Raw genomic sequence first — 245,906 nt, forward strand, 5'->3', positions numbered from 1 at the left:
GTTTTTTGAGCGAGGCTTTCAATATATAATTCAGGCTGGTCTCCAACTCTCAGTCTTCCTGCCCCTGCCTCTTCAGTACTGGGATTATAGGTATGTACCATAATACCCTTGCCTTAACTGCTGTTTTTTTTTAATTATATGAAGTAATGCATAAAACTGACAGAAAATATACCCAACACTGAAATCATTTGACTCTATCAATAGAGGAGAGGCTTTGTTATAGGTCTTCTAGTATGATTAGGTCCCTGATGCATAATTGCTTTGTTTTGATGCTTGAGATTAAACTCACACCCCTGCATGTGCTAAACACCTACTTACTTATAGGACAATACCTCTAACCCTAGTATACTCTGTCACATTATCTTGGAAGATAAAGGAGGAGGTATACTAGTTAAGGTTTGTCTTTAAAAATGCAGAATATGATACAGTACTTCAAAGCAATGAATGCTACTCATCATATCTAAAAGGTATTAGTTACAAGACACAGTGTGTTTTTGTACATACCTAAGATGTTCAGTACGAACAAAATCAGCCAATTGTTTGTAAGTTACCATTAACTGAGAAGCAAAGAATTTCAAAAGTGTTTAAAAAATATGCTTTGACTTTAAAATTTGTGATGATATTTCCATGGTAAGGATTCTAATTCATGCCAGACATGGGTTCATTCACACCTGTAATCCACGCTACTCAGGAGGCTGAGATATGAGTTTTGTAGTTCCAAGACAGCCCAGGCAGGAACGTATTTCTAATTAACCACAAAAAGAACTGTAAGTGGAGCTGTAGCAAAAGTGATAGAGTGCTAACCTTGAACAAAATAAGCTAAGGGACAGCACCCTGGCCTCCAGCTGAGGCCGGGGTAGGGGTGGGGGGAGGAAAAAGTTTCTGTCTTGCTGTAACTTTAACTTTATCACCCTGTAGTTCCCCAATGGGAATTTAATTTTTGATTGCCAGTCTTTCCAAATAGTGCCACATGACTAGAACAAAGGACATCTCAAATCTAGGCTGATTCTCAGTTCAGACTTAAAACTGTTTTCCAGCTGGTAGCTTATCATTTAAATCCTACTTCTGGGTAGCTCTATCTCTATCAACTACAATAAATAGCAATAATAAAATAAACAATTTCTTTTCAAAACAATTCAATTCTGAAATCTCTCTAGGGAGGTCATAGATATTTAAAAGGAAGTCACTTGAAATAATAAGCGCTGTTTAAACATAAAACAATTGAACAACAGAATAAACTCATCCAGGCTAAAGAAACAAACAGAACCGTTTACCACCAGCATATCCTGCCCTGTTTTAAAATTTGGATAAATACTAAATTACTTTTAGCCCCCCTTCGTGCTTTTCTTTCTGATACAGAGTTTCAATGTTACCCAGGGTGCACTGCTGTGCTTACATACAAATCACCCTCCTGCCTCATAGAGGCTGGGTTGGAGAGGTGGACACAGGCACCCAGCCCTCAGTCCTCAAAGTAACTCAGTGTAAGTATTATCATTTGTGATTAAAATTCTCTAGTAGCTAGTGACACGTGTGTGTGTGTGTGTGTGTGTGTGTGTGTGTGTGTGGTGGGACTTGATCTCTGAGCCTGGGCGCTATCCCTCAGCTCTAGGCAAGCGCTCTACCACCTGAACCACAGCGCCAGTTCCGGTTTTCTGGTGGTTAATTGGGGATAAGAGTCTCATGGACTTTTCTGCCCAGGCTGGCTTTGAACGGTGATGCTGAGATCTCAGCCTCCTGAGTAGCTAGGATTACAGGCGTGATCCACCGGTGCCCGGCCTTTTAACAGTTTTATTTTTATTTTTTTTGTGTGTGAACATACTGTACAGAGGGGTTACAATTACATGGGCAGGATAATGAGTACATTTCTTATCAAGCATTGCAGCCTCCTCCTTTGTTTACCCTTCACATCCCTTCCCAGCCTCCCCCCCCACCCCCCCACCCAATCCTCCCCCCACCCCCACCCCCGCACCAACGTTGTAAAGCTCATTTTCGACATGACAACTTGTACTTCTCATTGTTGCAACAGGTCCACCTGTATCCTTAAACGACTTGTTTTTCCCCATCTCCTCCACAAGTTATACTGACATCAAATATAGTGAAAGCGGGGGTTATACTGTGGGGGAGGGACATACAAAGCAACAAAGAAATAATCTTATAAATGCGTTAGAAACAAATGCATGAAAGGAAAAAAAACATTAAAATACGTATCTAAGGGTTCATTTTCCTAACATCACATTATCTGACCTTTTCCACTTGACTCATACATATACTAGATATTGCAAATAAGGGAAACCATGGGACCTATGTTTCTTTGGGCCTGGCTTACTTCACTTAGGTGAATGGGAGTGGGGTGAGGAGGGGAGGTGGGCAGGTGGCTCATGCCCCATAATCCTAGCTACTCAAGAGGCTGAGATCTCAGGATCCCTGTTCAAAGTCAGTCCAGGCAGGAAAGTCAGTAAGGCTCTAATCTTCAATCAACCACCAGAAAACCAGAATTGGGACTATGGCTCAAAGTGGAAGAGTGCTAGCCTTCCACTAGTTCAGGGACAGCACCCCTGCCCACAACCGACAAAAACAAAAACAAAACCTAACTGAATTTGACCTTATACATCCAAAATTTGTTATTTCAGCATGGGATCGTAAAACATACGAATGATCTGTGAACACCAACAACACATGCTTAAAGAGCTGCATCTCTCCAGGGCTTCCTTAGCCACGTAAGGCTAATCCAAAGTGCACAGCGCAATCGCAAGACATTTCAGCAGTTTGGGACTTTCTTTTATAATCTACTGTCTTTAAAAAAAAAAAAATAGGGGTTACAGTTACATAGGTCAGGGAAAAGGTATTTTTTTTTCTCTTTGGACAATGTCTTTAAGATACCTAGAGACCAAGATTTCGCAGCTCTGAGCAGGCAGGGTGCGTGCGCGTGCGTGTGTGGTGTGCGTGGGGGGGGGGTGCGCGCACGTGTTGGGGGAAGTGATGGGGACCCTGATGCCCGAGAACGTGGCCCTGAGGAAGGCCTAGGTGCTCGGAGCTATGCCCTGGCAGGGAGGCTGCAGCCACCTCGTTGGAAGGCAGAGCCGCTTGGGTCTTTCTGTGGGGAGCCCCAGAACAGAGTCAGACAGACGAAGTGCAGACTCCGAGCAGGACAAGCCGGGAGTCCAGGCCTGGCTGCAAGGCTTGCGGGTCCCCGGCGCCTGGGCGGCGAGGTGGGAGGCCGCGGGTGAGAGGCGCGGGAGGCCAGCGGGGCTCGGCTCCGGCCGCAGCCGCCCAGGGACGCGCTCTCGCCGGCGAAGCCGCGCGCGCGCGGGCAGGCGGGGAGCAGCGGCAGCTCCGCCTCCTTGGAAGAGGGTGGTCGCCGCGGAACCGGAGGGCGGGGACAAGGCGGGGACAGGGCGGGGACCGGGCAGGCAGCGCCTAAGAGTCCCGGCATTAGCCGCCGGTTTCGATTAGAGCGCGGAGCCGTGGCGGCGGGGCGCTGCGGTGTGGTTGCACCGCCCGAAGCCGGGTGACGGAGAGGCAGGGCCGGGGGTGGGGGTAGAGCGCAAGGTCGGGCCGGTGGCTCCGCCGAGGTCTGAAGACGCGAGCCGGGGCGCGGGACAGCGGCCACCGCAGACTCCGCAGCCGCGAGCGCGCCGTGGGCCGCGCGCCGGCGGGGACGCGCCGGCGGGGGCGCGCAGGCCCTGCCCGCCCCTTCCGTCCCCACCCCCCTCGGTCCCTTCCTCTCCCCCACCTTCCTCTCGCTTCCCGCGCCCCCGCACCGGGCGCCCACCCTGCCCTCCTCCGGTGCGATCGCTGTCCGCGGCGGCGGCCGGAGCGGGCCGGGCCGGGCCGGCGGGCCGGGGGATGGCGCTGCTGGACCTGGCCCTGGAGGGAATGGCCGTGTTCGGGTTCATCCTCTTCTTGGTGTTGTGGCTGATGCATTTCATGGCCATCATCTACACGTGAGTGAGGGGTGTCCGGGGGAAGCTGGTGGCGAGGGTCGGAGCCTCGGGGAGAGGCGAGGCTGGGAGACATTTGCGCTTTGGAGGGGACTGGGCTCGGGTGGGGGTGGAGAAAGCAGATTCTCAGACGGTTCCCCTTGAACCTGTGGGGCCAGAGGGTCCTGGGATGGACGAGCGCTGGGGCAGTGAGGGAAGAGGGGGCTAGGGGTTCGCTGGTGGCTGGAAGCGCCGGGAACGAGACCGCTCCTACGTGTCAGGCGGAAGGGTGCTTGCTTGGTTTGATTGTGTTGGTAGGGAATCGTGTGATTCCCCCCCACCCCCCATCTGGGCCAAGATGTATGGTGTTTTCTCTCTCTCCTGTCTCTCTCTCTCCCTGCGTCCCTCGCCCCATAGGCCACATTCTGTTACAAGTGACAAGGTGATGATCGTTTCCACTCCAGCGACCTCCCTGTGGATTTTCTTCTTTCTGGACAGGCGCTCTATGTGCTTGGCTAGGTGTGAAGCACCTGTCCCTTTTGAAAAATGTCCACCCAACCCCCGAGCTGGCATTAGGGCTTTGGAAAACGTTCGTAGGGGCATTTCGGGATGGTTGTTTTATTTTCTTCATTCATTGCCTTGTTGAGCTTGGCAGCCTTCTCCTGCCTTCCATGTCATGTCACAATTTGAGGCCTACTGTCCAGTTCGCTGTGCTTGGGCTTGAGACTCGGGAGGAGCAGGACCTCACAGAGCTTCCATTCTAGAAGATGAACATTCCAGATAAAGCCTGTAAATAAATGAGAGCAGGGTGAAAGGATGAGGTATGACGTGGGGCTAGTTTTGATACTTCAATGCAATATCTTTAAAATGAAGCCTGCCTGTGTAAATGAAAGCATTATGTAGAGACCTACAGTATGAGTTTACAGGGCTTTTTGACCTGCAAAAGCAGAGGGGACTTCCCCACACGCAAATAATGGACTAATATTAGCACTAGAATGAGGCGTACAGAAGGAGAGGGAAGGGCTTTAAGACATGCTGGGATTTCCCCAACACCAATACCACTTTTTAATACAAAAAGTGTGCTTTTCTTTTGGGGAAAAATTACCTTTTTTCAATATAATGGGGAATGTCTTGATACCAGAGAAAGATGCTACTTGCACAAGGTACAATGATACACTAATATTTCTTTGAAAGTGAAAGAAAATGGGGCCATTTTGCTAGTGTTTATTGGAGAATTTGGAGTTTCTGAGTTGTGGTCAGTGGACACATTCTGAAGTGCATTTTACGTATATGCGTTCTTTAGAGAAAAAAATTAAAAAGCTTTGCTGGGTGCCAGTGGCTCAGCTCACACCTGTAGTCCTGACTACTCAGGAGAATCATGGTTCAAAGCCAGCCAAGGCAGGAAAGTCTGTGAGACTCTTATCTCCAATTAACTACCAAAGAGCTCAGGGATAGACAGACCCCAGGTCCTGAGTTCAAGCCCCAGGACTGACACAAAAAGAAAAAAAAAGGCTCCCCATAAAAGAAATGTAGACAGTAGTACAGAGAAAAATGAAAACAAACTTATAGCACATACACCAAAACATTATTTTATGACCCCTTTGTGACTATCTTTCCAATTATATTACTTTGGGGGGGGGACCATATTGTGATCATTGTTCTGTAACCTGTGCAAATTCATCTATTTGGTAAATTGTTACTGAGAAGCAGTTTTGTTCAAGGGATTGTTCTAGGTGCTAGATATAAGAATGAAGAATAAAAAAAAGCCAAGGCTATTGCTCACACGAGGCTATAAAATGTCATGACTATTGTTTTTCATGACAGTAAATGCATGAATACCATCATTTTAAGTGGGTGCATGGGGTTTTAATTTATGAGCTAATAATTATTTGTTGCTATTGATGTACATTTAGGTTGTTTCCAGTTTATCAAACAGCTCTGATTACGTATGTATGTATGTATGTATGTATTTTTGGTGCTGTGAATCTAACCCTCCTACATGCTAGGCAAGCACTTTATCACCCAGCTGTATTGTCAGCCCCTGTGATGAATTCCTATGTATATATCGCCTTACTTTTCTGAGAGAAGAATTATCCTGAAGTGGTGCTGTTTTAAATATGGATACAATAATATTGCCTTATACAAATGTATCTGTTCCTAGTCCTGGTAGGTAATATTGTTTGACAAACCCAATTTCCTTATTAGGCTTTTCACAGTCTTTTTGTTTTTAACTTTCATCCATTTAATTAGTAGTTCCATTAAACTCTTTTTCATATACTTGTGTGTTAGCTACATTCATTTGTAAGTTACAAACTCATACTCTTGTGCTGCAGTCTGCTGCCAAGTTCATCTTTTAATATGAAGCTAATTCCTCTGTTATCTGTTTCTATCTTTCAACTCCACACATATTTAACATTGAAAAAAGTGTATGTGTGTTTTAGATAGACAAGTCCTTTTTTCCCCTTGTATGTTTTCTGACTTTGATGTAATAATTTTTATCTTTTCTCATTCCCAGTTACTATTTCCTTTTAGTATTGTGAATTTTCATCCTTTTCCTATTTTTTTTACAAGTTGCTCTTAATTCTCCCAGTCCTTTGCTCTAATTTTAGTTTTGTTTAAATATTTAGCCACTTGTCCCCAAGTCATTTGTCAAATGACCATTTGATTATCCTGCTGTTTTGAAAATGCTGTCTTTTATCACAGGCTAAATTCTTCTTTGTACTTCAGTGTGCTTCAAGGCTTTCAGTGCTGCTTCATAGATCTATTAGTTTGTGTACCAGATCTGTTTGTTTGGGTTTGGGAGGGGGTCCTACCCTTACCCCAACCAGGGTTTGAAGTAAGGGCCTTACCTACCTTTGTGGGATGGGCACTTTAACACTTGTGCCATGCCCAGCCTTAATTCTAGTTTTAATGAATGAAGTTTTTTATTTGTTTTTTGTTGGTCATGGGGCTTGAACTCTGGGCCTGGGCACTGTCCCTGAGCTCTTCAGCTTAAGGCTAGCACTCTACCACTTGAGCTGCAGCGCCACTTCCAGTTTTCTGGTTTATTGGTGATAAGTGTCTCATGGATTTTGCTGCCTGGGCTGGCTTTGAACCACAATCCTCAGATCTCAGCCTCCTGAGAAGCTAGGATTATAGGCATATGAGCTACCAGCGCCTAGTTAATTAATGAAGTCTTATTAATTAGTAGGGCAAACCTCTCTTTGACTCTATTTTGACTTTTTAACTTTAAATTTTTGTATTATAATGCTAAGTAACTTTTTTGGGGTTGAAATATAAGTTTATAGCTCCAACTGGAGAAAACCTGACTTCCTTGTACCTGGCACTATGCTGTTTGCCCTCCTTCAGTACATATGCATCATGGCAAATGTCATCTCCTTTATTTAAAATTACCACTGCTGATGTTAATATTTCAAATAACCATCTGGACATGTTTGCCCTCTTCAACTTTGATACAGTTAGTGTGTGTGTGTGTGTGTGTGTGTGCGCGCGCGCGCCCGTGCGCGCACGCGCTTCAGAATAAATAGCAAACATTTTTTTACCCTAGTTGAAGGATCTGAGAATCATGTAAACAGCTTAGCTGAGATACTGTAGAGAGACATTGTATTTGTTTTTTAGTGCCCCTTAACATTTCCTTTTACTGACAGTATTATGTTTCTGAAAAGTTAAGTGAAAACCAAAAAAAAACCCCAACAATTTATCCAGGTGGCTCATGACTGTAATCTTAGCTACTCACGAGTCTGAGATCTGAGGATCACTATTTGAGGCCAGTCACCAAAAGCTGGAAGTATAGCTGTGGCTCAAGTTGTAAAGCATTAACCTTGAACAAAACAGCTCAGAGATAGCACCCAGGCCCTAAGTTCAAGCCGGAGGACCAATATGCATGCACCTGTGTACACCCCTCCCTCCAAAACACCGCTCATTTATAACAGGTTAGAGTGAAGTACTAGTTAAAAAAATCTTGTAAATACATTTCTTGAAATGGGTAACTTGAGTATAAAGCAAATAATCTATGCATTAATTTGTATCCAAATTAAATCCTACCTTTTAAAAGAAAGTTCGTTTCTTCTAGTCTGGTCCCACTTTCAAGGATTTTTTTTTTTTTTAATATGTGTCATTTACTATCTTTCCCATTGTAGTAAAGACAATTCCCAGTTTGATGTAAGTGTTGTTTTCAAACAAGAGAATGTTTTTTTGTCCTTTCTTTCCCTACTGTGTTTAGCAAGATTGTAGTTGAATCTCAACACTAAACATGCAAAGTTAAAGAACTGTGGAAACATTATTTTGGTTGAAACACTGAGCTGAATACTCTTTGAGTTTGTTTTCTGAATATTCTGTGTACCCTCAGTCCTTTTTTGTTTATTTGTTTTGCAGTAGTAGGATTTGAACTCAGAGCCTTGCACTTACCAGGCAGATATTCTACCCTGATCTATGCTCCAACTCCTTTGCTTTAGTTGTTTCTCAAATAGGGTCTTTCTTCCTGTCCAGATTGGACCACAGTTCTATTTCTGATTCTTGCATAGCATGTGCCACCACACTCAGCTTTTTATTGATTGAGATCCGATCTTGTGAACTTTTTACTTGATTGACTTGAACCACAATCCTTCTATCTTAGTTTCCTGAGTACCTAGGACTACACTGTGAGCCAACTGTGCCTGGCCCCTTACTCAGGTTTTTTTTTTTTTTTTTTTAAATAGGGCAAAGTATAAATAAAGTAAGTAGACATTGATTCTTGATGCTCTTCTTCTGAAAATTTGTGTTTGCAGCTGGTAGAAATAGAGCTTATTTTTAAAATTTTATGTATGGCTCTATATTTCGATGTTACATTAAGAATGTAATTTGTGAGCTATAAGTAGTTAAAATGAAGATTGTAATTGCTTAAGAAAAGTATAAAAAGCAGTTTCAAAACTGGTTATTTTTTAAAATAATGACACCTTCCTTAATTTAGGTTTAATGTTTTATTGTGTCTACTTAACAGTTCTATAAAGCACTGAGCCAGTACCCTATAGTAAAAATTGCAGGCCAGGTCTGATGAGACACTCCTGCTAGGATTCTAGCACTAGGGAAGCTGAGGCAGGAGGAAATTTCAACTTGCAGACTGGCATGGGTCACATAGACAGACCCTGTTGAAGTAGTCAATAAAACATAATAAAATAAAAAATAGAGTTGAAATTGGTTAATTGGGTGAATAACTCTTGCTCAGTGGAATGATTGTAGTTTCATACAAATAAATGTCTTACAATTCCTGAAAGCAGGAGCAGGGTGGGAAAAGGAAATAGTAGCCTGTGAAGTAGAAATCCAGTATTTCCAATATTTAGAAACCATCTATACTCACTGATATTTCTGCCAACTACTTTGCACCTCAATTTTAATATCAAACAAAAGCTTAGCCATTTCATATTTCAGATAGTATATACTTATAGGGAGTTTATTCTGATGTTTTTACTTCCTAAAAGTAAGGGATGATTCAGTCATCAACAGGCAGCATTGGTTAAGAGGTCTTCATTGGTGATTTTGCTTTGTTGCTACTTTTTGTGAGGCTAATAAGTCATGGTTTGGTGGGGACTGAGGTGAAATCATACAAAAGCCTGAAACTAGTTTTTTTCCCTTTTGCTCTGAGAGAGCACCTAGTTGGATGATAAGGGTATCAGAATATAACACCTTGCATTGTTCTCTGAGTGTCACTTTTCCCCTCTGGCCTTGATATCCTAGTGTTTGGTATTCGGCCTTGTCTTCTCTATGATCTATGACTGGAGGTGACAGGACAATGCAGAAATACTTCTTGTATCTACACATATCCTTTGGTACAGCAAAGTGCTTTTCCTCAGCGTTTCTTTTCAAGTAAATTCTGCTTCCTACAAATACATGTCTGATCTTTCTAAGCGTACCTCTTGTCCTTGTTGCATAGCTTTTGAATGAAATTTACATAATTGTTGGATCAAGATCATTGTGTCAGAAACTAGTGTTTTTAATCTAAATTTTAGCATTTGGATTACAGGGGTGGTTTGATTGTTGCTGTATACTCAGGACTATATTAGTGTTCTAAGAGTTGATGGAATGTAAATTGAAAGTTTCTTTTCTGGGTTAGTCTCAAGAGTGCGCTTGGGCTGCACATTGGTCAAATGTCAAACCGTTGTGATCATTGCTGTAGGACTGTGGCACTCAGACAGTTGAGCCCCTTTAAATTGATTCTGGGAAGACATAGAATTTGATTATAATGTGATAGCTTTAAAGAACAAGTTTAATACTGTAAACATATTTGGTAGTGGTTCTCTGGATTCATTCTTTTTCTCATTACATCTGCATAGCTAGACTGTGGGAACTGTCTCTGTTTCCAGGTATCTACCTACAGCCTCATTTCTTTTTCTTATTGTAGCTTCATCCTTCAGGAACATTAATCTTACACCAGGTGTTCCAAAACTAACCCCATCTCCCCATTGCTGTCTGTGTAACTCCTTTGAACAATGAATGTACAGTTTATTAAATTGAATACCAGGAAGCAGCAACATGTTTTGTCAGGGGAGGGGATAGAGGGGGATTGGGAGAAGGGGGAGATGAAAGGAGAAAGTGTGGTAACTTGAGAGGATGGGTAGAATTGGGAGAAATGGGGAGAATAATGGAAGAGGTGACATGGATCAAGATGCATTGCACTCATAAATGTACATGTTGAATTGAAACTCCTTTGTACCACTACTTAAAGTGTGTGTGTGTGTGTGTGTGTGTGTGTGTGTGTGTGTGTTGGTCCTGGGGCTTGAACTCAGGGCCTGCATGCTGTCACTGAGCTTTTGTGCTCAAGGCTAGTACTCTTCCATTTGGACTACAGCTGTCTTCTGGCCTTTTTTTTGGTAGTTAATTGGAGGTAAAAGCCTCATGAACTTTCCTTTCCAGGCTGACTTCTAGCCATGATTCTCAGATCTTAACCCCTCTAAGTAGATAGGATTACATGTATCCTGTGCTTATGTCTCCAGTGGCATTGATGGCTAGTTTCTCTGAACACACAGTGTAATTTCTTTAGAATTCTCTCTCCTTTTTTTCCTTATTTTTTTTTTTAATTTTTCCTTTCCTTTCTACTCAATGACCTCTTAAAGTTATTCAATTCAATTTATATCTTTGTTCTCTACTATGTCTTTCCGTAGCCATAGTACATTGGGTTTACCCTTCTACATTGTCAGTGACTATCTCTCTTCCCAATTGGGTTGTAACTTTTTGAGGGTAGGAGATGCCTTATTTTATACTAGATCTTTATAGTCCACTCAGCTTTCAGTTGTTACTTGTTGAATAAATGGTCTTCTAAGTTTTCTCTAGTGGCAATCCTGGCTTTTTACTCATTAGTTAAATTAGTCTATACCAGTAATTGGGGATTGAGGTAGATAGTCAAAATATTTGGGATGCTTTTTAGTAGACATGGATTTTTCTTTTATTAGAATAAAGTTAATCATACAAAGGGGTTTTATTTTTGTACATGTATATAATAGACTTTGATCACATTCTCTCCATCTGTTACTTTCTTATCCTTCTTGCCTCCTGTTTGAAACAGCTTCTCATTATGCTCTTTTCATATATAATTAGGCATAGATTTTAATGAAATTAAATTTAATGAAATTAAGCCAAATGGAATCTCTATCTCATTGTTTCTAAGAAGTTGCAAGTTAAGACAAAAACATGGCTATGTCAATATATTTTTTCACTCCAAAGTTTCCCACCATGATCAACTGTCATTCCAGAAATCACCTTCACTTCTAGATCTGTCATTTAGGGGGCTGGAATGCCCATGCCTGTTCTGAGCTGGTTCACAAAGGCAGATCAAACAGTCTCTCCCCTCTGCGTTCATCCATAGGATTTTATTTCAGGCATGGATTCATTAAAAAAAATTTTAATGTTTTTCATTGTAAAAATACTATACAGAGGGGTTACAGTTACATAAGTAAGGTCATGAGTACATTTTCTATTGAGCATTGTTACCTCCTCCTTTGTTTTTCCCCTACCATCTCTTCCCTGCCCTCCTCCCCAACTCCCCCCCTCCCCAAGTTGTAAAGTTCGTTTTCAACATAGTATCTTGTACATCTCATTGTTACAATGGGTCAACCTGTATCCTTACTTCAGCATTTTGTTATTTCCCTTCCCCTCCCCAAGTTAGAAAAATGTATATACAAGATGCAGGGCACCGACATCAAATACAGTGAAAACAGGTTATACTGTGGGGGAAGAACATACAAGAGAAACAAACAAACAAAAAAAAAATCACATAGTGCATTTTAAATACGTTAAAAACAATAGCAAGAAAGAAAAGACCACTTGTGTCCCTATCTTGGGGTTGATTTCACTTAACCTCATCTTATATGGTCATGTGTACATAGCTTTTGACCTTTTCTGCTTGTCCTAGTATGTATACTAGTTATTGCAAAATAAAGAAAACCATGGGACCTATGTTTCTTTGGGCCTGGCTTTCTTCACTTAATATTTTTCCCCAAGTCTTTCCATTTCCTAACAAATGTGGCAATGTCATTCTTTCTGATGGAGGCATAGAATTCCATTGTATAAATATACCACACTATTTTTATTTTATATTTTGTTTTTGGTCGGTCGTGGGGCTTGAACTCTGGGCCTGGGCGCTGTCCCTGCATCTTCAGCTCAAGGTGAGCGCTCTACCGCTTGCCATAGCATCACTTCCTAAAAAATTTTTTTTGTCTTTTCTTTTTTGGTACTGGGGATCAAACCCAGGATGTCACACTAGCTAGGCAAGTACTTTGCCACTGAGCTACAGCCCAGCCTGGTTAATTTAAACATTAAGGCTAGCTTTTCAACAGTAGCCTTAGGGAATTGTGTAGGAGAGGGTAAGACAGTTCCCTTAATTCATTTTAGTGTGGAGGGTTGATTTGGAGTTCATGATGTGTTCTAGGGTGCTCTGGTTCTGAGCACTATCTGGCAAGCCCTTATCTTCTGCTAGGACCTTGCTTTTTTAGTTGCTATCAGCGGCATACCAAATTCTACTCATTTTCTATGTACTGGAGCTAGTTCCATTGTCACTAGATTAAAGGAGTTGGGTTTCTATTTTGTCTTGTTGTTTGAGAACTCCTAAAAGATGTCTTTATTTTCTAAGGTGGGAGATGACTTTATGATCTGTAATGTGACTCACTGTCCGGTGGAAATAGTATGTTTTCCTGCACAGCTAACTCACTATTGGGTCTTTTCATTCGCTGGGGAATCTTGTGTTGGCAAAGATAAGGAATCACTGGAAGATAACACTTTGGGCTGCTGATGTAGCCATTTTGAGGCAACATCACTTGGAAGTGATAAGTGAATGCTTTATGGCCATAGCATTAGTCGTGCACATTCTGATCATAAACACTGAACAAACAGGCTTCTAGAGCATAGTCATAAGGCCACTAAGGCCTTGAATCATTGGGAATTGCTGGCATGATCTGTGTGGAGTGGGCGCCTGCTGATATAGCAATCAGCCTAATTTTATGTGAAAGATTAACAAGCTTAGTGGTGTGGAGCAGAGGAGGTAAATTCCTGGAGTCAGATAAATTGGTTCTTCTGAATCACACAGCAGAACTATAAAAACAGCACTATCTGGAGCTGACTGCAAGGTGACCTTTGTTCCTTGTAGAAGCCATATTCTTCCATGGAAGTCTTGAGTGAAATACCAGGCTTCCCTTTTGTGGAGCTATATAGAAAAGGGTTTTGTGGAGCCTGTAGCCTGTAGCCAGCTGCCTGGGCAGGGTGGGGGAAGTGGGGCATCACACACTGCTGCCCTTGACCAACGCCTCATCTCTCTCCAAGGGGTTTTCTTTCTACCTGATATTCCCTCCAGCAAGAGAAATCACTTGCCTATGGAATCATAGTGCTGTGTGACCAGATGGAAAGGCTGAGGTGGTCTGCTTCCGTAATGAAAGGGGCAGAAAGGGCTTTAGAGACTGGGATTCTAGAATAACAGTCAAGCTAGTCTAAGGTCATCCATTCTATCACTCCTAGAGGCTGTTAGAATTCTTCAAGCCAAAGCAACTGACAAGTTCACTTCTTAACTGCCATTTAAAGTTCTTTGAAGTGTTCCCTGAATAGATGTCCTTCTAGCCCACAATGGAAAAGGAAGGACCCCCCAAAGGTCTCTGTGGCTCATGATTCATTTATTCCTTTAAATAAATCTCTGGTCTCACTGAGAAAGCACTGTAGAAGGTGCCCACACATCTGTGTCTCTGGCTGTTGGCAGGTCTAACTTGTGGCAAGGTGCTGTGAGCACAACCCTCTGCCTGGCCTTCAGGGTGTCTCTGATTTTTGAAGGTGGGGGTAGAGAGTGACTGCTCTCAAGTTAAAATGTTAATTTAGAAATATGTCTCAGGAACACTGACGTGCTTATCGAAGATGTCATTTTCTTACCCCCATCGGTCCTCATTCCTCACGTAGGCTCAGGACCACTTTACTCATCAGAGGTGAAGTTGGAGTCAGTTAGTCGTGTGTGAAGGCCCATTGCATTTTCGAAAATATACTGAAGTCAAATTTCTGAAAATTGAGTGGACATGGTCCAGCAACTTCATGTTACTTTTTGCTAGTTATGTCACTTTATTGTTAATGATGGCTAATTATATTAACATTATTTTGATATTTGCATTGAAGTAACATTTGTTATTTCAGGAGAACTAAGAATATTGTTAAAATCCCTGAGTACCGCTCCTGCTGTTCCTGATGCCAGTGAGTGAGGGTTTTCCAGGGGTTGAGGAGGGGCTTTCTCCCCCACCTCGGTGGGATAGGCTGGCTGGTAGCCTGTGCTCTGGAGACTGCGTGAGACCACAGAGATATAACTGTCCGTAAAACAGTGTAATCTGCAGTCCCTTCTGGCATCTGCAGCATCTTCCTCACTAGTAGGTGGTATGACTTGGAATTCCCTAGGAACCAGCAGTTACTTTGTATATTGTGTCTGCTGCCAGAGGAGCAGTGAGCCGCCTGCTTTGTGGCTCAGCTCCTAGGATGGCTCACTCTCTCTGCCAGAAACCGAAGGGGGTTCTGTGGCATGTGACCCAACCAACATCTTGAATCATGCTCTGAGGATAAAAGAGGTAAACGAAGCCAGTTTAATGCTGTCTTTCCATTTGAGAACCCATCTAAGTTTAAGGAGAGATTTGCCTGAAAGAAAAGAAAAAACAAAACAATACCTGACCTTCACAACTGTAACAGTTAGTTTTTAGTAATAATTCATGATATTTACTCATGCTCACACTAGTTTTGTACTTTTGGACATCTGTAAAACTTTTCTAAATATTTGGCCTTTTTTTTTTTTTGCTGGTTCCCGGGCTCAAACTCAAGGCCTAGGCACTGTCCCTAAACCTCTTTGTGCACAAGGCTAGCTAGCACTCTACCATTTCAGCTACAGTGCCACTTTGGGCTTTTTCTGAGTATTTTGTTGGATATAAGAGTCTCACAGACTTTCTTGCCCAGTCTGGCCTTGAACTGCCTCCTGAGTAGCTAGGATTATATGCTTGAGCCACCAGTGCCCAAGCTATAATTTTAACTTTACACATAATGTTGGTCTAAACATTGGACATAATTTTTTTTTTTTGTTGGTTATGGGGCTTGAACTCTGGGCCTGGGCACTGTTCCCTGAGCTTTTCAGCTCAAGGCTAGTCCTCTACCACTTGAGCCACAGTGCCACATCCGGTTTTCTGAGCAGTTAATTGGAGATAAGAGTCTCATGGACTTTCCTGCCCAGGCTGGCTTTGAACCATGATCCTCAGATCTAAGCCTCCTGAGTAGCTAGGATTACAGGCATGAGCCACCGCATCTGACTCATTAATTCCTTACTCATAATTATATTTTATGACATGATCTAACTCTGTTTTTGTAAGGTAGGTAGTGATGAAGAGAGCACCAATGTGGAATTCAGGCAGGAAAAGAAGGTAGAAAAGAAGTTTATTTGCCAAACTGTTGCCTCCTGCTGTGCGTGGTAGAGAGGCTTGGCCCAAAGGGGCAACCCCTTCCCCCCAAGACATATCTGGGCCAAGGATCGGAAGAGGTGTGGCCAAGTGAGGGAAAGGTGTGGCCACACTGGATCCGGATGTGACCTCAGGGCCTGGAACCCTCCTGTGGTCAGATGGGCAGTATGACCAGGGACAGCCCAGGATGTGACCTAGCAGGAGGAAGAGGTGACTGCTTCCCAGTTACCTAGGTAACACACAGTGGGCAGAAACTTAGCCAAGAGGTTGGGAGATGTCTGCCCAGGGCCTCCGTGGCCTGGGGTAGACCTTACAGTTATAACTATAATTGGCGTTTTAATCATTTCCTTTCCCCCTTTTAGTCTTTCTTAATGCCAAGAGCTTAGATTTATGTTAAAAAAAATTCAACATAAATGTCTAATATAAATTTATGTGAATTAAAAAAATACACAAAATTTCTAGACCTTCCATTTTGGGGTATGGCCCATCCGTGTTTTGATATCTCTGAAACTCTTGTAAGAACTGTGGCAATTCAAAGAAGTTACAGTTGGTAGAAGATTGCCCTTGAACTTTTTTCTTTATTTTTAGCTTGTGGATAATAACTTCTTTTGTAGTTTAATCACATGTGTTTCTCACTGCTATACAAACTTAGGATACATCACATAAAACAACAACAACAAGAAAAAAACAACAACTTAAAGTAACCTGCCCTAAGGCACAATATCTGTGTAAGCTGGGATTTAAAACGTCCAGCAGCCAGTCACAAGCCAAGGCTCTTAAATCACCTTTATATATAGTGCCAGAGGTGGCCAGAAAAATTACCCAGGAAGTAATCCCCATGCATGAGATACCTATACGGGAATTTCTCCACCTACGGTGAGTTTTCGTTTCTGACAATTGGCAACCTTTGCATGAAGATGGAGAATGCCACTGCTCACTCTCTTCCCCCCATTCTCCTACCACTCATACCATTTTTTTCAGTCTTCATGTGTTCAGTCCATCCCATAACTGCTGATCTCTCTGTAAAGCTTCCCCCAACACTCTTCTGTTCTTACTGTAATGTAACTGAGCCTTACTAGGTCTGAGACTCTCCTCCTTTGCACCTTGGAGCCATATAAAAGGGGAGATAATGTGCAGGAGTCTCTTCCCTAGAGGTTCTGATTTAATCAGTCTTAGCCCTGCAGTTTAAAAAAACTCCCCAGCCTAGATTGAGAAAGACAGCCCTAGGCTATTTATCTGCCCTTGAGTCTTGCACCTGTCCACTTCTGGGCTTCATTTAACTCTTTCTTAACCTCAGTACCTACACTTCCTCTTCACCTCTGGCCTAGCGTGGTCTTGCCTTGTCTAATCTCAGTCTCTGTTCTAGATCCATCCAACAATTTATAGCTTCTCAACTTTGAAAGTTGTTCAGGGCTATCACACGTGATTTGAACTAGTGCTACTGCACATTCATTGTCTTCAGTCTCAGCACTGGCCCACGCTGTTCCTGACAGTGCTTGCTTTCTGTATTTATCTCTGTCATCCATTACCTGTTCTAAATCCCCACTTTATGACCACATTCTTGGTTAATTCATTTTACTCCTCGCACAGTGGGTTCTGTCATGCCACTAATTGTTTTCCTTTTCCCTTTGACTAGCTCTTTCCCCTTAGGTCAGACACTCAAATATTCTTACAAAACTCCCCCATTCATTTACTTTTAAAGCTGCTTTTATCTGTCCACCCTTATGCTCCATCAACCACCCAGTTTCTGCCACAAGTGCTCCAAGGTCGCGAAATACACACTTCATCTGGTGGACATTTCAGTTCTTGTCTTGATCTCTTGGCATTGCCAAGAAGCACGACCTCTTTCCTGATCTCTTTTGAAAAGGAAAGCAGCCATCCACATAAATCCTCATGTGACTTTCCTTCCATCCTGGCTGTCTTTCTATTTCTTAGATCACTACTCACTCTTAGTTTCCTTCTCTACTGTAATTAGTTTTACTTATTCTTGCCCACTTGAAAATAGCACTTGATGGTTCCTATATTTTTTGTTATATATATATATTTTTTGGGGTCCGGTCAGGGGGCCTGAACTCTCGGCCTGGGCGCTGTCCCTCAGCTCTTCAGCTCAAGGCTAGCTCTCTACCATTTGAGCCACAGCGCCATTTCCGGCTTTTTTCTTTTTGCTTATATGGTGCTAAGGAATCGAACCCAGGGCCTCAGGCATGCAAGGCAAGCACTCTACCACTGAGCCAACTTCCCAGCCCCTTTTGTTATATTTTTTAATCCTACATTTTAATGATACTTTACACATATCATTTTTACGCTGCACTGACCTAAGCTCTGTATCAGTTTATTTACTGTTGGTTCAACAGTTTTTCAAATTGAGAACATACATCACTGTTTTGCTGGGCTCAGGAGAATTTCTACTCTTCTCTAATATTTCTCCAAGTGTGGTTCACTGCTGGAATCATCAGAATCATTTGAGGTACTTAAGAAAAATGCAAGCCAGGCCTGGTGATACAACCCTGAAGTTCTAGCACTTGGGATGCAAAGGTAGGAGGAAGGTTGTGAGTTCCAAGTCAGTCTGGGCTACAGTAGTGGGTTTGAGGCCAGTCTGGGTTATAGAGCAAGACCCTGTCTCAAGAAAAAAATATGAGAGTGGGGAGAGAAGTGGAGAGGGGATAGTGGGGGGGCTGGGAAGAGAGGGAGATAGGGGAGGAGGAAGGAAAGGAAGGAAAAGAAGGGATTTTCCCTAGGAGCCAGCTGGCCCATTAAGTTACAGTCTGCAACTTTTAAACCACTAACCCCTGAGTCAGAGATACTTCTTTCTTTCTTTCTTTCCTTCCTTCCTTCCTTCCTTCCTTTCTTCCTTCCTTTCTTTGCCTGAACTCTGGGCCTGGGCACTGTCCCTCAGCTCTTCAGCTCAAGGTTAGCGCTCTACCACTTGAGCCACAGAGCCACTTCCGGCCTTCTCTGCTATGTGGTGCTGGAATCGAACCCAGGACCTCATGCATGCAAGGCAAGCATTCTACCACTGAGCCACCTTCCCAGCCCCCTACTTAATTTCCTTAAAGTAACTTTCATTACTCTTTCTTCTCTCACAGTGCTCAGATTTTGTGAGTGGTACTACTGGTTACTTGGTCCAAAGCTGGTACTTCTTGTCTCCTCCATCCATCAGTCATTGCCCAAGCCCCACTTACCCGAATTCCACTCTCTTTCTTTCTGTTCTTCATTTCCTGTGCTTCTTTCTGCTTTTTAGATCTGTGTATCCGCTTCTCTTCATCTGTAGACCTTTAGAATGTTTCCCCCCTGCTTTCTAGCTCTTTAATCATCTTTTAACTTTTCAATTTAGACATCTTTTAACTTTTCAATTTAGATCCTTTGAGTATTTTTGTGGTTATTTCTTGCCCAGAGGGTAAAAATTACCTTGTTAGCCTTATCTGTGAAGTTGGGGAGAGTTTATGGCAAAGAAGGAGGCTTACAGCTGGCTTCCCAGCTTCCCAAGCTTTGGTGTATTTGTGAATCATCTAGAGAACTCATTAAAGTGTGTCTTCTATTTCAGTAGTGGGGCGGGGCACAGTGGGCTGTGACAATTTCTCACAAGCCAAAGGTGCTGGCCAGTAGATCACACTTGTAGAAGTCTTCAAGGAATGCGGCCTACCCAAAGTCAGACTGTTCCAAACATGCTTTGATAGTTGTCTATCACACTGAATGACTTGTCCTGTCCTGACCATTTGGAACTGACCATACTATATTGTTCTCTCTCTCTTTCTCTCTCTCTCTCTCTCTGAAAGAAAGGAAACTGTCCATTTTGTTCCTGCAATGAAGAGGCAGTACAAGTCAATGAGTCAGACTTGTCTACCAATGTCAGGAACCCCAGTGACATTTCAAGGTTGATTTCCATTTATTGATTTCCTCCCCCCCCCCCATTATTGCTTATATTTCTTTTATTTATTTATTTCTTGTTGTTGTTATTATTTATCATACTGGGGCTTGAGCTCAGAGCCTGTGTGCTGTCCTTTTGCTTTAACCTTTTTTTTTTTTTTTTTGCTCAAGATCAGCACTCTTAACATTTGAGTCACAGCTCCATTCCCAGCTATTTGCTGGTTAGCTGGAGATAAGAAATCTCCTGGACATTCCTGCCTTAGTGATCTCCAAACTGAGATCCTCAGATCTCAACCTCCTGAGTAGCTAAGATGATCTGCATGAGCCACAGGCATCCGGTGCATTTTTTTTTTCAATCAAATGACAGATATTTTGAATTTCACTTTGGATACTGGGTATTTTTTTGGATTCAAGGCTAGCCCCTCCATTTTAGAGGGGTCTGCCACACTCTGGATTCCTGTTCCCTGCACTGTTGACCTGGAGACAGCCTCAAGGTCGTAAGCTGGGACCATTGTACTACTGACTCATTTGTTTTCTGTGTCTCAGGAATTATCCTCCTCCTTGACCCAGTGTTCAGTGTCTTAATACTGTCCTTTCCTATGTTTTTCTTGACTTATTGTTGTTTCTGGTGGGAGAGAAAATCCAGTCTGTTTCTTCATTTTGTCCAAAAGTTTTAAGTCATGAAGAGCGGGAGAAGATTAGAGTTTTTAATACTTGTGTAAGAACCAGAAACAAGACTATAACACAATAATGGCCCCAACTGTAAATAGCAACTACCTATTAGCAGTAAATAAAAATGCGGTATATTAATATAAAGAATACTATAGTAACAATGAATAAGCTATAACTAAATGTAACATGACTAAATCTCACTGCCATACTGTCAAACAAAAGAAGCTAAACACAATAGGGTCTTGTCTAATGGGATTTTATCTGTATAAAATTTGAAGTTGAAGCCAGTACTGGTGGCTCTCACCTGTAGTCCTGAAAACAGGAGGATTGTAGTTCAAGGACATCCAGGTAGAAAATTTCGCAGGACTTCATCTTAGCCTATAGCTGCATCCTAGATGTGAGAGGAGGCTAAAATAGGGTTGAGGTATGTGTGACTGGATAGGAAGCAAGACCCCGTCTCAAATATAACCAGTGTAAAAAGGACTGGAAGCTCTCTTGGTAGAGTGTTTGTCTAGCAAGCTAGTATAATGCTCTATGTTCAAATGCTAGAATTACTCTCCACCCCCACCCTCCAAAAAAGACAATTGTAACTGATATAATTAGTCTTTTGGTATTAGCCAGCAGAATAGTAACTATCCTTGAAAAGAATAGTAAACAGAAGGAGACATGGCAAAAGTTTCTGGGGTTCTGGTAATGCTTTTGTTTTCATGATCTGAGTATAGATTATGGGGAGTTTCACCTTAGGACATTGTTTAAGTTGTATACTTATGTGTGACTTTACAATATGTATATTATGTATCAATGAACGGTACCCCTTGCAACAAAAATGTCCAGGCTTCAAGCCACATACATAATAATAAAGTAGTACAACTGAATTCCCGATATAAAATCTGGACCCGAGATAGTGGGGTACTTGGGATCCTGGCAGAAAGCAAGCCACACCTACTATCTAGGTTTGGGGCAGAACAGTGTTTACCCAGGAAAAAAATCCTGTTCAATGTGTAAGTATATAGATAGGCTCAAGTTAACACTGTCTACCCACCACGAGGCCTTTTGAGACATGAGACCTCCATCAAATGGAGTGTTGGTCACATGTTGGAAGATATGACTGTGGATTGTTTTACAACACACTGGTCATGGCCAAGGGCATTATTTCTGTGTGTAGCAGGCAGTTGCTATACTCTTGCCCCATAACTGTGTTAACATCCATGAGCTTTGTAGGAAGTACTTATTCATCACTACCCATTCCTCATAAATCCACCCCTATACCTCATTAAGCCATTGTTGGTTGTCAGTGGCTAATTTGTCTCCTTATCATCCAGTCCATAGGATCGTATTTCATGAATATGGGGGCCCAGAGTATGTTCAGTAAGTCCATGTTAAATAGTTATGCTGGGTGGTATGTGGGTGGTAAACAGTACAAAGTCCGTATGTATTATGATTTAATGGACCTTCTTTTATCATTTTGACGAAAATATAGGTAATTTGTACAAAGGGGCTCTGTTAGCATTATTTAAAGCAAAACTGTATTCTGCAAATCAGGATCTTATACCTTGGGGGAATATCATAAACTGAATAGGGGAATGTTATAAACTTTGGGGTATGGAAAAAGATACTAAAGAGAGGCTGAGTGGAGATAAACGGTAGGTAGGGTATGAGAGTCTCCCATTGCTGTCTGTCCTATAAAGATTCTGAGTAGAAGTTTCACATATTCTACTTTCTTTTCTCTTAAACCCAAAGTCTCCAACTTCATTGAGCCAGAATATGAATATCTATGATAAAATACTGCATTCTTGATATGACAAGCTCTTCAAAGGATAGAAGGTTTAGTTAAACATCTTAAAGGAAAAGGGAAAGAAGGGAAGAATACAATTCACTCTGAATTTTTACAAAAACATAAAAGCTACAAAGCAGTTTAGAAGTGTTTTGATGGGTTTCACTGCTGCCGCTGCTTTTAACCTAAATTGATCAACACAGCATGTGACAGTTTTGAAACACTTTTTTGGCACTTACTGACCACATGATAAGAATTATAAGGATTAGACTTTCTTATCCTACTCTTCCGGTCTCAAACTCGTGATTTCCGTCTTGGTCTCTCATTCCCTCTCACGCATTCTGGTGATTTCTTCAAATGTAGCCTCCAGGTTACTTTCACACTGTGTGTCTGCAGTCTTCTGAGTTCTGTGTGTTGAGTTTCTCGTAACAGCAAGCATACCTTTCATTTCTAGACATTGTTTACTTATTTTTGTTTATTTTATCATAGCTGACTATTTTTTTCTCTCTCTCTTTTTTTCTCTTCAGCTTTGTTTAGGGCAAGTACTTTAGATTCTAGGCCCCAAGTCCACATGGTAGGGTGTTTTCCAGGAGTATTTTTTTTTCCTTGTATTCCACATCCATTAGGGTTGAATGTAAGTTAAAGTACACCTCTAATGAGTGTTGGAGCTTTCTGCTCTGACTTTCTGTGAATTTATTTTTATATAAAGCTCTCACAACAGATTTCTTCTCATCTTAACATCAGGCTTTTCTGTATGGCCAGGACATCCAGATAAGCAGATAAACCTGGTACAAGCAGGAGTTTCTCAGTTCTGACATTGGAGGCTTTCTACATTTTCCTTTTCCCTAAGAGCCCATATACACATACACACACACACACACCCTTATTCTGTGTGTATTTATGTTTCTACTTGTATGTACATTTAAAAACACTGTGACAGGGTAAGAAGGACATTAATACTGCTGGGGAGATAATGAATGGAACAGAGTAGATGGGAGGTTGGGTGACAGGGGAAAAACTTATTTCATGAGAACCTCGTAATACTTTTGTGATCTCAACCATGTTCAGTTAAATGTTTGATACAATTTTGGGGGGGGGGGAATGGGGGTCCTTTAGCAAGTCAGATGGCCTGGACTTGGGTTAGTTTTCTCCAGACATCCGGTCTGCTATTTTATTTGAAACAGGAGAGTGATCAATTTTGTGGTTAAGTTTTAGATCCTGGTTTTGCCTCTGTGTAGCCCTGGACAGATGAACTTTTCAAACTTTCTGAGAGAAACAATTAGTTCCTTAAACTTTTCTAGTCTGCCATGGACTGGATTGGTAATTTGGAAAAATATAGTAAGTTGCTGGTCATATATGCTTGGGTGTTCAGATAAAGTCAATTTCTTTTATTTCTTTTTAATTTTTAATTTATTGTTTATTTTTGTGCCTGTCCTGGGGCTTGATCTTAGGGCCTGGTCACTGGCCCTTGAGCTTCTTTTGCTCAAGGCTAGCACTCTACCACTTGCGCCACAGCACCATTTCTGGCTTTTTCTGTGTATGTGGTACTGAGGAATTGAACCCAGGGCTTCATGCATGTTAGGCAAACACTTTACCACTAAGCCACATTCTCAGCCCCCTGTCAATTTCTTTTAATTGCCGGCCAGTAAGTAGCAACTGGTAGACCAGTTCATACTCTTTAAGTGGCACTCATAGATGATGTGCCATTGTTTTCTGACATTTGGTGCTGGGTTCAGAAGTTAATGCTCACCTTTTCTTTATCAATTTAAGGGTTTGGGGGTTTGTTGTTGTTACTGTTTTCAATTTTAGGCAACCTGTTTACTTCAGTGAGATGTGGTGGGGTCAGAAACATTAGATGTTTGCAGTGACACATCCCTGTTAGTTGCTGGGAATGAGCCTGCAGCTGACTGCTCTAGAGGTTGATACTGACGCCCTGCCAGGACTTCTGCAGAGATTTATAGTGAATCAGAGGTGTGCTGAGTGGGTGTTTTTGGATCTCCTGGAAGGTCTCCTCAGTTGGTTTTTACAATACCAACCAGGACTGCCATCTGGTTGGCAGCCAATCCCAAGATGCTATTGGCTTTGGAGATGTTAAAATGTGGAGAAACATGTGTCTTAGAAAGTCTTGCAGATGGAGCCATGATTATTCTAGCATCTAATTACTATTGGATGCTTGGAGTTGTACTTACAAGATGCTCTTGCAATGTACTTAGGAGAAGTAGGAAGGAAGGCTTTTATGAGCTCTTTTAGAAACTTTTTCTCTCTGTCAAATGGCATCTCTCACTTTGACAGCCTGATGATATCTGGGATGCCTTCCATCTTCTCTGATGGGCTGGGCGGTCCTCATTAAGGTTTCTGCTGGAGCAGCTATGGAGTGGACCAGCAGTTTGTTCTGCAAACTGGCAGCGCTGGTATATCTTCCAGGGTCACTAACACACATTTTTCACATCATTGACATTCTTTCTTTTATGTTTAACCTTGTTTTTTTTTCTATCTTTACCCTTCTGGGCTTATTTATTCCATCTTACTGCTTCCATGTTTTGGTGGCATATTGATCTGGACTACTTAGTATAAAAAATTCTCAAAAAAGTTGTCTCATTACCCTTCTGTATTTTACTGGGCTGGTTAGGGGTTTTATTTATCTATGTAGTTCTCTGGCCACATTGATGGTAATATTTGTACTAACAAATACCTACCCTGGAATGCCTCTTCCGTGCCAGCATACTTCCTAAGCACAGGGCACAGCAATAAACAGTAAACAGTCTACATGGAAGTTGTCATCTTCATGAGAATATTCATTCTGCTTAGTTCCTGTTTCCCTTGAACTAGAAGCTTACTTGACTTGGTTCTACTTTCCTTCCTTTTCAGCTTTTAAAAACCTCAAATTAAGCTGGGCCCTCGTGGCTCAGACCTACAATCCTAGCTACTTAGGAGGCTGAGATCTGAAGACTGTGGTTTTTAGCCAGCCCAAGCTGCCCATGGGACTTTTTTTTTAATCTCCAATTAACCAGCAACAATCCAGAAGTGGAGCTGTGGCTCAAGTGGTAAAGCATGGAGCAGAAAAAATGCTGAGGGACAGCTCTATTACTACACCCTAGATAGATAGATAGATAGATAGATAGATAGATAGATAGATAGATAGATAGATAGATAGAATTTCAGATTAGCATTTAGTGATTTATTAGATGGCATGTGCTGTATGTTGGATCTCTAGAGATGATTTGCATGTCATTTGCTTTTCAGGCGATTACACCTCAACAAGAAGGCAACAGACAAACAGCCATATAGCAAGCTCCCGGGTGTCTCTCTCCTGAAACCACTGAAAGGGGTAGATCCCAATTTAATCAATAATTTGGAAACCTTCTTTGAACTGGATTACCCCAAAGTAAGTACAATGTGAACTCCTGAGGGGAGAGGATATGACCTCACTGGAAATTCTTAGAAAATGTATTACCCTATGAGGTGAAGGTGTAGAAAAATTTAAGCTTTAATTGAGTCATTAGAACTGCAACTAGGGTGCCTTTCTTACCACCTGTATGTCAGATTCCCTGAGTAAACTTCCTGGAACTTTCAGACCCTATCAAGTGCTGGAAGTATGAATATTAAAAAAAAAAAAAATCTGGGGGGCTGGGAAGGTGGCTCAGTGGTAGAGTGCTTGCCTTGCATGCCTGAGGCCCTGAGTTAGATTCCTCAGCACCACATAAGCAAAAAGAAAAAAGCCGGAAGTGGCACTGTGGCTCAAGTGGTAGAGCGCTAGCCTTGAGCTGAAGAGCTGAAGGACAGCGCCCAGGCCCAGAGTTCAAGGCCCACGACCGGACCCCAAAAAAAAAAATTTGTGTGGGCTGGGAATGTGGCTTAGTGGTAGATTGCTTGCCTCGCATGCATGAAGCCCTGGGTCCGATTCTTCAGTACCACATACACAGAAAAGGCTGGAAGTGGCCCTGTGGCTCAAGTGGTAGAGCACTACCCTTGAGCACAGAGAAGCTCAGGGACAGTGTCCAGGCCCTGAGTGTAAGCCCCAGGACTGGCTCCCTCCCCGCAAAAAATCTGTGAGAGTCATACCTGAAGAATAGAACAGGGAAGGCACCAGTGAGGAAAGTGCTCAATGGTCTGAGATGGGCTGCCAGGCAGCTGGATGGAAACAGGAATGTCCTTGAGAAACTGGTATTGAGCCAGGACAATAGGTTACATTTAATGTCAGGATATTTCCTCTTGCTTAATTTCTCTTTCTCTGTTCTGATTTGTAATGCATGATTTTATTGTTCATACCACTTATCTGTCTCATGACCTATATATACATCTATAAACTCAGTGGCCTTCCTGTACTAGAGAACTTCCTGTTTTCTTGAGATGAAAGTATTCTTTTTATAGTTTCCCCTTTAGTGTTTCATCTCTAGTTTCTTGGAAAAACTTGCTGGTACTGGAGCTTGAACTCAGGATGTGGGTGCTGCTGCTCAAAGCTGTGCTCTACCACCTGAGTCACAAATCCACTTCCCACCTTTTGCTAGTTAGTTGGAGATAAGTCTCACAAACTTTCCTGTGCAGTTTGGCTTTGTACCCAAATCCTCAGATCTCAGTTTCCTGAGTAGCTAGGACTCCAAACATGAGCTACTAGAACCAGCTTTAAATTTTATAATTTTAGAGATTTGAATTCAAGGCTTATATTGTTTATTGAAATAAGATATTAAAAATAAGAATATGGAATAGCACAGATTTTTTTCACACTCAAATTGTAAACATGGCCTTTTATAGTTAAGAAAGAACAATGTAAATAAAATTATAATATAAACTTTGCAATAAGAAAAATGGAAGTTTTTCAAGCCCCATAATATATAGGAAGATACAGAGGAAAGTAAATCTTAGAACATAACTTAGAGTTATCTGCATTTATTATGGTAGAATGCAGTTTGATTGTTCAGCTTCATAACCATCTTCAACAGTCACTTTTCTGTTCCAGCCCTTATGATTCTGTAATCAAGAGGTTTAATTAGTTGAGGAGGTTACTACAGGTTTTAATTAAAGAGTTTGGTAAAAAAAAAAAATAACCCCAAGAACATATATATCCAATAATTATGTATATTTAAGAGGAATCTGTAATTGATTCGTTCTAAATAAAGATTTTGTAAAGATTACATGACAGGATTATCTCAAGTTCTTTCCCCATTTTTGCTGTCATTGTAGCATTTCAGTTGAAGAGAAAGCTGTGACAATACTCATCATTAATTGAATAACAGCATATATTTTCAGATTATAAAAATATTCTTAGCTGTGTAACTAGCAGGTACTGCACTCTAAGGGAAGTTTTCTTTGTGTGCCAGTACAAGGACTTGAACTCAGGGCCTCTTACTCTCACTTGGCTTTCTCTCTCAGTCCTCCAGGTCCAGCTTTCTGCTGGATAATTGGAAATGAGTCTCACAGATTTATCTGCCCTGCCTGCCTTTGCACTAGGATCCTCAGATCTCAGCCTCCCCAGTAGCTAAGATTACAGGTACATTGGTACCTGGCTTAAGAGAAAATCCTAACCTTACCACATTTTACTTGATTTGGGGGTGGGCAGGGGAGGGGAGGGGGCAAGAGCAAGATGAAAGGTTTATGGAACCATGCCATCAGTATGCACAGAATAAGCTCACATCCAGTGCACTTTATGTTTATTTTTTGTTGGGTGTGAACATCACTTTACAAAAAAGCATATCTGGGCTGGGAAGGTGGCTCAGTGGTAGAGCGCTTGCCTTGCATGCCTGAGGCCCTGGGTTCGATTCCCCAGCACCACATAAGCAAAAAGAAAAAAAAAGCCGGAAGTGGTGCTGTGGCTCAAGTGGTAGAGTGCTAGCCTTGAGCTGAAGAGCTGAGGGACAGTGCCCAGGCCCAGAGTTCAGGCCCCACAACTGGACCCAAAAAACAAAACAAAACAAAAAGCATATCTTCCTTCATTCTGGGGATAACTTTTTCTTCTGTTATTTTATTTGTCACATCCAAAGCCACTTGGGGAAAAAGAAAATAGAACTTATGTTGAGGTTTTCCAGTTGTATTTAATTTTGGACCTGAGCAAGAATGTTTACCACTGGTAGCCTACAGTTAATTTCTAGCCTATTTCTATGCTAATTTCCCTGATAGATTTCTATGCAGTGTAAGTATATCTTATTAGCCTACCTTTATATTGACACATGTTTTTTAAGTGAGAAAATGACACAGGTCATTTTTTATGAAGTTGAATGTCACTTGTTATCAAATATAGGAAAGATTTGGGTAAATCTAGTAAAAGATTCTGAAAGTATTTCACGTCAATAAATTATTAAGACTTTTGGAACTAATTGTCAGGGTTACTAACAGGTTAGAGTCATTGGAATTTTTTTTCTTCATCTTTGCAAACATAGAGTTACTTTAAAATGTTCAAGTCTAGAGCCATGTTTTGGATTCCTCACTATGAGCATTTTAGCTATGCCTACCAGGAATTTTTTTCCAACCAACTAATTTTCTAACAATAAATTAAACTGAAAAATACAGTTGGACACTAATGTCCCACATCTGGAATCCTAGCTACTCAGGATGCTGAGATTTGAGGATCACAGCTAGCCTGGGCAGGAAAGTCTGAGACACTCCAGTTAACCAACAAAAGGCGGGAAGTGGAGCTATAGCTCAAGTGGCAGACCTCCAGCCTTGGGAGAAAAAGCTAAGGGACAGTGCCCAGGCCCTGAGTTCAAGCCCCCATACTAGCAGAAGAAAATAAAATAAAAACTAGGATGAGTTGAAAGACAGAGCACAAGTGTTGCTGATACCTGTAATAAGATGAAGATTGTTAAGATTTTTATCAAATACTTTTAATAAACCATATAAACTATCTAGTGCTTGCAAATAGATAATGAATATACATTATTACCTTTCAAAACTTGGAATTTAGAATTTTCTTATGAGTTATCCCCTTCCTATGATCCTTCCCTCATAGAATTTATATTCTCTTATAGATTGTTACAAAGTTTTTGTAAACCTGATGTGTAGTTACTTATGAATAATAGCTGAAGATGTTTCAGAATATTGTTACTTGATGTACAATTATAATAATTAATATCATAAACCACTTTTAAGTCTGAGTCCAGTGGCTCAAGCCTGTAATCCTAGCTACTCAAGAGGCTGAGATCTGAGGATCGAGGTTCAAAGCCAGCTGAGACAGGAAAGTCTGTGAGACACACTCTTACCTCTTAACTACAAAAAAAAAGCCAGAAATGGCACTGTGGCTCACATTGGTAGAGCACTAGCCTTGATCACAAAAGCTCTGGGATGGCTCCCCAGGATGGACACACACACACAAAAGAAAGCTTTTTCAGGGTTGAGATTGTAGCGCAGGGATTGCATGTTTATCATGCGCACGGCTCTGGTTGCAGTTCTCAGTTCCCCTGGGGGTGGGAGGGGGAGGATCCTTTTTTAAAAGTTTATTTTAGCCTTTTTATTCTAATAAAGCATCTACAGGACTAAATCAATGAGGATATATATTTTGTTGTTGTTGGTGGTGGTGGTGTTCACGGGGCTTGAACTCTGGGCCCTGGGTACTGTCCCTCAGCTCTTCAGCTCAAGGCTAGCACTCCACCGCTTGAGCCACAGCGCCACTTCTGGTTTTCTGGTGGTTAATTGGAGATAAGAGTCTCATGGACTTTCCTGTTTGGGCTGGCTTTGAACCACGATCCTCAGATCTCAAGTTCCTGAGTAGCTAGGATTATAGGCATGAGCCACTGGCGCCTGACTCAGTGAGGATATTTTTGTAATATTTATACATTTAAATCTGTAATTGATGCACCTAATTTAGTGACAAATGTAAATAAATATCGCAGTTGCAAGTATTAAGTACTTTTTTTTTTTGAGGGGGGGGGATCCTGTCGTGGAGCCTGAACTCTGGGCCTGGGAGCTGCCCTCATCTCTTCAGCTCAAGGCTAACGCTCTACCACTTGAGCCACAGCGCCACTTCTGGCTTTTTTCTTTTTGCTTATGTGGTGCTGAGGAATGGAACCCAGGGCCTCGCATGCAAGGCAAGCGCTCTACCACTGAGCCACCTTGCCAGCCCCAAGTATTAAGTTCTTTAGTCATCAAGGGGCCAAGTGTTCTCAGTTTGGGGATTTTTTTTAAAATTTTTTGATTATTACCTATGTTCTCAGCCTTTTAGCCATTTCACTATTTGAAAAGAAAAAGAGAAATTTATTCTGGTTAGCTAATTGAATAGCAGTCTTATTCAAGATTTGATAGAAGGCTAACTTTCTCCCTAGATTAGAGTTTATCGTTTCTGTATTTGAATTATGCTCATTTAGAGTAGATGCTATTTATCGCTTAAATGCCTTTGTCACATATATAAATCTACATATCTTATACAGTATGTACTTTATATGTCTGCAACTATTTCTGGCCTAATTTGATGCGATAGGATGTATTTGGTCTGTCTTTCCTGTTCCCTCTGCTTGCAAACAGACACCTGTTCTGGAAAAGTCCCTATTCATCTAAGCAACCTGTTACCGTCAGTGTTGAGTGTTAGATATATTATAGATACTCAGACTTTGTGTACTCATACAGTTGCTTGTTTTCTTTAAATTTTTTGATCAATCTGTAAATCCAAGTGCTTATATTTTAAGAGCACTTAATGTAAAATATTTTCTTTGACTAGTATGAAGTACTCCTTTGTGTACAAGATCATGATGATCCAGCCATTGATGTATGTAAGAAGCTGCTTGGAAAATACCCAAATGTTGATGCTAGATTATTTATAGGTAAGTAACAAATAAGATCTGCTTTGATAGTCTTAAGTATCAGGAAATCTTTCCTGACTGTAGATAAGGGCATTTTTAAATTATCACCAGTGAAACAGTTAAATTTTACAAGAGACATATGAGTGTTCTTTTTGGGTCTTTAATATTTTCAATATGTAGCCTATTCTCTGAATTATTTATAGTAGTTACAAGTAAGCAGTAGATTTCACTTGTATTATATTGCAGAAAGTATTTTAGGGGGAAGTTTACAGGTTTATTTCAAAAACGTGCAGAGATGCATTTGCCTTTAGGTAGGCCTAGTACCACATCCCAGCCCCGTTGTTAAAAATATATACCTGATAAGAATTCTCAACTCCACACTAATGGCTAATTTCTCTATGTTGTCTTAATTACCATAGCTTCAAAATGAGTTCTATACATTTTCATCCCTATCACTTTTTTAAGTTGGCAAATAAAATGTGTACATCTTTATGCTTGCAGCATAACATTTTGAAACATATACATTATAAATAGCTGAATTAAGTTAATTAACCTATACATTAGTTTGTATATGTGTTTGTGGTTAAAATTTTTTTTCCTCTTAACCATTTTCAGCTATTCAGCATATGTTTACTGTAACTAGAGTCATCATGCTGTGCAATTGCCATTGAACAATGATTCACATTTATTGTTAATGTGGTAACTTTAAGAATTAGAAAATTAGTTGGGTACCAGTGCCTTGTACCTGTTATCCTAGCTACCAGGGAAGCTGAAATCTGAAGATTGTAGTTTAAAGCCAGATGGGCAGGAAAGTCTGTGTGACTCTTATCTCTAATTAAACAGCAAAAAGCCAGATGTGGAACTATGGTTCAAGTGGTACAGTGCTAGTCTTTAATGATAAAACTAAGGGAAGCCCCCAGGAGTGGCAGAAAAAGAAAAAAAGAATTAGAAAACGAGACTTGAATTTTCAGAGGTAAATAGAATTCTCTTTTGGGGAATAACTTTTTTCTAGATATATTATTATGAATGAAAAAGAATGTAGAAGATATATATTATTATGAATGAAAAAGAATATAAAAGATGTGACATGAAAATGTCTGTTTAAGTGATTAAATATGAAACCCTTTATACTCCTTCCTGCCATGTATCTTTATAATAGAAAGTATTTTCACTATTATATATCCTGTTGTGCCTTTATATTTTTAGGTGGCAAAAAGGTTGGCATTAATCCTAAAATTAATAATTTGATGCCAGGATATGAAGTTGCAAAGTATGATCTTATATGGATTTGTGATAGTGGAATAAGAGGTGAGGTTTTTTTCTTATTTATTTTATAAAACTGTTCATTTCATGATAAAATGCCAAAATCAGAAGTTTACCAATCTTGATTATTTGCCTAGTAAAGTCATGGTACTATATCCACCTCTACTTTCTAAGATTACTGTTTTTTAGAATATTGTATTATTATTAAAATATTTCATTTTTAAGAGAAAATTTTAACCATTAGAAAAATAATCTGGTCTATTGTCTGGGCTACATCATGCATGTAACTTTCCCCTTATTTGTGTGACACTACCTTTTTGCTTAAATCTAATACACTAACCAGGGACTACTCAAACGGGACAAGATCAATAAGTACATGATTTCCTGGGTGGGAATATTTCTATTAGGATTTATGTTTGTCTTTTTACTTAGGTGATTTTAACAAGAAGCCTTTTTTATTCAGAAATTATAATTTGCATTTTTAAACACTTATACTTACATTAGCTTATTTAGTGCTTTGTTATTGTTTTAATTACCTTCAGTTTCTCAATGTCAACACTGTTGGCATGGGCCTGATGGCATTTCTTTTGTCATGACTTCCCCATAGGCTATGTTAAACCATCCTTGCCCACTAGCACCTCCATCTCAGTTGGAACACCCAAAAAAATGTCTGCAGGCATTCTTTGTAGAGAGGAATTGCTTCTGATTCAGAACATTGACCTAGATCTAATACTCTGGGCATCAGTGGCTCATGCCTGTAATCTGTTACTCAGGAGGTTAAGATCTGAGGATTGTGAACCTGACAGACAAATACAAGAGGCTCTTATCTCTAACTGAACTGACTTATCTCCAATTAACCAAGAAAAACTAGAAGTGGAGCTGTAGCTCAAGGGTAGAGTACCAGCCTTAAGTGAAAAAGCTAAGCAGGAGCCAAGAGACCCTGAGTTCAAGCCCTAGAAGTGGCATTAAAAAAAAGGAGGGGAAAAAAAAAAGCTGGGCACTAGTGGCTCATGCCTGTAATCATACCTGCTCAGGAGGCTGAGATCTGAAGATCACACACCAAAGTAAGGATAAAAGGAAATAAGAAATTAAGTAAGACACATAAAATAAATAATATCCTACTCTTACTATTCGAAGACAAGGCAATGATTTAAAATTTTTCATTACCTTGAGATGCAGCGTTGAAAATTATTAGTTATTGTAAAAATATTGTAACAATAATCTTAACTTGTTACTGTCAAATACTTGTCAAGTCTTTCAGTGTACAAATTTCAGTGAAATAGAGTGGTACATTCCATTAGCAATTCTGTAAGTCTGGAGAAGTGGCACTTACTTCCTGTGAGTGAAGAGTTGAGATAGGAACTGAGGCCCTTTGACCTCAGCTTCTGAACCTTTTCCGCCAACACATCATTCTGATTCCAAGTCGAGCTCTGACACAGGGTAACAGTTTCAAGGTGCACCCTTGCCTCTAGCACATCTTAGGTATATTCTAAGCTCAAAACTTGGCAGAGTAAACTAGCTGAGCAACACAGGATTTGAAAATGGTGTATTCTACTCCAAAAACTGATGAAATATGCATACTGAAATTTACTTTTATGACACCTTAGTAATTATTTTTATAATAACCTCATACTTTTTATATTAACATGCATTTTGCTAAAAATAACTTTTTCTCTCTTTTCCCCCACCTGGTTTTTTGTTTGTTTGTTTGTTTGCTTTTTGTTTTTAATTTCAGTAATTCCAGACACGCTAACTGACATGGTCAATCAAATGACAGAGAAAGTAGGCTTGGTTCACGGGCTGCCATATGTAGCAGACAGACAGGGCTTTGCTGCCACATTAGAACAGGTGAGCGGGCTGGTTGCACGTCATGTTCACATTTCTAGATCCATCCTCTAGAGGCTTTAGACTATTCTGAAAATTGGGATTGGCTACCGACGTTTACTGTGCCTGACATCTTGAAGGGGGTAAAGCAGCTGTTTCCATTCCTGAGACAGCCCTTTGGCCCCTGGGTTCCCTTCACTGTTGAATGGAGCTCAGCCTGGTGACCTTCACACAGTGAAATGTGTTGAACGGTTCTCTTGCCAGCTGGACACAGGCTAAACACTGCAGTTCTACAAGTTCACTCTAGATGTACTGACATAAAAGAATATGATAACTGGGCCGGGCACCTCACGCCTGTAATCCTGGCTACTCAGGAGGCTGAGATCGTGGTTCAAAGCCAGCCCGAGCAGGAAAGTCCGTGAGACTTTTTTTTTTTTTTGGTCTGGTCATGGGCCTGAACTCTGGTTCTGGGCACTGTCCCTCAGCTCTTCACCTCAAGGCTAGCGCTCTACCACTTGGAGCCACAGCACCACTTCCAGCTTTTTTTTTTTTTTCTGCTTATATGGTGCTGAGGAATCAAACCCAGGGCCTCATGCATGCAAGGCAAGCCCTCTACCACTGAGCCACCTTCCCAGCCCCAGTCCATGAGACTTTTCTCTCCAATAAACCACTCAGAAAACCAGAAGTGGTTCTGTGGCTCAAGTGGTAGAGCGCTAGTCTTGAGCTGAAGAGCTCAGGGACAGTGCCCAGGCCCAGAGTTCAAGCCCCAGGAGTTACCAAAAAAAAAAAAAAAGAATAGGATAACTTTTTTGTAAAGATTCAAACTGATTGTTTAAAAAAACTTTTTATATATCATGTAATACTTCAATGTAAATAATTATTCATGTAAGATACTGAATCCATCTAAGTCTAGAGTGTGTGCACGCATGTGCATATGCTGGTACTGGAGCTTGAACTCAGAATCTGGTACTGTCCCTCAGCTTTTTCACTCAAGGCTGGCACTCTACTACTTGAACCACACCTCCGGTTCTTGCTTTGGGGTGATTAATTAGATAAGTCTCTCAGATCTGTGTTATTGTACTAGCTTCAACCACAATCCTCAGATCTCAGCCTCTTGAGTAGTTAGGATTACAGGCATGAACTGGAATGTTGTTAATAATCAGAGGTGATTATTTTGTGTTTTCCTTTCAGCCTTTTATGTTTGGGGGTTGATTATTTTTTGTCTGTTTTTGTGGTCCTGGAGATTACTCTCAGGGTTGTGTATACGCTAGCAAATGTTCTGCCCCAGAGCAACATCTCCAGTCCTATGAGTTCAACTTATAAAATAAATGTTAACTTGTGCTAAATTATAAATTTTAGAAAAGTACTCAAGGCAGTACATAAATTCATACCCCTACTAGCTAGAAGAAATAATTTTACGACGTAAGATTTTGTTTCTGTCTGAACATTTTGGCACTTGGGATCCTAGTACTTTTCTTATACTTACCAAAAAAATACAGTTGGGAGCCAGGCACCTGTGTCTCAAGCCTGTAATCATAGCTACTCAGGAGTCTGAGATCCAAGGATTGTGGGTTAAAGCTAGCCTGGGCAGGAAAATCCATGAGACTCTTTTCTCCAATTACTCAACAAAAAGCTGGAAGTAGAGTGGTTGCTCAAGTGCTAGTGCTAGCCTTGAGCAACAAAGCTTGGGGACAGCTCCCAGGTCCTGAATTGGAGTCCTAGGACCAGTGTGCGCATGCCACATAGACGCATGCACGCCCCTATGTATGCCAGCCCACACAAGAAATTTGAGAGTCCATCTCAACCAATGGCTGGGCGAGGTACACTGGAGATCAGGTTGTGATGATTCAAGGCCAACCAGACATAAAAAATTCTCAAGCCAGCTCATTTGATGGCTGGATGCAGTGGCACATGGCAGTTATCCAAGTTATGGAGGAAGCAGTGGCAGGATGCAGTGGTAAGTGCCTGCCATTTCCAGTTGCATGGGGAAATACAAGGAGGAGGATCAAAGTCCAAGTTGGCTTGGGCATAAAGCAAGACTCTTAACTCAAGAATCACCAATGGAAAAGGGGCTGGAGACAAGGCTCCTCAAGTAGCAAAGCATCTGCCTAGCAAGTGCAAGGTCCTAAATTTAATCCCCAGTACAGAGGTTGGGGCGGGGGTAACTATTTCTCTTTTAGTCTCTGTCTTTATCTCCCTTTTGGGGAGAGGTAGGGCTCCAGACAGCTTGAGCTAGAACTGACAAATCCTCCTGCCCTCTATCTCCCAAGTGCCGGGATTAAAGCCATGTGCCACCATATCCTGCCTGCATGTAAATAACAACTGTAGTCAACCAAATAAATTACTAACTGCCTGTTATATGTAAGCACAATTGTGTGCTACTTTTTATTTGGGTAGGTTAGATAAAAACAAAAGGATATTTACTCAAATTATATTTAAAGAGAATTATTAGGAAGAAGCTTTATAAGCACCATACTTTTAACATAAAGTTCTAACAGTATACATTGGTGGGGTTTTGGGGGCAGGTGTATTTTGGAACTTCACATCCAAGGTCCTACATCTCTGCCAATGTCACTGGTTTCAAGTGTGTGACAGGAATGTCCTGCTTAATGAGGAAGGACGTACTAGATCAAGCAGGAGGACTTATCGCTTTTGCTCAATACATTGCTGAAGATTATTTCATGGCTAAAGCAATAGCTGACAGGTAAGAAGACAAAGTTAAGCCCACATTATTTGTAGTACCTAACTGCTGTTGGTCTGTTCATTGTATTCAAACCATGTCTTAGGACTAAAGGCGTGACTCAAGTGGTAGAACATCAATCAAGGACTTTTTTTTTTAATAGTACTTTTTGTTAGTAGGTGCAGAGTGATTTTGGCAAAACAGTTTGTATTAAATATTCATCGACATGTACTAGTGGAGCAAATCCATTTACCTCTATTCAAGTTAATGTGGTTTGAAGGGATTGAAAGGAAGTGTGTCTGCGGTCATGCATTTTCATTAGTATCAATGTGAATCTCAGTGTGTTTTTGAAGAACTAAAGCTACTCATCATCAGCCCTAAGGAGGTGAAAACTTTTTAAGTATCATTTCAGAATTTGAAATTCTCGGCACATTCTCTGGTGCTTTGCTAGTAAACCACTTAATGAGTCTTGTGGTTGACATAGAATTTTACCATCACAAAGATTTGTTTGATTTTAAGAGATCACTTGTCTTATACCATCATTCAAAAAAAGCACGATTAACAAAAAACAAAAGCAACAAACGTATTTTTAAGAGTTCTCCCTTCGCCGGGCGCTGGTGGCTCACGCCTGTAATCCTAGCTACTCAGGAGGCTGAGATCTGAGGATCTCGGTTCAAAGCCAGCCCGGGCAGGAGAGACCGTGAGACTCCTATCTCCAATAAACCACCGGAAAACCGGAAGTGGTGCTGTAGCTCAAGTGGTAGAGCACTCGCCTTGAGCTAAAGAGCTGAGGGACAGTGCCCAGGCCCAGAGTTCAAGCCCCACGACTGACAAAAAAAAAAAAAAAAAAAAGAGTTCTCCCTTAAGGGAGTTGATGGTGGTTGACTGTGTTCAGTGAAATAACCTTTTGTTTACATTTTTGTGCTGAAGCACACATTCCTTTTGCAGGGGGCATGGAGAGAAGGTTGGTTTCAGTGGTCAGAGAAGAAACTATTAGATCTAGAACCCTCTCCCATGAGGGTTTTCAGAATGATCATACTTTTTAAGTTTCTGAAATTGTGATGTTCCTTGAAGTTTGTAGATGGAACACCTTAGGCCAATGTAATGATTACTCAATCCTGGGAACAGGGCTCGAGCTGGCTCTCAGAAATTGCTTACTTGTAGTGATTAAGGATCGCATACCTGTGAGGTTTGCACATGATTGTGACGTTAGATCAGTTTGTAATTACCTTCCTTTGCAGAGGATGGAGGTTTGCAATGTCCACTCAAGTTGCAATGCAAAACTCGGGTTCCTACTCAATTTCTCAGTTTCAATCCAGGATGATCAGGTAACTAATTGTCTCCTTTTCACATTTATGTTAAAAGAAAAGTGGTGAGGAGAGGGTAATTTTTATATGTTCTAATATGTTCTGAAGTATACCTAAATGTCAGAGTTTTTTTGTTTAGGTCCAGAAAATAAAGTTTTAAGTTCAATTCTGTATTCAAGTAAATTAAATCTCAATCTCTTTCCCTTTCTGTCCCCCACCCCCACCCCCTGCCCTCTTTCTTTCATGTGTGTATGTATAAAAAAAATTTTGGTACTGATACTGGGTCTTGAACTCAAGGCCTAGGAACTGTCCCTTAGCTTTTATGCTCAAAACTGGAGCTCTACTACTTCAGCCACGGCTTCACTTCCAGCTTTTGGATAGTTACTTGAAGATGAGTCTCAAAGACTTTTCCTACCCAGGCTGGCTTTGAACTGTAGCCCTCAGATCTCAGCCTCCTGAATAGCTAGGATTATGGGCATAAGCACTGACACTCAGATAAGAATTTCCTTTTTTCAATATACATATTGAATATATATATGATATATATATATGTTGTGAACACTGAAATGTTTTAAAAAACACATTGAGACTTGAATTTTTATATGCTGACTTCTAATTTTTTAGCTTTACAGCTTTATTGAATTTTACAGTCTACTCATGTAGCATGTATCAATGAGTTTAAGACTTTTCCCTTTCATAGACTAAAAGTAGAGAATAGATTTGTAGAGCAAAGAATGAAGAAATAAATAATAAACGAGAAGTCTTTTAGGAAATTGATCGTTGCTTAGTCTTGTAACCAGGCTGTTAATCTGGGGGGGAAAAAAAATCTTTTTTTTTTTTTTAAGGTGGACCAAATTGCGAATTAACATGCTTCCTGCTACAATCATTTGTGAGCCAATTTCTGAATGCTTTGTTGCCAGTTTAATTATCGGATGGGCAGCCCACCATGTATTCAGATGGGATATTATGGTATTTTTCATGTGTCATTGCCTGGCGTGGTTTATATTTGACTACATTCAACTCAGGGGTGTCCAGGTATGTGGATAGCCATGGAAAGGTTGGTAGTTGTTTGGCAGAATGAAAACACTTCTAATTTAGAAAGGTTGGAGCTATTCTTCAGTTTCTTACTGAAGGTTAATATTAGGGTGTTTCGTTTTCTACTGTCCTAGGGGCTGGACTCAGGGTCATATGCTCACTAAGTGAGCACTCTACCACTTGAGCTATGCTCCCAGCCTTTATTGTTGGTGATGATGCATTTGTTTGTTTGTTTGTTTGTTTGTCGGTCATGGGGCCTGAACTCTGGGTCTGAGCTCTATCCCTCAGCTCTTCAGCTCAAGGCTAGTGTTCTACCACGTGGGCCACAGCACCACTTCCAGCTTTTTCTGCTTCTGTGGTGCTGAGGAATTGAACCCAGGGCCTCATGCATGCATGGCAAGCACTCTACACTGAGCCACCTTCCCAGCCCAGTGATGGTGTTTTTTTGTTTTTGAGATAGGGTCTTTGCCTGAACTGACTATGACCTCATAATCTTCCTGTAGCTGGGATTATAGGCATGTACTACCATGCTCTAATTGCAGATTTAAAAATCTCTTTCCCAAGTGGAACGTGCAATACAATTTTACTTAATTTACAACTTCAGTTGGTTACACAACCATTTTTTATCAAGGCTTCAGACAAATGATTAGGCAGATCAACCGATATAGTCAACACAATATATTCAATACAATAATAGTTACTTAAATGCTACTTTTACAAATGATCAACATTTCCCTAAACAGTATTGCATGGCAGCTGAATTACCTGAGAAAACAGAGTTAATTTTCTGTACTTAATAAGAATTAAATCACCCCCCCCCCCCCCCCCCCCCGTGTGTGTGTGTGTGTGTGTGTTGATACTAGCACTTGAACTCAAGACCTTCACTTTTTTGCTCAACATGGGTGCTCTACCACTTGGGAACTGCAGTCCACTTCTGGCTTTTGGGTGATTCATTGGAGATAAGAGTCAAGAGATAAGACATTCCTACACAGGCTGGCTTTAAACTGCCATCTTCAGATCTCAGCCTCTTGCGTAGCTAGGATTACAAGCATAAGCCACTGGTGCTCAGATAAGAATTGTCTCTCTCTCTTTTTTTTAAAGCTGTGTCTTAGTCTGACAAAATGTGTTTGTTTCAACTACTAGGGTGGCTCGCTCTGTTTTTCAAAACTTGATTATGCCGTCGCTTGGTTCATTCGCGAGTCTATGACGATATATATTTTTTTGTCGGCGTTGTGGGACCCCACGATAAGCTGGAGAACCGGCCGCTACCGGCTGCGCTGCGGAGGCACGGCCGAGGAAATCCTTGATGTATAGCTGCAGCTCTGCAACGGTACACAGGAGAAAAAGAAAAGTATTATAAATTATGTTTCTATAAATGCTTTTCAACATCTACCTTCAGTAGTTTTATCCCATGTATGTTTTCGTATCTGTTCTTTAATTTATTTTGCATGACGCTTGCATCTGTGAAAAGAAAAGAGAGGAAAAACAACAACAAAAAAAAACACATCTGTAATCTTGGCCAAATGGTACATTTTGTTCTGTGGAAGTAGAAAATCAAAAGAAGCGGTTCTAGGAACCTAGGTTTGGTTTTTGATGTTTATTTTTTAAAACATATATATATATATATGTATATATATATACATACATATATGTATATATATATATACATATATATATATATGAATGCTCTGTGACAAACACTATGACAGTATCCTTCAGTAGAGAAAGTTTCTTATATGTGAGTTCACTCTTTCAGAACATAGATGGCAACACCTTGCAGGGTTTAGGGAGACTCAGAATGAAGAAGGCCAAGCGGTCCTACCTGAGAAACTTTTTCATGCTTTATGCCTACCTCTTGTAGTTTTTGCAGAGCAAATATAAATCGTAATAAGGTAGCTAGGCCTTGCAAAAACAAATGGAAAAAAAAACTTTTAAATAATGATAATGAAAGAGCTGGAGTCTAATATTTATATAAATCTGTGAGACTTTTTTTTTTTTTTTCAATTTTGGTCTCACTGTGATGAACCAAAAGTGGCTGAGTTTGGTTTTGTTTTCTTTTTTTTTTAATTGTAACCATGTATTGAAGGCATCTTTTTGACCAACTCTTGTTGGTTCTGTCTTGAACCATTGTTAATAATCACTGTGCTATAATTAGTGTAGCTAAATCTCTCCTTCCCTGTGCCCTGCCCAGCCCACCCATCTTTCCTTAATTTTTTTGGGGGGGGTGGGAGTAAGGGGGGTGGGTGGGATTGGGATGATTTTTGTTTTAGTATGAGTGGATATTTTGATAGTTGTAAGGAGAAATGCATTTCAGACACATTTCAACCATGAGCTATTTTCTTACACTGTATGTCTTGTTAATAAGAATGTAATTTCATGATACAGGTATTTAATATCTTTTTAAAGTAAATCCTCTAGCCATCAATAAATTGCAGTAGAATATTCATAAGAACAGCCAGAATGAGTTTTACTCAAAAATCAATCAGTATCAAACGAAGCCTACTGTGTGTGTGTGTATGTGTGTGTATGTTGTTGGTTTTTTTTTTACTATGATAGTCTAGTCTTATTTAAATTGGACTTTTGTATTCCAGTTTGTATGACAAAATAGACTAGATGATTGCTAACTGTAAATGCATGCTGTGTTTCACTCTTCAACCCCATTGTATGCTAAACTTGCTCATCAGGTTCTGCTTAACTTGTGGTGAACTGGACTTGTTTTGGGTTTTTTTTGTTGTTGTTGCTTTTTTTTTTTTTTACTAGCAAAAATGTAAGGGACAGTGCATAAGCCTCTTTCTCTCTTTCTGTTTTTGGTAGTAGCATTTTGCCTTTTCTTCAGGATTAGGTGGTATATTGTCCTTACAATACCTACTGCAGGGCTAACACTGGCAATATGTCGGCTCAAATCCTTTGTTTCTACAGTTCTCATGTCAATGCATCATGTGTAGCAGATTAGCAATAACTCCATAGGTATAGAAAACACTTTTCACTGTACTGAGCCAATTCATTGACTGTCTAATGACTGACTGTGCTTTGTTGAAATTGCAATATATCTGAAAATGTGTATATGCTTAGATATATACACCTTTTTAATTTAAGTTTTTTCTCTGGGCCAAACTGCTTCATCATCTTTTTTTTTTTTTTTTGCCTTATGATGAATTTGTTTGAAGGGCATTTTCTTCATGAACAAAGGCTTGGCTGTATTTCCCTTTCTTTGTGTGCAATGGATATAGAATTCTTCCTTGAGGAAAGGTGCACAGTGAGAAACAGTCTAGTTGTGACCCACTCCATGTTCATTTTTGTGTCATCAACCCCACCTGAGTTGCATTTTGCTGACCATGTTTATGATTTGTTGGTTTATTTCTTGAAGTTTGGTTGATGCCGTCCTTTGCCCTGCTGAAGTGAAATCTTGCTTCTTAGCTTTTTTGCTGATCTCAGTATGGGCAAAGAAACAGAACCAAAATGGCTGGACAGACTTCTTGTTGCTGTAAATATAAATAATGACTGTTCTGTGTGCGTGTTTTCTGTGATAGTGGAGAATTGCCTTCAAGTGAAGCTTCACATGAACAGAAAGTGACTGTTTATCAAGTTTGGAGTGAAAATAAAATAAGAAATAATATAAATATTGAAGAAAGCACAACAGAACTGTAGTAGGAGTCCAAATTTATAAAACCCAGTCAATGTCTAGAACTTACCGTGTTTTATTTAAAATTATTGTCTTAAAGTTTTTTTGTTGGAGAACAATAAAAATTTGAATACAATCAAGACATTAGCAATTGTGTTTCTTTTTGTTGTTGTTAATTGTCTTTCCTTTTGTTATGTGTTGTTATGATTAATCATGACAAAGATTCTCTCGAGTGTTCCTTTTGAAATCTGTCCTTATACTGGCACAACAGATAGTCTGTCCTGTGACCAAGAGTGGGTTTTCTACTTTGGTTGCTAGTTATAGTCCGTGGAGAGGTTTTTAAAAAATATATATAAATGCCAACTGGACACCGATGGTTCATACCCATAATCCTAGTGACTTAGGCTGAGATCTTGAGGATCACGGTTCAAAGACAGCCTAAACAAGAAAGTCTATGAGACTTTTATCTCCAATTAACCTTCAAGAAGTGAAGATAGGGCTTAAATAGTAGAGCATTGGCCTTGAGCACAAAAAGCTCAGGGACAGTGCCCAGGGCCTGAGTTCAAGCCCCAGGACTGTCACAAACACACAGTTATATACAAATGCCTGGGCTCTGCCTGTGGCTCTACTCTGAGGATCATCCTTAATTGTATTGGTAGGAAGATCCCTTTGGCCCTCTTCTGCTGGGCTGAGAGCCTGAACTCAGCATTTTAGGCCTTTCTTTCTTAAGGCTAGGAAAGGTAAATCTGGAGGAAGGATTGGGATTAAATTGTTGCTTAAGACTGAAGTGGGCAATGGATCCAGGGCTCCAAGCTAGAGGCATCCCAAATCTGTTTTACTACCAATCCATGAAAAGAGAATTACTCTTTAATTAGACACCAGACCCCAAGGGGGAAAGAATGCTATCAATTAAAGTTGTCTCCAAAATTCATGTTGAAACCTAGTCCTTCCCCCAAACCCTGAGGGTATTTCAGGGGACAGTCCTTATAGAGACCCCCAAACGGGGCACTGGTGCCTCACACCTGTAATTCTAGCTATTCAGGAGGCTGAGATCTTAAGGATCACTGTTTAAAGCCAACCCAAGCAGGAAAGTCCATGAGACTCTTGCCTCCAATTAACTACTAGAAAACTGGAAGTAGAGCTATGGCTCCAAGTGGTAGAGCACTAGTCTTGAACAAAAATTGCTCAGGGACAGTGCCCAGTCCCTGATTTCAAGTTCCACAACTGACCCCTCCCCTTCCCACTGCAAAAAAAAAGAGCCGCCAGAGAGGTCCCGTGCCCCTTCTGCCATGTGAGGATACAGAGGGAAGTACTGACCCGCGATGTGTGCTCTTCACAGACATTTTTGTCTTGCCAGCATCTTGCTCATAGACATCCCACCCTCCAGAAGAGGCAGAAATAAATTTCTGTTGTTTGTAAGCCACCCAATCTATGGTTCTCATTTATAACAGACCTAAATACTGCACACCTGACCCTGATTCCTCCTGCTTGTGTATGTCAAACCCTAAAGTTTCAGGAAGCACCAGACAAGTAAACCCCAGGATTTTATAGCTAGGCAACCTTTCTTGTCCTTAGTTTAGAGTGAGGGAGCCAAGACTGCTCACCGAGAGAGCTGGGATCACAGGATTAGAAGGCCAGAGCCTTGAGCCAAGTGGGGACTAGCCTATCGACAGCATATCAAGTCCTAGGTGGTAGATTCCACCTCGGATCACACTACTTAAACATAAATGCATAGTTGTGTTTATTTGGAGGGATTTCAGTTGGACAGGGTCTTGCCTAGGTTACCTTGGCTGGCTTTGAACTTCCTAGCCTCCTGCCTCAGTCTCCTGAGTGCTGGGGTTGCAAGGGTGTGCTACCACACTTGACTAAAACTCCATGGTTTTAACAACCATGTGCATTCGGTGACTCTTGGTAGAAAACCAGATTCAAACCTGCAGAACAAGAATGTAAATTACTATCAAGTTAGCTGAAGGTAAAATGCTTTACATACATTCATGATAGAGAAGATTAGTACATACCAATAGACTATGTTCATGAGACTGAAAGTCATTCAGACTTTCCTTCTAAAGCTTATCGGGAGCTAGTGCTTGCCTTGTTGCTCATTTCAAGTTATTAGCTCCCTTTGGGTGGAAAGAAAGCATTACTCCATGGCTAGCTTTCACCCTACAGCAACCAGGGTATGCATTTGATTGATTGTTTTTACAAATAATTGGTATCTGCAAGAGTTTTTTTTTTTTTAAGTCACTCTAAATTTTCTAAAACAAATAGAAATATATGTCTTCAGTAAATCCTTAAGCAGCAAGCTGCCTGAGAAGATTGCTAAATCTTCCAATGGGCCTTTTCCATTTCTGGAAGAGATTGGCTCACTTGAGTCTGAGTATCTAGCTATGTGGTAGTTTTCTCATGGTTACACTTTCAGACTTCAAGTCATCAAGCTATCCATTCTAAAAGCATGAACTTGTAATGATCTAATTTAAACAATTTAGGGATAGCGTTTGTTTCCCTACAGGACTGCGAGTCTATACCACCCTCCCTGCTGCCTGTACGTACCTCCCAGTACACACTTGCCACTAGTTTCTGTAACTAGCCCAAGGACTTCTGACATCTCCCCTCATGACTGACAGTGGGGGGGGGGGGGGCGGAGAAGGGGAGAAGCAGGATGTTGAAGTCTAGCAGACCAGTGCAACTTTTGAGCCAGAAAATTAGTAGTGTTACAAGTAGGGACTAGGGCCAGACATGTGGCACACCTCTATAATCCTAGGACTTGAGAGGCTAATGCAGGAGACCAACAAGTTCAAGTCTAGCCTATGCTACCCAGCACAATCTTGGTTTAAAAAGAAAAAAAGGGGGGGTATGGGGAGATTTGAGAGTTATTTCTATAGAAATGATGACTGAGGATGGTGGATGTGATCATCAAATTCTTAAGAGAGATGGAAGAAAACATTCAGAAACAGGCTGCCAAACCCAGGGTTACACTGGGCTGCTGGTAGCTAAGGACCTGGGACAACTTTCTTTTTTTTGTTGTTGGTCTTGGAGCCTGAACTGTGGACCTGGGCGCTGTCCCTCAGTTCTTCAGCTCAAGGCTCACGCTCTACCACTTGAGCCACAGTGCCACTTCTGGCTTTTTCTGCCTATGTGGCGCTGAAGATTCAAACCCAGGGCCTCGTGCATGCAAGGCAAGTGCTCTACCACTGAGCCACCTTCCCAGCCCCTGGGACAGCTTTCTTAATCTCAGTGGTGAAGGCATTCTTCAAACCACATTCCTCCCACCTATGCAGCTATAGTAACTGGGATTACTAGTATGAGCCACCACACCTGGACTACCACTTTTAAAACCAGCGTGCCTGATCTTGCCTTCAGGATAAAGCCCAAGCTTTTCTCCTGGCCACGAGACCATTGTAGGTTAAAACATGGCTTCCTCCAGCCTCTCCCTTCACCCCTCTCCTGACTCCTAGGCTAACTGATCCTATAGTGAACTTCCCCCAGTTTCCTGATATCTACACGCCCTGCTCTGAACCTTGGCCGGGTTGGTTCTTAAGCTGGGATCCCAGTTCATCTGGATCAATCTTCACTCTGCCCATAGAACTCACCCTGGATGGTCTGCTCCTCCTGGCGCAGGGGGAGAGGATCTTCTTCCTCAGGAGTGTACCCAGTGTCTGCATTTCCACAGCCTCACCTTACTGCCCTAACACACATTCATTGTTTTAATTACCTCTTTCATGGTGTGTGCTCATCTTAGATCAGGACATGAAGGGCAGAGAACCCTAATAACTTCCTTGAGTTCCTATCCCCGACATCTAGCCTAGGACAGGACACCAATTCCTTTATAGTAGAAAAAAATTAATGAACGAAAAAGATAAACATACCCATAGCGTTCATATGCTTACAGTCGATCACTCATACCCTATGGCCAGGCTTGGCTTCACTGTCCATCATTGCCCTAAGATTCTTGTGCCTCTGTGGACTTTGGATAATGTTACGGACTTTGGATTGGTGTGAGGATTACAGGGAAGAATGCATATGGAGAGTCCCATTCACTGTGAAATCTTTGCATTGCAATGAGAGGGGTCTCAGACACTAGGTTGTGAGGGGAGCATTGTACCACAGTCTGATGAGAGGGTTGCAGTCTGTTCTAGAGGAAATGATTCTCAACCCTAGCTGCTGCAAAGCGAATATTCTTATGGTTCAAGGAGAAAAATTAATGCAATCTATTTAAACTACTATAAATAGTGCTATGGTAGCCAGCATACTATTGTCCAGAATGTTAGACCCAATGGATTGACCTGCAAAGCCAAGTAGACAGCCGTCAGAGCTCACTACACCATGAATAGTTTCACAAGGACAACCCACAGTGTCTGCTGGCAAATGAATGCCCAGTGGGCCCTACACACATCACCAAGACTGAGACATGTAGGCAACACTCTAGGGACTTCACCTGCCTGGAAAGTTTCTCATTGCTATTCTTGTCATGTGCAACTGGTTCTGTATAATTCAAAGACTATCTCCACCTGGTCTTTAACTCTGGGCACAGAGAGCAGCAAAGCATGGAAGTGGCCTAGGTTTTTCCACCTGGCTTTGTGGTTTTGATGGTTGTTTAACTGTGTATGAATATGAATCATTCAAAATGTCAATAACAGTGTCCAAGGCCTACGTGATGGAGCCAAGAACTCTGCCTCTTTACGAGCTTTCCTGAGATTCAGATCCAGGCACTTCAGCCACTGTGAGAAACAGTTCAGTAGACGTGAGTCACTAGCAAGATGCATTTCACACAGGTCAAGAATCACGGAGCTGGGCTTGCTGGTACTCACCTGCCATCCTAGCACTTGAGAAACGGAGGCAGGAGGATTCCAACTTTGAGGCCAACTTGGTCTACATAGCAAGAGGGAAGTGTGGTGTTTGGAGGATGGAGAACAGAGGCTCACACCCAAGGGTGCCACATTGTTGATCTCTAGATACAACAGAAGTGCGATCACCAGAGGTTCCCACAGTACAGAAATCTGCAAATGACACCAAATGAAAAAGCATATGTTGAGTGACCAAGAGGAGGGCTGGTACCAGATTTGGGAGGTAGAGGCAGAGGAAAACTCATTAAGAAGATAAGGACTTTAACATTTTTCCCCCTCAGAAGCAGGGAGTTTGAACTTTGTCCACAGAGTGAGTTTTGGGCTCTTTCTTGGTGGATTAGCCTGGAAATATACCATTGCTGTGTTGAATGAGATGGAACCGGAACTGCCAGATGAAAACAGGAAGCATTCTACCTTTCTGGGTCCCTCTAAGTCAAGCTAGCCATGCTGCCCTGGCCCAGTTAGGGGCTTCTGGGAACCCAACTCCTATGTTGTCACTGTACTATGCAAGTCTAGATAGTCGCAGGACTTAGAGGGAGGACTGCTTGGTCACTCAATGAAGAGTCCCAGCACAGCTAAGACTCCTTGCTTGCCATGCAGGCATAAGGATCCAGCTGTGTCTGTGGCTGTTGTGAAGGAATGGATCAGTTCCACTGCTGCTGGAAAGACGGTTCAGCAATCTTCCATGTTACAGCACAGAGACCATACAGCACCACCACCCCGCAAAAATAAATAAATAATAAATAATTCCTGTTCCAATAACTGCTGAGCCATATCCTGGTGGTATCAGCCCTCCATGGCTTGAAGGATCCCAACAGCTGACTTTAGAAGTTAACAAGAAGAAAGAAAGAAAAGATTACAAATAAAAGGAGCATGTAATTTTCGGGAAAGACACTAAATTGCATGACCAGAGGATCTGGCTAACAGAAGTGGAATTAATGAGAGAAACAGAAAGTGAACATGGCGAGGAGAGTGTACATAATGAGCATTTTTAAAGAGATACATATGGAGCACAGACATGAAGTTTGGGTGCCAGGGATATAGCTCAGAAGTACAGTACCTAACCCCAGGTTCAATCCCCAATACCAGAAGAAAAAAAAACATCATGGAATGGAAAGGTATGGTTTCTACAATTAGAACTTAATGTAGAAATAAAGATTGAATAGAATGATCAGTGCTTCTGAGAACCAAATTAGTCATTGGTGGTATCTCAATAACAAGCACAAAACATGCTACATCCTAAAAGAAACACACACAAGACATAGAAGGCCAGTTAGGTGGAGAAATTCAGAGTCTAAAATAAAAAGGATTTCCAGGAAAAAAAATTTTTTAAAGATAACCTGGGTATTCATACCTATAATCATAGCTACTCAGACGGCTGAGATCTGAGGAGTAAAGTTCAAAGCCAGCCCAGAAGACAAATTCAGGAGACTCTCATCTCCAGTCAACCAAAAAGTCAGAAGTGGAGGAGTAGGTCAAATGGTAAAGTGCCAGCCTTGAGCAGAAAAAGCCAAGCAAGAGCACATGGCCCTGAGTTTAAGCCCCCCAGTATGGACATAGATAGAGACACAGACACAGACACAGGCACACACACACACACACACACACACACACACACACACACACACACACACACTGAAAGCTAAAAGAATTATTTGCTTCTTTAGATTTAAATGTTTTTACTAGTTACAAGGGCATTTAATTTTTTTAAAGGTACTCTTACACAAAGAAGTATTCTGTGGAATTTCTTAGCTCTGGGCTCAAATTTATTATTTAGCCAGAAAGAACAAGTTATTGACAAAGAAAGGAGTTAGACCATGAGATTGAGTTGTGATCTGTAAACAGTTACTACATGAAGAAGGAGGTGGAAGAAGGTATTTGTGGCAGAAAGTGCATCATGCATGTATCCAAAGAAATTAGTTAAGAAAGTACTTAAGAAAATAATTTCAAATAAAAAGTTTAGCCATAGAGGAATGACAAAGAAAACAATGGGGAGTAACAAGCCTTGTAGTAGTCATGAATTTAAACGGGCTGGCCTCACCTGAAATAAAAATACTTGATTTATACATTCATAGTCTGGGCTAAGACTCTTAAATTATCTCAAAAGCTAGGAGTAAGGATGGGAAAGAAGAAAATAGGAAAATGGAAGTAGCTTCACACTTTGCATGAATTGGGAGGGAGGGGCTGCAAGACCTCTTGGCAGTGCACCATTTAACAGTGTCACCAAAGGATGGAAGAGGATTCCCCTCAGCTTCCCAATTTCCACTCCAAACCACTCGTCTGCCTGAGGTACCAGTGGTGCATGCCTGTAATCCTAGCTACTCAGGAGGCTGAGATCTGAGGATCACAGTTCAGAGGCAGCCCAGGCAGGAAACTCTGCGAGACTCTTGTCTCCAATTAACCACCAGAAAACTGGAAGTGGAGCTGTGTCTCAAATTGATAGAGCACTAGCCTTGAGCAAAAAAGCTCAGGAACAGTGCATAGGCCAAGAGTTCAAGCCCCAAGCTTAAACAAAACACTCAGGGCTGGGAAGGTGGCTCAATGGTAGAGTACTTGCCTCGCTTGCAAGAGCCCCTGGGTTCGATTCCTCAGCACCACATAAACAGAAAACGTCAGAAGTGTCGCTGTGGCTCAAGTAGTAGAATGCTAGCCTTGAGCTGAAGAGCTCAGGGACAGCACCCAGGCCCAGAGTTCAAGCCCTACAACTGACAAAAAAGAAAAAGAGAAAAACTTCTTGTGTCCATATCTTGGGGTTCAAATCCCTGCTTTGGAGCAGTTGGGAGGGGGGAGGGGGAGGAACCCAAAGGTTATCTGCCTGAAATTGGCAGTGCCCCCAGGTGGAACCTTTTGTCACAATTGCCTGATTTGACTTCCTTGTTTGACTTAAGACCTGGACCCCCACCCCCACACTTTCTCCGCTCCGTCTCTCTCTGACTTTGTTAGGGGTTACTTGGTGCTCCTCTCCAGCTATGATTAAAATCTGATCCAACGTCTCTGTCCCCCTTCCCCTTTCATCCCTTTGGTCTTTCCCAACAATAACAGGCTCAAGCAGGGAGAAATGGAAAAGACCCATTTTCTACTTCTCATTCAGAAAATTGGAATTAAAGACTCAAGATGGTGGCTGCACTGTGTAGTTTTTCTACTTTTTGACCTGAGTGAATACTTGTAGTCTTGTCATCTTGTGAGGTCTACTCGCCCATTCAGGGCTCCTTTTTTGCCAAAGGCCTTTCCTTCTTCCTGTCTTTCCTCCTCCCAGAAGAGTTCCCAGAGTTTTACAATTTCAAAGGATTAGACAGTTAGCTTCTCCTTTAATTTAAAGGGAACAGATTTAGATTGTCCCCTAGTCTTGTAATTTAACCTTACAAGAAGTTTTGTTGAGAAGGCTAGTGCTCTATCACTTGAGACACAGCTCCACTTCCAGCTTTTTGTGGTTAATTGGGGATAAGAGTCTCATCGAATTTCCTGGCTGGCTTTGAACCACAATCCTCAGATCTCAACCTGCTAAGTCGGTAGGATCACAGACATGAGCCACCAGAGCCTGGCAGCAATTCTTTTTATACACCACTTTTTTTTTCTTGTGCCAGTACTGAGGCTTGAATTCAGGGCTTCATGCTCAATGCTAGTACCCTACCACTTGAGCCACAGCTTCACTTCTGGCTTTTTGCTGGTCAATTCGAAGTAACTTAGTTAAGAAGGAGAAAATCCTCGGACTTTGTGGGGAGATTTTGAAGTGGTAGCTCTCTACATCTTCAGTACATACATCTCTTCCTTCAGGTATGTGTGTGAGGCCTTACCCCAGGCATTTAAAAGACCTGCCATATCCGGGCCTCCCAGTCCTATTTGATGTTTCTCCAAAGGAAGGAGTGTGTGTACCTTGTAACTTCTACCATTAAAAAAGAGAAGCATGTTGTGTGGTAGAACTTTGCAGATTTGGATGGCAGTGCATATTCTACTTAAGTATGTAGGGTTTTTTTGTTTTTGTTTTTGTTTTTTACAATTTTGGGGTGTCATCTCAAGGGCTTCCAGGATTGGGTAGGACCCAAAACAAGACAAAATTTCCCTGCTGATCTTATCACTTGGCACTCAGACCCAATGATGATAAGGTAGTGGTAGAGGTTTCTGTATGGATACGGGATACAGGATGCGGTGTAATTGCTACAGCAAACCTTAACAGAAGAATTACAGCTTAAGTCTGAGGTTTTGGAGAAAAGCCACGTACCCTTTGATAAAAGCAGCTTTTCTCTGCTGGGGAGGCAGTTTAGCTTGCTGTTAGTGAAAAGAGATCAAACTTCCATCATGCTATATGAACTGTCCATTTGAACTAGATATTATATGTCTACCATGTCATGAAATTAAGCACACTTGGCAGCATTCCCACCAGAAGCTCCTGGAATGGCCCAGAAGTTATATGAGCAGGGAGCACCATCTCTGTGTGCCTGTTCTGCCACATTGTCTCCTCTTTGTTGACATACTGTTCTTCGCTGGGAGTTCCTTCTAAGCAGTTGGTCTAATGTTAATGACTCTGAATGATGTGCTGGCAGCAGGATGTAGAACGTGAAAGATTGTAGGCTCCCATAAAGATGGCCTTAAAAGACAATAAGAAAAGGCGGATCCCCCATAGGCTTTGCCTGTAAAGTGGTGTGACTTCAGTTCTGATTCTACTATGCAAATTTCCCACGAATGTACAATGTAGATCTATGGGAAATGTCTAATGGGTTGACTAAGTGTTTAAATTGCAAGACAAAAATAAGCTGGTGGCAGAAAAAAAATAGGAGAAGTTTTGTTGAAGAACCTATCGGTCACTAGTTGCTCACAGTAAACCTAGCTACTCAGGAAGCTGAGATCTAAGGATCATAGTTCAATCTCCAATTTGCCACCAAGAATGCTGGAGTGGAGCTATAGCTTAAGTGGTAGAGAGCTAGCCTTAATCAAAAGTTCAGGACCAAGAAGTGGCGCTGTGGCTCAAGCTGTAGAGCACTTGCCTTGAGCTGAAGAGCTGAGTGACAGTGCCTAAGCCCAGAGTTCAAGCCACATGACTGTCAAAACAAACAAATAAAAAAAAAAAAAAAAAAAAGTTTAAGCCGGGCGCCAGTGGCTCACGCCTGTAATCCTAGCTACTGAGGAGGCTGAGATCTGAGGATTGTGGTTCAAAGCCAGCCCGGGCAAGGAAAGTCCGTGAGGGCAAGGAAAGTCCGTGAGACTCACCAATAAACCACCAGAAAACCAGAAGTGGAACTGTGGCTCAAGCGGTAGAGCCCTCGCCTTGAGCTGAAGAGCACAGGGACAGCACCCAAGCCTAGAGTTCAAGTCCCATGACCAACAAAAAATAAAAATAAGAAATAAATAAAAAAAGTTCAGGACCAGAACTCAGGCCCTGAGTTTAAGCCCCAGGACTGGCACACACACACATACACACACACACACACACACACACACACACACACACACACACACGAAAAACCTATCAAAATAATAAATGGCAGTGTGAGACCATGTGTCTTTCTTCCATATGAATGCTTGTTCCAGACCTCATGACCGAGGGTCAACTCAAGAACAACTAGACTTTCCCTTATTGTGGCTGATCTGTCTATTGTCATAACTGGATGTTTAATTCTCTAGGAATAAAAGCAAACCAAAGCCTCTGGTATGATGTGTGTAGGATGAAGGGCCCAGCACGCCTGCTCTACTTCTCCATGGAAAGCTGAGGAATGGCGAACAGGCTTTCTTCTCTCTCAACACTGTACTACAGCATTCTCTGAGACTAGGGACCATTCACGGGTATAACAATGTCATTTATCCTGATGTGGAAAGAGAACAGACCTTATTCCTCTTAAGTATCATTAGCAATAACAATCTTTGCCATCTTTTCTAGAACACTAGGTAAATGGGGCAACCATATAGGAGCAAAACTAATAGCTTGAAGAACAGCTGGCAGAACCACCAGATCGGGTGAGAAGAGCCATAAAGGTGTCTTGAAATCATAGCTTTTGCACCTATGAATCTGGCAAGGTTGATAGCCTATTTTATTTACAAAGGTATGAGAAGGGGCTGGGAAGGTGGCTCAGTGGTAGAGTGCTTGCCTCACATGCATGTGGCCCTGGGTTCAATTCCTCAAAGCCACATAAACAGAAAAAGCTAGAAATGGAGCTCTGGTTCAAGTGGTAGAATACTAGCCTTGAACTGAAGAGCTCAGGGATAGCTCCCAGGCCCAGAGTTCAAGCCCCATGACCGACAAAAAAAAAGTATGAGAAAACAGGCCCCCTCATATACTGCTGGCAAATATATAAACTGGCACGAACTCTGCAGGAAAATTACAAATACACATGGCCTGGCCTTTCAATCTACCATTTCCATGTCTAGGAACTTATTCTATAGATGCATTCAAATATAAAGCGAACTTGGCTTAAAATCTTCTTTTTCTCAGGGATTAGCCATGAAGGATGGCTCTGAGGAGGAAGCAGTGTTCTGTGGAATTCACCACAGCCTGTGACAGGAGCTGACTCAAGCGTTAGCCAACACGCCTTCCTCACTGAGGACGAGGAGGTAGATGGCATCAACCCCCACCAAACCTTCCTCAGAATTTTCCAATCGACTGTCACAGATCACACCTCCTGACATGAGGAACTCACACTAGTCACCCACAAATGACAGGACCGGAGGACTGTGGTGATGTAATAGGAAACATTGGGCAAGAACTGATTAAAAAGCAGTATCACAAGTTACTCTGGCCATAGAAGCATTTAATATGGTTGCATCTGAAATACCAAACTATTGTGCAAATGAAGTCATCTTTAGTTCTCTTCCCAAGCAAGAAAGGACTCCTCTAGGCCTGAGGAGCTTTAAACTCCTTGTCATCACAACCTGTATGAACATAGAAGACAAGGGTCCCCCCCGGAATACAGTCCCTAATGGTTAGAGATTCAGAGGGCCAGCCTCCCTTGACACTCAGACTCCTCACCTTCCATGTATGAAGAGAGATGCAGTTTAGTAATGGTAATATAGAACGAGGCAGACATCCCACATAGGGTACACAGACATTGGGGCAAGGGCTGATTGATGATAGGGCATTAGAAGTACACCATCCCTCGGTTGATCACAACCAGCATCACCCCAAGAAAAACAGCACCTGATGGCCAGAACATAGAGATCACCCTGGGGTTTCTTTCTCCGTTGGGGCTTGTCAACATTTCATTTGACATTTTCATAAAATTCCGAGGTTAAAGGATCCCATGGTAGGGCTGGGAAGGTGGCTCAGTGGGAGAGCGCTTGTCTTGCATGCCTGAGGCCCTGGGTTCCATTCCTCAGCACCACATAAGAAAAAAGCTGGAAGTGGTGCTGTGGTTCAAGTGGTAGAGCACTAAGCCTTGAGCTGAAGAGCTGAGGGACAGTGCCCAGGCCTAGAGTTCAAGCCCCACGGCCGACCAAAAATAAAAATTAAAAAAAAAAGGATCCTATGGTAGAAAAAAATGGACTATGCACTGCCCTTTTAGCAGTTTCTTTCTTATTATCGCTCCTTCCACACATTAGAGAGCTCACTTAAGGAGGAATGTGATCAGTGGTTAGGAAGAGAAAACCACAAACCTGCTGTTTATGTCAAACAAGCCTTCCTGTCTTTCATTCTCATCTGCAGTGCCAAGTTTTCTGACAAATGTACTCACTGACTTCGCATGAATGGTGGAGGATGGAACAGAGTAAGGGGATTAAAGTACCTGGATGCAGGGAGATAATTCAGGGAGAAAAATAGCTAGGCCCCAAATAAAGCAAGCCTTTGAGAAGCTGAAAGGGAGTGAGATATGACTCCCTGCCTGTAATTGTAGCCGTGTTCAAGGTGAGTACAGGTATTTGCCTTCTGATAATAAGCAGACTGTAATTCCAGGTATGAGTAGGGCACTTTGTCAACAAGGGTGGTTCCAGAAAAAATTCAAAATAATTGCCCAAGACACGACATCATCCCACAAGCAAATTCTCACACAGGAGAAGGACATTACTGACAAGTAGGAAATAGCAGACTGTAGGTAATAAGGAAGGCACGGGTTCTTCCAAGGCAAGAAGCATCTCTGAGTGCTTCAGGATCCAGCCAGACAAGCCATTCCAGCACAGAAGAGGTGTGGCTCGGGTGTGTGTGTGGCACAGGGTGTACACCCAAGTTCTGTGGTGCCAATTCATTGTATAATGGATGGATGAATCAAAGGTCACACTTCCTAGTATGTCAGCTACTTGGTTGCACCCAGGAACTGACTGGGGTCTGTCATTAGCTCCATGTAAGCAATCTGGGGATCGATTAGGAACCAGAGAATCATCAGCAAGACCTGAGTGTTGATAGAGTAGGTGAGAAGGCAAGATAAAGAGACATCTGACTCATATCCTTCTGTTTGAAATGGGGGATTCGGTCAGGGACTGTTTCTGTGAGCAATTTTATTCTCTTTAGGGTACTGGAGAGGAGAAAAGTAGGATTAACGTCCTACAGAGTATACATTGTATAGCTAAAGGAGAAGGTCTTCAGTCTCAATCATTAGCTCCATCTAGCAAGGTCTGATATAAGATTGCTCACTTTTGGCCTGTTTAATAGCAACTGTAACTTACATCCATAGAAACTTAGTAACTATGTTATATTACATAACATAGTTACAAATAACAAGTTACATATCAGTAATTTGCATTCATGGTACCTGAAGCCCTAATTCTCCCTTCTTTCTAGCAAGCTTCCTCCCACAAGTTTCTCTGACTGTCATCCTAATATTTTCTCTAATCACACTGTTAACCAATAGTCCTGAAATAATGTAGGTTCCATTTTTCTCCCATCCCCAGTGGTCCAGAAGAATCAAGGAGTCATATCCTCCCAAGTCTAAATTCAGGCTAAACTAGGTGCTGATGACTCACTCTTGTAATACCAGCCACCTAAGAGTTTGAGACCTTAACATCAGTCAGCCCAGGCAGAAAATATGATGCTAACTACAATTAAGCAGCAAGCAAGTTGGACTGGAGAGGTGGCTCAAGAGGTAAAGTGTCTCAGCCATAGCCCAAAAGAAAAAAAAAAGCCAAGTGAGAAGGTGAGGTCTTGGGTTCTTGTGATACAGGTACTGGCACTAAATCAATCAATCAATCATCAATCAATCATTAATTAATCAATCAAACTTGGCTTAAACTCCTTAATAACTGGACAGCTATGAACAAAGAATTAACCTCTCAGTCTTCATTTCTTCATCTGTAAATCAAAGAGAGAAGCATTTGCTTTGGAGAGGTTGTTTGGAAGATTAACTGAAAGCAGGTATATAAAATATCTCGTACCATGCCCAACACAAATAGAAACTCAGTGAGTGCCAGTTCTCACTTCTGGGGATAGTGAAACTCAGAGATGGAAGTATATTAAGTCATCCAATAAAACCCTCCTGCTTTTCTGTAGTCAAAATCCCCTGTTCTACCAGTAAGACCTATCACCAGGCAGCCTCTGCTTGGAATCAATCTAAAGATAGGGGAAAATTGCTTTAGGAGTTATGGTTCTTTCTGGAACCTGAGCTGGAATAAAACTAAAGCTCAGAGGACTTCTCTTGCAGGAGGACACTTTTGGTTATGCAGACCATGCCCTGCTCAACTGTGGGTGTTGCTCTTCACAGACTCCAATGGTAAATGGTGCCCCCTAGATGGGGCACAGCCATGGCCCTGTCTTTAGGATAGCCACTTAAATTTTCACCAGTGAAAATGCTCATCCTGCTGTCATGCCTCACATGACAAGTTCTGCATTCCCCAGGACACTCGTCACTTGACTCTGGATTCTCCTCAGTGTGGTGCCTGGGTCTAAGCACAAGCTTCAGTCATCTCTGACCAGTTGGGTGAGGTGAGGAGGTGAGATTCACTTGTCACACCTCATGCTGCTAAGGGGTATTTGCCAACCCCAACCTCATGCAACACTTACAGTTTGTTATTTTAGTTCTTTCTTAATCTAAGAACAGGACTTTACATTTGCCCCTGGGAAATTTCAGCTTCCTAGATTCTTTTTGTCACTCAAGAGAAAGGGAATTTACCTGAAGAAGTTTTTGTTGTATATCACACATCATACTCAATCTCTCGTGGCGGTTCAGATTGTACAAAATACACAGGAGCAAGGCGAGTGTGATCCTCAAGCCTATAATGCTAGCTACTTGAGTGGCGGATGAGGGCATTGTGGTTGGAGTCCAGCCTGGGCATAAAAATTCATGAGATTCCATCTCAACCAATGTCTGAGTGCAATGGCACCTACCTGTCTTCCCTAATGACAAATAGGAGGATCACAGTCCAAGCCCGAGACCCTACCTCAAAAATAACTGACACATTTGGAAAAAATAGCTGAAATGTCAAAGTCTGTAGAGACTATAAGTTGTTTTTTTTTGACAAGTCATGGGATTTGAACTCTGGGCCTGGGCACTGTCCCTCAGCTCTTCAGCTCAAGGCAAGCATTCTACCACTTGAGCCGCAGCACCACTTCTGGGTTTCTGGTGGTTTATGGGAGTTAAGAGTCACACAGACTTTCCTGCCTGGGCTGGCTTTGAACCGTGATCCTCAGATCTCAGCCTTCTGAGTAGCTAGGATTACAGGTGTGAGCCACCAGCCCGTGGTGAGACCATAAGCTTTATAGACCATGATAATGACATTGCACTTCATAAAGGTTAAAATGTGTTTGTGACTTCAACTAAGTATCACTATCCCACAACACTGTGAATTTTGTAGAATTTATGTAATCACTTAATCTCCGTAAAAAAAGATAACTGACACAGAAGGAGGCTAGAGATGTGTCTCAAGTGGTAGAACTCCTGCCTAGAAAGTTCAATACCTAGGATGCAAAACAAAAGAGAGAGAGAGAGAGAGAGAGAGAGAGGAAATCATCAGCCCAAAATAGAAATTGTCATTTCGTTCTCAGGAAATTCCAACTTCATATGGAATATTTTTCCTTTTGGGTTTTCACTTTTCATTTCTTTTAAAAAACTTTTATTTCACTATCATCCAGCAAAAACAAAGCCTCTACTTTGACCCTAATTTTATTGTAGGAGACTGTTTAGCTTCATGTTCACGCTATTATTTCTTCAGCAAACATTTACTGAGCACCTGCTGTGTCTTGGCATCATGCTAGATACTTGCAGGGCTGTGGTGGTAAATATTTAACCGTCAACTTCCCCTGGGGAAAAGCTTTGCTTTGCAGTGCCTGCTGAATTCCATAAACCAAGGTGATGTCATTGAATGTGGAGTTGAGGAGACATGTACGTGTATAATCAGCACTGTGGCACACCACTGATAGTGTACGGATGGCCCATGCATGACCCCCTGCCTTAGCAAAGTTCCATGGAGTTCTTACCATCTGGTGTTACAGTTCTGTTGCATCCCACTCCTTTTATAGAGAAACTAAGACAAAGGAGACGATAACATTTGTCTGATATGACTTATTTTCTGTGAACTTATGTTGTTTTGTAATTGCATAAGATGCTTTTAGGTGCTCACAACCACTGGGTTTCATTCAAAATTATTTCCAGAAGCAATATCAGATCACCTATAATTTAGATCAATATTTTTCTTTTAAAACACTGGCTCAGTTTTCCTATTTCTTCATCTTTCTTCTTCTTCTCCTTATCTTTTTCTTCCTTCTCCTTCTCCTCATCTTTTTGCTCCTGTTCTCTTTCTCCTCTTCTTCTTCCTCCTCCTCTTCCTTCTCCTCATTTTTTTTCCTGTTCCTTTTCCCCCTCCCTCCTGTTTCTTCTTTACCAGTACTGCGGCTTGAACTTAAGACCTTGCACTCATGCTTGGCTTTATTGCTCAAAGCTAGCACTCTACCACTTGACCCAGAGCTCCACTTCTAGCTTTTTTTGGTGGTTAAATGGAGATAAGATCCTCTCAGACTTGTCTGCTCTGGCTCATTTTGAACCTCAGTCCTCATGTCTTAGTCTCCTGAGTAACTAAGATTACAGACGTGAGCCACTAGTGTCCAGACAAATTTGTGTTTTGGAGTCACATAGTTTGTGGCAATTTTGTTACAACAGCTACAGAACACTTATACAAGGACTCCAGACCTCCCCCTCCCTTTCCATCTTCTATTACAGAGGTTGAAAAGAGCCCAAAACTTATTATGTCAACAGTTGTGTACTATTCTAAACCATTAGTAGAAAGATGATGGAGAGCTACAAACTTCTTTCACTGGAATGTAGTCTTCTGAAATTCCAGATGACCTCTACCTCTGCAGAAAGTGCTCTGGTTGCCAAAGACATTTCCTATACAGAGAAGAAGCTATTGCTCAGCTAGAGCTAGTGTTATGCCAGCTGCATTTTAGGGAGCTCTTACACACACACACACACACACACACACACACACACACACACATACACACACCTCCCCTTTTCCAATCTGTCTTGGCTATGCTGGTGTGCTACATCCAGGTGAATTTCCAGGCTTAGCTATTTGTCCTATCCAAAGCTACCTTGTCCCAGCTATTAAGCAGAAATCCCACCTCATCCAAATCCTAAACTCCACCATGTTTTCTAGCTCCAGACCAATGCTATTTCTTTAAAAGGAACCTCCCCCTTACTATAACCTACCCCTTACTATATCTTTCTTCTGAAGAAATGATTCCAGTAGTGTTTTTTGGCACGAAAGTGTCTTTCACTTGCCTTTCGTATAAATTAACCTTTACTTTTTTTTTTTTGTTAGTAGTGGGGCTTGAACTCTGGGCCTAGGTGCTGTCCCTCAGCTCTTCAGCTCAAGGCAAGCCTTCTACCACTTGAGCCACAGCACCACTTCCAGTTTTCTGGTGGTTAATTTGAGGTAAGAGTCTCATGGACTTTCCTGCCCAGGCTGGCTTTGACGCGATCCTCATATCTCAGCCTCCTGAGTAGCTAAGATTACAGGCGTGAGCCACCAGTGCCCAGCTCACTTTCACTTTTTGATCAGTATTGCATCTCTTAAAGGTTATTGTTATTATAGGCCAACAAGTATGTACAAGCAGGAAATGTCTCAGGCTAAAGTCTAAAATCTCCTGACAGCCCATACAGAGATAAACAATTAATCGGTGGGAAGATAATGGCCTTGTACCCTTAAGGAGCTTCCCTATCCGGGTTAAATTAGGAAAGATTGAGAGAATGAAATGGAAGGGCATGAAAGATTAACTGGGAAGTAAAAAAGATTTATTGAGCAAGCATATGCCTTTCCCATAGCTAGGCACAATCTGTACCATGGTCAAACCATTTGGGGAAGGTTCTCCTTTTGGAGACATTCAGTAACTCCCACCCTATTGGACAGATTCCAGGCAAATGTTTTTGTCCTTATCCAATCACATACGTCACATCTTTGAGGTGTAATGTCCCTCTTTAGGTGGCTGACTCTCAGTCAACTGCTTGCTTCACACCTTGAGATGTACTTTTGCTTTCCTAATAAATCACTTTCCACTATGTTCTTATTCTTTGTAGTTCTTTACACTGGGAAACTATCCTAATGTTATATATTGTACCCAAGACTTGAGAAACAACCAGGTGCTAGTGGATCAAACCTGTAAAATTATTCAGGAGGCTGAGATCTGAGGATCAAGGTCTGAAGCCAGCCCAGGCAGACAAATCCAAGAGACTACTGTTTCCAAGTAACCAGCAAATAGCTGGATATGGAAGTGTGGCTTAAATGATATAGAGCACCAACCAGCCTTGAGCAAAAAGCTAAGTAAGAGCACAAGGCTCTGAGTTCAAGCCCCAGAACCTACATACATTTTCTCTCTCTCTCTCTCTGACACACACACACACACACATACACACACACACACACACACACACACACACACACACACACACCAAAAACAAAAACAAAACAAAACAGAGAAACAACTGGACACCTCCACCATCAATAGCACTACCTCTCTCCACTACATAAAACCATAGGCAAAGGAAAGCAAGGACTTTGCCACATACCCTAATCTTATATGAATAAAAATGTAATACAGGGCAAAGTTCCATGTACTGACATATCTTGCCCTTTTCTTCTGTCTCATTATTCTTGATTCTTTCTTCCTCTTTACCCTTAATGTATATACTTTCCATAGAGCCTCTAGGCTAAGGTAATTGGTTTATGCACCCACGAAAAAGGTTCCCTGATGACTTTGTTCTCTTCAGTCTTGGAGCTCTTTTCTTAAGATTCATGCCCAGAGTCTCAGAAAGTGACTTCACTTTGTTTGTTACTCATGTCTTGAACTCAAGTACTTTTCTGCTGATCACTCATTATTGGGTTCTCAGTGCAAGAAAGTATCATGGCTGCCACTTGGGAGTCCACTTGGGAGATTGCTAGATGAGTCTGCTACAAGACAGCTAGTGGTATGTATTCTAGTGGTAAGTATTCGAAGAAGGAAATTGACAAGATGTCCTGGGAGCTCAGAAGAGGATAAGAGGTCACTACCAACCTGAAAATGGTCGTAAGGTGGAAGAGCTGGTAGTCTAGACCTTGAATATGACAACTTAAAGATGTAAATATGGGCTGTTGTGGTGACAGTCACCCTGATCTCAAAGTGGGGAACTATAATAAGACTGGTTTATCTAAGGAGAATAAAAAAGCTCAGAAATAAAAACAGATAAGACTAAATGTGGGGCCAGATCTTTCAAGGTTGTAAAGCCGCTGGGCATTGGTGGCTCATGCCTGTAATCCTAGCTACTCAGGAGGCTGAGATCTGAAGATCACAGTTCAAAGCCAGCCCAGACAGGAAAGTCCATGAGACTGTTATCTCCAATTAACCACCAGAAAACCAGAAGTGGTGCTGTGGCTCAAGTAGTACAGGGCTTTCCTGGAGTTGAGGGACAGCGTCCAGGCTCAAAGTTCAAGTCCATGATAGATTAAAGTCAACAAACTGGGCTTGGCTTTTTTACTGCATAGATGGGATTCTTGAAAGCTTAGTAAGGAAAAAGTGAAAGCGTGCGCACACACACACACACACACATATATATGTATAATCTCCACATTTTTTTGCCAGTCCTGGGCTTGAACTTTAGACCTGGGTGCTGTCTCTGTGCTCCTCTGGCTTCAAGGCTAGTGCTCTACTACTTCAATCATAGCACTACTTCCAGCTTTTTGTAATAACCAAATTTTTTTTTAAAAAGAAAATAATAGTGTTATTTCATCAAATTTTATAGGTTGTGTTTTTACTTCTTGTCTCTCTCAAAAACAATTTTAAATAAAGTTTCTATATTAATAGGGATGAATGCTGGGTGCCAGTGGTTCATGCCTGTAAGCCTAGCTATTGCCTGTAATCCTAGCTACTAGGAGGCTGAGATCAGAGGATTGTGGCTCAAAGTCAGCCCAGGTAGAGAAGTCCATGAGATCCTTATCTACAGTTAACCACCAAAAAGCCAAAAGGAAAGGTATATCTCAAGTGGTAGAGTACCAGCCTTGAGTGAAAAAGCTAAGGGATAGCATCCAGGGCCCTGAGTTCAAGCCCCAATACCAGCATACTTTACAGCATTTGAGAATTGACTCTTCCTTCTCTTTCTCAGCTACAGGGCATGGAGAGAGCAGGTGTGCATAGCTAGGACCTTTCAGAGCCTAGATTGAGTTTTCTTCACTTACCAGTGAAGTAAGGCTTCTTGTGGACTCAGCTACTCTCATTTATAAGAATGAAGACTACAAGAGAGTCTCCTTCAGAGTTATTATTCTGATTAGGTGAAAAGTGCTTCATAATGATTCACACACAATTACTGTTCAATAGACATTAGAAAAAAAATGTTGAGCTTCTTTTTTTTTCTAAAATAAACTTCCTCTGTTCCCCATTCTTGCCTCTAGATCCAACTATAGAGTAGATATTGGGTTTGAGATCTGGTTGTATTAGGTGCCTACGGCAGATGCCTGTAATCCTAGCTAATCAGGAGGCTAACAGGTGAAGATCTAGGTTCAAAGCCAGCCCAGTGCAGACAAATCTGAGACTCATCTCCAATTAACCGGCAAAAATACCTGAAGTGGAAGCATGGCTCAAATAGTAAAATGCTAGCCTAGAGAGAGAGAGAGAAAAAGCTAGGCCAGAGTGCAAAGCCCTGAGTTCAAACCTCTAGCACCAGAAGAGCAACAAAGAAAGAGCTAGTCATAGGTGCTACTCGGCTTTTGCTCAGCACAAAAACAGAAAGAGGGAGGAGAGCTTCCTTTCCATAAGCTTCATTTGGATACGTATTTTGCCCCTTTAGCCTGGAATCACAAATGGAGAACAAATAAGCATGTGGATAAGTGAAGCAGGTCCAGTGGGATCCATGAGGTTGGCTAGGACAGACTGGCCCTACGCCCAGGTAACTGCCTTTTGCCTGCACTTCCTAGAATACTGAGTCTGATATAAATAAGCCATCACGGAACCTGTTATCCCCTGGACACTGTGAACTGTGGAACCCGTAAAGACCTGTTCATGTAAGTCTCATTAGTGACACCTCAGAGGTAAGAATAGGGTCATACACAGAGGTGAGTCAGCTACGATGCATTTGAGTTTTTCCTTCCAAATAAAATTGTATGACATAAATTTTAAAGTCTTCTTCCTGTAGAGCCCTCCCTTCAGAAGAAATTTCTGTAAGAGTCTGTGGATTTTCCTCCCAGTTGCATTGTATTGCATACATACTACAACCATGTAGTATACAGGCATGCTGCTCAGTCCGCCATAACAGAGAGCCCAGGGCTGTGTGGTTTAAACAATTGAGAACACTTCCTCCCATTTCTGGAGACTGGAAGACCCTCCTTGACTTGTAAGATGCCTGCCTTCTTCCTCTGTCATCTTCCTATGTCTCCACATGATCTTTCATGCCTGTGTCTGTGTCTGTTCTTCTGTAAGGATGCCTGTAGTGCTAGAGAACAGCCCGTGCTTAATGACCTCACTTAACCTTCATTAACCCCCTCCCTGTGTGTGTGTGTGTGTGCTAGGACTAGGCCTTGAACACAGAGCTTGGCGTTTTTTTCTTAGCTTTCTCCCTCCCCTGACCCTCCCCCACCCTTCTCTACCCCCACCCCCATGACTGGCTCTTGCACTACAGCTCCACTTCCAGCTTTTTTGATTAATTAGAGATAAGAGTCTCTAGTTAATTAATTAGAGGTAAACTTCTCTTTTTATTAATTAGAGATAAGAGGCTCATGAACTTTCCTGCCTGAGCTGGCTTTGAACCATAAGCTTCAGACTCCAGACTCCTGACTAGCTAGGATTACATTGATGAGCCACCAGCACTAGCCATTTATTGCCTTTTCAAAGGTCCTGCCTTTGAAGATTAGGGATTAGGACTTCTAAAATATGAATGGGGACACAGTTTAGCTCTGTCACCCACCCCAGTATTGTTCGCCACACAATTGTATCTTGATTTTCACACACATCTTGAGTTTCTCAGAGCAGTTTCAACATGTTTTCAAGTTAGATACATTGTCACCACAGACATTAAATCTTTAGCTTTTTCAGCCTCTCCCAGTAAAGGCTGGCAAGGGAGGAAGGTGTTGGAAAGGGTCATTGAGTCAATCAAGAAGGCAGGCTTCAAGGTTTCTCTTCTTTCTTCTATTGGCTTCCCTCTCCCTCTTCCTTCGTGTGATTTGTTTAAGCTTATCCTTCACATCACACATATGTCGGTTACGGCATAAATTTTGCCGTTTGCTACTTTTTGTTACACGTATGCATTCTAATGCAGTATTTTATCCCTGCTTTCTTCTCTTGGCTCTTCTAGCTTCCTTGTTTAGTCTCAAGCAGTTGATTTATGACTGTATCTTTTATCTCCTTTTCCACAGAGGTCAGATGCTCTCTCTTTTCTGTGAAAGGGGAGGTATATGCTAGCCCAGAGTCTCTGATGTTTCCTAAGAGTTTTCTCCAGCCTTCTATCTGGCCCTCAGTAGTGGGAATAGCTTTTCCTGGAAGACTCCTCTCCTTGTGTCTTTGGTGCTCTGCCCCTAGCAGTTAGAAATGGACAGCCATGCTCTGCTTGTGTTCAGCCTTTTGGGGGTCTGTCAGGGTGTGCATGTGTGTACAGGAGATGGGAGCAGCTGGTGTCTGTGAACTTGGTCCCTCCTGCTCTGGAATGCTACACTATCAGGGCATGTCTGGCCCTGCGCATACCTTTCATTTTGACATTGTTCTCATTTCTAAGCGACACCCATTTCCTTTGCCAGCTGCTTAAGGCCCCATTGATATTGGATATGGCAGTCAAATCTATTTTTAGTGTTTTTCATGTCATGATCAGAAAAGGTTTTCTTACTTTTTATAAGACTTATTATATAAATAGTGCTGTGGACATGGCTCAAGAAGTAGAGTATTTGCTTAACTTGTGTAAGGCCCTGGGCTCAAGTCCCAAAACTGCCAGAGAGAGAGAGACAGAGAGACAGACAGAGAGACAGAGAGATAGACAGATGGACAGAAAGGGAGAGAGAGAGAAACACAGAGAGAGATTTAAATAAATAATTGTCTGTATTTATACTTTCCCTTCTAATAGGTGTCAAGTAACTTTTTTTTCCAACTAGCTCATCAACTTTTCCAGTGTTATTTACTCAAATTTCCTAACTTCTTCACTTTTAATTTACTGAATAGTGTTAATTCATAAAGTTCCTATGACATATTGAATGGTAACCATGAACATTTTCAGACTTTCTCTTTTTTGGGGTGGGGGTCCGGTCATGGGGCCTGAACTCTGGGCCTGGGCGCTGTCCCTCAGCTCTTCAGCTCAAGGCTAGCGCTCTACCACTTGAGCCACAGTGCCACTTCTGGCCTTTTGTTTTTGCTTATGTGGTGCTGAGGTATCAAACCCAGGGCCTCATGCATGCAAGACAAGCGCTCTACCATTGAGCCACCTTCCTAGCCCCTAGACTTTCTTTTAAAACTTTGGTGTAGCACTTCTGAGTTTACCTTCTCTTAGAACAGTAGTGTATTCACTACTATATATTATATCCTATATATTTTATAATATATATGATATCATATATGATATCATATAATTTATAGATATACACACATATACAATATATGTCAGTTTTATCCTATTGGTAAATCAAAAGTTGCATAAGTTATACAGAAAGCTCCAGTTTCCTTCTCCTCCTACTTAGACCCCATGAACAGGGTTTTAACACTATTCCTGACTTGATAAAATCACAATGGATCCTCCTCAAACAAGAAAAGAGAACAGTGGATCTCTTTTGTCTAATGGAAGAGTGAGGCCAAATGAACTCAACCAGTAATTCTAATTTGTTAATTTGTCAGAAATTATCACATCTTTGTCTTAAGGTTTTGGACATTGATTCAACAAACCTTTGTGAGATTTGAAAAAAATCATTTTCATACTTCATTTTATATTTAAGATTTGTCCTCAAATTGCAAAGCCAGCTCATGAAATGTGGGATAAATATTTCAATCATTTAATGAGACTAAAAAGCATTATTTTAGATTCATAAGAGGAAGAGGCAGAACCAAGATTGGAAAAGAGGGAGAAGGAGAAGAAAATGATCATAAAATTACCAATGATGGGGAACTGAAAGGACTTTTAAGAAGGTATCTAGTATTCAAAGTTGTGTTGTTAGTGGTAGTTTGACACAAATTTCTCCTTCTCTTCAGATTTTTCAGTATCTTAGCCTCAAAGGAAGGTCATGTGTGTAGGTGGCCAGGGTGGGGACAGCTGAGGAGAACATGTTCATAGATGGTCTAAACTGACTGAAATCTTAAAGCAGGGGAAACCATGAGAAAGCAAATTTCAAGGACACGCACAAAAATATGGAGAAGGAAGCTGGCTCTGGTGGCTCACACCTGTAATCCTAGCTACAGAAGGCTGAGCTCTGAGGATCGCAGTTTGAAGCCAGCCAAGGCAGGAAACTCTGTGAGTCTACTCTCCAATTAACTACTCAGAAAAAGCCAGACATGGTGCTGTGGCTCAAGTGGTAGAGTGCTAGCCTTGAGCTAAAGAAGCTCAGGGACAGCACCCAGGCCCTGAGTTCAAGCCCCTGGACAGAAAGGAAGAAAGGAAGAAAGAAGGAAAGAAAGAAAGAAAGAAAGAAAGAAAGAAAGAAAGAAAGAAAGAAAGAAAGAAAGAAAGAAAGAAAGAAAGAAAGAAAGGAAGGAAGGAAGGAAGGAAGGAAGGAAGGAAGAAAGAAAGGAAGAAAAAAGAAAGAAAGTAAGTAAGAAAGAAAGAAGGAAAGAAAGAAGGAAGGAAAGAAAGAAAAAGAAATTTTGGAGAAGAACAGTGATTTCCCTCTGCTAAAGAATGGGGACTTCATACTAAATCTTGCTAGTAAGGTGACCCCATTTGATATCTTGCAGTTATTGAAAATGTCAGTGACTATATCTATTGTCTTTCCAAGGAACTGGCATCCTTCATATCTGTGGTAAAATGAATCAAACACATTGTTCAATTTATCTCACCAAAACTGGTGGGCAGAGAAAAGGACTACCCCCTCAAAGCCTCTGCTAGTTCCTCCAGAGGCCATTTTTAAAGCAGATCAAATATCATACAATTAAGTTTCTTGCCTGTAAAATGTAAAATTCTGTCTCAGAGTTGTGTAAAGATTAAATGATTAAGATGTGTAAAGTGAGGTTGGACACCAATGACTCATGCTTATAATCCTACCTATTCGGAGGTTGAAATCTGCTGGCTGTGATTCAACCCTAGCTTAGAGAAGGCAAATCTGAGAGATTCTTATTTCCATTTAACCAGCGAAAGGTTGGAACTAGAGATGTGGCTCAAGTGGTAGGTCTTGGGACTTGAGAGAAAGAAAAATAACTGCTCACAAAATGTTTATGGTCTGCCAGGCATTCTTCTAAGTCACACACACACACACACACACACACACACACACACACATACAAGTACACACACATGCACACAGATGCACTCTTTTAATCCTCTATATAATTCATTCTTCAAAGTCAGAATGACGGTCCCACCTTGCAGATGGCAAACTGAGGAAAGGTGATGGTCAGTAGTGTGCTGAAGGCCACACAGTGCTGAGCCAGGGTGTAAACTTTGGCAAGTTGGTTCCAGACTCAGAACTCTGTCTCCATTAAAGTGCAGGTGTCACTTTCCCCCATTTCCTCTCCTCTGCACTGTCCTCCTTGAGTGAATGGTAGGATGCTGGCTGTGCTCACAGAGGGGGGCCTGGGGGGGGAGGAGCCTTCTGTCCTCCATGCCTGGCATCGTCTACTAATCACAGGTCAGGGAGTTGACTGCCTCCTGCCCATAGTTTGCTTCTCCACTATTGGTAGTTACAAAATGACATTCTAGGGAACAAACCCCTACAAACAGGCAGTACCCTGATCAAGCCTGAGAGATTCCCAGAAAGGTGGAATTGCCTGGTTTATTGGGGATGTGAGAAAAAGCCATCTTTTCTGTCAAACCCAAGTGCCTCCATCTTGTAACCAGTCACCATTGAATACTCATCTTGCTGGGTACTGATATTTCCTGGAATTATTTGCTTCTTGACTGCAACTACTATGTGTATGATGACCAGCCAACCATATATACTATCCATAGAGTTAAAGAATAAGACCTTTCTTGAATGGGAACTTTCCACTGCTTCCAACTTTCTCCAATTCTGTCAACCACAACATTCCCAGCCCTGCTCCCAACCAGCCTTTTCTTGCTTTCAAGAAAAATGAAAGAACTGGGAAGGTGGCTCAGTGGTAGAGCACTTGCCTTGCATGCATGAGGCCCTGGGTTCGATTCAATGGGAACCTATCTTCTTGACAAGATTGGGATAAAGACTGAGTGAACCACCCTGCCCGCTATGCCTGCCTCCTTATTCTGGGAAGAGTGGCAGAGCACCTTCTGCACAGAAGTGAATGACTTGATGAAATCTCCTGTATCCATCGTATTCATGTTCTGACACTGGAGGGTCATGTCTTTCCAATAGAGGAAAAAGAACAGCACTACTGTAACAAAGATCATGTGATACAAATGTACACATGGGTAGAGTAACAAAGTAGGATGCGTTCTTAGAAAGGATTATTTATGTTGAAATATTAATAGATGATAAACATGTGGCCCCAGAAGGAAAAAGTCAGCTATATTATGTAGACCTTTGAGGGGGGCGGGGCCGTTTGTGGGAACAACAAGAGCAAAGTTAACAAAGCATGTCCATTCTTGCTGCTGGCCTGCAAGGGCGTGGCTGGCAGTGCGCAGGTCTGGCAGACTTTTCCATCTCCCTTCGCTCAGATGACTGGCAAGCTGGTTTGACTCAGTGTCTCTAATATGTTGCTTTGGCTTTTTCTCTTCTCTTAGAGTACCCACCTGGCCTTGGAGAATCAGGTGACTGGCATCCCTTGACTCTGTACAGTAGGTTCACATGGGGAATTTTTGTGTGTGTGTGTGAGTTGTGGGACTTGAACTCTGCACCTGGGCACTGTCCCTGAGCTCTTCAGCTCAAGCTAACACTCAACCATTTGAGCTACAGAGCCACTTCTGGTTTTCTGGTGGTTAATTAGAGATAAGAGTCTCACGGATGTTCCTGCCCAGTCTGGCTTTGAACCTCGATCCTCAGATCTCAACCTCCTGAGTAGCTAGGATTACAGGCATGAGCCACTGGCACCGTGCAGAGAATTTTTTTAATATAATTTTATTGTTATTATCAGAGGGTTTATCATTTCACAATTCGGGCAATGTGTACCTTTCTCTTTTCCCCCCCAATTTCCTCCACTTTCCCCCAATTTCTTCCTCCTGTCTCTGCCCACAAGTTGCATAGTTCATCTTTCACTTCGTATATACTGAGCATTTGTTCACCCTCTCTCTCCTTCCCTTTCTGTGCCCCCCTTTTGCTCCCTCTAAGAAGCAGAAAAAGAAAAAGAAATCACGTGCAGAATTTTTACAACTCTGTATGCCCTGAGTCCTGAATGATTAAGTCATTATCTCAGGGTGGGACCCAGACACCAGTGTTTTCCAAGGATTCCCTGATGGCTTCCATGTGTGGTCAGCATGAATGACCATTGCTCTAATAGAACATTATTTTACCAAAATGATAGGTCAAAGGTTGATTTCTTGGGAACAAAAAACTCATCCACACAAATTGTTCATTCACAGAGTCAATATTCCCAAGCTGTTCCATTAGGGGATCCTAATTAGCAGGTATAGTTTGCATTTGAGAGTTTCCCAAAGAAATGCCAATTTTTAAAGATAGACTTTTTATGTTTCCCTGGTGGAATCAAGGGGAGAATGTGTTGGAGCCTAGCTGTGCTTTGACCTATATCTCTTTGGATGTTCCCTCAAACCCAGCAAAGCAAAAGATCCTGTTTCCTTGCCAGCCTTGTGTGGCACTGGAAATGTAAGACAGGCTCAGTTAAGAGATACACCAAGCCATCCCCACAAGTCCCCCCCCCCCCCCATCACTGGAAACTACAGAAAAACAGAAGTCTTTCAAAGGTTAAAAACTTCTGCCTAGATTTGCAGATATTCTTGATTTCTAAGCAGCCTGCTTTCAGCTTCCACCTAGAACTCCACCACATGAGGAAGAAAAAAAGCCTATTCTAGGCCAGAAGATTCTAGGAAACTTCAGCTTGGCTCAGGAAAGGACTTTTTGATCTCTTTCCCAATCTTACCAGGTGAGTCCCTCTTCTGGATATGGAAAAGAAAACACTTCACCATTTTCTATTCAGAGCCTCTTTCTATCCCTACATCTGTGAGCTATGGGGAAATTTCTAGCAATAACTTCCTTGAGGGTGGGAAGGGATTTAAGATGCGACCACTAAAGACAAAGTTGAGCAGGGAAGGTAAGCTGCTAATCATGCATTTGTGTTCACAGTGCCTGCCTGGTATAGTTCCTGTCATAGGCTCACAGAAAAAAAACAAAAACAAAAAAACAAAAAACGCCTTATTTGCTGGGCTATGATCCTAGCTACTCAGGAGGCAGAGACTTAGAGGACCACAATCCAAAGACAGCCCATACAGAAGTTTGTGTGACCATCTCTGGCAAAAAGTCAAGCTGGAATGTCATGGCTGAAGTGGCAGAGTACCAGTGTGAGCCAGCAAGCTGAGCCAGTGTGAGGTCCAGAAAGACAGGAAGAAAGGCAGGCAAGCGGGCAGGGAGGCAGGGAGGGAGGGAGGGAAAGAAAGGGAGAAAGAAAATGAAAGAGTATACTGAGGTAGAAATGTATACATTTCATATCTTCCCAGAAATATGTGAAATTTATTCTTAAAAGCAAGAACAAGCAGAAAATGAGTGATTTGATTCAGGAACTTAAGGAAGTATGTCTGCTCTGTATGGACAATCACCTTGCATAACATGGCCATCAGGGCATCTGGTCTCCACGTGGAATTTGAGCTCCTGCTAGGAAACCAAATACTGTGCAGACTAAGCCTCACAAACGAAAGTTGAGTTGGCAGAGGATGCAAGAGAAGAAAAACCTCGTGGAGGTCCCAGCCAGCTCTAGGACTCTCTCAGCCCTGCAACAAGCACTTCCCAGGGGCACTGGGACAAGAATGAGTTCAGGCTGGCCCCAGCCAGCTATGTGGGAAGGGCTGAAACTGCCCTTGACTTTGGTTTCAGCCCTGTGCACTTTGTCAGACTGCCATCTGCTGAGCTTTCCAACAACTCCTTGTGCCTTGATGTCACACACCTGGAGTTCTCTTCGGTTTAAAGATCTGGGCCCCAAATCCAGTACTTTATTAGGAAGTAAAAAGAGCAGAAAGCTCCAGGCTGGGAATGAGGTTGCCTTTTTTTTTTTGCCTGAACCTCAGGTTCCTATTTTTAAAGGGGAAGAGAGGCTGGCATTTCCTTCCTTCCCACTCAGCAGCCCATCCCTCCTGCCCCTAGCAACTGTATTGTAATTTGTGTGTCTGCCTGAGGCAGGGTAGACTAGGGAAAATGAGGCACGGCGAATGGCTGCCAGGAATTAAAAAACCTTAAGCTCAAAGCCAATACCAGAGATGATCATCCATCTACTTCCCTTGAAGATTAAGGAGAAAACGAGGCTTGGTAAAGGCAACTCAGAAACATGGTGTTTAGAAATATAGAAGCACTATCTTTTTTGCATTCCTTCCTGAGAGATGCATTTCTCACCCCCCCCCCCCCCCGCCCCCACCAAAGTTAACATTTGTTTGGCAGGTTGTATTTCTTCCTGAGAGAAATGCTTCCCCAAAGTAACTAAATTGTTAGTTTGGGGAAAGAAGGAGGAAGGGGAGAAGGGGGAGGAGAAAAGGGAGGAAGAATGCTAGCCTTGAGTGAAAAAGCTCAAGGACAGTGCCCAGGCCCTGAGCCCCATGACAGACAAAAAAGAAAAGGTACAAGGTGCTATGCTTATAGGCTTCTCTCAGGCCCCAAGGGTGTGTGTGTGTGTGTGTGTGTGTGTGTGTGTGTTTAGATGGCATAAATTTCCCTTGTTTTAAGATTACAATTGAATTAATTCTAGAAAATGTACACAGTTGTCTACCTAATACAATCATCCAGTTTTTCAAAAATTCCCACCAAACAGTAAGATCCCTCACACTCACTTAAAATTTAATTATAAGTTCCTTAATCATTATTAAATATTATTGTTTAATTCCCGCTTACTCTCCCATTCCCACACAACCAACCAGTCATCTAGTGTCTGTCTCTGTGGATTGATATTTTATTTCTCATCCTGGGTATTTTATTGCAGTGTAGTCATTCAGCACGGGTCTTTTCTGTCTAGCTTTTTTCAGTTAGTTTTTTTTTTGGGGGGGGGGGGGTAAAATAGGACTTGAACTCAGTATCTGATGCTTGTTTTCACTCATTGGCTGGCACTCTACCCCCTGAGCCACACCTCCAACCCCTCAGTACGTGTTTAAGTTTCATTCATACTCAAGTGTTTAGCATTTTGTTATATATATAATTTTTATTAGAATCAATTCATTGCAAAGGGGGAAAGGTTCATTTTAACATGTCCAACTATGTATAGGATAGATCTTGATCAGAACTACTCTCTTGTTACTCACCTTCCCGACTCCCCTTCCCACTCCAAACCAGTCTCAGCTTCATTGTTCCATTGTCACACGTGTACATAAAGACTTTTAAACATATTTGCCCTCTTTTGCTGAATAGCATTCCAGATACGTGATTTTGAATGAAACAAGGTAATTATTCTGACCAGTGGGTCCCTGCTCTGAATGTCACCTGGAGATGGCGTCGCCCTGCTCTGTGAATAAACTTTCGCCAATTCTGTGTTGATAGAGGAGGGTAGCACTGGGCCTCCTCATCGTCACTCAGCAACAAGGTGCCTCAGAAATCGGATGTCCTTGCTGTCCTGCAGGGAGCTGTGGGTCTCTTTATTACTCTGACAGTTGTTTCCGGGAAGAAGTTGGGTTCTCAGTTGCTCCTATACATTCCCAGTCTCCAAAAACAGAGCTGCAAAGAGAGCAGTTGTACAATAAACACTCATGAATAGAGCACAGAGGAAGGGTTGGATTTTTTTCCCTTTCACTCGGGCACAGAACTTGCCTTCATCCTAGCTGCCTGGAGCTGTGTACAGCAGCATTGCAGAGTTGGGCAAGCGCACAGGGAGAGATGGACGGTGCATCATGTCCCCAAGGCCCCAGTCCAGATGTCCTTCAGGTCATTTCCCCAGGATCATACTAGAAAGTGTAAAGGTTTCTTCCAGCAAGCTCTGGCTTCAAGAGCCTTCGGTAACTTTTCTCTTCAGACCAACAGGAAGAGTGCTTACCTCCAGAGCAGTACAGATTGAATATGGTACCAGAGCGGTTGCATATTCTGAAACAGAATCTGATTTTCTTTCTCCCAGTTCTTTATCTTCTTTTGCTTCTCTTTCTCTCCCAGCCCTTCCCTTTCTACTTCTCTTTAAGCCCAGAGAAGGGAATTGTGACCCTGCTGTAGAGTTTTGGCAAGAGTAATGTGCACACAACAACAAAGAAGTGTCCCAAGCTCTGTGGACTTAACTTGTTGCAGAACGGCAGACTAAGGCCTCTGAGCTCAACTTTGATATTGTCAAGATGTCGCAAGATGCAACAGGATGAGAGTAGCCGGGTGTCTTTGGTTGGTTTATGTACACGAAGTCTTAGAGAAGGACTTGCTTGGTTTCTTTGTTGTCATATTTTTAATTGTATATTAAGATGTGTAGATATGTTTAATTAAGATGTGTAGATTTCATATTCGAATCCAGATTTCTGATTTTTCTTGAAAAAATAAATGGACTGGTCCCTGAGTCCATGATTATTAAAGGTAATGCCCAAAGGGAATCATTCTCAAATCTACAGGAAACAGATGGGTTGCTCAGAGATACCAATTGTACAGTTGGGTGAAGGGGTTGTTTTTCTGATTATCTCCACTATAGGACGCAGCGCTGAGAACCACCTTAACCAGCTCCCAGCGAGGTAGATAGAGCCCCTATGCCCCACAAATGAGCATCTCCCCTGAACTCTGCCTCCTCACCTCTTCCTAATATTTTGACTTAATGTGTTTGAAGCTGTGAGTTTATTAGGCAGGTACTCTTACCACTTGAGCCATTCTAACAGACACATTTCTTTTTTGCATTGATTGTTTTGAGATTAGGTTCTTGTTTTAGTCTAGGCTAGCCTAGACTGTGATCCTCCTATTTGTGATTCCCTTTACATCCAGCAATTACATCCAGCCATTGATTGAAACGGAGTTTCAAGCCTTGATCCATGATTCTGTGATCTCCACCATCCAAGAAGCTAGGACTAAGGCTTGAGCTACCACACCCAGCTTGCTAACAAATACTGTCCTTATGGCCCTGACTGGCTTCCCTCCTCTGCCAGGATGAGGACATCCATCCCAGCTTCACTGATTCTAGCTACTCCAAGTCAACAACTCACACTGTGAACCCTGACTCTGGCCTAAAACACAGACTTTTCTGAGTAAAGTTACCAAGGGGCTCCTGATAAAACCTGAACATTACGGAGCACATGTCAGTAGGTTTCCATGACTTTCTGGTAGACTGGGGGGTAGGGCTTTGGGAACTGCATTAAAGCAGGAACCACACCCGCATCTATCTTGTTCACTGCTGTATCTCCAGGGCCTAAACATCCTCATTATGTAGAACAATAATCAATGATTCAATGAATAAGTAAGTTAATGGGGAATAGAGACCAGAGAGGCAAAAGCTTTAAGCTCTGTAACCTTCTAGAAATGTTGGTTTTGTGATCTGTTTCTCTTTAGTGAGTAGTAATAATGTCATTAAAAGCAAAAAAAGGCATTAATAATGCCATTAATAATGCTCATAAGCTAGAAGTGGGGCAAACTTCCTCTGAACCACAGTCAGCTTTGTGTAGAAAGACTCCCCAAGATAGAGCCACTTGGATGGCTACTGGGTACTGAGAGGTAGGGAGGACAGATGGCTATGACAAATGGAAGTCAGGGACATGACAGCCACAAGCCCACTCCAGCCCATTTGTCCAGGAAGATGACTCATGCACTCCCTTTGGGCAGTGGAATCCAGACCCCCAAGTGCTTTTGAGCCAAAGTTAATTCCAGCCAGTATCAACCAGTTTCTTGAGGTTGAGGCTTACTATGATCTGTCTGGAAATATGTGCTTCCCTGATGCTAGTGTGCAGCAAACCTGAGGTTCCTGAGCTAGGGGCAGAGCTGAGAACGTTGGGATCTGTGAGGATGCTACTCCTGCATCCCTGCCTCACCTGGAGATGCACTAGCACGGTGCTGTGTGCCATGGCTGCACCATGGCACCAACTTGGGAGTCTCCTCTCTCACTTGCTACAGAGTTACATACAAAGATACGTATCAGTCTGGGATAGCGATCACTGTAACTAAAATGTTTTGCTTCATTTGAGCAGGCACTGAACCGTCTTCAGTAACTCATTGGAGAGGACATGTGAAATCATTTTTCTCCATCTTTCAAATGAAAAAAACAACAACAACAATAGGCTTCAAAAGCTCAGGCGAGTTTCTCAAGGTCTCCAACCAATGAATGGTAACCAAAGTCAGGAAACGCCTCCACTTCCACATCCTCTTATAAAGCTGAAGGGCTGAGGAAGGAGATGCATATGTAAGGGTTTCCTCTGGCGCCTAACCATGCGTGAGCCAGCCCTCCCCAGGGAAGGGAAACTGACATCTGTGTGGAATGCAGGCAGCTGTCCTGTCCCCAGTTCCCAGCTGGTGGGGAACATAGTGGTTCCAATTAGAATCTGGTATCTGGCACTTACAATACCAGGGCACTGGCTTGTGGCTTCAGAACTACCCCGACTCAAGGCAGAAAGAAGTCCTTTCTCAATGGTTCCTAAAAGGAGTCCAGAGGCTCTCACTTAGTCTCAGGGGGCCCAGGGATTGGTTGGACATAAAGAACTCCTCCTCACCATTATCCACCCTGCCCACATTTTCTTTCTCTGGAAAAACTCCCTCTAGACCTTGACTAATGGGGTCCCTGCTCTGAACAAAATCAGCCACTGAGCTACAGACCCAGAGAACAAGCACTCACCACCCAACAGTCTCCTGCTTCTCAGACCTGGGTTCGAACTGCCCTTAAGAACACCACCAAACCACCTGAGATGAATACCATCTGGAAAATTCTACCCTGTGGTGCATGGATCTGCTATGAAGTCTGATCTAATGCCACCAAACTTTCTGATCTAAAACTAGGAAGTGTACATATATTAATTCTCAGAAGTGTACATATATTAATTCTCGGGGACATTTTCTTCTGGCAGAGTGAAAACGCAAGTCTTTTTTTTTTTTTAACATAAGGTCCTGCTATTTAGCTCAAGCTGGCCTGACACTTGTAATCTTCCTACATCTGCTTCCCATGTGCTGGAATGACAAGCATGTACCACCACTGGCATCACAGTAAGTTTTAAACTCAGCCTTTTCTCACCCTGTCTTCAAACCTTGAGACCTCCATTCTTGTTCCCAGCCAGTCAGATCTTTATCCTCCTTAACAGCCTTCCTTGACAGCTAACAATCTGCCTTATTTATTCTTGTGCTTATTCTGTTTACCAAGGTAAAATATGTACACTATGGTTTATGAAGATCAAACTGGCAGCCCTTGCTGATGGTCTCAATATGGAGGAATGAGGAACAATGGACATTTTTGGTGTAAACTTGTGGATAAAGAGAAGAGGAAAGGAAGGAAGTTTCTAGCAGGTGACTTATAATTCCACTTCCTGAAAAAGGGGGTATCCTATCCAAAAAATGTATGAAAAGGAAGCGAAAATCCAAACTACTTAAAATCAAGGTGAGGCAGCTGAGTGCTAGTGGGTCAGACCTATAAATCCTAGCTACTCAGGAGGCTGAGATCTGAGGATCTCTGTTCAAAGCCAGCCCTAGCAAGAAAGTCTGTGAGATGCTTTGTCTCCAATTCAGCACTGAAACAGCTTGAAGTGGAGCTGTGGCTCAAGTGTTAGAGTGCTAGCCTTGAGTACAAAAACTCAAGGACAAGCCGAGCAACGGTGGCTCATGCCTGTAATCCTAGCTATTCAGGAGGCTGAGATCTGAGGATCACAGTTCAAAGCCAGCCCAGGCAGGAAAGTCTGTGAGACTCTTATTTCCAATAAACCACTAGAAAACTGGAAGTGGCACTGTGGCTCAATCGGTAGAGCGCTGGCCTTGAGCTGAAGAGCTGAGGGATAGCACCCAAGCCCAGAGTTCAAGCCCCAAGACCGACAAAAGAAAAAACAACAAAACTCAAGGTCAGCACTCCATCCCTGAGTGCAAGCCCTAAGCAAGACCAGAACACATACACAGACACACACAAAGTGGAGGTGAGAGGCCATGGTGGATTGAGGGACTCCTAGAACTACTGGAAAGATCTGAGAGTAGTAGGGGGCAAGGGCAGCAGGAAGAAAGGTGCACACTACACCATGTTCTTGGGTAGCAATGAAACCAAGTAATATATATAATCCATAGGAAACTTGGCACCTAGTATAGCTGTTTTACCAAACATTGAAAAGAAAACACACAAAACCAAGTGGCCCTGGTAGGGCTGATCCTGAAACAGCTGTGTGTTACTGTGCCAGGCAAGTAATATGTGTTAAAGGTTGTCTCTTAACAAAAGAAATACTTCAAGGGGCTGGGAAGGTGGCTCAGTGGTAGAGTGCTTGCCTTGCATGCATGAGGCCCTGGGTTCGATTCCTCAGCACCACATAAGCAAAAAAGAAAAAAGCTGGAAGTGGCGCTGTGGCTCAAGTGGTAGAGCGCTAGCCTTGAGCTGAAGAGCTGAGGGACAGCACCCAGGCCCAGAGTTCAGGCCCCACGATCGGACCAAAAAAAAAAAAAAAAAATACTTCAAGAGCACGAATAGGCTAATCACAAACATGTAACACAGATAAGGTGGTAAGAGAGCCATTTAGGAGAAGTGAAAATGTTCTAGAGCCTTGAAAGTTAGATGTCTAACAGATGTCTCTCAGGAATATAGGCAGGTTTTGTAAACTAGTATAACAGACATTTTACTGTTGTGTGCACAGTATAAAGGTCACATTGTTCTCATGAGTGAGAATGTAAAAAGGGGTGACATGGATCAAGACACATTGTATTCATAAACTGCATTATTGAATGGCAACTCCTTTGTGCAACTACTTTAAGATAATAAAAATATTTATAAAAAGAGAAATGTCATATTTGTTTATTTCAACAAGTAAGATAGATTCATGCAAGAATCTCACCAACTTGAGGAGTGGCATATTCAACCTAGCTCAAAATCCAGATGTTCCGTTATTTTGACATCCTGTCATCACACACTAGCACAGGTGCACAAGGATCCTGCAGAGCTCCTGACATGGCCTGAGGCAAACATGCCATCCAGGAGATGAGTTCTCAGATGCTGCTTTCCATTGTTTGTCTCTCAAGTGTTACTTTCCAGAGGCTCAAGAATGCCTCTCACAGAAATATGGGCCACTGTGCTGGAAATGTAGCTCAATGATACAGCACTTGCTCAGCATGCATGTGGCCATGGGTTCAATCTGCAGTACTGCAAAAGAAGAAAAAAAAACTACATGCCATAGAGCCAAAAGCCATTTCCTCCAACCAAAGAGCATAAAATACTCCTCAGACATGTTCAAAAATCTCTGTTCTCAAATGTAGCAGTGGTACTCACTGTACACTATGTGGAAAATGACGTATACAACTTGCAGGTGAAGATGGGAGGGAAAAACTGGGAGAGAGTGAGAGAAGGGGTAACATTGGGTGACATTGTTTAAAAAGAAAAGTACTGGGGCTGGGAAGGTGGCTCAGTGGTAGAGCGCTTGCCTTGCATGCCTGAGGCCCTGGGTTCGATTCCTCAGCACCACATAAGCAAAAAGAAAAAAGCTGGAAGTGGCTCTGTGGCTCAAGTGCTAGAGCGCTAGCCTTGAGCTGAAGAGCTGAGGGACAGCGCCCAGGCCCAGAGTTCAGCCCCACAACTGGACCCCCCCCCAAAAAAAAGACATGTACTCTTTACCTGACTTATTAACTAACTTCTCTATATATTGCCTTTAGAATAACAATTAAAAAATTCTCTGTTCTCAGGGATCTAGCTCCTGTGTCCTGAACTTAGGTTTCAGAGTTCTGGAGTCGAATTTTTGCTGCATCCTTGGTCTTTAGCCCAGCAACACAAAATAGTAAGCCAAAGCTTAGGCCAAGGAAACTCTGAAGGCCGATTGCTTCCTTGGCACGAGGAAAATAAAGGCAAATGACAGGAAGAACAACACCTTTGTCACTTTCTCAATAAACTGCCTTGCTGCACTGATGCAGAGCGGTCAGTGTTTGCAAGGGATAATGAGTAGCTTGGAAAGAGGGGGCTAGCTTGAACAGGGGGTCCTTTTCCTCTTTTGAAGGTGAAAGCATGAGGAAGGGAAAGCTGCAGAAAAAGAAAGCATAGATTAATGAAAACCAATGAGACAGAAACTACTGGCTGTCAAGACCAGTAAAATAACGCAGAGACCCAGAGTCTCTTGCTAAGGGACTGGTGAATCACAGAGCAGGAAGAGAGGCTTCTACCACCCAGAACTCCTTGAGCTGTCCAGTAGCTTCCCCCAGAGAGAAACAGCCACTGTGTAATCCCTCAGCCTTCCCCATTCCCTATGGTCATCTAGGTGGCCTTAAGAGCTCCCTTCCTAGCTGGGCATCAATGGCTCATGCCTATAAACCTAGCTACTCAGGAGGCTGAGATCTGAGGATCATGGTTCAAAGCCAACCCAGGCAAGAAAGTCCGTGAGACTCTTATCTCCAATAAGCCACCAGAAAACTGGAAGTAGCATTGTGGCTCAAGTGGTAGAGCACTAGCCATGAGCTGAAAAATCTGAGGGAGAGCGCGCAAGCCCAGAATTCAATCCGCATGACTGACCAAAAAAGAAAAGAGCTCCCTTTCTACCAGGGCCTTGGGTGTTCCTCTTCCATGTTCCCTCCTTCCACGTCCCTCTTAAATCTGATGGTTCCTGTTTCACCTCTTATCCCAGTGTTGGACTCTTGAATTTACATCTGCTTCCAGACTCCGCTCCCCAGCGCAGGAATCATGCCATGATTTTTTTTTTTAATTTTTAATCCTCACACTGAAGCTTTAGATCCTTCCTACTAACCCTGTTTCTCTGGCTGGCATCAGAGAGATAGCCTGGGATAAATGCCTATTAGTCTCTCAGAAGCCAAGGTCAGGCCTCTATCTTTATGCCAGGCACCTGTCCATGTTTGGTATGACCGCTCTGGCTTGTTAGATATTTCTGTGGTCTGGCTTCATCCTGCCCTTTTCCAGGAACTTGAGCAATTGATTCTCTAGCAGTTACAAATTCTCCTTGCTCAAATAAAGGAGAGAACAGGGGCTATTCCCAGTGCCAAGATGCTGGGCCCACCGCTAATGGACCATCTGCCCCTAGGCTAACAGCACCCTCTAGTGGTAGTGACATCACTGCAATTAAGGGCACTAATGGTCAGAGTACATCATTTTTTGTGTTTATTTTCTACAGTCTTCTGTGCTCTATTTTGTAATGGTCACAGTACATCATTTTTTGTGTTTATTTTCTACAGTCTCCTGTGCTCTATTTTGTAGTTAAGTCTCCTGTGTTCTATTTAACTTTGCATAAACTCACTGATGAGGACAGTCCTGCTACACTGAGCTGGCACTTGCCCTTTCATTCCTTTTTTTTTTTTGTCAGTCCTGGGGCTTGAACTGTGGCCTGGGCGCTGTCCCTCAGCTCTTCAGTTCAAGGCAAGCACTCTACCACTTGAGCTACAGCGCCACTTCTGGTTTTCTGAGTGGTTTATTGGAGATCAGAGTCTCATGGACTTTTCCTGCCTGGGATGGCTTTGAACTGCGATCCTCAGATCTCAGCCTCCTGAGTAGCTAGGATTACAGGTGTGAGCCACCAGTGCCCAGCTGCCCCTCTATTCTTTAGGTCCCAGAGCACTTGAGCTGTGTATTCAGTAGTGTTGAGTGGTAGTTATAGGAAGAAAAAGCTACAACAGAGTGCTAGAGTGGATGTTTATTCCTTTTAAGGCCTTAAAACACCGAAGAAGCCTACATTGAGATAGCACATTCCCCAATTTGGTGGTTTCCAAACTGGGATTCACAAGGCAACACGTTGAGCTCTTTGAACTATTTCCAATTGTCCATTCTACCTAATCTAAGACACCATCAATGCAAAATATAACATTACTTTATGAGAAAGAAAATGCTGCCTCTTTTTTTTCTTTCTTGGAACAAGTTTTACTGTATGTATTCAGATTCGTCTTGAACTCCTGATCCTCCTGCTTCAGTTTCCTGAGGTCTGGGATTACAGGCTCGAGTACAGTGACTAGCTGAGATAGCATTTTCAACCAAGTTTCTCAACCTCAACCTTAAGAGAGCAAATTCTACCTCCATCACTTCTCTCCCTTTCCCTTCCATATTGCCATCCTCTTCCTGCACCAGGTTCTGCTTCCTCTCAGGGTTGAGTTCTGTTTTTCTATGGCACTTTGTAAGTCCTGGAACTCTCACCCAGGAATGTATGACTCAGCTTCAGTGGACCAGACACTCCATTCAGGCAGCTGATGGATCCTGAAGAAAGGGCATCTGGACTAAGCCTGCTTTCTCTTTACCGCCAACTGTCCCTTACACTTGACGATCCCTACTTGGCAGCTGCCAGTGTCAAATGACTGAGAAAAAGAAACCCTCCATTTACATCAAGTCACGGTGCCTTATTTCAGGCCACAGCAGCTAAGGCCTGTGAAGCAAAAAAAAAAAAAAAAAAGGTTTAAAAAAATCAGCATGTCTCATATACCTAATTCCATCTCCTTTTCCCTTGTTGTTGGACAAGTTGATCTGTAAAATGTTTCTGTGAAAGGTATGTGATTGTTTTCTTTCTGGCCAAGTAATTGGCATTATTAAGATTCCTTGGATAACCAGATTCTAATTAAGCAAGGCAGATTAAAAAAAAAAACAAACATACCACCAAACCCAGAGTAAAAAGAATGTTTTTTCAAGAAGCATAAAGTAACATCAACAAAGAGAATTATAGCAGATTCAGATAGCAGTAATTATCTTTGAAATGTAAAGTTTAGGGGCCAGGCATCGTAGCACACGCCTATGATCCCACGCTATGACGGAGGCTTAATAAATAGGAGGATTGAGTTTGCAACATCACAAGACCTTATCAGAAAAATAACATGAAAAAGGCCTGGAGGAGTGGCTCAAGTAGTAGAGTACCTGCCTAGCAAACACAAGGCCCTGAAATCCCAGGAGATCTGAAAAGAAAAGAGAAAAAATAAAGACTGTAAAGATAATAAAAAAAAAAAAAAAGGAAGGCGATATGCCTGTAGGAGGAAGTCAGGAAGAAATAAACTACTCTCAGGGAAGGCTTGGAAACACTAAGAAGCCAGGAAACAGCTGAGCAGTTGTGAACTGTCACACACCCCTGTTCATGTGTGTCTTGCTATGAACCCTAGGCTGTCTTTGAACTCACGATGCTCCTGTCTCAGCATCCCAAATGTCGGCATGACACGGGTGTACCACCATGCTCCCTCTCTCCACTCCTCCTTTTGCTTTTTAAGAAAAAGACATTGACACCCATGTGTTAAGAAATAGAATACCACACAGCTCTGTCTTAAGATAGATTTATATTATTCCTTCTTTGCTATAGTCAAACTGACTTATATTGTCTGCATTATCTTGACTTTGTATTCTCCCTGCATTTCCATTCTTTCACAGACTAGACTCTGCCCTCTCCTACGTCCCTTCAACTGCTCTTGTACTGGCTAATCCAATGGGTACTTGGAGAGCCATCCATTGGTCTGTCTTCAGCCTATGACTTGTCCATCCTTTTCTCTTTCCTAATCTCTATGGTCTTTGATGATGTCTTATTTCACTCTCTCTTTTTTTTTCTTTTTGGTTAGTTGTGGGGTTTGAACTCAATGCTTGGGCCCTGTCCCTGAGCCTCTTTGTGCTCAAGGCTAGTGCTCTACCACTTTGAGCCACAAAGAGTCTCATGGGGACTTTTCTGCCTGGGCTGGCTTTGAACCATGATCCTCAGATCTCAGCCTCTTGAGTAGCTAGGATTACAGAGATGAGCCAGCAGCGCCTGGCTTCTTATTGCTCTTTTGTGGCCTTCTTACCATGCTCTTTCTTTCCTTTAAATGTTGGTGTTCTTGAGATTCCATTCTGTTCTTTCTGTCTACAAATTATTTATGCATTTATTTGACATTCCACAAAGGTTTCCTTTTTTCCCCCTTTTCTCTTTGTTTGTAAAGTGTAGTTTTGGTGGTCTTGAGGGCCTCATGCTTGCTAGGCATGCAATCTACCACTTGAGCCATGCTTCCCAGTCCTTTTATTGTTTTGTTATTTTTCAGGTAAAGTCTTGGATTTTGCCTAGAAGCAGCTTCTGACTCAGGTCTTCCTACCATGGTCTCCTATGTGGCTGAGAGCACACGCACATGCCACCATGCTTGGCTTATTGATTGAGGTAGGGTCTTACTAACTTTTGCCTTGGGCTGACCTCAAGCTGTTCTGTTGACCTTACCTCCTGAGTAGCTGGGAGAGGTGTGAGTCACCACCTCAGCTTCCACCAAGTTTTTCCATGTCTGTATCGAACTCAGATAAATTATTTTCTTGACCACCTTTGATCTCAGAGAAACTATAATGCTGACTGCGTAGTTTGGATCTTAAATATTCTAAGGTCCATGCACTGAAGTCTTGATCTGTCATAGCATTGTTGGGTGGTGGAACCTTTAAGAAGTTGGACCTAGTGGGAGGTATCTAGGTCATTGGGGGCTTGCCCTTGAAGGTTATAAGGGTATACTCCTGCCTACTTGTTTGCTCCCACCATGATATGCTACCTTGCTACAGGCCCAAAAGCACATCATGGACTGGAACCATTAAAACAATAAAACAAAATAAATCTTTTTTTGGGGGGGGGTGGGGGGAGGTGGTCATAGGGTTTGAACTCTGGGCCTGGGTGCTTTCCCTCAGCTCTTCAGCTCAAGGTGAGTACTCTACCACTTAAGCCACATCGCCACTTCCGGTTTTCTGGTGGTTAATTGGAGATAAGAATCTCAAGGGCTTTCCTGCCCAGGCTGGTTTTGAATCACAATCCTCAGACCTCAGGCTCCTGAGTATCTAGGATTACAGGTGTGAGCCACCGGCACCCAGCTAAATCTTTTCTCTATACACGTTAGTTTCTCAGGCACTTGTTATAGCAACCAAAAGCTGGCTTACATGCTGACTCTTTCTGTCTCTGTCTCTGTCTCTCTGTCTCTCTGTCTCTCTGTCTCTCTCTCTTTCTCTCTTTCTTTCACTCATTTCTCACTGTAGCACAAAATATCCCAAAATGTAGAAGCTAAAAACAACCATTTATTTTTTCATGATTACTGAAAAAAGTTGTTGGTGAGATTTCTTTTGGCTAGTATAATATACTTTGGCAAGGAAAGAAAGAAAGAAAGAAAGAAAGAAAGAAAGAAAGAAAGAAAGAAAGAAAGAAAGAAAGAAAGGAAGGAAGGAAGGAAGGAAGGAAGGAAGGAAGGAAGGAAGGAAGGAAGGAAGGAAGGAAGAAAGAAAGAAGGAAAGAAAGAAAGAAAAAGAAAGAAAGAAACAAACAAACAAAGAAACAAAGGAAGAAAGAGGGGCTGGGAAGGTGGCTCAGTGGTAGAGTGCTTGCCTTGCATGCCTGAGACCCTGGGTTCGATTCCTCAGCATCACATAAGCAAAAAGAAAAAAGCCGGAAGTGGCGCTGTGGCTCAAGTGGTAGAGCGCTAGCCTTGAGCTGAAGAGCTGAGGGACAGTGCCCAGGCCCAGAGTTCAGGCCCCACGACTGGACCCAAAAAAAAAAGAAAGAAAGAAAGAGAAAGAGAGAGAGAAAAAGAGAAAGAGAAAGAGAAAGAAAGAGAGGAAGGAAGGAAGGAAGGAAGGAAGGAAGGAAGGGAGGGAGGGAAGAAGGAAGGAAGGGATGGAAGGTGGGAGGAAGGAAGGAAGGGAGGGAGGGAGAGAGGGAGAGAGGGAGGGAGGAAGGAAAAGAAGAAAAAGAATCTGGCCAGGCTCAGGCTTTATGGGACAGCTGTCTCACACTCCTATACCAAAACTGAAGGTGAAGAATTCCCTATCTGGAGGTCCCGGAGTCGTCTGCCATGTGCTATTGCCATGGAAACCCAAGCAGATGGCAGACACACACACACACACAGCAGGAGTCAGAAGTGACACAGTTTCACCTGCTGAGCCAGCCAAGAGGAGATCAAGGGCCAGCCTGGAAGGCACGAAGAGCTTGAGACCCAGGCCTAGATCAAGAACTACCTACCTTGTGCTGCCACCGTGCTGCTTCTGCTTCGGTCATGCTAAGCTTTGTGCTCCTGTTCAACATCACAGACGTAGCTGAATGACTAAAGATACATACTCCAGAACAAGTGACTGGGAAAACAAGCAAACAACTACCTACTCCTGCCTATTTGCCATAGGACTTTCTTGTTCCAAAGACCAAAGACATGGTCAGACATGGAGCAAGTCATTACATTTTGGAAAAAAATTGAGACAGTATAGCTAATGTCCACAAGGACTGAGTATGTGTGGCAGATGGTGATCTCAAATGTGGCCATAATAACAGCAACTGCACCATCATCCAATAGTGGCACAATCTGAGTGCAAAGTGACAAAGGCTCCTGCTGTTGGTGCAGCTGCAAGCTCTTGCTGAGTCTTTGGGTACAAGATGTGACACTGATCGTTAGCAGTTGCAAGCTAAAGTTTTCATTAAAATGGAAACCAAAAGAAGGTTCAGTGAAGCTGGGCTGCTGGTGGCTCTCCCCTATAGTCTAGCTACTCAGGAAGCTGAGATCTGAGGATCGTGGTTCAAAGCCAGCCAGAGCAGGAAAGTCTGTGACTCTCCTCTCCAATTAACCACCAAAAAACCCCAGAAGTGGTGCTGTGGTTCAAAGTGGTAGAGCACTAACCTTGAGTGAATAAACTCAGGGGCAGCACCCAAGTCCCAAGTTCAAGCCCCACCACAACTGACCCCCCCCCCAGAAAATGCAATGTCACAGGAAAGGATACCTATTTTGTTCAATTTTTTTCTTTTCTTTTTCTAGATCCAAGACTGGGACTCAAACTCAGTACCTGCGGCTGCTTTCATTTATTGGCTAGTGCTGTACCAACCCCAAAAGGGTTGGTTATTACTTTTCTTTTCCTATCGGTGCAATTTTTAAATAAAAAAGAATGTCCCTCTCAGGTACTTTAGTACACAGAGTTACATGGAGACAGTATGATCTCAGAATGGTGCTTAGATGTTGTTCCTCCTCCAGCACTCTGTCATTTTGTTGTTTTATGATGCTTTATTCCGATTCCTTCTTTGCTAATCTCCCATGGGCTCCAGGAGGCTGTTGGAAGTACCCAAATCCAGTGGCCTCCCCTGAAGTGGGAGCGAGTCACTCCACAGCCATTCATCTCTCAAAGATGCAGGGAAGAGCCACAGCAGAGCCTTTCTCCTACACTCAGAGACCCTGGTTTCTTAACCATCAAAGCCTTTGGGCAAGAGGACCTTGTGCATACTAAGCCAACATTCTACCATGGAAATGCATCTCATCTTCAGATAGAGATGCAAAATCATGGGAACTATTGTAGGAACTTAGCATGTTTCAGCTTGCCTGGGTCTTATCTTTTCCTTCTCAGTTTTACTGATGTATAATTGATAAGAAACAATTATGTATAGAAATATCTATTTTTATATATATTTCAAAATATACAACATGATGTTTTGGTATAGGTATATTGTAAATTGATTATTCCAATCAAACTAATTAACATATCTATCACCTTGTATAGTTACCTCTGTGTGTGTGTGTGTGTGTGTGTGTGTGTGTGTGTGTGTGTGGCGAGAATAATTAAGATCTACTCTCTGAGCAAAAATTTCAAATATACAATGTATTAACTATGCTCACTATGATGGACATCAAAGATCTTGAACCTATTCATCTTTTTTTTTTTTGTCGGTCGTGGGGCTTGAACTCTGGGCCTGGGCGCTGTCCCTCAGCTCTTCAGCTCAAGGCGAGCGCTCTACCACTTGAGCTACAGCGCCACTTCCGGTTTTCTGGTGGTTTATTGGAGATAGGAGTCTCACGGTCTTTCCTGCCCGGGCTGGCTTTGAACCGCGATCCTCAGATCTCAGCCTCCTGAGTAGCTAAGATTACAGGCGTGAGCCACCAGCGCCCGGCTAAACCTATTCATCTTATAGCAGACAATTTATACACTTTGGCAACCATCATCCCATTTTAGATTTCACACACTCGTGATATTATGCTGTGGTTCTTTTTCTGTGTCTGGCTTATTGCATTTAACATAATGTCCTCTGCGTATTTCCAAGTTATTACAGTCTCTGAAGCAAAAAGTACAGAGGAATAAAAGATGAAAGGGAAATTCACCCTACTATCAAGAAAGATGTCTATCCTCCAAAGAGCATCCTCTAGACAGAGCCTCCCTTATCAGGATCTATGTCAACAGCAAGCCTCCATCCACCTTTCCTTTCAACACAGAAAGATATCTCAAGACTTAACTTCCACCATGTACTAAGTGAAGGCTTTGAAGGCATTCAGGGTCCACTTCTCCCATGGTTAACATGGCTGATCCCAATATAAGTAGATGCTTGCAATGGTTCTGGCACAGGGTAAGGATGGGTGGATAACAAAACTTCTCAACTATGCTCTCTTTTCTCCTATAATATGGGCATCTATTCTTCTTCCAATGTGCCAAAAAAAAAAAAAAATGGGGCTGGGAAAGTGGCTTAGTGGTAGAGTGCTTGCCTTGCATGCTTGAGGCCCTGGGTTCAATTCCTCAGCACCATATAAACAGAAAAAGTTGGAAGTGGCGCTGTGGCTCTAGTAGTAGAGTGCTAGCCTTGAGCTGAAGAGCTGAGGGACAGCGCCCAGGCCCAGAGTTCAGGCCACATGACCGATCAAAAAAAAAAGTGTCAAAAAAGAAGTTCAGATAAAATTGAAAGAAGGCTGCTTCAAATGTTTCATTTGGTTACTGAGGATGTTTTCTTCATAGAAAAATGCCACATATATTTTATTTTATTTTTTCTGCCAATTCTGGGGCTTGAACTCAGGGCCTGGGTGTTGTCTCTGGGCCTTTTTGCTCAAAGCTAAGCATTCTACCACCGCTCTACTTCCAGCTTTTTGTGAGTAAATTGGAAATAATCCCAGAAACTTTTCTGTCTGAGCTGGCTTCAAATTGAAGTCCAGCACCTGTTTTTATTTATTTCATTAATCCACTATGGATTTTATGTTTCAGACTTGGACATTGTACTATTATTATATGGCCAATGTGGCTTTTATGTCCTAGAAAATCAAGTTGAGCTTTCAAAGAGTTTGAGTCTTAATTTTATCAAAGTGATTTTTTTTCCTGAAAAAAAAAAAGTGAAAAAAGGAACATTGGTCAAAAGGTACAAAATTTCAGTTAGACAAGGCAAGTTCTATTTTATAGCACATGACTATTGTTAATAATAATGTATTGAATACTTGAAAACTTAAAAAGAGTAGATTTTAAACATCCCAATTACAGGAAAATGAGTATTTGAGATGATGGATATATTCATTCAATTGATAATGTATGCATATTAAAAGTAAATTGTTGTATATATATTATATATGCTGTCTATATATTGTATAGATATTGGAAAAAGTGAACTTATTGTATTACCTGATATATAATATATCATACATAAGTAAATTATATATAATCTATCTATCTATCTATATCTATCTATCTATCTATCTATTAGAAGTAAATTTATTATATTCCCCTTAGAACTTTTAGTCAAATAAGACCATAGCATCGAGAAAATAAGATTTGCAGCCAGGCGCTGGTGGCTCATGCCTGTAACCCTAACTACTCAGGAGGCTGAGATCTGAGGATCACGGTTCAAAGCCAGCCCAGGCAGGAAAGTCCATGAGATTCTTATCTCCAATAAACCATCAGAAAAGCAGAAGTGGCACTGTGGCTCAAGTGGTAGAGTGCTCGCATTGAGCTGAAAAGCTGAGGGACAGTGCCCAGGCCCTAAGTTCAAGTCCTATGACTGACAAAAGAAAAAGAAAAAAAGAAAGTAAGAGTTACAATAAATGATTTCACTTCTCTGAAGTAGTGATAGATGCTACAATATAAATTACCCTTGGCATGAATTTACAAATAAGCAGAATACTGTATAAACTTCTTGATGTTAAGTTTACATTACATTCCTTTGCAATGGATTAATGCAATGGATTGGAAGCCTTTGGAGTTTGGGAGATCTCATTTGTTTCAATTGGATCTTCTCTACTTCTCATTTTTTATTAGCTTTCATTGTGGTATTTCTGATCACACATGTACGCAATGTACATGAATCATGTTTACCCTCTCTATTACCTTTTCTTATTCTTCCTTCACTGGAAGCACTTTAAAACAATTTTACATAAAATAAACTTTTTGTTTGCATAAAATAAACTGTCAGCTACTTGGGAGGCTTAGATCTGGGGAATAATAGCACTATGTAATTATTATTTGTCAATTTGAAGTAAAATTTTAAAATACTTTTGGTTAGGAGGTAGAATATCTTCTAGCATAATGATCTCTTTTATACCTCTCTTATGACGAAAAAGAAACTAGTTGAAATGAAAGAAATATTTTAAAACAAAAATTTTTAAAAACACTTGCAGTGCTTGAACTATCTGACATATGCAGTCTGTATAAATAATACGATGAATATAGCCAGGCGCCAGTGGCACCTGCCTGTAATCTTAGCTACTCAGGAGGCTCAGATCTGAGGAACACGGTTCAAAGCCAGCCTGGGCAAGGAAAGTCCATGAGACTCTTATCTCCAATAAACCATTCAAAAACTGGAAGTGGCACTGTGACTCAAGCGGTAGAGTGCTCGCCTTGAGCTGAAGAGCTGAGGGACAGCGTCCAAGCCCAGAGTTCAAGCCCCACGACCGACAAAAAACAAACAAGCAAACAAAAAAAACGATGAATGAAAATGTCCTCAAGTTCTAAAACCCAGAACTTTCATTCGTTCTGACCACAAAGCATAAGCAGACATTCATAATGAGATGATGCCACATCTCCTGCCTACATGCCATCAACTTTTCTCTGCCCATTCTCCCATCTTCCACTCCTCACCTAGGCCAGGTACAATGACAGCCAGTGTGCTCTCTTTTTCTTAACTTTCCCACCTTTGATGCCTCCTGCTCATCAGACAACCTCTTAGAGCCCAACTGCACTAAGAATTCTATTTAGCCAGTTTTAAGAGCATCTAACTACTGACACAACGATTTCGAAATCCTTAACAAATATCATAAACTGGTGTGCCAATGAATATGAAAGTCTTGATGAAATAGAATATTCTCACTTCCTCCACAAACCCTACTAACCACAACACTGCAAATCTTCAACTCCTCACCTGAAGTTCTGAGGCAGGAAACATTCTCTTAGAACAAAGCTGTTGGCCAACTGCTCAGGCTTGGCAAGGCTGTTTGACCTCTTTCTCTACCAGAAAAATCCCAACAGTTCAAGTTACACTGCAAACCGCAGAGGGTACACCCATTCCTTTCAAGTGGTGTGAACCGGTCTCCTTCAAGCTCAGTTCCAACCCCACTCTTGGTCCTACAGGAAAGCCTAACCGAAAATAAGCTTGGAATGCAGAGACTAGAGGACAAAGAGCCCAGAGGTTGCCTTGTAAAATAATGAACTAAGAGAACTATAAGAGAAAACCAGCGGAGGAGTAGAATTCATCAGGAGGGGATGATGCATGTGCCATGGGAAAAAAAAATGTAAATTCCTTTACACCAAACTAACCAGTTATACACCCCTCTAGTGTCACCACTTCCAAGTTTTTGTTGCATAACTTATCATTGTATGCTTATGGTAAATTGGAGTACATCAGCACTTAGCTTACAGAAATGTGAACAGGAAGTGCATGGAGAACTGTTTTGCTAAGAGGAAGATTGTGATAGAATGACCTGTGAAAGAAGGAGTCCTGACTCACCTGGCTCACTTGGAGATAAGGTAACACCTGCCTTGGGTCTGAATCGCAAGATTGAAGCTAGTTTTCTTTTCTTTTTCTTCTCCTTTTTGAGTTTTAAAATGTCAAGTAAGAGACTGAAATGCATGCTTTATCTCAGATAAAGAATAGGTAAGTTTGAAAGCAGAAGCTAGTTATATAATCTTGTTTGTTTGTTTGTTTTTCATTGTCTGCCAGATAATGAAATCACCAAGATAGGTGGTGTTTGAAGACATAAATGGCATCTAAAATAAGAAAGAAATTTTGGGAGTAAATGTCACTTTACTTTTTCAAAAATAAATTTTAATATTTTTATAGAAAGGTCTACATTTTTATAACGTTTCTTTTTTTTTTTCTTCTAACATCTTTCAATATGTTGGAGTAAATCAGATTTTCCAAAGATGGTTATGCCAGTATGAGTCTTCATGACAAATTCTGATTATAGAAATGTGCAAATAACAAGTTTTATTTAAAAGATCCTGACGCTATTACATCTGAGTCATGATCCAAAATTCAGACCTTCCTATGTGACTGAAAGTCTTCATTCTGCCCCACGGAAATGGGAAAAGTCCTACAGTTCCCTGAGCTTGATTCTTGGTTTAGTACTAACTAGTTGCCTATGATGAATGACTTTACCTTCCTATCTCTGTATATTTATAAGTTAGGGATAGTAACTTTTCCTAGTTATAGAGTGATTGTCAATGAGGTTACTACATTACATTTCACAAAACCATTCGAAAACTCAGAATATACTAAGTTTATAGTGGCCAGTATCACTTAGATTAGTATAATTTATGATAACTATGTCATTTGGGGTGATAGAATCCTGGATGTTATATTTAAGAGGCAGAAACAGAAGGAAGCAAAAGGGAAAGTGGAGAATTATCTAAGTAACTTTGACGTTCTGTTTATGAGTTAGTAAGTAAGGGGCCTGGTATGGTAGTACACGCTGAGACTGAAGGGTCAAAATTTTAGTCTATCCTAGACTACATATTAAGACCCTATGGAAGAGCGGGGAGAAAAAAAGTAGGGGAAAAAAGGAAAGGAAAGGAAAGAAGGCAAGGCAAGGCAAGGAAAGGAAAGGCAAAGGAAGGGAAGGGAAGTAAAGAAAAGGAAAGGAAAGGACTGTGTGTTGACATTCCACTGTTGGCTCCTCTGCTGGCATTTCTAGGATAGCCCTGTCCCAACATGCTGTGGCAGGGCTGAACTGCCCTTAGGGGAGATGGCCTGATCCACATACTTTCATGGAGCTGAAGGTAGGAACAGATATATGTGTGCAGGAAAATACGGAAAGGAGAGCTCATAGAAATTCAAGGAAAGCTAACCCTAAAGAGAGAGATAAAAGGACCAAATGCAGAATAGTAATGGCATCGAGGACAAAGCACATATATTGCCATTTCCCCAAGACTAGGCCATTAAATAAATGAAACCGGCCACTCCTACCTTCAGCCTTGGTGCAGGAAGGAGGGCACCAAACTGGGTCAAAATCTGTAGAGGAATTTGTGCCAAGGAGAGCCCTGGTTGTGACTGCTGGTCCAGGAAGCAGCTGGGGAAGAGAGGAGGGAAAAGCAGTCTTGATTCACTCAGGGAGTGGGAGGTGAGCATCTGCCTCCTGTTTCCAACTGCATCTCATGTTTCTAGAAACTTCCCACATGTATCCTGTCCTATGCACCAAAATATACAGAGTCCTTTCCCATTATTGCCTGGAGGCCCCGATATTTTTATTTATGTCCCAGGAAAAGATGGTGTAAGGAGTAAAATTTGAACCTACTGCTGGTTCCAAGTCTCATGCTCTTTCCAACATCACCATACTGACTTCCATAGTGAAAAATGAACATTTTACCCCCCAAAAATCCCATTACTCCCCTAATAGTAGTCCCAGAAAAAAAGGGAAGGGAAATGGAACAAAGCAGGGCTTGAGACCTATAATAACAGGATGTGCTGAGCACAGCAGAATCCTAGGGTTCCCATATACACCAGTCATCTGCTCGCATTCTGCCTGTTTACAAGTCAGGAAATGAAGTAAGGGGGAAAATGACAGGCAAGCAAACTCTAGAAGTTTCCCTTAGTAGAGGTAGTTCTCTCACAGAGATAACACCAGTTATCAGCAGGTCGGAGGTGTGGTAAGGTTTCAGATAAGATGATCCTGTAGCTCACATCTCCTGGGGTCACACCAGATTGGAGGCCTACTAAGAGAAGGGAAGCCATGGGTTTGGGGGCAATCCTGGGAGACCAGCAGCCCCCTTTCTAGTCAGTTCCCCCTTTCTGCTTCAACGGCTTACATACAGATGCACAGATTCTTAGCTAGTAGATGGAGGCAGAAATACTTGGTTTAAATCGAAGCCTCAAAGTCCCTTCATAAGGTTGTTATAAAAAAACACAAGAGACATAGTGGTCTTTTCAAGAATTTCACATCAGCCTCCTTCTTCAGCTTCAGCTCAGACAAGCAGAATGCTTTACTCCGAAACATAGAATCTGACCCGGTCATCCACACAGAAATGTTGATTCCAAAGAAAAAAAAGTTCACAGACAACTTTTTGGGTTTTATGGTGCCAGTACTAGGGCTCAAACTCAGGTCCTTAGTACACTTGCTAGGCAGATGCTCTACTTGAGCCATGCCCCTAAGGCCCTTCTTTAGTGGTTTTAGACTAGTTATTAATGTAGAGCCAGCCTGATTCCTGTTGAGTCCTTCTGCACAGACTTGCTCACAGCTGTCCTAGGGACAAAGCCTCCATCTGAGAGTCCTTCATGGTGTTAAAGGGACAGTAAAGAGCAGGAAAGAGCCAGGTGCTGGTGGCTTACACCTGTAAGCTGTAATCCTAGAGATCTGAGGATCTCAGCTCAAAGTCATCCCAGGCAGGAAAGTCCATGAGACTCTTGTCTCCAATTAGCCAGCTGCAAGTGAAGCTGTGGCTCAAGGGGTAGAGTACAAGCCTTGAGTGAAAAAACTAAGGAATAGCAACCGCACTTTGAGTTCAAGATCCAGTACTGGCACCAGCCTCCCCTCCAACCCCCCCAAAAAAGAGCAGAAAAGAATTCAAGCAAGAGCCAGAATACAAGATTCTTGACTCCCAAATTCTGCTCCCAGCCTTTCAGACAGAGGTGACATCCCTCTTCCAACGGAGGAGGTTCAGAGTATGAGCCAACTATGTAGATTAAGGAAGTGAGAGGAGCATACTTCACAAGAAACAATACAAGCGGCATTGCTTTTATAAACAAATAAATCTGGAGAGTATATCTGAGGTTTGTTTTGCCTCCCCGAGAGATTCCTTTTCCAAAAAGTCAAGGCCATGCAGAAGAGGAGAAATTGTAGAATCTCCTGGGCAAAGTCAAATTAGCAGCCAAATGATCACCCGTGTCTGGTGCACTCAGAATGGGTTGGAACTTGGGCTGGCTTTATCTTTTATTGATTCAGATCATTATGTTGGGTTTGGGACTCCATATAATCCCACCCAATTCCATTGAGTCTCTGCCCTCCCCTCCTGGGGCATTTCTACCACAGATCTGGTCTTCTGCCAAGTTGTGGTTGGAAGGGCTGAGGAATGGTCAGTTTGCAGGACTAGCCACAAGCCTTAAAAACAAAGAAAAGTATAGAGTTGTTTTTGCAAAACCAGGGCTTTATCTCTCCCTCCTGTAATTACCACTGCTATATGTGTCTGTGATTTTGCAATTTCTATCTATAAAGAACTAAATAGTAAATATTAGGCTTCTCAAGCCAGGCAGATCTCTGTCACAACTACTTGAAATTCAGTCACCAACTATAGGTAAGTGAATGAATTTGACTATCTTCCAAGACTTTCTGGGTACTGATATTTGAATTTTACATAATTACACATGTCCTTATTTTTCTTTTTTATATGGGTATAGCTCAGTATGTGAGCACTTGCCTAGCATGCATGAGGCTCTGGGTTCAATCCCAAGCACCACACACACACACACACAAACACACACACAAATGTAATAATTCATAACTCATAGGTCTTACAAAACCCAGGTTTTATCTGTGAGCCAACATGGTCTTTATGGTTATTGATTTCCACCAAGATGCCTATAAAGCCAGAAAGACTTGTCATCTTTCTGAGGCTCACAGGAAGTCAGGATGAAGGGGGAAGGTGGACCACAGAACCTCATTTTATATATATATGGCTGTCTATTTCTCCATCTGAAAGGAAGCAGTTATCCAGGAGCAACAGGGATAAGCAAAGGAGGAGACCTCCAAAGTTTCTGAGGAAAATATTGTAATGAAACTTTCCAGCTCATGGGTTAAGATCCACGTAGCCCACCAGGGCCATGAATATCACAAGGTGGTTGACCCATGACCTAAGGAACCAGGGTCAAGGAATGGCTCCTGGAACACCAGAGCTTTAGCTTACCCCAGCCAGTACGCCTTGTGCTAGAGGTCAAATGTAGTTCAGTAAACTTCTCCCAGCCTCAGGACAGTAACTCTGCCTTGTCAGCTGATCCTGGGAAAAGCTCAGCCGCTTTACACTTCAAACGTATGGCCAAGATAAAAACCAATGTGAGGGCCCTAGAGAGAGCCCACTTTCAGTCTACTTGTAGAAGATTCTTTTCCTAATGAGTTTTTTTTTTTAAATTTAAATCACTTTCACTGCATTTTACACCCTGGTTGAATTCTTCTCTCCTTAATGCAAGGGCCAAAATAGACACCCACCCGCGCAGTCTCTCTGTGACACCTTAGCTTGCTCATTAGTAAGGATGTTACCCACCCAAAGCCACACTACAACTCCTTTCCTGAGTCAGAGCGCAGGGCGCTCTAATCCCTGAGGGTCAAGGGAAGAAATGTCAGGAAGCGAGATGATTTACAGACATTCTTCACTGGGCCATTGTAGCAAAGGAGCACTACAAAGGCCTGGCTACTGGCTTGGAATAATGAGTAAATGTACCAAGAAAACCAAAACAAATAACTCAATAAATTATCCTGCCTGGAATCAGAACCCTCCAGGCTTGGAGCAAGTTCAGCACTCAACATAAACTCCAGAGGTCTGGCTGCTCATCCACACCTCCCGGAGTATTGATTTTGTTTCCTCCCAGGGGAGGTCTCTCTCAGTGAAAGTGACAAAGAAAGGAAGAATGTGGGGGGGGAAGGAGAAGGATTGGGATTGGGGGGGAGGAGGGAGGCTGGGAAGGGATGTGAAGGGTAAACCAAAGGAGGAGGCTGCAATGCTTGGTAAGAAATGTATGCATAATCCTGCCCATGTAATTGTAACCCCTCTGTACAGTATGTTCACACACACACACAAAAAAGAAAGAATGTGATTCAGCCTTCCTCAATACACTAGTTTCCACTGACAGTGACTCAGGGTCCTGCCTGTAAGCAACAAGCTAATCACTTAGACAGCTGCTGGTCCCCACCAGCCTCCCACCCCACAATGACTCCTAAAGAGTGGAACAAAGAACACCCATCAGGCAGTTTCCACCTTCCTCACAGAGGCCTGTTCTACTTCTGCTTTGAATGAGTAGCTTAAGTTGTGTGGTAGTTCAGCCATAATTCCAGGATGAGAGGTCCAGTGATACTCTGATCATGAATATCTTCAATCCTCCGGCCTAGACGGCCTGGAATTCATGTCTTTCCTGGACCCTTGGTCCATCTCAGGCCCCTGGGATGACAGGAGTGTCTCCAAGCAAGGCTACTGTATTACCACAAGCTCTCTAATAGGACAGCCTGTCTCACTGAAACAATGTTACTTTGGTCATTTGAGCCGGTCGCCGGTGGCTCACGCCTATAATCCTAGCTACTCAGGAGACTGAGATCTGAGGATTGAGGTTCAAAGCCAGCCCAGGCAGAAACATCCGTGAGACTCTTATCTCCAATAAACCACTAGAAAACCAGAAGTGGCGCTGTGGTTCAAGCAGTAGAGACCTCGCCTTGAGCTAAAGAGCGCAGGGACAGCGCCCAGTCCCAGAGGTCAAGCTCCACGACTGACAAAAAACAAAAACAAGGTAATTTGAAATAGAAGTCATGCTCAGAGCATAAGCATCCATGGATACTCAAGTGAGCCTAGAAAGCATGAGCAGTTTGTGCTTGGCTTGTAAAGAGTTCTTGTAAAGAATTCAGAGAGAGAGGTATCTGTGCCTGGACTGGAGTGATTATCCCCAGTAGAAAAGAGAAATCCTTGTCCAAACCTATTCCTCACACCCTGGCTGAGCAACTCTTCAATGCTGGGCAATGAGGTAATTTTTCTTTTTTTGTCCCACATGGTGCCTATAAGAACCATTTGAGGAAGCCTTGTTATAAATGGATGATGAATAGCTGAAACTTGCTGATGTTCCCTATTGCTCCAGAGAAAGAATGTTTTGTAAGACAGCTGTCATTCCATACAATAATATAAAGCCTTCTGGCTTAACTGACCTTTTTTTTCTTTAACTTTTCTATGAGATTTGTCATTGGGTGGGCTCAGACCCCCAAATCTAAGTAATAAATGAAGTTACAGTAAAATCTTTGCACACCACAGTTGTACAAGTTAGTATTCTTCTCTTTTCTTTTTTCTGTTTATTTCTGGTAGGGTTTGAACTCAGGACCTTGAGTTTGTTAGGCAGGTTCTCTACCACTTAGCTGTGTCCCCTACTCTTTTTGCTTTAGTTATTTTTCAAATCCAGTCTCTCTTGAATCAGGGTGTTTTTAGCCTAGAAAGCATCCAGGTGCTACCATGGGTAAGAAGCAGAAAGGCACAAGAATGTTTATATGACGTGATGTGTTAGTAACTATATAAGAAAAAGAAAAGTTAAATCCCACAAGAAATAAGAGAGAGGCTACCTCCAATATGGAGTTGAATGTAAGAACTGAATTACTCAGTGAAAGAAAGGAGCTATTCATGAGGTACTTTCCCAGGGCAGGGAAACACCTCATTTATTCTTCAATTCTCCTAATGGCTAAATACTGTTTAAGCCAACTGCCGGGAGACATTTAAAAATTAACTGTCCTACAAATTATTTTGACCTACCAGCTCTTAGCACAAATACCTATTCACGCCTACCCAACACCGAAGTTTGCAGTTACTGTGAATGTGTTTACCAGAAAACAAACTGAATCACATTGAAATTTGAAAAGTAGAAAATCTAGGGAGCCACCCTGACATTTGAGACTTTGCTTGGACGTTCTAGCAGGGAAGTACAGCTACTCCGATGACCATGAATAAAGAATAGTCCTTTAAAAGGAAGGCCCTATTGCATTGAGTGTGGCTAAGGGAGGGGTGTACACAGGGAGTGTTAGGAAGGACTGGGACACACTGTCTAGCCAGCCAGATCAGCCGAATGCACCCCGGTCATCAAGAAAATGAATGATGTTGAAGGAACAAAACAAAACATTCCGTAGTGTCCAACTTCTATCCCCAGGGCCCAGTCTGTTCATGATCTCTCAACCAGACAAGAGGAAGTTGGCAGGGCATACTAAAAAACGTTTTCAGGAAATGAGTCTGTAATTCAAAGTGGTAGAGTACTAGCCTTGAGCAAAAGAGCTCAGGGACTGTGCTCAGGCCCTGAGTTCAAGCCCCATGACTGACAAAAATATAAATTAATCAATTAACATACACACACACACACACACACACACACACACACATACACACAAACATTCAATCTTAGGATTAGACCAGAAAGCTAATTAGAATCCCACTTCTGGTGTTTTTTGTTTTTTTTTTTTTTGCGGGGGGGCGGGGGGAGGTCCGGTCGTGGGGCCTGAACTCTGGGCCTGGGCACTGTCCCTCAGCTCTTGAGCTCAAGGCTAGCGCTCTACCACTGGAGCCACAGCACCACTTGCGGTTTTTTTCTTTTTGCTTATGTGGTGCTGAGGAGTCGAACCCAGGGCCTCATGCATGCAAGGCAAGCGCTCTACCACTGAGCCACCTTCCCAGCCCCTTCTGGTGTTTTGTATCTGGTAGAATAATGATTTACCCTCCCTAAACCTCAGTTCTATTAGCCTTAAAGTTGGGATGGTGATGATGACAACAATAATGATGATGATGGTGGTGGTGGTGACGATGGCATACCTATACTACATCCTGCTTACAAAACAGTTAACTCCATGCATGGGACATGTGAGCATTCAATAGACGGTGATTGCTCCGTGAGCCTATTACCTATCAAGAAATAGCCTTACCTATCATCTGTTTTGTAAGAAGCATGCAGAAAAATCTAGAATAATTTAGCATTAATTTTTTAAATACATGCTTTCCCTTAGGAAATACGCTGTCTTGAATCTTTTCCTTCTTTTTTCCTCCCTTAATATTGCGCTTTGAGTGCAGTGCTTCATGCTTGCTAGGCAGGCACTCTACCATTTGAATCATGCTTCAGCTCTTCTTTCCTCTGGTTATTTTTTAGAGCCTTGCTGTGTTGTTGTTGGTTTTTTTCCCCATAACGGCCTGGATTATGATTCTCTCTACACTTCCCACCAAAGCTGTGATGGCAGGCATGCATCGGTTTCTGTTGAGATGGGGTCTTGTGAACTTTCTGACTGGGCAAAGCTTCACTCCACCCAGTTTCTGCCTCCTGAACAGCAAGATTATAGGCATGTGCCACCAGCATCCAGGTTAGGCTGAATTGCTACTTATGTTCCTTTGGCTAGAACCTTAATTATTCCAATGTAGGATTCTTTTCTCACAGTTACCCACACACACTTTCTCCATTACAATTTGTGAGTGGGGACGGGAAGGAAAAACTGGGGGGGGAGAGAGAGGAAAGGGGTGACATCGTCCAAAAAGAAATGGACTCTACCTGACTTACGTAATTCTAACCCTCTGTACATCACCTTTATAATAACAATAAAATGTTTAAATAAAAGAAAGTAAGGAAAGAGGAAACAGAGTACAAACTATTGTTGCATCTTGTTTTTTTACAAATTCCCATCAGCCTCTCAGCTCAGACTTCCTTTCTCTTCCCTGCCTGCCACCATCAGAGCTGTGCATAAAGAATCCAAGTGCTTGCACACTTCACCCCTCCCCAGTCTCAACGCTTCCAGAGCTGCCCTCTGGGTCATTGGTCATTTCACAACTATTCTACAGTCTGTCTTTCTGCCCCGTACTTCTCATCACTCATGATACAGACCTATACCTCTAAACACAGGAGCCTTTATTATTACTAAATTCTAATCATCCATTCATTCTAGTATAGTATAGATGTGCCTAGGACGTTGCAAACATTCAAATCTCAAAAACTTCCTCTTCATGCTCCCTACACTCCTCTGATTGCATGCATTTCAGACATCCTCATTTTATCTTTTTTACATTTTTATTTTTAATATGTTTTTATTGTAAAAATAGTGTACAGAGGGGTTACAGTTACATGAGTAAGATAAGGAGTACATTTCCTATGGAGCATTGTTACCTCCTCCCTCATTTTATCTTATACATCTTCACCTCTCTTTTATATCTTTCACTTTTTTTTTCCGATTTCTTTAGACTTGTCTTCCTAGATTGCTAAGTCTCTCTTTAGCTATATTTAATATTCTGTTTGAGCCATTCACTGATAAAAGTTCTTTTTAAAAGTGTATGTGTTTCAACCATAAAAATTGTATTTGAAGGCTGGGAAGGTGGCTCAGTGGTATAGTGCTTGCTCCACATGCATGAGGCCTTGGGTTCAATTCCTCAGCACCACATAGGCAGAAAAAGCTGGAAGTGGTGCTGTGGCTCAAGTGGTAGAGCACTAGCCTTGAACTGAAGAGCTGAGGGACAGTGTCAAGGCCCAGAGTCCAGGCCCCATGGCCGACAAGAAAGCAAGCAAGCAAGCAAGCATTGGTTTCCGCCTAGAGTTAGGGGTAAGTAGAGTTGCTGACAAACAATAACCTTAGCATCATTCACCATCTTCTGCTAATACACACATCTCATGTACCCTCCTCTGCCCTATACACTGCAGCCAATTTAGGCCTTCATAGGAACATTGTCATCAGCATTTCCCTAGACTTTCATTTGGTTGATCAGTACCAATTTATGTACTGAAGACATAGTTTAGGTAGGAAAAGTCTTTTCTTTCCCTAGTTTTTCCATAGTTTTTACTTTCCCAATGACCTTTTAAAATGCATACCTATAGATTTTCCCAAAGTGGAACAAGCTATGAGATTTATAAGGAAAATGATGACAGAAGTACATATAATATCAAAACCCAATGCCAACAGAAACAGGAATAAGAAAAGAAAAAAGGAAAGGAAGAAAGGAAAAAGAAAGAAGACAGAAAGAGAAAAAAAAGAAAATTTCATTATGCTATAACTAGAATAAGCCTTAACTAATTCTGCCAGTTGTTATTTGGAACAAACTAAAAGAGTCCTGTAACATAACTCAGACCTCTAGCTTATGAGCACAGTGCAGTGTTATTGGACATAAGTGAAAGAAATTCCAAAGGATCCCAGTCATCTGTGAGCTGTGGGCATGCACAAGCTATGGGAAGAATAAGAAGCACTGCCCCTTAGAGGCATTGGCTCTCCATTGATTACCAAGAAAGGTGATGTGGTAAGAGACATAACAGTGCCACACATACCATTCCTGGGCCATCTTCCTTTCCTATCAGATTAGGAAGGTGTCCTTGGGCAAAACCTATTTAAGAATGCAGGCAGCATTGAGCAACACAATTGAGACACTATTAGGAAAATGTTCATTCTTGTGCTATTTAAATTGTTTTTGTTGGGGCTGGGAAGGTGGCTCAGTGGTAGAGCGCTTGCCTTGCATGCATGAGGCCCTGGGTTCGATTCCTCAGCACCACATAAGCAAAAAGAAAAAAGCGGGAAATGGCACTGTGTCAAGTGGTAGAGCACTAGCCTTGAGCTGAAGAGCTGAGGGACAGTGCCCAGGCCCAGAGTTCGGCCCCATGACTGGACCCAAAAAAAAAAAAATTAAATTGTTTTTGTTGTTATTTAGGGGTGTTTGATTCATTTTGGGTTTTTTGTTGTTGTTGTTGTTTGTTGTAACATTATCTCATTATGTAGCCCAGTTTAGCCTCAAATTCACAATCTTCTGGCCTCCACCTCCTGAGTGCTAGGATTACAGGAATATGCTACTATAATCAGCTATTTAAACTGCTTTGAGGCAGAGATCAGCTTCATTGTTCTTGCAAGCCAACTATTAACATTAGGTAAAAAGGGAGATAATGTAACTGCACAAGGTTAGGTACACTGCCACCCAATGGAGAAAGAAAGACCTTTATGAATGAGTGAGCACGTTGAAAGATAGTAGGCTCTCAAGTGTTAATGATTGTTTTTCTCCTTGCCCTAAGGAGGTATGTGGGTCGTCAGATAGGTGGATGCCTCGTTTGCCCAGTGATTAAAAAAAGAAAATCTCCTCTTCTGAAGTGTGGGCTGTGAACATCTTTCTTCATTCACATAGGTTGATTAATGTGTCTGGTTTTTGTGGTGGTCAGCATTTCAGCAAGCATCCTTCCAGGAGAGCTTCTCCTATAACTTGAGACCAAGGAGTGCTCAGAAGAGAAAGTTCATGTTCCTAGCTGACTTTAGTGTGTAGTTCATCTATCAAAGGTAGATTTTAGTGAGCAGATCATTGCTCCAGTCAGGAGCAAGGGAAGGGTTTCGAGAATTGACTCTTCATTGGGGCAGAGGAAGACAAAAGGACCTGATGTGCTCCTTCAATAGGAAAAGATTTCTTTTCTTCGTAAAAGACCCTGATGTGTGTGTGTGTGTGTGTGTGTGTGTGTGTGTGTGTGTGTGTGTATGTGTGTGTGTGCATGCGTGTGTGAAATAAATCCAGGGTACACTATGTGCTAAAGAAGTCCAGTTCACTTCCAATTGTGACATTAGATAGTAATTGTAGGAGGGAATTCACCTGTCCCTCCTCAGGTTGGGTCTTGATGAATGATTTAGAGCGAGGTTCTGATTGTGAGAGACTACACCAGAAGCCACTGGCTAGAGACCACTGTGGCCTAGAAACAGTTATATAACATGTCTTTCAAACACAATGACAAAAATATTCCTAGAATGGACCTATACATGAGATGGGGTCTCTGTGTCAACAGCCTCGGCACTGACTCTCATGTTGGGAATCCCTTTTTGAAAACTGAAGCACTTAAAAAAATTACAATAAGCTATTTGCCACATATACAAGATTATAAGGGAAATGTTCAATGAACCTTAAATAGAAGACTTTGGGGGTGATGGGACTCAGAGGAGGTAGAGGAGGAGGACAAGGTAGGGGGCTGAAAAGTGGATAGGATCAAAGTATACTATGTTCATGTATGGAAATGTTGAATGAAATCCATTAGTTAGTAAAGTACAAACAAAAAAAAAGAAGAAAGAAAATGGGAGGGAGAAGGAAATGTCACCAGGTACCAGTGGCTCATGCCTGTAATCCCAGCTATTCAGGAGGCTGTTATCTAAGGATCATGGTTCAAAGCCAACCTGGGCAGGAAAGTCCATGAGACTTTTATCTCCAATTAACCAACCTTCCCCCCAAGCTGGAAGTAGAGCTGTGGCAGAAGTGGTAGAGCACTAGTCTTAAGCATCAAACTCAAGGGTAGCGCCTAGCCCTGAATTCAAGGGCTGGCACAAAGAGAGAGGGGGGGAGGGAAATGGAAGAAGGAGAGAGAGAGGAGGGAGGAAGGGAGGAAGACAGGGAGGGAGGAAGAGAGGGAGAAAGAAAGAAATTCAATTGGCCAAGTTTTAATGACCTGGCTATTCTATGTATACATGTCTCCATCCTATGGAGACAAACAGAGAACTGGGAGGAAATAAAATAGATGTTCTTTCCTAGCTCATAAATACATTCCAGCCGGGCGCTGGTGGCTCACGCCTGTAATCCTAGCTACTCAGGAGGCTGAGATCTGAGGATCTCGGTTCAAAGCCAGCCCGGGCAGGAGAGACCGTGAGACTCCTATCTCCAATAAACCACCAGAAAACCGGAAGTGGCGCTGTAGCTCAAGTGGTAGAGCACTCGCCTTGAGCTGAAGAGCTGAGGGACAACGCCCAGGCCCAGAGTTCAAGCCCCATGACCGACAAAAATAAAATAAAATAAAATAAATACATTCCAAAGGCAATGACCAAAGAGGACATCTAAGGAAACTTTTTAAGTAGCATCACTGGAATAAAAGTTTAGTCTTTCAAAATAACTACTTAAGAGAAAGAAATGTAATTTAGATGATCATCCAGTCTAGTCTGTTTTTACAGAAAAGTCTACAATTGTCTAGAGGTTTGTTTATTTTCTTGGTGGATGAAATTCAGGGTCTTCGGATGGGTAGGCAGGAGCTCTACCACTAGATAGTCTCTTTTTCAATGTTATTTTCAAATGCTTAATAAACAAGATTTCTCATTTCTTTACCTTCATCCTGGTAATCACCCAGACAACCAAATTCTTTCTTTTTACTTTGGTAATATCTCTCTTGCATTAACTCTTCTTTGCTTCTTCTATTTCAATTTATTACTTTCCTGTGATTGCGTGCCTCTGTTCAAATTCCTGTGTACACACACACACACACACACACACACACACACACACACACACACACACACACACACACACACACACACCACTCCTCAAAATTCCCTCCTGTGAAACCTTCCAAAGCCCCCCTGTATCGGCCTTCACTGGCCTCTTGCTAGCAGCCATTATGCTTTTCACTCTGGACCACTGCATTGGGTAACAACTTCCTCACAGGAGGAGCTGGGTAAAAGACTGCTAGGAGTTGGGAAATAATAACAGTAATGATTTCTCAATCTCAACGGGGAATTCAGGAACAAGAGGAAATGACATTGGTTCCCTTCAGTTGCTTGGGCAGTTGATTTGCTAATCGTGGATGCAAAACTAACAACAGAAAGGACTAGATTTCCTACTTCCAGCTTCATCTTTGGAAACTCTATTGAGAAGTTCCCAGTGTGGCATGCATGTGTAGGACACATATCTAGTTTTCCTTTGGGCTTCAGAAATAAAGCTCAGAGAGATGAGGGCAATTGGAAACCATTAGTTAGAAAATAGGGGAGTTGAGTAAGAGTATCTATATCTATATCTATCTTATATATATCTGATAACAGAATGGTTGAAGATACATGCTGCCCTTCTGATAGTGAAACTTTTTTTTAAAGGTCAACTTTTTTTATTTGTTCATTTTTGCATTTGAAGTACTCTGATGAAATCCTTGATAGTGAAATTTTTAGTCAGCTATCTGATGTCTACTTGTCTTTTCCAATCCAAAGTTCACATGTTCTCCATTTGTTACTTCCTTTTAACTGGTACAAAAAAATAAAGATACAGCTATGATACTAAAAGCACAGGCAACAAAAGTGAAAACAGACAAATGGGATTGTAGACAACTAAAAATCTCCCAGGTAACAATGTCTGACAAGAAGTATGCTCATTCCTTTACTTATGTAACTGATCCCTCATCTTATAAAATAATTTTTAAATCTGTACAGAAAACAATCTACAAAATGAAAAATGACCTATGAAATGGGAAAAATAATTACCAACCATATAGCCCATAGAGATTAATATCTAAAATATTATATATAGGGATCTCATTTAACTCACCACTGGTGGGAATGTAAATTGGCAAAGTCATTAGGAAGTCTCTAAAAACCTGAAGTGGAACTACGTGATGACCCAGAAGTCCTATTTCTGGGTATATGTTTAAGGGAAAGGAAACCAGGATGTCAAAATGACATCTGCACTCCTGTGCTCTTTGTAAGAAAGATAAGACAAGATGTTCCTGACAGGCAAAATATGGAAATAACCAGGAATGTCTGCCTGTCAACAGATGAATGGTTAAAGAAAATTTAAGGTCTCTCTGTCTGTCTCTCACGCGTGTGCGCGTGCGTGCGCACACACACACACACACACACACACACACACACACACACACACTCTTTTCAATATTACTAGACATTAAAAGAAAGGAAATCTTGTCATCCTCTCTGGATTAACCTAGAGAATAATGGGCTAAGTGAACTAATCCAGACACAGAAAAACATTTCACAGTATTAATTATATGTGAAATCTAAAACAAGTTGAAGTCACAGAAACAGAGAGAAAAAGGTGGCTTCTAGGAGCAGGAGAAATTGGAACATGTAACCAAAGGGTACAAACTCTCAGTTATAAAATATCTAAGTTTGGGTGATCTAATGTTCATCATTGAGGACTATTTTTAATAAGAATGTGTTGAATGGTTGAAATTTTCCATCCATACCTTCCCCCTTCCCCCGCAACACACAAAGGTGACTAGGTAAAGTGATGGATATGGTCATTAGCTTGATTGTGGTAATCACTCCATAATACATGTGTTAAATCATCTGATCATATAAAAGCTCACATCTCTAATCCTAGCTACAGGAGGATGTGATCTAAGCATAATGATTCAAAGCCAGCCCAGGCAAGAAATTCTGTGAGACTCTTATCTCCAATTAACCACCAAAAAAAAAAAAAAAAAAAAAGCCAAAAGTAGAGTTGTTGCTTAAACGGTAGAATGTTAGCTTTGAGTGAAAAGAAGCTCAGGGACAGTATTTAGGCCCTGAGTTCAAGCCCCAAGACTGGCACACCATAAGGAGGAGGAAGAGGTGGAGGAGAATGAGGAAAGAAAGAGGGAAGGAAGGAAGTAAGAAAGGAAGGAAGGAAAGAAAACTGTAATGATTAACAACTTTATTTCTTAGAATAATGCAAATAACAACTTTATTTCTTAGAATAATGCAGACATTTTGAACTCATTGTATATGGCATAAGTATTAAGTCTGATATATCACCAAAATATAATTCAAACTAACTTAATCTGAGCTTCTTTAATTGTGCATCAAATCCCATCCTTGTTTGGTTTGCAAGATTAGAAAGCAAGTTTCCTATCACTATAAGCATTCACAGAGAAATTAGCTGTAAACAACTCTAATAACTTAGCCCCATACTGGCGTTTCTCAGGATTCTCCCTGAATGGGTTGGGAGTTTGTTGAAGTCAATGAATTGTGTTGCTTCTTAACTGGAAAATACTTAGCATAAGTGCTCCCTTTTTTAGGCTCAGTTTCAAGTTCTCGTTTTAGTTGGAAAGTACATGCTCAGGATTAAGTTCTTTTCTGTTGCTTAGTCTAGTTTACAAGAAAGTAAAACTGTGGTTGAGCAAGCAAGCAATTATGCAAAGCAGATGTCTTGTAATAAAAGTGGTAAGACAATGCCAATGTGTTTTGATCATCTCCTTAAAGTTCAGGCAGACGTGCAGAAGCAGACTAGAGGTTGTACCAATCCTATGGTTTCACAACACTGGTAATGTTCCAAACATGGAGGTCAATCATCTGAATGGCTGAGTTGGCCAAGATGGATGGGCAAACAGAGCCTGTCAGTTGGCAACTCAACATTGGGTGATCTGATTGGCTTTAAAACATGGAAGTGTGCGATGTAATCAAGTCACAGGGCAAGTAGAAACATGGTTAAAACAAAGGCACACAGTCAGCCCTCCAACACACATCAGCAGCCAGCCAAAGCTGCCCAAGGGTCTTCGGCAACCTGTGTCACCACTCCCACCATCCAAGGAAAGCAAACTATCTCCTCCGGGACACTGGCCTCTGTTTATTTGATCTGATCCAGTGACAAATCTTGATCTGGCTGCAGTTCCCATGCTTTCCCATCCACATCTCCAGGGTGTAGCTCCCACCCCACCGGAGTGGTCTCTCCTCAGAAGCCTACATGGACAGGAGGGATGCAGAGGCAGTCAACTGGTGAAAGAGAGGAAGCCTGGAGGCTGGTGACAGACGGAAGGAAAGCAAAGAAAAATGGCAGATTGGAATTTCTGGAGGCCAGGCGGGGTTGAATTGGGAGTCAGTCCATTGTTTCTGTTTCTCAGTCTCCATCTAATCTCAAGGAGTCAAGGGGAAGGGAGCTTAGACTAGAGTCTTCAAGGCTAAGATTGCCATATTCCATATGGTCAACCTGTTTAGACATGCTACCCTTAGAAACTTTACTCTTATCCTAAAATAAATTTCCTATACAGATTTAAATGTTTTAAAAGTGCTACCTTCTATGTGTTATATTAAAATTGAGAGGTCCTTCTAGGCATTGCATCAGAAGCAAAATATATAGAAAAAAGACTGACAATTTTGACAATACTGGTTTGGAAATTTTGTGTAACAATTCTAATTTTGTTTTGTTGTTTTTTAAAAGCAAGGATAGATGGACACCTGTGGCTCAAGTCTGTAATCCTAGCTACCTAGTTGGCAGAGATCTGAGGATCATCATTCAGGAAAGAGACTATGATCTCCAATTAACTATTCAAAAAAAGCCAGAAGTAGAGCTGTAGCTTATGTGATAGAACACTAGTCCTGAGCAAAAAGAGCTCAGGGACAATGTCCAGTTCCCGAGTTCAAGCTCTAATACTGTACACTCACAGAGAGAGGGGGGGAGGGAGGAATAGAGAGGATGGAAACCAAGTGCTGGTGGCTCACACCTGTGATCCTCACTCCCCAGGAAGCTGAGATCTAAGAATCATGCTTCAAAGCCATCCCAGGGAAAGAAAGTTTGTGAGACTCTCATCTTCAATAAATTACTCCGAAAAAGCCAGAAGCAGCACTGTGGCCCAAGTGGTAGAGGGCTAGCAGAAGAAGCTCATGGATAGTGCCCAGGCCCCAACTTCAAGCCCCAGGACCAGCAAAAAAAAAAAAAAGTATGGAGATGGAGACACACCTTCACCACTTCCAAAATGACTCATCCTGTGCAATAAGAGTTCACAGAGCTTTCCTGATTGACTTGCTCCACTGTATATCCCCAGCCCAGAAACTTGAGCACAAAAAGGATAACGCCCCTTTTCCTCCAGAAGCAAGCAAAGGTTAACACTATTCGGTTGACTGCTAAGCTATGACCAGAGGTTTGCTCTTAGGAAAATGAAATGTCAAAACAGGTTTAGAAAATCAGAATATGAGATTCGAATAAGAAAGGGAGCATTCATGAGGCCCTGGGTTCGATTCCTCAGCACCACATAAGCAAAAAGAAAAAAAGCCGGAAGTGGCGCTGTGGCTCAAGTGGTAGAGTGCTAGCCTTGAGCTGAAGAGCTGAGGGACAGCACCCAGGCCCAGGGTTTATGCCCATCACCGGACCCAAAAAAAAAAAAAAAAGGGAGCATTGAGAAATCATTCTTACTTCCTGCAAAATCAATTTAAATATTAACTTTATCCCAAGCTTGTGTGGAATTTCAAGATAATCACCACTGCCCTGGTCGTATCTGAAGTGCTCTACTGGAACTCCAAGTCTTGAGTCAGGGAAATGACTATTAACTATTTCCTCTAACGAATCTCCATTCATTTGATTAGTTGTTTGGACTCTGTCTAGAAGTGATGGGCAGAGCTACTTCACAGTGAAAAGATAAGTATAAGAGACATATGCTGCCAGGCACTGGGTGGCTCACGCGTATAATCCTAGCTACTCAGGAGGCTGAAACCTGAGGATCATGGTTCAAAGCCAGCCTGGGCAGCAAAGTCCATGAAACTTTTATCTCCAACAAACTACTCAGAAAAAGCTGGAAATGATGCTGCAGCTCAAGTGGTAGAGTGTTAGCTTTGAGCACAAAGAGCCTCATGGAACAGCAGCCAGGCCCTGAGTTCAAGCCCAGGACGGGGGGTGGGGGGGGAGGGAGAGGTGGGGGGGAAAGCTACAATAAAGCTAATAGTTCAAACTATACACAATATTGTTTGGAAATGTGAAGATCTGACTGTCCTAGAACCAAAGGTTGCCAAAGCTCAGCTCAGCGGCTAGCCCAAGTACTGGCAAATGTCAGAGCTCATACTTGCCATTAGGTTACTTGTCCCACAGATCTAAAGCCATTTCTTCATTTAAAAATGGAAACCAGTGACCATCGATCTTTCTCTCACACAGAATCTTTGTAAAGATGGAATGAAAGAGGTGTCTGTTGTATTGCCAAGGACATAAACAGAAACTATGGGCCCCCCACAAAACATCAGCCCACAGAAAACATATTTTATGTCTGGAAATCTCCCAGTCTTGAGTCTTGCTCTAGAAGGAAACTCCAGACTAGATCTAAGCACTCACCTCTACACATTGTCCACAAGAGAAATTCATTAAAAAAAAAAAAATAGACCCTCCATTGCCACCTTAGGATCTAGCGTTAGTGTGATGAGCCCTTTGATAGAAGATCCTGCATTCTCCTGTGAAGAACCATTAGTCTTTTTTGAAGACACCTCCCCTACCCCTGAACTGTGAATCTACTTAGGAAAACAAAGAACAGCAACAAAAAATAAAACCTCAAGCTGGCCGGTGGTTCACACCTTTAATCCAAGCCATTTAGGAGGCTCAGATCTGAGGATCAAGGTTTGAAGCCAACCCAGGCAGGAAAGTCCATAAGATCCTTCTCTCCAATTAACTAACCCCAAAAAGCTAGAAGTGAAGCTTTGGCTCAAGTGGTGTAGTGCTAGCCTTTGAGCAAAGAAGCTCAAGGATAGTGACAAGTCTCTGAGTTCAAGCCCAAGGACCGGCACAAAAACAAAAACCAAACAAACTTCAAACAATAAAATCATTATTATAGTAAAGCTACCAGGCAAATTTAGGGAACTTAAAGCTGTCTTTACATTTTTGGGAAAACTATTAGGAAAGAACTGCAGAAAAAATGAAACAACCTTTCTGCAAATGCTCAGCACTGTTCTCTTATGTACTACACTGAGAAACTGCATCATAATTTAGAACAGTCTGACAAAACGGCGAAGTCTATGTTTTTTGTTGTTTTGGTAGCATGCATTGTGATGGCCTATCTTCATTATCTCAACCTGAGAGATGCCTAGGAGATTACTGAAGCACACTTCTGGCTGGCTGTGAGGTGTTTCCAGGAAGGATGTTTAGTTAATCCCAAATATGGATGGTGACATCCCATAGGCTGAAGACCAGATGGAATCAAAGAGGAAGAAGGAGACCGAGGACATCCACTAGCACAGGTATTTTCTCCCCCCCTCTCCACTCCTCTCTCCCCCCCCCCACCCCCACATCTCTCTCTCTCTCTCTCTCTCTCTCTCTCTGATTCCTGGCTGTCGTGAGATGAGCAAGTTCATTCTGCCAATCACTTGTGCTACTTGGATGTTGTGACCCACCTCAGCCCCACAGCAATGGAGGAGCCAACCACACACCAACACCTCTGAAACCATGAACCAAATCTTTTCTCTGCTAAAGTGTTTCTCTCAGGTTTTTGTTGCAAAAACAAAACAACTAACGGATATGTGAACTGTGTTAATATTCCTGCCCCAGACCCACAGCTGATATTTAACTTAATAGTTAGCCAGTTATTTTAACCAGAAACTTTCTAATCAAAGCAAGTGGATTTCTTCCTGCTATGAATTCTGCTGAGCCCTTTGGACAGGTTTGTCTTTGGCAGTTAGCTCCAGATTATGAAATTAGGGGAATACAGGCATATATGGCTTTTATAGAACTAATAGTGGATAGTTTTTTGGTTTTGTTTTGTGCTGGTCCTGGCCCTTGAACTCAGAGTGTCTCTGGGCAGTGTCTCTGAGCTTTCCTCCCCCACCCTCCCTCAAGGCTATCACTGTACCATTTGAGCCACAGTACCACTGCCAGCTTTTTTGTTGTTGTTGTTAATTGGAGATAAGAGTTTCAGGGACTTTTCCTGCCCAGGCTGGCATCATACCATGATCCCAGAACTCAGACTCCTGAGGATGAGCCATCAGTGCCTGGTAGATTTTGTCGTTTGAGGCTGAGATATGAGGGTTTGTGGTTCAAAACCAGCCAGGGAAGACCAACCAGTCTGTGAGACTCTTATATCCAATAAACCACAAAATAATAATAATAATAAGCCAGAAATGGAGTTATGGCTCAAGCAGTAGAGCTTTAGCCTTGAGCAAAAAGAGAATTGGGGATAGTACCAAGGCCCTGAGTTCAAACCTCAGGACTGGTACAAAACAGAAGGCAAACAAACAAAACACCTCAGAACAATGAAACCTGTTGAAATTGTTTTAGAAAGAGAAGGAGGGATAAGGGAGAGACATGAGGGAGAGGGGGTGAATATGGTGGGTGCATTATATGGAATATGGAAATGTCGCACTAAACACCTCCCTTGTACAACTCATATATGCTAATTTTAAAATTGTTGTGAAAGTTTGAGTTCTTGCTCCTAAAAATTAAAAGTAGAAAGCTACTTGTATAGTCTGTTAAGAGTTCCATTCTATAGTCAATGAGAAGAGCTTTCAATATGGCACTTAAGTTTCAATGTGGAGTAGCTCTTCAAAGAACAGAGGACAGTTATACCTAAAACTGCCTCACTGGTAGGGAACCGAGTCTGGCAGTTGGCACTGAACAAGCAAACATTGGGAGATTCTCTCTCCCTGACTTTTTTCAATTGACTGGAGAACTTTGTACTCTCCCGCCCAGCATGGCACCTCTGTATGGTCCATTTCTTCCTGTCTCTTTATTAACTGATAAGGAGAGGCATTTGTCGCAGAAAAAAAATAGGGGAAAAACAAAGAAGGAGGTAACAATGCTTGATAGGAAATGTACTAATTACTTTACTCATGTAACTGTCACCCCTCTGTACAGTATTTTTACAATAAAAATATATACAGAAAAAAAGCCCTAACTAACAGATATGTGTACTGTGTTAATACAGTTTGGTATTAGTCTATATTCTGTTAAATTTTGCTTGGTGCTTCCCTGTATAAGTCTGTTTTCTGTTAGTCTGTTTTCTGCTGCTATGAAAGAATACTGGAAATGGGATGATTTACAAAAAACAGTTTATTGTGGCTCACAATAAACATCTGGAGATGGGCTGGGAAGTTGGCTCAGTGGTAGAGCGCTTGCCTTGCATGCCTGAGGCCCTGGGTTCGATTCTTCAGCACCACATAAGCAAAAAGAAAAAAGCCGGAAGTGGTGCTGTGGCTCAAGTGGTAGAGCGCTAGCCTTGAGCAGAAGAGCTGAGGGACAGCGCTCAGGCCCAGAGTTCAGGCCCCACGACTGGACCCAAAAAAAAAAATAATAATAATAAACATCTGGAGATTCACAAGGCCACATGCCTGGTGCTGGCTTCAGCAAGGCTTCTGGTGAGGGCCTTGTGATGCTTCAAAGCACAGGGAACTCCAGGGGCAAGTAGGAGGAAGGGGAGGAGTGGGCTCATGCACAGCAACCTGCACACAGTCACTTACCTGTCCCACAGAGTGAGAAGTCACTCATTAAAGAAAAGCATGAATCCCCCTGAACAAGCACATCAGCTCTTAAAGATCTCACCTTCCCAACACCATCACAAATCACTATCAAACTGCATCCTGAGGTCTGGTGGGGATGATTGCATCCAAACCACCGGGCCAGGTCACTCAGATTTGTCCCCCATCAACATCCAACCAGCCAGTAGAGAACACACCACACTGAATGGGCACAATTCCACCTCCACTGTTCCAGCTGCTCCATTCTGGCAGTTTGCAATGTAACTGTCCCCCCCTTTTTCCTCCCCATGCCTTAATGTTCTAGGCCAAGCAAGTCAAGAGGAAAGTCCCAAGTCTGTCTTTCTTCTCCATCATTCTTTTGGTGAGGTCAGTTATCAGAATTCAATCCGTAAAAGTCAAGTCTAAGCCAAGCCCCCCTAGGGCTCATGCCTGGAATCCTAGCTACACAGCAAGCTGAGCACTGAGGAAGGATCTTGGTTATAAGCCAGCCGGGGCAGAAAAGTCCTTACGCCATTTATCTCCAAGTAATCAGCAAAAAGCTGGAAGTGGAAGTGCAATTCAAATGGTAGAGTGTCAAACTTCTTAAGTAAGAGTATGAAACCCTGAGTTCAAGCCCTCCTACCAGCACACACACACACACACACACACACACACAGAGTTAAATCTCCTATAATCCTAGAGACTCAGGAGGTTGAGATCTGAGGATCTCCATTCAAAGCCAGCCGGGGTAAGAAAGTCCGTGAGACTCTTATCTCTAATTACGCACCAAAAAACTGGAAGTAGAACTGTGGCTCAAAGTGGTAAAATGTAGCCTTGAGCACAAAAGCTCAGGGACAGCACCTAGGCTCGGAGTTCAAACCCACGACCGACAAAAAAAAAAGTTAAATCTAATATACTCCATCTGTAATTCAGCATAATGACAACATACTCGGACTGTTGTACCCAACATCTCAGGTGCCACGATATAGTAACAACAGCTGTAGATAAGGTGTGGCCCACCATTATCTTCCTGCTCCTGAAACGTGGATTCTTGCCTCTCTATGAACAGGATGATGGTCTTTTAACCCTTCATTACTACATTTCCATCGCTCCCCAACTTAGAAAGGGAAGCACCGAGCAAAATTTAACTAAAGTAAGAGCCATGTACATTCCAGAATGTTTTTACTTAAATGCAGACATTACTTTGGAGCACACGTAGAACTGGAATTGTATCACAGCAATGCTGCTTCGATAATGGACATTGCGGGTTACTTCCTGCAGTGGTTGGGCTAGTGTGTTTTCTAATCAATTAGAAAATCAATTAGTTGTAGGAGAACTGCTTCTAAAATGCTTGAAGCATTTGTCCATGTCAATGTTATTCTTTTCAATAACCTCCAGCAGAAAAGCCAAATTTTATCCCCCAAATAAGACCACCTCATGATATCTGATGAAAAAAAAAATCCTAAATTAACTAGCAGAAATGCTATAAAAAGAAGATATGCAACTTGTGGGTGGGGACAGGAGGTAAAAACTGGGAGAGAGACTGAGGGAAGGGGTGACATTGTCCAAAAAGAAAAATTTTTTTTTTACCTGATTTAGGTAACCTTAACCCCTCTGTACATCACCTTTAAAATAACAATAAAAATTTTAAAACAAAAAGAAGCTACAGAGACTCTTTTGAATCCGATATGTAGAAGAGCTGTCGTTCAAGCATCGCCTAGCCCAAACAGCCATGATCTGTAGTCTGTGGTCAAGCATCACATTGGTCTCAAGTTCATAGGTACAGAACTGTTCCTGAAGCTACAGTAAGGATTGCTGAGTTTCCTCCTTTTGGGGGGGGGGAGGGGAGGAGTGGCTCCACGGTGATAGCTGCCATCTTGAATCCAGGAATGAGACAATGCTGGGAATGGAGAAAGATACAGGTCCACACACCCCTCTGGATGGACGCCACTCTGGGCCTCTGCAGGCACCTGAGAGGCTGCAAAAACAGTTGTGGAAACATCTGTCCCAGCACCAGTGCATCCTTACATTCAGCACCAATCCACCATCTAGACAGAGAGGAAGAAAAGGAAGAAGCAAAGTGAATGGCCTTTGGTTTTGTCAGTGTGAATCCCATGCCTCGGGGTGGAGAGAGGAGCATCATGGGAGATCAGCCAGCCTGCTGTGTGTGCGGCTGGGGTGGTTATCTTTCTCTTGGAGTACTTCTCCTTTCTACCCTAAGCTGCAGGGTTAGTCATGCCTTCCACCCCTGTCCCCGAGGACCCTCCTCATCCCCAGCTGTTCTGCATGACTCCTCCCCATTAGGCCCTCCCCCCATTCTACTCATTTCTCAAGAATGACAACCCACATACCACACTGCTGAGAAGGAGAGGAATGCAAGAAGAACCACAAAAGCAACGGAGCCCAGCGCAACACCCACCATCTGCTGCGGTGTGAGTGACGAATCTGTGGGACAAAACCACACACTGAGCCCCCAGGGCAGCCCACCACGGCCCTCCCGGGAGGCACACACCCAAATGTGCCCATTCCATCACAGCCTAGAGTTGGGCCTCATTTAACAAAGAATCCCAAGAATGCCCCCACAGAGCTGCTACACCTCCCCCCCCCCTCCCCGCCAGCCACCCCAGCCCCAATTTGGTCTACAGGATATAGGGCCTCAGGAAACCACAGTCCACAGTTCCAGGGTATTTCTGAAGAGGAAGTGTAAAACCAGACCATATTAACGTTATGGGAAGAAGAAAGCTGATCTTGTGAGTATATAAATACCACATAATGGATTGCTTTGTGTTGGTCTTCTCTCAGGTCAATTACACTTGATAGATTTTTTTTTCTGTGTGTGTGAGCAATTTCCTTATGCATATAGAAAGAAGTCATTATGTACATTTTGGTTCAAAAAATGTTAGTTAGCTCCAGTGGTAAAATATAGCAAATATTTTTTTTTCCATACTGGGAATTAAACTTAGGGGTCTTATGCTTAAGCAAATACTATAATCAATTCGGCCACTTAGTCCCACACTGAGGGAGGTGATAATCATAGTGACCACTCGACAGGGTTATCCTGAGAAATGAATGAGTTAAGCCAGGCTGGTGGCTCACGCCTGTAATCCTAGCTACTCAGGAGGCTGAGATCTGAGGATCCCGGTTCAAAGCCAGCTTGGGCAGGAAAGTCCATGAGACTCTTATCTCTAATTAACCACCAGAAAACCAGAAGTGGTGCTGTGGCTCAAGTGGTATAGCACTTGCCTTGAGCTGAAGAGCACAGAGACAGCGCCAAGCCCAGAGTTCAAGCCCCACGACCGACAAAAAATACCAAAAAATAAATGCATGAGTTAATGTATGTTAGATCAGGGCCTAGCACCTGGTGAGCAATAAGCAAATGTTAGTTAGCTTCTGTGAATTATTATTCCTGTTACTCTTGTTTTGTTACTGTTTCAAATCACTAGGGAAATGATAAAATATTCATGACTAGTGTGGGAGAAAATTGGCTAGCTGTTTTGTACCATATGCCCAAATTAAAATCCAGACTGATTAAAGACTTTTAAATTGAAACCTGAATCAGAAAATGTTGATGGATATTAAAGTGGGTAAGAATTTTGTAAGTGTATCTATTAAAGTGGGAGACTGCCAATAAGAGAATGCCTTCACCACATGAAAAGTATATACTTCACATACCAGAAACAATAATAAGAAAGATTACAGAGTTAGATGAGATACCAGGTCAACTATTTGGAATACTAGGAAAGGAGCTAACATATAGCGCATCTTACAACTACTAAGGAATACACAAATACCCTAGTAACAAACTGAGCAAATTCTATGCAAATATAAATCATATATGGGTGCAACATTATTACATCTTTGATTAATTGCTCTCTTACAAGTAATGAAATGGAGATTACAACATTTGATATGCCCTTTTTTTGTGTGTAACATGATCTAGGTTTGTGTTCATGTGTACGTATGTTTTTAAGACATATCATATCATTGGATGTGAGGCCAAGGGAGGGGCTGGAGCTTGCATCCCTATTTTATTCATTCCACCCATTATTCTTCCCAGCTTTCATCACGAATAATTTCCCTTAGATCTCTCCCTCTATATTTGCATTCTCTCAATATTTAATAGCTACTAATGAAAATGATGGGCTAAAGGAGACTATAGAGATCTACGTCGTATATATTTCTAGATTTGATATCAATACCTTTAGAATAATTAATGAGGGGAACTTGTTTATAACCCTAATTACTCAGGAAGCAGAGATTGAGAGGATCACAATTTGAGGACAGACCAGACCAAAAGAAAATTAATGAGATCGCCATTTCAACAAAAATCTGGATATGGTGGCATACACCTGTAATCCCAGTTATTCAGAAGGTATGGGTAGGAGGATTGCAGTTCAGGTAAAGAACTGTAGTCCAGGAGGATTGCCAGCCTGGGGAGAGAGAGAAAAAAAAAAGCACGAGACCTGATCCAAACAACACGAAAGCAAAGCTGGGTGCCAGTGGCTCACGCCTGTAATCCTAGCTACTCAGGAGGCTGAGATCTGAGGATCATGTTCAAAGCCAGCCCGGGCAGGAAAGTCCATGAGACTCTTATCTCCAATAAAAACCACTAGAAACTGGAACTGCTTGTCTTGAGCTGAAGAGCTGAGGGACAGCACCCAAGCCCAGAGTTCAAGCCCCATGACTGACCAAAAAAAAAAAACCAAACTAAAACAAAGAAGGGGTGTGGATCAAGTGGTTGAGCATCTAACTAGCAAGTGTGAGAACTTGAATTCAAATCCCAGTATCATCAAGAAATAAGTTATTAATTTGTGGATACCAACTTCACATAGTCATTCTAAGCCTATGTAGCATTTGCTGATGTCAAATGCATTGCACCTGAATTGCATTGACCACTCAGTGACTCCAAGAAAAGAAGAGGGAGTAGCCTGAGAGCCAGTTCTCAGAGTGCCCTTGCTGTCTCGTGGGAACTGAGGCTGCAGCTTTCTGAGAGAGTTAAGCTAGCATCTGAAGATCTGACCTGCTCCTGCCTTCCTTCATGTTATCATCCGCTGCGACTCTTCCTTTGTACAAAAGGCTCCTGTTTGCTGCTCACCTCTAGTATCTCAGGACAACTCTCCACTTCTTTCAGATTTCTCAAAGAAATCACTTGCAAAGGGCCCCCATCCCATGTGCAAAGTATGAGAGCCTACCAGGATATGCTTTCTGTACATGAGAAGAGGAGTTGTTTTTCCCTTGCTTTCAAATATCCCTCTTAGAAGTGGCACTGTGGCTCAAAGTGGTAAGTGCTCGCCTTGAGCTGAAGAGCTCAGGGACAGAGCCCAGGCCCAGAGTTCAAGACCCACAACCCCCAAAATAAGTAAATAATAAAATGGAGGTCAAATATCCCTCTTAAACACCAACAAGGGCTGGGCACTGGAGGCTCACACCTCCATCCTAGCTATTCAGGAGGCTAAAATCTGAGGATCGTAGTTCAAAGCCAGCCTGGGCAGGAAAGACCATAAGACTCATCTCCACTTGAGCTATAGCTCAAGTGCTAGAACACTAGTCTTGAGAAAAAGAAAAAAAAAAAAAGCACAAGGATAGGACCTAGGTCCTGAGTTCAAGCTCCATGACTGGCACCAAATTTTTTTTTCTTAAGTAAAAAATAAACCAACAGGAGAACAAAACACAGGCCTGGTGGGATCTATCGGCCAGCAGAACCTGCCCTAAGCAGCGGACTTAACTATTGCTTACTCCGGCAAGGCTGGGGAAGGCCTGGCTCCAGGGTTGGATAAGGCTCATGTAATCATTTGTATATGACTGGATGGGCTTATATGCTTCTCTTTGGCTGCCTGCAGCTGTCTGTCTGGATTGATAGGTGTGTACGGCCCATGAAGGATGTTATGAGGATCCAAATGGCCCTTGGCAGGAAAAAGCTCCCTACCCCTAAGTATTAAAAATGATCTTTATGCTGCATAGCAGGCTCCCCATGCTTCCTGCTGAAAGAACTGTTCATGGCAATTTTGTCTTCTTTGTTTTTGTTTTTGCCGAATTTGTATATCGGCTCTGAAAATGCACAAGAACTCACGGCTGTAGTCACAAGGCTTCTTTAGGGGTTTTCTCCATGAATTCCTTACTAAAAAATTCTACACATTGCCAATTGAATTGTACTTTTTGTTTTGTTTTGCTTTGCTTTGCTTTTTCTGGTCCTGGAGCTTGAACTCTGGGCCTGGGCACTGTCCCTGAGCTCCTTTTGCTCAAGGCTAGCACTTTCCCACTTGAGCCACAGCACCACTTCCAGCTTCTTCTGTGACTAATTGGAGGTAAGTCTCATAGAAACTGGGCCCCAGTGGCTCACGCCTGTAATCCTAGCTACTCTGAAGGCTGAGATCTGAGGATTGTAGTTTGAAGCCAGCCATGACAGGAAAGTCCAGGAGACTCTTATCTCTAACAAACTACTCAGAAAAAGAGTCTCGTGGACTTTCCTGCCTGGGCTGGCTTCAAACCTCGATTCTCATATTTCTTCCTGAGTAGCTAGGATTACAGGTATGAGCCGCCGGCGTCCAGCTTTGCTTTGTTTTGTAGTCTGGTCATCTCTCCTTCCAGTCTCAGGCCATGGAATCCAGCTGTCCAGCTCATTTTTCTCCTCAAATGTTAGATTCCACATCAGTTGTTTATTCTTGGAGAAAGTTATCTATTAGGACTATATGCACTCTGCCATTCTCTTTATTCTGGATCTTAGGAGGAAGGGCCGGGCTTTTCTGGGTCTTTATTTAACCCTGTGCCAGATGGGAATATCACAGCACTCGAGTAGAGTTAGAAAGGCCTTAACTGTACTTCAGCCTTGGGGACAGCCTTAAAACTTCCTTTGGCTGGGGACATTTTTTTTTTCATGTGTTTATACAGGCACAGCTATTTCCTCTCTGAGAATAACTGTCTGTTCACCACATGGCACAAACAGCTCCATGACTTTTAGTTAGTATACTCAGTTCTCTGCTCTTCCAGGGTCTTTTCATTTGAATTCCCTGCAGAGCAGGAGATGGCAAAGGAGAGCAAAGTAGAAAACAAATTTAGGGATAAGTAATCCTGATAAATAAGCAATACTGTATTTTTTTTTTTTTTTTAAGATTGTGGGGCTTGAACTTGGCTCTGTCCCTGAGCTCTTCAGCTCAAGGCTAGCACTTTACCACTTGAGCCACAGCGCCACTTCCAGTTTTCTGGTGATTAATTGGAGATAAGAGTCTTAAGGACTTTCCTTCCCAGGCTGGCTAAGGATCCTCAGATCTTAGCCTCCTGAGTAGCTAGGATTACAGGCATGAGCCACTGGCACCCAGCTGTTCATTTCTTATTGCAGCTTAATAAATTGCTATATATGTACGTGGCTTGAACCCATTCATTAGCTCACAATTCAGTAGTTCTAATGTTTAAGCACACTTAGTGTGACTGGTTCTGTGATCTTACAAGACTGGATTCAAGGCCTTGAGTAGGTAGCATTTTTTTCTGGCTCAGGAGAAGAATCTGCTCCCCAGCTCACACAGGTTATCAGCTAAATTCAGTTTCTGGCATCTGTGAGACTTAAGACCTTTTTAAAAAAACAAACAAACAAACAACTGACTGCCAGCACGGGCCAGTCAGCTCTTCTAGACCACCGACATCTCTTTCCATACAGACCTTTGCATCTTTAAAACTGGCAGGATTCCCCCATATCAAGTCCATCTCACCATTTGAATCTCCAGCTTTCTGGACTCCGACTTTTGGACTTACATGTAAAGGGTCATGTGATTAGGTCAGGCCTACCAAGATAATCTCCTCACTAGGAGTTTTAATTACATCTCCAAAATCTCTCCACAGCAACCCATAGAAAAGTTTCTGAATGAATAATTGAGCAAAGGGGGGGGGGGTATATACGAGGTGCCAGGAATTTGGGGGCTAACTTAAAACTCTACTTAATTGGAAGGTTTAGAAAGTGAGGGTATGTGTATGTAAGTGTATATACATGTATGAGAGAAAGTGTGTGAGAAAGAGACTTGCCAAATCCTCTAGTGCTCAAGGCCTTTACATAAAATGATTAGATTTGAATAGAACTTTATCCATTCTCTCATATTCTTTAAACCATCTCTAGATTACTTATAATAGCTAATACAAAGGAAGTACTCTGTAAATAGCTATTGTTATGTACTGTTAGGAATAAGAACAAGAAAAAAGTCTATATGTATTTTCGGTACAAATGTAATATTTTTCTGAACATTTTCAATCTGTGTTGGTTGAAACACAGGTACAATGAGTGACTGAATATATATATATATATATATATATATATATATATGTATATACACTTATATATATATATATTTATAGCCTCAAATATTCATTCTATCTTGATGTGGACCTTCCCTGGCTTATTGGATTTGACAAGTATTGTACCCAGTATTTCTCATAAAACTGACTGCTGGCTGTCCCATAGTCATCACCCCAATTCAATGCATTCTGACTGGGCACCTAGTGTGGGCCAAACTCTTTCCTAGCTCTTCACATACTCTACCTCGAAGACACGAAATCTAATAGAAAATCATGGCACTGACACTGCAGTATGCAGAAGAGCTAAAGAAAAGAAGTGGGGAGGAGATGGGTTTTGGTTGTCACCTTGAAGAACAGGTGCAATTTAATTTAAAAAAAGAGTCACAGGCAGGTTACAAGGCACTCCAGGTTGGGGGGGGGGGGGGGAACAGGAGTCATCATAATTAAGTCATAGGAGCAAAGACCTTACCAAAAAAGTCTGGAACATCAGTCTGAATGAAGAAGTCAGAAAGAAGTGATTAGAAGCTCATGGTGTCAAACTGAGACCTCAGAAACTAGGGTAGAAAGCAATGGAAGACTCCTATGCCACATGTGTTTCCATGATCATCTCCTGTATCCTGTCTCCTGGCTCATCTCCGGTCATCATGGCATCCCAAGTCAGCTCTCCATCGGAGCTGAATTGGCTTTGTGTGGGAAAGCGCTACAAAATAAAGTCCAATTGAAGGGTCGTGACCTCTTTAAGGGACTTTACAGGAGAAAAAATTAAGTATCTCCTATGGCTATCTGCTGATCTGAAATTTAGGATAAAACAGAAAGGAAAATATTTGCCTTTGTTGCAAGGACAGACCTTAGGCATGATTTTTGAGAAAAGAAGCACTCGAGCAAGACTATCCACAGAAACAGGCTTTGCTCTGCTTGTTTTCTTACCACGCAAGACATTCATTTGGGTGTGAATGAAAGTCTCACGGATACAGCCTGTGTGTTGTCTGGCATGACAGATGCAGTATTGGCTCAAGTGTATAAACAATCAGATCTGGACACTCTGGCTAAAGAAGCATCCATCCCAATTGTCAATGAACTGTCAGACTTGTGTCATCCTATCCAGATCCTGGCTGATTACCTTACGCTTCAGGAACACTACAGCTTTCTCAAAGGTCTTACCCTTAGCTGGACAAGGGATGGAAACAACATCCTGCATTCTATCATGATGAGTGCAGCAAAATTCGGGATGCACCTTCAAGCAGCTATTCCAAAGTGTTATGGGCCAGATCCTAATATAACCAAGCTGGCAGAGCAGTAGGCCAAGGAGAATGGTACCCAACTGTTGCTGATGAATGACCTATTGGAAGCAGTGAATGGAGCCAATGTACTAATCACAGACCCTTGGATAAGAAGAAGAGAAGAAAATGCGGCTGGAGGCTTTCCAAGCTCACCAGGTTACAATGAAGACTGCTAAAGTTGCTGCCCCTACCTGGACATTTTTACACTGCTTGCCCAGAAAGCCAGAAGAAGTGGATGACAAGGTGTTTTATTTTCCATGATCATTAGTGTTCCCAGAAGCAGAAAACAGAAAATGGATAATCATGGCTGTCATGGTGTCTGTGCTGACAGATTCCTTACCTATGATCCAGAAACCAAAGTTTTGATGCTGTGATGCTTATCGAGAGAAAACAATGTTCTTCAGTATCAGAATGAATCAAGTTTATGGGGAAAAGAGAATTTCTCCTATAAATAAATCTCTACTATAAAAAAAAAGAAAGCAATGGAGGACCAGGGAAGAATCATCAGAGGAAGTAGTAAAAGCAGTTGAGAAATATGGTGTGTAGGCCAGAGTTGACCCTTTACGATGGGAGAGGAGCAAGGAGCCTTTGCCAGCCCTCTACAGCTAGGAGCTGAAGGCCTGTGCTATGCATGAAGGCATGAACACAGAAATAAAAACTGGTACACTCTGAGAACAGGCAGGAGTCACCAGTGACTCATTTCATGCCTGTGACTGGAGGACGTCCCCTAATTACAGCTTAGTATCCTCTCAATGACTCAAGATATCATACAGTCCTAGTACTCTGTGGCCAGAAGGGACCTCATGGCGCACATACAGACACAACTAAGAACCAGCCAAGGCAAACAGCACTTCAAAGACCTTGGGCTGATGAGCAGTCTGAGTCAGGAAAGGAAACCCAGGCCCCACATCATCTGTATCTGCCATCTTACTGCTGTTCTGTGGTGATTACCTCAAAGTTCTTTCAGGGAGCAATGTGTAAAAGGTAAACAGTATAACTTGTCACTCCAAAGGCCAGCGTGGAGCTGGGACCTAGTACAAGTAGACTGGAACAATTTCAGGACAGATTTGGGCCTCACATCTATCCTGATTACTTTCTGAAGTGGCAGTCTCCATATTCTTTTGAAAATGACTTCCAGTGTTGGTGGACTGGCTCAAGTGGTAGAATCTAGAAAGAGCAAGCTCAGAGTGCAAACCTCAGCAGTGCCTAAAAAGAAAAAACAGGAGAAGAAGAGAGGAGAAGAGAGGAGAGGAGGAGAGGAGAGGACAGGAGGGAATGGGAGGGGAGGGGGGAACAGAAGCGGAGAAGGAGGGAGGAAGGTGAATGAGGGGAGAGGAAAGAGGGAGGGAGAAGAGGGAAGAGGAGGGAAAGACTTACAGAGATGAAGTTCAAACGCAAATTTTGTAGTACTGTGGCTTGAACTCCCACACAAGCAAATTTATACATAGGTATACTAGAATTGCCTATAGAATTTCTGTGTAACCATGCATGTTTTTTTTTTTTTTTTTACTACTTTCCAGAGCATTCTAGTGCTTTTAATGCAAAGGCTCAAATTCTCTTTCACTACTGGCTCTCAAGTTGAGGGAAGATAAAAGAGCACTGACAAAAAGTCCCTCACACATTCTCAAAGTAAAGCCCTTTCTATTAACTTACCACAGCAGAAGGACTCCAGCCAGCTCTCTGCTTATTTCTACCCAGTTTGTTTTCCAATCATAACAAACAGCTGCTGAGTGGAATGGATTCTGCAAGCTATTGTTTCTAAGTCTGGAAGCGAACATATCTTAGTTCTTCTATAAAAGCATTTTTTTTTCCTGTGAGAACTCTCTTCCTGTCCCTAGTACCTTTAGAAACCAATTGGCAGAAAACTTTTTCAAACGTTGGAGCAAGTGATTATTTTTCATGTCCTCTACTAAACTTCTCAATAAAGGAAACAGATACCTGTGAAGAGTCACAACACACACACACACACACACACACACACATACACACACACACACACACACACACAACACAACACACACGGCTGGCTGTTCTCAATTCAAGATGGCTATTGGTCAGGTAATTTGTTTTACCCAACTGAAAAGTCTTCTACTATTGTTGAAGTTAACTTTGAGTAGAAATGAACAGATAGAAAATAAGGCTGGGGAAGAAACAGACAAATGGAGGGAATCTAATTCCCCAGGCCTCCCTGAATGAAACATTTCCTGCCAAGAACTGTCTACTGAGAGAATAACATCTCCCCTGTGAAGTCCCATCCCTGGGAAACTTCCTGCAAGCAGCTGCCAGCACTTCCGTACCACACTAGCCCATTGTTCTACGCTGCTCTGAGGCTGAGCCCAGAATGTAAGAGGTTAAACTGATACTGTGGGCTGAGGGCTGAATTCCTCAGCTTGTTGTGAGAACGCATAAACCATAAGGAAAACATCCAGATTCAAAAGGTCATAAACTTGACAGGATTTCTGGTATCAGCTACAAACTAAACTCCTGGAATCAACACTACTGGCTGGCTTGTGTGCCTGTTGGTTTTACAGAAATATGCTGCCAGGGAAGTCCCCAGCCTGCAAGGCAAGAAACTGTGATTTCTCTGTCTCAGAGGCCATTCCCCCTGGATAAGTCTGCTCATGCTGAGTAGAGGGTTTAAGCCATACAGCACCGGGCAAGGAGGCAAAGCTTTACAGGAAATGGACAAGAAGGGATACTAGTCAAGCAGAACTGAGGCCATCAGACTGAGCAAGAGTCCCCTGTTCTGTTGCCAGAGCAGAGGTTTGCTCACCTGGCCAGCAAGAGGTGCCCACTGTTATGAGCCCTTCTCCCCCCCTCAAGACATGACTACATCTCTTCCTCCTTGCTACCTGACAGCAATTGTTGTCCTTATTTTCCCTTTGATGTCCTGCCCTGTGGTTTATGAACAGTCAAGTTGTTCATTTAGTCACGGATCCCTAAATAGATCAGAAAAGGCACATCTGGACCTGATCAAGAAGAACTTACCATTCCCAGGACTTGGAGCTAGGTGCGATAACCAGCCCCTTGAACTATCTTCCCCTAGGTTTCATTTTGTATTTTTTTAAAAAAAATTTTATAATATGTGGGATAGTATTTCATTAATGGCAGTTACTTTTCTTGATATGATAATGGAGTCACCTGACAATGGAGACATAGTAGAGATGTGTCGCTGGGCCATGCTGTCATTGTGCAAGCATTATAGAATGTGCTTACACAAGCTAAGATGGCCATGACATCTATAGGCAATGCATTCTTATGGGACCATTGCTATATAAGCAGACCACTCGACAAAAATGTCACTGTGGGACATGTGACGGCCCATATGTGTGTACACCTGCCATGCAGCCACGTTATACAAAGTAGTAGAATGTGATAGCTCTTGTTTTATGGTACAAACAAGTTTTCCTGTGAATCTTTTCGTTATGGAATCTTGTTCCCTGTCAATGCAACTTTGTTGCTTGCTTTTGCTCATCGGTGGCTCCACTACCTGAGCACACCTCCAATCTCGTGTCAATGCAACTCTGATGAAGCTATTAATCACCTTGCTCTGACCCCAACAAGCCATAGGAGCAAATATAAAATCTAAAGTAGGTCAATCGTAGTCCTCCATCTAACATCCATAGGGAATCAGCCTCTGGATAGGAAAGATGCCTTCTCTAAACTGTAAAACCTTCTGTTCCCAGTGAAGTCACTCAGCGGGGACATCTGTGGCCAATCTCTCCCCACCACATGGCCTGGGGGGGAGGGGCAGGAGGAGGGCAAAGACACCTGTGGTTCACATCTGTAATCCTAGCTACTCAGTAGGCTGATATCTGAGAATTGTGGTTCAAAGCCAGCATAGGCAGGAAAATCCATTAGACTCTTATTTCCAATTAACCACAAGCCAGAAGTGGAGCTGTAACTCCAGTGGTAGAGTACTAGCCTTGAGCACAAAAGCTCAAAGGCAGCACCCAGGCCCAGAGTTGAAGCAAATGAAAGAAAAAAAAAATGAGGACAAGTACTACCAAGAGGCAAATAGAAAGGGGGTAAGGGACAGATAGTGTGGAGTCCTAGGTCCCAGGCCCTGGAGGTCTGGTATAATTTCTAAGTTCCCATCCCTTTTGCTGTTACTATTGCTTAAGATAGTATCAGCTGGTTTTCTGTCACTAGTGATAATTTTAAAAAGAGATCTCAGCATGAACCTAATGTTGCAGCTCAAACAGAGGACAAATAAGGACAGAACTGATCATAAGAAAATGGTTTTACCTTTCACCTGAGCCCAAACTGCACAGGAATATCTTCTCACCTATAAAGAAAAACACAGCAACATAGGTAAGTTGGTGGCATGCAGTGTGGCTCAGAGGCCACAACCCTCCACAACTCAGCTTCTTTACACTCTAATTTGAAGTAGGGAATCTTTCAAGATCCATCTAGCTTTTGCATGCACGTGCGCGCGCACACCTGCCAGTCCTGGGGCTTAAACTTGGGACCTGGGCACTGACCATCAGGTTTTTTGTTTGCTCAATGATAGCCCTCTACCACTTGAGCCAGCAGCTTCACTTCTGATTTTTTGGTGGTTAATTGGAGATAAGAGTTTCACAAACTTTCCTGCCTGGGCTAGCTTCAAGCTGTGCTCCTCAGAACTCAGCCTCCTGAGTAGGTAGGATCGCAAGTGTGAGACTCAAGTGCTATAATTTTTTTTTTTAATGTACTAGGGATCGAACACGCTAGGCAAGTGTTTTACCTATTGTTAGCTCTATAGATTTCACCAATGCTCACAGGGCTGAAGCAGGTGACAGGGTGCACAGGTACACTATGGGTCTCAGGAAGTCCTCCCCCATGAGGAAACAACAGAATGGCAAGAGCTTTGTTCTCCTTGCCAGCTCTGAGCGACCAGCATTGACTGCTTGGGAAAAGAATCCTGAGACCCCATGGAGGTGATGTATAAAGAAGTGGTCCTGATATGTAATAATAGTTCAGCCAACTGCATGATACATGATGCTTAGCAATACATTTTGGTTACCCAAAAGGTATTGGGTAACCAAAATGTATCTAAGAACAAGGAGAACAAGCACAAATACTAATCCAAAGCAGAAAAAAAAAGCATATAGACCCACTGAATGGAGCACCTGCTCTTCTCCCCATCATCATGTCATGAGTATCTTTCAAACAGGACTGCCAGGATCACTGACTGATAAGATTCAATACAGTCTCTCTCAGGGGCAGAAGAAGCTCTGTAGCCTCATTAAGGAGATTCTGTTTCAAATGACAAGTTTCAGCATTCTCGTTTTTTATTTCACTAAAAATTTTTTAAAACATATTTGAACTAAAAAAAAATTCTGGGAAGAGCTTAAAATAACCATTTTACATGCAAGTAAATTTTGCCTTGAGGCTAAGTATAGAGATTGGAAATAGAGGAATTGGCAAGAATCACCAGCAAAGTACGCATATCAAGACACTGGAAAAACAAAGACATCTCAAATAGCAAGGTGGTTACTAAGGAACTGAATGTACTACAGCAGAGAAGTTGACAGGGGGCAAGTAGAGGAGGAATCTCATTAAACTCCAGTGCGTCTGTCAATGTGCATTTTATAATGCACACACATGTACAGCAACGAGATAGGTAGAAGAAAAAAAGCTAGGAAAAATAAGCGTTCAGAAAAGACAAATGTTGAGCAATGATGACGAGAAAGGAAAAGGAATCATGATTTGAATTAGCAGTAAGGTACTAGAACTAGCATGGTTTGATGACTGACTGAACTAGAAGGTGAGAAAGAGGGAGGAATGAGAATTATTCTTAGTTTTCTTAGTTGCCTATTGTAGGCATAATAGTGCTATTTACTAGGAAAGTACACAGATAGAAAAATGACATGGTGGAGGTGGAAGACTCATACTTCCTAATTTCAAAATATAGTAGTAAGCTAATCAAAATATTGGTGCTATCATAGAGACAGACAGATAAGTAAACAAAATAGGATACAGAGATGACAAGAGTAGTTGATGGAAAAAAGATAGTCTCTTCAACAAATGGTGCTGGAAAGACATGTTTACATGCAAAAAAATTAAAAATTAAGTTGGATCCCTTCCTCACATTATACACAAAATAAATTCTAAATATATAAAGACATACATGCAAAACTTAAAACCATAAAACTTGTCATGGCTCACACCTGTAATCCTAGAACTCACGAGGTTGTGATCTGAAATTGTGGTTCAAAGCCAGCCCTGGCAAGAAAGTCCGTGAGATTCTTAACTCCAATTAATTACCAAAAAGCCAGAAGTGCCCTGAGTTCAAGCCTCAAGATCAGCACAAAAAAAAAACCAAAAAAAACCCAGAATTTAGAAGACAACACAGAGGAAAAATTTCATGAAACTGAATTTGTTGGTTTCTTGGATGAGACACAGGTGCTGGGAGAAAACAATAGACATAATGGACTTCATCAAAATTAAAAGCTTTTGTATGTCAAAAGTTCTCTTCCATAAGAAAACACTTGAAAATTTTTCTTGCCTCATACAAAGGAACAATATGAGATTTTAAAAAATCTGGATTCTTACTCATAATAAATATAAATTCCTAATACTCAACAAAAAATAGCAAGCAATTCAATTAAAAAATGAATAAAGGGCCAGGTTCGTGTCCAGCTCATTATATTTACTATCTAATGAACATTTCTTTCTCATAGAGGAATCAGTCCTAGAAGAGCACAGCCTTTCTGAGGACAGGGGAAGGCGGAATAGGGCTATATTTAGCCAAGGAAGGGACCTAAGCAGGGAAAGGGGCATTGCTGGCTTCTCTGGCAGCAGCAGGGGAGGCAGCAGCCTGGGAGGGCTGCGAGAGACGTGGAGAGCAAGATCTAGCCTCTCTTCCACCTCCAGCTTCAGCATGCAGGTATGAAGTAAGATCACCATGGATCCTTGGCCTTGAGATCCTCAGACCAGCCGGAAAGGGAAACGGCATGGCTACATTAGGAAACTGTCTCCTTAAAACCAGACCATCCTCCCTGCAGACCCAAGGAGGTCCCCCAGGAAGTTCAGACTGAAGCATCTGTAAGGGTTTTGCCTGCCCATCCTTTATAAAGGCAAAGCAGAGTCATCACTACATTTTTGGTGGCTATTACAGGCTGTGTTCATCTCAAATACTCAGAAAACACATGTTCAAACACTTATATTTCATGCGGAAAGCAAGATGCAGAGTTTGCAAGAGCTTTGAGAGAACTATACCTTATTCCATTCACTTGTGATTCGTAGTATAATGCAGTAATCATTCCCCATTTTCAAGGGTGCATTATAATAATTCCCATAGTACAGCCTGTCTCCAATGGATACCTCCAGGCTATCATCTGTGACATCTTTGGCCAGGAGCTCTGCAGCCACATATCCATCAGCATCAGAGGAATTGCTGAAGAACGAGGTCACCCCTTCAGAATCACAAGAAAATGTGCTTTGGAGGCCCAAAGGAAGCACTACCACCTGATAGGAGCTGAGAGCACAAAGAAAGCAAACACATTGGGAGGGAGCTCATTAACTTGGTTTGCCAGGATCGGGTGTGCATTTTATCAAACCTACCTCTCATACCCTTGCTTGGAGAATTCATTTATTTGGATTTACAGAACTAGAATGAGATGAACACTTTCAAGGCACTGGGGACATAGACTGGGCAAGAAGTCCTGGCCCAGGTGATCTGTCCACCCAGACAACGCCAATAGTCACCGCATTCCACATTTAGCTTAAGTGTTAATCCCAGATAATACTGGGTAAGAAAGCTAAGGTCCAGCTGTGGGCAGATGCTAAGCACAGCCTCTTTTAGCTGCGTGGCCTCCTTGTGTGTCTGTCATCCAGTTGATCTAATCCGTGAGTTTCCCCATGGGCAAGTAAAGCTGAGCCTGTGGAGAGGGCTTAGCAGTCACATGAAGGCCAACTGTCTATAACAGTTAATGCGCTAAGTCTGAAAAACATTTCTAGACAATCATGTGGCAACTTAAAACGGAACTCATGTGATCGACATTCCCTTCAGTCCACAGGCTGATACCAAAGTTCATATGAAATAAATGAGAAGCCTCGAGTGCAAAGTCACCATGAGGTGATCTAGGCTGACAAGATCCTGAGACAGCCAGAAAGGTAAAATGACATAGGAACATTATGAAACTATCCCCTAAATTTAGACCTAGAAATCCCGCTCACAATCTGGTATCATTTTGTCATGTGTGTTTTTTAAAAATCATTTATTCAACCAAATAGAATGCCCTGCCTATGAAAGGAAGTACAAGAATAAAAATGTACTGGGAATGAGTCACACCTCCCTTTCCTTTGCCATCTATTCAGGTCTTATCTCCTGCTTATAGTAAATGTTTGAACATCCTCTGTCTCTAGCTGACTTGACAGCAGAAGTTTAAATGATTTACTCTCCTATTCTTGCAAAGTCCTTGCACATTTCTGTGGCGAAGATCAACCCTCTGTAGTGTTTCTTGAGTTGAACTTTTCAGTAAGGAGAAAAAGCCTACATCAGCACCGAATAGGATTAGGGTAATTTCCAAAACTCATTAGGTCACAGAATTTTATTTTCCCAGACAAATTTGCACTTCCTGCTCCAAATCCCTAGTGCCCCATCTCCTGCCTCCTAGAAGCTCATGAATTCCTGGGTTAAGAAGAGGGAACCCTCTCACAGAAGATGTTGCCTTTGGAAACTCTCCAGCCATCTACTAAGTTTCCAAATATTCTAGGTATCCTTAGAGCCCAGTTTATACAGCCTGGGTTCACTTTCAGCCAGCACAAAAGCTACAAAGGAAAACCTGCAGGCTATAAATATCGCCTGGGCTTCCACTACCCATGGGGAACATTTACAACCCAAAGCTGGCATTCCTCTGGATGTTGACCACAGGGAGAAAGCAAATCTAACAGCTCTCTGCTATCCACAAGCACCTCTTCAAGCTCAGCTTTCCTTGTGGACAGCGATGGTGACGTGCATGTTCAAGGCTCACCTGCACTCATTTGATTCTGTGCATTGAGCAGAGGACAGGAGCAGCTCCCCCTGAACTCTTTAATGTATACACCTTCCCAGACCCCATTTTAGACCTCCCGAGTCAGAATCTCCAGGAGTAGCGTTGGGAATGTGTACTATGATAAAGCAGGCCAGGTGACTCTTATCACCTAGCAAGGGTGGGAGATACTAGCGTCAAAGGAGTCCAGTCTGGGGCCAAATCCTCTGCCTAAGGATAACAAAGGAAGACTCAGTCCCCAGGCCTCTGCTCCCTTTGGGCTCCTGATCCACTGCCCTCAAAAAAGGCACAGAAAAGAATCAGGTATGGCAGAGCTGCTAGTGTCCGCTCAAACGGGCGCACAGGCTGAGAAAATCACCCCCACTCTCTGCTGGTAACAAGCCCCAGTGACGTCAAGGAGGCAGTTGGCACGGCTTGGAACCTGGCCATTCTGGAAAGAGTTGTGCTTTCTTTCTCACCCCACCCCCCTCCCTACATGACTCACATCTCCACTTCCTGTTCTGGAGCCACTGGCCAGCACACAGGCACAAGGATAAACTGTCACTTGGCTTTTCTCATTATTTGGTTTAAGTATGCCATTTGCTCTTGCAAATTCTCTCAGGCAGTGATGTCGCTGCATCTGTCCTTGGGGCTACAGAGTTCAAGGCCTTCCAGTAACTGATCAGGAATCAAGAAGCAACTGATTGGCAATGTCCATCCCTGAAAAGACCCCGAGCTTAAACTAATATGAAAGCAGGGAAAGCCCAAGTTTTATAGTACCCCTAAACTTCCTTTTTCCTAATTTCATAATATCTCATGTTTATTTTTTAACCTCTATTACACTGAGGGTAGAGAGAGGACTAAGGAAAAGCAGGTTAGGCCACACCCAAGGCCATCGCCTAGACCTGGTACTGTGAGCAAGTTGCAGCTTTCTCCCGCCCAACCTTCATCTTCCTCTCTAAAAAAGGGGTTGTTGCTATGCGCCAGTGGCTCACACCTGTAATCAGAGCTACTCAGGAGGCTGGGTTCTGAGGATCATGGTTCGAAGTCAGCCTGGATAGTAAAGTCTATGAGACTCTTACCTTCAATTAACTATCAAAAGCAAAAAGTTGGAAGTGGAGTTGTGGCTCAAACGACTGAGTGCTAGCCTTGAGCAGAAAAGCTCAGGGGAAGCACCCAGGCCCTGAGTTCAAGTCCTAGAACCGACACACACACACATACACACACACACACACACACACACAAAAGGAGGATGAGGAAAGAATGTTTCTATGCTCCTGTTATTTTCAAGTAGTTGTACAAAGTAGTTTCAACTCAATGTGTCAATTTATGAGTTTAATGCTCCCATGAACTCTGCAAATAAACAGCCAAAACAAACACAATGTCGCCCTCCAACATTCTGATGCCATCTGCAGTCCCAACAGTGGTCATGAACTACAGTGTCTCACCCTTATAGGTGACTGGATAAAAAGAATCATCCAAATGACCTTTTCAGAAATCAACACACACACAAACACACACACACACACACACACACACACACACACACACACACACACCAAAGTCAGCCTGACATAGAGTGAAACGTATTCAGACAATAAAATGATGCTTCTGACCCACCACCAATGCTAAAACATGTATATGAGTTATGAACATGAAGGACAATGCCTGATGTTCTCAACCCATGCTTTCAATGGCTGAAGGGGTGAATCTGATTTCCTGAGCTAAACTGCCCAAATGCTGGTCCCATAGATGTTTCTCTCTTCATTTGTTGGGATTAAAAGTTCTAGATTGGCCAGGCACTGGTGGCTCATGCCTGTAATCCTACCTTCTCAGAAGGCTGACATCTGAGGATCACAGTTTGAAGCCAGACTGAGCAGGAAAGTCTATAAGACTCTTATTTCCCATTAGTCACCATAAAACCAGAAGTAGAGCTACGACTTAAAGTGGTAGAGCACTAGCCTTGAATGAAAAAGCTTGGGGACAGTGCCCAGGCCCTGTGTCCAAGCCCCATACCCAGGTAAAAAAAAAAAAAGTCTAGTCAGTGCCCCAGGAAACAAAACAGAGACCTTGTTGCATTGTCTCCACTACTCAACTGCAGCCACCCCCAGGGACATCTTCTCACACAAACCAGTATCCAAAACACTCCCCACGGATTACTAGGTAACTGGAAAAAAGATAGGTACTGACCTGATGGGCCCATTTTCTTCCTTGGCTTTCCTCAGCCTGAGGCGTGGTAGAGACCCTCCATGCACTGTGAAAAACTCTACTTCTGGAAGGGGAGGCTCTGTAAGTGTTGAGAAGAAGAGAGAAAAAGGAGTTTGATCAAGACAACACACACACACACACACACACACACACACATACACACACGAGCAAGCAATGGAGGCCATTTAAGTTCTAATCTAAAAAAAATGACAGTTATGACATAAATAAACCTTGAAAACATTATGCTAAATGAAATAGTCAAACAAAAATACAAACACTGAATGACTCCACCATTAAGAACTATCTGACAGTTGCGGTGCATGTTGTAATATTAGCTACTCAGGAGGCTGAGATTTGAAGACTGAGGTTTAGAATCAGCCTGAGCAGACCAAATTTCAAGACTATTATCTTCAATTAACCAGCAAAAAACAAAACCAGAGCTCGAATCATGCTTCAACTGGTACAGCACCAGCTATGAATGAAAAAACTGAATGAGAGCACAAAGCTGGCCCTAAATTCAAGCCCCGGTCCCAGCAAGAAAGAGGGTGGAGAGGGGTGGGGAGATTTTAAATGCCAGTGGCTAATGCCTATAATTCTAGTTAGAAAGGCTGAGATCTAAAGGGTCATGATTTAAGCCAGCCTAGGCAGAAAAGTCTGCAAGATTCCATCTTCAAAACACTAATCAGCGAAAAAATAGGACTGAAGACATTAATCAAGTGGTAGAACTACCACCTACTTGGTACAAGGTTATGAATTCAAGCCCTGGCTTGAAATAAACTGTTTTGAAGGGGCTGGGAAGATGGCTTAGTGATAGAGTGCTTGCCTTGCATGCAAGAGGCCCTGGGTTCGATTCCTCAGCACCCATAAGCAGAAAAAGCTGGAAGTGGTGCTGTGGCTCAAGTGGTAGAGCACTAGCCTTGAGCTGAAGAGCTGAGGGGCAGCGCCCAGACCCAGAGTTCAGGCACCATGACTGGCAAAAAAAAAAAAAAAAACTCTTTTGGAAACAGATGGCGGTGATAATTTGATAATTGCACAATATTGTGAGTGTTCCTAATACTGATGAATTATATACCTAAAAAGGATTACACTGACACATTTTATGTTATATATATTTTACCATTTGATAAAAAGAAGTGATCATCAAGGGCTTAATAGCTATGTGCATATGATCATATAAAATGATGCTTAGTGAAATGAACTCTAAAAAGTGGAAACAAGAGGTTTTTTTTATTTTACTTGAAGTTCTTTTTTTCTGCCCCCCCCCCCCATGTTTGAAGCTGTTTTTTATTTCTGTACCTTTTGTCTTGTATGCAAGTTTATCTGATTTGGGGAGGGAAGTACAGAAATGGTGGACAGAGGGTGAACTAATTCAGCAGTGACACTTACTAGACACTTTGTTGGAAATGAACTACACAACTTGTGGGTGAAAGGGGGAGGGAGGGAAAAACCTGGGAGAAATGAGGGGGGGTATGATATGGTTCAAAAAGAAATGTACCTGACTTATATAACTGTAACCTCTCTGTATCTAACCTTTACCCCCCCTCCCTCGAAAATGATGATGGTTGGATGCTGTGGGCTTTAAGCCAGCGTGGTAAATAGGTTCATCTTCAGCAAGTCAAATGGTTTGGTGTGCACCTCATTTCATGTTTTCAAGGCTTGGTTCCCAGTGTGATATGAGAGGTGGTAGACTATTACAAGGCAGGGCTTAGGAGAAGGTAATTAAGTCATTGGGAATGATACCCTCAGAAGTGATTAATGTGTCTCAAGAAGGAAGTTAGCCGGGTGCTGGTGGCTCACACCTATAATCCTAGCTACTCAGGAGGCTGAGGTCTGAGGATTGTGGTTCAAAGCCAGCTGGGGCAGAAAAGTCCATGAGACTCTTATCTCCAAAAAAACACCAGAAAACCAGAAGTGGCGCTGTGGCTCCAGTGGTAAAGTGCTAGCCTTGAGCAGAAGAGCTGAGGGACAGTGCGCAGGCCCAGAGTTCGAGCCCCATGACCCACCCAAAGAGAGAGAGAGACAGAGACAGAGACAAAGAGAAGTTAGTGGAGGCTCACTCTTATAATCCTTGCTACTCACTAGGCTAAGATCTGAAGATCATGGTTCAAAGCCAACATGGGCAGAAAAGTCCATGACACTCTTATCTCCAATAAACTACTCAGAAAAAGCCAGAAGTGGCACTGGGGCTCAAGTGGTAAAGTGCTAGCCTTAAGCACAAGAGGCTCAGGGACGGTGCCTAAGCCCTGAGTTCAAGTCCCAGGACTGGCAAAAAAAAAAAAAAAGTTAAGGTCATAAAAACAGTACAACTTGGCCTACCTCATCTCTCCTTCCTGTCTACCCATATGATCCCTTCCACATGCCCTCCATAAAGATATCATCCACCATGAAGCCCTTCCCAGAGAATAAACTGATAGGGCAGCCCTGTCAGCGTCAAATGGGAAGTAAACATAAGTCTCTTTTCTTTTCTAATGTCCTCAGCCTTGCTATGCAATGGACAGTGGATTCCTACATGGGGAAGACCAACCTGACAGACTTCTGTATCCTTTACAATCACATTTCTCTGATCTGAGGTTACCCTTCCACAGATACATTTCCCAAGTAGACTTTTTACTGAGAGGAATCTCTAGTGGCTGGCTGGCGCCAGGGCTCTCACATCTACAGATGGTTACGTTCACAGAGTTTAGGCCTCAGATGCCACTCAGCCTGTGGCAACAGTGTGTCAGTCAGTAACCAACACACACTATCTATGTCTCATACATGCCTCACATTATACTCACCCCAACAAATCTACCAAACAGAAGGTAGTAGGAAAGTATTTATTTTCTCTCCTTCTTAGGGTTTCTACCTGGCTGAAGTGGTAAGAACATCTTTCCTTTCCCATCTTTTCCTTCCTCTGTAATCAGAGTTCCTACCTGTCCTTCTATCCGGGTGATCTATGAGAGAGCCAGTGTCTGGCGTTGGTCCCAGGGGCTCCTATCCTTTTGGTTTTGAGTTTTTCTTTGGTGAAGCATAGGCAGCCTGAATGCAGGACAGGTTCTGTGGCACCTGCTCCCTTCCATGGCTTAGGAAACCTGAATCAAGGCAAAGCTAAAGCAGGTTGACATTTTCCCTATAGATTCAACTTCTCCCTTAGGTAGGGAGCAAAGCTGAGGCAAGGAGGAAGTTTTAGAAAGATTTTTTTTTTTTGGGCCCCAGGCCCAAGCCTGTTTCACCTGCAATAAAACTATCTTTGGATCCTATCTCACTTTCGTGTGTATTTTTCCTTCCCTCCCTCCCTCCTTTCCTCTCTCCCTCCCCCACCCTTCTCTCTCTCTCTCTCTTTTTTCTCTCTCTCTTAATTTTGGTGGTACTGGGGTTTGATGGTAGTACAAGGGTCTTATACTTGCTAGGCAGGTGTTCTACCACTTTAGCCACATATTCCTCATAATTTAATTTTTACAGGGTCTTGAAGTTTTATCTAGGATCAGCCTTGGACTGTAACTGCCCCACCCACAGCCATTCGTGTAGCTAAGACCATAGGCATGCACTATATGCTCAGTTTGTTGACATGGGGATCGTCTCCACCTACTCAGTAGTTGCCAGGGCACTTGGCTCTTATATATCTTTTTAATGTTCTTAAACTCAGAGGTGGAACAAGTATGATTAATACTTTTGAAAATGTTACTTTAGCTAGGTGCTGGTGGCTTACCAGTAATACTAGCTACCTGAGATCTGAGGCTTGAGGTATGAAACCAGCTTGGGCAGGAAAGTTCATGAGATTCTTATCTCCAATTAACCACCAAAAAGCCACAAGTGGAGTTGTGGCTCAAATGGTAGAGCACAAGCCATGAGCACAAAAGCTCAAAGACAAGGCCCAGGACTGGCATATACACAAAAACATCTCATTTTATACATGAGAAACGTGACACACAGAGAACTAGTTAGTTGCATGTAGTGAGGCCGTGATCTGAATCCATTCTCTGCTGTACACGTTTCTCATTCATGGTGGTATTTCTTGAACATGTGCATCCACCATAGTGATCTAGCAGGTTTTTATCACCTTTGAGTGAACTGATAAGATCCACTAGGTTTTCATTCCTATTATTGTAGTACTGGTGCTAGGGATTGGACCCAGGACTTCACATGTACCAGGCAAGCTTGTTACCATTGGAACCCCCTTTTGCTTGTATTTTGTTTCTGAGATAGGCCTTCAAACTCATGATCCTCCTACCTCCATCCTCCAACTGGCACGGGTCACCAGGGTGCGGCCACTCAAAGATTTATTTTAACAAATGTATAACTTAAGAAACTGAACAGTGGGTAAATTAGAAAAAGGTGAAAAACCACAGGCTGTCCGGTAGTCGGGGTAAGAAGAGCCTGAGGGCTGAAGGCAGTGATGGCCGAGTGGAGGAGAGAGGGCAGGAGTGACAAGATGTGGTAGAAACAAGGAAGGGAAAGAGTGAGGGTTTCTGTTCTGGTCACTGGGTGAGTGATGATGACAGGGCATGGGAGAAGATGAGGAAGAGAGGAGCTTGGGCTTCCCTGCTGATCACTGGGTCAGTGATGATGTCATTCACTGAGTCAGGAGGCAAGTTCCGAAGCAGGCCACTTCTAGACCTGTAAGGCTGAAGCATCTGTAGAACTTTCCGGAAGGCAGCTGGAAATCCTGAGCCAGGTCCTGGGTACAAATGCTACAGGGAAGACATGGTGCCATTTCTTAAATAGCAGTGGATGTGGCTGTCAGGGGACCCGATACAAGAAAAATAAGGGCAGCCGGTGGCCTAGAGGAAAGCCAAAACAACTGGAACTCTAGAGCTCTGTTAAAAGTGTGAAATCTAGGATGGTTCCAACAACACCCACATAGGGTGGCACAGGTCCCATTTTCCCCAAGGCTGTGGGATTGCTAGGGACCCTGGGAGGCCCCTTGGAACACCCCAACGACAGGCAAGACCTCATGGAGTGCATTTGCTAAAGGTCTCTGCTACTTTCAAGAAAAGTCCAGAAAGACATTCCAAGAAGGCGGCCGCTACACTCCTTCAAGTGGTGAAGGCAGAAAGAGGAAAAGGCCCAGACCGCGGAACATGTGCGTCTGCTGGACAGTTCTTGCCCTCGGGCCTTAATGACATTTTTCATCTGTGATGCTTTGTTGTAACAGTAAAATAACTGTTTTGTTATCTCCCATTTCCTGTTTTCCGCCTGGAGGGAGATTAACTGGTCACTCTTGTGCTTTTCAAATTATGTCTCTGCTCTTCTCCAAGACAAATAGTTCAAGCTCCTCTAAACTAAACTTCCAAACCCTCAGTCACAGCAAAACACAGTGCTCACTTGGTTGGAAGAAGATGAAATACTAGGAAACAAGCAGGAAGGTTTACACCACTCTCAGCTTGTTCCAGGACTACTGCCCTTTGCCAGGCTAGTGTGCTTCTCAGAGGTTTCAAGGTGCCACTGGCATCTGGCTGATTCAATCAACATGAGATTCAAACTGGGTTTTGCCTTGGCTCAAGCTGAGCAGACTTGTTCCAAGTAATCAGTCCTCTTGACTGCTTGCTTTGTTCCCAAAGGGCTGCTTTCCTTGTTGTCCAAGTTGTGGTCCTGGGATGATCTGGTCTATTTCCCATGGAGCCTCCTTCCTGATCTAAATTCCATCAGATCCAAGACAAGGGATGATCCTATGTGGTCTGGAAAATAGTGGCCTTTCTCCCTGGGTGTGTGCCACGGGAACAGAACCTGCAGGCAGTTTCTTTACCAGTCCTACACATCAACAATCTCAACCCTGTGCTAGAAGCAATGACAATTACCATGGAGGTTTAGCTTCATCTCATCCATTAAAACAAATTCCAAGCCAGGTGCTGATGGCTCACGTTGGTAACCCTAGCTACTCAGGAGGCTGAGACTTAGAAAATTGTGATTCAAAGCCAGCTCAGGTTAAAAAAGGTTGTCAAGACTCCATCTCCAAAATAACTAGCAAAAAGCCAGCCTGGAGGTATGACTCCAGGGGTAGAGCACCAGCTGAGCAAGCAAACTAAAGCAAGCATGAGGCCTAGTTCTGCAGAAAGGAAGGATTTCCTTTCCGTGTTTCCTTCCCTTTTTCCTCCAGCATTCTTGGTTCCGAAACTCGAGAACTCAAGTAGACACCATGTTGTATAGTGCAAGTGGTCTACCTCCCTCACCAGTATCTTTCTCCCTACCCCGCCCACCCAGCCCCCCATACACACTGCCACACTGATCCCTCTCTGCTTCTCTGACTATCCCTATGCAAAAGAGATTCTGCCTAATATCTAAACTGTTAGCCAAGGTGTGAATGTCCTGACTCTTCATGATCCATATCCATATGGAAGCTTAGCCAGGAGCCAGTGGCCCCTGCCATCTTAGCTACTCAGGAAGCTGAGATCTAAGGCTCATAGCTCGAAGCCAACCAGGACAGCAAGAGTCCCTGAAACTCATACCTCCAATTAACCAGCAAAAAGCTGGGAGTGAAGGTGTGTTCCCAAGTAATAGAATAGCCAGCCTTGAGCAGAAAAGCTAAGGGCCAGTGCTCAGGCTCTAAATTTAAGCCCCTGTACTAGCATGTATGAGGGCACATGCATGCACACATGCACACAATACACACACAGAGGCACAGTGAAAGTGTGTTTATTCTGCATTTGCTCTAAAGAGGGGTGTGAACTATTAGCCTATTCTTAAGAATTCGATCCAATGAGTCACTGGAAGACACGAACCAGAAACCCATGATAGACTCCATCTTCCCACCCCCACTTCAGAGCCCTCTTCCCAGCTCACTGGACATTTGCCTCTGTCCCTCAGCCTCCTAGAACTTTCTCTCTTCTCTCTGAGGTCAGCGAGTATTTAAAGCTCTCGTCTTCATCCTGTTCCCATCAGTAAGATCTGGCTTAAAGGAAGGGGAATCCCGCTGATGACTTTTCTTCTGGGAAATCAACAGCTGCATTTTCCAGGACCAAATCCTCAGCCTAACATTTCTGGTAAAATTCAACAATCAAAGGATTTTACCGAAACAAAGCCAGATCAGGCTTAGGAGAATCTGTTCATATCAACACTTGACATTCTTTTCTTTCTCTTCCATAAAAGGAAAAAGGTTTTTAAATAAAGTCTTAACTTGAATTTTCATCCAATTTTTAAGAGTTGCAAATTCTCAAAAGTAGATAAAGTTGGAAAATTCAGTTTCAGAACTCAAAAAACTTAACCAATGAACCTGAACAACTCAACAGTGTCCCCTGGTGGTCACGAGCACAGCTGTGAGCTTGAGCTACTAAGGTCTATTTAGCCTCTAAAATTAGCTAGAAAGAAGTATCTCATCACCACGAAACCTCCAACTCCTAACTCAAATAATATGAAATGTTCATTGAAATAAGAAATGTTCACCAAAAGCAACGATTAAGAGGATCATGGTCAAGTTCTAGGATTATAGGTATGTACCACCATGCTCAGCTCACACTCATTTTTATTAATTTATTTTATTTTATTTTTTTGGGGGGTCCAGTCATGGGTCTGAACTCCAGGCCTGGGCGCTGTCCCTCAGCTCTTCAGCTCAAGGCTAGCGCTCTACCAGTTGAGCCACAGCGCCACTTCTGGCTTTTTTTTCTGCTTATGTGGTGCTGAGGAATTGAACCCAGGGCCTCATGCATGCAAGGCAAGCGCTCTACCACTGAGCCACCTTCGCAGCCCCTCACACTCATTTGTAAAAGAACACTCTGGCTGCTGACTTATCCTTTCAAAGTTATAGTGAAGACTGACACTGAGGTCTGAAGGAGTTGGGTGATAAGCAAGAGTAGAAAATAGCTCTGGAAAGCCAGGCATGGTGACACACATCTGTAATCCCCTTACTCTGGAGGCTGAGTAAGACCTTGTTGAAGGAGGAGGAAAGGGAGGAAAAGGAGGAGGAAGAGGAAGAGGAGAAGGAGGATGGGGAGCAGGAAAGACAAAGGAGGAGGAGGAGGAGGAGGAAGAGGAGGAGGAGGAGGAGGAGGAGGAGCTGGAGGATCAGCAGCACCTACTACAGAAGTCCAATCAAGCAGTTGCTACTGCTTGGATCAAGCAAGTGGTTGAACATAGAATATATTTTGGTCAGCAAGCCAACAGAAATTATTAGTGGATTACATCCCTGGCCATAAGGGAAATACAAATCAAAACACCAGTTGAATGACCACCATAAAGAACAGCAGCAAATGTTGGAGGCAATGTAAACTAGTGCAGCACTATGGAAAGCAGAGTGGAAATTGCTCAAAAGGCTAAAAACAGAGCCAGGCACCAGTGGGCCAAACCTATTATCCTAGCTACTCAGGAGGCTGAGATCTGAAAATCTCAGTTTGAAGCCAGTTTAGACAGATACATTTGTAAGACTCTTATTTCCAATGATCCAGTTCAAGTGAATATGGCTCAAATGGTAGAGTATCAGCCTTGTATAAAAAAGCCAAGAGAAAGTGCGAGACCCTAAATTCATAATCCAGTACCAACACACACACAAAAATACCTAAGCTAAAAATAGAATGATGATCCAGTGATAACATTCCTAGGCCTTTATTCAAAAGATTACAAATCAAGACAAAATAAGGCTACTTGCACACCCATGTTCATTGTAGCACTATTCATAAAAGCTGTTATAGAAATAGCCCAGATGACCAACAACCTACAAATGCATAGTATAATATCACAAATGTGATGTTATATATCACATTGTATATATACATACTATATCTAATATACATAACGGAACTATATTCATCTATAAGAAAGAATAATATTGTGTCATTTGTAGAAAAATGGAAAAAATCAACCCATGTGAAGTCAAGAAAAGGGCATATCAGTGGAAGCTAGACCTAAAATAAACATATATGAAAACACATACTAGTCCATATGCATATGGACATGATCACACCGACTGCAGGATGGCATACCCAGAGGTGAATTTCCATAGTGTGACCCCCTGAACAATTAACAGTCATTTTAACAAAATGACGATGGGGAATAGGAAGTGAGTGGATGAATGGAGAGGAAGGGCGGGTGAATACACTCCTAACACTCAGTGTACAGAGGGGAAAATGCACTGGGGAATGAAGAGAAGGGGGGGATGACATTGGAGGGGGTGGGGAGAGCCATCCAGATGCACTGTACACACAAATGGACGTGTTAAATTGAAACCCCTTTGTACGGCTATTTGAAGATAATTAAAAAGTAAAATAAGTTAAGGCATGGGATGGAAGCAGGACTGACTCTCTTGGCCTGAGCAGTTAATTGGGTGAATACCAATAACAGTTATAGATGCCTACGTAGAAAACAGATGTGGGGGAAAGGGAGAGTGAGAAATTAAAAATTATCTTTGATTTGCTTATTATGATCAGCAGGGTATGGTAGAAGATGGATGGACATGTGAGTTGGGTCCAGAGAAGAGACTGGAAGTAGACATACACATTTGGAGATCCTCAGCATATAGGGAATACTTAAAGCTCTGAGATTGAAGGAAATACTTAAAGCTCTGAGATTAGCAGAGGTCTCCTACGCCAAAAGTCTAGATAGTGAAAAGGTGGGAGAGACAAGGCTGAAGAGAGATCGATAAAAATAGAGAAACTTCAAAGAAGGCTAAAGGCCAGGCTCTGGTGGCTCACGCATGTAATCTTTTTTTTTTTTGGGTGGGGGGTGGTCATGGGGCCTGAACTCTGGGCCTGGGCGCTGTCCCTCAGCTCTTCAGCTCAAGGCTAGCGCTCTACCACTTGAGTCACAGCGCCACTTCCCGCTTTTTTCTTTTTGCTTATGTGGTGCTGAGGAATCGAACCCAGGGACTCAGGCATGCAAGGCAAGCGCTCTACCACTGAGCCAACTTCCCAGCCCCTCACGCATGTAATCTTAGCTACTCAGGAGGACTCAGTCTGAGGAATGCGACTTGAGGCTAGCCAACAACAACAAAAAAGTCTGTGAGACTCTTATCTATAAACAAGCAGCACAAAGCCAGAAGTAGAGCCATGGGTGATGTGGTAAAGTGCCATTTATAAGAGGAAAAAAGCCAGGAGAGAGTGAAAGGCCCTGAGTGTGCATATGTGCATACACACACACACACACACACACACACAGAAAAGGTGCCACCAGAAGGAGCCAACACAGAGGTAAAGGTATCTGGAGAAGGAAGAGTGTTAATGCTGTAGAGAAAATCATAGATAAGAACAGTTTCCCATTACATTTGACAAGATGGAGGTTGAATGGAACCATTCCATAAAGCAATAACATACTTCCTCCTAAATGGAAGAGTTAAATAGGAGGTGAATGAGAGCCCACGGTGTACATATTTCTTTCAAGGAGTTTTCATGTAAAAAGAGGCAACACAGCCAGAGGGGAACACAAGCTCTAGTCATTAACAAGGAAGATTCCGCAGCATGTTTGGCGGGCAATGCTGGGAATAATTCTGTATAGGGAGTAACTGCTCACTAGGCAAGAACAGGATACAGTACAAAGATGAAGGAATGACAGCTTTACAAGTAGCAGGACAACCCAGTACTTGGTGGCTCATGCCTGAAATCCTAGCTACTCAGGAGGCTGAGATCTGAGAACTGTGGTTCAAAGCCAGCCTGGGCAGCAATGCCCTTGACACTTTTATTTCCAATTAAAACACACAAAAAAGCCAGAAGTGGAGCTGTGGCTCAAGAGGTTGAGTGTTAGCCTTGAGCAGAAAAACTCAGGCACAGTGCCTAGGCCCTGAGTTCAAGCCCCGGGATCAGCACAAAGGAGAGGGAGGAGGAGGAGGAGAAGGAGGAGAAGGAGGAGGAGGAGGAGGAGGAGGAGGAGGAGGAGGAGGAGGAGGAGGAGGAGGGGGAGGAGGGGGAGGAGATGCAAGGGGACTTAGGAGATGTCAGTTGTAAATCCTGACTTGATTACTTATAATTTCTCAGTGAAACAAGAATATAATACTCTTAGTACTGGCGGGGGTGGGAGGAGCAGAGTTCATAGGTTTGAAAAGAACAGAGGAGACTGGGTGGAGAGTGGATTTGTTAGGGGTCTATACTGAGATTGACCAGCATTTCCTCCCAAGATTAACATATGTATTTGTACCAGAAGACCAATTGAATAGAGCACCAAGAAAGAGAATTGGATTTTTTTTTAAATCTTTTAAATCTGATATTTTTCTTAAAGTATGAAATATTTCAACTGTTTCAAGCACCTAGAAAAAAATTAATGCACATATATATGCTACCTAGATTTAATTACCATGTTGTCTCCAGCATCAGTTTAAGAAATAAAACATTCCAGACACAGTTGCAAGCCCCTGAGGGCCTTCCTCTGATTTGCGTCTTCCCTCCTGTCTCTCTCAAGTTCATTGAACAATGGCTGAAAGCAACAATGTTGCTCTTTCTCCCCACCAATCAACAGCTCCCTGTGACTCCTCAGCCAAACGCTGTTATTCAGGATTTACCTGCTATCTGGGTTGTCAGGGAGATGACTACCGGGAGTTCTGAAGACAAAGCCTGGAGGCTGATACTGTAGTTGGTACCCGGATGCAGGTCCAAGCATACTGCAGGGGTGGAGCTGCTGGTGGTGGTATTAAAGATCACTTCCTGGGCAAATTCCTCCTGGTACCATCTCTGGCCCCAGATGTGTAACTGAAACATAAAAACACAAAGTGAATCATGGACTTGAAACCTTCTCCAGGTTTCCTAGGCCTCTTTCTCATGTAAAGTTTCTTCAAAAAGTAAACTGCAGTGGTGACCAAATAATAAAGTTGTGATGCCATACATTTTTAGTATGATTATACTATGGAGATAATAAATATATTTTTTAATGAAAGTGCACCAAAGACACTTAGCTCCTCCTTATTTTTGTAGACTCCTTGTGGAAGCCTGTTGAGAATACTTGGGGAGCAAGGAAAAAGAACATTTTCCTAAAAAAAAAACAAAAACTTTAAAAACCTGAACTCAGCAAGACCTGAACTAGGACATTCCCAGTGGAGCTGGTAGAAGTTGGGAAGGCTGGCACTGGTGGCTCATGTCTATCAGCCTAGCTATCTGGGCGGCTGATATCAGGAAGACCAAAGTTACAAGCAAATCCCAGAGAAAAGAAGTTGAAGAGACTCTGTTTCCGCAGAAGCAGCTGAGCAGGGTGGCAGCATCTGTCATTCCAGCTACAATGGCAAGCCCAAATAGGTGAATGGGGTCTAGGCACACACCTAACTGGCTAGAGGCATGGATCAGTGGTAACATATCTGCCTAGCAAGCGTAACTCCCTGAGTTCAAGCCCTGCCCAGCACAAATTGCTGGTTTCTTACTTCTGATTCTGTCACCATAAATCTTCTAGTGCTAATGGCAACCACCTCATAATTTTTAGGCTCACAGGTATGCTTTAAACCCCAACACAAGACAAGCAGCTACAAATAAAGTAATTTTCAGTAACTTACTAAGTACATTTCTTCTATATCGGCCGTCTTCATGCTTTTCCATCTCAAGCAAGTCTCATTAAATATTGAAACATTACTGATGATCTGTTTTACTGCAAGGGAAAAGAATGAGAAATCCGCTTACATGCTATACACAAAACATTAACTTTTCATTAAACCATTTGCCAAGGATAAGCATTAACACTGGATGAGCTTAATACTGGATGCCAGTACTAGGGTTTGAACTCAGGGCCTCATGCTCCGGCTTGGCTATTTTGTTCAAGGCCAGCACTCTATCACAGCTCTACTTCCCAGATTTTTGGTGGTTAATTGAAAATAAGAGTCTCTTGGACATTCTTGACCGTGTTTGCCTGGCTTATCTTGATTTTCAGATTTCAGCCTCCTGAGAATCTAAGATTACAGAAATGAGCCACCAGCACACAGTCTGAGTTCAGCAACTTTTTATTGGGGGGAGGATGGGAGGCAGTCCTAGGGCTTGAACTCTGGGCCTGGGTGCTATCTCTGAGCCTCTTTGGGCTTAAGGCTAGCACTCTACCACTTGAGCCATAGCACCACTTCCAGCTTTTTCTGAGTGGTTTATTAGTGGGAAGAGTCTCTCAGACTTTCTTGCTTAGACTGGCTCAAACAATGATCCTCAGATCTCAGCCTCCTGAATAGCTAGGATTACAAGTATGAGCCACCAGCACCTGGCTCAGTGATTTTTTTGCTGTTTTTGTTTTGGTTTGTTTGTTTTGTTTTGTCAAGGTGGTGTACAGAGGGATTATAAGCACAGGGGTAATAAGTACATTTCTTGTTGAACTTGTTACCCCTTTTTCAAGAATATTTTTATTTAGAAATTCATAGCAGCAATGTCCAAGAAACACCACTTTCATATTAGGGAAATCAATCCTGATGAAAGATTTAAGAGCCAGAGACTTCAGTCAGAAGATTCCTCTTAGAAATGAAGTCCACTCACTGTAAAGTCCCTTGTTTTTCTATGTCTAAATTATAATGTGTTGTCCAGGGCTTTGGACAGCCTGACTGATACAAGAAAATACCAGTTGGAAATTCTGATCTAAGAGGTATCTCTCAGTGCAGAATTGCTCCTTGAAGAACTAAAACTATCTTAAGCAGGCAAACTTTTCATATGATGGTTCTCTCTTGGCTGGGGTCTCCATATTGCTTATGATCAAAGAAGCATGTCTTGGCCTCTGCTCAGTTTCAGGGTAACTGATCTAAAGGTGATTCCAAATCTAAAGGGTAATACATTTTATTGAACAGGCATGCCCTTAAACCTTCCTGAAACACAGACTACATATTCAAAACTCTGCTATTGGGGAAGAATGACCCCCTGTCCCTAAACTGGAAATAATGGCAGACTTGCTTGGAAGTTTTGTAGGAGCACTGGGATGATGGATGATTCATAAGACAACTCCCAAAGCACCTGAAGGGAAGACGAGCCCATGGGAAGAAACAGGAGTGTTAGCAAACACTCCTGGACTGACAGGTTTTTATGAATGAGGCTAAGTTGGTGGATGTGACCACTCCATATGGACTGAGCATCTTTACACAGAGGAAAAACTTGCTCCACAGATCATAGCTACACTCCAAACACTGCAAATGGAGCAGGTGGGGGAGTATAGGTGGTTAACTAACAGCTAGGTATAGAATGCTGGGTACAGAGCACGGGCATGGAGATTAGAAGCAGTGATCCAGGGGATGCCTATGTTTCTGAATCATGCATAATATAATACCCAATACTATTAATAATTTAATACCATTGGTAATGCTTTTTGCTTATATATTCTTTTTTTTTTTTTTTTTTTGGTCAGCCGTGGGGCTTGAACTCTGGGCCTGGGCGCTGTCCCTCAGCTCTTCAGTTCAAGGCGAGAGCTCTACCACTTGAGCTACAGCGCCACTTCCGGTTTTCTGGTGGTTTATTGGAGATAGGAGTTTCACGGTCTCTCCTGCCTGGGCTGGCTTTGAACTGCGATCCTCAGATCTCAGCCTCCTGAGTAGCTAGGATTACAGGCGTGAGCCACCAGCGCCCGGCTTTTTGTTTATATATTCTATATTAGTATTATTATAATAATACTTACAGTAGTAAAGAGCTCCAGATCACACAAAAAGGAGAAAGTTTCTCAACTCATTAAAGGTGACTACGTCATCCACAATGCCCAAGCCATATGAGGATGGCATTGAACAGTCACTGAACATGCTGTGCCAGGCTCCCTGGTCCTACATACCAAAACCCAAACCGCAATATCACCCGACACAAGTCAGCACTACATTCAGCCAACAATACACTGGGACTAAGGAAGACTTATTCTTGGATTATTATTGGAAGATCTAGAAATAGGTTAACAGAGAGAAATTCTATGGTTTCTTTTATAGTCACAATGCTTAAGATATTTAACATACATGCCTGACTTAAAATCCTACTCAACTAGATCTGTATAGAGACTCTTTAATTTAATAGTGCTTATTAGAAGCCATTCTAGTCACCCTTGAGACAAAGAAGCAATTTGTTATATAATAAGGAATCCGAGGCTGCCTCGTGATGCAGCCACTAATCGGCTCTGGGGAGGGTATGCCAGATGATGTGGAAAAGGAGGCGAGAAAATGGTCAAGCTACAATGGCCAAAAACAGGAACAAATTTTGTGACTTCCAGTAAATCTTAGTCAACTGGAAACCAAAAAGGAAATTGCTTGAAAACAAATGCAAATAGCAAGAGCTGGGCAAAATGCATAGTATATGAATATAAAAATAATCTTCATATCTTCTTCATATCTACAAGAAAAAAGGATGATATTCTGAATAATGACACCCCAAAGATGTCCACCTCCTAGTCCCTGGCACCTGTGAATATGTTACTGTGCAGAGCAGAAGAACTTGATAAAGGTGATGATGACTGAGAGATTAGTGGAATTACAAGGATCCTTACAGAGGAAGAGAGATGAGAAAATCAGGGCTACAGAAAGATCACATAAGGCCAAGCCTGGTGGTTCACATGTGTAATCCTAGCATTGGGGAGGCAGAAACAGAAGGGTCAAGAGTTCCAGAACAGACCCAGCCATCAAAAAAGGAAGGAACAGGGGTAGGAAGGTGGCTCAGTGGTAGAGTGCTTGCCTTGCATGCATGAGGCCCTGGGTTCAATTCCTCACCACATAAGCAGAAAAAAGCCAGAAGTGGCGCTGTGGCTCAAGTGGTAGAGCGCTAGCCTTGAGCTGAAGAGCTGAGGGACAGCACCCAGGCCCAGAGTTCAGGCCCCGCAACCGGCAAAAAAAAAAAAAAAAGAAAGAAAGAAAGAAAAAAAGGAAGGAACAAGTCAGGCCTTGATGGCTGTGCCTATTCAATTAGCTACTCGGAAGCTGAAATGTAAAGAGTGCAGTTTGAAGCCAGCCTCGGCAGGAAAGTCTATATGATTCTTAGCTCTGATTAACCAGCAAAAAGCCAGAAGTAGAGGGTGGCTCAAGTGATAAAGTGTTAGCCTTGAGCAAAAAAGCCAAGTGAGAGCCCAAGTCCCTGTGTTTAAGCCTTAAACTGGTGCCCGCACATGCACACATGCGCACGCATGCATGCTCACACACACACACACACACACACACACACACACACACACAGAGGAAGAAAAGAGGAAGGGAGGGAAGGAGAGAAAAAGGGAGAAAGGGAAGGAGTGAAGGAGGAAGGGAGGGGAGGAAAAGAGAAGCAGAGGTTGAATTGATTACTTTTTTTTTTGTTAGTCATGGGGCTTGAACTCTGGGCCTGGGCGCTGTCCTAGCTCTTCAGCTCAAGGTAAGTGCTCTACTACTTGAGCCATAGAGCCACTCCCAGTTTTCTCAGTAGTTTACTGGAGATAAGAGTCTCACGGACTTTCCTGCCCAGGCTGGCTTTGAATCTCCATCCTTAGATCTCAGCCTCCTGTGTAGCTAGCCACAGGCACCCAGCCTGAACTGATTACTTTTAAAGATGGAAGGTAGGGCCACAAGCTAAGAAATGTAGGCAGGCGCTTCAGAAACCAGAAATCACAAGGAAATGGTGTCTTCTTGCTGCTTAAAACTCCAGCCCTGCCAACACCTTAGCTGTAGTCATGTGACAGTGATTTGATTTGATTTGATTGTGAAAGTGATTTTAAACTTCTGATTTCTGGAAGTATATAATAATCAGTTGTATTATTTTCAGCCACTAAAACTCTTTGTCAAACCAGCAAGTCAAACTAATGCAAGTAACAAAATACAACAGAGAAATTAAAAGATCCTCATTCAATAAGAGAGGAGACCAGAAATAAACTTCAAATAATCAGAAATATCAAAAACATTCATGTAAGTTTTTTCTCTTTTTGGGGGGCGGGGGGAGTGGGGGGGCACACATGACAGGTTTGACCTCAGGGCTTTCTATTTTCTAGATAGCACTGTACCACTTTAGTCACATCCCAGCCCTTTTTGTTTGTTTTATTTATTTTTCAGATTGTCTCCCACCTTTTGCAAGACTGTATATAATCAACCCTCTCTTCTGTAATCCTGGGATTACAAAAGTACATCACCCCACCTAGTTTATTTATTGAAACAGGAGGATCTTCCTAATGTTTGTGTGTGTGTGTGAGAGAGAGAGAGAGAGAGAGAGAGAGAGAGAGAGAGACAGCGCTAGCCTACAACTGTGAGCTACTTAATTTTTACCTCTTAAACCACTGTCCCCAAGTTTTTAAAGAACATAAAAGAAAAACAATAGAGAGAGAGAAAGGCCATGTAGTGGAAGAGAAAGCTTCAGAAGTAAGTGTCAATTCTCTACCAGTTAATGTACAAGTATAATACACTTTCAATGGGAATTCCCGTGGCTCTTCATAGAACTTGACAAATTCACTCATCCATTCAGTGGATGTTTTTTTAAGTTCTTACTTTGGGCCAGGTGTGCTCTGGGGGCTAAATGATAAGGTGGCAAGAGAGAATGCCAGCTGCCATGCTGACGCTCACGCTGGGAGAGGATGAACGGGGAGAAGGGATGGCTGGGAGGTGACAAGTGAGTAGAGATTGGCAGGAAGGAGTGAGTCACGGGCTAGAGGAAGAGGAGTCAGCAGGAGAGAACCACGGGGCAGAAGCCAGGTGGCACACAGATAGACAGATGTCGGTGATTATTGCTAAGCTCCTTTGGGAAGATGAATGAGAAAAGACAGAACCAGATACAATACCTACTATAAAACCAGAGCCGTGTTGCTCAATTTCCTTTCTTCTAGGCCCTGCGGGACATGTTTTTAGACATTTTTCTTCATTGTTCATCTCACCCCTATCAAAATTTAATACCATAGATATGCTGTATGTCTACGAATCATCATGGAAAATAATTTTTTTAACCCATCAAGAACTAACTTTGGGGGCTGGGAAGGTGGCTCAGTAGTAATGCTTGCCTCTCATGCCTGAGGCCCTGGGTTCGATTCCTCAGCACCACATAAACAGAAAAGGCCAGAAGTGGCACTGTGGCTCAAGTAGTAGAGCGCTAGCCTTGAGCTGAAGAGCTGAGGAACAGCTCCCAGGCCCAGAGTTCAAGCTCCATGAAAAAAAAAAAAAGAACTAACTTTTGCTAGGCACTAATAGCTTATGCCGACAATTCTAGCTAAGTTGGAGGCTGAGATCTGAGAATTGTGGTTCAAAAGTAGCTTGGGCAGACAAATTGAAGAGACTCTCCAACTAGTCTGAAAAAAAAAAAAGCTGGAACTGGAGGGATTGCCCCCCGACTGACACCCCCCCCCCAAAAAAAGTTATTCACAGCAGAACTGTAATGGGCTTTCAAGAATTCAAAAACTATAAGTTAAAACAAGACAGAGTAAATTTTCACACTCACTAGAGCATTACTAAGATCATTCCCAGTGTTTGTGAGGAGGTGGGGAACAGGCTTCCTCTCCGTCTAGTGTGTGAAGTGATACAACCATTGTAGAGAAGGATTTGTAAGAACTCTCATCTTGGCCTTTCTCCTACAACTCTGCCCAAGAATGCAAAAAGCAAATACATTTCATTCAGTCTACAATGTCATTCTTGTAAGAGTCAACAGCATCATGTATGTTATTTAAAAAGAATACTCCTCTTATGCAACTGTAACCCTTTAAAAATAATAATAAATAATAACAAAGAACAGTCTTGCCCAATAAACTGCCACACTTATTTTTATTTTTTTGGGTCCGGTCGTGGGGCTTGAACTCTGGGCCTGGGCGCTGTCCCTCAGCTCTTCAGCTCAAGGCTAGCACTCTACCACTCAAGCCACAGCGCCACTTCCGGCTTTTTTCTTTTTGCTTATGTGGTGCTGAGGAATCGAACCCAGGGCCTCCGGCTTGCAAGGCAAGCACTCTACCACTGAGCCACCTTCCCAGCCCACTTATTTTTTAATCTCATAGAGGAGTTGTTGTGTTGTTGCTGTTGTTATGCCAGCATTGGGGTTGAAACTCAAGGTTTAGTACCTACTAGGCAGTCACTCTACCATTTGAACCATGCCTCCAGAACCCTTTGCTTTGAGATTGGGTTTCACAGTTTTTCCCAGGCCAGCCTGGACTGCAGTCATCCTAGTTATGCTTCCTCCATAAATGAGATGACAGGCACATGTCACCAACCCCAGCTTTTCCTGTTGAGATGGCTCTTGTTAACCGTGTATATGTGTGTTTGTATGTGTGTGTCACTGTGGCATACACTTTGAGACAGGGTCCAATAAACTTTTCCTCCAGCTAGTCTAAAACCACATTCCTCCCAATCTCAGCCTCCCAAGTATTCAGCCTCCAGAATAGCTACAGGTTGCTTAAGAGTTGAAGAGTGGAGATCTCACAAAAGGAGTTAATACATAAACTGATTGAAAGAAGGAGAGGATTGATTCTAAGTAGAAGAAACTGAATGAAGACGTGTACCTAGAAAAGTTGGCACTTAGCCGGGTGCTGGTGGCTCACACCTGTAATCCTAGCTACTTAGGAGGCTGAGAGCTGAGGATCATGGTTCCAGGCTAGCCCAGGTAAGAAAGTCTGTGAGACTCTTATCTCCAATAAACCACTCAGAAAGCTGAAGTAGTGCTGTGGCTCAAGTGATAGAGCACTCGCTTTGAGCTGAAGAGCTAGGGACAGTGCCCAGGCCCAGCGTTCAAGTCCCCCATGACCAACAAAAAAGAAAAGAAAAGAAAGGTTAGCACTTAAGAATGTATTACAGAAGAAGTGGCACTGTGGCTCAAGTGGTAGAGTGCATGCCTTGAGCTTAAAAGCTCAGGGACTGTGCCCAGGCCCAGAGTTCAAGGCCACAACAGACCAAAAAAAAAAAAAAAAAAAAAAGCAAAGAATGTATTACAGATCAGAAATCTAATCAGTTTAAGGATGACAGCACCCCTTTAAATCTAAATCTCTTCAACAATCTTCCAAAATATTCTCCAGGAAGAAGAGCAAATAAAATAACAAAAGGTAGGAGGGCAGGCATAGCTCATTCCTATAGTCCTAGCTACTCAAGAGGGACAATCACAGTTTCAGTCCAGCCTATACATAAACAGGGAGACTGAAATAGGGAGACAGGGTCTGGCCAGTGCCATCTTTGCCATATGGGAGATGGTAGGGTCTGGTATCTTGTCTTAATGGTGGGGGAAGAGCAGCTCCCACTTTCCAGATGTTGGGCGTGCCTGAATCCCTGGAGGTAGGGGCAGGTACTTGGCTGATAGGTTACTAAGCCTGTCAGTCCAGTGCCTGAGACTGGGAATTTCCTGTGACCCTGACCTGATCCTATTTAGGCCTGGACCAGCTCAGGCACCATTATGCCCTGCCACATGTGTTTGTGTCCTGGCTCCAGGCTCCTGTCTTCTGGCTGTTCCCCAGCCAACATGGCCTCTCAATTCAGCTCTCCATTGGAGCTGAATTGGTTTGTCATATTGTTTATATCTTTCTTCTCTGGCCTTCATGTTTCCTAACTGTGATAAGTATATTTGCTGGCTGCTGGTCTTTGAGACAGGAGTCCACTCTGTAGTCACTGGCCTTTTTAATAAAGACTCCAAGATTCGATCCTTCAAAATGTGGCTTCTCTGTTTTCTCACTTTACAAAAGACCATATCACAATCAATACATCTGGACCTTAGCTACATGGGAAGTGTAGATCTCAGTCCAGTCTGACTACAATAGAGAGGCTATTTGAAAAATAACAGAAGCAAAAGAGTGTGAAGATATGGCTCAATTGGTACAGTGCTTGCCTAACAGGAACAAGGCCCCAGTTCAACCTCCACTACCACCAAAAACAAACCACCACTACCAACAACAACAAAAGTGTTCTCATACCTGAAAAATGGAGAACACACACTTTAAATTACATTGAAAAGAAATACTAAATAGAAAGTACCATTAAGTAGAAACAAAAATACTATACCAAACTGGAGTAGAACCCTCTCTCAAATCCCACAAGTCTTTGGAAGTCTTTTGGTGGGAAATCTAAAGAACATGTGAAAGAGGAAAGGAAATCAAAGGCCTACGAGCTAGAACAAGAAAGTCCATATTATATGTGAAGACAAGAAACAAGAGATGTAGTAGGCAGTCAGAGGTTTGACTACAGAGCAAGCATAAAAAAGTCCACAAGGTATCAGGTGGCAGTTTGGTGATCATTGCCTCTGGGAAAGAAAAAGCTGAGGAGAGAGGAATGAGAGGCCCCTGAGGACTAAGTGGGGAGCCTACAAGGCAAAAGAAGACTAAAAACTACAGAAGACACAATTTATCCTCAACCTTAGTGGGGGAAAAAAATCAACAAAAACAAAAATCCTTCAAAGCAACTGCGATTCACTCAGTGACAGAAGAGGGCGCGCTTAACCTAGAAATCTTATTAATCACCAATTCTGTCTGTAGAATTAGTAGATGAGCAGTTTTCATTTAAAAATAAAAGTATAATTAAAGTCTTTCAGTTTCTGAAACACTATATTTATTTAAAACCCACAAACTAGAGGGAAAAAACTAACAATAAATGTAAACAAATATCGTCAAACTATCATTTGAGGGTAAGAGAAAACATCTTGATTCAGAAAAAAAATTTTAAAACACACACAAAGACAAATGGATACAAAGTGGTGAAGAAATGGAACAGAAATGATTGAAAACTTAAAATAAATGAAGGAAAAAGAAAAAAGTCAGAAAATAAAGATTAAGTTTCTTGATTCCTAAAGAACAGATTAGGGTCAGGTGAGATGCCTCAGAGCCTATAATCCCAGTTACCTAGAGATATTTATTGGAGCTGGCGCTGGTGGCTTGCATCTGTAATCCTAGCTACTCAGGAGGTGAGATTTGAGGATCAAGGTTAGAAGCCAGATTGGGCAGAAAAGTCCTCAAGAGACTCTTATCTGCAATAAACTACTCCAAAAAAAAGGAGGGGGGCTGGGAAGGGGGCTCAGTGGTAGAGCATTTGCCTTGCATGCATGAGGCCCTGGGTTCAATTCCTCACCACCACATAAGCAAAAAGAAAAAAGCCAGAAGTGGCGCTGTGGCTCAAGTGATAGAGCGCTAGCCTTGAGCTGAAGAGCTGAGGGATAGTGCCCAGGCCCAGAGTTCAGGATCCACGACTAGACCCAAAAAAAAAAAAAGGCAAGAAGTGGTACTGTGGATCAAGTAGTAGAATGCTGGCCTTGAGCACAAAGAGGCTCAAGAAACAGTGCCCAGGTCTTGAGTTCAAGCCCCAGGACCAGCAAAAAACAAAAACAACAACAACAAAAAAAAAAAAACTGCAAGCGGGGCGCCAGTGGCTCATGCCTGTAATCCTAGCTGCTGCTTGGGAGGCTAAGATCTGAGGATCGCAGTTCAAAACCAGCCTCAGCAGGAAAGTCTGTGAGACTCCTAACTCCAATAAACCATTCAGAAAACTGGAAGTGGTAGTGTGGCTCAGATGGCAGAGTGGTAGCCTTGAAGAGCTCAGGGACAGTGCCCAGGCCCAGAGTTCAAGCCCCACAACTGACAAAAAAAAAAAGGAAGGATTGTGGTTCAAAGCCAGCCTCGGAAGAAAAATTAGCAAGACCCTAGGAATTGCAAAGAGTAAGTCTGATATAGTAGTGTACTCCTGCAATCCCAAGTGAGAAGCATAGATAGGAGAATCTTGGTCTAATGCTAGCCTCAGTGAAAAACATGAGATCTTATCTAAAAAAGTAACTTAAAAGTAAAAAAGAACTGAAAGTACAGCTAAAGTGATGAGTATTTTCTTAAGAAGAATAAGGCCCTGAGTTCACATCTCAATACAGTCAAAAGAAAAAGAAAAAAAGAAAAAGACTTGATTACAGTAAGATTTAATAAGGATCACTGAAGAAATACCCTACCCAAAATGTGTGTGTGTGTGTGTGTCCTGCTTAGCTTTTTCACTCAAGACTGGCACTCTACCCCTTGAACCATACTTTCACTTCCAGCTTTTTGCTAGTTAACTGGAGGTAAAAGTCTCTTATTTGTCTACTCAGGTTGGTTTTGAACTACAATCCTCAAATCTCAGTCTCCTGAGTTAGGAGGATTATACATGTAAACCACTGGTGCCTGGTCCCTGGATTTTTATATCCAGCCAAACTGTCTTTTAAGTCTCAAGGCTCAATTCTATCCATACAAAAATTCAAGGAATACTTTACTCCTGAGGATAGAAGATGATCTTCATCCAAAAGATAACTGGGGGAACTATAATAAGAGGACTGACTATTAAGCACAGCTCTAAGACTCAAAGACAAGACAAGATATAAGAATAATATATACATGGTATAGGTTCTGATAAAATAGAAATCATACAACTGAAAGCTGGGAGGAGAAAGGACAGAGAAAAAAGAAAATAGAATAAGCTAACTGAATGACATACATGCACTATATAAGAGTTTAAGCATGCTACCCAAAACTGGCTAGCAGTGTGAAAAGTTTAACACAAAAACAGGAGACAGAGTATTTTTCGGTGTAAAAAAAAAAAAAAAAGTAAAATAGTAAAGAAAGCATAGCACATAGAAAAAGAACCAGTATATAACACACATACTACCAATAATATAAAATAATAGAATGAGATTGAGTGAAACTTCAGTACTACCAATAACCTGTAAATGGACTTAAGTTAGCTATCAAAAAAAAATTCTATATTCTTCTAATGAAAGACTCAACTACATGCTGTGCCCAAGAGAGACATATAAACCAGGCAGACCAAAGATGTAGTGACAGGCAATAGGACAGCCAATGGACGCCATGAGGGATCAGAGTCACAATTATGATGGAAGACAAAGAGGAAATTCAAGTTGAACCCATTGAATATGGCAAAGAATATTTTAAGGCTAAAAGCTAGAATTCACAGCCACAACCTTATGTAAAGCATGAGGAAGATAAATGATCAATAATGGGAGACATTGTAGGGAGATGAATTCTGATACTCACTGACTGAGCAGATTCAAATAATTCCCTTGCTTAGTTACCTGGGCTCAACTTTCCAACAGAGAGGGCAGCCATGGTCAGGCAAAAGTTCTTGTTATTCAAGTAGTAACCCAGAACAATTGTTCCCTGGAGACACAGGAGAGTAAACAGTCTCAAGTGTGATGAGACCAAACCTTTGTCCAATCTCAAGTTGGCAGAAACAATACTTAGAACACACTGCTTGAAAGAAATGGACTCCAACCATATTCTAAACAATTAAAATAACCAAGAGTAAGCATTTTGGTATCTCATTATATACAATGAGCCATGTGAAGGGCAATATAAGAAAAATAAAGTGTTATAAACTCTTTGGAAAATAATGCTTATACATTTCCCTATTTCTGAGATCTCCCCCTTCTCCCCCAGAATAAAAATTAGTAGCAGGCTAAGCCTTATGGGCAACATAATGTCTCCTTTTCTGATTAAATGGGTAGAAAACTTCGGTTCAAATTAATGAGGCACTAGTAATTTATATCTGTTATAGATTTATATTCAATATAAATTATTCTTAATCTTCCTCTTCCATGTTTCTATGCCTGCCCTTGTTTTCTTTCTTCTTCTATTTAGACTTCTATTATCTTTTATTCTGTATATTCATACAAGTCACTAGTTTCTCCTAGACATAAGACAGGATATAAGTACTCTTTTTTTAAAAAAAAAACATATTATATATTTAATATTAATGTAATAAATTACAAAGGAAAGATCCATAGATTAGACTACATTGAAATCTAAAACATTCATGTGAAAAGTATAATAAAACTAAAAGGAACCATAAAATGGGAAACGATTGATATAAATATATATTTGATGTAAGTATTAATGCTCGTAGGATATGAATAAATTATATATTACTAAGAACACAACATTTAATAGATTAGTGAAATAAATACAGATAAAAAATGTGACTGTTGAAATAACTGTCTGACTAGGCATGGTGGTATATACCTAATTCCAACTGTTTAAGAGTTGGAGGCAGGATGATCATAAGTTGAAGACTAGCCTGACTTATGAAAGTCTTACTTTGAAAAAAAAACAGGAACAAAAGAGTGGGGTGTGGCTCAGATGGTATATGACTTGTCTAGCACGTATGCCACCCTGAGTTCAATCCTCAGTATTGAGAAAAAAAGAAGAGGAGAGTGCAACAGCGACAGAGAAAACAGAGAAAAGAAAACAGAGGCCAGTGCCAGTGGCTCTTGCCTGTAATTCTAGCTACTCAGGAGGCTGAGATCTGAGGATTGTATTTCAAAGCCAGCCTGGGCAGGAAAATCCACGAGACTCTTATCTCCAACTTACCACTAGAAAACCGGACGTGGAGGTGTGGTCAAAGTGGTAAAAACATTGACTCCTGCATTGATAACTGGCCTTTCTGTTCCACCCCTAACATTACAGGAGTCGATTAGTTTGCTCAAGTATGTTAAAGGGTGCCACTTACCTGTCTTCTCATTTCCATATAGGAAAGAACCATTCCTGACTCACTCCTCAAGGAATAGCAAATGTAAGATTTACTGAATGGTGAGACACTCCCATTTCTTGGGTCACATTCCCTAGTGGCCAGAGTTCATATGTTACAGGCCACCAAACAAGAAGCAGATGCTTGCTCTCTGTGACCTGCCTGAGCTCAAGCATGCACTTGTTGTATCTCCAACCTCCAAGAAGTAAATAATAATGACACTCTACTCACTGTCCTCTCCTAGGCTCGAGCCTGAGACTCGATGGATAAGCCAGGCAAGGGTTCCCTGCAGACACAATCGCCCACATAACCAAACCTCCTTCTCCAATGTAGCATTCACTCATGCTGGAAGTTCCTGAGAACTTGTCCACAACCGTAATGAATTGAGGAAAGGAAGGGAGGGGAGAGGCGGGGTTAACTTTTCATCCTTTTCCACTAGGTACAAGGAGGTATGGAGTGGACACCAACTTCTATGTGACTTCCACAAATGGCCTATCATGAGACCTCTGGCCTCCATGTGAGCCGTGAGTCAATGGAGTCCATGTGCTCACTCCTGGCCCAACCATGAGGCCTCTGAGCTCTGCAGTGCCCAGTGAGGATCATGTTTCAGTCTCCTGCAAGTTGGTTCTAGTTGAATAGTTGCATAAGGAATAGGGCTGTCTAAAATTGAAGGAAAGAGATAAAAGACCTAAGAGAATTCTCAATCTTGGATTATCAGAGATCTCAAGCAAAAGGGGGAGGGGTGGCAGGGAGAGCCTGTTCATCTAAGCCTTCTATAGCTCTAGCCTGTAGAGAAGAGACTAACTGGCAAGTGACCCCAGATGAAGCTGGTAGTCTGTTAGAACTAGAAACCAAAGCTTCTGTCTCCCATCCTTATACTCCTCTGCCCTATTGTTGAATTCACATAGGAGGAAACAGAAATGCATGGACACCCACCTGTGGGTGCGGTTGTCATGGTTATCTGCACCTGATGCTCACGAGGTCCCAGTCCGGTGATGTTCACAGTGTAATCAGTGGCAGGGAACAGAGGCAAACACACTTCCGGTGTGTGTTCCCGCGTCGTCAGGTTAAATGAGGTTGCATGATAAAAGCTATCCAGATACCACCTTTGGCCTAGGACTTTAAACTGGCATGAGATTCAGAGACAATGATATATTAAATATTCTGTTGGCTTGCAGATGTCTAGACCAAATGCAAAGCAGAAATAGAGTAGAAAGTTCTTTCTATGTATACTCACCCTCTCAGAATTCTTTTCAATACAATAGCAAACTATTTTATCTACCCCCTTCCATTTCCTTTCCAACCATGTATGTGACTAAGATTAAATTGCATTCACTAATGAATCTCAGATGAATAAATACATCTTCAATGAATAGAATGTCAGTCTGTTTTCAAGTAACCCTTTGACACCTGCTTAAGGGAAAGAGATTGCACTGTAGCTAGTGGGCAAAATTCTTTCTGTTTCCTCAGACAAGTTTCCTAATGCAGAGCGCTTCCTCTTTCTGAGGACTACCGCAGATTATGCATTGAAAGCAGTACTGCAATGGGACTTCACTCAACTCTTCCCACAAGAACCCCGGTCCATGGGGTGAACAGACACATTGCTAACTCAATCATACTTGATCCCTGCCAGTCAAGCAGCAAATATTAGAAGTTTTATTGGAAACACTTTTGTGAGGATCCCAGAAGTACCGTGTGCCCAACTCTTGACCAATCAGTGCATGATCTGATGACAAGTACGTATATATCCCTTCGACTGATCCTCACATCATTGACTGGACCATCTTTCATCCTTCCTCATCATGGCCAATTGCTGAGTCTTCCTCATCCATCTTCCAGGTCATCAAAGACTCTGACAACTGGATCCTAAAGATTTTTCTTTCCCTCAACTCCTTGATTTCTTCTTGAGTTCTTAGATAAAATGTCTCCATACACAAGCCATCAAAACAGATCCTTTGAGTTCTTTGAGTGCCATACTACGAGCTTAATCTTGGATTATAATCTTGGTTAACTCCCCTTCAGCGACCCAAAATTATAACCACACATCAGACTCATCATCTGAGCAGCTCCTGCTGAGAGCTGGGTGCACTCACTATATTGAGAACTGATTACTAGCAAGGTGTGTGTTCACATGTGCTCAGGCAAAATGCACATTCTCTTATGCAACTCTTTTTGCTGTTGTGTTGGGTGTTTGATGAGCTTAAACTCAGGGCCTGGGTGCTATCCCTGAGTTCTTTTGCTCAAGGCTAGCATTCTACTACTTTGAGCCACAACTTCACTTCTAGTTTTCTGGTGGTTAATTGGAGATACAAGTCTCACAGACTTTCCTGCCAGGGCCAGCTTTGAACTGAAACCCACAGATCTCAGCCTCCTGAATAGCTAGAATTACAGGTGTGAGCCACTAGTGCTTGGCTTATGCAACCCATTTTTGAATGTCTGCTTCTTTCCAGTGGATTTAAGAAAATTCCACATGGGCTGGGAAGATGGCTCAGTGGTAAAGTGCTTGCCTTGCATGCCTGAGGCCCTGGGTTCGATTCCTCAGCACCACATAAGCAAAAAGAAAAAAGCCGGAAGTGGCGCTGTGGCTCAAGTGGTAGAGTGCTAGCCTTGAGCTGAAGAGCTGAGGGACAGCGCCCAGGCCTAGAGTTCAGGCCCCACGACCGGACCCCAAAAAAAAAAAAAAAGAAAATTCCACATATTCCTTAATCTTTATCCAACATATATAAAATAGCAACTTTTTAAAAAATTTTATCACCTTAGCCAGAGTTAACTAAATGTCCCAAAACTGTTTGTTGAAGCCATACATTCTTTATAGATTTGAAAATCATTTTTACCCCATATCTTTAATGTGTATCTAGCCCCAAGGATTCTAATATGGAAATTTGAATGTTATGCCTGCTTACAGTTCTTCAGCGGCAGGGCTGGGAATAGGGGCTAACATGTGAGGCACTGGGTTCACTAACACAAAACCATCATCATCATCATCATCAACAACATCATCACCAAATATTAAAATTCTTTTAATTTCAGTCCTCACCAAAAGCCACCTCGTACCTAATATCCATGTCTAGAAAGAAAATCTTAACTGCCTTGAAATTCACCCAAGTAGTTAAGTGACCAATTCTATGACAGTATAAGAGATCTTCTTACTTGGTATATTCGTTCTGATCCAACTTTCTTAGACTGCTGGTTCAATTTCAAACAAGTTTCATTGATTACTGAAACATTGAAACTCCCATCATCTTCTAAGAGATCTCCTTCTAGAATATAAGAACATAAGAAAGATTGTATCATCTTAGCAACACATAACATGGTTACATCCAAGTGAAACTCCAGACACCTCCATAGAACTGTTAGGGTGTTTAATGGGATAAGAATTAGGTTTAGTATCAAATTCTGACTCTAAAATATTTTTCCTCTTAGAGCTTCCTGTGTAGGGTGGCCCAAGCTGGCCTTGAACACATAATCTTCCTACTTCAGCCTCCCAGTGGCTGGGATTACAGATGTGAGTATGCTCTGCAATAAATCTACAATTTCTTAGCTGCCTGGTTTTAGCTAAGTTTTGGGATCCTTCTAAACCTCAGTCTTCTCATCACCAAGTGATCCAGCTTGCTTTCTTACAAGCTGTTGAGATAGTCCACGATTTGAAAACTACTGTAAACTAATAAAACTGTGATCTTTGTAGAAACTTATTGCTATCATTTGGACAATCCATCGTAAAAAGTCATGAAGGCAAGCCTATTAGTAGCTGAAAGTCTGAGATTAAGGGGAAAGTCTTCAAATAAGGAAAAAGGTAAGTGATATTGAAGACCATGAATTAGAAGTCTCAGGGAGGTGCCTTCCATCCTAGAAAACAACAGAAAGCAGATGACCAGCCAGGAACCTGTTAACTCTCCCTGAAGACAGTATTTCCAGAGCCACTCAGCTAGACTCATCTAATGCAATAAAATAATCAAAACACAGACTTGTTCCCACTATTGTATAGAAAAAGTCATTTATACCTCCTGCAGTCAAAATCATTCCTGCAGTGTTTTGCTTTTCTTAGTGGAGTCAAAAAGATGGGGCTTCTTAGCCAGGTGTGCTGACTTATACTGCTATAATCCTAGCTAGTCAAGGGACTAAGACTAAAAGGATAGAGGTTCGAAGCCAGCTCAGCCAAGAAAGTTTGCAAGACTACATCTTAATCAATAAAAAGCTTGGTAACATGGTACATATCTGTCATCCCGGCTATACAGGAAGTTAAGTGGGAAGGTTGAGGTCCATCCTAGCTCCAGACAAAAAGTGAGACCCTATTTTTTAAAAATTAAAGCAAAAAGGTTTAGAGTATGGCTCAAGTGATGCCATGCATACCTAATGAGCATAAAGACAAAAAAAAGTCTATCAGAGAGAAACTATTTTATAACTACCTTTAATATGCATTTGCTTATCACTTAAGAAGGATTAATGGTAATAACAAATCTAGCCAAATATCGGCATTGTTTATGGCATCTTCAATATCACTAGCAGGCAGCACAAGGCCATCAACAAAGAGGAAATATTCCTAACTATAATTAGAAAATGTAACACTATGATATGAGAAAGGACATGAAGACCTATCATATGTGTTTGTTTTTTACCTTCACTATTTTTCTTTGAAAGATTTCATAAGGACATCAAAGGAAAAAATACACACATGCATGCACATAATTTTAAGGAACACAAAATGTATGCATATAAGACATGCATGGATGAAAAGATGTAAGAAATAACACAGAAAGTCTATGTCTCTCCACACACCAACCCAAGCAGGATACCGTGTGCGCAGTTCCCAGTTGAGATTAATTTTCACATCACTTAGCCATTACAGTCTGAATTCAAGGAGGATGGTAATGTGAGCAAAGGCATCTGGCTTCCACTTCCCACGCCCACTCCGACAGAAGTGACTGAGAATAAGTAAAAATGGGTCAAAATTTGCATCTGGGTTTTAAAAAAAAAGGTTAGTTGCCACACACAAAGCAGAAGCATGAAGACATTTCTGCTTAGCACAACACAGAAGGGAACAAGCTAAAGGGAGACATTTCAGATTGAAAAGGAAGAGAGGAGCCCATGGAGAAGCCAGACAGGGTACGGGACAATCAGCAAGGAATGTTCTTATGAAGCCATAGCCCAGTGACCCCCAAACCTAACTGCACCTCTGAAGGATGTGTCAATGTGAGTATGTGTGTGTGTGTTTGTGTGTGTGTACAGTTCTAACTGCACCTCCGAAGGATGTGTCAATGTGAGTGTGTGTGTGTGTGTGTGTTTGTGTGTGTGTACAGTTCTAACTGCACCTCCGAAGGATGTGTCAATGTGAGTGTGTGTGTGTGTGTGTGTGTGTGTCTACAGTTCACCAGGCAATTCTGACAAGTAGCCAGGGCAAGCTAGGACCTGGTGGCTCATGCCTATAATCTTAGCTACTCAGGAAGCTAAGATTTAAGGATCATGGTTTGAAGCCAGTCTAGGCAGGAAAACCTATCAGACTCTTATGTCCAATTTAACCACCAAAAAGAGCCAGAAGTGGAGCATAAGTCTTGAGCGAGAAGCTAAGGGACAGTACCCAGGCTCTGAGTATTGTACAAAAAAACAAACAAACAAACAAAAAAAAGCCAAGGCAAAAATTATATACACTACTATTACTACTGATGACAATAATAACAGTCATTGCTTAGCACACCAGAAATCTGCAACAAGGAAGGACTTCAGAGTAGAAGCCTTTAGATGTAACTGTTCCACTGACAGAAGGCCTGGGTTGACAAAGTGACTCACAGCTTTGCTAACACAGTGCCGCAGCACCACAGTGAAAGCAGGCAAGGTTGAGCTGACCCGAGGCCAGGGGCTTCACCAAGACAGCAAGGTGCTCAGAAGTAAAGTTCAAGGGGATGGGCTTCCCTTCACAGCTGCTTCCCAAAAGAAGGCACACCCCCACCCCCCCAGCAGTAAACCCTTCACAAGGAGAGCTAACATAAGCCCAGTAACATTCACCAATAAGATGTGAGATCAACAGAAGGCAATCTATTTTATTCAGAAGGCAATATAAATCATAGACAGAACTTTTACCTTCCTAGGATAAGTAATCAGGAAGCCCTTCTCCCCCAAAATACCTATGAAATTATTCTACCCAGGAGAGGAAGAAGGAGGCGGACATACTTACGTGACACCTGGATTGATAAACATAAACATAAATGGAGATGAGTGATGGTAAAGTTAGGTAACACCTATTTTGTACTTTCATAAAACCTGTAAAAATGGAGTCCAACTCCAGATAAAGAATAAGGTGACAAGAGAACATAATAGCAGAGAGGAAGCTGGATGAAAGGCAGAAATAAAAATGAAATGAGACCTGGAACCTAAATGAGACCTGGAACAAAGAAAAAAAAACGAAAGTAAGCCACTAAACTTGAAGTGTGTGAGAGAGACTGAAAATGCGAGTGTATACATGCACATTTGCATAAATGCGTTAAAAGCATGGAGAACAGAAGCTTGTTGTATTTTCCTGAAAGATAGAGGACAAAGGAGGAAAACAATGTCACAGCTTCATCAAACTTCTCTTTCAAAGCTTTAAGTTGCCAAAACCAACGTGAATCACTACAGAATTGTAAGAACAGAAAGTTGTGATGACATGAGTTTTATCTTTACTCCATTCTATTCCCACAAGAAAGACATTCTCAGATGATCACATTTTCTCAGTGAGGAAAAGACTTAAGTCATTGTTCTGACAGATAAATAAATATAGAAATAGCAACATCAAACTGGAAGAGAGAATTGAAACTATTAAACATATACCTGATATTAAACAGCTGCTGTAAATATTCCTATAACATTTTAAAAGTACAAATGAAGCGCCATATTAGGTCAATAATGTAAGGAAAAAGAAAGGAGAGAAAATAAAAACAAAGAAAGAATGCTCACTTCCTTATCTATTTGGGGAGAGATTAACCTTGTTTCATTCTTAATATCAGCTATCAGAGAAAGAGGCTCCCAAATCATTTTCTTTAATGTGATTGATTATAGAATAAAAACTAAATTTGTACTGTCTGGCTGTCTGAGGAAGAAATCTGTGCAGCAAGAGACCAAACAAAAAAATAGAGTAACATTAAAAGGAAAACTAAGATGTCAGAAGGAAGGGAAATGATATCATCATCATAATAATATAAAGTGAACTCAGCCAGAAAGGCTCTCTGCAGATGCTACCTCTTAGAATACACCTAGAGCAATAACCTGGATAACTTTGGAGAAAGGGAGACAATTGTTTATCATACAAATGCAAGCACAAAGAAATCAGTTAAAATAAACTAGTATTGCTATCAGAGCATAATTCAAGGCAAACAATATTAAACTAGATTAAGTGATTCATTCACGTCTAGTAAGACTATATCCCATCTCAAGAAATAAATTTAGCATTGTGGAGTATGCCTCTAATTCCAGTTACACAAAAGCTATTGGTAGATGGATCAGTTTGAGGCTGGCCCCAGGCTAAAAACATCAGAACCTATCTGAAAAATAACTAAAGCACAAAAAGGGCCAGGGGACATGGCACAAGTAGTAGAGTGCCTGCCTACCAAACACAAAGCCCCACTGAGTTCAAACCCCAGTACTGCAATAATGACTTCTAGGTTGACTATTAAAGAAAAGTGTGCTGCAACGCTAACTTCCACTGTCCTGAATCACTGAGAATCAACCACATCATCACCTTTCAAACACCTTTCTATTATCTGCCACTCTTCCCCAAGCACTTTGCAGAGAAACAATACACCAGTGCCGTTCATTCTTGGGCCCATAGAATGAGAGTGTGTCCTGCTAGACCTGCTCTGGTTCTGACCTCTGTAACCATATCCCCTTCACACACACACCAACCCCAACTCAGCACAAACATCAGAAAGCAAATAGGAATTCTCCCATCCAGTTAGTGCTGAAGCGTGACCCCACATCCTGTGTTCAGTATCCTTTAGGAGGAAATGACACTTCCCCTAGGCCTGCCAGCAGTGTAAATCAAGAACAGTGGGCCCAGGGTGGCTGGGTAGGGCTGTGGAAATGCTCACAGTGGAACTGGCACAATGGGCAGGTTCAGGCACACTTCTGGGGTTCTTCTGTGTGCAAGTGGATGGTCTCCTTATGAACAGATTTCACAGGTTTCAACCACTGTCCTGTTATGTGTCTTTTAGAAGAGCAAAGACAGGACTGTGACACCAGCCAGAATCACTGAGACGATGGATTCTTGTCTCCTGTCTTTCCACCCTACGCTGCGCTGATCAGTCAGGGCGGCTAGACAAGGCCACCAGACAGCTCAGAAACCAACCCTGAGTCGTAAATGGGAGCTTTCTCTGGGAGCACTATCCTGCCCATGAAGGATCTAGCCACAACTTGAGGGCCACAGGCTATATTCTGTCACCAAGTCAGCAGATGCTTCCAGGTTTACTCAGGAGAAGTGATATACGAGTGCTTAGAAACAAGAAATGCTAAATAGATATGCTTCTATACACAGATGCCCTCTCCCGTTAATCTCTGTCCAGATTTTCTCCCTGCCAGCATCCACCCTGTTGGACGATGATGATGTAAAACCTAACACATAAAAGACAAAGGAATCCAGATTATCTTAACAGTCCAGGTGCCTTGCTCTTCTAACCTGGTTGCATCATGGGCAGCCACAGAGGGCTCATTTCACTGTCATCACCGCCTTTCAGGATCTGTTTCCATCGGAGCTTGAACATAAGAATTTTTGGAGGACACAGCGATGTCCGTAGCGGACAGGAAAATGCAATGGCCACACTGGAGAGCAGGCTCTTGACAAGCCACGTGGCAAGGGTGTTGATATAGTTCTCTCCTGGGACTGAAAGAGGAACAGGGGTCTCTGACCCGCCACGGGCTGCTAGAAGGGAGAAATATCCTCACCATAGTGTCTTGATTATGTGTTATTTTGTGGTACAGCTAAAATACCTTCCGTAGGATGATTTTGCAGGTGTATCTCTACATGTCAAATTGATCAAAATGTGTATTTTATGTGTGAAATTCACTGTAGGTCAATTATACCTCAATAAAGCTGTCTTATCCATAGAAAAAAAAAGTCCAGGTGCCTGTCAGGTGCTCGGGGCTCGTGCCTGTATTCCTAATTACTGAGCTAGCTGAGATCTGGGGATCCTGATTCAAAGCCAGCCTGAGTAGGAAGGAAAGCCTGTGATACTCTTATCTCCAATTAATCACCAAAAGCCAGAAGTAGAGCTGTACTTTAAGTGGTAGAGAGCTAGTCTTGTGCACAGAACAGCACCAAAAACAACAACAACAACAAAACTCACCTTTTAAAAATGATAATAGAGCTGCGTGCCAGTGGGTCACACCTGTAATCCTAGCTACTCAGGAGGCTGAGATCTGAGGATTGCAGTTCAAAACCAGCCCGGGCAGGAAAGTCCATGAGACTCTTATCTCCAATAAACTACCAGAAAACCGGAATTGGCACTGTGGCTCAAGCGGTAGTGCGCTCACCTTGAGCTGAAGAACACAAGAACAGTGCCCAAGCCCAGAGTTCAAGCCCCATGACCGACCAAAAAAAAAAAATGATAATAGCATTGGAAAGCAGCTCTACTGAGAAGCAAATCCTTCTGATTCATATTCCCATACAATTCTATTTCTGCCCCACCAGGAAAATGGAAATTCCTTTACATACCACACGTACAACCTTGGAGTCTATTCTTCCCGAGCTTATTTGCTACCTAACACAGGTGTTATTAAACACTGATACAGTGCTAATTTCTAGTCATGGTTTCTAGACTGGGGGGGAGGGGGGGGGCGGAGGGGGCGGAATCTGAATGGATTTTCTCTCTGCCAATCACCAGTCAGGCTCTGATTGACACTGAATTGGGCAATTCAGGTGATCGCAGGCCAATCCCCCAACTTCCATCATCACAAAGGAGCCCGACTGCTACAGGTGGGTGAGAACTGCAACCTGTAAGTAGCTCCCTGGACCACCGGCATCCACTCATCTGGGATGGGACGAGCTCCAGAGCCAAGTCTCTGGATTTTTCTCTACAACTACACAGAAGAGATCTGCTTCTGTCTTCTGCATCTCAACTGGGTGGGAAATGTGAAATGTGTCATCATGCAAGGCCAGTCCCCAGGAACAGCTGGGGGTAAACTAAAGAAATGCTCCACAAGTTCCTTGGTTACCCTTGGGAGTCCTTTAATGGAAGTCACATCATCCTGAAAGCCTTGATTTCTCTAGGGTCTGCTTCTTTTAAACAATCTGCATACATTCCAGGTAATGCATATGGTACTGTGGGAAAGCATATTAAGGTAACACCATTTCCAACAGACGAAGTCAACCAAGGAAGCTGTTCAGAGGGTGGGGGAAGGAAAGGGATCTAGCTTTTCATTTCCTTAAATTCAAATTTCCTGAACATAAAATAAGAATGTCTCTATTGGGCTGGGAAAGTGGCTCAGTGGTAGAGTAATTGCCTCACATGCATGAGGCCCTGGGTTCGATTCCTCAGCACCACATAAACAGAAAAAGCTGGAAGTGGCACTGTGGCACAAGTGGTAGAGCGTTAGTCTTGAGCTGAAGAGCTGAGGGACAGCGCCCAGGCCCAGAGTTCAAGCCCCATGACAGACAAAAAAAAAAAAAAGAATAAATATCTCTATTTACAGATGAAATAATCTAATCTATTCCTAAGGAATTCACACATTAAAAAAAAAAAAAAAAGAAATCACCACTAAGCAAGGAGTTCAGCAAGGTTCCAGAATACAAAGCTAATGTACAAAAATCAAAGCGTATATATACTCTCAAAATGAACAAATTCAAAATTAAATTACAGAAACAACATGTATAAAAACATCACAATAGAAATAACTCCCAGCAGTTGGCCTCCATCCTGTCATCCCTGAATAAAGGAATCTCATCTCACTCAACAGGAAAGCTGCTGTCCCAATGAACGGGGTATCTCTCACAGATTCTTGGGACTCTCTTGTCCTCATCTGTTCTTTGTGTGTCAGGCATAGGTTTTGGTAACATGATTGTTCCTTGGCTCCTATTCTGAGGTTTCCTCTCCATAGCTCCCACATTCAACCTGGACTAGCAGAGGAGATAAAAATCCATGAGGGCAGAAACTAAAAGATAAATTCTTTCCCTTTTCCCCAGAACCTTGAAGAACTGTCCTAAAAGACTCAGTTCCTATGGTCATTCACAATGAATCAAACCAATGAAGCAATCCCTTCCATTCTATAGACAAGACAACGTTCCATTGGCTCTCCTTCTTTCCCTTCATTACCCTCTTGATCTCCACTCCTACTTCTGGGATTCTACTCGCTATTCAGTGGTAAATACAAGCCCATGTCTCTGTTCTGGGAAATCCAAGGTGAGACTCTCATCCAGAAGAATGAGAAAGATAATTCTCCAGCTCAGAAAATAGCCCTTCTCAACTCAGCTCCTCTAGTAAATTTCTTCTCAACCACCAAAAAGGAAAGAAAGCCTGTTCCTTAGGCATCTACAGGGCCAACTCACTTCTATACTAAAGCCAAGTACAGTTTGACATGGTCCGCTGATCTCTCTGCCCATCAAAGATTTTACATCTTTACTAAGTCATGCTGTTACAGCATTACCTAGATTCTGGTTCACATGGCTGTTACTGTGTGAATCCACAACAGCTCTTAGTAAGTGAGAACACACAAAGGCACAAGAGGAACACAGAAATCTCTGCAGAAATCAAATGATCACCTAAGACTATTTAAACAATTCCTAGTGTCTACATTAATTTTTCTTTCCAGAAGACCGATCATTTGAAATCAAAGAAATACACAATTGGGCTCATGAGTAACCGAGGGATGAAAAGACTTTACTAGTACACCTCCTTAGGCATAAAGATGTCAGTAAAAATCTTTCAGTAGCCTGAGCAAGTTCCACATATTCCTGACCCCTTCCTCTCTGCGGCCTTTCAAAGCCTCAGAGCTCCAGACATCTCTGCTTACTCACCTACCACACAGTGCAAAGTCTCCACCTGTCCCGCAGGAAAAGAACACATCTGACCTCTCATATTCTCATTGAGTTACCAGGAAAGCCAATTTCCTTCTCACACTGGGTCCCTTTGTTACCCGAGCAGAAATTAGTAAAGCGTTTCCTTTCTTGTTCTTTCTTTTTGCTCATTCACTATGACAACTGTCCATGACATCTCAGTAATGCCTGTTGCCTATCGCCTGTGCCATGCTCTCTGCATGAAGGACCCAGACCTGACTGTAGAGATATCACATAGTTCATCCCAAGGAGCAGATTAACAAAGTTTGGTGAGGTTTTCTCTAAAATCGGTTGGAAATACTTCTTTATAAATATACCTGGCGTTAAACCTCTACATTAAAAGAGAGCTACATGTTTAAAATGAGAACCGTTGGGGAAATATGCTTTAGTACTGATAACTTGAAAACATCTTTTCAAGTCTTCTCTGGGACAGCTTCTAGGGCTCTTCCATTCACTATTCACTGATGGCTGCCCAATGCCAAGCATCCTATGGTGCCAGGCATTGAACAGTGACAAAATCAGGATGCCAGCACTTCCCTTATGGAGCATCATGTCCAATGGAAGGAGTAAACATAAACACAAGTAAATTGCAACTCCAGAAGTATTCATCCAAAGCAACATACAAGTATTATAAGGTATAGAAAAAAAAACAGGACATCCTGTCTCACTGAGAACCCAGGAAAGCCAGCTCCATGGAGGGCATGACTGCTGTGGAAAAACAGCTATGGGGTGTGGGAGGGGCATGTGGTAACCATAGCAGCATGACTCAGGCCGGGACAGTCCAAGGGTAGCATATTCAGAGTGGTGAGAGAGGAGTGTCAGGTGAGGAGGAAAAGGGAAGATGTCTGCACAGGGAGTACAAGAGGGGACTGTTTGTTCCCCCAGATTAAGTCTAGGCTCACTCCTCTGAACAATGGGGTCTAAAATCAGGAAGATGGTAGGAACAACTTGTATTCTGAAGGAAGCACCAGAGTACTGAAGCAGCAGAAATGACAAGGGAGGAAAGAACACACTACCACCTCAGTGATACCAATACGTCAGACCAAAGTGCTTTCGCTCGACTTGACCTTCACCTCCTCTTCCCAGCAGTCCTGAGGCAATCAGGAAAAAAATAACACTGATTGAATTATTACTATGAACCAGATACTGTCACAGTGCTTTAACCTTCAAAACAATCTCAGGAGCTAGATATTATTGTGTCCATAGTGTAGAGCTGTGGCTTCCATGGTAACTCACCTGCCCAAAGGCCAGACAGCACGAAGCAAGGCAAATCAGGACTCATGATGAGCTGTGGCCCACACTACGACTAAGAGCTTTTAGACTGAAGTACTTACTCAGCCAAGAGGTTAAGAGATGAAATTGGGGCACTGTATTATAAAAACAAGAGACAATTCTGAAGGAGAATCAACAGGAGGTGCGAGAGCAGGAATGGCAAGGAGTCCAGGCTGGCTGCCAGCCTTTGAGCTTCAAGTCTGAATGAATGGCCTTTCACTGCTCTCCTAAGAATCACAAGAGGCAGAGAACTGGCCTGTGAGAGAAAGCAATGAACTGTGTTGAGGACATGCTAGATGTGAGTTATCTGTGACTAACCCAGGGAAAGTAGCTTCAGAAGTCATGGGTTTGTGTAAGGTAGAAGGTAGGAGTGCAGACATGGGTAGACAAAGAGAGGACCCAGTGACAGAACACTGAGAAACTCCAAAACTAAGAGAAAGTGATGTCCAGGAAATAAAGGGAAGAGTGACTCTTCCTTGAAAGTTATCTCCCTTTCTACCAACCCATAACCTCCTTACCCTACCTAGGAAGAGCCAGGACAGGCTGTTATAAACACACACACACACACACACACACACACACACACATACACACACACACACACACACACACACACATTTGACATTCTGTTAGCATGTACTTTTTCCTCTACATGATGAACATAATGCATTTGCACTTAAATAATTATGAAATTAGTTACTTAATGCCTCCTTTCCTGAATAAACTTTACCATGACTAAGATTATGCTTATTTCTCTACCTCCAAACAGTAGCACATCTTAGACATAAATATTCGAAAATGCATTATCTTGCTGGGTGGATGGATGGATGGATGGATGGATGGATGGATGGATGGATGGATGGTCAATAATGCTAAAGATTGTAGGAGAGTTAAGGGAAAGAATGGTGGAAGTAAGAACATGAATTTGACAATCAGATGGTCATTAGTGAGGGGAGTTGGGTGCCTCATTGCTCTTTAGTAGGCTGAGAAAAGGAGGGAATAGAGGTAATGAGCAAAGGTTACTCTTTCAGAGGTATCTTTTGATTTATAATTTTGTATCCTTTTTCTCTTATTTTTGAAAAGAATAAAAGGTCCTTCATAATAAAACTCAGGTGACTCAGAGAGCCAAATTTAATGTCATCCTTAGTCAAAACAGCATCCAATTTCAGAAAGCAGCATGATGATCTAGCACAATCCACAGACTGCTTCAAAGGCCACTCCTGAACAGAAATACCATTCTGATCATGGCCATGACATTGAATGATGTTGGAAAACATATTCCTAAGGTGACTATTGTAATAAATGTATGGTTAGCTATAAATGTTTTGATGATTTCTGTGTGTGTATGTGTTTGCTTTTCTTTTTCTTGGTCATTGGATTTGAATTCAGGGCCTGGGTGCTCTCTCTGAGAACTGTTGCTCAAGGCTGGTGCTCTACCACTTTAAGCTACAACCCCACTTTCAGCTGTTTCGTGTTAAACGGGAGTCAAGAGTCTCTCTTAGGAGTTTCTTGATGGGCCTGGCTTGAAACCATGATCTTCAGATCTCAGCCTCCTGAGAAGCTAAACTTACAGGCACGAGCCACCTTGTTCTTTCTGTGTTTTAAGTATTCAAGTCACATACGATGAGTAGAAGTAATATGCCTTAGAGTTGTGCTTGCTTGCTTTTTTTGGGTGTGCTGGTTCTAGGGCTTGAACAAAAAGGCTACTAGGTTCTGTCCCTGAACTTCTTTTGCTCAAGAATACTAATCTATCACTTGAGCCACAGCCCCACTTTTGGCTTTTTTGGTGCTTAATTGGGGTGTATATGTGTGTGTTAAGAATATGTTAAATAAATAATACTCTTGCTATGGCAAACATTATCAGGACAGTAGGCAAATCATTGAATTTTGAGAGATAAGATGTAAGGAGAAAGAGTATGGATGTTCAGGGCTTCTAGACCTGAGTTCACATCGTAACTGTATCACTTCTTAGTCACTGATGACACGGAGAAGGTGGCCTAACCTTTTTAAATCTGAGATTACTCATCTGCAAAATGAAAATGATATTTCACAGGGTTTGCCTGAGGATGAAATACAATCAATCATTAAGGCTCCGAGGAGAGCCTTGGGTGTGGAGGCTGATGCTCTGTCAGCAATAGCAATAAAGCTTGCTGGTCCACACTTCATACACAGACTCAGACACAACCTATTTGCATAAATGTGCCGATTTATGCCAGTTGACCTTTCTTTTCCATCAGAAATGTGTGGAGCCGCGAGTGAGCGCTCATTGAGCTGGAGAAGACAGTCCGCCACTCAACAGGGAGCCCTAGCAACAGTGCCCAGGGCAGGGAAGGGTGTGGAAAGCCTGGCTGACAGAGAAACCGTCTGCTCCAATAGAGAAGTGACCCTTCTCAGAGCAAGGAGTGAGCAACCGTATAATTATTAACTCAGACTCTAAACATGAAAAGCCAAATGACCTGTGCAGAATGGAAGCCAGGGCCAGCCTTATCAAGAATGAATCAGCTCTTTGATCTTGAGGTAAACCAACTCACTAACATCAAGCTTCCACCTGGGGTTTTTCCAGACACTAAAGCAGTTGCCTAATTCCCAGCTGTCTGGAGTTTCCAGTACGAACTGGCCTTCAAGAAAAAAAAAAAAAAAGCTCACACTCTAAAAAAATATGTTACAGACCTATGCTACCAATCTGAAGAAACTGGGGCTCCAAAAACATGTTTTTAAGGTAATTAAAATCAGTCCAGATAAAGATTGCAAAACCCAGTTTGGAACTAAACATGGAAGTCTAGAAAGTGGGATAAACAATGAAATTAGAGACAGGAGGTAATGAAGAGGAAGAGAAAGAAGGCCAAAAGCAAACACTGAGGAAGGCAACTAGAAACACTGAGGGACCGGGGATTGCGGGTGAAGAGGAGACCTGGGGGACAACCACATGGAAAAGGAGGGAGAGGGGGGCAGCTGAGGAAGAGCCCCAGGAATCAGTATCTCTAAGCCTCTCCCACCTCCCCCACCACACCCCTAGCTCATCTGCCCGGCACCATGAATTAATCAGCATGCAGATCACCCCCTTTATCAACGGAAATTGAATTTAGCTGCCAATCCTGAGTGAGGGCACAGAGGCCTCCTCACAGAAAGATCCCAGCTCACAGGGAAAATGTCTTTTCTTTCTCTAAATCAAAGCCCGCCTAAGCCTGTGGAAGCAGCTGCAGCTGGAACCACACGCTCTGTGGAAGGTGGCGGGCTGAGGACGGTAATTGTAATTAGCAGTTACATAACATGTTTGTTCTTCAAAGTGCTCTACAAGGATCAGCTAATTAATAGCTTACTATGCCCCATGCAGATCCACTGGTTTCTCATGGAGTGACTAATCCTTGTGCCCCCACTGATTTCTGAATGATGGAGGCAGAGAAGCTGGAGCAAGGGAGCAAAAAGCTGAGGGTCCACCACTATATCCAGCTCTTACCAAGTCACACCATGGGGAATTCTTCCCAGAGACACAGGCCTCAACTTCTCCAAGTCACACTTGGAAGTACTTATAGAGATGTCGTCATAGGTTGATGTAAGCATCAGCCTGGTCCACTAAGGTTGTCAGCTCATCTCAATTTCCTGTTAGTAAAACTGGGACCCTGAAGTCCTTGCTCATTAAAGGTTTGCTCTTGCTACTCTGCAAGTCAATGAGACCTCTCTAAAGCAAGGCTGAACTATATCTGAAGTCTCATTGTTTTTGCTTCTGAAACTGGTGACAAGTGAACATAGGAATTGCATGGTATAGACGGGGCCTCGGCAGAAAAGCTGGGTTTTCCATCTATCCCCAGGATGCTGTCTTTATCCATGCACTTCAGAGCATCATTAATTCCTTGAACTTCTTTGCAAAACAGTACATGTTCATGTGCACGTGCATTTCTTTGGGGGAAACATCTGTTTTTAAGAAGAGGTGCCTATGGAAGTGGCATTGTAGCTCAAGCAATAGAGCGCTTGCCTTGAGCTGAAGAGCTGAGGGACAGCGCCCAGGCCCAGAGTTCAAGCCCCACGACCGCCAAAAAAAAAAAAAAAGAAGAAGAGGTGCCTTACAAACTACCTTACACAGTGCATATTAGCTAAGTATCTAGTGAATAAATGGGTGGATTTCACTAAGGTCCTAGCGCCAAAATGGCTAGGAATCATTGCTTGATGAATAAATAAACAGCAGAGGTGATTGTGCTGGCTAGACTTTTCCTATGGGAAACTTTAGTCAGATTCAAGGTATTCTGCCACAATTCTGCTTGCTAATCAATCCAGAGATCCAGGCCAATGCTATCCTTGAGATTTTTACTCTTGAGGGCTAACTTCAGAGCGAAGCAAATAAGCATGCAGAAATATATTCCCAGAGCCATTGAAGACTACGTGACAAGCATTGTCACACTCCCTGGCCAAGTGTCACAAATTGTCAGGAATTGTTGCCTGTTCCCACATATGGCTTGGAGGGAAGGAAAGCACATGGAAGCGCGCTCCTCTGCTTCATGAAAAGATCTTCATGGGAGACTAACAATTTAAGAAAAGCACTGAAGTGCATGCCGCTTTAAACTTTTCAAAATCCTCCCCATACATGAGCTCAACTGACTTCCTCTCCAAAAACGTTTTGATAAAGGAAAGGCAGGCTTTATTTCCACCTTTGAACAGACAAGGAGACCGATGGTCATAATGCCTTACCTGATGATACATGTCTTATATATGGCACTGATAGAACTCAAGTGGATCGCAAAGCTTTTCACTTCCGGGTATATATTTAAAAAAATTAAAAGCAGGGTCTCAAAGAGATATTTGTACACCCAGATTCCATGGTAACATTGTACACAATAGCCAAAAAATGAGAGCAACTGAGGTATCCATTGATGGATGAACAGATGCAGACACACACACACACACACACACACCATTGATGGATGAGCAGATGCACACACACACACACACACACACACACACACACACACACACACACACGGAAACTTTTCCACCTTGCAAAAAATCCCTGACACATTATGGATGAGCCTTGAAGATAGTATGCTGAGTGAGCCAGGTGTGGTGACTCCTGCCTGTAATCTTAGCTACTTAGGAGGCTGAGATTGAGCAAATGACAGTTCGAGATCAATCTGGGCCAAAACTTCATGAAATTGCTCCCCGACCCCCATCTCAACAGAAAAAGATGGGCATGGTGGCACGTGACTGTTGTCCCCCGCTAACAAGTCTGAATATAAGGCTCACACTTCAGGGATGCCCAGGAATAAAAGCAAGATTTGATCTTAAAAACACCTAAAGCAAAAAAAAGAGCTTGAGGTATGGCTTAAGTGGTAGAGTACCTGCCTAGCAAAGCCATTAGGTTCAAACTCCAGTCTTAAAAAAGAGAGCTAAAGATGTATGCTAAGTGGAATAAGCAAGTCTTGAGAAGACAATCCAACTTTTTTTTATATAAACTACTGAGAGTAGTCAATTTCATAAGAAACAAAATAAGAATAATAACATGTCAAAGGCAGTGGGAAAGGAGAATGGGGAATAATTTAATGGGTACAGAATTTGTTTTTAAAGATAAAAAGTTGTACAATAATGAGACTGTATATAGTGCTATGAATTACACACTTATAAATAGTTACATTGGTGCTTTAATTTGATTTGTGGGTTTTTTGTTTTTGTTTTTTGTTTTTGGTCGGTCATGGGGCTTGAACTCTGGGCCTGGGCACTGTCCCTCAGCTCTTCAGTTCAAGGCTAGCTCCCTACCACTTGAGCCACAGTGCCACTTCTGGTTTTCTGGTGGTTTATTGCAATAAGAGTCTCAAGGACTTTTCTGCCCAGGCTGGCTTTGAACCATGATCCTCAGATCTCAGCCTCCTGAGTAGCTAGAATTACAGGTATGAGCCACCGGCGCCCAGCTTTGCTTTGTATTTTAACACAAGTTTTGTGTGTGTGTGAACTTAAGGGCCTGAGCTGTCTCTGAGCTTTCTGGCTCAAGGCTAGCATTCTACTACTTGAGCCACAGCTCCACTTTTGGCTTTTTGGTTGGTAATAGGAGATAAGAGTCTCACAGACTTTCCTGCCCACGCTAGCTTCCAACCATGCAACTCCTCAGAGCTCAACCTCCTTAAACGTTAGGATTACAGAAGTGAGCTACCAGCCCTCAGCTAATTTTGAAAATAAACATTTAAATCCCCTTCTCGGGCTGGGAATGTGGCTTAGTAGTAGAATGCTTGTCTAGCATACATGAAGCCCCGGGTTCGATTCCTCAGTACCATATAAACAGAAAAGGCTGGAAGGGGCACTGTGGCTCAAGTGATAGAGTGCTAGCCTTGAGCAAAAAGGAAACTCAGGGACAGTACCCAGGCCCTGAGTTTAAACCCCTGGACTGGCAAATAATAATAATAATTACTATTATTATTATTATTATACCCCTTCTGTCACATCAGCTTTTATCTCCAAAGCTGCAATATGAGCATATGCCAAGTTAGGAGTATACTCCTCTGAGAAAATGGTTCATGAAAAAAATTTCTCAGCCAACCAAGAGAAAATAGCAATCCTTATGTATTAAGGTGTTCCAAAAGATGGCTACATAAAATTTTCTATCCAACTTGTTTCTCTAATCCACTTTCTAAATCTTAAGGATTTAGCTGACAAAAATCAAGCTAATTGCCCACCCAGGAAACGCAGGGCCAGGCACAGAACACAGAGGGAGGCCTCCTGCTGATGGTTTGGTCAGAGCTCACACTGGCTGTTTTGTTCCTAGGAAACAGGGGCCCAGCAGAATGCAATCTGTACCTGTGCATGTTGAAGTGCTTTCTCTCCAGGTGCCTTTCTCCGTGCAAACAGAAGTGATCTCTCCTCCAGTGTTCTCAAAGCCCTCTTGACAGACATAGTAAGCCACACCACCCAGGCCGGAGCTGTGATTCCCCACCAACATGGCGTTCTGCACTTCTGGAGGATGGCCACAGTTGATCTCTGCATTGGGAAGCAACACACCGCTAGTCAAAAGCCCAGAATTCATATTTTAGAAATAAACACTTAAAGCTGGGCACGGATGACCACCAGCACCCAGCTAACATCTCTACGTTTATTTGTTTTTTTGTTTGTTTGGAGCAGGGGTAGGTCGGTTGTGGGGGCTGAACTCTGGGCCTGGGCGCTGTCCCTCAGCTCTTCAGCTCAAGGCTAGTGCCCTACCACTTGAGCCACAGCACCACTTCCAGCTTTTTTCTGCTTATGTGATGCTGAGGAATTGAACCCAGGGCCTCATGCATGCAAGGCAAGCCAACTAAGCCACTAAGCCAACTTCCTAATCCCAATCTCTATGTTTTTTAAAGCAAAGTTCAGCCTCTAAGCATCCAATTTATGTGACTCTTTCAAACTAAAAACAACCTTTGCAGCTGGAGCTGGTGGCTCATGGCTATAATCCTAACTACTCAGGAGGCTGAGATCTGAGGATCATGATTCAAAGCCAGCCCAGGAAGGAAAGTCCATTAAACTCTTTAACCATCAAAAGACAGAAGAGGAGCTGTGGCTCTAGTGGTAAAGCCCTAGTCATGAGCAACAAAGCCCAGGGACTGTGCTCAGGCCCTGAGTTCAAACCCCAGTCTTGGGGCTTGAACAAACAAACAACAACAAAATGAAAACCCTAGAATTATAAAACTGATATGAAATTTCTTCTCCACAAATCTGACAATTAAAGGACAATGGACCATTTGAAGGAATATCCGAAGAACAATTAGGCCATTATCATTTTAGATCCAACCAAACTATACTTCACAGAACAGTAGCAGAAAATCATTTTCAGATATTTGAGTTGTTCAAAACATTCCTGTGTGTGGATTTTCTGGAAGAAAAGAAAAAACAACCTCAAAATCAGTTCCAGAAAATAAATTAAGCTAGGGGCTAGTGTCTCAGGCCTGTAACCCTAGCATCCATCTGAGGATGGCAGTTCAAAGCCAGCCCAGGCAGGAAAGTCCGTGAGACTCATTCCCATAAACCACTCAGAAAAAGTACTGTGGCTCAAGTGGTGGAGTGCTAGACTTGAGTACAAAGAGCCCCCAGATCCTGAGTTCAAGCCCCAGGACCGGCAAAAAAAAAAGGAGAGAGGCAAGCACTAACCTCACAAAGTAACACAGTACAAGAAGGGCAAAGATTCTCTGTATGCCCAGGGACAGCGTGGTTATCACAGGAACAGAGAGGCTATGGTGTCAGACTACGCCAATGTTCCACCAGAAAAAACATTCAACTATCAAGAAGATGGTGCTGAGACTTGAATGTGTGGAGCCCAACTGCAGATCAAAGGGAATGCTTGCTATAAAGAGGTACAAGCATTACGAACTGGATGGAGACAAGAAGAGAAAGGGAACAAGTGGTCCAGTTCTAAGTTCCAACTCTTGCTATACACTGTAATCATGAGATCTAAATTGCAACTTTTGTTATGAAGACAAAATCCCAAGGTCTAAGCTCTTTCAGTCCTCTGTACCAGCTATTATTCAATTTTACTCCAATAGTCAGTTAGACTCAGTCATGTCTCAGTGGACTTTCCCATAAACCTCTGTCAGAACAATAAATAGCTGGGTGCTGATAGCTCACGCCTGTAATCCTAGCTACTCAGGAGACTGAGTCTGAGGATTGCAGTTCAAAGCCAGCCCAGGCAGAAAAATTTCATGAGACCCTTATCTCCAATTAACTACAAAAAGCTAGAAGTGGAACTGTAGCTCAAGTGGTAGAGAGCTAGCTTTGAGCAAAAGAGCTCAGGTACAATGCCCAGGCCTTAAGTTCAAGCCCCAGTACCAACATACACTCAGACACACACACACACACACACACACACACACACACACACACACACACACACACACAAATAAATAAATAAATAAATAGATGGCAAGGATACCTCTACAACCCTATTCAGCTCAAAGCAACTGCAATAAGATGAGACATTTGCTCCACTAATTCATTTGAAAGCAAAGAAATCATGGATTCAATTTTCATCTGTGCAATTTGGGGGATATGGATTAGACCCATTACCTGCCTGCCAAAGGAGCTTCCCAGAGACTCAATGTTGCTCAGAGAGCAAACACCACTGTTCTTTTGTGTAACTACGGTGAACATGTTCACTGAGAGATCATTTAACACAGCTAGATGGTTGATAATGTCAACCAAAAGAGGTCAATTCTGTTGGAGAAGACTCCAGAATTTCCCTCTTGGAAAGACATGAACAAATCTATTCCCTTCAAGTGAGTGAAGTGGCTCATTCTTGGGGTGACTGGAATGACCGAGTGCACTCAGTTTTGTTTTATTTTTGTTATTGATGGTTGTTTTTAATTGGTTGACATGGAGTTTCAAAAACATTTTTCCCCCAGTATGGCCTTGAACTATAAGCCTCCCAATCTCCCATGGGCCTCTTAACCTCCACATCTGGAGTAGCTAGGATTATAAGCTTGAGCTAGCATGCCCAGATAATAAATACTACTTTGAAATGATAACATCCCTGAGAAAAGAAAACAGACATCACTAAATTTATAAGTATAAATAGGAAGAAAGACATAACTTCCACGTTTGTTACCCAGCAGAGATAACTCATACCTACCAAACACTAGGCAGAAACTAGCTGAGAAAATAACCCACAAAAAAATAATATCAGCCTGGTATTGAGGAAGCCTAGGAAACCTGCTCAGTAATTAAAAATCCTCCTGGACACAACGTCATCTGTTTGATAAAGACTTATACTATCTTATCTATTCCCCACAGAAAACTATGCAAGGCAGATGTGTTTTTGTCTCAAGGAGTTGACAGGAAAATAGAGGCCCTCAGTACTTAATGCACGTTCAACAGTCATACTTCCAGTAACAGCTGGAGGCAACAGTCAGACTGTGGTTTGTGAGAACCCCAGGTCAAGTCCACTCAGTCTTGGTAGCCTCACGATGAAGAGCTCCTCTCCAATCCCTGAGTAAGACTGGCCATATAGGTAGGCTAATCATTCTAGAAGTCTCTATGGCAAGCCTCTAATCTTGTCTCTGAATGTGTTCCCAGAGCAAGAAAATTGCTAGACGTAGACTACCCATTCCCCATAACTGTGTGAAACCCCCTCCCCCAGATCTTCTTGATACTGGTGTGTAGAGTCCTGTGGTGTAAGAGTAGACCTGGGTCTCCTGCCAGAGTGTGACCCTGCCACGGGCATTCTTACCATACTAGGGCACCTAGGAAAGTAGGCAGTTCCTACTAAGAAACATGCAGCAGTCAAACCAACAGATCTTAAAAAGTAATACACACAGACTCCTACCTTCCTGCAGCTCTTACTGTCACAAGGAGATAAACACTTTAAAAGTGTGTATGCAAAGGAAAGGGAAAATATGCAGCACAAATTTGCATAGCATATGCACAGAGGTGTTCATTAGAGGGCATGTTTCTCGGGCTAATTGTATTATTAAATAAGCACATTGGAATCTGCATCCAGAATTCAGTTGACTAATTAGGAGCATGGCTGGGGACTTTTCTTACTCTCCCACTGTCTGTGATTTTTATCGGAAATCATCAATTTCAAAATAGGTCTCCCTAGGGAGGAAGAGGGAGTATTGTGACTGTTCTAAGGCCCAAATGTATAATGGAAAATTAATTTTAGATCTTGAGGTAGGGTTTTCATTCTACCCAAGACAATATTCTAGAAGGAAATCTGTGTGATGAAAGGAACAGGCAATGAATACACCTAATCAACAGCTGACTGCTGTATCATGAACGTCACCCACATTGAATGACTGTTTATTATAAATCTCAGCACAATATCAGGGATTGATAATAGAAAGGACATCCTGACATAAGGCAATTCATCTAAGACTGGTAGAGATCGATAGACAATAAGCTTTGACAGAAAAGAAAATGACAGACAGTGCCCATAAATTGTGGCCAATATTTCGCCAACTGCCAGGGGAATAATAGACCTAGACCACTTATTGATTCTGACCTCCCCCAAAACTCCTAGAAAAACAAACAAATACTAGGGACAAAGCTCCACAAAAGAACAGACATACTAAGCCTGTAATAGACATGAGGGAGAAAACTGAAGACAATCACAGTTTTCATTTTTATCCAGAAATAGTAGAAATATCTCAATCAGGCCTGAGAATCAAAAGCTTATGTATCACCTGGAAATCAGTGAAATGTGGGGAGTTATGGAGCCCAAGGGTCCAGGCGTATTAAACGCCGAAGTCTATTCTATCCACCTATCTGAACCACATAACTCAACACAATACTTATACTTTATTCTCTCTCCCACTACATGGTAGGATTTTGTAGGCCATGCCTATATCTTATAAGGTATATATGTGGGTGTGGGGGGAAGAGGAAGGACTGGGGCTTAAACTCAGGGCCGCTCATACTCACATGGCTTTTTTACTCAAGGTTTGTTGCTCTACACTTGAATCACAATTCTACTTCCAGCTTTTTGGTGATTAATTGGAGACAAGAGTCTCAGGGACTTTCTAGTCTAGGCCACTACAAACTGTGATCCTTAATCCAGGTGCTAGTGGCCTATAATACTAGCTACTCAGGAGGCTGAGATCTGAGGTTCGAGGTTTGAAGCCAGCCGAGGCAGGCAAGTCTGTGAGACTCAGAAAAAGCCATAAGTACACTGCGACTCAAGTAGTAGAGTGCTAGTCTTGAGCAAAAGGAGCCCAGGAACAGCACCCAGGGCCAGAGTTCAAGTCCCAGGACTGCATAAAAAACCAACCAAACAACAAAAAATCCTGTAATCCTCAGATCTCAGTCTCCTGGGTAGTCAAGATTACAGGCATGAGCCAACAGCACCCACCAATATATTCTATTTTTTAAAATATGCCCTTTAGTCATGTGAGTTACAAACATTATTGTGATCATTGACTCTGACTTTGAGCCCTAGCACCACCAATATACGTGTGTGTGTGTCTGTGTCTGTGTGTGTATGTGTGTCTGTGTGTGTATTAAACAGGGAGGCATTTCAATTTCTTTTTTTTTTTTTGAGGGGGGGGGGGTTCAATCCGGTCGTGGGGCCTGAACTCTGGGCCTGGGTGCCGTCCCTCAGCTCTTCAGCTCAAGGCTAGCGCTCTACCACTTGAGCCACAGCGCCACTTCCGGCTTTTTTCTTTTTGCTTATGTGGTGCTGAGGAATCGAACTCAGGGCCTCAGGCATGCAAGGCAAGCGCTCTACCACTGAGCCACCTTCCCAGCCCCAGGCATTTCAATTTCAAGTAGAGAAAAGTGCTATGTGGAGAATGCACTGCAGAAGGAAAGAACTGACGTGGATTCAAATAGGGACCGGTCAGGATCAGACATACCGATGGCCAGAATTCTAGCCTAACAAGGTCCTATTTAGCAAATCCTATCTGGAAGATAAATGTTTCCAGAACCCTCCAATTGGTCTGCCAACATGGTACCCTCTCCTCACTGGACTCTCCTACAGGTGGGCAAAACTCCTCTGTGCTCAAAGGAAGGGCACACATGCCATGTCTTTCATGTTACCACACCATCCCTTTCTACACACTTTGTTGCCAGTCCTGGGCTTGAACTAGGGCCTGGGTGAAGTCCTTGAGCTTTTTCTCAAGGCTAGAATTCTACCAGTTGAGCCACAGCTTCACTTCCAGCTTTTTTGGTGGTTAATTGGAAGGAAGCCTGACCAGACTGGCTTCCAACTGTGATTCTCAGGTCTCAGCCTTCCCAGTAGCTAGGATTACTAAGTGTGAGCCACAATGCCCAGCCCTTCCATGCTTTTCACATTCTTCCCACACAACACTCAAGATCTCACCTTTAATACAAATAGACAGTAGTGAACTTAGACCTATTTCAGACTCTAGGCTGTCTTATCAGTGTCTTTGGTAGACCTGGACCCCATATTTGTTAACAACAATATAGTTCACATGGTTCCCTCCCCTTGCTCAGGGCTTGTGAAATTCCACCATTTAAATTCTTGATGCTGCCACTATCAGCTTGCATCTCTCCTGAAAAATTCTTTTCAAATAATAACAAGAATAGGCTAATAGGAAATACCAGCTAGAGATTGCTAAATTTTCCAGAGATTTCATAGAAATGCATACTGGCATGTTAATAGTTTCTACCTAAATCCTTTCCCAAGAACTCTTGCCATCTAAAGCTTTCAGGCCTCACTTCCAGCTACTATCTCTGAGGTCCAGTGGGATGGGGGCTTCAGGTTACAGCCTCCTCCCCTTACCCCCACTTCTGCTCAGGGACAGGGAAAAGCCCAACAATCCCCCACCATCCACCATCCACTTGTAGTACCTGATCGTATGGGAGAAGCGCAAGTTTGGACAAAAAAAAGGCTGCCCACATGAGGTGTGTCCCACAGTGCCCCGTGCACAAGCACCCGCTCTTCGGCAGAAACCAAGCTCATATTTTGCTGGTATGTGCAGTGGGATCCCCAATTCCTGTGGCTTCAGAACACTGAGCTAAAAATACCATGTGTGCTGGCACATGGCCCAGACTCTGGAGTGTGAAGAAGACGAAAGGAGAAGTCAGAAGAGGGGGTGTTTTCTGAGAGAAACAGACACAGCGGTGAGAAGCAGTGGCCATGCGCTGACGGGGAGGGGTGGGGTGGGAGCATGCAGAAGGAAGTCATTGCAGGAAGAAGGAAGCAGCCAGGGTCTCTGCCATAACAGTTCTTTGGGGAGAAGAAACAAGCCTTCGCCTCTAAATTCTTTCTGAATCCTCACTCTAGTCCACGGCCATACCACCCTGAACGCGCCCGATCTCGTCTGAATCCTCACTCTAGCTGACTACTTGTTTTCCCATGGGGTTCACTCTATAAATCCTTAGATGCTTCTTACATGTGCATGATGCTGCGTTTTCCTTTTCTAAATTGATATGTAACCTTCCCTATTTATGGGGCATCTGCTAATGGGCATGGTGACATCAGGGAACGTAGCAAGCCATCTCCTTGACCGTTATCCTTTCTTTGTGGTGGAAATTTTGAATTCTTCTCTTCCAGTTCTTCGTCAAATAAATGAAAAACTGTTGTAAAGTGTAGTCACCCTATATTACTGGAGAACACTTGTTAGGCTCCAGTGAGCATGATTCTATTTTCTACTTTGGTGAGATCAACTTTTTTTAAATCCCATATATAACTAAGAACATGCAGTGCTTATCTGTGACTGGCTCATTTTATTTAATTTATTCCACTCAGGTTGCTGCAAATAACAGAATAACACTCTTTTATGCCTCAATATTGTGTGTGTGTGTGTGTGTGTGTGTGTGTGTGTGTGTTAGTGCCACTTTTCATTATCCATACATCGGCTGATAGACACATAAGTTGATAGCATTGACTACCTATTGTGAAAACACAATCTGATATCTCCTTGATAGCTCCTTGATACACTAATTTATAGCCTTTGGATTGTCACCAGTAGATTAGCTGGATCATACAATAGTTCTGTTTTAGGAATTTTATTGTTGTTGTTTGTTTTGGCAGTAAAAGAAAAGGGAAAGGAAAGGAAGATGTAAGAAAAGAAAGCAACAGAGAAATAAAAATGAGACTTTTATAAATCTAGAATAAAAGATGGAAGCATCACTATACACAGATGGCAGGGTCTTCTTAGTCCTGAAAATGCCAAGAGAACCAACCGAAAACCTATTTGAAAAAAAATAGGGATGTATGGAATTTATATAACACATTTACTCCACAAAGTGAAATTCAGAGAAAAATAAGAAGACAATGTCAAGAACTGGAAGCTGGTACCATTTGAAACCTCACCTTGGCAATGTAATTGGGGAGCCTCCCACGTGCCCAGGGCTGTGCAGCTTGAAACTGTATTTTCTGGGACACTGAAAAATCCTTCTTTGCATCCATAATGAACCTGGCTGCCCAGTCTAGATGTGTAGTTTCCTATGACAAAGCCACCCGGGATCTCCAGAGCCGGGCCACAGTCTATTTCTGAAAATAAATGCATGTTGAATACATTACTCCATGAAGATAAATGTTCAAAGTTCACACTCTCTCCCTACCTCTAACCCATTTCCCTTGTATACCTCAAATCCTATTTTATATATATTTAAGTTAATTATGTGATTTCTACTCACATTGCCTATGATTATCTTTATGTGGTCTTTTGCACTTTCATAGATAATAGCATGCAGGAAACTTAAAAAAAAATAAAACAGACTTCTTCATGTAAGTCTTTTGTCTTTTATCATGTAAATTAAAGTGAAATCTCTGACTGCTGGGCTGTGATGTGAAAATGTATTTGATGTAATTAGAAAGTATGTATATTGCAACAAGTCTGAGATTTATTTATTTTTAATCCTAGGATGTATTGTTAGGATATTTTCAAATAAAAACTATCTCAAGATGGACACTAGTGGCTCATGTCTATTTTCTTAGCTACTCAAGAGGCTGAAATCTGAGGATAGCAGTTCAAAGTCAGCCAGGACAGGAAAAACCCTGAGACTCTTTTTTTTTTTTTAAATTGTGAAAATACTGTACAGAGGGGTAACCCTGAGACTCTTATCTTCAATTAACCACCAGAAAGTCAGAAAGGGTGCTGTGGCTCAACGTGGTAGAGTGAAGAAAAAAAGCTCAGGAATAGCACCCAGGCTCTGAGTTCAAGCCCTATACAACTGACAAAAGAAAAAAAAAATCTCAATTAACAACAACAAGAAAAAGAGTAATAGATCTTCACTAATTCATACTAACTGCAAAATACATTGAGATACATAGGGCTTTATAGATTTCAGGGGCATTTTGGGGATGTTCAATTCTTACCAATCAGCTGTGTGAATCAGCTAACATAGTGGCCCAAACCAAGATATCTATTAACCACTGGAGTTTATTGATTCCTGAAGCTTGCTAATTTTCACTTGTTAACATGACCCCCTTCTATCTTCATTAGGCCATTGTTTGTTTCATACAAAGATAATCACCATTCTCATCCCCAACACAGAACTCTAGACATCAGTGTGGAAAAGTCCCCTGCACAGAATCTCACAAGAAGCCACATTCATAGGCCAACACCCACCTGTACACCGGGTACCATCTCTGCTCGGGTGGAAAGGCACAGGTCCATTTGTTGGCAAGTATCCATCAACACAGTAGCACTCGAAGTTTCCAGGAGTATTGACACACCGTCCTCCATTCCCGCACACACCAGACACCACACACTCATCTATGTCTGGAGACCAAAACAAAACGGAGACATGTTCTCACATTCTCAACGTACTCTTAGCCTTGAGTGCATTTGTTTGCAATGGTATCATGAATTTTATCTTACTCCCTGAAGGTTCTTTTTATATATCCTTCACATTATAGGCGTTGAACACATAGGCAGTGCCCCATAAATTCTTGTCAATATCTTCTGGGAATTTGTACAAGCCAAAACCAGATGAGTGCCGGTGGCTCACACCTGTAATCCTACTATTCAGAAGGCTGAGATCTGGAGATCATGGTTCAAAGCTAGCCTACACAGAAAAGACAGTGAGATTCTTCAATTAACAAGCAAAAAGCTGAAAGGAGAGCTGTGGCTCAAGTGGTACAGAGCTAGCCTCAAGTTAAAAACAAGAGCTCAAGGCCCTGAGGTCAAGTCCCAGGACTGGCACCAACAAAAAACAAAATAAACAAATAAATAAAACCTCAGTAGTAGAGGGCTTGCCTACCATGCACAAGGCCCTGGGGTTGATCTCTCTCTCTCTCTCTCTCTCTCTCCCCCCGCCTTTCACACACATACACACACACACAATTAAATTACATAGTAATTTAAATTATGATAGTTACAACCCCAGAATATCTAAAATAGAACTACAACATAAAACAATTTAAACCAGAATGAAAAATTCTAAGGAGTTGGTGGGTACAGGATAGCTCAGCAATAGAGTGCTTGCCTAGCATGTACAAGGACCAATCTTGAGCACCAGTCCCCCTCCCCCCCCAAAAAAAATACTAGGAACTGACAAACAGCTTTCCAGCTCAGGGGCATGAGATAGTGTTACAGGTTGTAAGAAGGTAATTAAGTCAAGCACTGGAGGCTCACACCTATAATCCTATCTATTCAGGAGGCTGAAATCTGAGGATCCTGGTTCAAAGCCAGCCTAATCAGGAAAGTCTATGAGATTTTTATCTCTGATTAACCATCCAAACACCTGATTTGTGATTCAAGTGGTAGAGTACCAGCCTTGAGTGAAAAATCAAAAAAGAACAAGCCAAACAAGTGCATGAAGCCCCAGTACCCACACAAAAACAAAAACAAAAACACCCTCAGTCTAATATAAAGGACTTGGATCTCATAATCTCATTGATAAGAAGCCTACAGAAGAGACAACCCCTCCAGGAAAGAAAGTGGATGCAAAGCTGCTTAAACCTGAAAAAGAGGGGGAGAGGAAAGACACTTGGTATGGGGTCTTTTTCTAAGGGGGATGAAAGCTTCTGAAAGTAGTACTGATGTTTGTAGAATTCTGTGAATATACACACACTAAATGTAGCACTGAAATGGGTACATTTTAGGGAATGTGAGTTACGCCTAAAAGAAGCTGTTGTTTAAAGGGAGGAGCCTGGGGCTCAGAGATAGAGTGATTGCCAACATGAATAAGGGCTGGGTTTGATTCTCAGCACCCACAAAATATACATAAAGTGGGGATGGGAGGGAAAAACTGGGAGAGAGGGAGGGAAGAGGTGAGATTGTCCAAAAAGAAATGTACTTAGTCCTGACATATAACTGTAATCCCTCTGTATATCACCTTTATACTAACTCTCTCTCTATATATGTATATAGTTTATGGATATATATGTATATATATGTATGTGTATCTATGAAGAGAAATGAAAGGTATTCTGGATCTCTTTAAGTAAGAAGAAAATCACCCTTCAGAGGAAAGGAATAGTAGCCCTGTCTGAAACACTACAACCCATACAGTACTGGAGTAATGCTTGCAGAGTTCTAAGAAAAGGGGAACAAAACATCATGCTTTTAAGGAAAGAAATGACATGTTAGGATACAAGTTTAAGAATTACACCACTGATATTTCTTTTCTGAAAAAAAAAAAAACCAGCCAGTAATATATATGTATGTGTGTGTAGGAAACAAAGATACCACAAAACTGGGTACTGGTGGGCCATGCCTATAATCCTAGTTACTCAGGAGGCTGAGATATGAGAATTATAGTTCAAAGCCAGCTAAGGCAGGAAAGTCCATGAGACTCTTCCCTCCAATTTAACCACCAAAAACCAGAATGACAAAGCTCAGGGACAATGTCCAGGCCCTGAGTTCAGGCCCATACAGAACAAGGAGCTATAAAACCAATACAACAGAGCTAAATAGCTGTTGATAACATACCTCCAGAGTTTTAGGTAATTGTTATGAAAAGATTCTTAAAATATAAGTAACACAAAACAGAATCAATATCAGTCTGGCACAAATATTATAGATAACACTGGAGAAGTCTTTACCGATCGCAGGTTTGGCTCATCCTTCTACTTTAGTGAGATGTTGCTTTTTATTCAGTTGGGAACTTGTCCTCACTGTAGCCCCACTGTAAAGTTAATCAGCAAGTTTTCTGCATCTTTACACAATAAAGTTAGTCAACAGAGCAGGACCAGCCATACAGTCTATCAATCTGCCCCAAAAATCTCAAAACAATACTGAGTAAGAAAATAATTAAGGACTTTTCTATGGGCTTCTAAAAATAAACAGTCCGTGTATTTGGGGGAGGGGGGGAGTGAGGAAGTAAAACATGGCAGAGTGTGGAAAAGACTTGGGCCTCTGGCTAGTGGCCCAGTCATTAATCACATAGCTTTGTGGACCGTCACTCAGCATTCCCAGAGCAATCAGAGTCATAATCATAATGAACAGCAATAATTTCTGCATGTCATCATCTGCATGCCTGGTACTGTTCTGAACACTTCAGAATCTATTAAATATTATTTTCATCTCATTCAATCTTCACAATAACCCCAGGAGGTCCATATTATTATCACTCTCATTCTGCGGTACCTAAACCAGAGTGGCTAAGTAATTGGTCCAAAGGTAATTATACACACGGCTAAGAGCTGAAACTACAGGATTCAAAGCTAGTATGTACCTTAACATCCATGTTCTTAACCACTATGCCACTACATTTCAATTGTGTGAGCATGCCCACCAATGATTATGGCAAAATTGACAGGAAATGTGACCATCTTAGCTATTTCAAAGTATGCAAATATGCCTTCTACATTTTGTCTTCCATTCTCTTAGGTAGATGCTCAGAAGGAGAATTGTGAGATCACATGGTCAGTATGTGTGTGTGTGTGTGTGTGTGTGTGTGTGTGTGTGTGTGTGTGTATGCCTTCTTGGGGCTTGAACTCAGGGCCTAGGCTCGTCTCTGAGCATTTTTTTTCTTGTCTCAAGGCTAGTACTCTACCACTTGAGCCACAGGTCCATTTCCAGCTTTTTGGTGGTTAACTGGAAGTAAGAGTCTCACAGACTTTCCTGCCTGATCTGTCTTTGAACCATGATCCTCAGCCTCCTGAGTAGCTAGAATTACAGGTGTGAGCCACTGGTAGCCAGCCATTTCACTTTTATGCTTTGAGGAAACTATCATTCTGTTTTCCATCATGGGTCTAACACATCATCTTCTACCAAGAGCAAACAAAGGCTCTGATTCCTCCACACCTCCAGACCTTGGTTAACACGTGTTACTTTATGGTTTGTTGACAACAGCTGGCCCAAGGGATCTGGGGTACATGTCCCCAGCAGCCTGATGTCAGAGGGGTCCTCCTTGTCTCCCATTCTCTATGCAGGATTATTTCATTTTGATCACTACTAGGAAACCTAACAAGATGCTCTGACTTGAACCCAGGACCCCACTCTTCCATATTTAGCCCTTCAGATTAATGTGAGTGTAGGAGTCAGAGTCAGGTTAACCAACTGACATCACTAACTGCACTTAACCCTGAATCTAAACCTCTGATGTAAAAGAAAGTGTTTTTGTGGGGATTAAATAAGACACAGGTGGAAAGTACTTAGCCGAGTATATGAAGCCAATATAATTGCGGATAATAAGGCCCCAGTAAAGGCTAGCTATTACTTGGATTAATCCTGTCTACAGACTCAATTCTTCCTGACTCATAGTGGCTCATACATATTTCTTCCTTACTTAGCATGAACAGTGCAATGTGTGTGCAGTACACAAATGCACACATGTGTGCACACACACATTTAGAAGCTATTTGGCTGGACTATTGGATTTGAATGCTACAAAACGCTTTTTTTTTTTTTTAAGTTGGTCATGGGGCTTGAACTCTGGGCTCAGCTCTTCAGCTCAAGGCGAGTGCTCTACCATTTGAGCCACAGCGCCACTTCCAGTTTTCTGGTGGTTTATTGGAGATAGAGTTTCACAGCTTTTCCTGCCCGGGCTGGCTTTGAACCCAGATCCTCAGATCTTAGCCTCCTGAGTAGCCTGGATTACAGGCGTGAGCCACCGGCGCCCAGCATAAAAGGCATTTTTTTCCTGGTCATGGGGCTTGAACTCAGGGCCTGGGCCCTATTCCTGAGCTTTATTGCTCACAGCTAGCACTCTACCACTTGAGCCACGGCACATTTTCAGTTTGCTGGTAGTTTATTAGAGCAAGAGTCTCACAGACTTTCCTGTCTGGGCTGGCTTATCCTTGAACTCCAATTCTCAGAACTCAACCCCTATGTAGCTAGGATTAAAGGTATGAGCCACCAGCACCTGGTTTAGCAACCATTTTTAAAACTTCTATCTCCATAAAATTAGTTTGACCTTAGCTGTGCACTGGTAATTCACGCCTGTAAACCTAGCTACTCAGAAGGCTGAGATCTGAAGATTGTGATTCAAAGCCAGTCCAGGCAGGAAAAGTCCATGAGACTCTTATCTCCAATAAACCACCAGAAAACCAGAAGTGGTGCTGTGGCTCAAGTGATAGAGTACTGGCCTGGAGCTGAAGAGCTCAGGGACAGCGCCCAAGCCCAGAGTTGCAGCCCCATGACTGACAAAAAAAAAAAAATTAGTTTGGCCTGATGTTGTACAAATTAGATATTTAAGTACAAACATTTTGGGTGTAACTTTTTTCATTCAATATGTTTTCAAGATTTTGTCAACACAATTGCCATTGTTTCTTCTTGACAATACTAGGATTTGAACTCAGGATCTCATATTTGCTAGGCAGGTACTATACTCCTTGAGCCACTCAGCCACTTCTTTTTGCATTGGTTAACTCACTCTCTCTTTCTCTTTCCCTCTCCCCCTGCCCCTCTTTCTCTGTGTGTGTGTGCTGGTCCTGGGACTTGAACTCAGGTCCTAAGCACTGTTCCTGAGCTTTTTTGCTCAAGGCTAGCACTCTAACACTTGAGCACACTTCCACTGCATTGGTCTTTTTTTTTTTTTTTTTTTAATATAGTTGTACTTCATGCCTGAGCTGGCCTGCACTGTGATCCTCCTGTTTGATACATAGCTTGATGACACATGCAAGCAATCGTGCTCAGGCATTATGCTTCTCTGTCTCTGAAATAACAGGTGCACACTACCATGGCCAACCATTAGTTGAGATGGAATCTTATCTCCTAAACTTTTTTGTCCAGACTGGCCTTGAGCCATGATCCTCCAGATCCCACCTCCCAAGAAACTAGAATTGCAAGCTTGACCTACCATGCCTGGCCTACTTCCTCTGGATTTTTTAAATATTTTTATTGCTGAGTAGTACTCCACTATGTGAATGTATCATTTGTTTACTCATCCTCGTATTGATGGGTATCTGGGCTGTTTACAATTTCAGCTACTACAAACATTCAAGTATAAGTTTATGGAGATGAATTTTCATTTCTCTGGAGTTTTTGTTTTTAATTTAATTTTATTTTATTTGTGAACATACTGTACAGAGGGGTTACAATTACATGGGCAGGATAATGCGTACATTTCTTACCAAGCATTGCAGCCTCCTCCTTTGTTTACCCTTCACATCCCTTCCCAGCCTCCCCCCTCCCCCCCAATCCCAATCCTTCTCCTTCCTCCCCCTCCCCCACCCCGCCCCCCCTCCCCACCCCGCACCGACATTGTAAAGCTCGTTTTGGACATGACAACTTGTACTTCTCTCTGGAGTTTATTTTTATGAACATAAAAGAATGAGCATGTGTGATGAGTGAAGTACATTTTGTCTCTCTTCATGCAGTGGAATGTTATAGAAGTGAAATACCATATAAATCACTAGTTTAATACAGGTGTCATTAGTCCAAAATGATTGTACTACACGTGAATAGAGGTTTCTTTTTGTATATGGGCTTGAACTCAGGGCCTAGGTGCTGTGCCTGAGCTCTTTTGCTCAAGGCTAGTGCTCTACCACTTTGACCCACAGCTCCACTTCTGGTTTTCTGGTAGTTAATAGGAGATAAGGGCCTCATGGACATTCCTGCCCAGGGTTGACTCTGAACCACGATCCTCAACTCTCAGCCTCCTGAGTACTTAGGGTTACAGGTGAACTTTTGAGACAGGGTCTCATGTATAACTCAAGCTAGTCTTGAGTTCGAGATTATCAAACTTGTAATCCTCCTGCCTCAGCCTCCGCAGGGCTAGGATTATATGTGAACACCACCACATTCAGCATTATAGTTATTCTGGTTTTGTTTGTTTTGCAATTCAGGGCCTTACCAAGTGCTCTACCCCACTGCAGCCATATCCCAGCCCCCAGCATCATAGTTATTCTGAAGGAAGGTCCCTGTCCTAGGCCACAGGCTGTCCTGTCTCCTCCACAGAGAAGACACTGTCAGCAGGTGGCCAGCACTACGCCCCCATTTGTATACCTGTGCAGAAGGTGCCATCGTTAGGGATGAACGTCTGGTTGTTGTTTGTGGCCCGATAGCCTTCGAGGCAGATGCAGTAGAAGCCTCCCAGTGTGTTGTGGCAGGATGTGTGGTTCCCACAGACAACGGTGGCTCCAAACTGGCACTCATTTTTATCTGCAGATACAGAGACACATCACACAGAAAAGGATCCTCATCCACCCCATGTTCAAAAGCCCAGACTCCTCCCGTGCTGAGGACTCGGTCTCAGGATTCTGGGACTACAGCTTATTTGTCATTTCCCTGACCTCTCTCCCCTCACACCGCTTCTCAAACTCAGGACCTTCAGTGATGCAACCAGTAGGAGTATACCAAGCGACAAAAGAAACACAATTTATCTATCTATCTTTTTTCCTATCTAGCTGTGTGTATATATGTGTGTTATTATATATTCAAAATATATGGAATTGCCAGGCATCAGTGGCTTACTCCTGTAATCCCAGCTATTCAGGAGGCTGAGATCTGAAGATCACAGTGCAGGAAAGTTGGTGAGACTCTTATCTCCAAATTAACAACCAAAAAAAAAAAAAGCCAGAAGTAGAGCTCTGGTTCAAGTGGTAGAGCACTGGCCTTGAGCAAAAATGCTCAAAGAGAGCACCTTGGCCTGGAGTTCAAGCCTCAGAGCTGGTACCAAAAAAAAGAAATTAGCTGGGCACTGGTGGCTCACACCTGTAATCCTAGCTACTCAGGAGGCTAAGATCTGAGGATCGCCATTCAAAGCCAGCCCAGGCAAGAAAGTCTGTGAAACTCTTATCTCCAATAAACCACCAGGAAACTGGAAGTGGCGCTGTAGCTCAAGTGGTAGAGTGCTAGCCTTGAGCTGAAGAGCCGAGGGACAGCACTCAGGCCCAGAGTTCAAGCCTCATGACCGACAAAAAAAAAAAAAAGAAAGAAAGAAAGAAATTAAAGAATATATATATGTATAAATTATAGATAGATGAAGTTGACCTATATTATATATATGTTATTATATACTTTTTAAATATATAAGTATTTTATATGTATATACTAACATACAAACATATTAAGAGCTGGAGACACAGTTCAGTGGTAAATGTCCTTAGCAAGTGCAAGTTCTGGGTTTAATCCCCAGCACCAAAATCATAATCATCATCATCATCATCCTAACAACAATAACTATCTGGGCAGGGTAGTAAACTCCTGCAATCTCAGCAGTCAGGAGGCTGAGGCAGGATGATCACAAGTTTCAGGCCAGCCTGGCCTACAAAATGAACGCTGTCTCAAAACAAAGCACTAGTAACAATGTTAAAAAATATATTTTATTTGATACACCTGGAGAAACTACCCAGCAGAATCCATTTTTTTTCCAGTTCAGTCATTTTCTTGGTCTTTCACGAATGCCAGAGGAGAAAGATTTTATATCCAGTAATCAAACTATAAACTTTGTCCCTCATGAGCTCCCAGGAAACAATGGACTTAGTTAGTGCAGATGCCTGAACCTGAGCAGCGCTAATGGTGAGGCAGGAACAGCTCATGCTAGCCCAGTGGAGAGGGCCTGAAATATAGATGCTGAGGACGCCCTGAGTGGTCTTAATTAAACAGCATGAAATTGAAAGAGGCAAATAGAAGTCATTCTCTTTCCCATCTCTGTCCTCTTGCCCAGGGGCCAGCAAACTTTTTCTCATTGTCTCTGTTGCATTCACTCATGGTTGGAGAGTCCAAAGCAGTCATAAAAAGTAAGTAAACAAAGGAGCAGTGCTTGGTTCCAATAAAACTCTATTTACAACCACAGTGGGTCAAGCATGGTTCATGGGCCATAGTGCGCCAGCTCTGCCCTGGAAAACTCCTGAGAGAGATTTTCTTACTTTTCCTTTTAGACTTGATCTACCCAAAACTGTTTCCCCCTCCCCTGGGGGGGGTGGGGATGGGGGTGAGCATCAATGCAAGGATTCTGATTTAGTTATTTTGCTTGTTATTTGATATTTTATTTTACCATGGCTCCCTCAAGTCAGTTTGTCTTCCACAATTATACTCGATTTCAGCAAACTCAAAAAATATCCCCAAGCCAGGCTCCAGAGGCTCACACCTATTATCCTAGCTACTCAGAAGGCTGAGATCTGAGGATGAAAGTTCAAAGCCAGCCCAGGCTGACAAATCCAAGAGACTCTTATCTCCAATTAACCAACAAAAAGCTGGAAGTGGAGGTGTCTCAAGTGGCAGAGTGTAGCCTTGAGTTAAAAAGCTAAACAAAAGCACAAAGCCCTTAGTTCGAGCCTCAGGCCTTGTATACACACACACACACACACACACACAATACCCTCCAAAAAGTCTGTGTATTTTCCACACACATGCTTTTTCTCACATTATTTTTTTTGGAGGGGACATGCAAGTCCTAGGGCTTGAATGTGGGACCTGAGCACTGTTTCTGGGTTTTGTTGCTCATAGCTACTGCTCTACCACTTGAGTCACGGTTCCACTTTTGCTTTTTTGTTGTTGTTGTTGTTTTTGGGGTTGGGTTGTTTGGGGGGTTTTTGTATTTAATTGGATATAAGAGTCTCATGGACTTTCTTACCCAGGCTGGCTTCAAACTGTGATCCTCTGATCTCAGCTTCCTGAGTAGCTAGGATTAAAGTTGGAGCCACTGGCTTCCAGCCTCCATGAGATTCTTATCTCCGGTTAACTACCAAAATGCCAGAAGTAGGGTTATGCTTCAAGTGGTAGAGCGCCAGCCTTGAGCTTCCCAGACCCTGAGGTCAAGCTCTAGTGCTGGCACAAAATAATAATAATAATAATAGAATACATAATTAAGTAGAAACTACAAATGAAGCTCTAACAATTCATAGGTAAAAGTGGTAACCTTTGCCTGGAAGCTCAATGCCAGAACCCTCGGTCCATAGCTAGGTCAGGCACACAGCTGGGTGGCAGAACACCGCATGGTGCTTTCTGCCTATCCACAGCGACAAGGCCCAGCTCTCAGTATTTTTCCTGTGGGTAACAAGGATGCTGAGAAGAGACTATGGTCACATTTCCTCACACAGCTGAGAAACTCATGCCCACTCTGAATGGAACTCAAATCCAGGTATTATCTGACTGGCATGGATGAGTGTCGTGAGACCAAAAATCATCTCAGTTGCCTCTAGCCTAAGCCTTTGTGTTCCTTACGTCCACTAGGTCTCCAAAGGTCACAACTACAACACTTCAGAGATGGATTTAATTAGACCTAAAGCTGAAAGCAAGCTCAGTTTTCTCAATTAACTAAGAAGTTCAATTGTGGTTTGTCTCTATGATACTAATATAGTTTTACATCAAGATTTTTAAAAAGAAATTAATATCACTGGAGTTGTTAAGTTAAAACCTGAGACTTGAGATTTGTTACATCAGTGAGTTTCGAGATTCAGGGTCAATGATCTCCAATAGGCCTAATTGCCTGGAAACACCAGAACAAGGACACAGCCAAACATGAAAACAAAGACTTATTATAACTGACAAACCTTTATGGAATAAAAACATGTGAACCAAATATTAATGTTTTCCCCACAAAGACATCCAATCTTTTATACAGGAGAGCTCTGTTTCCTGGTTGAACTGTCCCACGTAACCCATAATTCAAAGCTTACCAATACACTGGGTCCTCCCATTGCCCACAAATCCATAGTTGCAAATGCAGATCTTCTTGCCGTCTTTTGACTGGCACGTAGCATGCTCGTGGCAAGTGGCACAGACATCTAAATATGAATCATAAATCACACGTGTTAAAAAAAAAAAAGGCAAGTGCAAGATGAGGCACATTCAACTAGTAGTAGACACTGACCATGAGAAGCAAAACTGGAAAACCACACTACAAGTCAAATCAGGTGTTAGTGGCTCACATCTATAATATTAGCTACACAAGAGGCTGAGATCTGAGGACTGCAGTTTTTAACCAGCCTGGGCAGCATGAGATTCTTATTTCTAATTAGTCACCAAAGAGCTGGAAGTAGACATATGGCTCAAATGGTAGAGTGCCAACCTTGAAAAAAAAACCTGACTGACAATGTCCAGGTCCTGAATTCAATCCCAGTACCAGCACCAAAAAGAAAAAAAAAAAGAAAGAGGGGGCAGGGGAGAGATGAGGATCATGGTTCAACGGTAGCCCGGGCAGGAAAGTCTGTGAGCCTCTTATCTCCAATAAACCACTAGAAAAAACAGAAGTGGCCATGTGGCTCAAGCAGTAGAGCACTCGCCTTGAGCTGAAGAGCTGAGGGATAACGCCGAAGCCCAGAGTTCAAGCCCCACCACCGACAAAAAAAAGCAAGCAAGAAAGCAAGCAAGCAAGCAAGCAAGAAAGAAAGAAAACAAAAACAAGACCATACTAAAGCTACCAACACAACTATGTTTATTGCAGCATTATTTACCATAGCTAAGATATGGAACCAACCCAGATGCCCCTCAGTAGATGAATGGATCAAGAAAATGTGGTATATTTACACAATGGAATTCTAGGCCTCTATCAGAAAGAATGACATCGCCCCATTTGTTAGGAAATGGAAAGAATTGGAAAAAATTAAATTAAGTGAAGTAAGCCAGGCACAAAGAAACATAGGTCCCATAGTTGCCCTTATCTGCAATAACTAGTATATGTCTGGGACAAGCAGAAAAGGTCAGATAAGATGATGTTAAGCGAAATGAACCCCAAGATAAGGACACAAGTGGTTTTTTTCTTTCTTGCTATTGTTTCTAACATATTTATAAGGTACCACGTGATTTTTTTTGTTGCTTTGTATGTCCCTCCCCCACAGTATAATCCCTGTTTTCACTGTATTTGATGTTGGTATAATTTGGGGAGCAGAAGGAAAAAAGCAAATTGTTTAAATTGGGATACAGGTTGACCCAATGCAATAATGAGATGTACAAGATGCTATGTCAAAAAATAAACTTTACAATTTAGATGTGGGAGGGCGTAGTTGTGGAGATGGGAGGGAAGGGATGGTAGGGGAAAAACAAAGGAGGAGGCAACAATGCTTGATAACAAATGTACTCATTACCTTGCTCATGTGATTATAACCCCTCTGTACAGTATTTTCACAATAAAAAACTTATTTAAAAAAAGAAAGAAAGGAAGGAAGGAAGAAAGAAAGAAAGGAAGGAAGAAAGAAAGAGAAAGGAAACCCAGGGGCTGGTGGCTCACGCCTGTAATCCTAGCTACTCAGAAGGCTGAGATCTGAGGATCATGGTTCAAAGCCAGCCTGGACAGAAAAGTCTGTGAGACTCTTATCTCCAATAAAACCACCAGAAGAAAAAAAACTGGAAGTGGCACTATGGCTCAAGTGTAGAGCACTAGCCTTGAGCTGAAGAGCTGAGGGACTGCACCCAGGCCCAGAGTTCAAGTCCCACAATGGACACACAAAAAAAAAAGAAAGACAGAAAGACAAGACAGAAAGAAAGAAAGAAAGACAGACAGACAGACAGAGAAAGAGAGAGAGAGAAAGAAAAAGGAGAAAAAAAGAAAAAGGCATACACAGATTAGGTCAGATCTAATTTCATTCTTACAGACTTCCAATGGCAACTCACTGTCCACAGAATACAGGAATATAGTACAGATCCTTTTATATGTCAATCAACACACAACAGCCTGACTCCTGACCAACTCCTCCTGCCTCACTGATCCCAAATCCCAACCACACAGTACTTGCCCTGTAGAAGAGTATTTACTGTCATCCTTCTGTGTTAAAACCATAATGCTCCCTTCGTCTAGAATGTCCACAGTCCTTTCACTACCTGGCACCTACTCCTGTTTTAAGAGCCAGCCAACTTATCCCACTAACCCTATATCCCATTCCTACATTGTTTTTTAAAAAAAAACTGGTATTTGAACTCAGATCTTCATACTTGCTAGGGAAGCACTCTACCATTTGAGCCATGCCTCCAGCCCTCTTAACTTAGGTTTTGTTTTTTTTTTTCTCAAATAGGGTCTAGCATTGTTTTACCCAGACAGCAATGCTCCTATTTCTGCCTCCCAAGTACCTGCAACGCCATGCTCAAATGGTAACTGCATCTTCCTCTGTGCTCCCTTCATATTTGTGTGTTCCCCGACGAATCACATTCATTTTCAGTTACATTGATCCCAGCTCTATCTTCCTCAGCTTGGTATTATGAATGAGCCCCAAAGACAGGAATTATGGCATTTGCCTACCTGTTATTATAGCACAGTACAGACACTGTATTTTTACTGACTGATGGAATTTTTTTTTTAATCTGAAAAGCAATGAGCTACAACTCAAAAAGCAAACAGAGAGAAGAGGCACACATTTGCCAATTACGCGATCCATTTCCCTTTAAAGGAAAAAGTGAATGTATTAAAGATGTCCAGGAGCAAACAGCCAAGTCATGGCAGGATGAACAGGCCCAATTTAATTGTTTAGGAAAACAGAAATGTTTAAGACTACAACTCTTAAAACATCCAAATTGACCAGTTCCATGGCCTTAGATCAAATAAGAATTCCCACCCGAGGCTATGTGGGATATTGGATTTCATGCTCAGTGCCTCAGCAATTTCAGGAGTGGCTGAATAAAGAGAACGCTCCCGTATGGAATTTCATCCCAGTCTTGGCCCTATTATTATCCAGATAATAAAGCCCAGCCCTCTGGAAGCTCCACAGGAGAAAGTAACGGAGGCAGGGAGACTTCTAAATATTCCTAACCATACTTCTTGCTTATAAAAGATAACACAAGAAATGAAACAAACCACCAATCATCGCTAAGTGATGCCAAATTAATGGAATATTTAGAAAATATATTTTAAACCATAAGAAACAATATGACAAATTTCAAAAAAAAAAAAATTCTAGAGGCAATACTGTCTAACTACCACCAAAGCAAAACATCAGTCTAGTATCCTCTAATGAAACCTATTTTTAAAACAGTCTCCTAAATAATTTGGGGGACAAAGAAGATATAAAATTGAAATGAGACTGGTGTAGCAGCTAACACCTATGATCCTAGCTACTTGGGAGGTAGAAATTGGAAGGATTGTGGATGAAGGCCAACTTAGAGAAAAAGTTCAGAAGATCTCATCTCAACCAATAAAAGCTAGCATGGTGATATAACACTGTCACCCAATCGATAGAAGCATAAATTGGAGGGTTTATATCAAGGCCAGCCTGGACACTAAAGCTGCCGGGCGCTGGTGGCTCACACCTGTAATCCTACCTACTCAGGAGGCTGAGATCGGAGGATTGTGGTTCAAAACCAGCCCAAGCAGGAAAGGCCATGTGACTCTTATCTCCAAGCAACCACCAGAAAACTGGAAGTGATACTGTGGCTCAAAGCAGTAGAACAATATTCTGAAGCAGAAAAGCTCAGGGACAGCACCCAGGCCCTAAGTTCAAGGCCTACAACCCCCAAAAAAAAGGGGGGGGGGGAATTAAGGGATACCTGCCTAGTAAACACAAAGCCCAGTTCAAAATCCAGAATTGCAAAAAAAGAAAAAAAAACTGAAACATTTAATACCCAATATATGATCACATACTACAGAAAATTTGAATTTAATATGGTTTGTTTTTTAGAGGAAAAAACATAGGTAGCCACGAATAAACCTAGAATCTTAATATAAGAAACTTGGAATGAAAGGAAATAAGAAATGCTGGAAGGAGGGTAATAGAATTAGAAAAGGCTTTTTAAGCTATTAAAAAATTTGAAATTATAGTCAAAGACCTTTAAAAGAAACTTCCCCCAAATCAATTCATTATAAAGACCAACAGTGTCGTCAAAACTCAAGTAAGTTTGGCAAAGGAAACGGCAAGGGCATACACAAGCACACAAAACTAGAAAGAAAAAGGGCTTACAACAAAATATATATCAGGAAGATTGCCTTTAACTACAAAGGAAAGACTTCCAGTCAAACTCCACAGATTTCTCTCCACCCCCCAAAATAGGAGAGCAGAACACATAAAGACTAGAAAAGTCTAAAAGACTATAAATGCGGGGCTGGGAAGGTGGCTCAGTGGTAGAGCGCTTGCCTTGCATGCATGAGGCCCTGGGTTCAATTCCTCATCACCACATAAGCAAAAAGAAAAAAGCCGGAAGTGAAGCTGTGGCTCAAGTGGTAGAGTGCTAGCCTTGAGCTGAAGAGATGAGGGACAGCGCCCAGGCCCAAAGTTGAGGCCCCACGACCGGACCCCCCCCCCAAAAAAAAGACTATAAATGTATTAACTCCTGGAACAGAAATGCGAATAGACAAAGAATGTCAACAACATTTCAGAAAATAGAAGAGACACTGACACGTGGTGATCACCTGTGCAGAGAGAAAGAACTAGAATTGCTGACTCCTTGTCATAAATGACAGGAATGAAATTTCAATGACCTGGTTCAACAGATCTGGTTCTTGTTTATGGCTTTCTCATTTTATTTAATTTTATTTTTTGTTGGTAATAGGGCTTGAACTCAAGGCCTGGGCACTGTCCTTGAGCCCTTTCACCCAAGGCTAGCAATCTATCACGTTGAGCCACAGCCCACTTCTGGCTTTCTGGTAGTTAGTTGAAGATGAGTCTTATGGCCTTTCCTGCCTGGGCTGGCTTTGAACTGAGATCCTCAGATCTCAGCCTCATGAGTAGCTAGAATAACAGGCGTGAGCCACTGGTACCTGGCTGTTTATGGCTTTCTTTTTGGTGGGCCTTAAGATGGAAGCCAGAGACTCTTGAACGCTAACCATATCCTCTTCCACTGAGCATGTTTACCAAAAATAGACCTATGCCTAGAGTCCCTCACTGAGGCTAGTATTAAGACAAAGTTTGTTGAAAATGAACCAGACTCCAGATTGGAGTGGACATGAAGATGAGCCTCGGTGCCAAAATGGCCACCCCTATGGGTTAAATATATGTAACAGTAGCATTTTAATACGTGGCATCTGCCAGATCCTTTTGTAGACTTTGTAGGCATAGGTACCCATTCCATCAGTCTGATGTGAGATATGCCATCCTTAAACTTGTGTTGTCAGCACACTGATGGGGGGGGGGGGGGGCGGGGTGTTGGAGGGGAAACAGGAAAAAGTTAAAACAAGGACATACAAACACTACCAATGGTTATGGTGACACACACTTGTAGTCCTAACACTTGAGAGGCTGAGACAGGAAAACTGCAAATTTGAGGCCAGCATGGGGAACAAAGCAAGTTCCAGAGCATCCTGGGCTACAAAAGGAGACCCCCATCTCCAAAAGACACTATTAGTTCATAATCAAAATCCTAGAAATAATGGGTCCTGTGTGCTATGGCTACTATATGGTTGTCTGTACCCCAAGCTTGGTCTCCAGTCTGGTGAGGTGGCGGAAGGGTTAAGAAGCGGGATCTAATAAGCAGTGCATTCAGAGCGTTCAGACCACGGCCCTTATGAGACCCCAGTTTGTTCTCACCAGAGGAGAATGTTGGGCAAGAGCAGGGCAGGCCAAGTTCCACACGGGTTTCCTGGCTCATCATGTGACCTCCGTCTCACCATGATGCCAGCCACCATGCGATGCCATCCACCATCAGGCTCGCACCAGAAGCCAAACCAACAAGCCACCAACTCCATCCGCCAGAACTCTGAGCTGGATAAATCAATTTCTGTCTCTGTCTCTGCTTGTCTGTCTGTCTCTCAGTCTCTCTCACATGTATCAAGGTTTGAATTGAGGGCCTTGAACCTGCTCAACTTGCTGGTTTAGCTGGTGCTGTAGCACTTGAGTCATGCCTCCTGCTTACTTTATTGTTTATTTGGAAGATGGAGTTTCCCAGACTTTTCTGCCTAGGCTGTCTGAACAGCTGAGATCCTGTCTCCTAAGTAGCTAGGATTACAGATGTGAGCCAAGAGCACCCAGCTTTTCTTTATTGTATCTAATCTATGAGTATTTTACAATAGCAATTATAAACAGACCAGTAAACTCCAGTTGTGATCAACCATACAGTGATGAACATTCTCCTAACTTAAATGGTTGATCGAATACAGTCCTCTTGGAGAAAACCTTAAGTCATGGGTACCGAGTTTCCGTTTGGGAAAAGGTTCTGGAAATGGATGGTGATGATGGTCATACAACAATGTCTCTTAATTGTAAGCTTCGAAATGGCTAAGATGGTAACATTTCGTGTCTATTTTACCATAATAAAAAGATATCAAAAACTACATTTAAAAATCAGTTTTATTGAGATATAACAGAGATGCAGTAACAAGCTCCCAGGCTTACATACAATGAGTTTCAACACATATATACAACTACTAAACAACTACAAAATCATAATGAAAAACCACTTGAGAGGCTGAGGCAAGAGGATCTCTTGAACCCAGGAGTTTGAGATCAGCAAAAACCACTTGAGAGGCTGAGGCAAGAGGATCTCTTGAACCCAGGAGTTTGAAATCAGCCTGCGCCACATAGTAAGACCGCCCCCCCCCCCAATCTAAAAAACAACCAAACAAAAAAGCCAAGATGGTAGATAACAAGGATATTGAAGCTTCAGAGAACTAGTAAATAAGGTAGTCCATGATAAAGGAGCCTACAAGAATCAATCATTCATCAAGCTGGGCACTGGTGGCTCTTGCTTCTAACCCCGGCTACATGGGAAACTGAGAATGGGAGGATCATGGTTCGAGGCCAGCCCAGACTGAAAAGTTCTCAGCAGAGTGCTGGATATGTAGCACATGCCTATTATACTAGTGATTAAAGAAAACTAAAATAAACTAAATATACTAAATAAATACACTGAAGTAAGACCTCATCTCAAAAATAACTAGTGTTGGGGAGAAAGGCTGGAGGCACGCCTCCACTCTTCCTAGTTTTAATGCCAAATGTCTCAGGTCCCCAGGGAGCCATTCAATTTGGTGCAATTCAAGACAGTTGGTGACTCTTCCGGGAGAACTTGTTCAAACACAGAGTTCACAGCAGGTCTGATTCTTCAAGGAGGAGAGGGCTAAGAAGCTCCGGGGCGGAGCTCAGGAAGGGCGGAGCTCAGGAAGGGCGGAGCTCAGGAAGGGCGGAGCTCAGGAAGGGCGGAGCTCAGGAAGGGCGGAGCTCAGGAAGGGCGGAGCTCAGGAAGGGCGGAGCTCAGGAAGGGCGGAGCTCAGGAAGGGAAGGGCGGAGCTCAGGAAGGGCGGAGCTCAGGAAGGGAAGGGCGGAGCTCAGGAAGGGCGGAGCTCAGGAAGGGCGGAGCTCAGGAAGGAAGGGCGGAGCTCAGGAAGGGCGGAGCTCAGGAAGGGCGGAGCTCAGGAAGGGCGGAGCTCAGGAAGGGCGGAGCTCAGGAAGGAAGGGCGGAGCTCAGGAAGGGCGGAGCTCAGGAAGGGCGGAGCTCAGGAAGGGCGGAGCTCAGGAAGGGCGGAGCTCAGGAAGGAAGGGCGGAGCTCAGGAAGGGCGGAGCTCAGGAAGGAAGGGAAGGGCGGAGCTCAGGAAGGAAGGGAAGGGCGGAGCTCAGGAAGGGCGGAGCTCAGGAAGGAAGGGCGGAGCTCAGGAAGGGCGGAGCTCAGGAAGGGCGGAGCTCAGGAAGGGCGGAGCTCAGGAAGGGCGGAGCTCAGGAAGGGAAGGGCGGAGCTCAGGAAGGGCGGAGCTCAGGAAGGGCGGCGGTGCAAACGCAGTTAATCTCAAGGACTTTGGGCCAGAAGCCCGGGGAAGAAGATGCAGTAAGAGAAGTCTTTCAGTCAGACTGAAAGCTCGTATGGCTATGGGACCAATGGGATATGGAAAATAACCCAAGAGAAGGTATATTCCAGGGCCAACAGAAAGAAAGGCCACTGGGCAATGGGAGAATCGTGTCAGGAGGAAGGACACCATTCGCAGTCAAGGATGACTTAGCTACTGATGGGAAGACTCAGTGGCTGACAGCAAAAAAGCAGCCACCATATCATAACCGAAGGACCAGGTATCAGGCCCAGATTTCAGGATCTGAAATATCCTTCAGATATTTCCTCCCAGAAATACCTAGAATTACTGGCAGAGAAACAAGAGAGTTAGGAATTCTAACACGTAGAGGGAAGAAAGCTGACAGATGCTCATTATTAGTAGAGCATTATTAGTGCTTCCTCTGCTGGGACTGCTGCCTCAGTTTACTTTCATCCACTCGCCCATGACTAAGCCAGCCAAGCCATACCCACAGCCAACAATGAAAGGATGTGGGTTATGGTGTCTCAGCCAGGGGTGGCGACATCTCTCTTGCTTCCTGGTCATACCATTTTAGACACGTTCTCCAGCTGTAAGCCATGCCATGCAGATTAAACATGACCTAGGACTGTCACATGCACTCTAAAGTGTCATCCCAATGTGAGAGATAATCAATGTGGACATGTCCATTTCCACAGATCTTATTATTGGGAACAGTCCTGGAAGGTATTGCTCCTGGTACCTGGATGGCACGGGATCTGGTATCTAGATGGCACGGTGGTTAAGAAAACCTGGGTTAGACTACTATGGCTGTGTAAGTCTTGACAATTTCTGTGTTTCCGGTGAATGTGGAAAATGAGAACACTATCAAACCTGCCTCCTATTGGCTTCTGTGGGGCTTAAAGAATAAATGAGTTCAAAGGAGCAGAGCAATTAGAAGATATTAGTGCTCCAACAACTCTTCGTGAATGAAGCTACTAATGCTGATAGCTAGGCAACTCCCAATTGTAAGAATGAGGAAAGTGAGGAGCTATTGCCACTTGGTGCAGAAATCCACTCCAGGAGCTAAGATTCTGCAAACCATATAATCCGACCTTATGGAATCCCCTCCGGGCCTCCCCGCTCCTGGCTGACTCACAAGGTGCAAGTTCAGCTTCAGCACCTTTTCAGTGTAGCTCGCCTGCCCTCCTCTCCACAGCAACCCAAAAAACCTGTTATCTCCGGATGGGACCAGGCTGCCACGCATGAGCCCCTTGTGGGATGGGAGCTGATGGGCCTCACCAAGAGACAAGGAGTGGACTGTTCAGTCAAGGGGAGAAAGGAGCATCAAGACGCTCTTGGAATTGAAATCTGTCCCCGCCGAAGTCCCAGTGGGACCAGGCAAACCCACTGCACACCTGCCTGTAATTCTGTCCCCCAAAAGTGTGGATGTAGGTGGAAACACATTGAATAATCATGGGAAAAAGCTTAAACAAAATCAGGGTCATCTCCAACACTAAGTAAAATTGCACTGCTCTTAAGAGCTTGAAAATCTAGCTACTCAGGAGACAGATCTAAGGATCACGATTCAAAGCCAGTCTGGGCAGGAAAATCTATATTAGACTCTTCTCTCCAATTAACTACCAAAGATCTAGAAATGGTGCTGTGGCACAAAGTAATAGAGCACTAAATCTTGAGCAGAAAAAGCTCAGGGACAGTGTCCAGGCCTTGAGTTCAAGCCCCAGAAATGGCACCAAATAAATAAATAAATAAGCAGGGATCAACAGTACTTGAGACCAATATTATTCTCTTCTTTCCAACATCTTTCAAAGTAAAAAAAAATAAAATAAAAGAAAATAAACCATTTCAGAAGATGATCAGGATGGAAGTGTGGCCAGGATTAGTTCCTAGAGACAAAAGACCGGCCAGGCAACCGTAGGGATTTTCACCAATTCTCATCTTGCTCCCTTACTTTAAGCAACTTTATCTCTCCCAAATCATTCAAGAGCTTCCCTCCCCCTCTCTTCCCAGGCCTGGCTCCGGGAGGGTCTGTGACTCTCGGAGAGGGAGGGGAGACCACGCCCAGGAAAAGCACCGCCAGGAAGTCAGGTGTGAGCACAACTCCTACCACTCCACCACCACTCCACCACGGCTGCTCCGTGACACTGGCAAATGCTGTCCCCACCTCTGACTCCCCAGAACCCCAGTCAGGCCTGAGCCAACAAGTCCCACAGCCACTCCTTGACTCCCAGCAAAGCCAGAGAAAGGTTAAGAAACGGGATTGACAGGTTCTACATCCTGGCCTCTGGATTCCCCTGGGGCCTGGCACCCTCCCACCCCACCCACCAACACCCTCTGGTTCCACCCATGATGCCTCTCACCCTTTCTTCACTCCCAGGATAACAGGCTCCGGCTCCACTCCCCAAAACAGCTTCCCTACCAATTAAAGATAATTTGGGACATATTGCCTGAGATAGACCGAACTGTACAAACAGTAACTAGCTGGAGTGTATATAAAAAATTAACTCTGATGCCGGGTGTGGTAGCAAATGCCTGTAATCCCAGCACTTGGAGGCGGAGGCAAGAGGATCGTGTAGCTGGGGCTACCTCCGTGAGAGTCAGTGTCATAATTTAATAAATAACCTCCTAGTCCAGAACTCAAATACCATCTCAGTAGCAATCTGCCTAGAACCGTCAGCACTTCCCTCATTTTTGCTCTTACTTAGGACCAACCAGAGAAAGCCAAGAACATTCCCTAACCAATCACACAGTCTGCCTACTGCTAGTAAGCAACCTCCAGAGTCCCAGATCAGGTGCATGGGAAGCCCACCCTTACATCCTTTATCTGACTTTCCCACACCTTGCCTGCCTTCAGACCCCAGGAAATGCAGGATGGGGACTGACTCCCTGGCTTGAGCCAGCTCTGAATAAACAGCCTTTCCCCTGTGTTCTCAGGTGGGTGGTCCTGGTTTATTTGCACAACACATTCCTAATTCAAGCCACAACTCCCACCCTCAGGAGCTCTCAGTGTAATTCACAGTCCCACCGCAGCAGGGGAATGTGAGCAGCAGAGTGCAACAGTTAAACTGTTATGTGGCCACAAAGAGAAGGGGACTGCACTGACCAGCTTCCCAGAAGGAAGGGCTGGTTTGGCCATGCCCAAAGATGCAAAGACACACACTGCAAAGCACTGTGGGAGAAGAAAACAGGCCTCTTCTCTTCTCCCTTTCCTGGGGGCAACTTCTATTCAGAGCCTGACGTTATCCACTGAGGCACCAAAGGAGACATCTGTCTCATCTGGTTTTGCATTTTCAAGTTCCCTCTCGATTGAACAACGCTCTCAGTCTAAAACATGTTTTACTCCCTCCAAAATCAAGTAAATGCTTCGCTCCAATTCCTTCTAACTTTGAAGAGTGCATTGCAGCCATATGGTCTGCCCTGCTCTTATGAGTTCAAACCTCAATATTACCAAAAAGATCCACAGAGATACAAAAGGGAAGTAAAATAATAAAGTAGAACGCCTGAGGGGGCGGGGGGAGAAGCAGGGGCAGACTTGTGAGTGAGTCTGTGAGTGTGTGCGTGCACATGTGTACGTGTGCACATGCACCAGTACAGGGGGCCTAAACCCTTAGGGTTTTCACCACAGCTCCACTTCCAGCTTTTTGCTGGTTAAATAGTTAAAAGAGTCTCAGTCTTTCTTGCCCAGGTTGGCTTTGAACTTCAATCTTCAGATCACTGCTTTTCAAGGTGCTAAGATTACAAGCCTGAGCACCTTGCTCTCCTCAGGCTTCAAAATCTGATCAGGTTTCCAGTGATGGCCCAGTCTAGGTCACATGCACACATGTATCAGCCACAGTCCAAACTCTCTATTAGATTTCACCTGTCCAAAAGCTATGACAGTGCCTCAAATTCAAGATTCCCAAATCAACTCGTCATTTTTCTTCCCAACTTTTTTTTTGTCCTGTAAAACCATTTATCCAAGTCACTCAGTCCCCAAAGCCTTAGCATCCTCCTTCCTCTTCTGTTCGCTTGTACCTTTCCACCCATTATTAAGTCCTTCCCTGCACAGCTCCTTCCCCATGAGGCCCTCTTCTCCATCACTATTGTCATCCTGTCTTCTGCTAGGCCAAATACTGCAATACTGGCCTCAATGGGCCCTGGGCCTCCAGGCTTTCCCCATACCGTTCACTGTCAGGAAACCAGCCTTGCAGCAAACTGGATTCCCCAAAGTGGTAAATGAAGGGAGAATGTTTAGTAAGAGGAGGCTCGAGGAGGCAGCTTTAACTTTCATTTCCCAAAACTCACCGCACAGCTTTTAAGAGGGGGCCCCTGGGTTGAGGATGTGGTCACAGCCTAGAAGAGTCCCTGAATTAAATCTCCTGCACCAAAAAAAGGAAAGTTGAAGCTGATCTTGGCTAATCACTAGCTGTGCTCAAGCCATCGTAGCCTAGCAATTCAGTGGGACCACACTGATGGATTTTATGCAGACTGCCAAGAGGCAGGGAAAGAAGTAATGACACCTACTACAGCGTCAGATGTTGCAAAAATAGCCTCTCCAGAAGGTAGAGCCATCTAGAGAAACACCCACCAGACACGGTGAAAGTCACCAGCAAAGAGAAGCCACAGCCACAAAGTCCATCTGTCTCTCCTCATACTAGAGTCCCTTCCACTGGCTTCGCCTACACCTGCGCCTGTCTTTATTCCATGCCACTCTGGGGCAGGGGCATGGCGATGCCACGGCCTTCACTTGTCTCCGTGCTGTCTAAGGCACCGAGGGAAACAACACCTACCACCACGATGCCTCATCAGGGGCCCTAGCCGGCTGTCCTCCCGCAGACAGCCTAGGGCCCAGCACTGCCCGGCACTGCCGGCACTGCCGGCCGGCTGGACACTCCCGAGCAGGGAAACTCCCGGGCCCTTCTTCCTCCTCGCCATATTGAGCACCGGAGGGCAAAAGGGAAATGCAGAAAGAAAACCCACCGCGGGCCAACCAGATGACAACAGGGCTTTAGCCACCGCAGAGCCAGAGTCGGAAGCCCGACTGAGCAGTGGAGCGCCCTCCCTCCCCCTTCCCTCCCCCTTCCCTCCCTCATCCCCCCCCCCTTCCTCCGTCTTTTCCTTCCTCTTCTCTTCCCCCCTCTCCTTCCCCTCCCCTCTTCCTTCCCCTCCCCCCTCCCTTCTCCTCCCCCTCCCCTCTCCTCCCCCTCCCCTCTCCTCCCCCTCCCCTCTCCTCCCCCCCTCCCCTCTCCTTCCCCCCTCCCCTCTCCTCCCCCCTCCCCTCCCCTCTCCTCCCACACCCTCACGCCGGGGGCGGCGGGGGGGGGGGGGGGGCGGGCAAGGCTCCGGGCCCGGGACGCGGCGCGCGCTCTGCCCAGCCCGCACTCCACGCGCGCCCCCGGAGCGCGCGGGCCCGCATCCCGGCATCCCGCGTTCCCGGGCGGCCCCGAGGCGGAGGCGGGAGTCCCTCCTGGCTCGGGGAGCTCCTCCTTCGCGATCTCCAAACTCTGGGGCGAGCCGCACCTGCGCTCCCCGCCCGCCCAGCCCAGGGGCGGGGAAGCGTCCCCGCGTCCCCGCGTCCCCGCGGGCCTCGCCGAGGGGATCCCCCTCCCCCTGCCGCCCGCGCGGCGCTCCCCGCCCCCCGCCCCCCGCACTCACCGTCGGAGCGCGGCGCTCCCGCCACGCCGCGGGCCGGGCCGAGCAGCAGCAGGAGCGGCAGCAGGCGGCCCGCGCCCCGGGGCCCCCAGCCCATGCCGCCGCCGCGCGTCCCTCCCCGCGCGCCCCGACTCCCCCTGCGGCCCTGGAGGCGCCCAGATAAGGCGGCGGCCCCGCGGGGAGGTGGCCGGCCGGGCAGCGGCTTCCGGCGGCGAGCCCAGGGCGCCGCGGGGTCCCCCGGCCCCCGCTCGGCCGGCACGCCCCTCGGTGCTCCCAGCCGCCCCTCGCCCCTGCACCTGCCGCGTGCCCGGCGGGCGCGGCCCGCCGCCACGTTCCTCCCGATGGGGAGGGGGCCCTGTGCGCCCCACGCGGGATCCTGCCGCTCCGGGGGAGGGGAGGGGAGGGGCCGAGGGCACGGGCAGAGGAGCTCCGGGAGGACGTGCCGGGAGCTGGGATGAGCTTGGCCCCAGGGAGGTGATGGGGCGCCGAGCTCGGGGTCACTCCGGCGCGCCCGGCGCTAGGAACCGACGCCAGAGTAAAGTGAGCCGGGAAAGAGACAAAAGTGTGCGGAGACGGAGGCCCCTAGGTTCAGTGCTGACTACAGAGTCGGGGAAAGAGACAGCACGCCGCACTTGAAGGTGTCTCGTTGGACCGGGCGCTGGTGGCTCACGCCTGTCATCCTAGCTACTCAGGAGGCTGAGATCTGAGGATCGCGGTTCAAAGCCAGCCCGGGCAGGAAAGTCCGTGAGACCTACTCCAATTAACCACCAGAATACCGGAAGTGGTGCTGTGGCTCGAGTGGTAGAGTGCTCGCCTTGAGCTGAAGAGCTCGGGGACAGACTTCAAGCCCCAAGACAGACAACAACAACAAAAAAAGGGGTTTTCGCTTGGGCAACTGGGTGAGATCTAAGGGGAGTGGGCACATTGGGGAGCAGTGGCTGCAAGCAAGTCGTAGTAAGACCCAAGTTGGAGGGCTAGAGCTTGTATTTGTGTAGGTTACTCAAGTGCACACTGGTCCCCAAATCTTTCCTGGGATTCTCTACTACCAGCTTGTCCTGAATTCTCACCACGGGAGAACACACCCATATAAGGGCTGAAATTGTTGTGCAGGCCTAGAAAGAAGCGGTTAAAAATAAACTTCTTAGACTCTTGTAACGGGCTTTCTTGCCGATTATTTTTGTTCAACCGAGATAAGGCCTGCTCTGGAAAGTTGGAGATGAGCAGTGTGGGTGGGTGGTGGCTGTCTCTCATACTTACACGACATTTTTTGTTGTTGTTGTTATGTCCAGCCCTCCGAGAACTTTGAAAGCATGCAATTGCTTTCAGATATTACCGTTCACTGAAAACATTTTGAGGAAAAAAAAAAAAAACAACTCCTCTTCTTTGCCATCATGCCCTCTGCACAGTAATTTAAATTAAATTTTAATTTAATTTAATTTAAAAATTTAAATATATACATGTATATGCATTTTTCAATTTGGTGATGTTGGGATCATTTATCCAAAACCAGGAAAAGGGTTACAGGGATTAACAGGTGCCCTTTGGGCCCCTGGGTGTTGTTGGGTTGGGGTCTTGTAGATTTACTGGAGGTTTTACCTTTCTAAATTTACATCAGGAATGGAGGTGTGGCTCCAATGGTAGAGCACCAACCTTGAGCAAAAAAAGCAAAGCAAGATAGTCAGGCTCTGAGTTCAGGCTCCTGTTCTCACACACACACACACACACACACACACACACACACACGTGTTTAAATTCTTCATAGACTTCCTATCACCTGGCTTTGTTATTGTTGTTTTTGTACCATTTTATAAGGGCAGATGTTTTTAGGAACCGATGGTAATGTGGATTGATTTTTTATTTACTTATTTATTTATTTAGTCAGTTGTGGGCCTGAACTCTGGACCTGGGCGCTGTCCCTCAGCTCTTCAGCTCAAGATTAGTGCTCTACCACTTGAGTCAAAGCATTTTCTGCTGATGTGGTGCTGAGGAGTCAATCCCAGGGCCTCATGCCTGTGAGGCAAACTCTACCACTGAGCCACCTTCCCAGACCAATGCAGAAGATTTTTATCCACAGCAATGAAGATGAATGTCCTCCAGTAGAACTATGTGATTTTTTCCAAGTTAAAAAAAAAAAAAAAAGAACTCAACCAGTCCTAGTGGTACTCCTGTAATCCCCACACTAGAGAAAACAAGTTTGTGAGTTCTAGACCAGTCTGCGCTACCGAGAGTTCTTACTGTGCAGCCTAGTTCAAAACTAAATAGTAAGACCTTGCTCAAATTAAAAAAAGAGAAGGAAACTCAATAATTGCATTTTGTCCTATATGGCTAACTAGTTAACCAGTTTGGCCTCTGTCAACACATCCATTATATTTTCCTTTGAACTTTCAGAGCTTACTAGTTCTCCTTTGAAGTCAGTATCTTATGGAGGCCCTTGTTAATTAATTGAACAGAATCTTTTATTTTAATTTTGTGTCAATCATGTTTTAAATTTGGGAAAAGTATACTTTAGCACTACCCATGTTACTCTGTATTCTGTATTTGACTGACTGAAATTTTATTTTCATGGACTCATTGTTTTGCTTCTTAAGCGCATGCGTGCGCGCGCGCACACACACACACACACACACACACACGGGGGGGGGGGGGGGGGGGGGGGGGGAGGCTCAAACTCAGAGCCTCATGTTCCTGTTTAGCTTTTTCACTCAATCACTTGAGCCATGCCTCCACTTCCTGCTTTGTGCTGGTTAATTGGAATCTTTTGGATTTGTCTGACCTGTCTGGCTTTACACTTCCATTCTCAGCTCTCAGATTCCTTAGTAGCTAGGATGACAGACATGAGCCACTAGCACCTGGCAGTAACTGATTCTTTTCTTATATTATCTGATTGTGGTAAAATATATGTAATAAACATTCATCATAGCCGGGCACCGGTGGCTCATGCCTGTCACCCTAGCTACTCAGGAGGCTGAGATCTGAGGATCGCAGTTCAAAGCCAGCCCGGGCAGGAAAAGTCTGTGAGACTCTTCAATAAACCACCAGAAAACTAGAAGTGTGCTGTGGCTCAAGTGGTAGAGTGCTCACCTTGAGCTGAAGAGCTGAGGGACAGCACCCAGGTCCAGAGTTCAAGCTCTACAACCGAAAAAAAATAAATTCATCATTTTGCAGGGTGCTAGTGGCTCACATCTGTAATCCTAGCTACTCAGAAGGCTGAGATCTGAGGATCGTGGTTCAAAGCCAGCCAGAGCAGGAAAGTCCATGAGACTCTTACCTCTGGTTAACCACCAGAAAACCGGAACTGGTTCTGTGGCTCAAGGTGGTAGACCTTGAGCAAAAGAGCTCAGGGACAGAGCACAGGCCCCACAACAAAAAAATAAAAATATATATAAAAATAAATAAAAATAAATCATCATTTTGGCCATCTCTAAGTAGGCCATTCAGTGGCACTAACAAGATTGGTGGTGTCTGCTGAAGAATTGCTTTGTGTTGTTAACTCTAAATTTGAGCTTTACAAATATTGTCCTGTACCAGTCAATCCTGCAAACCAAACTGTAGCTTCATTTAGCATGTAGCTAAACTGAACATCTGAGGAATTTGACTTTGTCACCAATAAACCACCAATGGTAGCAGATAACCCACAGTACAGCCACATTTATGTAAAGCAAACACCCTGTGGCACCAGTCCAGTTGTGCCTGGATCTCACTTCAGTTATCTAGACCTTACTTCCGTTTTCTGCACCCTGATTCCCTTTTCCTGTCCATAAATGTTAGTTACTGGCATCTAGAGTTTCACAGAACGGCTTCTGACTCTGAGGTCTGCCACGTTCATGGTTCCTTACTCATTTAAACTCTCTTTTCATAATGAAAATATCTAAAGTTTGGGATTTGTTGTGGGTTTTTTTTTAAACAGTGTACAGGGAAAAAAATTCCCATACATCTGGCCACAGAGGTATTCTGTGTTGGGTATGGAAGTATAAAAGGTAATGTTGAGGGGAGGGTTGTTTGGTTTGGTTTTGGTTTTGGTTTCTTTGTTTTTGTGCTGATCCTAAGGGCTTGAGCTCAGGGCCTGGGTGCTGACTCTGAGCTTTTTTTTGCTTTTTTCTCTTTTTTTCCATTTTTTAAATTAAAGCTTGTGTTCTACCACTTGAGCCACAGCTCTACTAATGGCTTTTTGGCAGTAAACGAGAAATGAAGAGTCTCAGGAACTTCCTGTCCAGGCTGGCTTCAAATCACCATCTTCGGATCTCAGCCTCATGAGTAGCTAGGATTGCAGCATGAGCCTTCTATGCTGCCACTGGGCCTGGCTGAGTTGTTTTTGGTTTTTTAAACCCTCCTTTTGGGTACATAAATATGTAACAATGCTTTTAATGATTTTTTTTCCAGTGGGGGGAATCAAGCCCAGAAACTCACCCATGCTTGGCAAATGTTCTACGTCTCAACCACTTCCTCAACTCTCAAACTCTTAAACAGGAAATAGGTCTTTAATGAACCAAAGAACTTTAATGACTGCATTGGATTAACTTTATATCCTCCATAAAAATCTTCCATGGGGGTGTGAGGAGGGAAGGAGTTAAGGTACAAAAAAGAAAGAAAGAGAAAGGGAGAAGGAATAGAGGGGAAAAAGAGAGAAGCTTAAATGTGTAACTTTAAAAAATATGCACACTTCAAGCTACTTGCGTATATATTAATGTAATATACAGATTTTTACAATAGTCTGTTTTAGCTTAGAACCAGTATGTAGAAATGGTTGAAGAAATGCAAAGTACATTTCTGACTATACCAGAAATGCAATGCAAACCTAGCATTTGCATTGTAAAGTATACTTTACATTTTGTTTTTCTCCTATCTATATTGTTTGTTACAATAACTGTTTCAGACATACAAATACTAGTTTTCTAGCCTATACTATTAAAAAAGTATTTTTGGAATTGGGCACTGGTGGCTCCTACCTGTAATCCTAGCTATTCAGGAGGCTGAGTTCTAAGGTTCAGTTTGAAGCTAGCCCTGCCATACAAATCCAAGGGATTCTTATCTTCAGTTAACCAGCAGAAAGCTGGAAGTGTAACATGCGTGGTGGGGGACCAGCCTTGAGCAGAAAGGACAGATGAGAGCTTGAGGCCCAGAGTTCAAGCTTTGGTTCTGGCACAAAAGATCATTTTCAAGACTAACTGTGGTAGAGCTAGGCTGGATGGTGAGCTAGGAAGATCACTGTCCAAGGCCAGCTCTGGGGAAAAAGAGAAATCCTATCTGAAAAGTAAATAAAACTAAAAGTTTGGAGATACAACCTAAGTAGTAGAGCACTCGCTTAGTAAACATAAGACCCTGAGTTTAAACCCCAGTACCATTTTTTTTAAGTAAGGTTCTTTTTAAACTGAGTTAGGTAAAACATGTATAACCCACCTAAAACATTGAGATTACCGACCAATATCTGAAATGATCTTAATGATCTGGAGCAAGTTTTCATGATCAGAGTCTTGCAGGACAAAATTATTCCACCCTTCTTCCCAGGAAGGAAGCTGCTGATAGTTCTAGAATTGTGTTTGTTCGGTTCTCCCATCATCAAAAGTTAGGGAGTATTGAGGTATATCTTGTTATACAAACAAAGCACTCAGTGACAACAAATAATTTGAATACTCATATTACTCACACAGCCAAAAAGCAGAAGGAACCTAAGTACATTGAGAGATGAATGGATAAGCAAATGTGGTTTATGCCTTCAATGGAACATTATTCAGCCTTCAAAAAGGAAAAAAAGGAAGGCTATGCTGGCACATGACACAATCTTTTTTTTTTTTTTGGGTCCGGTCGTGGGGCCTGAACTCTGGGCCTGGGCGCTGTCCCTCAGCCCTTCAGCTCAAGGCTAGCACTCTACCACTTGAGCTACAGCGCCACTTCCGGCTTTTTTCTTATGTGGTGCTGAGGAATCGAACCCAGGGCCTCAAGCATGCAAGGCAAGTGCTCTACCACTGAGCCACCTTCCCAGCCCACATGACACAATCTTACACACATTATACTAAGTTAAAGAGGCCAGTGGCAGTCGGATTAGTCTGTATGACTCCACTCATATGAGATATTTAGAGTAGACAGTTGAGACAGAAAGTAGAATGGCGACCGTCAGGGGATGGGGTCAGTGAAGAATTCTGTGTAATGGGTATAGATTTTCAGTTCAGCAACATGAAGTTCTGTACACGCGGCACTGCAGGCAGAGCCCCTCAGCTCCTCGCTCTTCCACGGAGCCCTCCTGCTCGCTTCATCTTGGTGGCATACTCTACGGAGACTCAGATGTCCATGAGATAATTTCAGTGAGCATAGTATTCATCTGTCCCCACTCCCCACCCTCAGCGTGCGTGCATGCACGCGCACGTGCACACACACACACACACACTCCTCAGATCATGGGGTAGGATGGGGCAACCAATCTCTCTGTCTCTGTCTCTCTGTCTGTCTCTGTCTCTCTGTCTCTGTCTCTATCTCTCTCTTGTATACATTGAGTCACCTGCCCCCATTAAAGGAAGTTTCAACTGTTGGCCTGCAGTGTCACCAACCCGGAAAGCAAGTGCACTGACAGCCCACTTCCGGCCCTAGGATCCGCTTGGAGGCTCGGTAGCCACCCAGCCACCCCAAGGAAAAACCAGCCTAGCAGAAGATCAAGCCAGCAGAGGAAGCCCCGCGGCAGTGAAGGCTGATCATCCTAGATCTTCCTTGATAAAGGTCAGCTGACAGTGAAGACGTCACCAACCTCAGCAAACCTTGTAATCTTCAAACCAGAAATGCCTTCTTCACTGATTTAAAAAAAAAAAAAAAGACTTAGTTACAAGTTGGTTGGTTTCCTGACTCACCACAGTGTGTGTGTGTGTGTGTGCGTGTGCGTGTGTGTGTGCGTGTGCGTGTGTGCGTGCGTGCATGCGCGCGCACGCGCACATGCACACACATGCCCTTCCCCCTTCTCTTTTTCCTCTTTCTTCACCTTCCATTGAATTTCTCTTGTAAAAAGTCTTCCTTGTTGTTTGTGCTGGGACTGGGGTTTGAACTCAGAGCCCGGAGCTGTCTCAGCTTTTTCAAAGTCAAGGCTAGTGCTCTACCACTTGAGCCACAAAGTGGAAATGATTTTTCTCACAGACTTTCTTGCTTGGTAGGGCTTTGAACCAAGATCCTCAGATCTCAGTTAAATAGCTAGGAATATAGGCATGAGCCACTGAACAGAAAGTATTCTTTGCATGTCTGAATAAATCTATGCTTAAGCTTCCCTCCTCGTTTAATTATAGATTAATGAAATACGGAATGACTGGATTCAAGGTATTTCAGGGACAGTTTATGGCTCTGCCCACTCAGAGACAAGGTCTCATCCCACAGGTGGAGGGCTCAGTCCCCACTCTAGCTACCAGAGTTCTCATAACTCCCTCCTCAGATCTGATTCTTTTGCAGGAGCAACTCACTGAAACATGATAGTTACATTTAGTAGTTCATTATAAAAGGATATTTCAAAGGCTACAAAAAGCAACTAGATAAAGAGCTATTAGGTGAGTTCTGGAAGGGTCCCAAGCACAGGAGCTTCTGTCTCCTTAGAACTGGGATATTCTGCCCTACCAGCAAGCACTTTTACTGTTCAGCCATCCCAAAGCCCTTTGAACCCACTCCTTTGGGTTTGCATTACTCAAGCTTGATGAACAGACTGGGTGGGGAAACTAGCCAAGCCTGCCTGTTTAGATTCTTCAGCCTAGCTTCCTCATTGTGTGGGGCAGGAAACTTCTAGAATGAGGAAGAGCTTATGACCTACTGTAGGCCCAGGAGGATAAGTCAGAGAAAGTTTGTATAGTCAGCTAAAAGGAGAGAAGGCAATAGAACTTGAGATCCACACCAGGGAAGAGAAATTTTAGTGTCTTGTCGTTTCTTTTCTTTTCTTTTGTCAGTCATGGGGCTTGAACTCAGGGCTTGGTTGCTGTCCCTGAGCTTTTTTTGCTCAAAACTTCCACTCTACCATTTCAGCCACAGCTCCACTTCTAGTTTTCTGGTGGTTTATTGGAGATAAGAGTCTCACAGAAGAAGTGGCGCTGTGGCTCAAGTGGTAGAGCAGCTAGCCTTGAGCTGAAGAGCTCAGGGACAGCGCCCAGGCCCAGAGTTCAAGCCTCATGACTGACAAAATAAAATAAAATAAAAATGGAAAGTTTAGCCAATCGCCTGTGGCTCACGTCTGTAATCCTAGCAACTCAGGAGGCTGAGATCTGAGGATCGTGGCTCAAAGCCAGCCCGGGCATGAAAATCTGTGAGACTCTCATCTCTGATTAATTTTTTTTATTGGTCATAGTTCTTGAACTTGGGTATTGGGCACTGTGCCTGAGCTTTTTTGCTCAAGGATAGCACTCTACCACTTGAGCCACAGCACTACTTCTGGTTTTCTGGTGGCTAATTAGAGATAAGAGTCTCATGGACTCTCCTGATAAGGCTGGATTGGAACTGTTGATCCTCAGATCTTAGCTTCTTGAGTTGCCAGGATTACAATTGTAAGCCACCAGTGCCCAGCTCCAAACAAAATTTTTTAAAGCCTGAAGTAGGGATGTGGCTAAAGTAATAATGTGCTAGCCTTGATCAAAAAAAGTTCAGAAAGGTCTGGGAATGTGGCTTAGTGGTAGAGTGCTTGCCTAGCATGCATGAAACCCTGAGTTCGATTCCTCAGTACCATATAAACAGCAAAAGCTGGAAGTGGCACTGCGGCTCAAGTGGTAGAGCACTAGTCTTAAACACAGAGAGGCTCAGGGACAGAGCCTAGACTCTGAGTTCAAGCCCCAGGACTGGCAAAAAAAAAAAAAAAAAAGTCATCTTGCTGATTTCTAATCTGGCCAGTTATTACTCTAAATCATGTTGGTGTTGGGTCATTTAGTATGACGCAAATCCCCAAGGCAAGCAGAGATGCTCCTATCAGGCATGACATTCCAAAGAAACAGAAATTACCTTCCAGAATGCAAGGGCAAAAGCCAGGTCCTCCTTCCAGACAAGGCCAAGTTCTCTCCCACATGTGTTCCAGTGTATGAGAGGCAAGCTTTTATGGATTCATATGTCGGTCAGCACTTAGGCTGCTTCAATTTCTTGGCTCTAATGAATAATTCTGCTATGAACATTCATTTTTTTAGATGTGGATACACAGTATTTCATCATTGTTTTACAGTGCTCCACGGAGTCTTATTTATATATATTTTTCCTAACATTGCAATAAGAAAAAGAATTGCAATAGAAAAGAAGTATGCTTCTTATGTACTTGCTCATCTTGTGTGTGTGTGTGTGTGTGTGTGTGTGTGTGTGTGTGTGTGTGTGTGTGTGTGTATGCCAGTTCTGGGGCTTGAACTCAGGACCTGGGCACTGTCCCTGAACTTTTTTGCTCAAAGCTATCACTCTACCATTTGAGCTACTCTACCACTCTACCACTGGCTTTTTTGGTGGTTAATTGGAGATAAGATTCTCATGGACTTTCCTGCCTGGTCTTGTTTTGAACTGCAATTCTCAGATCTCCCAGCCTCCTGAGTAGCTAGGATTACAGGGACGGGCCACCAGCACCCAGCTTTTGCTCATCTTTTTAAAGCCAGAAGTACTTAGCATGATCTTCCTAACACTTGAACCTGCTGATAGCTTTTTCATTGCAAGTAAAATAATCCCATTTGACATTCATTATAAGATGGTAGTCTTTCTCTTAAACCAAGAAATCTAAGACTCAAGGATAGAATGTGGTCTGAACTTGGGATAATCTTGAAGCTGTCTTCTATTGCTTTTTTCCATGGCATCTGCTTTATTCTGGTCTCAATGTAAGCCCTCAGATTTCCTCTGTTTTACGCTGCATCTGGTTTAATAATATGATCACCAGCAGCCCCTGAGATTTCCTATTGTAGGTTCTGCTGCCAGAAAGTAATTGATCTGTGCTGACCATCTTAGCCTGGGCTTAGCCAGGAAATAGACTTGGAAGACCGTGGTCAGTGGTCAGCTTTGATCAAGTGTATATTCTCAGTCAACTTGGCTTAGAGAGTAGTATCACATGATTGATAAGAACTTACCATTCTTACAGTGGAGATCGGCAGAGAAGGCTATTCTAGCAATGAGGAGAAATGAACTAATAAATACCCTATACATTATATCTTTACTAAAAACCAGACTCGACTTTCCTATCCTGTAAGCTTCAAGGTCTCCAGCATGCTGTGTTAGGCCCTTTTTCCACCTGGTTCCCAGCTCCCTGGAGAGGCACACTTCTATTTCTAACATCTTCCCGTCAATCATAGTCAGCACTTAACTACTGGGTAAGTAGTTGCTGAAGGGTCACTTGGCTGTCATTAGGTGGTAAGTTGCAATGTCTTGGAGCACACCATATTAACTTGCTAGCCTTACATCTGACACAATTCCTCATATCTAGTGGGTGTTCTACATTTGGGAGAGGAAAGAGTTGGGGTCCTCACTGCCACCCCTGCCTTGCTCATGGATGTCAATATTCAGCTCAGTGCAGCCTCAGAACAAGCCAGGGTAGAAAAGCTTGAGATCGTCATCTGCTGCATTCTTATTTCCTGTTTGTCAAAAGCTCAGTGCTTCCCTGATGGTATCTTTCCCCAGTGACTGTGTCCTGCAGTACTGACTCCACGAGCCTCATGGCCCCTACATCACTGACCTGCTCACACAGTTGTTTTAAAGTGGAGGTGAGTGACAGACTTTGAATCTGTGCCAAAGTGGGTCATGGAAAAGAAAGCACGTATTCACCAGTTCAAAAGGCTTCTTAGGCTTTGATTTTCTCTGGGGGTTTGGGGAAGAAAGCTAAAGCATTCATGGGTAATTTTTTAAAATCAAATTATCCTTTCACACGATGGTAACTACTTTGTAAATATGATTTGCTAATGTCAGCCACAATATTGGGCTGACAAGCTCCAAACCTCAGATCTTCATAGGAAACACAGCTTGGCACCTGTGCTTTAAATCAAGCCACCTGTGCTGCTGTGACTTTTCTGTATTAATCATCCTGCTATTGTCAAAAGTCCTCTTTCTGGATCTGTCTCATTTATAGCTCTATTTGCACTGCTTAGGATGCTTTTGGTTCAAATGACATAAAACGTGATACAAAATGTTAAAAGAAAACTCAGAATTTATTATTAACCTCCAAAGTTTCAGTGACTTGAATTGTGACCATAGACTCAGCTTTACTGGCTCCATTCTCAAGTATCACCCTTAGGATCATAACATGATGGTCAGAGGAGTTCTTAGGTCTGTTCAGCTTCAAGCTAGTGGATAAGAGGGGAAGAGGAAGAGAAGGAGGGAGGGAGGGAAGAAGGAAGGAAGGAATTAAGGAAGGAAGGTCCTAGGCCTTGAAGTTCTCCTAAAGCTTTTGCTAGAAAATGCCTCCAAATCAAGATTCTCTTAAACTCTAGCAACAGGAACCTTAACCATAAATGCTGCTTTTTAGAGAACATACTACAACAGATTAAAAAAAATAAATTTATGAATGTACAAAACAGGACTTGTGAGTCTGATCAGTTGGCTTAAAAATGATGCAATAAATTGTGGCATTTTAATAAAAAAAAAAGAAGAAGAAAATGAACCCTTCCCAAAGGGAATCCAATCACTTAACGGCAAAGGAACTAAGGAGAGACTTCTTCAAAGAAGAGGTAAGAATGACAAACAAACATGACGGAATGCTCAACATCCCTCGTCATAAAGGAACAACTCAGATTCTGTCTTACCCCAGTTAGACTGGCCAACATTGTGAATTCAAACAACAAATTCTGGCATAGATGTGGGGGGTAATGAACCCTAATGCACTGTTGGTGGGAATGTGAACTAACTACTACAACTACTCTGGACAGCAGTCTGGAGGTTTCTCAAAAAACGAAACATAGGGGCTGGAAAGGTGGCTCAGTGGTAGAGCACTTGCCTTGCAAGCTCAAGGCCCTGGGTTTGGTTCCTCAGCACCACATAAGCAAAAAGAAAAAAGCAGGAAGTGGCACTGTGGCTCAAGTGGTAGAGCGCTAGCCTTGAGCTGAAGAGCTGAGGGACAGCGCCCAGGCCCAGAGTTCAGGCCCCATGACCGGACCCCCCCAAAGAAAACTAAACATAGGGTCAACCTGAGTCCCCATTTAAGCATTCCACTATATCCCTTCCCCTCCCCAAATTACAAACATGTATATACAAGATGCAGAATACCAGAATCAAATACAGTGAAAACAAGGGTTATACTGTGAGGGAAGAACTTACAAAAGAAACAAATGAATCACATAATGCATTTTAAGTACATTAAAAACAATAGCAAGAAAGAAAAAAAACCCTTGTGTCCCTGTCTTGGGGTACATTTTGCTTAACAATATCTCATATGGTCATATGTACAAAGCCTTGACCTTCTCTGTTTGTCATAGACATATACTAGACATTGCAAACAAGGGAAACCATGGGACCTATGAGATATACAGGACACTATGTTGAAAATGAACTTTACAATGTGTGTGTGTGGGGAAGTAAGTTGGGGAAGTGGGAGGGAAGTGATGGTAGGGGAAAATCAAAGGAGGAGGTAACAATGCTCAATAGGAAATGTACTCATTACCCTACTCATGTAACTGTAGCCCCTCTGTACAGTATCTTTACAAAAAAAAAAAAAAAGTTAAAAAAAAACAACTAAAAAACTAAACATAACTCTTCCCTACAATCCAGCCAATACCACTTCTTGGTATCTATTCAGACTATCACAAGCCAGGATACTATAAAAACACCTGCACATCCATGTTTGTTGTTGTACTATTCACAATAGCCAAGTCATGGAAATTGCCAAGATGCCTTATAACAGATGAGGGGATCCCAAAAATGTGGTACATATACACAACAGAATTTTACTCATCTATCAGGAAGAATAAGATTATGTGGTTTGCAGGGAAATGGATGACCTAGAACAAATTGTGTTAAGTGAGGTAAGCCGCCTGGCTTTGAACTGTGATCCTCAGATCTCAGCCTCCTGAGTAGCTGGGATAAAAGGCATGAGTCTCAGGGGTCCAACCATGATAGAGCTTTATTGTGGCCATCAGTTGCACATTTAATCTCAAAGGCTGTACAGTAGAGCACATCCAAGGCAAAAAAAAAAAAAAGCTGGCATGAACTGGAAAACCACCATTCATGGTAGTTCTCCATGCTAGGAGCTTTCCTGAGCACTACACATTTGAGCTCATTTAATTTGTGCATCTACTGCATGCATGCTATTATTATCCTGATCCTCAAGATCAGGAAAGTAACTGATAGAAAAGGAAAGCAACTTACCCAGAGTCTTACTGCTAAGCTGCAAGAGGAACATAAACCTCCCCCCAACCTTGCCCCAGCCAAAGTGGATGCTTTCACAAACACACTTGATTCTCAGAGAGAGAGAGAGAGAGAGAGAAGGTCTAGAGGCTAGAGAAAGCACAAAATGAGTCTTGTTGAAGGTGTGCAGGGACTTGGGTTCAAACCAGAGCTCCATACTTTCTTGGTCTACATCACTGTCAGGTACAGAAGGAGAAGTTCTAATTTCTTTTCCTGCCATTGTATTGAAAGTCCCCATATCCCTGTGATCCTCGATGTCTAGTCTCCTACCTCATGGCTACTTATCCCTGCTGCCTCAATCCACTCCCCACCCAGAACCTTCTTCCTCTTCCTAGGCATATTCAGTGCCCTCTCTACCTCCTTCCAAGTGAACACCATTTCTCCTCTATAGAAAGATACCAAGCACAGGCTAGCTTCCCCCCTCCCCCGCCACCTGCCCCTGTAGTAGTTGGGTTGGGACCACTGGACCTTGAGCAGAATTGACCTGTGTCACATGAGGTGTTTAATAATCTTCCTAGTCATGGTTGGAAAAGGCTTAGAATCCCAAGCACATGGGAGGCCAAGACAAGAAGGTCACAAGTTCAAGGCCAGCCTGAGCTACAAAGTGATGAAGTAAGGAAAATAGGTCTAAGTTACTATCACCTTGCTCTCACAAAGCCATCCTGGCATCTAGCTGGGTGAGGGGGGATTTCCACCCAGCTTCAAAGGGCCCCAAGTTGAAACAAGCCATCCTTTGAATTTCAGATGCTTAGCTCAAGGAGACCCCTGCTTCAGAGAACGTGCAGATGCGTCAGGGAAAGCCCTGCTCCTTGCTCTACGTTTATGGTCTGCTTTTGGTAAGGCTTAGTCCCCACCAAAGCTTGTGGTTTTTGTCCTTAAAACCTTGGTGCAGACTCTGTATGGGGGCTGCATGTCTTCATGACAAGTCCACCTGAAGACACTGGCTTTCTAATAAAGACTCCAAGTCAACCTCTCAATATGTGGCTTCTCTGTTTTCTCACGACTGGATTCACAGCTAAGATTTACCTACAACAGTGGGATGTCTTAAAAAAATACTAATAAGTGACTGGAGGCTGTGGTCCGGACATAAGGCAGAGGAGAAATAGTGGCCCAACCCATAACACTGAGCTTTGGTGTTAATCATGTCAGAGCATCCAGATTCATCTAAGGCATCATTCAAGGTCCAGGACAGACTCTACTGGGGCTCCTAGCTTTTCCACTGTGCTCCTCAGATATTTTATTTTATTTATTTTTTGGGGGGGTCCGGTCGTGGGGCTTGAACTCAGGGCCTGGGCACTGTCCCTCAGCTCTTCAGCTCAAGGCTAGCGCTCTACCACTTGAGCCACAGCGCCACTTCCAGCTTTTTTCTTTTTGCTTATATGGTGCTGAGGAATCAAGCCCAGGGCCTCATGCATGCAAGGCAAGCGCTCTACCACTGAGCCACCTTCCCAGCCCTCCTCAGATATTTTATAAGCCCTTCCTGTAATACTTAATACATGTCTGCTTAGCCTTATTTCTCACTAATAAGGGCACAGAAACCTTGTTTTATTTGACTTTGTGACTATAGAAACTTATATAATACTTTACTTCCAAGCATGTTGAGTGAATGCATAAATGCATGAGTGAATGGTAATTTCCATAGAGAGTCAGGAGTTATTTATCTTTGAATTCTTTCCACTCTAAAGATACTTGGGAGCCTGGCACAGTGGCCTCCACCTGTAATCCCAGCACTCAGAAGGGTGAGGCAGGAGAATTGAGAGTTCAAGGCCAACATAGGCTACCCAGCAAGAACCAGTCTCAAAAATAAAAACCAAAAGATACTTGCTGTGTAGCTATCTTGGTTACCACAAACGACTCACCAGCCAGTGTGTTATCTTCACTAGTCCCTAAAGGATTGTCTCCCTTTAAATAAGTCTGCAGTTTCTGGAAACTCATTTGCATGGAGCTGTGTAATTTATATGGTGGCTGGTAATCAGAAGGGAAAGAGCTTGTGGGTGATAACATTCATTCTTAGTCACAAAATAAAAGAGAAACATGACAGTGACATTTCCACCAAGCAAAAAGGTCACCTGGCATTTTGAGGCCCTAATTGCAAAGCTGTATTTGCATTCTATTGTCTGTACTTCCTGAGGCTGCCACTGCCCCAGAGGCAGACAGGCTGGCGAGAGAGAGAGAAGAAATGCAATTTTTTCAAAATGGCTCTGTGATTCTCAATCAGGGCTGAGAAAGGCATAAGACCCCCAAATGGAATCCCAGATTGGGGAACAGCATAGAACTTATTTTGATTTAAAAAAATACGTGTGTGTGCTGTTTTGTTTTTTTCAAAAATACAAAATACAGGATTCAAATGCAATAGGCTAGGATGCTAGGTACCTAGAGAATGTCGGATGGGAAAGCAACCCAGCAAACAAGCTGTAGAACTGAGATGACACTTGGCATATAATTGCCAGCCAAAGGGTATTGTTGGGATTGCGTGTTCAGTGCCATCTGTGTTATGATTTCTACTGCAATTACCAAGGAAGTGTGCTCTGTTTCGAGAGGACTACAGGTTTTTATTTAAAGCAAGTTCGGATTTGACGTGCTACCACATGGCAGAATAGTAGAGGGGTTTGCTGAATGCAGGAAGATAAAGAAACTAAGACAATTCTCTTTGGAAACCTGGCTATGAAGGGGATGACAAGAAATAGACAAAGTTCTATTTCTTGAAGATGGGAGAGTCTTGAGTGTGTTTTGAAGGCTGATAGACAAGTCCAGCAAAGCATAGAAAGTAGAGGTGCTGGAGGAAATGAACAACAGGTAATCAGCTTTAGTCTGGTTGATGCTACTGTAACACAATGCTGGGACCAGATGACATATAAAGAACAGAGGTTTGTTATCTCATGGTTTTGGAGGCTGCGAAATCCCTGATCCAGATGCTGGCATCTGATGAAGTCTTTCTTGTTTTTATTGGCATGTGACAGAAGGTAGGACAAAAGGGAGAGAGAAGGCCAAGCTACTGTTTGTTGCACAAAGTCTCCATTATAAGAGTCCTGATCCCATGATTGAAGGAGGAGCCCCGGTCCATGTAGGCAATACCTGGCAACACCTGTCCCATGATACCACTGCAGTGGTAATACATAGATGACAAATCCTATACAGTGAGTCCACTGAAATCTCTGAGAAGACAGGCGTGAAAGGAAACCTGAGCTCAGGAAGGAAGGAGGAGAAAGGGGACAGGGAGTTGTGTGGTAAAGTTGAGAGTTCGAGGTAACAGGTTGCTGAGAGATGACACAGATGGTCAAAACAACCAAGAGGCAGGAGGAAACAACCAAATTTATTTGTTTGTTTGTTTGTTTTTTTAATCTATGCTTGTTGTTGTTGTATAAAGCGGGGTACTTTTGTAGTTGGTGATTGTTTTTGGCTTTTTTTTTTAGACAAGGCTTTTTTTTTTTTTTAGACAAGGCTGTGGCTCAGGTGGCCTGAAACAGGAACTTCCAGTCTTTCCCTCCTCAGTGCTGGGATTACTGGTATGCACTTAGCAATCACTTGCCTGTCTCTGTTTTTGTTATCTCCTCTTTCTCTTTTTCCTCTGCTTCCTCCTCCTTCTCCTTCTCCTCTTCCTCTTTTTTTTTTTGCTGCCAGTTCTAGGGCTTTAACTTAGGGCCTGGATGCACCCAGGTGTGTACCTTTTTTTTTTTTTTTTTTGCTCACAGCTGGAGTTCAAATTCTAGTACTGTCAAAAATAGAATAAAATGAATGAATGAATTTTAAAAGATATCTGCTATTCCGCTTCTATTTGGAGATTTTGTAGCCATTACCTCAGGCAGAAGTGGAGATGACGTCCCAACTCAACAACTCAGACAACAGTGGTAGGGGTTCTGAATGTTTTGAGGTTGCCATGTAGCAGACAGAATTATTAGATAAATAGAGGGCTAGTGAGTGACATTCACACTGGGAGACTTCCTGTGGCTAATGTGATGAAGTAGACAAATAAAAAGTTTTCCTGAATTTAGAACCATACTATACAATACTCATGTTTGACATGAAATCAGAGACCAAGCCAATTGCATGGCCCTGAATCTCATCCTAACTCTACTTAGACCCTCTGTGGTCCCTAATTGTAGGCCATGAAGATGATTGCCACTACCAGGATCAACTCTTTGATCAAACAAATATACTCAGGTTTTAATCTATGCAAGTGGCCCAGGAAGGGAATAATGGAAATGAGGCCAGGGTAGTGAAAGAAGCACAGCAGAAGACTCTTCTAAGAGAGAGGCCCTAAAAAAATGAGTCCAAGCAGTAGAAAAAAACACTTGGAGTTTGGAACAAACTTGCATGCCCTTGACCTGGACAGAGATGGGAAAGACAGTTCTTACCTCCTGCAGAAACAGACTTGTTGGCTCTAAGACATTGAGACACACACAAAAACAAATTTGAGTCAGAAACAGACATCTGAGTCAGCAATGGTATCCGGGTCATGACTTTCCTCCTCATATCACAGATGGTCCTCCAAATAATGCCATCTAGGGGCGTGCATTTGTTTCCTCATCCCATTGAAGAATCAAAAGGTAGGAAAGTGTTAAAGCAGAGAGAGCAAGTTTATTTCATAGCAAAAGACAAGCAATGAAAGTAGCAAAAGACTCTTGAAAGAGAGGGGGCCCTTAAAAGATGAATCTTTCCAAGTTTTCTGGGAGAGTGGCTGTTATAGTACAGGGCTCCTCCTGTATCTTCTCTCTTGAGTTTTGCTCTGATTGCTTGATGACTCCTGTATGTGCAACCCCAGCTCTTTCCATTGGTTGAACAGGCACTCAGGACATTTTGGGAAGAAATGTTTGAGTGGGAGCACAAGGTACTCTGGGAAGAAGCGCCATAGTGGAGCACATGTTATCTGCTACATTTTATGTTCACTACTTTTTATTCCAAGCTACCTAACAGTTCCCCTTTTGTTGTATGGGAACTTAGTCACGAGATACAGAGAAGCCACATTTTTTTTTTTTTTTTTGGGTCTGGTTGTGGGGCCTGAACTCTGGGCCTGGGCGCTGTCCCTCAGCTCTTCAGCTCAAGGCTAGCGCTCTACCACTTGAGCCACAGCGCCACTTCCGGCTTTTTTCTTTTTTCTTATATGGTGCTGAGGAATCGAACCCAGGGCCTTAGGCATGCAAGGCAAGTGCTCTATCACTGAGCCATCTTCCCAGCCCCAGAAGCCACATTTTGAGAGGTTGAATTGGGTCTTTATTGGAGAGCCGGTAACTGCCGGTGGACTTTTATCACAAAGACCTGCAGCCCCTTGAGTACACTTAACATTGTTAGAAAATTGAGCCATTACCAACCAACTAGATCAACTCTAATGGAGAGCTGAAGTGGAATGCCATGGTGACTGGAGGAGAGCCAGGAGACACAAGGCATGGTGTAGCATGGTGTAATGGCACCTGAGCTTGTCTGAGCCTCAGTAGGGTCCTGGCCAGGGGGCAGGGTAACAGGCAGCTTGAGAGTTCATGGCCCAAGACTGACAAGTCTGGTAACCTATTGTCCAAGTCCCCACCCTGCCTCTAGGAATTCAGGCATACCCATCACCAGGGGGTGGAACTTACCTGCCTCTAAAACAAGATGGTACCAGTTAAACCCAATTACCTATCTACCACATGGCAAGATAGCACCAGTTAGATCCAGTCTCCTTATTTCACTTTATTTCCCTCAAAAAAGAAGCCAAATAACTGAGTATGGTGGTGCATGCTTACAAAACCAGCACCATTAACGTAGACAAAGTTAACCCTCCTGGCAAAGAGACCTTCTAGTACCCAGTGGCTAGAATGTGGCCCCACCCAGTTTCCGGGTTTAACTGGTGCCATCTTGTCCTCATGGTGGTGGAAGGTGAAGTCCCACCTCCTAGGTGATGGGCGTGCCTGAATTCCTAGAGGCATGGTGTTGGGGGGGAGGGGGAATTGTACAATAGGTTACTAGACTTGTCAGTCTTGTGCTTTGAACTTATGAGACTCTCAAGTTCCCTGTGCCTCTGCCCCCCGCCCCTATTTAGGCCCAGACCAGCTCAGGCATCATTAAGCCATGCTTGTGTCTGTGTCTCCTGGCTCCTGGCTCTTCTCTGGTCACCATGGCATCCCACTTCAGCTCTCTATTTGAGTTGATCTGGTTTGTTGGCATTGCTTTTCTACTCTCTCTCCTCTCCTGATCTCATGGCTCAGTTCTCTAACAGTGTTAAGTGTATTTGAGGGGTTGCAAGTCTTTTTTTTTTTTTTTTGGTCGGTCGTGGGGCTTGAACTCTGGGCCTGGGTGCTGACCCTGAGCTCTTCAGTTCAAGGCGAGTGCTCTACCACTTGAGCCACAGTTTTCCGGTTTTCTAGTTGTTTATTGGAGATAAGAGTCTCACAGATGTTTCTGCCCGGGCTGGTTTTGAACCTCGATCCTCAGATCTCAGCCTTCTGAGTAGCTAGGATTACAGGTGTGAGCCACCGGCGCCTGGTGGTTACAAGTCTTTGTGATAAGAATCTACCTGTAGGGGGCTGGGAAGTTGGCTCAGTGGTAGAGCGCTTGCCTTGCATGCCTGAGGCCCTGGGTTCGATTCCTCAGCACCACATAAGCAAAAAGCAAAAAAAGCTGGAAATGGCGCTGTGGCTCAAGTTGTAGAGCGCTAGCCTTGAGCTGAAAGAGCTGAGGGACAGTGCTCAGACCCAGAGTTCAGGCCCCATGACCAGACCCCCCCCAAAAAAGAATCTACCTGTAGTCACCAGCTTTCCCATAAACACTCCCAATTCAACCTCTCAAAATGTGGCTTCTCTATTTCTCACAACTGAGATACCTTACAACAGTATAAAAATGCTGGGTTTCCTCTCCCTCCAGATCCAGACTTCCTTCTGGCACAAGCCTGGTTCTGATCTCCAGCAATAAACTCCTTTGTCGCCTTTAAAAAGTGGTCTTGATCTCTTGTGGTCTATGTTGCCATAATATCATGAGGATGGCACCAAAGTTTGATGCTAGCTCAAGTGGTAACCAGGCCTTCTTGGACCTTAGCTGCAGTGGCCTTTGAGTTCTTGGGTGGCTGAATCTGAGAAACCATTTTTCAAAGTGGCAGTGTGCCCTCAAGTGAACAGGGTGTTACAGAGCTCAAAGCGAAGTCTGCTAAGTGAATTAAAACATTTACATCCTGAGCCTGCAATGGTGAAATCCAGCTCATTCCAGACATGTCCTGAAGGGGTCTTTCCAACTGTACCAATGCAAAGATGTGTATGTATATGTGTGTGTGTGTGTGTGTGTGTGTGTGTGTGTGTATGAAAGAGAGAGAAAGAGAGAGGGGAGGTCACTCTAACTTCCTGGGCTGACTTCAAACTCTTGATCTTCTAGTAGCCATGAGAGATGATAAATGCCAAGGAATGTAAAATGGAGGATAGGTTCTCAGGGTCTCTAAGAGAGAGCATTCCTTCATTGTAATTAAGCTTTCCAACATACAGGTGAACAGCCTGAGTGGACACCAGAGTACTCCACCCACCTAAGGATGAATGATCTGCTTCATTCCAACCCAAGGTGAGTCAACAGATAGTTATAAAACAATAGATCTTTAACTTACCTACCCACACCAGTAAAACCATGCTTTAGAGGTCAAATGTAATTCAATAAACATTGCCCACCCTTGGGACTCTGCCCATTGGGCTGGTTCTGGGGTTAGGGGGAAAACAGCATTCTCTCCTGCCATCACTTTGTGGCCATCTTGGAATCCAGGAAAGTCAAGACCACCTGCCAAGTATTAAAGACTATTCTAATAAGGTCCCACCTGAGCAATCTTGAGATAATGAACTGTCCAACTGCCTATCTGCTCTAACTTGCATATCTTCTCACATCCTGTCACTAATTCTCCCTATAACATTGAAGGTCAGTGTCTATACCTCCAAAGACAGAGAATGGCTCCAAAGACAGAGTGCTATCTTCCTATGGCATATCTATATCACGTAATTTCATTTTATTTTTATTTTTTCTGTGCTAGTACTATGTTTTGAACTCAGGGCCTCTTGCTCATTCAGCTTTTTCTGCTCACAGCTGCCATATAATGAATGTCTTTCTCTTCCATATTCCTGGCCTAATACACTTTGCTAGCCCTTTTACTGTATTTGAGTCCTGCCTAAATTCCTGTTCTGGACTGAGGCTGATTAGTTGCACTAAATTTCTGGTAAGACCACTTCCCAAATAGTTAGGATTATAGGTGTAGGCTATCATGCCCAGCTCCACTTCTCTCTTTGGGAATAGAACGTGGACTCTGTGCCATTTTATATTAGGAGTATGTATTGTTCTCATAACCCAATGTTGCTCCCATGGCTCTCTCTCCCTCCCTATCTTAGAAATCCCCATTCTAGAGGTTCTTGAAAATATCCTCACCCCTGAATGATCAAAATATAAACCACTGTTTTCTGTCACAATAGGTATCAGTATGGCCTTTTGACCTAAGTTCTCTTCACAATATTATGTGACTGACTGCCAGTCTAAGCTCTGCTCAATGCTATGTGGCATCCCTGATTAAACCCTGATCTGATGAGGTCTCTGTCTTCTTTTCTTTCATCTGCTTGACCTTTCTTAACATATATTCTCCTTTTTTGAGTTTACAAGAGCTTACAGCTAAGAGCTTGCCTTGAATCTCAGAGGAACCATAGCATTGGAATTTCTGAACAATCTTGAAGGCGTTAAGACAATGAGGATTCTTGAGGATGGACTGAATGCACTTTGCATTATGAGATGGCATGTCTTTTGGGGTCGAAGGTGGGGTATTATAGCTTAAGTTGTGATTGGATATTAACTTGACCTAGGATAGACTTGTGATGGTTAATCTTACAACCTTGATTGGATTGAGAAGCACCTGAGGATTAATGAAGCATACCTCTTGATATCTGTGGGCACATTTCCAGAGAGAATTAGCTAGGAAGAAAAGGATGGCACTATCCAATGGCCTGGGAGCCTGGATGGAATAAAAGGGAAAGAAAGATAAATTCCACAGAGATAGGCATTTCTCGTCCTTTACTTCCTGGTCTCCATGATGTGTTCTGCTCTGTTCTACCATAACCTTCTGCCATGATGGTTAGAAACTTCTTAAGCCATGAGCAAATCAAATCATTCTTCCTATTAAGTTGTTTTGCTTAGGTGTTTAGTCACAAAGGCTAATACTTCTGGGAATGAAGAGCCTGTGGCTCCCATGTCAGCAGTGAACTTTGGCACAGCCCCCTGGCTAGTATTCCTGGACATCAACAGGGCTGTCAATGACAGTGGCTCAGGCTGTCAGTGAAACCCCCTCAGGTTTCTTCAGCTTTATGATGGGGATGCCAGCACCTTTCCTTTTGTAGATTTGCTATTCTCTCTGGACATCAAGGTCAGTGCTATCTGAACAGGTTCCTTCTGCAAAGAATTTCAGTACTTTCTTCTCTTTGGGACCCCTAGACCCCTAGGTGGGGGATGTGACTAGCTGCAGGAGATTTGACTGTGTATCTGAAGCATGAATGATACCAGTGGAAACTTACTGGTTGAATGGTGTTTTATCCTATGTCTAAAGACAGGATTATAAGTGTTTGACCTTTTGCTTTAATTCCTGGCAAAAGAAGAGTCCTTCTATGTCCTAATCTTAGTGAGGAAATTCCTGGATCCCTTACCAAAACTGCTTAAGTGCTTCCTTTTTATCATCTACCCCTTGGCATGTGCCTTTTGCCTATTTCCTATAACCCCTCCTGGGCTAATCTGAACCTATAATAGCAGAAGTTGAAGGAGAGAACTTGAGCTTAGCCATATTTGTTGGTTAAACTCATTCCTCACCCCAAGGTGGTAAATGAAATATTATTTCATAAATAGCATTCTGAGATATCACTGCATAAGCATTTCTGCTGGTGGGAACACACTTCATTTACATGGGAACCAAGAACAACACTGTGTGAATCCTTTCTTCATTGGAGAGCATTGTAAAAAAGGTTAATGTTATTGATATATAGCTGGTCTTCACCATTTACTTTCTTGTGAATTTCCCTACTTGCAAAAAGTTTGTAAGCCACAAATCACACAAGGTGCTTTCTTGGTCATTCATGACATGTACAGTGACAAAAATATTTGAGTTGCAACAAGTACAAGTTCCCAGATGAGACTGCACATGCCAACATTCTACCATCTTGTTTTAGCCCTCATCTTTAAGTGTCCTTACTGTGTTCTACTTTATGCTATACTTTTGCATGTTTGTGCTAATTGTTGGGATTTCATGGCTTATAGTGGCCCAAGAGTGTTGTGCTAAAGTTCTGGTTAGTGTTTCTGAGAAGGCTGTTAGGTCACTTGCCTTTAGTATTTTCTTCGAAAGCAGGTCTGTCAGGATCAAATTCAGTTTACGCTTTTCTAGTGAAATTAAAAATTTATCTTCATTGTACAGCCTTGCTGGACACATGATTCTTGGCAAATAGTTCTTTTTCCTTCTTTTCTTTCTTCCTTTTGTGAATAATTTTCTTGGCTAATTCCAGTGTTATCCCACTGCCTTTCTGGCTCTCATTGTCTTTGCTTAGTTGTTAGTTTTGTTGTGATTTCCTTCTAAGTAATGAGGTGTGTGTATGTGTGTGTGTGTGGTATGTATGTGGAGGGGTGCTGTTAAAATATTTTTTTGACTTTCAACATTTTCCTTATGATGTGTTTCTCATTTCTGAGGTTTTCTCCAATCTTCTCTGTTCTTCAGCTTTTCTAATCTTTATTGTTCTTCTGTCAACTCAGCAATACTACTGGGCCTCTCTAGTGAGTTTTTAATGTTACTGTTTTCAAGTTGGCTCCTTTTACTAATTTGTTGACATTTTCTTCAGACTCAGCATTATCGTATCTTCAACTAGTTCTTTAATCTTGTTTCCTATGGTCTGTGAACATGTACATAGGCTACTTTTGTCTGTTTTGCTTTTTTTCTATACAGGATAAAATTTTCTTGTTGCTCTGCATGCTTTGTAATTTTAGGTTGAAAAGTTGGTATTTTAGAAAATATGTGATTATGGGTCAAACATGTCCCCCTTCTAGGAGGTTGATATTTTCTTACTATGACCTAAATGACGGTGGCATGTTCCGTCTCTGATGTTGCTCTCTTGGGAGGTCAGCTTTGGGTATGCCTACGTCACTCTGGAATCAGGGATTTTGGTCCAGCTTACTTTCTCTCTTCTCTTGTCCTGTTCAGCTTTTAAATCACGCTGTTGCCTGCTGATTGCTCTATTATTTTCAACCATTCTGGGACATAAATTGCTCTACCGTTTATCCATCCCAGTTCTGGATCTTCAGTGGAATTATCCTGAAACTCACTGAAACAAGAAAGAAGAGTACTCAAGACTGCCCTAACAGTGTCAAGACTATCAAGAGGAGTCTGGCTCAACTCTGGATACAAGAGGAACCAATCAGGATTTACACACTAAGAGCAGGTTGTAAGTTGGTAGGCAGAAGAATTACTAGATCTAAAGGTCAGGAGGAATTTCTGCTGATAGCAGGCTAGGATGATCAGGTACCAATGGTGGGAAACAAAGAATTTAATTAGATATTAAGAGCAACCAGTTATCAAGAGTATTATTATTAAGAGCCTGAGGACAAGGTATAAGGATGAAGCAGATCAAGAAAACAGTTTAGGCCAGGTGTGGCAGTGCATCTCTGTAATCTAACCACTGGAGAGGCTGACGCAGGACAATCACCAGTTAAGACTGGCTTAGGCTAAATAGTGAGATGGTCTTTTTTAAAAAAGTTAGCACAGCATGGTTTGGTGGGTTGGGAGTAGCTGGGGTCATCTTGGTTTGCACTTCTTGGCACAGAATCACACCTCACAAGCCAAGGTAAAAGTGAGCAGGAGCCCCATATTCTTGGTAGCCATGGCGAAGAAAAGCCTCTATTCCATGAATGTGGTCTGAGCCAAAGAAGGAAGCTCCCACCTCTACCATACTTGGGACTGAGCCTTAGTAACAGATGGCTGGGGGCAGAATGAGGAAAGCTGTTGTTCAACGTTTCTTAGGAGAAAGTTCTCTGGGTGTTAGGGAATGTTTTTGGCCAAACAGTCTTTCGGGAGCAAAGAAGGAAAACAGAGGGAGCTATCTTGATTCAAACACATAAGACTTGCCTTTCTGTTTACCCTTAGGATCATTTCCAGAAGCTTTAACTTAAAAATAAAACTGGCTTTCACAAGTTTTACTGGGGAAAGATCATGAGAACTCCTCATACTGGGAGTCAACTTTTGGATTTTTTTTTTTTGTCAGTCATGGGACTTGAACTCTGGGCCTGGATGCTTTCCCTGAGTTCTTCAGCTCAAAGCAAGCGCTCTATCACTTGAGCCACAGAACCATTTCTGGTTTTCTGGTGTTTAATTGGAGGTTAGTCTCATGAACTTTCCCTCGTGGGCTGGCTTTGAGCCACGATCCTCAGATCTCAGCCTCCTAAGTAGCTAGGATTACAGTTGTGAACCACCGGCGCGGCACCCAGCTTAACTTTTGGAATAATTTTTTTTTAATTATTTTTCTCTTGTGGTGCTGGGCAAGTGCTCTCTACTGAGCTCCAAATCACCCTTGGAACAATCTTAAAGACCCAAAGTTAGCAAAGTTGTCCAGAGGCACGAGATGGAGGACAATAGGTATTAGATTTTAAGTGGCTATTTTAACTATGCATGAAAATATTGAAAACTGAAATAACACAAAATGACTTACTCTCCTAAAGTTTAGCCTGAAGAAAACTGCTCAAGATGATTGTTGTAAATGTCTAGAAAATCCCAAATGTCATTATTTAACATTGCTTGGAGATTATGGTTTTTTTTTAAAGTTAGAAATCTTATTTCTGAATTTCTTTCCAGATTATGTGCATCTTAGTTCAAGTTTTTTCCTACCCAACTTTGTCACTCATCTTAGTTCAAGTTCTTTTCTATCCAACTTATTTAGCACCTTTAATGAACTAAATAAAACTAATTCATGTTCACGACTGTCTATGTGAAAACTGTTTTATCAAGTCGGTCTTTATTTTTATTTTCCCCCCACATATTCAGCACAAACCCCAAGTGGTCAGATGAGGGACAGATGGCTTTTGAGTTTGGATCCTAAAGTGCTTCAGGATTCTTTTAGCAAGGTTCTGGGCTCCTGAGGGAGGGAATGTATATTATGGGATGAATTGCATCCCCTTAGATTTCAAATGCTGAGATCTGGGATGGTTAATTTATTTTTTGGGTCAGTCATGGGGATTGAACTTGGCCTGAGGCTTTTTAATTTTTTTTTCAAGGCTAGTCACAGCTCCATTTCTTTGGTTAATTGTAGAGAGTCTCACAGACTTTCCTTCCCTGGCTAGCTTTAAACTAGCTAAACTTTAAAGATCATCTTCAGATCTCAGCATCCTGAGCAGCTAGGATTACAGGAGTGAATCACCAGCATCTGGCTCTAGAATGGTTAAATCTTGTATGTCAAGTTGGCTCAATTAAAGGAGACCTAGACAGCTGATGAAGCTTTATTTCTGGGTGTGACTGTGAGTGAACACCATTGGCTGAAGGGTTTATGCAGAAAAAGGCAGAAGGTGATTTTGTTTTGCTCTCCCATAGCTGAGTGTATTTTTTCTCCTGCTCTAACACATTAAGAACTCTCTGTTTCTTTGGCTTTTGGCCTCTAGGACTTAGTTGCCCTAGTGACTTCTCTCCAGACCTCTGGCATTAGGGATTGAGTTATAGCCTTGGCTTCCTTGGTTCTGAGGTCTTTAGACTTCCACTAAAAAACAGTATGTAGTTATGTGAGCCATTTCCTCACATTACCTGTCATCTATCACTCCTTTCCTTCCTTCCTTCCAGTTTTCTGGAAAACTTATGAAGCTCTAATGGTTGATGCCTCAAAGTGCAAATTTATATGAAGATAGGACCTTTGAAGGGGTAAAATAAGGCTATATGGATGAGCCCTAATTAGGGAGAAGAGGAGAAGAGAACACACACCAGGATAGGGGATGGGGGTTAAAAAGAGATGAAACAAGCCAGTATAAAATATTTGATTCTGCCAGGCACCACTGGCTCACGCCTGTAATCCTAGCTACTCAGATCTGAGGATCAAAGTTCAAAGCCAGCCTGGGCAGGAAAGCCTGTGAGACTCTTTTGTCTCCAGTTAACCACCAGAAAACCAGACATGGTGCTGTGGCTCAAGTGGTATAGTGTTCACCTTGAGCTTAAGAGCTCAGGGACAGTCAGTGCCCACATCCAGAGTTCAAGCCCAAGATAAAAAAAAAAAAAAAAAAAATCCAAGTAAAAATGGGATCATGTGGGTGATCTCCCCACTTTGCCTACTTAAGTCTTCCAGTATAGCCCAGGCTTGTCTCAAACTTGCAATTGTTCTGCCTCTGTTTCTCCCATGCTGGGATTATAGGCATGTCTTTGTAAGAATACATGAGGACATAGACATAAACAGAGGAAGCCTATGGGAAGGTAAGGGAGAAGACCAAGAGGAGATGTACTGAAAGAAAACAGGGTTCACATCTTCATTCCAGATTTCCAGGACCCACCCTACACTTGGAGATACACTTTTTTTTTTTTGTTGTTGGTGATGGGGCTTGAACTCAGGGCCTGGGCCCTGTCCCTTAGCTTTTTTGCTCAAGGCTGGCACTCTACCACTTGGGCTACAGCTCCAATTCCAGTTGTTTTGGAAATTACTTGGAGACTAATTTCCTGCCCAGGCTGGCTTGAACCATGATTCTCAGATCTTAGCCTCCTGAGTAACTAGGTTTATAGGCATAAGCCACCAGCACCTGGTGAGAGATAATTTTTTTTTTTTTTTGCTTTTGTTTGTTGGTCCTGGGGCTTGAACTCTGGACCTCGGTGCTGTCTCTCAGCTCTTCAGGTCAAAGCTAGTGCTATACCGGTAACTTAGCCATAGCGCCACTTCTGGTTTTTCGGTGGCTTATCGGAGATAAGAATCTCATGGGTCTTTCCTGCCCAGGCTGGCTTTGAGCCGCAATCCTTAGATCTCAGCCTCCTGAGTAGCTAGGATTATAGATGTGAGGCATGGGCACCTGGCTGTGATTCATTATTAAGAGCTAGTTTCCTTAAATGTGTACAATATGAAATACATTTTCAGTTAAAAAAATTTTAAGCTTTCAGCAGAAACATTCCCTTATTCAATGTTATTCAGGTTAGCTATGGTATTTTTCAAGAGTACATAAGCACACAATACTTCAAGTTTATGATGTTAGCAGTACGTGGTAGTATAAAAGTGCAGCATATACATGCACTAGAATACTACATCAAGTCCATGAGACCTGGGTTCCAGGATAGGCTCTGCACTAACTGACAATTGAACTGTGTCTTAGGCATCCTTAAGCTAAAAATCACGGGGCTCCTGATGTTTTTGAGCCCTCTACTGTACTGTACAAATGCTTCCAGTTAATCAAGTTGATAAAAGTTTCATTTAGTTATTTCATCATTTTCTGCAAATAAATACTTTTCTTGCAAATAAATATTTACTTAAGTAGCCAGTAACAGTTATGGAAATATTCAACTTTACAGGTAAGCCAACAATGACTGTAGAATTACCTCATGTCCTGTTTCTTTAAAAACATACTTCTAAAATAATCACTTATAAGAGATTCTTGAGAGTAAAAGACGAATTCTCAGACCCTGATAATCCAAGACTTCCTTAAAGAATCAAGAAGTAAAAAACATTTCTATGTTCAAATCAGTTGGCAACTATGTTAACTTGTTAAGAAGGGCACAAACTCAAGGACACAAAATTGGTCTGAGTCACAACCTTCATGTCTCAGTCTACGTATACTAATCCTATAGGGAAGACAAAACTTGACCAAAGTTGAAGTTTCACTTGCGTTTGGCCCTTTAATCACAAGGATAGCAGGAGAGAGAGAGAGTTTGAGCAGGAAGCACACTAATGTATACTTGTGCTAAAGGCCCAACAAGAAGGTACATAGTGAGATTAGAAAAGTTTGCTCCTCAAAATGAGAATTGTTTACTAAAAAAGAAGTAGTTATATTCTGGGTTTGTCTTAGCTTTTAAAGCTGTTTTAATACATTTTTCTACTGTTTATAACAAGCTGAGTTGAAGGGCTTATAAAAAAAAGAAAATGTAACAGTGTTAGAATTACAAGTAAGACAAGGGGAACCCGAGGTACAGACAAGAACACAGAAAAAATTTAAGAGAGTACAGATGTCATGACATTTATTAAAAGGCATGCTACAATGTTGTATGTGTTAGGAAAAGATTTAGAGATATCAAGTAATAGTAGTAAGCAAATACAAACTGAAGAAAAACTGAGTATATTATAGTGTACAGAAGCTTGAATTAACCATGCACTACGCATTTAGAAAATATGTTTTAATATTTTATCTTCTCTCTGCATTTATAACATAATTCACTTCAACAATGACAGAATCCTTTTCTTCCAAAGCCACAAACTGTATTACAAATGAAAGCTGGTACTGCTGCTTATCAAAATATACAAGACAATTGATGTTTCATATAAAACCACTTTACATGTTAACTTGTTCCCAAAAACCATTTTTCTTTTTTTGGCCTGGTTTTAAAAAAACGTTGTTATAAATATTTACAGCATTTTCTTCTGTTAGATGAACATTCTTACAAACAGAAAAAGGGATTTTAATGAACAGACCACGTAAAACACAAGACAATGTCAGAGACTTCTAGCTGTGCTATATTTTTTCCTTTAAATACAGTACTGAAAATGTCCTTCAAACCCTTGTTCATCCTCGTCCATTCTGTTCACCTTTAAACTCCCATTTTCTCTAAGTAGTCTATTCACCTATAAGAAATAGAAAATAAAGGCCGCTCTGCACTGGGTCTTTTAGAAAGGAGCTTGGGGGAAAATGCTTCACAAGGAAAGAGTTAAAACCAGAACAGTCAGTCTTTGGTCAGAGCAATGAGGTGACATTTTGATGCAAACTTTGCTTGGTCAGCAATCTTTATAATTAGTACTTTCTGGATAAGGGATGAATTTTTAGAAGATACAGGTAATAATGAATGGTAATAGGAAAAAAAAAGGCCAGAGTATGACTTAACTTTTTTAACAACACCAAAAATATTTAAATATTTGTTCATACAACTACAACATAGATCCCAGAACTGAAAATAGCAACACAAAAATTTATTGACATTGTTAAAATAAGCTTGCCATAAGCAGCTTTCAATCTTGACTATTATCACCAAGGTCACTGGACCAGAGAAATATCCCTGTTTTCTGGAACACATGCCTCAGGTTGCAAAAGCTAGAGTGACTACTACCACAAATAGTTAAGAGCAGCTCTGTTCTTCAACCAGCACAATTCTCTATACTGAGTATTATGTGATAAAGGCCAAAGTGTAACTGAGATTGCATTCATACAGTTACAATTATTTGCTTCTATGATGAGTCTGTGGGACAACATTCTTTTAAAAACTATACGTATTTCCTGAAAACCAGAATACTGACACTACTCTCAAACAGGAAGAAAAAGTCAATTAAGACTACTGAAGAAGGCACATAAACTTTGGTCCTGTTATGTTTTTATCCCTTTATAAAAACCCCCAAATGAAGTTTAGTAGTTTTTTTAAAAAAAAATTTAAGCCATTTACAAGTAGCTGTAAAGATTTGCTCTGAAAAAAGACTGCAAATAGTCTTACAGATACCAAAACAACTCTTCAAAGACAGCTAAGCTACACCTTAAAATTGTGTACAGTCTAAAATTGTTTTAGCACAATAGTAGAATATCAGAAGTCTGGCAGTTTTATTCTCATTTACAACTGATCAAAGACAAAGGAAAGGCTAAAGAAAGACACTTTTTACAGAGTCATGCTCTTTTTGGTTTTAAAAATAGCAGTACACATTAGATTTTCTAAGAGATAGGCTAAAAATTTGGCAAACTTAGGGTTTTAAGTGATTCATTAGAGCAAAAATGTTACTTTGTATCATTATTTCCCAAAATATTTAATGGGAACAGAAGGGAAAAGGCATGGTAGGAAATATACTCATATATGAACATTGTCTGATGGCATGGAGACTTGAGACATATCTATCAGATTGATCAGAGTCAGAGTACTACTAGCCAATTTTCTTCCTTTCTGAAACAAGTCATGCTCTGTAGTGAGGCTAGCTACTTGCTGTGTAGCCCAGGCTGGGCTTAAACTCAAGCTTACAGCCCCCCGCCTCCCCAGTGCTGAATTACATACAGGAGTATGCCACTGTGTCCAGCTCATGAGAGCTAATTCTTAAACTGAAATAGTGACGAAGCCTCTGAAGGCTGTACTCCATAAAAAATTAAGCAAGCAAAAACAGTGGCTCTAACATCTGAGTGCAAACATTACTAGAAATAACTGATTACAATATTTAGACCTAGGACTATGACATTCTATAGGAGCTACTGAGCAATTATGAAACTTTCCAGTAAGTTACTGAATAAGATAATTGTTTTTCTAAATTTATCTTACATAAAACACATTCTACTACTAGGTAAATTATTCAAATCTCAAAGTAAAGCATTTTGGCATAAATTGCTATTTGTTAAATGTATACTGCTATTTTTTAAGTCCTGAATATATATACTTTCTGTAAAAGTCAAGATAACCTTGAAAAGTGATATGACAATGCTCCTTAAAATAAAGTAAATAAACTTAAAAATAGGATACTACCACAGATCAAGAGCAATAGACCACTGCTTAGAAGGTACTGAATAAATGCATGCCAAAACAAAACTACACAGATTAAATTTTTTCCACCACCCTGATATTTAAAAAATCTTTTTACAAAACTACACCAACACAAATACTGTAGACCTCTATAATTCAAACAGTGAAGAGCTCAATATGGACCATATCCATATGCTACAGCTAATTTTAGACACAATCTGATGGCTTCAAACATGCTCTTTAAAACCCCCATTTTTCTATCTGAATTTGGTTAATTTTCTTTGTCAATAAATTAACATGTATGTAATGTGCATATGTACATACATTAGAAGAGTGTATGTATATACACTTATTTATACACACACGTGCACACACACATATCTACATAAATCCCTGAAAAGGATTCCAATGTTCTCTCCCAGATTTAAAGGCCATTCCCTAATTCAAAATTACATTCAACACCAGTATCATCCTCTTCTATCAGTAACTTTTGCTACACTTATGCTGGATGTTATGTGAATTATGAATTAATAAATAGTAATTGCCAACTCAAATCAAATGAAGCAATTCAATTTAACATGACACTGACAAATCAAAATAGTATCCATCTGTGTGGGGGAAGTAAATCTGGGGAGATTAAAAAACATTTTTTTTTTTTTACTACACCCCTACTCAGTATTCAGTTAAAAAGAAATTACACATACACGTTGGGGGAAAAACCTAAACAGATAAATTATTATACCCGTCTATTCAGCCAATGCTAAATTGATACATCTGAAAGATTTCAACTCAAGTATCTTCCTTCCTATTCTAGCTCCTGACCAGTCTTAGGTAAACTGATTTTTTCAAAAAAACAACCTATAATTATCTCTGTATACCTGTTTTTCTATAATTTTTTTAAAAAAGCAAAACAAACCACAGAAACAAAAACAACCCCTTTTTATGTTCAAATTAATGACTGGAACTGAGTAAAAAAGAATGAGATTCTTCTTTTAAAAATTGAGATGAGTTAC

General features: G+C 42.6%; 2 protein-coding genes and 1 pseudogene across 7 annotated transcripts; 2 read left to right on the forward strand and 1 right to left on the reverse strand.

Moving 5' to 3' along the window:
* The first annotated feature begins 3,673 nt into the window (after window positions 1-3,673).
* Ugcg (UDP-glucose ceramide glucosyltransferase) lies at window positions 3,674-42,760 on the forward strand. The gene is made up of 9 exons (XM_042696210.1): window positions 3,674-3,944; window positions 25,407-25,548; window positions 30,808-30,910; window positions 32,096-32,197; window positions 33,888-34,000; window positions 36,502-36,680; window positions 37,898-37,984; window positions 38,809-38,998; window positions 40,142-42,760. The coding sequence occupies exons 1-9, from the start codon at window positions 3,847-3,849 to the stop codon at window positions 40,310-40,312; spliced, it is 1,185 nt and encodes a 394-aa protein (XP_042552144.1). The 5' UTR covers window positions 3,674-3,846; the 3' UTR covers window positions 40,313-42,760.
* A 30,486-nt stretch (window positions 42,761-73,246) lies between these two features.
* On the reverse strand, window positions 73,247-213,168 carry Susd1 (sushi domain containing 1). Of its 6 annotated transcripts, none has more exons than XM_042696978.1 (15): window positions 213,003-213,168; window positions 199,395-199,502; window positions 195,778-195,933; window positions 189,010-189,162; window positions 187,749-187,928; window positions 179,807-179,986; window positions 162,895-163,004; window positions 160,681-160,870; window positions 146,914-147,005; window positions 145,936-146,122; window positions 134,523-134,619; window positions 130,579-130,837; window positions 127,624-127,663; window positions 93,196-93,298; window positions 73,247-73,729 (listed from the first exon to the last, which is right to left on the reverse strand). In XM_042696978.1, the coding sequence occupies exons 1-14, from the start codon at window positions 213,094-213,096 to the stop codon at window positions 93,234-93,236; spliced, it is 1,911 nt and encodes a 636-aa protein (XP_042552912.1). In that variant the 5' UTR covers window positions 213,097-213,168; the 3' UTR covers window positions 73,247-73,729; window positions 93,196-93,233. The 6 variants fall into 6 exon arrangements, with proteins under 6 accessions (XP_042552912.1, XP_042552931.1, XP_042552922.1 ...); XM_042696988.1 differs by lacking the exon at window positions 73,247-73,729 and adding an exon at window positions 78,934-79,274; XM_042696969.1 differs by lacking the exons at window positions 73,247-73,729; window positions 93,196-93,298 and adding exons at window positions 115,771-115,863; window positions 116,167-116,260 and having other exon boundaries at window positions 213,003-213,166.
* Window positions 122,685-123,741, forward strand: LOC122123889 (annotated as a pseudogene).
* Window positions 213,169-245,906: the final 32,738 nt, after the last annotated feature.

Source organism: Dipodomys spectabilis, unplaced genomic scaffold, assembly GCF_019054845.1.
Source record: "Dipodomys spectabilis isolate Male_0828 unplaced genomic scaffold, ASM1905484v1 ptg000006l, whole genome shotgun sequence".
NCBI classification, from domain to species: domain Eukaryota; kingdom Metazoa; phylum Chordata; class Mammalia; order Rodentia; family Heteromyidae; genus Dipodomys; species Dipodomys spectabilis.

Bases quoted from the DNA above. Each gene is read 5' to 3' on its own strand.
- Ugcg (XM_042696210.1), top strand. From the start codon at position 3,847: ATGGCGCTGCTGGACCTGGCCCTGGAGGGAATGGCCGTGTTCGGGTTC. The intron at 34,001-36,501 runs GTGAGCGGGCTG...TTTTGGGGGCAG, and splicing joins TTGCTGCCACATTAGAACAG to GTGTATTTTGGAACTTCACA. The intron at 37,985-38,808 runs GTAACTAATTGT...TTTTTTTTTAAG, and splicing joins TTTCAATCCAGGATGATCAG to GTGGACCAAATTGCGAATTA.
- Susd1 (XM_042696966.1), bottom strand. From the start codon at position 213,096: ATGGGCTGGGGGCCCCGGGGCGCGGGCCGCCTGCTGCCGCTCCTGCTG. The intron at 195,934-199,394 runs GTAAGCTTTGAA...CTGTATCTGCAG, and splicing joins TGGGAGGACCCAGTGTATTG to ATAAAAATGAGTGCCAGTTT. The intron at 187,929-189,009 runs GTGGGTGTTGGC...ATTTATTTTCAG, and splicing joins AGATGGTACCCGGTGTACAG to AAATAGACTGTGGCCCGGCT.